The sequence below is a fragment of the Cornus florida genome, unplaced genomic scaffold, assembly GCF_030987335.1.
Source record: "Cornus florida cultivar Cherokee Brave unplaced genomic scaffold, ASM3098733v1 CherokeeBrave_3.0.0_Hap2_Chr03, whole genome shotgun sequence".
Lineage (NCBI taxonomy): Eukaryota > Viridiplantae > Streptophyta > Magnoliopsida > Cornales > Cornaceae > Cornus > Cornus florida.
The window spans coordinates 98,154,126-98,442,483 of record NW_026775573.1 but is presented as its reverse complement, the minus strand read 5'-3'; positions in this window follow the sequence as shown (position 1 = coordinate 98,442,483).

Sequence of the window (288,358 nt, the reverse complement as noted above, 5' to 3'; positions counted from 1 at the left end):
CTTTAAAAAGAAATGAGCGTTACGAGTTAAACTTATCCGAGTTCCCTATCACGTCCCGAATAGTGTTTTAACGCGTAAGGATTGAATCTTTGTTTGAAATTACCTCAATAGAGGTACTTATTATGTCACTAGACCTTTTTAGTGTATAAAGGTTTAATCTTTGAAAGAAAATGAGAGTTTTGAGTTAAAAATATTCGAGTTCCTTGCGACGTCTCGAAGAGTGTTTTAAAGAGTAAATATTGAATCTTTGAACGAAATTACCTCAATCAAGGTACCTATTAAGTCACTAGACCTTTTTAATGTATAAAGATTGAATATTTTTAAAGAACTACGAGTTTTGAGTTAAAGTTATTTGAGTTCCCTTTGACGTCACGAAGCGTGTTTTAATGAGTAAAGATTGAATCTTTGAACGAAATTATCTCAATCAATGTGCCTATTATGTCAGTCAGTAGACCTTTTTAATGTATAAAGATGGAATCTTTGAAAAAAATGAGAGTATTGAGTTTTAACTTATTCGAGTTACCTATGAAGTCGCGAAGAGTGTTTTAATGACCAAAGATTGAATCTTCAAATGAAAATTCCTCAATAAAGGAACCTATTATGTTACTAGATCTTTTTTAAGTATAAAGATTGAATCTTTGAAAGAAAATTAGAGTTTTGAGTTAAACTTATTCGAGTTCCTTTTGACATCCCGAAGAATGTTTTAATGAATAGAGATTGAATCTTTGAATGAAATTACCTCGATCAAGATACCTATCGAGTCAGTAAAAATTTTTATTGTATAAAGATTGAATCTTCGAAAAGAAATGAGATTTTTGAGTTAAAATTATTCGAGTTCCCTTTGACGTCACGAAGAGTTTTTTAATGAGTAAAGATTGAATCTTTGAATGAAATTACCTCAATCAAGGTACCTATTCTACCACAAGACCTTTGTCATGTATAAAGATTGAATCTTTGAAAGAAAATGAGTGTTCTAAGTTTAACTTATTCGAGTTACCTATGAAATCGCGAAGAGTGTTTTAATGACAGAAGATTGAATCTTTGAATGAAAAATACCACAATAAAGGTACCAATTCTGTTACTAGACCTTTTTAATGTATAAAGATTGAATCTTCGAAAGAAAATGAGATTTTTGAGTTAAACTTATTCGAGTTCCCCGTAACGTCCCGAAGAGTGTTTTAATGAGTAAAGATTGAATCATTGAATGAAATTACCTCAATCAAGGTAGCTATTACATCACTAGACCTTTTTAATTTATAAAGATTGACGTTTTGAAAAGAAATGAGTGTTTCGAGTTAAAGTTATTCAAGTTCCCTTTGACGCCACGAAGAGTGTTTTAATGAGTAAAGATTGAATCTTTGAATGAAATTACCTCAATCAAGGTACCTATTCTGTCACTAAACCTTTTTAATGTATAAAGATTGAATCTTTGAAAGAACATGAGAGTTTTGAGTTCAACTTATTCGAGTTACCTATGAAGTTGCGAAGAGTGTTTTAAGGACTAAAGATTGAATCTTTGAATGAAAATACCTCAATAAAGGTACTTATTTTGTTAGTAGACCATTTTAATGTATAAAGATTGTCTCTTTGAAAGAAAATGAGAGTTTTGAGTTAAACTTATTCATATTCCCTGTAACGTCCCAAAGAGTGTTTTAAGGAGTAAATATTGAATCTTTCAATGTAATTACCTCAATCAAGGTAGCTATTATGTCACTAGACCTTTTTAATGTACAAAGATTGAATCTTGGAAAGAAAATGAGAGTTTTGAGTTTAACTTATTCGAGTTACCTATGAAGTCGCGAAGAGTGTTTTAATGAATAAAGATAGAATCTTTGAATGAAAACACCTCAATAAAGGTACCTATTATGTTACTAGACCTTTTTAATATCTAAAGATTAAATCTTTGGAATAAAATGATAGTTCTGAGTTTAACTTATTCGATTTACCTATGAAGTCGTGAACAGTGTTTTAATGACTAAATAATGAATCTTTGAATGAAAATACCCTAGTAAAGGTACCTACTATGTTACTAGACCTTTTGAATGTATAAAGATTGAATCTGGGAAAGAATATGACTGTTTTGAGTTAAACTTATTCGAGTTCCCTATGACATCCCGAAGAGTATTTCAACGAGTAAAGATTGAATCTTTGATTGAAATTACTTGAATCAAGGGACTTATTTTGTCCTTGGACCTTTTATATATAAAGGTTGAATCTTTAAAAAGAAATGAGCGTTATGAGTTAAACCTATCCGAGTTCCCTATGACGTCCCGAATAGTGTTTTAACGCGTAAGGATTGAATCTTTGTATAAAAGTACCTCAATAGAGGTACTTATTATGTCACTAGACCTGTTTAATGTATAAAGGTTTAATCTTCGAAAGAAAATGAGAGTTTTGAGTTAAACATATTTGAGTTCCCTACGACGTCTCGAAGAGTATTTTAAAGAGTAAATATTGAATCTTTGAATGAAATTATCTCAATCAAGGTACCTATTATGTCACTAGACCTTTTTAAGGTATAAAGATTGAATATTTGTAAAGAACTACGAGTTTTGAATTAAAGTTATTTGAGTTCACTTTGACGTCATGAAGCGTGTTTTAATGAGTAAAGATTGAATCTTTGAACGAAATTATCTCAATCAATGTACCTATTATGTCAGTCAGTAGACCTTTTTAATGTATAAAGATGGAATCTTTGAAAAAAATGAGAGTATTGAGTTTTAACTTATTCGAGTTACCTAGGAAGTCGCGAAGAGTGTTTTAATGACCAAAGATTGAATCTTCAAATGAAAATTCCTCAATAAAGGAACCTATTATGTTACTAGGTCTTTTTGATGTATGAAGATTAAATCTTTGAAAGAAAATTAGAGTTTTGAGTTAAATTTAATCGAGTTCCTTTTGACATCCCGAAGAGTGTTTTAATGAATAAAGATTGAATCATTGAATGAAATTACCTCGATCAAGGTACCTATTAAGTCACTAGAAATTTTTATTGTATAAAGATTGAATCTTTGAAAAGAAATGAGAGTTTTGAGTTAAAATTATTCGAGTTCCATTTGACGTCACGAAGAGTTTTTTAATGAGTAAAGATTGAATCTTTGAATGAAATTACCTGAATCAAGGTACCTATTCTACCACTAGACCTTTGTAATGTATAAGGATTGAATCTTTGAAAGAAAATGAGTGTTCTGAGTTTAACTTATTCGAGTTACCTATGAAATCGCGAAGAGTGTTTTAATGACTGAAGATTGAAACTTTGAATGAAAAATACCACAATAAAGGTACCAATTCTGTTACTAGACCTTTTTAATGTATAATGATTGAATCTATGAAAGAAAATGAGATTTTTGAGTTAAACTTATTCGAGTTCCCTGTAACGTCCCGAATAGTGTTTTAATGAGTAAAGATTGAATCATTGAATGAAATTACCTCAATCAAGGTAGCTATTACATCACTAGACCTTTTTAATTTATAAAGATTGACGTTTTGAAAAGAAATGAGTGTTTCGAGTTAAAGTTATTCAAGTTCCCTTTGACGCCACGAAGAGTGTTTTAATAAGTAAAGATTGAATCTTTGAATGAAATTACCTCAATCAAGGTACCTATTCTGTCACTAAACCTTTTTAATGTATAAAGATTGAATCTTTGAAAGAACATGAGAGTTTTGAGTTCAACTTATTCGAGTTACCTATGAAGTTGCGAAGAGTGTTTTAATGACTAAAGATTGAATCTTTGAATGAAAATACCTCAATAAAGGTACTTATTTTGTTAGTAGACCTTTTTAATGTATAAAGATTGTATCTTTGAAAGAAAATGAGAGTTTTGAGTTAAACTTATTCATGTTCCCTATAACGTCCCAAAGAGTGTTTTAAGGAGTAAATATTGAATCTTTGAATGTAATTACCTCAATCAAGGTAGCTATTATGTCACTAGACCTTTTAATGTACAAAGATTGAATCTGGGAAAGAAAATGAGAGTTTGGAGTTTAACTTATTCGAGTTACCTATGAAGTCGCGAAGAGTGTTTTAATAAATAAAGATTGAATCTTTGAATTAAAACTCCTCAATAAAGGTACCTATTATGTTACTAGACCTTTTTAATATCTAAAGATTGAATCTTTGGAATAAAATGATAGTTCTGAGTTTAACTTATTCGATTTGAGTTAAACTTATTCATGTTCCCTGTAACGTCCCAAAGAGTGTTTTAAGGAGTAAATATTGAATCTTTGAATGTAATTACCTCAATCGAGGTAGCTATTAGGTCACTAAACCTTTTTAATGTACAAAGATTGAATCTTGGAAAGAAAATGAGAGTTTTGAGTTTAACTTATTTGAGTTACCTATGAAGTCGCGAAGAGTGTTTTAATGAATAAAGATTGAATCTTTAAATTAAAACACCTCAATAAAGGTACCTATTATGTTACTAGACCTTTTTAATGTCTAAAGATTGAATCTTTGGAATAAAATGATAGTTCTGAGTTTAACTTATTCGATTTACCTATGAAGTCGTGAACAGTTTTTTAATGACTAAATAATGAATCTTTGAATGAAAATACCTCAGTAAATGAACCTATTATGTTACTAGACCTTTTTAATGTGTAAAGATTGAATCTTGGAAAGAAAATGACTGTTTTGAGTTAAACTTATTCGAGTTACCTATGAAGTCGCGAAGAGTGTTTTAATGACCAAAGATTGAATCTTCAAATGAAAATTCCTCAATAAAGGAACCTATTATGTTACTAGATCTTTTTGATGTATAAAGATTGAATCTTTGAAAGAAAATTAGAGTTTTGAGTTAAACTTATTCAAGTTCCTTTTGACATCCCGAAGAGTGTTTTAATGAATAAAGATTGAATCTTTGAATGAAATTACCTCGATCAAGGTACCTATTAAGTCACTAGAAATTTTTATTGTATAAAGATTGAACTTTTGAAAAGAAATGAGAGTTTTGAGTTAAAGTTATTCGAGTTCCCTTTGACGTCACGAAGAGTTTTTTAATGAGTAAAGATTGAATCTTTGAATGAAATTACCTCAATCAAGGTACCTATTCTTCCACTAGACCTTTGTAATGTATAAAGATTGAATCTTTGAAAGAAAATGAGTGTTTTGAGTTTAACTTATTCGAGTTACCTATGAAATCGCGAAGAGTGTTTTAATGACTGAAGATTGAATCTTTGAATGAAAAATACAACAATAAAGGTACCAATTCTATTACTAGACCTTTTTAATGTATAAAGATTGAATCTTCGAATGAAAACACCTCAATAAAGGTACCTATTATGTTACTAGACCTTTTTAATGTCTAAAGATTGAATCTTTGGAATAAAATGATAGTTCTGAGTTTAACTTATTCGATTTACCTATGAAGTCCGGAACAGTGTTTTAATGACTAAATAATGAATCTTTGAATGAAAATACCTTACTAAGGTACCTATTATGTTACTAGACCTTTTTAACGTACAAAGATTGAATCTTGGAAAGAAAATGACTGTTTTGAGTTAAACTTATTCGAGTTCCCTATGACATCCCGAAAAGTATTTCAACGAGTAAAGATTGAATCTTTGATTGAAATTACTTGAATCAAGGGACTTATTTTGTCCCTGGACCTTTTATATATAAGGATTGAATCTTTAAAAAAAAATGAGCATTATGAGTTAAACCTGTTCGAGTTCCCTATGACATCCCGAATAGTGTTTTAACGCGTAAGGATTGAATCTTTGTATGAAATTATCTCAATAGAGGTACTTATTATGTCACTAGACCTTTTTAATGTATAAAGGTTTAATCTTTGAAAGAAAATGAGAGTTTTGAGTTAAACATATTCGAGTTCCCTGCGACGTCTCGAAGAGTGTTTTAAAGAGTAAATATTGAATCTTTGAATCAAATTACCTCAATCAAGGTCCCTATTATGTCACTAGACCTTTTTAATGTATAAAGATTGAATATTTGTAAAGAATTACGAGTTTTGAGTTAAAGTTATTTGAGTTCCCTTTGACGTCACGAAGCGTGTTTTAATGAGCAAAGATTGAATCTTTGAACGAAATTATCTCAATCAATGTACCTATTATGTCAGTAGACCTTTTTAATGTATAAAGATGGAATCTTTGAAAAAAATGAGAGTATTGAGTTTTAACTTATTCGAGTTACCTATGAAGTCGCGAAGAGTGTTTTAATGACCAAAGATTGAATCTTCAAATGAAAATTCCTCAATAAAGGAACCTATTATGTTACTAGATCTTTTTGATGTATAAAGATTGAATCTTTGAAAGAAAATTAGAGTTTCGAGTTAAACTTATTCGAGTTTCTTTTGACATCCCGAAGAGTGTTTTAATGAATAAAGATTGAATCTTTGAATAAAATTACCTCAATCAAGGTACCTATTAAGTCACTAGAAATTTTTATTGTATAAAGATTAAATCATTGAAAAGAAATAAGAGTTTTGAGTTAAAATTATTCGAGTTCCCTTTGATATCACGAAGAGTGTTTTAATGAGTAAAGATTGAATCTTTGAATAAAATTACCTCAATCAAGGTACCTATTCTACCACTAGACCTTTGTAATGTATAAAGATTGAATCTTTGAAAGAAAATGAGTGTTTTGAGTTTAACTTATTCGAGTTACCTATGAAATCGCGAAGAGTGTTTTAATGACTGAAGATTGAATCTTTGAATGAAAAATACCACAATAAAGGTACCAATTCTGTTACTAGACCTTTTTGATGTATAAAGATTGAATCTTCGAAAGAAAATGAGATTTTTGCGTTAAACTTATTCGAGTTCCCTGTAACGTCCCGAAGAGTGTTTTAATGAGTAAAGATTGAATCATTGAATGAAATTACCTCAATCAAGGTAGCTATTACATCACTAGACCTTTTTAATTTATAAAGATTGACGTTGTGAAAAAAAATGAGTGTTTCGAGTTAAAGTTATTCAAGTTCCGTTTGACGCCACGAAGAGTGTTTTAATGAGTAAAGATTGAATCTTTGAATGAAATTACCTCAATCAAGGTACCTATTCTGTCACTAAACCTTTTTAATGTATAAAGATTGAATCTTTGAAAGAACATGAGAGTTTTGAGTTCAACTTATTCGAGTTACCTATGAAGTTGCGAAGAGTATTTTAATGACTAAAGATTGAATCTTTGAATGAAAATACCTCAATCAAGGTACTTATTTTGTTAGTAGACCTTTTTAATGTATAAAGATTGTATCTTTGGAAGAAAATGAGAGTTTTGAGTTAAACTTATTCATGTTCCCTGTAACGTCCCAAAGAGTGTTTTAAGGAGTAAATATTGAATCTTTGAATGTAATTACCTCAATCAAGGTAGCTATTATGTCACTAGACCTTTTTAATGTACAGTGATTGAATCTTGGAAAGAAAATGAGAGTTTTGAGTTTAACTTATTCGAGTTACCTATAAAGTCGCGAAGAGTGTTTTAATGAATAAAGATTAAATCCTTGAATGAAAACACCTCAATAAAGGTACCTATTATGTTACTAGACCTTTCTAATGTCTAAAGATTGAATCTTTGGAATAAAATGATAGTTCTGAGTTTAACTTATTCGATTCGCCTATAAAGTCGTGAACAGTGTTTTAATGACTAAATAATGAATCTTTGAATGAAAATACCTTAGTAAAGGTACCTATTATGTTACTAGACCTTTTTAATGTATAAAGATTGAATCTTGGAAAGAAAATGACTGTTTTGAGTTAAACTTATTCGAGTTCCCTATGACATCCCGAAGAGTATTTCAACGAGTAAAGATTGAATCTTTGATTGAAATTACTTGAATCAAGGGACTTATTTTGTCCCTGGACCATTTATATATAAAGATTGAATCTTTAAAAAGAAATGAGCGTTATGACTTAAACCTATCCGAGTTCCCTATGACGTCCCGAATAGTGATTTAACGCGTAAGGATTGAATCTTTGTATGAAATTACCTCAATAGAGGTACTTATTATGTCACTAGACCTTTTTAATGTATAAAGGTTTAATCTTTGAAAGAAAATGAGAGTTTTGAGTTAAACATATTTGAGTTCCCTGCGACGTCTCGAAGAGTGTTTTAAAGAGTAAATATTGAATCTTTGAATGAAATTACCTCAATCAAGATACCTATTATGTCACTAGACCTTTTTAATGTATAAAGATTGAATATTTGTAAAGAACTACGAGTTTTGAGTTAAAGTTATTTGAGTTCCCTTAGACGTCACGAAGCGTGTTTTAATGAGTAAAGATTGAATCTTTGAACGAAATTATCTCAATCAATGTACCTATTATGTCAGTCAGTAGACCTTTTTAATGTATAAAGATGGAATCTTTGAAAAAAATCAGAGTATTGAGTTTTAACTTATTCGAGTTACCTATGAAGTCGCGAAGAGTGTTTTAATGACAAAAGATTGAATCTTGAAATGAAAATTCCTCAATAAAGGAACCTATTATGTTACTAGATCTTTTTGATGTATAAAGATTGAATCTTTGAAAGAAAATTAGAGTTTTGAGTTAAACTTATTCGAGTTCCTTTTGACATCCCGAAGAGTGTTTTAATGAATAAAGTTTGAATCTTTGAATGAAATTACCTCAATCAAGGTACCTATTAAGTCACTAGAAATTTTTATTGTATAAAGAATGAATCTTTGAAAAGAAATGAGAGTTTTGAGTTAAAGTTATTCGAGTTCCCTTTAACGTAACGAAGAGTGTTTTAATGAGTAAAGATTGAATCTTTGAATGAAATTACCTCAATCAAGGTACCTACTCTACCACTAGACCTTTGTAATGTATAAAGATGGAACCTTTGAAAGAAAATGAGTGTTTAGAGTTTAACTAATTCGAGTTACCTATGAAATTTCGAAGAGTGTTTTAATGACTGAAGATTGAATCGTTGAATGAAAAATACCACAATAAAGGTATCAATTCTGTTACTAGACCTTTTTAATGTATAAAGATTGAATCTTCGAAAGAAAATGAGATTTTTGAGTTAAACTTATTCGAGTTCCCTGTAACGTCCCGAAGAGTGTTTTAATGAGTAAAGATTGAATCATTGAATGAAATTACCTCAATCAAGGTAGCTATTACATCACTAGACCTTTTTAATTTATAAAGATTGACGTTATGAAAAGAAATGAGTGTTTTGAGTTAAAGTTATTCAAGTTCCCTTTGACGCCACGAAGAGTGTTTTAATGAGTAAAGATTGAATCTTTGAATGAAATTACCTCAATCAAGGTACCTATTCTGTCACTAAACCTTTTTAATGTATAAAGATTGAATCTTTGAAAGAACATGAGAGTTTTGAGTTCAACTTATTCGAGTTACCTATGAAGTTGCGAAGAGTGTTTTAATGACTAAAGATTGAATCTTTGAATGAAAATACCTCAATAAAGGTACTTATTTTGTTAGTAGACCTTTTTAATGTATAAAGATTGTATCTTTGAAAGAAAATGAGAGTTTTGAGTTAAACTTATTCATGTTCCCTGTAACGTCCCGAAGAGTGTCTTAAGAAGTAAATATTGAATCTTTGAATATATTACCTCAATCAAGGTAGCTATTATGTCACTAGACCTTTTTAATGTACAAAGATTGAATCTTGGAAAGAAAATGAGAGTTTTGAGTTTAACTTATTTGAGTTACCTATGAAGTCGCGAAGAGTGTTTTAATGAAAAAAGATAGAATCTTTGAATGAAAACACCTCAATAAAGGTACCTATTATGTTACAAGACCTTTTTAATGTCTAAAGATTAAATCTTTTTGGAATAAAATGATAGTTCAGGGTTTAACTTATTCGATTTACCTATGAAGTCGTGAACAGTGTTTTAATGACTAAATAATGAATCTTTGAATGAAAATACCTTAGTAAAGGTACCTATTATGTTACTAGACCTTTTTAATGTATAAAGATTGAATCTTGGAAAGAGAATGACTGTTTTGAGTTAAACTTATTCGAGTTCCCTATGACATCCCGAAGAGTATTTCAACGAGTAAAGATTGAATCTTTGATTGAAATTACTTGAATCAAGGGAATTATTTTGTCCCTGGACCTTTCATATATAAAGATTGAATCTTTAAAAAGAAATGAGCGTTATGAGTTACACCTATCCGAGTTCCCTATGACGTCCCGAATAGTGTTTTAACGCGTAAGGATTGAATCTTTGTATGAAATTACCTGAATAGAGGTACTTATTATGTCACTAGACCTTTTTAATGTAAAAAGGTTTAATCTTTGAAAGAAAATGAGAGTTTTAAGTTAAACATATTCGAGTTCCCTGCGACGTCTCGAAGAGGGATTTAAAGAGTAAATATTGAATCTTTGAAAGAAATTACCTCAATCAAGGTACCTATTATGTCACTAGACCTTTTTAATGTATAAAGATTGAATATCTGTAAAGAACTACGAGTTTTGAGTTAAAGTTATTTGACTTCCCTTTGACGTCACGAAGCGTGTTTTAATGAGTAAAGATTGAATCTTTGAACGAAATTATCTCAATCAATGTACCTATTATGTCAGTAGACCTTTTTAATGTATAAAGATGGAATCTTTGAAAAAAATGAGAGTATTGAGTTTTAACTTATTCGAGTTACCTATGAAGTCGCGAAGAGTGTTTTAATGACCAAAGATTGAATCTTCAAATGAAAATTCCTCAATAAAGGAACCTATTATGTTGCTAGATCTTTTTGATGTATAAAGATTGAATCTTTGAAAGAAAATTAGAGTTTTGAGTTAAACTTATTCGAGTTCCTTTTGACATCCCGAAGAGTATGTTAATGAATAAAGATTGAATCTTTGAATGAAATTACCTCAATCAAGGTACCTATTAAGTCACTAGAAATTTTTATTGTATAAAGATTGAATCTTTGAAAAGAAATGAGAGTTTTGAGTTAAAGTTATTCGAGTTCCCTTTGACGTCACGAAGAGTGTTTTAATGAGTAAAGATTGAATCTTTGAATGAAATTACCTCAATCAATGTACCTATTCTACCACTAGACCTTTGTAATGTATAAAGATTGAATCTTTGATAGAAAATGAGTGCTTTGAGTTTAACTTATTCGAGTTACCTATGAAATCGCGAAGAGTGTTTTAATGACTGAAGATTGAATCTTTGAATGAAAATACAACAATAAAGGTATCAATTCTGTTACTAGACCTTTTTAATGTATAAAGATTGAATCTTCGAAAGAAAATGAGATTTTTGAGTTAAACTTATTCGAGTTCCCTGTAACGTCCCGAAGAGTGTTTTAATGAGTAAAGATTGAATCATTGAATGAAATTACCTCAATCAAGGTAGCTATTACATCACTAGACCTTTTTAATTTATAAAGATTGACGTTGTGAAAAGAAATGAGTGTTTTGAGTTAAAGTTATTCAAGTTCCCTTCGACGCCACGAAGAGTGTTTTAATGAGTAAAGATTGAATCTTTGAATGAAATTACCCCAATCAAGGTACCTATTCTGTCACTAAAACTTTTTAATGTATAAAGATTGAATCTTTGATAGAACATGAGAGTTTTGAGTTCAACTTATTCGAGTTACCTATAAAGTTGCGAAGAGTGTTTTGATAACTAAAGATTGAATCTTTGAATGAAAATTCCTCAATAAAGGTACTTATTTTGTTAGTAGACCTTTTTAATGTATAAAGATTGTATCTTTGAAAGAAAATGAGAGTTTTGAGTTAAATTTATTCTTGTTCCCTGTAACGTCCCAAAGAGTGTTTTAAGGAGTAAATATTGAATCTTTGAATGTCATTACCTCAATCAAGGTAGCTATTATGTCACTAGACCTTTTTAATGTACAAAGATTGAATCTTGGAAAGAAAATGAGAGTTTTGAGTTTAACTTATTCGAGTTACCTATGAAGTCGCGAAGAGTGTTTTAATGAATAAAGATTGAATCTTTGAATGAAAACACCTCAATAAAGGTACCTATTATGTTACTAGACCTTTTTAATGTATAAAGATTGAATCTTCGAAAGAAAATGAGATTTTTGAGTTAAACTTATTCGAGTTCCCTGTAACGTCCCGAAGAGTGTTTTAATGAGTAAAGATTGAATCATTGAATGAAATTACCTCAATCAAGGTAGCTATTACATCACTAGACCTTTTTAATTTATAAAGATTGACGTTGTGAAAAGAAATGAGTGTTTCGAGTTAAAGTTATTCAAGTTCCCTTCGACGCCACGAAGAGTGTTTTAATGAGTAAAGATTGAATCTTTGAATGAAATTACCCCAATCAAGGTACCTATTCTGTCACTAAAACTTTTTAATGTATAAAGATTGAATCTTTGATAGAACATGAGAGTTTTGAGTTCAACTTATTCGAGTTACCTATAAAGTTGCGAAGAGTGTTTTGATAACTAAAGATTGAATCTTTGAATGAAAATACCTCAATAAAGGTACTTATTTTGTTAGTAGACCTTTTTAATGTATAAAGATTGTATCTTTGAAAGAAAATGAGAGTTTTGAGTTAAATTTATTCTTGTTCCCTGTAACGTCCCAAAGAGTGTTTTAAGGAGTAAATATTGAATCTTTGAATGTCATTACCTCAATCAAGGTAGCTATTATGTCACTAGACCTTTTTAATGTACAAAGATTGAATCTTGGAAAGAAAATGAGAGTTTTGAGTTTAACTTATTCGAGTTACCTATGAAGTCGCGAAGAGTGTTTTAATGAATAAAGATTGAATCTTTGAATGAAAACACCTCAATAAAGGTACCTATTATGTTACTAGACCTTTTCAATGTCTAAAGATTGAATCTTTGGAATAAAAGGATAGTTCTGGGTTCAACTTATTCGATTTACCTATGAAGTCGTGAGCAGTGTTTTAATGACTAAATAATGAATCTTTGAATGAAAATACCATAGTAAAGGTACCTATTATGTTACTAGACCTTTTTAATGTATAAAGTTTGAATCTTGGAAAGAAAATGACTGTTTCGAGTTCCCTATGACATCCCGAAGAGTATTTCAACGAGTAAAGATTGAATCTTTGATTGAAATTACTTGAATCAAGGGAATTATTTTGTCCCTGGACCTTTTATATATAAAGATTGAATCTTTAAAAAGAAATGAGCGTTATGAGTTAAACCTATCCGAGTTCCCTATAACGTCCCGAATAGTGTTTTAACGCGTAAGGATTGAATCTTTGTATGAAATTACCTCAATAGAAGTACTTATTATGTCACTAGACCTTTTTAATATATAAAGGTTTAATCTTTGAAAGAAAATGAGAGTTTTGAGTTAAACATATTCGAGTTCCCTGCGACGTCTCGAAGAGTGATTTAAAGAGTAAATATTGAATCTTTGAATTAAATTACCTCAATCAAGGTACCTATTATGTTACTAGACTTTTTTAATGTATAAAGATTGAATATTTGTAAAGAACTACGAGTTTTGAGTTAAAGTTATTTGAGTTCCCTTTGACGACACGAAGCGTGTTTTAATGAGTAAAGATTGAATCTCTGAACGAAATTATCTCAATCAATGTACCTATTATGTCAGTAGACCTTTTAAATGTATAAAGATGGAATCTTTGAAAAAAATGAGAGTATTGAGTTTTAACTTATTCGAGTTACCTATGAAGTCGCGAAGAGTGTTTTAATGACCAAAGATTGAATCTTCAAATGAAAATTCCTCAATAAAGGAACCTATTATGTTACTAGATCTTTTTGATGTATAAAGATTGAATCTTTGAAAGAAAATTAGAGTTTTGAGTTAAACTTATTCGAGTTCCTTTTGACATCCCGAAGAGTGTTTTAATGAATAAAGATTGAATCTTTGAATGAAATTACCTCATTCAAGGTACCTATTAAGTCACTAGAAATTTTTATTGTATAAAGATTGAATCTTTGAAAAGAAATGAGAGTTTTGAGTTAAAGTTATTCGAGTTCCCTTTGACGTCACGAAGAGTATTTTAATGAGTAAAGATTGAATCTTTGAATAAAATTACCTCAATCAATGTACCTATTCTACCACTAAACCTTTGTAATATATAAAGATTGAATCTTTGAAAGAAAATAAGTGTTTTGAGTTTAACTTATTCGAGTTACCTATGAAATCGCGAAGAGTGTTTTAATGACTGAAGATTGAATCTTTGAATGAAAAGTACCACAATAAAGGTACCAATTCTGTTACTCGACCTTTTTAATGTATAAAGATTGAATGTTCGAAAGAAAATGAGATTTTTGAGTTAAACTTATTCGAATTCCCTGTAACGTCCCAAAGAGTGTTTTAATGAGTAAAGATTGAATCATTGAATGAAATTACCTCAATCAAGGTAGCTATTACATCACTAGACCTTTTTAATTTATAAAGATTGACGTTTTGAAAAGAAATGAGTGTTGCGAGTTAAAGTTATTCAAGTTCCTTTTGACGCCACGAAGAGTGTTTTAATGATTAAAGATTGAATCTTTGAATGAAATTATCTCAATCAAGGTACCTATTCTGTCACTAAATCTTTTTAATGTATAAAGATTGAATATTTGAAAGAACATGAGAGTTTTGAGTTCAACTTATTCGAGTTACCTATGAAGTTGCGAAGATTGTTTTAATGACTAAACATTGAATCTTTGAATGAAAATACCTCAATAAAGATACTTATTTTGTTAGTAGACCTTTTTAATGTATAAAGATTGTATCTTTGAAAGAAAATGAGAGTTTTGAGTTAAACTTATTCATGTTCCCTATAGCGTCCCAAAGAGTGTTTTAAGAAGTAAATATTGAATCTTTGAATGTAATTACCTCAATCAAGGTAGCTATTATGTCACTAGACCTTTTTAATGTACAAAGATTGAATCTTAGAAAAAAAATGTGAGTTTTGAGTTTAACTTATTCGAGTTACCTATGAAGTCGCGAAGAGTATTTTAAAGAATAAAGATTGAATCTTTGAATGAAAACACCTCAATAAAGGTACCTATTATGTTACTAGACCTTTTTAATGTCTAAAGATTGAATCTTTGGAATAAAATGATAGTTCTGAGTTTAACTTATTCGATTTACCTATGAAGTCGTGAACTGTATTTTAATGACTAAATAATGTATCTTTGAATGAAAATACCTTAATAAAGGTACCTATTATGTTACTAGACCTTTGTAAAGTATAAAGATTGAATCTTGGAAAGAAAATGACTGTTTTGAGTTAAACTTATTCGAGTTCCCTATGACATCCCGAAGAGTATTTCAACGAGTAAAGATTGAATCTTTGTATGAAATTACCTCAATAGAGGTACTTATTATGTCACTAGACCTTTTTAATGTATAAAGGTTTAATCTTTGAAAGAAAATGAGAGTTTTGAGTTGAACATATTCGAGTTCCCTGCGATGTCTCGAAGAGTGTTTTAAAGAGTAAATATTGAATCTTTGAATGAAATTACATCAATCAAGGTACCTATTATGTCACTAAACCTTTTTAATGTATAAAGATTGAATATTTGTAAAGAATTACGAGTTTTGAGTTAAAGTTATTTGAGTTCCCTTTGACGTCACAAAGCGTGTTTTAATGAGTAAAGATTGAATCTTTGAACGAAATTATCTCAGTCAATGTACCTATTATGTCAGTAGACCTTTTTAATGTATAAAGATGGAATCTTTGAAAAAAATGAGAGTATTGAGTTTTAACTTATTCGAGTTACCTATGAAGTCGCGAAGAGTGTTTTAAAGACCAAAGATTGAATCTTCAAACGAAAATTCCTCAATAAAGGAACCTATTATGTTACTAGATCTTTTTGATGTATAAAGATTGAATCTTTGAAAGAAAATTAGAGTTTTGAGTTAAACTTATTCGAGTTTCTTTTGACATCCCGAAGAGTGTTTTAATGAATAAAGATTGAATCTTTGAATGAAATTACCTCAATCAAGGTACCTATTAAGTCAATAGAAATTTATATTGTATAAAGATTGAATCTTTGAAAAGAAATGAGAGTTTTGAGTTAAAGTTATTCGAGTTCCCTTTGACGTCACGAAGAGTGTTTTAATGAGTAAAGATTGAATCTTTGAATGAAATTACCTCAATCAAGGTACCTATTCTACCATTAGACCTTTGTAATGTATAAAGATTTAATCTTTGAAAAAAAATGAGTGTTTTGAGTTTAACTTATTCGAGTTACCTATGAAATCGCGAAGAGTGTTTTAATGACTGAAGATTGAATCTTTGAATAAAAAATACCACAATAAAGGTACCAATTCTGTTACTAGACCTTTTTAATGTATAAAGATTGAATCTTCGAAAGAAAATGAGATTTTTGAGTTAAACTTATTTGAGTTCCCTGTAACGTCCCGAAGAGTGTTTTAATGTGTAAAGATTGAATCATTGAATGAAATTACCTCAATCAAGGTAGCTATTACATCACTAGAGCTTTTTAATTTATAAAGATTGACGTTGTGAGAAGAAATGAGTGTTTTGAGTTAAAGTTATTCAAGTTCCCTTCAAGTTCCCTTCGACGCCACGAAGAGTGTTTTAATGAGTAAAGATTGAATCTTTGAATGAAATTACCTCAGTCAAGGTACCTATTCTGTCACTAAACCTTTTTAATGTATAAAGATTGAATCTTTGAAAGAACATGAGAGTTTTGAGTTCAACTTATTCAAGTTACCTATGAAGTTGCGAAGAGTGTTTTGATGACTAAAGATTGAATCTTTGAATGAAAATACCTCAATAAAGGTACTTATTTTGTTAGTAGACCTTTTTAATGTATAAAGATTGTATCTTTGAAAGAAAATGAGAGTTTTGAGTTAAACTTGTTCATGTTCCCTGTAACGTCCCAAAGAGTGTTTTAAGGAGTAAATATTGAATCTTTGAATGTAATTACCTCAGTCAAGGTAGCTATTATGTCACTAGACCTTTTTAATGTACAAAGATTGAATCTTGGAAAGAAAATGAGAGTTTTGAGTTTAACTTATTCGAGTAACCTATGAAGTCGCGAAGAGTGTTTTAATGAATAAAGATAGAATCTTTGAATGAAAACACCTCAATAAAGGTACCTATTATGTTACTAGACCTTTTTAATATCTAAAGATTAAATCTTTGGAATAAAATGATAGTTCTGAGTTTAACTTATTTGATTTACCTATGAAGTCGTGAACAGTGTTTTAATGACTAAATAATGAATCTTTGAATGAAAATACCCTAGTAAAGGTACCTATTATGTTACTAGACCTTTTGAATGTATAAAGATTGAATCTGGGAAAGAAAATGACTGTTTTGAGTTAAACTTATTCGAGTTCCCTATGACATCCCGAAAAGTATTTCAACGAGTAAAGATTGAATCTTTGATTGAAATTACTTGAATTAAGGGACTTATTTTGTCCTTGGACCTTTTATATATAAAGATTGAATCTTTAAAAAGAAATGAGCGTTATGAGTTAAACCTATCCGAGTTCCCTATGACGTCCCGAATAGTGTTTTAACGCGTAAGGATTGAATCTTTGTATAAAATTACCTCAATAGAGGTACTTATTATGTCACTAGACCTTTTTAATGTATAAAGGTTTAATCTTCGAAAGAAAATGAGAGTTTTGAGTTAAACATATTTGAGTTCCCTACGACGTCTCGAAGAGTATTTTAAAGAGTAAATATTGAATCTTTGAATGAAATTATCTCAATCAAGGTACCTATTATGTCACTAGACCTTTTTAAGGTATAAAGATTGAATATTTGTAAAGAACTACGAGTTTTAAGTTAAAGTTATTTGAGTTCCCTTTGACGTCACGAAGCGTGTTTTAATGAGTAAAGATTGAATCTTTGAACGAAATTATCTCAATCAATGTACCTATTATGTCAGTCAGTAGACCTTTTTAATGTATAAAGATGGAATCTTTGAAAAAAATGAGAGTATTGAGTTTTAACTTATTCGAGTTACCTATGAAGTCGCGAAGAGTGTTTTAATGACCAAAGATTGAATCTTCAAATGAAAATTCCTCAATAAAGGAACCTATTATGTTACTAGGTCTTTTTGATGTATGAAGATTGAATCTTTGAAAGAAAATTCGAGTTTTGAGTTAAACTTAATCGAGTTCCTTTTGACATCCCGAAGAGTGTTTTAATGAATAAAGATTGAATCATTGAATGAAATTACCTCGATCAAGGTACCTATTAAGTCACTAGAAATTTTTATTGTATAAAGATTGAATCTTTGAAAAGAAATGAGAGTTTTGAGTTAAAATTATTCGAGTTCCCTTTGACGTCACGAAGAGTTTTTTAATGAGTAAAGATTGAATCTTTGAATGAAATTACCTCAATCAAGGTACCTATTCTACCACTAGACCTTTGTAATGTATAAAGATTGAATCTTTGAAAGAAAATGAGTGTTCTGAGTTTAACTTATTCGAGTTACCTATGAAATCGCGAAGAGTGTTTTAATGACTGAAGATTGAATCTTTGAATGAAAAATACCACAATAAAGGTACAAATTCTGTTACTAGACCTTTTTAATGTATAATGATTGAATCTTCGAAAGAAAATGAGATTTTTGAGTTAAACTTATTCGAGTTCCCTGTAACGTCCCGAAGTGTGTTTTAATGAGTAAAGATTGAATCATTGAACGAAATTACCTCAATCAAGGTAGCTATTACATCACTAGACCTTTTTAATTTATAAAGATTGACGTTTTGAAAAGAAATGAGTGTTTCGAGTTAAAGTTATTCAAGTTCCCTTTGACGCCACGAAGAGTGTTTTAATAAGTAAAGATTGAATCTTTGAATGAAATTACCTCAATCAAGGTACCTATTCTGTCACTAAACCTTTTTAATGTATAAAGATTGAATCTTTGAAAGAACATGAGAGTTTTGAGTTCAACTTATTCGAGTTACCTATGAAATTGCGAAGGGTGTTTTAATGACTAAAGATTGAATCTTTGAATGAAAATACCTCAATAAAGGTACTTATTTTGTTAGTAGACCTTTTTAATGTATAAAGATTGTATCTTTGAAAGAAAATGAGAGTTTTGAGTTAAACTTCTTCATGTTCCCTGTAACGTCCCAAAGAGTGTTTTAAGGAGTAAGGATTGAATCTTTGAATGTAATTACCTCAATCAAGGTAGCTATTATGTCACTAGACCTTTTTAATGTACAAAGATTGAATCTTGGAAAGAAAATGAGAGTTTTGAGTTTAACTTGTTCGAGTTACCTATGAAATCACGAAGAATGTTTTAATAAATAAAGATTGAATCGTTGAATGTAAACACCTCAATAAAGGTACCTATTATGTTACAAGACCTTTTTAATATCGAAGGATTGAATCTTTGGAATAAAATGATAGTTTTGAGTTTAACTTATTCGATTTACCTATGAAGTCGTGAACAGTGTTTTAATGACTAAATAATGAATCTTTGAATGAAAATACCTCAGTAAAGGTACCTATTATGTTAGTAGACCTTTTTAATGTGTAAAGATTGAATCTTGGAAAGAAAATGACTGTTTTGAGTTAAACTTCTTCGAGTTACCTATGAAGTCGCGAACAGTGTTTTAATGACCAAAAATTGAATCTTCAAATGAAAATTCCTCAATAAAGGAACCTATTATGTTACTACATCTTTTTGATGTATAAAGATTGAATCTTTGAAAGAAAATTAGAGTTTTGAGTTAAACTTATTCGAGTTCCTTTTGACATCCCGAAGAGTATTTTAATGAATAAAGATTGAATCTTTGAATGAAATTACCTCGATCAAGGCACCTATTAAGTCACTAGAAATTTTTATTGTATAAAGATTGAACTTTTGAAAAGAAATGAGAGTTTTGAGTTAAAGTTATTCGAGTTCCCTTTGACGTCACGAAGAGTTTTTTAATGAGTAAAGATTGAATCTTTGAATGAAATTACCTCAATCAAGGTACATATTCTACCACTAGACCTTTGTAATGTATAAAGATTGAATCTTTGAAAGAAAATGAGTGTTTTGAGTTTAACTTATTCTAGTTACCTATGAAATCGCGAAGAGTGTTTTAATGACTGAAGATTGAATCTTTGAATGAAAAATACAACAATAAAGGTACCAATTCTATTACTAGACCTTTTTAATGTATAAAGATTGAATCTTCGAATGAAAACACCTCAATAAAGGTACCTATTATGTTACTAGACCTTTTTAATGTCTAAAGATTGAATCTTTGGAATAAAATGATAGTTCTGAGTTTAACTTATTCGATTTACCTATGAAGTCGGGAACAGTGTTTTAATGACTAAATAATGAATCTTTGAATGAAAATACCTTACTAAGGTACCTATTATGTTACTAGACCTTTTTAACGTACAAAGATTGAATCTTGGAAAGAAAATGACTGTTTTGAGTTAAACTTATTCGAGTTCCCTATGACATCCCGAAGAGTATTTCAACGAGTAAAGATTGAATCTTTGATTGAAATTACTTGAATCAAGGGACTTATTTTGTCCCTGGACCTTTTATATATAAAGATTGAATCTTTAAAAAAAAATGAGCGTTATGAGTTAAACCTGTTCGAGTTCCCTATGACGTCCCGAATAGTGTTTCAACGCGTAAGGATTGAATCTTTGTATGAAATTACCTCAATAGAGGTACTTATTATGTCACTAGACCTTTTTAATGTATAAAGGTTTAATCTTTGAAAGAAAATGAGAGTTTTGAGTTAAACATATTCGAGTTCCCTGCGACGTCTCGCAGAGTGTTTTAAAGAGTAAATATTGAATCTTTGAATGAAATTACCTCAATCAAGGTCCCTATTATGTCACTAGAACTTTTTAATGTATAAAGATTGAATATTTGTAAAGAATTACGAGTTTTGAGTTAAAGTTATTTGAGTTCCCTTTGACGTCACGAAGCGTGTTTTAATGAGCAAAGATTGAATCTTTGAACGAAATTATCTCAATCAATGTACCTATTATGTCAGTAGACCTTTTTAATGTATAAAGAGGGAATCTTTGAAAAAAATGAGAGTATTGAGTTTTAACTTATTCGAGTTACCTATGAAGTCGCGAAGAGTGTTTTAATAACCAAAGATTGAATCTTCAAACGAAAATTCCTTTTGACATCCCGAAGAGTGTTTTAATGAATAAAGATTGAATCTTTGAATGAAATTACCTCAATCAAGGTACCTATTAAGTCACTAGAAATTTTTATTGTATAAAGATTGAATCATTGAAAAGAAATGAGAGTTTTGAGTTAAAGTTATTCGAGTTCCCTTTGACGTCACGAAGAGTGTTTTAACCAAAGATTGAATCTTCAAACGAAAGTTCCTTTTGACTTCCCGAAGAGTGTTTTAATGAATAAAGATTGAATCTTTGAATGAAATTACCTCAATCAAAGTACCTATTAAGTCACTAGAAATTTTTATTGTATAAAGATTGAATCATTGAAAAGAAATGAGAGTTTTGAGTTAAAGTTATTCGAGTTCCCTTTGACGTCACGAAGAGTGTTTTAATGAGTAAAGATTGAATCTTTGAATGAAATTACCTCAATCAAGGTACCTATTCTACCACTAGACCTTTGTAATGTATAAAGACTGAATCTTTGAAAGAAAATGAGTGTTTTGAGTTTAACTTATTCGAGTTACCTACGAAATCGCGAAGAGTGTTTTAATGACTGAAGATTGAATCTTTGAATGAAAAATACCACAATAAATGTACCAATTCTGTTACTAGACCTTTTTAATGTATAAAGATTGAATCTTCGAAAGAAAATGAGATTTTTGAGTTAAACTTATTCGAGTTCCCTGTAACGTCCCGAAGAGTGTTTTAATGAGTAAAGATTGAATCATTGAATGAAATTACCTCAATCAAGGTAGCTATTACATCACTAGACCTTTTTAATTTATAAAGATTGACGTTGTGAAAAGAAATGAGTGTTTCAAGTTAAAGTTATTCAAGTTCCGTTTGACGCCACGAAGAGTGTTTTAATGAGTAAAGATTGAATCTTTGAATGAAATTACCTCAATCAAGGTACCTATTCTGTCACTAAACCTTTTTAATGTATAAAGATTCAATCTTTGAAAGAACATGAGAGTTTTGAGTTCAACTTATTCGAGTTACCTATGAAGTTGCGAAGAGTATTTTAATGACTAAAGATTGAATCTTTGAATTAAAATACCTCAATAAAGGTACTTATTTTGTTAGTAGACCTTTTTAATGTATAAAGATTGTATCTTTGGAAGAAAATGAGAGTTTTGAGTTAAACTTATTCATGTTTCCTGTAACGTCCCAAAGAGTGTTTTAAGGAGTAAATATTAAATCTTTGAATGTAATTACCTCAATCAAGGTAGCTATTATGTCACTAGACCTTTTTAATGTACAGTGATTGAATCTTGGAAAGAAAATGAGAGTTTTGAGTTTAACTTATTCGAGTTACCTATAAAGTCGCAAAGAGTGTTTTAATGAATAAAGATTAAATCCTTGAATGAAAACACCTCAATAAAGGTACCTATTATGTTATTAGACCTTTCTAATGTCTAAAGATTGAATCTTTGGAATAAAATGATAGTTCTGAGTTTAACTTATTCGATTTACCTATGAAGTCGTGAACAGTGTTTTAATGACTAAATAATGAATCTTTGAATGAAAATACCTTAGTAAAGGTACCTATTATGTTACTAGACCTTTTTAATGTATAAAGATTGAATCTTGGAAAGAAAATGACTGTTTTGAGTTAAACTTATTCGAGTTCCCTATGACATCCCGAAGAGTATTTCAACGAGTAAAGATTGAATCTTTGATTGAAATTACTTGAATCAAGGGACTTATTTTGTCCTTGGACTATTTATATATAAAGATTGAATCTTTAAAAAGAAATGAGCGTTATGACTTAAACCTATCCGAGTTCCCTATGACGTCCCGAATAGTGATTTAACGCGTAAGGATTGAATCTTTGTATGAAATTACCTCAATAGAGGTACTTATTATGTCACTAGACCTTTAATGTATAAAGGTTTAATCTTTGAAAGAAAATGAGAGTTTTGAGTTAAACATATTCGAGTTCCCTGCGACGTCTCGAAGAGTGTTTTAAAGAGTAAATATTGAATCTTTGAATGAAATTACCTCAATCAAGGTACCTATTATGTCACTAGACCTTTTTAATGTATAAAGATTGAATATTTGTAAAGAACTACGAGTTTTGAGTTAAAGTTATTTGAGTTCCCTTAGACGTCACGAAGCGTGTTTTAATGAGTAAAGATTGAATCTTTGAACGAAATTATCTCAATCAATGTACCTATTATGTCTGTCAGTAGACCTTTTTAATGTATAAAGATGGAATCTTTGAAAAAAATGAGAGTATTGAGTTTTAACTTATTCGAGTTACCTATGAAGTGGCGAAGAGTGTTTTAATGACCAAAGATTGAATCTTCAAATGAAAATTCCTCAACAAAGGAACCTATTATGTTACTAGATCTTTTTGATGTATAAAGATTGAATCTTTGAAAGAAAATTAGAGTTTTGAGTTAAACTTATTCGAGTTCCTTTTGACATTCCGAAGAGTGTTTTAATGAATAAAGTTTGAATCTTTGAATGAAATTACCTCAATCAAGGTACCTATTAGGTCACTAGAAATTTTTATTGTATAAAGATTGAATCTTTGGAAAGAAATGAGAGTTTTGAGTTAAAGTTATTCGAGTTCCCTTTAACGTCACGAAGAGTGTTTTAATAAGTAAAGATTGAATCTTTGAATGAAATTACCTCAATCAAGGTTCCTAATCTACCACTAGACCTTTGTAATGTATAAAGATTGAACCTTTGAAAGAAAATGAGTGTTTTGAGTTTAACTTATTCGAGTTACCTATGAAATCGCGAAGAGTGTTTTAATGACTGAAGATCGAATCGTTGAATGAAAAATACCACAATAAAGGTATCAATTCTGTTACTAGACCTTTTTAATGTATAAAGATTGAATCTTCGAAAGAAAATGAGATTTTTGAGTTAAACTTATTCGAGTTCCCTGTAACGTCCCGAAGAGTGTTTTCATGAGTAAAGATTGAATCATTGAATGAAATTACCTCATTCAAGGTAGCTATTACATCACTAGACCTTTTTAATTTATAAAGATTGACGTTATGAAAAGAAATGAGTGTTTTGAGTTAAAGTTATTCAAGTTCCCTTTGACGCCACGAAGAGTGTTTTAATGTATAAAGATTGAATCTTTGAATGAAATTACCTCAATCAAGGTACCTATTCTGTCACTAAACCTTTTTAATGTATAAAGATTGAATCTTTGAAAGAACATGAGAGTTTTGAGTTCAACTTATTCGAGTTACCTATGAAGTTGCGAAGAGTGTTTTAATGACCAAAGATTGAATCTTTGAATGAAAATACCTCAATAAAGGTACTTATATTGTTAGTAGACCTTTCTAATGTATAAAGATTGTATCTTTGAAAGAAAATGAGAGTTTTGAGTTAAACTTATTCATGTTCCCTGTAACGTCCCAAAGAGTGTTTTAAGAAGTAAATATTGAATCTTTGAATATATTACCTCAATCAAGGTAGCTATTATGTCACTAGACCTTTTTAATGTACAAAGATTGAATCTTGGAAAGAAAATGAGAGTTTTGAGTTTAACTTATTTGAGTTACCTATGAAGTCGCGAAGAGTGTTTTAATGAATAAAGAAAGAATCTTTGAATGAAAACACCTCAATAAAGGTACCTATTATGTTACTAGACCTTTTTAATGTCTAAAGATTAAATCTTTTTAGAATAAAATGATAGTTCTGGGTTTAACTTATTCGATTTACCTATGAAGTCGTGAACAGTGTTTTAATGACTAAATAATGAATCTTTGAATGAAAATACCTTAGTAAAGGTACCTATTATGTTACTAGACCTTTTTAATGTATAAAGATTGAATCTTGGAAAGAGAATGACTGTTTTGAGTTAAACTTATTCGAGTTCCCTATGACATACCGAAGAGTATTTCAACGAGTAAAGATTGAATCTTTGTTTGAAATTACTTGAATCAAGGGAATTATTTTGTCCCTGGACCTTTCATATATAAAGATTGAATCTTTAAAAAGAAATGAGCGTTATGAGTTAAACCTATCCGAGTTCCCTATGACGTCCCGAATAGTGTTTTAACGCGTAAGGATTGAATCTTTGTATGAAATTACCTGAATAGAGGTACTTATTATGTCACTAGACCTTTTTAAAGCATAAAGGTTTAATCTTTAAAAGAAAATGAGAGTTTTAAATGTATAAACATATTCGAGTTCCCTGCGACGTCTCGAAAAATGAGACCTTTTAAATGTATAAAGATGGAATCTTTGAAAAAAATGAGAGTATTGAGTTTTAACTTATTCGAGTTACCTATGAAGTCGCGAAGAGTGTTTTAATGACCAAAGATTGAATCTTCAAATGAAAATTCCTCAATAAAGGAACCTATTATGTTACTAGATTTTTTTGATGTATAAAGATTGAATCTTTGAAAGAAAATTAGAGTTTTGAGTTAAACTTATTCGAGTTCCTTTTGACATCCCGAAGAGTGTTTTAATGAATAAAGATTGAATCTTTGAATGAAATTACCTCAATCAAGGTACCTATTAAGTCACTAGAAATTTTTGTTGTATAAAGATTGAATCTTTGAAAAGAAATGAGAGTTTTGAGTTAAAGTTATTCGAGTTCCCTTTGACGTCACGAAGAGTGTTTTAATGAGTAAAGATTGAATCTTTGAATAAAATTACCTCAATCAAGGTACCTATTCTACCACTAAACCTTTGTAATATATAAAGATTGAATCTTTGAAAGAAAATGAGTGTTTTGAGTTTAACTTATTCGAGTTACCTATGAAATCGCGAAGAGTGTTTTAATGACAGAAGATTGAATCTTTGAATGAAAAATACCACAATAAAGGTACCAATTCTGTTACTAGACCTTTTTAATGTATAAAGATTGAATGTTCGAAAGAAAATGAGATTTTTGAGTTAAACTTATTCGAATTCCCTGTAACGTCCCGAAGAGTGTTTTAATGAGTAAAGATTGAATCATTGAATGAAATTACCTCAATCAAGGTAGCTATTACATCACTAGACCTTTTTAATTTATAAAGATTAACGTTTTGAAAAGAAATGAGTGTTTCGAGTTAAAGTTATTCAAGTTCCCTATGACGCCACGAAGAGTGTTTTAATGAGTAAAGATTGAATCTTTGAATGAAATTATCTCAATCAAGGTACTATTCTGTCACTAAACCTTTTTAATGTATAAAGATTGAATATTTGAAAGAGCATGAGAGTTTTGAGTTCAACTTATTCGAGTTACCTATGAAGTTGCGAAGATTGTTTTATTGACTAAAGATTGAATCTTTGAATGAAAATACCTCAATAAAGATACTTATTTTGTTCGTAGACCTTTTTAATGTATAAAGATTGTATCTTTGAAAGAAAATGAGAGTTTTGAGTTAAACTTATTCATGTTCCCTGTAGCGTCCCAAAGAGTGTTTTATGGTGTAAATATTGAATCTTTGAATGTAATTACCTCAATCAAGGTAGCTATTATGTCACTAGACCTTTTTAATGTACAAAGATTGAATCTTAGAAAAAAAATGTGAGTTTTGAGTTTAACTTATTCGAGTTACCTATGAAGTCGTGAAGAGTGTTTTAATGAATAAAGATTGAATCTTTGAATGAAAACACCTCAATAAAGGTACCTATTATGTTACTAGACCTTTTTAATGTCTAAAGATTGAATCTTTGGAATAAAATGATAGTTCTGAGTTTAACTTATTCGATTTACCTATGAAGTCGTGAACAGTATTTTAATGACTAAATAATGTATCTTTGAATGAAAATACCTTAATAAAGGTACCTATTATGTTACTAGACCTTTTTAAAGTATAAAGATTGAATCTTGGAAAGAAAATGACTGTTTTGAGTTAAACTTATTCGAGTTCCCTATGACATCCCGAAGAGTATTTCAACGAGTAAAGATTGAATCTTTGTATGAAATTATCTCAATAGAGGTACTTATTATGTCACTAGACCTTTTTAATGTATAAAGGTTTAATCTTTGAAAGAAAATGAGAGTTTTGAGTTAAACATATTCGAGTTCCCTGCGATGTCTCGAAGAGTGTTTTAAAGAGTAAATATTGAATCTTTGAATGAAATTACCTCAATCAAGGTACCTATTATGTCACTAGACCTTTTTAATGTATAAAGATTGAATATTTGTAAAGAATTACGATTTTTGAGTTAAAGTTATTTGAGTTCTCTTTGACGTCACGAAGCGTGTTTTAATGAGTAAAGATTGAATCTTTGAACGAAATTATCTCAATCAATGTACCTATTATGTCAATAGACCTTTTTAATGTATAAAGATGGAATCTTTGAAAAAAATGAGAGTATTGAGTTTTAACTTATTCGAGTTACCTATGAAGTCGCGAAGAGTGTTTTAAAGACCAAAGATTGAATCTTCAAACGAAAATTCCTCAATAAAGGAACCTATTATGTTACTAGATCTTTTTGATGTATAAAGATTGAATCTTTGAAAGAAAATTAGAGTTTTGAGTTAAACTTATTCGAGTTTCTTTTGACATCCCGAAGAGTGTTTTAATGAATAAAGATTGAATCTTTGAATGAAATTACCTCAATCAAGGTACCTATTAAGTCACTAGAAATTTATATTGTATAAAGATTGAATCTTTGAAAAGAAATGGGAGTTTTGAGTTAAAGTTATTCGAGTTCCCTTTGACGTCACGAAGAGTGTTTTAATGAGTAAAGATTGAATCTTTGAATGAAATTACCTCAATCAAGGTACCTATTCTACCATTAGTCCTTTGTAATGTATAAAGATTGAATCTTTGAAAGAAAATGAGTGTTTTGAGTTTAACTTATTCGAGTTATCTATGAAATCGCGAAGAGTGTTTTAATGACTTAAGATTGAATCTTTGAATGAAAAATACCACAATAAAGGTACCAATTCTGTTACTAGACCTTTTTAATGTATAAAATTGAATCTTTTAAAGAAAATGAGATTTTTGAGTTAAACTTATTCGAGTTCCCTGTAACGTCCCGAAGAGTGTTTTAATGAGTAAAGATTGAATCATTGAATGAAATTACCTCAATCAAGGTAGCTATTACATCACTAGACCTTTTTAATTTATAAAGATTGACGTTGTGAAAAGAAATGAGTGTTTCGAGTTAAAGTTATTCAAGTTCCGTTTGACGCCACGAAGAGTGTTTTCATGAGTAAAGATTGAATCTTTGAATGAAATTACCTCAATCAAGGTACCTATTCTGTCACTAAACCTTTTTAATGTATAAAGATTAAATCTTTGAAAGAACATGAGAGTTTTGAGTTCAACTTATTCGAGTTACCTATGAAGTTGCGAAGAGTATTTTAATGACTAAAGATTGAATCATTGAATTAAAATACCTCAATAAAGGTACTTATTTTGTTAGTAGACCTTTTTATTGTATAAAGATTGTATCTTTGGAAGAAAATGAGAGTTTTGAGTTAAACTTATTCATGTTCCCTGTAACGTCCCAAAGAGTGTTTTAAGGAGTAAATATTGAATCTTTGAATGTAATTACCTCAATCAAGGTAGCTATTATGTCACTAGACCTTTTTAATGTACAGTGATTGAATCTTGGAAAGAAAATTAGAGTTTTGAGTTTAACTTATTCGAGTTACCTATAAAGTTGCGAAGAGTGTTTTAATGAATAAAGATTGAATCCTTGAATGAAAATACCTCAATAAAGGTACCTATTATGTTACTAGACCTTTCTAATGTCTAAAGATTGAATCTTTGGAAAAAAATTATAGTTCTGAGTTTAACTTATTCGATTTACCTATGAAGTCGTGAACAGTGTTTTAATGACTAAATAATGAATCTTTGAATGAAAATACCTTAGTAAAGGTACCTATTATGTTACTAGACCTTTTTAATGTATAAAGATTGAATCTTGGAAAGAAAATGACTGTTTTGAGTTAAACTTATTCGAGTTCCCTATGACATCCCGAAGAGTATTTCAACGAGTAAAGATTGAATCTTTGATTGAAATTACTTGAATCAAGGGACTTATTTTGTCCCTGGACCTTTTATATATAAAGATTGAATCTTTAAAAAGAAATGAGCGTTATGACTTAAACCTATCCGAGTTCCCTATGACGTCCCGAATAGTGATTTATCGCGTAAGGATTGAATCTTTGTATGAAATTACCTCAATAGAGGTACTTATTTTGTCACTAGACCTTTTTAATGTATAAAGGTTTAATCTTTGAAAGAAAATGAGAGTTTTGAGTTAAACATATTCGAGTTCCCTGCGACGTCTCGAAGAGTGTTTTAAAGAGTAAATATTGAATCTTTGAATGAAATTACCTCAATCAAGGTACCTATTATGTCACTAGACCTTTTTAATGTATAAAGATTGAATATTTGTAAAGAACTACGAGTTTTGAGTTAAAGTTATTTGACTTCCCTTAGACGTCACGAAGCGTGTTTTAATGAGTAAAGATTGAATCTTTGAACGAGATTATCTGAATCAATGTACCTATTATGTCAGTCAGTAGAACTTTTTAATGTATAAAGATGGAATCTTTGAAAAAAATGAGAGTATTGAGTTTTAACTTATTCGAGTTACCTATGAAGTTGCGAAGAGTGTTTTAATGACCAAAGATTGAATCTTCAAATGAAAATTCCTCAATAAAGGAACCTATTATGTTACTAGATCTTTTTGATGTATAAAGATTGAATCTTTGAAAGAAAATTAGAGTTTTGAGTTAAACTTATTCGAGTTCCTTTTGACATCCCGAAGAGTGTTTTAATGAATAAAGTTTGAATCTTTGAATGAAATTACCTCGATCAGGGTACCTATTAAGTCACTAGAAAATTTTATTGTATAAAGATTGAATCTTTGAAAAGAAATGAGAATTTTGAGTTAAAGTTATTCGAGTTCCCTTTAACGTCACGAAGAGTGTTTTAATGAGTAAAGATTGAATCTTTGAATGAAATTACCTCAATCAAGGTACCTAATCGACCACTAGACCTCTGTAATGTATAAAGATTGAATCTTTGAAAGAAAATGAGTGTTTTGAGTTTAACTTATTCGAGTTACCTATGAAATCGCGAAGAGTGTTTTAATGACTGAAGATTGAATCTTTGAATGAAAAATACCACAATAAAGGTATCAATTCTGTTACTAGACCTTTTTAATGTATAAAGATTGAATCTTCGAAAGAAAATGAGATTTTTGAGTTAAACTTATTAGAGTTCTCTATAACGTCCCGAAGAGTGTTTTAATGAGAAAAGATTGAATCATTGAATGAAATTACCTCAATCAAGGTAGCTATTACATCACTAGACCTTTTTCATTTACAAAGATTGACGTTATGAAAAGAAATGAGTGTTTTGAGTTAAAGTTATTCAAGTTTCCTTTGACGCCACGAAGAGTGTTTTAATGAGTAAAGATTGAATCTTTGAATGAAATTACCTCAATCAAGGTACCTATTCTGTCACTAAACCTTTTTAAGGTATAAAGATTGAATCTTTGAAAGAACATGAGAGTTTTGAGTTCAACTTATTTGAGTTACCTATGAAGTTGCGAACAGTGTTTTAATGACTAAAGATTGAATCTTTGAATGAAAATACCTCAATAAAGGTACTTATTTTGTTAGTAGACCTTTTTAATGTATAGAGATTGTATCTTTGAAATAAAATGAGAGTTTTGAGTTAAACTTATTCATGTTTCCTGTAACGTCCCAAAGAGTGTTTTAAGGAGTAAATATTGAATCTTTGAATTTATTACCTCAATCAAGGTAGCTATTATGTTACTAGACCTTTTTAATGTACAAAGATTGAATCTTGGAAAGAAAATGAGAGTTTTGAGTTTAACTTATTCGAGTTACCTATGAAGTCGCGAAGAGTGTTTTAGTGAATAAAGATAGAATCTTTGAATGAAAACACCTCAATAAAGGTACCTATTATGTTACTAGACCTTTTTAATGTCTAAAGATTAAATCTTTGGAATAAAATGATAGTTCTAGGTTTAACTTATTCGATTTACCTATGAAGTCGTGAATAGTGTTTTAATGACTAAATAATAAATCTTTGAATGAAAATACCTTAGTAAAGGAACCAATTATGTTACTAGACCTTTTTAAAGTATAAAGATTGAATCTTGGAAAGAGAATGACTGTTTTGAGTTAAACTTATTCGAGTTCCCTATGACATCCCGAAGAATATTTCAACGAGTAAAGATTGAATCTTTGATTGAAATTACTTGAATCAAGGGAATTATTTTGTCCCTGGACCTTTCATATATAAAGATTGAATCTTTAAAAAGAAATGAGCGTTATGAGTTAAACCTATCCGAGTTCCCTATGATGTCCCGAATAGTGTTTTAACGCGTAAGGATTGAATCTTTGTAGGAAATTACCTGAATAGAGGTACTTATTATGTCACTAGACCTTTTTAATGTATAAAGGTTTAATCTTTGAAAGAAAATGAGAGTTTTAAGTTAAACATATTCGAGTTCCCTGCGACGTCTCGAAGAGGGATTTAAAGAGTAAATACTGAATCTTTGAATGAAATTACCTCAATCAAGGTACCTATTATGTCACTAGACCTTTTTAATGTATAAAATTGAATATTTGTAAAGAACTATGAGTTTCGAATTAAAGTTATTTGAGTTCCCTTTGACGTCACGAAGCGTGTTTTAATGAGTAAAGATTGAATCTTTGAACGAAATTATCTCAATCAATGTACCTATTATGTCAGTAGACCTTTTTAATGTATAAAGATGGAATCTTTGAAAAAAATTGAGAGTATTGAGTTTTAACTTATTCGAGTTACCTATGAAGTCGCGAAGAGTGTTTTAATGACCAAAGATTGAATCTTCAAATGAAAATTCCTTAATAAAGGAACCTATTATGTTACTAGATCTTTTTGATGTATAAAGATTGAATCTTTGAAAGAAAATTAGAGTTTTGAGTTAAACTTATTCGAGTTCCTTTTGACATCCCGGAGAGTGTTTTAATGAATAAAGATTGAATCTTTGAATGAAATTACCTCAATCGAGGTACCTATTAAGTCACTAGAAATTTTTATTGTATAAAGATTGAATTTTTGAAAAGAAATGAGAGTTTTGAGTTAAAGTTATTCGAGTTCTCTTTGACGTCACGAAGAGTGTTTTAATGAGTAAAGATTGAATCTTTGAATGAAATTACCTCAATCAAGGTACCTATTCTACCACTAGACCTTTGTAATGTATAAAGATTGAATCTTTGAAAGAAAATGAGTGTTTTGAGTTTAACTTATTCGAGTTACCTATGAAATCGCGAAGACTGTTTTAATGACTGAAGATTGAATCTTTGAATGAAAAATACAACAATAAAGGTACCAATTCTGTTACTAGACCTTTTTAATGTATAAAGATTGAATCTTCGAAAGAAAATGAGATTTTTGAGTTAAACTTATTCGAGTTCCCTGTAACGTCCCGAAGAGTGTTTTAATGAGTAAAGATTGAATCATTGAATGAAATTACCTCAATCAAGGTAGCTATTACATCACTAGACCTTTTTAATTTATAAAGATTGACGTTATGAAAAGAAATGAGTGTTTTGAGTTAAAGTTATTCAAGTTCCCTTCGACACCACTAAGAGTGTTTTAATGAGTAAAGATTGAATCTTTGAATGAAATTACCTCAATCAAGGTACCTATTCTGTCACTAAACCTTTTTAATGTATAAAGATTGAATCTTTGAAAGAACATGAGAGTTTTGAGTTCAACTTATTCGAGTTACCTATGAAGTTGCGAAGAGTGTTTTGATGACTAAAGATTGAATCTTTGAATGAAAATACCTCAATAAAGGTACTTATTTTGTTAGTAGACCTTTTTAATGTATAAAGATTGTATCTTTGAAAGAAAATGAGTGTTTTGAGTTAAACTTATTCATGTTCCCTGTAATGTCCCAAAGAGTGTTTTAAGGAGTAAATATTGAATCTTTGAATGTAATTACCTCAATCAAGGTTGCTATTATGTCACTAGACCTTTTTAATGTACAAAGATTGAATCTTGGAAAGAAAATTAGAGTTTTGAGTTTAACTTGTTCGAGTTACCTATGAAATCGCGAAGAATGTTTTAATAAATAAAGATTGAATTGTTGAATGTAAACACTTCAATAAAGGTACCTATTATGTTACTAGACCTTTTTAATATCGAAAGATTGAATCTTTGGAATAAAATGATAGTTCTGAGTTTAACTTATTCGATTTACCTATGAAGTCGTGAACAGTGTTTTAATGACTAAATAATGAATCTTTGAATGAAAATACCTCAGTAAAGGTACCTATTATGTTACTAGACCTTTTTAATGTGTAAAGATTGGATCTTGGAAAGAAAATGACTGTTTTGAGTTAAACTTATTCGAGTTACCTATGAAGTCGCGAAGAGTGTTTTAAGGACCAAAGATTGAATCTTCAAATGAAAATTCCTCAATAAAGGAACCTATTATGTTACTACATCTTTTTGATGTATAAAGATTGAATCTTTGAAAGAAAATTAGAGTTTTGAGTTAAACTTATTCGAGTTCCTTTTGACATCCCGAAGAGTGTTTTAATGAATAAAGATTGAATCTTTAAATGAAATTACCTCGATCAAGGTACCTATTAAGTCACTAGAAATTTTTATTGTATAAAGATTGAACTTTTGAAAAGAAATGAGAGTTTTGAGTTAAAGTTATTCGAGTTCCCTTTGACGTCACGAAGAGTTTTTTAATGAGTAAAGATTGAATCTTTGAATGAAATTACCTCAATCAAGGTACCTATTCTACCACTAGACCTTTGTAATGTATAAAGATTGAATCTTTGAAAGAAAATGAGTGTTTTGAGTTTAACTTATTCTAGTTACCTATGAAATCGCGAAGAGTGTTTTAATGACTGAAGATTGAATCTTTGAATGAAAAATACAACAATAAAGGTACCAATTCTATTACTAGACCTTTTTAATGTATAAAGATTGAATCTTCGAATGAAAACACCTCAATAAAGGTACCTATTATGTTACTAGACCTTTTTAATGTCTAAAGATTGAATCTTTGGAATAAAATGATAGTTCTGAGTTTAACTTATTCGATTTTCCTATGAAGTCGGGAACATTGTTTTAATGACTAAATAATGAATCTTTGAATGAAAATACCTTACTAAGGTACCTATTATGTTACTAGACCTTTTTAACGTACAAAGATTGAATCTTGGAAAGAAAATGACTGTTTTGAGTTAAATTTATTCGAGTTCCCTATGACATCCCGAAGAGTATTTCAACGAGTAAAGATTGAATCTTTGATTGAAATTACTTGAATCAAGGGACTTGTTTTGTCCCTGGACCTTTTATATATAAAGATTGAATCTTTAAAAAAAAATGAGCGTTATGAGTTAAACCTGTTCGAGTTCCCTATGACGTCCCGAATAGTGTTTCAACGCGTAAGGATTGAATCTTTGTATGAAATTACCTAAATAGAGGTACTTATTATGTCACTAGACCTTTTTAATGTATAAAGGTTTAATCTTTGAAAGAAAATGACAGTTTTGAGTTAAACATATTCGAGTTCCCTGCGACGTCTCGAAGAGTGTTTTAAAGAGTAAATATTGAATCTTTGAATGAAATTACCTCAATCAAGGTCCCTATTATGTCACTAGAACTTTTTAATGTATAAAGATTGAATATTTGTAAAGAATTACGAGTTTTGAGTTAAAGTTATTTGAGTTCCCTTTGACGTCACGAAGCGTGTTTTAATGAGCAAAGATTGAATCTTTGAACGAAATTATCTCAATCAATGTACCTATTATGTCAGTAGACCTTTTTAATGTATAAAGATGGAATCTTTGAAAAAAATGAGAATATTGAGTTTTAACTTATTCGAGTTACCTATGAAGTCGCGAAGAGTGTTTTAATAACCAAAGATTGAATCTTCAAATGAAAATTCCTCAATAAAGGAACCTATTATGTTACTAGATCTTTTTGATGTATAAAGATTGAATCTTTGAAAGAAAATTAGAGTTTTGAGTTAAACTTATTCGAGTTTCTTTCGACATCCCGAAGAGTGTTTTAATGAATAAAGATTGAATCTTTGAATGAAATTACCTCAATCAAGGTAGCTATTACATCACTAGACCTTTTTAATTTATAAAGATTGACGTTTTGAAAAGAAATGAGTGTTTCGAGTTAAAGTTATTCAAGTTCCCTATGACGCCACGAAGAGTGTTTTAATGAGTAAAGATTGAATCTTTGAATGAAATTATCTCAATCAAGGTACTATTCTGTCACTAAACCTTTTTAATGTATAAAGATTGAATATTTGAAAGAACATGAGAGTTTTGAGTTCAACTTATTCGAGTTACCTATGAAGTTGCGAAGATTGTTTTATTGACTAAAGATTGAATTTTTGAATGAAAATACCTCAATAAAGATACTTATTTTGTTAGTAGACCTTTTTAATGTATAAAGATTGTATGTTTGAAAGAAAATGAGAGTTTTGAGTTAAACTTATTCATGTTCCCTGTAGCGTCCCAAAGAGTGTTTTATGGAGTAAATATTGAATCTTTGAATGTAATTACCTCAATCAAGGTAGCTATTATGTCACTAGACCTTTTTAATGTACAAAGATTGAATCTTAGAAAAAAAATGTGAGTTTTGAGTTTAACTTATTCGAGTTACCTATGAAGTCGTGAAGAGTGTTTTAATGAATAAAGATTGAATCTTTGAATGAAAACACCTCAATAAAGGTACCTATTATGTTACTAAACCTTTTTAATGTCTAAAGATTGAATCTTTGGAATAAAATGATAGTTCTGAGTTTAACTTATTCGATTTACCTATGAAGTCGTGAACAGTATTTTAATGACTAACTAATGTATCTTTGAATGAAAATACCTTAATAAAGGTACCTATTATGTTACTAGACCTTTTTAAAGTATAAAGATTGAATCTTGGAAAGAAAATGACTGTTTTTAGTTAGACTTATTCGAGTTCCCTATGACATCCCGAAGAGTATTTCAACGAGTAAAGATTGAATCTTTGTATGAAATTACCTCAATAGAGGTACTTATTATGTCACTAGACCTTTTTAATGTATAAAGGTTTAATCTTTGAAAGAAAATGAGAGTTTTGAGTTAAACATATTCGAGTTCCCTGCGATGTCTCGAAGAGTGTTTTAAAGAGTAAATATTGAATCTTTGAATGAAATTACCTCAATCAAGGTACCTATTATGTCACTAGACCTTTTTAATGTATAAAGATTGAATATTTGTAAAGAATTACGATTTTTGAGTTAAAGTTATTTGAGTTCCCTTTGACGTCACGAAGCGTGTTTTAATGAGTAAAGATTGAATCTTTGAACGAAATTATCTCAATCAATGTACCTATTATGTCAGTAGACCATTTTAATGTATAAAGATGGAATCTTTGAAAAAAATGAGAGTATTGAGTTTTAACTTATTCGAGTTACCTATGAAGTCGCGAAGAGTGTTTTAATAACCAAAGATTGAATCTTCAAATGAAAATTCCTCAATAAAGGAACCTATTATGTTACTAGATCTTTTTGATGTATAAAGATTGAATCTTTGAAAGAAAATTAGAGTTTGGAGTTAAACTTATTCGAGTTTCTTTCGACATCCCGAAGAGTGTTTTAATGAATAAAGATTGAATCTTTGAATGAAATTACCTCAATCAAGGTACCTATTAAGTCACTAGAAATTTTTATTGTATAAAGATTGAATCATTGAAAAGAAATGAGAGTTTTGAGGTAAAGTTATTCGAGTTCCCTTTGACGTCACGAAGAGTGTTTTAATGAGTAAAGATTGAATCTTTGAATGAAATTACCTCAATCAAGGTACCTATTCTACCACTAGACCTTTGTAATGTATAAAGATTGAATCTTTGAAAGAAAATGAGTGTTTTGAGTTTAACTTATTCGAGTTACCTATGAAATCGCGAAGAGTGTTTTAATGACTGAAGATTGAATCTTTGAATGAAAAATACCACAATAAAGGTACCAATTCTGTTACTAGACCTTTTTAATGTATAAAGATTGAATCTTCGAAAGAAAATGAGATTTTTGAGTTAAACTTATTCGAGTTCCCTGTAACGTCCCGAAGAGTGTTTTAATGAGTAAAGATTGAATCATTGAATGAAATTACCTCAATCAAGGTAGCTATTACATCACTAGACCTTTTTAATTTATAAAGATTGACGTTGTGAAAAGAAATGAGTGTTTCAAGTTAAAGTTATTCAAGTTCCGTTTGACGCCACGAAGAGTGTTTTAATGAGTAAAGATTGAATCTTTGAATGAAATTACCTCAATCAATGTACCTATTCTGTCACTAAACCTTTTTAATGTATAAAGATTGAATCTTTGAAAGAACATGAGAGTTTTGAGTTCAACTTATTCGAGTTACCTATGAAGTTGCGAAGAGTATTTTAATGACTAAAGATTGAATCTTTGAATTAAAATACCTCAATAAAGGTACTTATTTTGTTAGTAGACCTTTTTAATGTATAAAGATTGTATCTTTGGAAGAAAATGAGAGTTTTGAGTTAAACTTATTCCTGTTCCCTGTAACGTCCCAAAGAGTGTTTTAAGGAGTAAATATTGAATCTTTGAATGTAATTACCTCAATCAAGGTAGCTATTATGTCACTAGACCTTTTTAATGTACAAAGATTGAATCTTGGAAAGAAAATGAGAGTTTTGAGTTTAACTTATTCGAGTTACCTATGAAGTCGCGAAGAGTGTTTTAATGACTAAAGATTGAATCTTTGAATGAAAACACCTCAATAAAGGTACCTATTATGTTACTAGACCTATTTAATGTCTAAAGATTGAATCTTTGGAATAAAATGATAGTTCTGGGTTCAACTTATTCGATTTACCTATGAAGTCGTGAACAGTGTTTTAATGACTAAATAATGAATCTTTGAATGAAAATACCTTAGTAAAGGTACCTATTATGTTACTAGACCTTTTTAATGTATAAAGATTGAATCTTGGAAAGAAAATGACTGTTTTGAGTTAAACTTATTCGAGTTCCCTATGACATCCCGAAGAGTATTTCAACGAGTAAAGATTGAATCTTTGATTGAAATTACTTTAATCAAGGGAATTATTTTGTCCCTGGACCTTTTATATATAAAGATTGAATCTTTAAAAAGAAATGAGCGTTATGAGTTAAACCTATCCGAGTTCCCTATGACGTCCCGAATAGTGTTTTAACGCGTAAGGATTGAATCTTTGTATGAAATTACCTCAATAGAGGTACTTATTATGTCACTAGACCTTTTTAATATATAAAGGTTTAATCTTTGAAAGAAAATAAGAGTTTTGAGTTAAACATATTCGAGTTCCCTGCGACGTCTCGATGAGTGATTTGAAGAGTAAATATTGAATCTTTGAATGAAATTACCTCAATCAAGGTACCTATTATGTCACTAGACTTTTTTAATGTATAAAGATTGAATATTTGTAAAGAACTACGAGTTTTGAGTTAAAGTTATTTGAGTTCCCTTTGACGACACGAAGCGTGTTTTAGTGAGTAAAGATTGAATCTCTGAACGAAATTATCTCAATCAATGTACCTATTATGTGAGTAGACCTTTTAAATGTATAAAGATGGAATCTTTGAAAAAAATGAGAGTATTGAGTTTTAACTTATTCGAGTTACCTATGAAGTCGCGAAGAGTGTTTTAATGACCAAAGATTGAATCTTCAAATGAAAATTCCTCAATAAAGGAACCTATTATGTTACTAGATCTTTTTGATGTATAAAGATTGAATCTTTGAAAGAAAATTAGAGTTTTGAGTTAAACTTATTCGAGTTCCTTTTGACATCCCGAAGAGTGTTTTAATGAATAAAGATTGAATCTTTGAATGAAATTACCTCAACCAAGGTACCTATTAAGTCACTAGAAATTTTTATTGTATAAAGATTGAATCTTCGAAAAGAAATAAGAGTTTTGAGTTAAAGTTATTCGAGTTCTCTTTGACGTCACGAAGAGTGTTTTAATGAGTAAAGATTGAATCTTTGAATAAAATTACCTCAATCAAGGAACCTATTCTACCACTAAACCTTTGTAATATATAAAGATTGAATCTTTGAAAGAAAATGAGTGTTTTGAGTTTAACTTATTCGAGTTACCTATGAAATCGCGAAGAGTGTTTTAATGACAGAAGATTGAATCTTTGAATGAAAAATACCACAATAAAGGTACCAATTCTGTTACTAGACCTTTTTAATGTATAAAGATTGAATCTTCGAAAGAAAATGAGATTTTTGAGTTAAACTTATTCGAATTCCCTGTAACGTCCCGAAGAGTGTTTTAATGAGTAAAGATTGAATCATTGAATGAAATTACCTCAATCAAGGTAGCTATTACATCACTAGACCTTTTTAATTTATAAAGATTGACGTTTTGAATAGAAATGAGTGTTTCGAGTTAAAGTTATTCAAGTTCCCTATGACGCCACGAAGAGTGTTTTAATGAGTAAAGATTGAATCTTTGAATGAAATTATCTCAATCAAGGTACCTATTCTGTCACTAAACCTTTTTAATGTATAGAGATTGAATATTTGAAAGAACATGAGAGTTTTGAGTTCAACTTATTCGAGTTACCTATGAAGTTGTGAAGATTGTTTTATTGACTAAAGATTGAATCTTTGAATGAAAATACCTCAATAAAGATACTTATTTTGTTAGTAGACCTTTTTAATGTATAAAGATTGTATCTTCGAAAGAAAATGAGATTTTTGAGTTAAACTTATTCATGTTCCCTGTAGCGTCCCAAAGAGTGTTTTATGGAGTAAATATTGAATCTTTGAATGTAATTACCTCAATCAAGGTAGCTATTATGTCACCAGACCTTTTTAATGTACAAAGATTGAATCTTAGAAAAAAAATGTGAGTTTTGAGTTTAACTTATTCGAGTTACCTATGAAGTCGTGAAGAGTGTTTTAATGAATAAAGATTGAATCTTTGAATGAAAACACCTCAATAAAGGTACCTATTATGTTACTAGACCTTTTTAATGTCTAAAGATTGAATCTTTGGAATAAAATGATAGTTCTGAGTTTAACTTATTCGATTTACCTATGAAGTCGTGAACAGTATTTTAATGACTAAATAATGTATCTTTGAATGAAAATACCTTAATAAAGGTACCTATTATGTTACTAGACCTTTTTAAAGTATAAAGATTGAATCTTGGAAAGAAAATGACTGTTTTGAGTTAAACTTATTCGAGTTCCCTATGACATCCCGAAGAGTATTTCAACGAGTAAAGATTGAATCTTTGTATGAAATTACCTCAATAGAGGTACTTATTATGTCACTAGACCTTTTTAATGTATAAAGGTTTAATCTTTGAAAGAAAATGAGAGTTTTGAGTTAAACATATTCGAGTTCCCTGCGATGTCTCGAAGAGTGTTTTAAAGAGTAAATATTGAATCTTTGAATGAAATTACCTCAATCAAGGTACCTATTATGTCACTAGACCTTTTTAATGTATAAAGATTGAATATTTGTAAAGAATTACGATTTTTGAGTTAAAGTTATTTGAGTTCCCTTTGACGTCACGAAGCGTGTTTTAATGAGTAAAGATTGAATCTTTGAACGAAATTATCTCAATCAATGTACCTATTATGTCAGTAGACCTTTTTAATGTATAAAGATGGAATCTTTGAAAAAAATGAGAGTATTGAGTTTTAACTTATTCGAGTTACCTATGAAGTCGCGAAGAGTGTTTTAAAGACCAAAGATTGAATCTTCAAACGAAAATTCCTCAATAAAGGAACCTATTATGTTACTAGATCTTTTTGATGTATAAAGATTGAATCTTTGAAAGAAAATTAGAGTTTTGAGTTAAACTTATTCGAGTTTCTTTTGACATCCCGAAGAGTGTTTTAATGAATAAAGATTGAATCTTTGAATGAAATTACCTCAATCAAGGTACCTATTAAGTCACTAGAAATTTATATTGTATAAAGATTGAATCTTTGAAAAGAAATGGGAGTTTTGAGTTAAAGTTATTCGAGTTCCCTTTGACGTCACGAAGAGTGTTTTAATGAGTAAAGATTGAATCTTTGAATGAAATTACCTCAATCAAGGTACCTATTCTACCATTAGTCCTTTGTAATGTATAAAGATTGAATCTTTGAAAGAAAATGAGTGTTTTGAGTTTAACTTATTCGAGTTACCTATGAAATCGCGAAGAGTGTTTTAATTACTGAAGATTGAATCTTTGAATGAAAAATACCACAATAAAGGTACCAATTCTGTTACTAGACCTTTTTAATGTATAAAGATTGAATCTTTTAAAGAAAATGAGATTTTTGAGTTAAACTTATTCGAGTTCCCTGTAACGTCCCGAAGAGTGTTTTAATGAATAAAGATTGAATCATTGAATGAAATTACCTCAATCAAGGTAGCTATTACATCACTAGACCTTTTTAATTTATAAAGATTGACGTTGTGAAAAGAAATGAGTGTTTCGAGTTAAAGTTATTCAAGTTCCGTTTGACGCCACGAAGAGTGTTTTCATGAGTAAAGATTGAATCTTTGAATGAAATTACCTCAATCAAGGTACCTATTCTGTCACTAAACCTTTTTAATGTATAAAGATTAAATCTTTGAAAGAACATGAGAGTTTTGAGTTCAACTTATTCGAGTTACCTATGAAGTTGCGAAGAGTATTTTAATGACTAAAGATTGAATCTTTGAATTAAAATACCTCAATAAAGGTACTTATTTTGTTAGTAGACCTTTTTAATGTATAAAGATTGTATCTTTGGAAGAAAATGAGAGTTTTGAGTTAAACTTATTCATGTTCCCAGTAACGTCCCAAAGAGTGTTTTAAGGAGTAAATATTGAATCTTTGAATGTAATTACCTCAATCAAGGTAGCTATTATGTCACTAGACCTTTTTAATGTACAGTGATTGAATCTTGGAAAGAAAATTAGAGTTTTGAGTTTAACTTATTCGAGTTACCGATAAAGTTGCGAAGAGTGTTTTAATGAATAAAGATTGAATCCTTGAATGAAAATACCTCAATAAAGGTACCTATTATGTTACTAGACCTTTCTAATGTCTAAAGATTGAATCTTTGGAAAAAAAATGATAGTTCTGAGTTTAACTTATTCGATTTACCTATGAAGTCGTCAACAGTGTTTTAATGACTAAATAATGAATCTTTGAATGAAAATACCTTAGTAAAGGTACCTATTATGTTACTAGACCTTTTTAATGTATAAAGATTGAATCATGGAAAGAAAATGACTGTTTTGAGTTAAACTTATTCGAGTTCCCTATGACATCCCGAAGAGTATTTCAACGAGTAAAGATTGAATCTTTGATTGAAATTACTTGAATCAAGGGACTTATTTTGTCCCTGGTCCTTTTATATATAAAGATTGAATCTTTAAAAAGAAATGAGCGTTATGACTTAAACCTATCCGAGTTCCCTATGACGTCCCGAATAGTGATTTAACGCGTAAGGATTGAATCTTTGTATGAAATTACCTCAAGAGAGGTACTTATTATGTCACTAGACCTTTTTAATGTATAAAGGTTTAATCTTTGAAAGAAAATGAGAGTTTTGAGTTAAACATATTCGAGTTCCCTGCGACGTCTCGAAGAGTGTTTTAAAGAGTAAATATTGAATCTTTGAATGAAATTACCTCAATCAAGGTACCTATTATGTCACTAGACCTTTTTAATGTATAAAGATTGAATATTTGTAAAGAACTACGAGTTTTGAGTTAAAGTTATTTGAGTTCCCTTAGACGTCACGAAGCGTGTTTTAATGAGTAAAGATTGAATCTTTGTACGAAATTATCTAAATCAATGTACCTATTATGTCAGTCAGTAGACCTTTTTAATGTATAAAGATGGAATCTTTGAAAAAAATGAGAGTATTGAGTTTTAACTTATTCGAGTTACCTATGAAGTCGCGAAGAGTGTTTTAATGACCAAAGATTGAATCTTCAAATGAAAATTCCTCAATAAAGGAACCTATTACGTTACTAGATCTTTTTGATGTGTAAAGATTGAATCTTTGAAAGAAAATTAGAGTTTTGAGTTAAACTTATTCGAGTTCCTTTTGACATCCCGAAAAGTGTTTTAATGAATAAAGTTTGAATCTTTGAATGAAATTACCTCAATCAAGGTACCTATTAAGTCACTAGAAATTTTTATTGTATAAAGATTGAATCTTTGAAAAGAAATGAGAATTTTGAGTTAAAGTTATTCGAGTTCCCTTTAACGTCACGAAGAGTGTTTTAATGAGTAAAGATTGAATCTTTGAATGAAATTACCTCAATCAAGGTACCTAATCTACCACTAGACCTCTGTAATGTATAAAGATTGAATCTTTGAAAGAAAATGAGTGTTTTGAGTTTAACTTATTCGAGTTACCTATGAAATCGCGAAGAGTGTTTTAATGACTGAAGATTGAATCTTTGAATGAAAAATACCACAATAAAGGTATCAATTCTGTTACTAGTCCTTTTTAATGTATAAAGATTGAATCTTCGAAAGAAAATGAGATTTTTGAGTTAAACTTATTAGAGTTCTCTGTAACGTCCCGAAGAGTGTTTTAATGAGAAAAGATTGAATCATTGAATGAAATTACCTCAATCAAGGTAGCTATTACATCACTAGACCTTTTTCATTTATAAAGATTGACGTTATGAAAAGAAATGAGTGTTTTGAGTTAAAGTTATTCAAGTTCCCTTTGACGCCACGAAGAGTGTTTTAATGAGTAAAGATTGAATCTTTGAATGAAATTACCTCAATCAAGGTACCTATTCTGTCACTAAACCTTTTTAATGTATAAAGATTGAATCTTTGAAAGAACATGAGAGTTTTGAGTTCAACTTATTTGAGTTACCTATGAAGTTGCGAACAGTGTTTTATTGACTAAAGATTGAATCTTTGAATGAAAATACCTCAATAAAGGTACTTATTTTGTTAGTAGACCTTTTTAATGTATAAAGATTGTATCTTTGAAAGAAAATGAGAGTTTTGAGTTAAACTTATTCATGTTCCCTGTAACGTCCCAAAGAGTGTTTTAAGGAGTAAATATTGAATCTTTGAATTTATTACCTCAATCAAGGTAGCTATTATGTCACTAGACCTTTTTAATGTACAAAGATTGAATCTTGGAAAGAAAATGAGAGTTTTGAGTTTAACTTATTCGAGTTACCTATGAAGTCGCGAAGAGTGTTTTAATGAATAAAGATAGAATCTTTGAATGAAAACACCTCAATAAAGGTACCTACTATGTTACTAGACCTTTTTAATGTCTAAAGATTAAATCTTTGGAATAAAATGATAGTTCTGGGTTTAACTTATTCGATTTACCTATGAAGTCGTGAACAGTGTTTTAATGACTAAATAATAAATCTTTGAATGAAAATACCTTAGTAAAGGAACCAATTATGTTACTAGACCTTTTTAATGTATAAAGATTGAATCTTGGAAAGAGAATGACTGTTTTGAGTTAAACTTATTCGAGTTCCCTATGACATCCTGAAGAATATTTCAACGAGTAAAGATTGAATCTTTGATTGAAATTACTTGAATCAAGGGAATTATTTTGTCCCTGGACCTTTCATATATAAAGATTGAATCTTTAAAAAGAAATGAGCGTTATGAGTTAAACCTATCCGAGTTCCCTATGATGTCCCGAATAGTGTTTTAACGTGTAAGGATTGAATCTTTGTAGGAAATTACCTGAATAGAGGTACTTATTATGTCACTAGACCTTTTTAATGTATAAAGGTTTAATCTTTGAAAGAAAATGAGAGTTTTAAGTTAAACATATTCGAGTTCCCTGCGACGTCTCGAAGAGGGATTTAAAGAGTAAATACTGAATCTTTGAATGAAATTACCTCAATCAAGGTACCTATTATGTCACTAGACCTTTTTAATGTATAAAATTGAATATTTGTAAAGAACTATGAGTTTTGAATTAAAGTTATTTGAGTTCCCTTTGACGTCACGAAGCGTGTTTTAATGAGTAAAGATTGAATCTTTGAACGAAATTATCTCAATCAATGTACCTATTATGTCAGTAGACCTTTTTAATGTATAAAGATGGAATCTTTGAAAAAAATTGAGAGTATTGAGTTTTAACTTATTCGAGTTACCAATGAAGTCGCGAAGAGTGTTTTAATGACCAAAGAATGAATCTTCAAATGAAAATTCCTCAATAAAGGAACCTATTATGTTACTAGATCTTTTTGATGTATAAAGATTGAATCTTTGAAAGAAAATTAGAGTTTTGATTTAAACTTATTCGAGTTCCTTTTGACATCCCGGAGAGTGTTTTAATGAATAAAAATTGAATTTTTGAATGAAATTACCTCAATCGAGGTACCTATTAAGTCACTAGAAATTTTTATTGTATAAAGATTGAATTTTTGAAAAGAAATGAGAGTTTTGAGTTAAAGTTATTCGAGTTCTCTTTGACGTCACGAAGAGTGTTTTAATGAGTAAAGATTGAATCTTTGAATGAAATTACCTCAATCAAGGTACCTATTCTACCACTAGACCTTTGTAATGTATAAAGATTGAATCTTTGAAAGAAAATGAGTGTTTTGAGTTTAACTTATTCGAGTTACCTGTAACGTCCCGAAGAGTGTTTTAATGAGTAAAGATTGAATCATTGAATGAAATTACCTCAATCAAGGTAGCTATTACATCACTAGACCTTTTTAATTTATAAAGATTGACGTTATGAAAAGAAATGAGTGTTTTGAGTTAAAGTTATTCAAGTTCCCTTCGACGCCACGAAGAGTGTTTTAATGACTGAAGATTGAATCTTTGAATGAAAAATACAACAATAAAGGTACCAATTCTGTTACTAGACCTTTTTAATGTATAAAGATTGAATCTTCGAAAGAAAATGAGATTTTTGAGTTAAACTTATTCGAGTTCCCTGTAACGTCCCGAAGAGTGTTTTAATGAGTAAAGATTGAATCATTGAATGAAATTACCTCAATCAAGGTAGCTATTACATCACTAGACCTTTTTAATTTATAAAGATTGACGTTATGAAAAGAAATGAGTGTTTTGAGTTAAAGTTATTCAAGTTCCCTTTGACGCCACTAAGAGTGTTTTAATGAGTAAAGATTGAATCTTTGAATGAAATTACCTCAATCAAGGTACCTATTCTGTCACTAAACCTTTTTAATGTATAAAGATTGAATCTTTGAAAGAACATGAGAGTTTTGAGTTCAACTTATTCGAGTTACCTATGAAGTTGCGAAGAGTGTTTTGATGACTAAAGATTGAATCTTTGAATGAAAATACCTCAATAAAGGTACTTATTTTGTTAGTAGACCTTTTTAATGTATAAAGATTGTATCTTTGAAAGAAAATGAGTGTTTTGAGTTAAACTTATTCATGTTCCCTGTAACATCCCAAAGAGTGTTTTAAGGAGTAAATATTGAATCTTTGAATGTAATTACCTCAATCAAGGTTGCTATTATGTCACTAGACCTTTTTAATGTACAAAGATTGAATCTTGGAAAGAAAATGAGAGTTTTGAGTTTAACTTGTTCGAGTTACCTATGAAATCGCGAAGAATGTTTTAATAAATAAAGATTGAATCGTTGAATGTAAACACCTCAATAAAGGTACCTATTATGTTACGAGACCTTTTTAATATCGAAAGATTGAATCTTTGGAATAAAATGATAGTTCTGAGTTTAACTTATTCGATTTACCTATGAAGTCGTGAACAGTGTTTTAATGACTAAATAATGAATCTTTGAATGAAAATACCTCAGTAAAGGTACCTATTATGTTACTAGACCTTTTTAATATGTAAAGATTGAATCTTGGAAAGAAAATGACTGTTTTGAGTTAAACTTATTCGAGTTACCTATGAAGTCGCGAAGAGTGTTTTAATGACCAAAGATTGAATCTTCAAATGAAAATTCCTCAATAAAGGAACCTATTATTGAAATTACTTGAATCAAGGGACTTGTTTTGTCCCTGGACCTTTTATATATAAATATTGAATCTTTAAAAAAAAATGAGCGTTATGAGTTAAACCTGTTCGAGTTCCCTATGACGTCCCGAATAGTGTTTCAACGCGTAAGGATTGAATCTTTGTATGAAATTACCTCAATAGAGGTACTTATTATGTCACTAGACCTTTTTAGTGTATAAAGGTTTAATCTTTGAAAGAAAATGACAGTTTTGAGTTAAACATATTCGAGTTCCCTGCGACGTCTCGAAGAGTGTTTTAAAGAGTAAATATTGAATCTTTGAATGAAATTACCTCAATCAAGGTCCCTATTATGTCACTAGAACTTTTTAATGTATAAAGATTGAATATTTGTGAAGAATTACGAGTTTTGAGTTAAAGTTATTTGAGTTCCCTTTGACGTCACGAAGCGTGTTTTAATGAGCAAAGATTGAATCTTTGAACGAAATTATCTCAATCAATGTACCTATTATGTCAGTAGACCTTTTTAATGTATAAAGATGGAATCTTTGAAAAAAATGAGAGTATTGAGTTTTAACTTATTCGAGTTACCTATGAAGTCGCGAAGAGTGTTTTAATAACCAAAGATTGAATCTTCAAATGAAAATTCCTCAATAAAGGAACCTATTATGTTACTAGATCTTTTTGATGTATAAAGATTGAATCTTTGAAAGAAAATTAGAGTTTTGAGTTAAACTTATTCGAGTTTCTTTTGACATCCCGAAGAGTGTTTTAATGAATAAAGATTGAATCTTTGAATGAAATTACCTCAATCAAGGTACCTATTAAGTCACTAGAAATTTTTATTGTATAAAGATTGAATCATTGAAAAGAAATGAGAGTTTTGAGTTAAAGTTATTCGAGTTCCCTTTGACGTCACGAAGAGTGTTTTAATGAGTAAAGATTGAATCTTTGAATGAAATTACCTCAATCAAGGTATCTATTCTACCACTAGACCTTTGTAATGTATAAAGATTGAATCTTTGAAAGAAAATGAGTGTTTTGAGTTTAACTTATTCGAGTTACCTATGAAATCGCGAAGAGTGTTTTAATGACTGAAGATTGAATCTTTCAATGAAAAATACCACAATAAAGGTACCAATTCTGTTACTAGACCTTTTTAATGTATAAAGATTGAATCTTCGAAAGAAAATGAGATTTTTGTGTTAAACTTACTCGAGTTCCCTGTAACGTCCCGAAGAGTGTTTTAATGAGTAAAAATTGAATCATTGAATGAAATTACCTCAATCAAGGTAGCTATTACATCACTAGACCTTTTTAATTTATAAAGATTGACGTTGTGAAAAGAAATGAGTGTTTCAAGTTAAAGTTCTTCAAGTTCCGTTTGACGCCACGAAGAGTGTTTTAATGAGTAAAGATTGAATCTTTGAATGAAATTACCTCAATCAAGGTACCTATTCTGTCACTAAACCTTTTTAATGTATAAAGATTGAATCTTTGAAAGAACATGAGAGTTTTGAGTTTAACTTATTCGAGTTACCTATGAAGTTGCGAAGAGTATTTTAATGACTAAAGATTGAATCTTTGAATTAAAATACCTCAATAAAGGTACTTATTTTGTTAGTAGACCTTTTTAATGTATAAAGATTGTATCTTTGGAAGAAAATGAGAGTTTTGAGTTAAACTTATTCATGTTCCCTATAACGTCCCAAAGAGTGTTTTAAGGAGTAAATATTGAATCTTTGAATGTAATTACCTCAATCAAGGTAGCTATTATGTTACTAGACCTTTTTAATGTACAGTGATTGAATCTTGGAAAGAAAATGAGAGTTTTGAGTTTAACTTATTCGAGTTACCTATAAAGTCGCAAAGAGTGTTTTAATGAATAAAGATTAAATCCTTGAATGAAAACACCTCAATAAAGGTACCTATTATGTTACTAGACCTTTCTAATGTCTAAAGATTGAATCTTTGGAATAAAATGATAGTTCTGAGTTTAACTTATTCGATTTACCTATGAAGTCGTGAACAGTGTTTTAATGACTAAATAATGAATCTTTGAATGAAAATACCTTAGTAAAGGTACCTATTATGTTACTAGACCTTTTTAATGTATAAAGATTGAATCTTGGAAAGAAAATGACTGTTTTGAGTTAAACTTATTCGAGTTCCCTATGACATCCCGAAGAGTATTTCAACGAGTAAAGATTGAATCTTTGATTGAAGTTACTTGAATCAAGGGACTTATTTTGTCCCTGGACCATTTATATATAAAGATTGAATCTTTAAAAAGAAATGAGCGTTATGACTTAAACCTATCCGAGTTCCCTATGACGTCCCGAATAGTGATTTAACGCGTAAGGATTGAATCTTTGTATGAAATTACCTCAATAGAGGTACTTATTATGTCACTAGACCTTTTTAATGTATAAAGGTTTAATCTTTGAAAGAAAATGAGAGTTTTGAGTTAAACATATTCGAGTTCCCTGCGACGTCTCGAAGTGTGTTTTAAAGAGTAAATATTGAATCTTTGAAAGAAATTACCTCAATCAAGGTACCTATTATGTCACTAGACCTTTTTAATGTATAAAGATTGAATATTTGTAAAGAACTACGAGTTTTGAGTTAAAGTTATTTGAGTTCCCTTAGACGTCACGAAGCGTGTTTTAATGACTAAAGATTGAATCTTTGAACGAAATTATCTCAATCAATGTACCTATTATGTCTGTCAGTAGACCTTTTTAATGTATAAAGATGGAATCTTTGAAAAAAATGAGAGTATTGAGTTTTAACTTATTCGAGTTACCTATGAAGTCGCGAAGAGTGTTTTAATGACCAAAGATTGAATCTTCAAATGAAAATTCCTCAATAAAGGAACCTATTATGTTACTAGATCTTTTTGATGTATAAAGATTGAATCTTTGAAAGAAAATTAGAGTTTTGAGTTAAACTTATTCGAGTTCCTTTTGACATCCCGAAGAGTGTTTTAATGAATAAAGTTTGAATCTTTGAATGAAATTACCTAAATCAAGGTACCTATTAAGTCACTAGAAATTTTTATTGTATAAAGATTGAATCTTTGAAAAGAAATGAGAGTTTTGAGTTAAAGTTATTCGAGTTCCCTTTAACGTCACGAAGAGTGTTTTAATGAGTAAAGATTGAATCTTTGAATGAAATTACCTCAATCAAGGTACCTAATCTACCACTAGACCTTTGTAATGTATAACGATTGAACCTTTGAAAGAAAATGAGTGTTTTGAGTTTAACTTATTCGAGTTACCTATGAAATCGTGAAGAGTGTTTTAATGACTGAAGATTGAATCGTTGAATGAAAAATACCACAATAAAGGTATCAATTCTGTTACTAGACCTTTTTAATGTATAAAGATTGAATCTTCGAAAGAAAATGAGATTTTTGAGTTAAACTTATTCGAGTTCCCTGTAACGTCCCGAAGATTGTTTTCATGAGTAAAGATTGAATCATTGAATGAAATTACCTCAATCAAGGTAGCTATTACATCACTAGACCTTCTTAATTTATAAAGATTGACGTTATAAAAAGAAATGAGTGTTTTGAGTTAAAGTTATTCAAGTTCCCTTTGACGCCACGAAGAGTGTTTTAATGTGTAAAGATTGAATCTTTGAATGAAATTACCTCAATCAAGGTACCTATTCTGTCACTAAACCTTTTTAATGTATAAAGATTGAATCTTTGAAAGAACTTGAGAGTTTTGAGTTCAACTTATTCGAGTTACCTATAAAGTTGCGAAGAGTGTTTTAATGACTAAAGATTTAATCTTTGAATGAAAATACCTCAATAAAGGTACTTATTTTGTTAGTAGACCTTTTTAATGTATAAAGATTGTATCTTTGAAAGAAAATGAGAGTTTTGAGTTAAACTTATTCATGTTCCCTGTAACGTCCCAAAGAGTGTTTTAAGAAGTAAATATTGAATCTTTGAATATATTACCTCAATCAAGGTAGCTATTATGTCACTAGACCTTTTTAATGCACAAAGATTGAATCTTGGAAAGAAAATGAGAGTTTTGAGTTTAACTTATTTGAGTTACCTATGAAGTCGCGAAGAATGTTTTAATGAATAAAGAAAGAATCTTTGAATGAAAACACCTCAATAAAGGTACCTATTATGTTACTAGACCTTTTTAATGTCTAAAGATTTAATCTTTTTGGAATAAAATGATAGTTCTGGGTTTAACTTATTCGATTTACCTATGAAGTCGTGAACAGTGTTTTAATGACTAAATAATGAATCTTTGAATGAAAATACCTTAGTAAAGGTATCTATTATGTTACTAGACCTTTTTAATGTATAAAGATTGAATCTTGGAAAGAGAATGACTGTTTTAAGTTAAACTTAATTGAGTTCCCTATGACATACCGAAGAGTATTTCAACGAGTAAAGATTGAATCTTTGTTTGAAATTACTTGAATCAAGGGAATTATTTTGTCCCTGGACCTTTCATATATAAAGATTGAATCTTTAAAAAGAAATGAGCGTTATGAGTTAAACCTATCCGAGTTCCCTATGACGTCCCGAATAGTGTTTTACCGCGTAAGGATTGAATCTTTGTATGAAATTACCTGAATAGAGGTACTTATTATGTCACTAGACCTTTTTAAAGCATAAAGGTTTAATCTTTGAAAGAAAATGAGAGTTTTAAGTTAAACATATTCGAGTTCCCTGCGACGTCTCGAAGAGGGATTTAAAGAGTAAATATTGAATCTTTGAATGAAATTACCTCAATCAAGGTACCTATTATGTCACTAGACCTTTTTAATGTATAAAGATTGAATATTTGTAAAGAACTACGAGTTTTGAGTTAAAGTTATTTGAGTTCCCTTTGACGTCACGAAGCGTGTTTTAATGAGTAAAGATTGAATCTTTGAACGAAATTATCTCAATCAATGTACCTATTATGTCAGTAGACTTTTTTAATGTATAAAGATGGAATCTTTGAAAAAAATGAGAGTATTGAGTTTTAACTTATTCGAGTTACCTATGAAGTCGCGAAGAGTGTTTTAATGACCAAAGATTGAAACTTCAAATGAAAATTCCTCAATAAAGGTATCAATTCCGTTACTAGACCTTTTTAATGTATAAAGATTGAATCTTCGAAAGAAAATGAGATTTTTGAGTTAAACTTATTCGAGTTCCCTGTAACGTCCCGAAGAGTGTTTTAATGAGTAAAGATTGAATCTTTGAATGAAATTACCTCAATCAAGGTAGCTATTACATCACTAGACCTTTTTAATTTACAAAGATTGACGTTGTGAAAAGAAATGAGTGTTTCAAGTTAAAGTTCTTCAAGTTCCCTTCGACGCCACGAAGAGTGTTTTAGTGAGTAAATATTGAATCTTTGAATGAAATTACCTCAATCAAGGTACCTATTCTGTCACTAAACCTTTTTAATGTATAAAGATTGAATCTTTGAAAGAACATGAGAGTTTTGAGTTCAACTTATTCGAGTTACCTATGAAGTTGCGAAGAGTGTTTTGATGACTAAAGATTGAATCTTTGAATGAAAATACCTCAATAAAGGTACTGATTTTGTTAGTAGACCTTTTTAATGTATAAAGATTGTATCTTTGAAAGAAAATGAGAGTTTTGAGTTAAACTTATTCATGTTCCCTGTAACGTCCCAAAGAGTGTTTTAAGGAGTAAATATTGAATCTTTGAATGTAATTACCTCAATCAAGGTAGCTATTATCTCACTAGACCTTTTTAATGTACAAAGATTGAATCTTGGAAAGAAAATGAGAGTTTTGAGTTTAACTTATTCGAGTTACCTATGAAGTCGCGAAGAGTGTTTTAATGACTAAAGATTGAATCTTTGAATGAAAACACCTCAATAAAGGTACGTATTATGTTACTAGACCTTTTTAACGTCTAAAGATTGAATCTTTGGAATAAAATGATAGTTCTGGGTTCAACTTATTCGATTTACCTATGAAGTCGTGAACAGTGTTTTAATGACTAAATAATGAATCTTTGAATGAAAATACCTTAGTAAAGGTACCTTTTATGTTGCTAGACCTTTTTAATGTATAAAGATTGAATCTTGGAAAGAAAATGACTGTTTTGAGTTAAACTTATTCGAGTTCCCTATGACATCCCGAAGAGTATTTCAACGAGTAAAGATTGAATCTTTGATTGAAATTACTTGAATCAAGGGAATTATTTTGTCCCTGGACCTTTTATATATAAAGATTGAATCTTTAAAAAGAAATGAGCGTTATGAGTTAAACCTATCCGAGTTCCCTATGACGTCCCGAATAGTGTTTTAATGCGTAAGGATTGAATCTTTGTATGAAATTACCTCAATAGAGGTACTTATTGTGTCACTAGACCTTTTTAATATATAAAGGTTTAATCTTTGAAAGAAAATGAGAGTTTTGAGTTAAACATATTCGAGTTCCCTGCGACGTCTCGAAGAGTGATTAAAAGAGTAAATATTGAATCTTTGAATAAAATTACCTCAATCAAGGTACCTATTATGTCACTAGACTTTTTTAATGTATAAAGATTGAATATTTGTAAAGAACTACGAGTTTTGAGTTAAAGTTATTTGAGTTCCCTTTGACGACACGAAGCGTGTTTTAATGAGTAAAGATTGAATCTCTGAACGAAATTATCTCAATCAATGTACCTATTATGTCAGTAGACCTTTTAAATGTATAAAGATGGAATCTTTGAAAAAAATGAGAGTATTGAGTTTTAACTTATTCGAGTTACCTATGAAGTCGCGAAGAGTGTTTTAATGACCAAAGATTGAATCTTCAAATGAAAATTCCTCAATAAAGGAACCTATTATGTTACTAGATCTTTTTGATGTATAAAGATTGAATCTTTGAAAGAAAATTAGAGTTTTGAGTTAAACTTATTCGAGTTCCTTTTGACATCCCGAAGAGTGTTTTAATGAATAAAGATTGAATCTTTGAATGAAATTACCTCAATCAAGGTACCTATTAAGTCACTAGAAATTTTTATTGTATAAAGATTGAATCTTTGAAAAGAAATGAGAGTTTTGAGTTAAAGTTATTCGAGTTCCCTTTGACGTCACGAAGAGTGTTTTAATGAGTAAAGATTGAATCTTTGAATAAAATTAACTCAATCAAGGTACCTATTCTACCACTAAACGTTTGTAATATATAAAGATTGAATATTTGAAAGAAAATGAGTGTTTTGAGTTTAACTTATTCGAGTTACCTATGAAATCGCGAAGAGTGTTTTAATGACTGAAGATTGAATCTTTGAATGAAAAATACCACAATAAAGGTACCAATTCTGTTACTAGACCTTTTTAATGTATAAAGATTGAATGTTCGAAAGAAAATGAGATTTTTTAGTTAAACTTATTCGAATTCCCTGTAACGTCCCGAAGAGTGTTTTAATGAGTAAAGATTGAATCATTGAATGAAATTACCTCAATCAAGGTAGCTATTACATCACTAGACCTTTTTAATTTATAAAGATTGACGTTTTGAAAAGAAATGAGTGTTTCGAGTTAAAGTTATTCAAGTTCCCTATGACGCCACGAAGAGTGTTTTAATGAGTAAAGATTGAATCTTTGAATGAAATTATCTCAATCAAGGTACCTATTCTGTCACTAAACCTTTTTAATGTATAAAGATTGAATATTTGAAAGAACATGAGAGTTTTGAGTTCAACTTATTCGAGTTACCTATGAAGTTGCGAAGATTGTTTTAATGACTAAAGATTGAATTTTTGAATGAAAATACCTCAATAAAGATACTTATTTTGTTAGTAGACCTTTTTAATGTATAAAGATTGTATCTTTGAAAGAAAATGAGAGTTTTGAGTTAAACTTATTCATGTTCCCTGTAGCGTCCCAAAGAGTGTTTTAAGGAGTAAATATTGAATCTTTGAATGTAATTACCTCAATCAAGGTAGCTATTATGTCACTAGACCTTTTTAATGTACAAAGATTGAATCTTAGAGAAAAGATGAGAGTTTTGAGTTTAACTTATTCGTGTTACCGATGAAGTCGCGAAGAGTGTTTTAATGAATAAAGATTGAATCTTTGAATGAAAACACCTCAATAAAGGTACATATTATGTTACTAGACCTTTTTAATGTCTAAAGATTGAATCTTTGGAATAAAATGATAGTTCTGAGTTTAACTTATTCGATTTACCTATGAAGTCGTGAATAGTATTTTAATGACTAAATAATGAATCTTTGAATGAAAATACCTTAATAAAGGTACCTATTATGTTACTAGACCTTTTTAATGTATAAAGATTGAATCTTGGAAAGAAAATGACTGTTTTGAGTTTAACTTATCCGAGTTCCCTATGACATCCCGAAGAGTATTTCAACGAGTAAAGATTGAATCTTTATATGAAATTAGCTCAATAGAGGTACTTATTATGTCACTAGACCTTTTTAATGTATAAAGGTTTAATCTTTGAAAGAAAATGAGAGTTTTGAGTTAAACATATTCGAGTTCCCTGCGATGTCTCGAAGAGTGTTTTAAAGATTAAATATTGAATCTTTGAATGAAATTACCTCAATCAAGGTACCTATTATGTCACTAGACCTTTTTAATGTATAAAGATTAAATATTTGTAAAGAATTACGAGTTTTGAGTTAAAGTTATTTGAGTTCCCTTTGACGTCATGAAGCGTGTTTTAATGAGTAAAGATTGAATCTTTGAACGAAATTATCTCAATCAATGTACCTATTATGTCAGTAGACCTTTTTAATGTATAAAGATGGAATCTTTGAAAAAAATGAGAGTATTGAGTTTTAACTTATTCGAGTTAGCTATGAAGTCGCGAAGAGTATTTTAATGACCAAAGATTGAATCTTCAAATGAAAATTCCTCAATAAAGGAACCTATTATGTTACTAGATCTTTTTGATGTATAAAGATTGAATCTTTGAAAGAAAATTAGAGTTTTGAGTTAAACTTATTCGAGTTTCTTTTGACATCCCGAAGAGTGTTTTAATGAAAAAAGATTGAATCTTTGAATGAAATTACCTCAATCAAGGTACCTATTAAGTCACTAGAAATTTATATTGTATAAAGATTGAATCTTTGAAAAGAAATGAGAGTTTTGAGTTAAAGTTATTCGAGTTCCCTTTGACGTCACGAAGAGTATTTTAATGAGTAAAGATTAAATCTTTTAATGAAATTACCTCAATCAAGGTACCTATTCTACCATTAGACCTTTGTAAGGTATAAAGATTGAATATTTGAAAGAAAATGAGTGTTTTGAGTTTAACTTATTCGAGTTACCTATGAAATCGCGAAGAGTGTTTTAATGACTGAAGATTGAATCTTTGAATGAAAAATACCACAATAAAGGTACCAATTCTGTTACTAGACCTTTTTAATGTATAAAGATTGAATCTTCGAAAGAAAATGAGATTTTTGAGTTAAACTTATTCGAGTTCCCTGTAACGTCCCGAAGAGTGTTTTAATGAGTAAAGATTGAATCATTGAATGAAATTACCTCAATCAAGGTAGCTATTACATCACTAGACCTTTTTAATTTATAAAGATTGACGTTGTGAAAAGAAATGAGTGTTTCGAGTTAAAGTTATTCAAGTTCCGTTTGACGCCACGAAGAGTGTTTTCATGAGTAAAGATTGAATCTTTGAATGAAATTACCTCAATCAAGGTACCTATTCTGTCACTAAACCTTTTTAATGTATAAAGATTGAATCTTTGAAAGAACATGAGAGTTTTAAGTTCAACTTATTCGAGTTACCTATGAAGTTGCGAAGAGTATTTTAATGACTAAAGATTGAATCTTTGAATTAAAATACCTCAATAAAGGTACTTATTTTGTTAGTAGACCTTTTTAATGTATAAAGATTGTATCTTTGGAAGAAAATGAGAGTTTTGAGTTAAACTTATTCATGTTCCCTGTAACGTCCCAAAGAGTGTTTTAAGGAGTAAATATTGAATCTTTGAATGTAATTACGTCAATCAAGGTAGCTATTAAGTCACTAGACCTTTTAATGTACAGTGATTGAATCTTGGAAAGAAAATTAGAGTTTTGAGTTTAACTTATTCGAGTTACCTATAAAGTCGCGAAGAGTGTTTTAATGAATAAAGATTGAATCCTTGAATGAAAATACCTCAATAAAGGTACCTATTATGTTACTAGACCTTTCTAATGTCTAAAGATTGAATCTTTGGAAAAAAATGATAGTTCTGAGTTTAACTTATTCGATTTACCTATGAAGTCGTGAACAGTGTTTTAATGACTAAATAATGAATCTTTGAATGAAAATACCTTAGTAAAGGTACCTATTATGTTACTAGACCTTTTTAATGTATAAAGATTGAATCTTGGAAAGAAAATTACTGTTTTGAGTTAAACTTATTCGAGTTCCCTATGACATCCCGAAGAGTATTTCAACGAGTAAAGATTGAATCTTTGATTGAAATTACTTGAATCAAGGGACTTATTTTGTCCCTGGACCTTTTATATATAAAGATTGAATCTTTAAAAAGAAATGAGCGTTATGACTTAAACCTATCTGAGTTCCCTATGACGTCCCGAATTGTGATTTAACGCGTAAGGATTGAATCTTTGTATGAAATTTTCTCAATAGAGGTACTTATTATGTCACTAGACCTTTTTAATGTATAAAGGTTTAATCTTTGAAAGAAAATGAGAGTTTTGAGTTAAACATATTCGAGTTCCCTGCGACGTCTCGAAGAGTGTTTTAAAGAGTAAGTATTGAATCTTTGAATGAAATTACCTCAATCAAGTTACCTATTATGTCACTAGACCTTTTTAATGTATAAAGATTGAATATTTGTAAAGAACTACGAGTTTTGAGTTAAAGTTATTTGACTTCCCTTAGACGTCCCGAAGCGTGTTTTAAAGAGTAAAGATTGAATCTTTGAACGAAATTATCTGAATCAATGTACCTATTATGTCAGTCAGTAGACCTTTTTAATGTATAAAGATGGAATCTTTGAAAAAAATGAGAGTATTGAGTTTTAACTTATTCGAGTTACCTATGAAGTCGCGAAGAGTGTTTTAATGACCAAAGATTGAATCTTCAAATGAAAATTCCTCAATAAAGGAACCTATTATGTTATTAGATCTTTTTGATGTATAAAGATTGAATCTTTGAAAGAAAATTATAGTTTTGAGTTAAACTTATTCGAGTTCCTTTTGACATCCCGAAGAGTGTTTTAATGAATAAAGTTTGAATCTTTGAATGAAATTACCTCAATCAAGGTACCTATTAAGTCACAAGAAATTTTTATTGTATAAAGATTGAATCTTTGAAAAGAAATGAGAATTTTGAGTTAAAGTTATTCGAGTTCCCTTTAACGTCACGAAGAGTGTTTTAATGAGTAAAGATTGAAGCTTTGAATGAAATTACCTCAATCAAGGTACCTAATCTACCACTAGACCTCTGTAATGTATAAAGATTGAATCTTTGAAAGAAAATGAGTGTTTTGAGTTTAACTTATTCGAGTTACCTATGAAATCGCGAAGAGTGTTTTAATGACTGAAGATTGAATCTTTGAATGAAAAATACCACAATAAAGGTATCAATTCTGTTACTAGACCGTTTTAATGTATAAAGATTGAATCTTCGAAAGAAAATGAGATTTTTGAGTTAAACTTATTAGAGTTCCCTGTAACGTCCCGAAGAGTGTTTTAATGAGAAAAGATTGAATCATTGAATGAAATTACCTCAATCAAGGTAGCTATTACATCACTAGACCTTTTCATTTATAAAGAAATGAGTGTTTTGAGTTAAAGTTATTCAAGTTCCCTTTGACGCCACGAAGAGTGTTTTAATGAGTAAAGATTGAATCTTTGAATGAAATTACCTCAATCAAGGTACCTATTCTGTCACTAAACCTTTTTAATGTATAAAGATTGAATCTTTGAAAGAACATGAGAGTTTTGAGTTCAACTTATTTGAGTTACCTACGAAGTTGCGAACAGTGTTTTAATGACTAAAGATTGAATCTTTGAATGAAAATACCTCAATAAAGGTACTTATTTTGTTAGTAGACCTTTTTAATGTATAAAGATTGTATTTTTGAAAGAAAATGAGAGTTTTGAGTTAAACTTATTCATGTTCCCTGTAACGTCCCAAAGAGTGTTTTAAGGAGTAAATATTGAATCTTTGAATTTATTACCTCAATCAAGGTAGCTATTATGTCACTAGACCTTTTTAATGTACAAAGATTGAATCTTGGAAAGAAAATGAGAGTTTTGAGTTTAACTTATTCGAGTTACCTATGAAGTCGCGAAGAGTGTTTTAATGAATAAAGATAGAATCTTTGAATGAAAACACCTCAATAAAGGTACCTATTATGTTACTAGACCTTTTTAATTTCTAAAGATTAAATCTTTGGAATAAAATGATAGTTCTGGGTTTAACTTATTCGATTTACCTATGAAGTCGTGAACAGCGTTTTAATGACTAAATAATAAATCTTTGAATGAAAATACCTTAGTAAAGGAACCAATTATGTTACTAGACCTTTTTAATGTATAAAGATTAAATCTTGGAAAGAGAATGACTGTTTTGAGTTAAACTTATTCGAGTTCCCTATGACATCCCGAAGAATATTTCAACGAGTAAAGATTGAATCTTTGATTGAAATTACTTGAATCAAGGGAATTATTTTGTCCCTGGACCTTTCATATATAAAGATTGAATCTTTAAAAAGAAATGAGCGTTATGAGTTAAACCTATCCGAGTTCCCTATGATGTCCCGAATAGTGTTTTAACGCGTAAGGATTGAATCTTTGTATGAAATTACCTGAATAGAGGTACTTATTATGTCACTAGACCTTTTTAATGTATAAAGGTTTAATCTTTGAAAGAAAATGAGAGTTTTAAGTTAAACATATTCGAGTTCCCTGCGACGTCTCGAAGAGGGATTTAAAGAGTAAATATTGAATCTTTGAATGAAATTACCTCAATCAAGGTACCTATTACGTCACTAGACCTTTTTAATGTATAAAATTGAATATTTGTAAAGAACTATGAGTTTTGAATTAAAGTTATTTGAGTTCCCTTTGACGTCACGAAGCGTGTTTTAATGAGTAAAGATTGAATCTTTGAACGAAATTATCTCAATCAATGTACCTATTATGTCAGTAGACCTTTTTAATGTATAAAGATGGAATCTTTGAAAAAAAATGAGAGTATTGAGTTTTAACTTATTCGAGTTACCTATGAAGTCGCGAAGAGTGTTTTAATGACCAAAGATTGAATCTTCAAATGAAAATTCCTCAATAAAGGAACCTATTATGTTACTAGATCTTTTTGATGTATAAAGATTGAATCTTTAAAAGAAAATTAGTGTTTTGAGTTAAACTTATTCGAGTTCCTTTTGACATCCCGGAGAGTCTTTTAATGAATAAAGATTGAATCTTTGAATGAAATTACCTCAATCGAGGTACCTATTAAGTCACTAGAAATTTTTATTGTATAAAGATTGAATTTTTGAAAAGAAATGAGAGTTTTGAGTTAAAGTTATTCGAGTTCTCTTTGACGTCACGATGAGTGTTTTAATGAGTAAAGATTGAATCTTTGAATGAAATTACCTCAATCAAGGTACCTATTCTACCACTAGACCTTTGTAATGTATAAAGATTGAATCTTTGAAAGAAAATGAGTGTTTTGAGTTTAACTTATTCGAGTTACCTATGAAATCGCGAAGAGTGTTTTAATGACTGAAGATTGAATCTTTGAATGAAAAATACAACAATAAAGGTACCAATTCTGTTACTAGACCTTTTTAATGTATAAAGATTGAATCTTCGAAAGAAAATGAGATTTTTGAGTTAAACTTATTCGAGTTCCCTGTAACATCCCGAAGAGTGTTTTAATGAGTAAGATTGAATCATTGAATGAAATTACCTCAATCAAGGTAGCTATTACATCACTAGACCTTTTTAATTTATAAAGATTGACGTTATGAAAAGAAATGAGTGTTTTGAGTTAAAGTTATTCAAGTTCCCTTCGACGCCACTAAGAGTGTTTTAATGAGTAAAGATTGAATCTTTGAATGAAATTACCTCAATCAAGGTACCTATTCTGTCACTAAACCTTTTTAATGTATAAAGATTGAATCTTTGAAAGAACATGAGAGTTTTGAGTTCAACTTATTCGAGTTACCTATGAAGTTGCGAAGAGTGTTTTGATGACTAAAGATTGAATCTTTGAATGAAAATACCTCAATAAAGGTACTTATTTTGTTAGTAGACCTTTTTAATGTATAAAGATTGTATCTTTGAAAGAAAATGAGTGTTTTGAGTTAAACTTATTCATGTTCCCTGTAACGTCCCAAAGAGTGTTTTAAGGAGTAAATATTGAATCTTTGAATGTAATTACCTCAATCAAGGTTGCTATAATGTCACTAGACCTTTTTAATGTACAAAGATTGAATCTTGGAAAGAAAATGAGAGTTTTGAGTTTAACTTATTCGAGTTACCTATGAAGTCGCGAAGAGTGTTTTAATGAATAAAGATTGAATCTTTGAATGAAAACACCTCAATAAAGGTACCTATTATGTTACTAGACCTTTTTAATGTCTAAAGATTGAATCTTTGGAATAAAATGATAGTTCTGGGTTTAACTTATTCGATTTACCTATATTGTCGTGAACAGTATTTTAGTGACTAAATAATGAATCTTTGAATGAAAATACCTTAGTAAAGGTACCTATTTTGTTACTAGACCTTTTTAATGTATAAAGATTGAATCTTGGAAAGAAAATGACTGTTTTGAGTTAAACTTATACGAGTTCCCTATGACATCCCGAAGAATATTTGAACGAGTAAAGATTGAATCTTTAATTGAAATTACTTAAATCAAGGGAATTATTTTGTCCCTGGGCCTTTTATATATAAAGATTGAATCTTTAAAAAGAAATGAGCTTTATGAGTTAAACCTATCCGAGTTCCCTATGACGTCCCGAATAGTGTTTTAACGCGTAAAGATTGAATCTTTGTATGAAATTACCTGAATAGAGGTACTTATTATGTCACTAGACCTTTTTAATGTATAAAGGTTTAATCTTTGAAAGAAAATGAGAGTTTTAAGTTAAACATATTCGAGTTCCCTGCGACGTCTCGAAGAGGGATTTAAAGAGTAAATATTGAATCTTTGAATGAAATTACCTCAATCAAGGTACCTATTATGTCACTAGACCTTTTTAATGTATAAAATTGAATATTTGTAAAGAACTATGAGTTTTGAATTAAAGTTATTTGAGTTCCCTTTGACGTCACGAAGCGTGTTTTAATGAGTAAAGATTGAATCTTTGAACGAAATTATCTCAATCAATGTACCTATTATGTAAGTAGACCTTTTTAATGTATAAAGATGGAATGTTTGAAAAAAAATGAGAGTATTGAGTTTTAACTTATTCGAGTTACCTATGAAGTCGCGAAGAGTGTTTTAATGACCAAAGATTGAATCTTCAAATGAAAATTCCTCAATAAAGGAACCTATTATGTTACTAGATCTTTTTGATGTATAAAGATTGAATCTTTGAAAGAAAATTAGTGTTTTGAGTTAAACTTATTCGAGTTCCTTTTGACATCCCGGAGAGTCTTTTAATGAATAAAGATTGAATCTTTGAATGAAATTACCTCAATCGAGGTACCTATTAAGTCACTAGAAATTTTTATTGTATAAAGATTGAATTTTTGAAAAGAAATGAGAGTTTTGAGTTGAAGTTATTCGAGTTCTCTTTGACGTCACGATGAGTGTTTTAATGAGTAAAGATTGAATCTTTGAATGAAATTACCTCAATCAAGGTACCTATTCTACCACTAGACCTTTGTAATGTATAAAGATTGAATCTTTGAAAGAAAATGAGTGTTTTGAGTTTAACTTATTCGAGTTACCTATGAAATCGCGAAGAGTGTTTTAATGACTGAAGATTGAATCTTTGAATGAAAAATACAACAATAAAGGTACCAATTCTGTTACTAGACCTTTTTAATGTATAAAGATTGAATCTTCGAAAGAAAATGAGATTTTTGAGTTAAACTTATTCGAGTTCCCTGTAACATCCCGAAGAGTGTTTTAATGAGTAAGATTGAATCATTGAATGAAATTACCTCAATCAAGGTAGCTATTACATCACTAGACCTTTTTAATTTATAAAGATTGACGTTATGAAAAGAAATGAGTGTTTTGAGTTAAAGTTATTCAAGTTCCCTTCGACGCCACTAAGAGTGTTTTAATGAGTAAAGATTGAATCTTTGAATGAAATTACCTCAATCAAGGTACCTATTCTGTCACTAAACCTTTTTAATGTATAAAGATTGAATCTTTGAAAGAACATGAGAGTTTTGAGTTCAACTTATTCGAGTTACCTATGAAGTTGCGAAGAGTGTTTTGATGACTAAAGATTGAATCTTTGAATGAAAATACCTCAATAAAGGTACTTATTTTGTTAGTAGACCTTTTTAATGTATAAAGATTGTATCTTTGAAAGAAAATGAGTGTTTTGAGTTAAACTTATTCATGTTCCCTGTAACGTCCCAAAGAGTGTTTTAAGGAGTAAATATTGAATCTTTGAATGTAATTACCTCAATCAAGGTTGCTATAATGTCACTAGACCTTTTTAATGTACAAAGATTGAATCTTGGAAAGAAAATGAGAGTTTTGAGTTTAACTTATTCGAGTTACCTATGAAGTCGCGAAGAGTGTTTTAATGAATAAAGATTGAATCTTTGAATGAAAACACCTCAATAAAGGTACCTATTATGTTACTAGACCTTTTTAATGTCTAAAGATTGAATCTTTGGAATAAAATGATAGTTCTGGGTTTAACTTATTCGATTTACCTATATTGTCGTGAACAGTATTTTAATGACTAAATAATGAATCTTTGAATGAAAATACCTTAGTAAAGGTACCTATTTTGTTACTAGACCTTTTTAATGTATAAAGATTGAATCTTGGAAAGAAAATGACTGTTTTGAGTTAAACTTATACGAGTTCCCTATGACATCCCGAAGAATATTTGAACGAGTAAAGATTGAATCTTTAATTGAAATTACTTGAATCAAGGGAATTATTTTGTCCCTGGGCCTTTTATATATAAAGATTGAATCTTTAAAAAGAAATGAGCGTTATGAGTTAAACCTATCCGAGTTCCCTATGACGTCCCGAATAGTGTTTTAACGCGTAAAGATTGAATCTTTGTATGAAATTACCTCAATAGAGGTACTTATTATGTCACTAGACCTTTTTAATGTATAAAGGTTTAATCTTTGAAAGAAAATGAGAGTTTTGAGTTAAACATATTCGAGTTCCCTGCGACGTCTCGAAGAGTGATTTAAAGAGTAAATATTGAATCTTTGAATGAAATTACCTCAATCAAGGTACCTATTATGTCACTAGACTTTTTTAATGTATAAAGATTGAATATTTGTAAAGAACTACGAGTTTTGAGTTAAAGTTATTTGAGTTCCCTTTGACGACACGAAGCGTGTTTTAATGAGTAAAGATTGAATCTCTGAACGAAATTATCTCAATCAATGTACCTATTATGTCAGTAGACCTTTTTAATGTATATAAATGGAATCTTTGAAAAAAATGAGAGTATTGAGTTTTAACTTATTCGAGTTACCTATGAAGTCGCGAAGAGTGTTTTAATGACCAAAGATTGAATCTTCAAATGAAAATTCCTCAATAAAGGAACCTATTATGTTACTAAATCTTTTTGATGTATAAAGATTGAATCTTTGAAAGAAAATTAGAGTTTTGAGTTTAACTTATTCGAGTTCCTTTTGACATCCCGAAGAGTGTTTTAATGAATATAGATTGAATCTTTGAATGAAATTACCTCAATCAAGGTACCTAATAAGTCACTAGAAATTTTTATTGTATAAAGATTGAATCTTTGAAAAGAAATGAGAGTTTTGAGTTAAAGTTATTCGAGTTCCCTTTGACGTCACGAAGAGTGTTTTAATGAGTAAAGATTGAATCTTTGAATGAAATTACCTCAATCAAGGTACCTATTCTACCACTAAACCTTTGTAATGTATAAAGATTGAATATTTGAAAGAAAATGAGTGTCTTGAGTTTAACTTATTCGAGTTACCTATGAAATCGCGAAGAGTGTTTTAATGACTTAAGATTGAATCTTTGAATGAAAAATACCACAATAAAGGTACCAATTCTGTTACTAGACCTTTTTAATGTATAAAGATTGAATGTTCGAAAGAAAATGAGATTTTTGAGTTAAACTTATTCGAATTCCCCGTAACGTCCCGAAGAGTGTTTTAATGAGTAAAGATTGAATCATTGAATGAAATTACCTCAATTAAGGTAGCTATTACATCACTAGACCTTTTTAATTTATAAAGATTGACGTTTTGAAAAGAAATGAGTGTTTCAAGTTTAAGTTATTCAAGTTCCCTTTGACGCCACGAAGAGTGTTTTAGTGAGTAAAGATTGAATCTTTGAATGAAATTATCTCAATCAAGGTACCTATTCTGTCACTAAACCTTTTTAATGTACAAAGATTGAATATTTGAAAGAACATGAGAGTTTTGAGTTCAACTTATTCGAGTTACCTATGAAGTTGCGAAGATTGTTTTAATGACTAAAGATTGAATCTTTGAATGAAAATACCTCAATAAAGATACTTATTTTGTTAGTAGACCTTTTTAATGTATAAAGATTGTATCTTTGAAAGAAAATGAGAGTTTTGAGTTAAACTTATTCATGTTCCCTGTAGCGTCCCAAAGAGTGTTTTAAGGAGTAAATATTGAATCTTTGATTGTAATTACCTCAATCAAGGTAGCTATTATGTCACTAGACCTTTTTAATGTACAAAGATTGAATCTTAGAGAAAAAATGAGAGTTTTGAGTTTAACTTATTCGAGTTACCGATGAAGTCGCGAAGAGTGTTTTAATGAATAAAGATTGAATCTTTGAATGAAAACACCTCAATAAAGGTACATATTATGTTACTAGACCTTTTTAATGTCTAAAGATTGAATCTTTGGAATAAAATGATAGTTCTGAGTTTAACTTATTCGATTTACCTATGAAGTCGTGAATAGTATTTTAATAACTAAATAATGAATCTTTGAATGAAAATACGTTAATAAAGGTACCTATTATGTTACTAGACCTTTTTAATGTATAAAGATTGAATCTTGGAAAGAAAATGACTGTTTTGAGTTTAACTTATCCGAGTTCCCTATGACATCCCGAAGAGTATTTCAACGAGTAAAGATTGAATCTTTGTATGAAATTAGCTCAATAGAGGTACTTATTATGTCACTAGACCTTTTTAATGTATAAAGGTTTAATCTTTGAAAGAAAATGAGAGTTTTGAGTTAAACATATTCGAGTTCCCTGCGATGTCTCGAAGAGTGTTTTAAAGAGTAAATATTGAATCTTTGAATGAAATTACCTCAATCAAGGTACCTATTATGTCACTAGACCTTTTTAATGTATAAAGATTAAATATTTGTAAAGAATTACAAGTTTTGAGTTAAAGTTATTTGAGTTCCCTTTAACGTCATGAAGCGTGTTTTAATGAGTAAAGATTGAATCTTTGAAGGAAATTATCTCAATCAATGTACCTATTATGTCAGTAGACCTTTTTAATATATAAAGATGGAATCTTTGAAAAAAATGAGAGTATTGAGTTTTAACTTATTCGAGTTAGCTATGAAGTCGCGAAGAGTGTTTTAAAGACCAAAGATTGAATCTTCAAATGAAATTCCTCAATAAAGGAACCTATTATGTTACTAGATCTTTTTGATGTAATAAGATTGAATCTTTGAAAGAAAATTAGAGTTTTGAGTTAAACTTATTCGAGTTTCTTTTGACATCCCGAAGAGTGTTTTAATGAAAAAAGATTGAATCTTTGAATGAAATTACCTCAATCAAGGTACCTATTAAGTCACTAGAAATTTATATTGTATAAAGATTGAATCTTTGAAAAGAAATGAGAGTTTTGAGTTAAAGTTATTCGAGTTCCCTTTGACGTCACGAAGAGTATTTTAATGAGTGAAGATTAAATCTTTGAATGAAATTACCTCAATCAAGGTACCTATTCTACCATTAGACCTTTGTAAGGTATAAAGATTGAATATTTGAAAGAAAATGAGTGTTTTGAGTTTAACTTATTCGAGTTACCTATGAAATCGCGAAGAGTGTTTTAATGACTGAAGATTGAATCTTTGAATGAAAAATACCACAATAAAGGTACCAATTCTGTTACTAGACCTTTTTAATGTATAAAGATTGAATCTTCGAAAGAAAATGAGATTTTTGAGTTAAACTTATTCGAGTTCCCTGTAACGTCCCGAAGAGTGTTTTAATGAGTAAAGATTGAATCATTGAATGAAATTACCTCAATCAAGGTAGCTATTACATCACTAGACCTTTTTAATTTATAAAGATTGCTGTTGTGAAAAGAAATGAGTGTTTCGAGTTAAAGTTATTCAAGTTCCCTTTGACGCCAGGAATTGTGTTTTAATGAGTAAAGATTGAATCTTTGAATGAAATTACCTCAATCAAGGTACCTATTCTGTCACTAAACCTTTTTAATGTATAAAGATTGAATCTTTGAAAGAACATGAGAGTTTTGAGTTCAACTTATTCGAGTTACCTATGAAGTTGCGAAGAGTATTTTAATGACTAAAGATTGAATCTTTGAATTAAAATACCTCAATAAAGGTACTTATTTTGTTAGTAGACCTTTTTAATGTATAAAGATTGTATCTTTTGAAGAAAATGAGAGTTTTGAGTTAAACTTATTCATGTTCCCTGTAACGTCCCAAAGAGTGTTTTAAGGAGTAAATATTGAATCTTTGAATGTAATTACCTCAATCAAGGTAGCTATTATGTCACTAGACCTTTTTAATGTACAGTGATTGAATCTTGGAAAGAAAATGTGAGTTTTGAGTTTAAATTATTCGAGTTACCTATAAAGTCGCGAAGAGTGTTTTAATGAATAAAGATTGAATCGTTGAATGAAAACACCTCAATAAAGGTACCTATTATGTTACTAGACCTTTCTAATGTCTAAAGATTGATTCTTTGGAATAAAATGATAATTCTGAGTTTAACTTATTCGATTTACCTATGAAGTCGTGAACAGTGTTTTAATGACTAAATAATGAATCTTTGAATGAAAATACCATAGTAAAGGTACCTATTACGTTACTAGACCTTTTTAATGTATAAAGATTGAATCTTGGAAAGAAAATGACTGTTTTGAGTTAAACTTATTCGAGTTCCCTATGACATCCCGAAGAGTATTTCAACGCGTAAAGATTGAATCTTTGATTGAAATTACTTGAATCAAGGGACTTATTTTGTCCCTGGACCTTTTATATATAAAGATTGAATCTTTAAAAAGAAATGAGCGTTATGACTTAAACCTATCCGAGTTCCCTATGACGTCCCGAATAGTGATTTAATGCGTAAGGATTGAATCTTTGTATGAAATTACCTCAATAGAGGTACTTATTATGTCACTAGACCTTTTTAATATATAAAGGTTTAATCTTTGAAAGAAAATGAGAGTTTTGAGTTAAACATATTCGAGTTCCCTGCGACGTCTCGAAGAGTGTTTTAAAGAGTAAATATTGAATCTTTGAATGAAATTACCTCAATCAAGGTACCTATTATGTCACTAGACCTTTTTAATGTATAAAGATTGAATATTTGTAAAGAACTACGAGTTTTGAGTTAAAGTTATTTGAGTTCCCTTAGACGTCACGGAGCGTGTTTTAATGAGTAAAGATTGAATCTTTGAACGAAATTATCTCAATCAATGTACCTATTATGTCAGTCAGTAGACCTTTTTAATGTATAAAGATGGAATCTTTGAAAAAAATGAGAGTATTGAGTTTTAACTTATTCGAGTTACCTATGAAGTCGGGAAGAGTGTTTTAATGACCAAAGATTGAATCTTCAAATGAAAATTCCTCAATAAAGGAACCTATTATGTTACTAGATCTTTTTGATGTATAAAGATTGAATATTTGAAATAAAATTAGAGTTTTGAGTTAAACTTATTCGAGTTCCTTTTGACATCCCGAAGAGTGTTTTAAAGAATAAAGATTGAATCTTTGAATGAAATTACCTCAATCAAGGTACCTATTAAGTCACTAGAAATTTTTATTGTATAAAGATTGAATCTTTGAAAAGAAATGAGAGTTTTGAGTTAAATTTATTCGAGTTCCCTTTGACGTCACGAAGAGTATTTTAATGAGTAAAGATTGAATCTTTGAATAAAATTATCTCAATCAAGGTACCTATTCTACCACTAAACCTTTGTAATGTATAAAGATTGAATCTTTGAAAGAAAATGAGTGTTTTGAGTTTAACTTATTCGAGTTACCTATGAAATCGCGAAGAGTGTTTTAATGACTGAAGATTGAATCTTTGAATGAAAAATACCACAATAAAGGTACCAATTCTGTTACTAGACCTTTTTAATGTATAAAGATTGAATGTTCGAAAGAAAATGAGATTTTTGAGTTAAACTTATTCGAATTCCCTGTAACGTCCCGAAGAGTGTTTTAATGAGTAAAGATTGAATCATTGAATGAAATTACCTCAATCAAGGTAGCTATTACATCACTAGACCTTTTTAATTTATAAAGATTGACGTTTTGCAAAGAAATGAGTGTTCCGAGTTAAAGTTATTCAAGTTCCCTTTGACGCCACGAAGAGTGTTTTAATGAGTAAAGATTGAATCTTTGAATGAAATTATCTCAATCCAGGTCCCTATTCTGTCACTAAACCTTTTTAATGTATAAAGATTGAATATTTGAAAGAACATGAGAGTTTTGAGTTCAACTTATTCGAGTTACCTATGAAGTTGCGAAGATTGTTTTAATGACTAAAGATTGAATTTTGAATAAAAATACCTCAATAAAGATACTTATTTTGTTAGTAGACCTTTTTAATGTATAAAGATTGTATCTTTGAAAGAAAATGAGAGTTTTGAGTTAAACTTATTCATGTTCCCTGTAGCGTCCCAAAGAGTGTTTTAAGGAGTAAATATTGAATCTTTGAATGTAATTACCTCAATCAAGGTAGCTATTATGTCACTAGACCTTTTTAATGTACAAAGATTGAATCTTAGAAAAAAAATGAGAGTTTTGAGTTTAACTTATTCGAGTTACCTATGAAGTCGCGAAGAGTGTTTTAAGGAATAAAGATTGAATCTTTGAATGAAAACACCTCAATAAAGGTACCTATTATGTTACTAGACCTTTTTAATGTCTAAAGATTGAATCTTTGGAATAAAATGATAGTTCTGAGTTTAACTTATTCGATTTACCTATGAAGTCGTGAACAGTATTTTAATGACTAAATAATTAATCTTTGAATGAAAATACCTTAATAAAGGTACCTATTATGTTACTAGACCTTTTTAATGTATAAAGATTGAATCTTGGAAAGAAAATGACTGTTTTGAGTTAAACTTATTCGAGTTCCCTATGACATCCCGAAGAGTATTTCAACGAGTAAAAATTGAATCTTTGTATGAAATTACCTAATATAGAGGTACTTATTATGTCACTAGACCTTTTTAATGTATAAAGGTTTAATCTTTGAAAGAAAATGAGAGTTTTGAGTTAAACATATTCGAGTTCCCTGCGATGTCTCGAAGAGTGTTTTAAAGAGTAAATATTGAATCTTTGAATGAAATTACCTCAATCAAGGTACCTATTGTGTCACTAGACCTTTTTAATGTATAAAGATTGAATATTTGTAAAGAATTACGAGTTTTGAGTTAAAGTTATTTGAGTTCCCTTTGACGTCACGAAGCGTGTTTTAATGAGTAAAGATTGAATCTTTGAACGAAATTATCTCAATCAATGTACCTATTATGTCAGTAGACCTTTTTAATGTATGAAGATGGAATCTTTGAAAAAAATGAGAGTATTGAGTTTTAACTTATTCGAGTTACCTATGAAGTCGCGAAGAGTGTTTTAAAGACCAATGATTGAATCATCAAATGAAAATTCCTCAATAAAGGAACCTATTATGTTACTAGATCTTTTTGATGTATAAAGATTGAATCTTTAAAAGAAAATTAGAGTTTTGAGTTAAACTCATTCGAGTTCCTTTTGACATCCCGAAGAGTGTTTTAATGAATAAAGATTGAATCTTTGAATGAAATTACCTCGATCAAGGTACCTATTAAGTAACTAGAAATTTTTATTGTATAAAGATTGAATCTTTGAAAAGAAATGAGAGTTTTGAGTTAAAGTTATTCGAGTTCCCTTTGACGTCACAAAAAGTGTTTTAATGAGTAAAGATTGAATCTTTGAATGAAATTACCTCAATCAAGGTACCTATTCTACCACTAGACGTTTGTAATGTATAAAGATTGAACCTTTGAAAGAAAATGAGTGTTTTGAGTTTAACTTATTCGAGTTACCTATGAAATCGCGAAGAGTGTTTTTATGACTGAAGATTGAATCTTTGTATGAAAAATACCACAATAAAGGTACCAATTCTATTACTAGACCTTTTAATGTATAAAGATTGAATCTTCGAAAGAAAATGAGATTTTTGAGTTAAACTTATTGGGGTTCCCTGTAACGTCCCGAATAGTGTTTTAATGAGTAAAGATTGAATCATTGAATGAAATTACCTCAATCAAGGTAGCTATTACATCACTAGACCTTTTTAATTTATAAAGATTGACGTTGTGAAGGGAAATGAGTGTTTCGAGTTAAAGTTATTTAAGTTCCCTTTGACCCCAGGAAGAGTGTTTTAATGATGTAAAGATTGAATCTTTGAATGAAATTACCTCAATCAAGGTACCTATTCTGTCACTAAACCTTTTTAACGTATAAAGATTGAATCTTTGAAAGAACATTAGAGTTTTGAGTTCAACCTATTCGAGTTACCTATGAAGTTGCGAAGAGTGTTTTAATGACTAAAGATTGAATCTTTGAATGAAAATACCTCAATAAAGGTACTTATTTTGTTAGTAGACCTTTTTAATGTATAAAGATTGTATCTTTGAAAGAAAATGAGAGTTTTGAGTTAAACTTATTCATGTTCCCTGTAACGTCCCAAAGAGTGTTTTATGGAGTAAATATTGAATCTTTGAATGTAATTACCTCAATCAAGGTAGCTATTATGTCACTAGACCTTTTTAATGTACAAAGATTGAATCTTGGAAAGAAAATGAGAGTTTTGAGTTTAACTTATTCGAGTTACCTATGAAGTCGCGAAGAGTGTTTTAATGAATAAAGATTGAATCTTTGAAAGAAAACACCTCAATAAAGGTACCTATTATGTTACTAGACCTTTTTAATGTCTAAAGATTGAATCTTTGGAATAAAATGGTAGTTCTGAGTTTAACTTATTCGATTTACCTATGAAGTCGTGAACTGTGTTTTAATGACTAAATAATGAATCTTTGAATGAAAATACCTTAGTAAAGGTACCTATTATGTTACTAGACATTTTTAATGTATAAAGATTGAATCTTGGAAAAAAAATGACTATTTTGAGTTAAACTTATTCGAGTTCCCTATGACATCCCGAAGAGTATTTCAACGAGTAAAGATTGAATCTTTGATTGAAATTACTTGAATCAAGGGACTTATTCTGTCCCTGGACCTTTTATATATAAAGATTGAATCTTTAAAAAGAAATGAGCGTTATGAGTTAAACCTATCCGAGTTCCCTATGACGTCTCGAATAGTGTTTTAATGTGTAAGGATTGAATCTTTGTGTGAAATTACCTCAATAGAGGTACTTATTATGTCACTAGACCTTTTTAATGTATAAAGGTTTAATCTTTGAAAGAAAATGAGAGTTTTGAGTTAAACATATTCGAGTTCCCTGCGACGTCTCGAAGAGTGTTTTACAGAGTAAATATTGAATCTTTGAATGGAATTACCTCAATCAAGGTACCTATTATGTCACTAGACCTTTTTAATGTATAAAGATTGAATATTTGTAAAGAACTACGAGTTTTGAGTTAAAGTTATTTGAGTTCCCTTTGACGTCACGAAGCGTGTTTTAACGAGTAAAGATTGAATCTCTGAACAAATTTATCTCAATCAATGTACCTATTATGTCTGTAGACCTTTTTAATGTATAAAGATGGAATCTTTGGAAAAAATGAGAGTATTGAGTTTTAACTTATTCGAGTTGCCTATGAAGTCGCGAAGAGTGTTTTAAAGACCAAAAATTGAATCTTCAAATGAAAATTCCTCAATAAAGGAACCTATTATGTTACTAGATCTTTTTGATGTATAAAGATTGAATCTTTTAAAGAAAATTAGAGTTTTGAGTTAAACTCATTCGAGTTCCTTTTGACATCCCGGAGAGTGTTTTAATGAATAAAGACTGAATGTTTGAATGAAATTACCTCGATCAAGGTACCTATTAAGTCACTAGAAATCTTTATTGTATAAAGATTGAATCTTTGAAAAGAAATGAGAGTTTTGATTTAAAGTTATTCGAGTTCCCTTTGACGTCACGAAGAGTGTTTTAATGAGTAAAGATTGAATCTTTGAATGAAATTACCTCAATCAAGGTACCTATTCTACCGCTAGACCTTTGTAATGTATAAAGATTGAATCTTTGAAAGAAAATGAGTGTTTTGAGTTTAACTTATTCGAGTTACCTATGAAATCGCGAAGAGTGTTTTAATGACTGAAGATTGAATCTTTGAATGAAAAATACCACAATAAAGTTACCAATTCTAATACTAGACCTTTTTAATGTATAAAGATTAAATCTTCGAAAGAAAATGAGATTTTTGAGTTAAACCTATTCGAGTTCGCCGTAACGTCCCGAAGAGTGTTTTAATGAGTAAAGATTGAATCATTGAATGAAATTACCTCAATCAAGGTAGCTATTACATCACTAGACCTTTTTCATTTATAAAGATTGACGTTGTGAAAAGAAATGAGTGTTTCGAGTTAAAGTTATTCAAGTTCCCTTTGACGTCACGAAGAGTGTTTTAATGAGTAAATATTGAATCTTTGAATGAAATTACCTCAATCAAGATACCTATTCTGTCACTAAACCTTTTTAATGTATAAAGATTGAATCTTTAAAAGAATATGAGAGTTTTGAGTTCAACCTATTCGAGTTACCTATGAACTTGTGAAGAGTGTTTTAATGACTAAAGATTGAATCTTTGAATGAAAATATCTCAATAAAGGTACTTATTTTGTTAGTAGACCTTTTTTATGTATAAAGATTGTATCTTTGAAAGAAAATAAGAGTTTTGAGTTAAACTTATTCATGTTCCCTGTAACGTCCCAAAGAGTGTTTTAAGGAGTAAATATTGAATCTTTGAATGTAATTACCTCAAGCAAGTTAGCTATTATGTCAGTAGACTTTTTTAATGTACAAAGATTGAATCTTGGAAAGAAAATGAGAGTTTTGAGTTTAACTTATTCGAGTTACCTATGAAGTCGCGAAGAGTGTTTTAATGAATAAAGATTGAATCTTTGAATGAAAACACCTCAATAAAGGTACCTATTATGTTACTAGACCTTTTTAATGTCTAAAGATTGAATCTTTGGAATAAAATGATAGTTCTGAGTTTAACTTATTCGATTTACCTATGAAGTCGTGAACAGTGTTTTAATGACTAAATAATGAATATTTGAATGAAAATACCTTAGTAAAGGTACCTATTATGTTGCTAGACATTTTTAATGTATAAAGATTGAATCTTGGAAAGAAAATGACTATTTTGAGTTAAACTTATTCGAGTTCCCTATGACATCCCAAAGAGTATTTCAACGAGTAAAGATTGAATCTTTGATTGAAATTACTTGAATCAAGGGTCTTATTTTGTCCCTGGACCTTTTATATATAAAGATTGAATCTTTAAAAAAGAAATGAGCGTTATGAGTTAAACCTATCCGAGTTCCCTATGACGTCCCGAATAGTGTTTTAACGCGTAAGGATTGAATCTTTGTATGAAATTACCTCAATAGAGGTACTTATTATGTCACTAGACCTTTTTAATATATAAAGGTTTAATTTTTGAAAGAAAATGAGAGTTTTGAGTTAAACATATTCGAGTTCCCTGCGACGTCTCGAAGAGTGTTTTAAAGAGTAAATATTGAATCTTTGAATGAAATTACCTCAATCAAGGTACCTATTATGTCACTAGACCTTTTTAATGTATAAAGATTGAATATTTGTAAAGAACTACGAGTTTTGAGTTAAAGTTATTTGAGTTCCCTTTGACGTCACGAAGCGTGTTTTAATGAGTAAAGATTGAATCTCTGAACGAAATTATCTCAATCAATGTACCTATTATGTCAGTAGACCTTTTTAATGTATAAAGATGGAATCTTTGAAAAAAATGAGAGTATTGAGTTTTAACTTATTCGAGTTACCTATGAAGTCGCGAAGAGTGTTTTAAAGACCAAAGATTGAATCTTCAAATGAAAATTCCTCATTAAAGGAACCTATTACGTTACTAGATCTTTTTGATGTATAAAGATTGAATCTTTGAAAGAAAATTAGAGTTTTAAGTTAAACTCATTCGAGTTCCTTTTGACATCCCGAAGAGTGTTTTAATGAATAAAGATTGAATCTTTGAATGAAATTACCTCGATCAAGGTACCTATTAAGTCAATAGAAATTTTTATTGTATAAAGATTGAATCTTTGAAAAGAAATGAGAGTTTTGAGTTAAAGTTATTCGAGTTCCCTTTGACGTCACGAAGAGTGTTTTAATGAGTAAAGATTGAATCTTTGAATGAAATTAACTATGAAGATTGAATCTTTGAATGAAATTACCTCGATCAAGGTACCTATTCTTCCACTAGACCTTTGTAATGTATAAAGATTGAATCTTTGAAAGAAAATGAGTGTTTTGAGTTTAACTTATTCGAGTTTCGTATGAAATCGCGAAGAGTGTTTTAATGACTGAAGATTGAATCTTTGAATGAAAAATACCACAATAAAGGTACCAATTCTATTACTAGACCTTTTTAATGTATAAAGATTGAATCTTCGAAAGAAAATGATATTTTTGAGTTAAACTTACTCGAGTTCCCCGTGACGTCACGAAGAGTGTTTTAATGAGTAAAGATTGAATCATTGAATGAAATTACCTCAATCAAGGTAGCTATTACATCATTAGACCTTTTTAATTTATAAAGATTGACGTTGTGAAAAGAAATGAGTGTTTCGAGTTAAAGTTATTCAAGTTCCCTTTGACGTCACGAAGAGTGTTTTAATGAGTAAAGATTGAATCTTTGAATGAAATTACCTCAATCAAGGTACCTATTTTGTCACTAAACCTTTTTAATGTATAAAGATTGAATCTTTGAAAGAACATGAGAGTTTTGAGTTCAACCTATTCGAGTTACCTATGAAGTTGCGAAGAGTGTTTTAATGACTAAAGATTGAATCTTTGATTGAAAATACCTCAATAAAGGTACTTATTTTGTTAGTAGACCTTTTTTATGTATAAAGATTGTATCTTTGAAAGAAAATGAGAGTTTTGAGTTAAACTTATTCATGTTCCCTGTAACGTCCCAAAGAGTGTTTTATGGAGTAAATATTGAATCTTTGAATGTAATTACCTCAATCAAGGTAGCTATTATGTCACTAAGACCTTTTTAATGTACAAAGATTGAATCTTGGAAAGAAAATGAGAGTTTTGAGTTTAACTTATTCGAGTTACCTATGAAGTCGCGAAGAGTGTTTTAAGGAATAAAGATTGAATCTTTGAATGAAAACACCTCAATAAAGGTACCTATTATGTTACTAGACCTTTTTAATGTCTAAAGATTGAATCTTTGGAATAAAATGATAGTTCTGAGTTTAACTTATTCGATTTACCTATGAAGTCGTGAACAATGTTTTAATGAGTAAATAATGAATCTTTGAATGAAAATACCTTAGTGAAGGTACCTATTATGTTACTAGACCTTTTTAATGTATAAAGATTGAATTTTGGAAAGAAAATGAGTGTTTTGAGTTAAACTTATTCGAGTTCCCTATGACATCCCGAAGAGTATTTCAACGGGTAAAGATTGAATCTTTGATTGAAATTACTTGAATCAAGGGACTTATTTTGTCCCTGGACATTTTATATATAAAGATTGAATCTTTAAAAAGAAATGAGCGATGTGAGTTAAACCTATCCGAGTTCCCTATGACGTCCCGAATAGTGTTTTAACGCGTAAGGATTGAACCTTTGTATGAAATTACCTCAATAGAGGTACTTATTATGTCACTAGACCTTTTTAATGTATAAAGGTTTAATCTTTGAAAGAAAATGAGAGTTTTGAGTTAAACATATTCGAGTTCCCTGCGACGTCTCGAAAAGTGTTTTAAAGAGTAAATATTGAATCTTTGAATGAAATTACCTCAGTCAAGTTACCTATTATGTCACTAGACCTTTTTAATGTATAAAGATTGAATATTTGTAAAGAACTACGAGTTTTGAGTTAAAGTTATTTGAGTTCCCTTTGACGTCACGAAGCGTGTTTTAATGAGTAAAGATTGAATCTCTGAACGAAATTATCTCAATCAATGTACCTATTATGTCAGTAGACTTTTTTAATGTATAAAGATGGAATCTTTGAAAAAAATGAGAGTATTGAGTTTTAACTTATTCGAGTTACCTATGAAGTCGCGAAGAGTGTTTTAACGACCAAAGATTGAAACTTCAAATGAAAATTCCTCAATAAAGGAACCTATTATGTTACTAGGTCTTTTTGATGTATAAAGATTGAATCTTTGAAAGAAAATTAGAGTTTTGAGTTAAACTCATTCGAGTTCCTTTTGACATCCCGAAAAGTGTTTTAATGAATAAAGATTGAATCTTTGAATGAAATTACCTCGATCAAGGTACCTATTAAGTCACTAGAGATTTTTATTGTACAAAGATTGAATCTTTGAAAAGAAATGAGAGTTTTGAGTTAGAGTTATTCGAGTTCCCTTTGACGTCACGAAGAGTGTTTTAATGAGTAAAGATTGAATCTTTGAATGAAATTACCTCAATCAAGGAACCTATTCTACCACTAGACGTTTGTAATGTATAAAGATTGAATCTTTGAAAGAAAATGAGTGTTTTGAGTTTAACTTATTCGAGTTAGCTATGAAATCGAGAAGAGTGTTTTACTGACTAAAGATTGAATCTTTGTATGAAAAATACCACAATAAAGGTACCAATTCTATTACTAGACCTTTTTAATGTATAAAGATTGAATTTTCGAAAGAAAATGAGATTTTTGAGTTAAACTTATTTGAGTTCCCTGTAACGTCCCGAAGAGTGTTTTAATGAGTAAAGATTGAATCATTGAATGAAATTACCTTAATCAAGGTAGCTATTACATTAGTAGACCTTTTTAATTTATAAAGATTGACGTAGTGAAATGAAATGAGTGTTTCGTGTTAAAGTTATTCAAGTTCCCTTTCACGCCACAAAGAGTGTTTTAATAAGTAAAGATTGAATCTTTGAATGAAATTACCTCAATCAAGGTACCTATTCTGTCACTAAACCTTTTTAATGTATAAAGATTGAATCTTTGAAAGAACATGAGAGTTTTGAGTTCAACCTATTCGAGTTACCTATGAAGTTTCGAAGAGTGTTTTAATGACTAAAGATTGAATCTTTGAATGAAAATACCTCAATAAAGGTACTTATTTTGTTAGTAGACCTTTTTAATGTATAAAGATTGTATCTTTGAAAGAAAATGAGAGTTTTGTGTTAAACTTATTTATGTTCCTTGTAACGTCCCAAAGAGTGTTTTAAGGAGTAAATATTGAATCTTTGAATGTAATTACCTCAATCAAGATAGCTATTATGTCACTAGACCTTTTTAATGTATAAAGATTGAATCTTGGAAAGAAAATGAGAGTTTTGAGTTTAACTTATTCGAGTTACCTATGAAGTCGCGAAGAGTGTTTTAATGAATAAAGATTGAGTCTTTGAATGAAAACACCTCAATAAAGGTACCTATTATGTTACTAGACCTTTTTAATATCTAAAGATTGAATCTTTGGAATAAAAAGATAGTTCTGAGTTTAACTTATTCGATTTACCTATGAAGTCGTGAACAGTGTTTTAATGACTAAATAATGAATCTTTGAATGAAAATACCTTAGTAAAGGTTCCTATAATGTTACTAGACCTTTTTAATGTATAAAGATTGAATCTTGGAAAGAAAATGAGTGTTTTGAGTTAAACTTATTCGAGTTCCCTATGACATCCCGAAGAGTATTTCAACGAGTAAAGATTGAATCTTTGATTGAAATTACTTGAATCAAGGGACTTATTTTGTCCCTGGACCTTTTATATATAAAGATTGAATCTTTAAAAAGAAATGAGCGTTATGAGTTAAACGTATCCGAGTTCCCTATGACGTCCCGAATAGTGTTTTAACGCGTAAGGATTGAATCTTTGTATGAAATTACCTCAATAGAGGTACTTATCATGTCACTAGACCTTTTTAATGTATAAAGGTTTAATCTTTGAAAGAAAATGAGAGTTTTGAGTTAAACATATTCGAGTTCCCTGCGACGTCTCGAAGAGTGTTTTAAAGAGTAAATATTGAATCTTTGAATGAAATTACCTCAATCAAGGTACCTATTATGTCACTAGACCTTTTTAATGTATAAAGATTGAATATTTGTAAATAACTACGAGTTTTGAGTTCAACCTATTCGAGTTACCTATGAAGTTGCGAAGAGTGTTTTAATGACTAAAAATTGAATCTTTAAATGAAAATACCTCAATAAAGATACTTATTTTGTTAGTAGACCTTTTTAATGTATAAAGATTGTATCTTTGAAAGAAAATGAGAGTTTTGAGTTAAACTTATTCATGTTCCCTGTAACGTCCCAAAGAGTGTTTTAAGGAGTAAATATTGAATCTTTGAATGTAATTACCTCAATCAAGGTAGCTATTATGTCACTAGACCTTTTTAATGTACAAAGATTGAATCTTGGAAAGAAAATTAGAGTTTTGAGTTTAACTTATTCGAGTTACCTATGAAGTCACGAAGAGTGTTTTAATGAATAAAGATTGAATCTTTGAATGAAAACACCTCAATAAAGGTACCTATTATGTTACTAGACCTTTTTAATGTCTAAAGATTGAATCTTTGGAATAAAATGAGAGTTCTGAGTTTAACTTATTCAATTTACCTATGAAGTCGTGAACTGTGTTTTAATGACTAAATAATGAATCTTTGAATGAAAATACCTTAGTAAAGGTACCTATTATGTTACTAGTCATTTTTAATGTATAAAGATTGAATCTTGGAAAGAAAATGACTGTTTTGAGTTAAACTTATTCGAGTTCCCTATGACATCCCGAAGAGTATTTCAACGAGTAAAGATTGAATCTTTGATTGAAATTACTTGAATCAAGGGACTTATTCTGTCCCTGGACCTTTTATATATAAAGATTGAATGTTTAAAAAGAAATGAGCGTTATGAGTTAAACCTATCCGAGTTCCCTATGACGTCCCGAATAGTGTTTTAACGCGTAAGGATTGAATCTTTGTGTGAAATTACCTCAATAGAGGTACTTATTATGTCACTAGACCTTTTTAATGTATAAAGGTTTAATCTTTGAAAGAAAATGAGAGTTTTGAGTTAAACATATCCGAGTTCCCTGCGACGTCTCGAAGAGTGTTTTAAAGAGTAAATATTGAATCTTTGAATGGAATTATCTCAATCAAGGTACCTATTATGTAACTAGACCTTTTTAATGTATAAAGATTGAATATTTGTAAAGAACTACGAGTTTTGAGTTAAAGTTATTTGAGTTTCCTTTGACGTCACGAAGCGTGTTTTAATGAGTAAAGATTGAATCTCTGAACGAAATTATCTCAATCAATGTACCTATTATGTCAGTAGACCCTTTTAATGTATAAAGATGGAATCTTTGGAAAAAATGAGAGTATTGAGTTTTAACTTATTCGAGTTACCTATGAAGTCGCGAAGAGTGTTTTAAAGACCAAAGATTGAATCTTCAAATGAAACTTCCTCAATAAAGGAACCTATTATGTTACTAGATCTTTTTGATGTATAAAAATTGAATCTTTGAAAGAAAATTAGAGTTTTGAGTTAAACTCATTCGAGTTCCTTTTGACATCCCGAAGAGTGTTTTAAAGAATAAAGACTGAATCTTTGAATGAAATTACCTCGATCAAGGTACCTATTAAGTCACTAGAAATTTTTATTGTATAAAGATTGAATCTTTGAAAAGAAATGAGAGTTTTGAGTTAAAGTTATTCGAGTTCCCTTTGACGTCACGAAGAGTGTTTTAATGAGTAAAGATTGAATCTATGAATGAAATTACCTCAATCAAGGTACCTATTCTACTGCTAGACCTTTGTAATGTATAAAGATTGAATCTTTGAAAGAAAATGAGTGTTTTGAGTTTAACTTATTCGAGTTACCTATGAAATCGCGAAGAGTGCTTTAATGACTGAAGATTGAATCTTTGAATGAAAAATACCACAATAAAGGTACCAATTCTAATACTAGACCTTTTTAATCTATAAAGATTGAATCTTCGAAAGAAAATGAGATTTTTGAGTTAAACTTATTCGAGTTCGCCGTAACGTCCCGAAGAGTGTTTTAATGAGTAAAGATTGAATCATTGAATGAAATTACCTCAATCAAGGTAGCTATTACATCACTAGACCTTTTTCATTTATAAAGATTGACGTTGTGAAAAGAAATGAGTGTTTCGAGTTAAAGTTATTCAAGTTCCCTTTGACGTCACGAAGAGTGTTTTAATGAGTAAAGATTGAATCTTTGAATGAAATTACCTCAATCAAGATACCTATTCTGTCACTAAACCTTTTTAATGTTTAAAGATTGAATTTTTGAAAGAACATGAGAGTTTTGAGTTCAACCTATTCGAGTTACCTATGAAGTTGCGAAGAGTGTTTTAATGACTAAAGATTGAATCTTTGAATGAAAATACCTCAATAAAGGTACTTATTTTGTTAGTAGAACTTTTTTATGTATAAAGATTGTATCTTTGAAAGAAAATAAGAGTTTTGAGTTAAACTTATTCATGTTCCCTGTAACGTCCCAAAGAGTGTTTTAAGGAGTAAATATTGAATCTTTGAATGTAATTACCTCAATCAAGGTAGCTATTATGTCAGTAGACCTTTTTAATGTACAAAGATTGAATCTTGGAAAGAAAATGAGAGTTTTGAGTTTAACTTATTCGAGTTACCTATGAAGTCGCGAAGAGTGTTTTAATGAATAAAGATTGAATCTTTGAATGAAAACACCTCAATAAAGGTACCTATTATGTTACTAGACCTTTTTAATGTCTAAAGATTGAATCTTTGGAATAAAAGGATAGTTCTGAGTTTAACTTATTCGATTTACCTATGAAGTCGTGAACAGTGTTTTAATGACTAAATAATGAATCTTTGAATGAAAATACCTTAGTAAAGGTACCTATTATGTTGCTAGACATTTTTAATGTATAAAGATTGAATCTTGGAAAGAAAATGACTATTTTGAGTTAAACTTATTCGAGTTCCCTATGACATCCCAAAGAGTATTTCAACGAGTAAAGATTGAATCTTTGATTGAAATTACTTGAATCAAGGGTCTTATTTTGTCCCTGGACCTTATATATATAAAGATTGAATCTTTAAAAAGAAATGAGCGTTATGAGTTAAACCTATCCGAGTTCCCTATGACGTCCCCGAATAGTGTTTTAACGCGTAAGAATTGAATCTTTGTATGATATTACCTCAATAGAGGTACTTATTATGTCACTAGACCTTTTTAATGTATAAAGGTTTAATCATTGAAAGAAAATGAGAGTTTTGAGTTAAACATATTCGAGTTCCCTGCGACGTCTCGAATAGTGTTTTAAAGAGTAAATATTGAATCTTTGAATGAAATTACCTCAATCAAGGTACCTATTATGTCACTAGACCTTTTTCATGTATAAAGATTGAATATTTGTAAAGAACTACGAGTTTTGAGTTAAAGTTATTTGAGTTCCCTTTGACGTCACGAAGCGTGTTTTAATGAGTAAAGATTGAATCTTTGAACGAAATTATCTCAATCAATGTACCTATTATGTCATTCAGTAGACCTTTTTAATGTATAAAGATGGAATCTTTGAAAAAAATGAGAGTATTGAGTTTTAACTTATTCGAGTTACCTATGAAGTCGCGAAGAGTGTTTTAATGACCAAAGATTGAATCTCCAAATGAAAATTCCTCAATAAAGGAACCTATTATGTTACTAGATCTTTTTGATGTATAAAGATTGAATCTTTGAAAGAAAATTAGAGTTTTGAGTTAAACTCATTCGACTTCCTTTTGACATCCCGAAGAGCATTTTAATGAATAAAAACTGAATCTTTGAATGAAATTACCTCGATCAAGGTACCTATTAAGTCACTAGAAATTTTTATTTTATAAAGATTGAATCTGTGAAAAGAAATGAGAGTTTTGAGTTAAAGTTATTCGAGCTCCCTTTGACGTCACGAAGAGTGTTTTAATGAGTAAAGATTGAATCTTTGAATGAAATTACCTCAATCAAGGTACCTATTCTACCACAAGACCTTTGTAATGTATAAAGATTGAATCTTTGAAAGAAAATGAGTGTTTTGAGTTTAACTTATTCGAGTTACCTATGAAATCGCGAAGAGTGTTTTAATGACTGAAGATTGAATCTTTGAAAGAAAAATACCACAATAAAGGTACCAATTCTATTACTAGACCTTTTTAATGTATAAAGGTTGAATGTTCGAAAGAAAATGAGATTTTTGAGTTAAACTTATTCGAGTTCCCCGTAACGTACCAAAGAGTGTTTTAATGAGTAAAGATTGAATCATTGAATGAAATTACCTCAATCAAGGTAGCTATTACATCACTAGACCTTTTTAATTTATAAAGATTGACGTTGTGAAAAGAAATGAGTGTTTCGTGTTAAAGTTATTCAAGTTCCCTTTGACGTCACGAAGAGTGTTTTAATGAGTAAAGATTGAATCTTTGAATGAAATTACCTCAATCAAGGTACCTATTCTACCACAAGACCTTTGTAATGTATAAAGATTGAATCTTTGAAAGAAAATGAGTGTTTTGAGTTTAACTTATTCGAGTTACCTATGAAATCGCGAAGAGTGTTTTAATGACTGAAGATTGAATCTTTGAAAGAAAAATACCACAATAAAGGTACCAATTCTATTACTAGACCTTTTTAATGTATAAAGATTGAATGTTCGAAAGAAAATGAGATTTTTGAGTTAAACTTATTCGAGTTCCGCGTAACGTCCCAAAGAGTGTTTTAATGAGTAAAGATTGAATCATTGAATGAAATTACCTCAATCAAGGTAGCTATTACATCACTAGACCTTTTTAATTTATAAAGATTGACGTTGTGAAAAGAAATAAGTGTTTCGTGTTAAAGTTATTCAAGTTCCCTTTGACGTCACGAAGAGTGTTTTAATGAGTAAAGATTGAATCTTTGAATGAAATTACCTCAATCAAGGTACCTATTCTGTCACTAAACCTTTTTAATGTATAAAGATTGAATCTTCGAAAGAAAATGAGAGTTTTGAGTTTAACTTATTCGAGTTACTTATGAAGTCGCGAAGAGTGTTTTAATGAATAAAGATTGAATCTTTGAATGAAAACACCTCAATAAAGGTACCTATTATGTTACTAGACCTTTTTAATGTCTAAAGATTGAATCTTTGGAATAAAATGATAGTTCTGAGTTTAACTTATTCGATTTACCTATGAAGTCGTGAACAGTGTTTTAAAGACTAAATAAAGAATCATTGAATGAAAATACCTTAGTAAAGGTACCTATTATGTTACTAGACATTTTTAATTTATAAAGATTGAATCTTGGAAAGAAAATGACTGTTTTGAGTTAAACTTATTCGAGTTCCCTATGACATCCCGAAGAGTATTTCAACGAGTAAAGATTGAATCTTTAATTGAAATTACTTGAATCAAGGGACTTATTTTGTCCCTGGACCTTTTATATATAAAGATTGAATCTTTAAAAAGAAATGAGCATTATGTGTTAAACCTTCCCGAGTTCCCAATGACGTCCCGAATAGAGTTTTAACGCGTAAGGATTGAATCTTTGTATGAAATTACCTTAATAGAGGTACTTATTATGTCACTAGACCTTTTTAATGTATAAAGGTTTAATCTTTGAAAGAAAATGATAGTTTTGAGTTAAACATATTCGGGTTCCCTGTGACGTCTCGAAGAGTATTTTAAAGAGTAAATATTGAATCTTTGAATGAAATTACCTCAATCAAGGTACCTATTATGTCACTAGACCTTTTCAATGTATAAAGATTGAATATTTGTAAAGAACTACGAGTTCTGAGTTAAAGTTATTTGAGTTCCCTTTGACGTCACGAATCGTGTTTTAATGAGTAAAGATTGAATCTTTGAACGAAATTATCTCAATCAATGTACCTATTATGTTGTCAGTAGACCTTTTTAATGTATAAAGATGGAATCTTTGAAAAAAATGAGAGTATTGAGTTTTAACTTATTCGAGTTACCTATGAAGTCGCGAAGAGTGTTTTAATGACCAAAGATTGAATCTTCAAATGAAAATTCCTCAATAAAGGAACCTATTATGTTACTAGATCTTTTTGATATATAAAGACTGAATCTTTGAAAGAAAATTTGAGTTTTGAGTTAAATTCATTCGAGTTCCTTTTGACATCCGGAAGAGTGTTTTAATGAATAAAGATTGAATCTTGGAATGAAATTAACTCAATCTAGGTACCTATTCTGTCACTAAACCTTTTTAATGTATAAAGATTGAATCTTTGAAAGAGCATGAGAGTTTTGTGTTCAACTTATTCGAGTTACGTATGAAGTTGCGAAGAGTGTTTTAATAACTAAGGATTGAATCTTTGAATGAAAATACCTCAATAAAGGTACTTATTTTGTTAGTAGACCTTTTTAATGTATAAAGATTGTATCTTTGAAAGAAAATGAGAGTTTTGAGTTAAACTTATTCATGTTCCCTGTAACGTCCCAAAGAGTGTTTTAAGGAGTAAATATTAAATCTTTGAATGTAATTACCTCAATCAAGGTAACTATTATGTCACTTGACCTTTTTAATGTATAAAGATTGAATATTTGTAAAGAACTACGAGTTTTGAGTTAAAGTTATTTGAAATCCCTTTGACGTCACGAAGCGTGTTTTAATGAGTAAAGATTGAATCGTTGAACGAAATAATCTCAATTAATGTACCAATTATGTCAGTCAGTAGACCTTTTTAATGTATAAAGAAAGAATCTTTAAAAAAAATGAGAGTATTGAGTTTTAACTTTTTCGAGTTACCTATGAAGTCGCGAAGAGTGTTTTAATGACCAAAGATTGAATCTTCAAATGAAAATTCCTCAATAAAGGAACCTATTATGTTACTAGATCTTTTTGATGTATAAAGATTGAATCTTTGAAAGAAAATTAGAGTTTTGAGTTAAACTTATTCGAGTTCCTTTTGACATCCCGAAGAGTGTTTTAATGAATAAAGATTGAATCTTTGAATGAAATTACCTCGATCAAGGTACCTATTAAGTCACTAGAAATTTTTATTGTATAAAGATTGAATCTTTGAAACGAAATGAGAGTTTTGAGTTAAAGTTATTCGAGTTCCCTTTGACGTGACGAAGAGTGTTTTAAAGAGTAAAGATTGAATCTTTGAATGAAATTACCTCAATCAAGGTACCTATTCTACCACTAGACCTTTGTAATGTATAAAGATTGAATCTTTGAAAGAAAATGAGTGTTTTGAGTTTAACTTATTCGAGTTACCTATGAAATCGCGAAGAGTGTTTTAATGACTGAAGATTGAATATTTGAATGAAAAATACCACAATAAAGGTACCAATTCTATTACTAGACCTTTTTAATGTATAAAGATTGTATATTCGAAAGAAAATGAGATTTTTGAGTTAAACTTATTCGAGTTCCCTATAACGTCCCGAAGAGTGTTTCAATGAGTAAAGATTGAATCATTGAATGAAATTACCTCAATCAATGTAGCAGTTACATCACTAGACCTTTTTAATTTATAAAGATTGACGTTTTGAAAAGAAATGAGTGTTTCGAGTTAAAGTTACTCAAGTTCCCTTTGACACCCCGAAGAGTGTTTCAATGAGTAAATATTGAATCTTTGAATGAAATTACCTCAATCAAGGTACCTATTCTGTCACTAAACCTTTTTAATGTATAAAGATTGAATCTTTGAAAGAACATCAGAGTTTTGAGTTTAACTTATTCGAGTTACCTATGAAGTTTCGAAGAGTGTTTTAATGAATAAAGATTGAATCTTTGAATGAAAACACCTCAATAAAGGTACCAATTATTTTACTAGACCTATTTAATATCTAAAGATTGAATCTTGGGAATAAAATGATAGTTCTGAGTTTAACTTATTCGATTTACCTATAAAGTCGTGAACTGTGTTTTAATGACTAAATAATGAATCTTTGAATGAAAATACCTTAGTAAAGATACCTATTATGTTACTAGACCTTATTAATGTATAAAGATTGAATCTTCGAAAGAAAATGACTATTTTGAGTTAAACTTATTCGAGTTCCCTATGACATCCCGAAGAGTATTTCAACGAGTAAAGATTGAATCTTTGATTGAAATTACTTGAATCAAGGGACTTATTTTGTCCCTGGACCTTTTATGAGCGTTATGTGTTAAACCTTTCCGAGCTCCCAATGACGTCCTGAATAGTGTTTTAACGCGTAAGGATTGAATCTTTATATGAAATTACCTTAATAGAGGTACTTATTATGGCACTAGACCTTTTTAATGTATAAAGGTTTAATCTTTGAAAGAAAATGATAGTTTTGAGTGAAGCATATTCGGGTTCCCTGCAACGTCTCGAAGAGTGTTTTAAAGAGTAAATATTGAATCTTTGAATGGAATTACCTCAATCCAGGTACCTATTATGTCACTAGACCTTTTTAATGTATAAAGATTGAATATTTGTAAAGAACTACGAGTTCTGAGTTAAAGTTATTTGAGTTCCCTTTGACGTCACGAATCGTGTTTTAATGAGTAAAGATTGAATCTTTGAACGAAATTATCTCAATCAATGTACCTATTATGTCAGTCAGTAGACATTTTTAATGTATAAAGATGGAATCTTTGAAAAAAATGAGAGTATTGAGTTTTAACTTATTCGAGTTAACTATGAAGTCGCGAAGAGTGTTTTAATGACCAAAGATTGAATCTTCAAATGAAAATTCCTCAATAAAGGAACCTATTATGTTACTAGATCTTTTTGATATATAAAGACTGAATCTTTGAATGAAAATTAGAGTTTTGTGTTAAACTCATTCGAGTTCCTTTTGACATCTCGAAGAGTGTTTTAATGAATAAAGATTGAATCTTTGAATGAAATTACCTCAATCTAGGTACCTATTCTGTCACTAAACCTTTTTAATGTATAAAGATTGAATCTTTGAAAGAACATGAGAGTTTTGTGTTCAACTTATTCGAGTTACCTATGAAGTTGCGAAGAGTGTTTTAATGACCAGAGATTGAATCTTCAAATGAAAATTCCTCAATAAAGGAACCTATTATGTTACTAGATCTTTTTGATATATAAAGACTGAATCTTTGAAAGAAAATTAGAGTTTTGAGTTAAACTCATTCGAGTTCCTTTCGACATCCCGAAGAGTGTTTTAATGAATAAAGATTGAATCTTTGAATGAAAATACCTCAATAAAGGTACTTATTTTGTTAGTAGACCTTTTTAATGTATAAAGATTGTATCTTTGAAAGAAAATGAGAGTTTTGAGTTAAACTTATTCATGTTCCCTGTAACGTCCCAAAGAGTGTTTTAAGGAGTAAATATTGAATCTTTGAATGTAATTACCTCAATCAAGGTAGCTATTATGTCACTTGACCTTTTTAATGTATAAAGATTGAATATTTGTAAACAACTACGAGTTTTGAGTTAAAGTTATTTGAGTTCCCTTTGACGTCACGAAGCGTGTTTTAATGAGTAAAGATTGAATCTTTGAATGAAATTACCTCAATCAAGGTACCTATTCTACCACTAGACGTTTGTAATGTATAAAGATTGAATCTTTGAAAGAAAATGAGTGTTTTGAGTTTAACTTATTCGAGTTAGCTATGAAATCGCGAAGAGTGTTTTAATGACTGAAGATTGAATCTTTGTATGAAAAATACCACAATAAAGGTACCAATTCTATTACTAGACCTTTTTAATGTATAAAGATTGAATCTTCGAAAGAAAATGAGATTTTTGAGTTAAACTTATTCGAGTTCCCTGTAACGTCCCGAAGAGTGTTTTAATGAGTAAAGATTGAATCATTGAATGAAATTACCTCAATCAAGGTAGCTATTACATCACTAGACCTTTTTAATTTATAAAGATTGACGTAGTGAAATGAAATGAGTGTTTCGAGTTAAAGTTATTCAAGTTCCCTTTGACGCCACGAAGAGTGTTTTAATAAGTAAAGATTGAATCTTTCAATGAAATTACCTCAATCAAGGTACCTATTCTGTCACTAAACCTTTTTAATGTATAAAGATTGAATCTTTGAAAGAACATGAGAGTTTTGAGTTCAACCTATTCGAGTTACCTATGAAGTTTCGAAGAGTGTTTTAACGACTAAAGATTGAATCTTTGAATGAAAATACCTCAATAAAGGTACTTATTTTGTTAGTAGACCTTTTTAATGTATAAAGATTGTATCTTTGAAATAAAATAAGAGTTTTGAGTTAAACTTATAAAGATTGTATCTTTGGAATAAAATGATATTTCTGAGTTTAACTTATTCGATTTACCTATGAAGTCGTGAACAGTGTTTTAATGACTCAATAATGAATCTTTGAATGAAAATACCTTAGTAAAGGTACCTATTATGTTGCTAGACATTTTTAATGTATAAAGATTGAATCTTGGAAAGAAAATGACTATTTTGAGTTAAACTTATTCGAGTTCCCTATGACATCCCAAAGAGTATTTCAACGAGTAAAGATTGAATCTTTGATTGAAATTACTTGAATCAAGGGTCTTATTTTGTCCCTGGACCTTTTATATATAAAGATTGAATCTTTAAAAAGAAATGAGCGTTATGAGTTAAACCTATCCGAGTTCCCTATGACATCCCGAATAGTGTTTTAACGCGTAAGGATTGAATCTTTGCGTGAAATTACCTCAATAGAGGTACTTATTATGTCACTAGACCTTTTTAATGTATAAAGGTTTAATCTTTGAAAGAAAATGAGAGTTTTGAGTTAAACATATTCGAGTTCCCTGCGACGTCTCGAAGAGTGTTTTAAAGAGTAAATATTGAATCTTTGAATGAAATTACCTCAATCAAGGTACCTATTATGTCACTAGACCTTTTTAATGTATAAAGATTGAATATTTGTAAAGAACTACGAGTTTTGAGTTAAAGTTATTTGAGTTCCCTTTGACGTCACGAAGCGTGTTTTAATGAGTAAAGATTGAATCTCTGAACGAAATTATCTCAATCAATGTACCTATTATGTCAGTAGACCTTTTTAATGTATAAAGATGGAATCTTTGGAAAAAATGAGAGTATTGAGTTTTAATTTATTCGAGTTACCTATGAAGTCGCGAAGAGTGTTTTAATGAATCTTTGAATGAAAATACCTTAGTAAAGGTACCTATTATGTTGCTAGACATTTTTAATGTATAAAGACTGAATCTTGGAAAGAAAATGACTGTTTTGAGTTAAACTTATTCGAGTTCCCTATGACATCCCGAAGAGTATTTCAACAAGTAAAGATTGAATCTTTGATTGAAATTACTTGAATCAAGGGACTTATTTTATCCCTGGACCTTTTATATATAAAGATTGAATCTTTAAAAAGAAATGAGCGTTATGAGTTAAACCTATCCGAGTTCCCTATGACGTCCCGGATAGTGTTTTAAAGCGTAAAGATTGAATCTTTGTATGAAATTACCTCAATAGAGGTACTTATTATGTCTCTAGACCTTTTTAATGTATAAAGGTTTAATCTTTGAAAGAAAATGAGAGTTTTGAGTTAAACATATTCGAGTTCCCTGCGACGTCTCGAAGAGTGTTTTAACGAGTAAATATTGAATCTTTGAATAAAATTACCACAATCAAGGTTCCTATTATGTCACTAGACCTTTTTAATGTTTAAATATTGAATATTTGTAAAGAACTATGAGTTTTGAGTTAAAGTTACTTGAGTTCCCTTTGACGTCACGAAGCGTGTTTTAATGAGTAAAGATAGAATCTTTGAACGAAATTAGCTCAATCAATGTACCTATTATGTCAGTCAGTAGACCTTTTTAATGTATAAAGATGGAATCTTTGAAAAAAAATGAGAGTATTGAGTTTTAACTTATTCGAGTTACCTATGAAGTCGCGAAGAGTGTTTTAATGACCAAAGATTGAATCTTCAAATGAAAATTCCTCAATAAAGGAACCTATTATGTTACTAGATCTTTTTGATGTATAAAGATTGAATCTTTGAAAGAAAATTTGAGTTTTGAGTTAAACTTATTCGAGTTCCATTTGACATCCCGAAGAGTGTTTTAATGAATAAAGATTGAATCTTTGAATGAAATTACCTCGATCAAGGTACCTATTAAGTCGCTAGAAATTTTTATTGTATAAAGATTGAATCTTTGAAAAGAAATGAGAGTTTTGAGTTAAAGTTATTCGAGTTCCCTTTGACGTCACAAAGAGTGTTTTAATGAGTAAAGATTGAATCTTTGAATGAAATTACCACAATCAAGGTACCTATTCTACCACTAGACCTTTGTAATGTACAAAGATTGAATCTTTGAAAGAAAATGAGTGTTTTGAGTTTAACTTATTCGAGTTACCTATGAAATCGCGAAGAGTGTTTTAATGACTGAAGATTGAATCTTTGAATGAAAAATTCCACAATAAAGGTACCAATTCTGTTACTAGACCTTTTTAATGTATAAAGATTGAATTTTCGAAAGAAAATGAGATTTTTGAGTTAAACTTATTCGAGTTCCCTGTAACGTCCCGAAGAGTGTTTTAATGAGTAAAGATTGAATCATTGAATGAAATTACCTCAATCAAGGTAGCTATTACATCACTAGACCTTTTTAATTTATAAAGATTGACGTTTTGAAAAGAAATGAGTGTTTCGAGTTAAAGTTATTCAAGTTCCCTTTGACGCCACGAAGAGTGTTTTAATGAGTAAAGATTGAATCTTGAATGAAATTACCTCAATCAAGGTACCTATTCAGTCACTAAACCTTTTTAATGTATAAAGATTGAATCTTTGAAAGAACATGAGAGTTTTGAGTTCAACTTATTCGAGTTACCTATGAAGTTGCGAAAAGTGTTTTAATGACTAAAGATTGAATCTTTGATTGAAAATACCTTAATAAATGTACTTATTTTGTTAGTAGACCTTTTTAATGTATAAAGATTGTATCTTTGAAAGAAAATGAGAGTTTTGAGTTAAACTTATTCATGTTCCCTGTAACGTCCCAAAGAGTGTTTTAAGGAGTAAATATTGAATCTTTGAATGTAATTACCTCAATCAAGGTAGCTATTATGTCACTATTCCTTTTTAATGTACAAAGATTGAATCTTGGAAAGAAAATGAGAGTTTTGAGTTTAACTTATTCGAGTTACCTATGAAGTCACGAAGAGTGTTTTAATGAATAAAGATTGAATCTTTGAATGAAAACACCTCAATAAAGGTACCTATTATGTTACTAGACCTTTTTAATGTCTAAAGATTGAATCTTTGGAATAAAATGATATTTCTGAGTTTAACTTATTCGATTTACCTATGAAGTCGTGAACAGTGTTTTAATGACTCAATAATGAATCTTTGAATGAAAATACCTTAGTAAAGGTACCTATTATGTTGCTAGACATTTTTAATGTATAAAGATTGAATCTTGGAAAGAAAATGACTATTTTGAGTTAAACTTATTCGAGTTCCCTATGACATCCCAAAGAGTATTTCAACGAGTAAAGATTGAATCTTTGATTGAAATTACTTGAATCAAGGGTCTTATTTTGTCCCTGGACCTTTTATATATAAAGATTGAATCTTTAAAAAGAAATGAGCGTTATGAGTTAAACCTATCCGAGTTCCCTATGACATCCTGAATAGTGTTTTAACGCGTAAGGATTGAATCTTTGCGTGAAATTACCTCAATAGAGGTACTTATTATGTCACTAGACCTTTTTAATGTATAAAGGTTTAATCTTTGAAAGAAAATGAGAGTTTTGAGTTAAACATATTCGAGTTCCCTGCGACGTCTCGAAGAGTGTTTTAAAGAGTAAATATTGAATCTTTGAATGAAATTACCTCAATCAAGGTACCTATTATGTCACTAGACCTTTTTAATGTATAAAGATTGAATATTTGTAAAGAACTACGAGTTTTGAGTTAAAGTTATTTGAGTTCCCTTTGACGTCACGAAGCGTGTTTTAATGAGTAAAGATTGAATCTCTGAACGAAATTATCTCAATCAATGTACCTATTATGTCAGTAGACCTTTTTAATGTATAAAGATGGAATCTTTGGAAAAAATGAGAGTATTGAGTTTTAATTTATTCGAGTTACCTATGAAGTCGCGAAGAGTGTTTTAATGAATCTTTGAATGAAAATACCTTAGTAAAGGTACCTATTATGTTGCTAGACATTTTTAATGTATAAAGACTGAATCTTGGAAAGAAAATGACTGTTTTGAGTTAAACTTATTCGAGTTCCCTATGACATCCCGAAGAGTATTTCAACAAGTAAAGATTGAATCTTTGATTGAAATTACTTGAATCAAGGGACTTATTTTATCCCTGGACCTTTTATATATAAAGATTGAATCTTTAAAAAGAAATGAGCGTTATGAGTTAAACCTATCCGAGTTCCCTATGACGTCCCGGATAGTGTTTTAAAGCGTAAAGATTGAATCTTTGTATGAAATTACCTCAATAGAGGTACTTATTATGTCTCTAGACCTTTTTAATGTATAAAGGTTTAATCTTTGAAAGAAAATGAGAGTTTTGAGTTAAACATATTCGAGTTCCCTGCGACGTCTCGAAGAGTGTTTTAACGAGTAAATATTGAATCTTTGAATAAAATTACCACAATCAAGGTTCCTATTATGTCACTAGACCTTTTTAATGTTTAAATATTGAATATTTGTAAAGAACTATGAGTTTTGAGTTAAAGTTACTTGAGTTCCCTTTGACGTCACGAAGCGTGTTTTAATGAGTAAAGATAGAATCTTTGAACGAAATTAGCTCAATCAATGTACCTATTATGTCAGTCAGTAGACCTTTTTAATGTATAAAGATGGAATCTTTGAAAAAAAATGAGAGTATTGAGTTTTAACTTATTCGAGTTACCTATGAAGTCGCGAAGAGTGTTTTAATGACCAAAGATTGAATCTTCAAATGAAAATTCCTCAATAAAGGAACCTATTATGTTACTAGATCTTTTTGATGTATAAAGATTGAATCTTTGAAAGAAAATTTGAGTTTTGAGTTAAACTTATTCGAGTTCCATTTGACATCCCGAAGAGTGTTTTAATGAATAAAGATTGAATCTTTGAATGAAATTACCTCGATCAAGGTACCTATTAAGTCGCTAGAAATTTTTATTGTATAAAGATTGAATCTTTGAAAAGAAATGAGAGTTTTGAGTTAAAGTTATTCGAGTTCCCTTTGACGTCACAAAGAGTGTTTTAATGAGTAAAGATTGAATCTTTGAATGAAATTACCACAATCAAGGTACCTATTCTACCACTAGACCTTTGTAATGTACAAAGATTGAATCTTTGAAAGAAAATGAGTGTTTTGAGTTTAACTTATTCGAGTTACCTATGAAATCGCGAAGAGTGTTTTAATGACTGAAGATTGAATCTTTGAATGAAAAATTCCACAATAAAGGTACCAATTCTGTTACTAGACCTTTTTAATGTATAAAGATTGAATTTTCGAAAGAAAATGAGATTTTTGAGTTAAACTTATTCGAGTTCCCTGTAACGTCCCGAAGAGTGTTTTAATGAGTAAAGATTGAATCATTGAATGAAATTACCTCAATCAAGGTAGCTATTACATCACTAGACCTTTTTAATTTATAAAGATTGACGTTTTGAAAAGAAATGAGTGTTTCGAGTTAAAGTTATTCAAGTTCCCTTTGACGCCACGAAGAGTGTTTTAATGAGTAAAGATTGAATCTTGAATGAAATTACCTCAATCAAGGTACCTATTCAGTCACTAAACCTTTTTAATGTATAAAGATTGAATCTTTGAAAGAACATGAGAGTTTTGAGTTCAACTTATTCGAGTTACCTATGAAGTTGCGAAAAGTGTTTTAATGACTAAAGATTGAATCTTTGATTGAAAATACCTTAATAAATGTACTTATTTTGTTAGTAGACCTTTTTAATGTATAAAGATTGTATCTTTGAAAGAAAATGAGAGTTTTGAGTTAAACTTATTCATGTTCCCTGTAACGTCCCAAAGAGTGTTTTAAGGAGTAAATATTGAATCTTTGAATGTAATTACCTCAATCAAGGTAGCTATTATGTCACTATTCCTTTTTAATGTACAAAGATTGAATCTTGGAAAGAAAATGAGAGTTTTGAGTTTAACTTATTCGAGTTACCTATGAAGTCACGAAGAGTGTTTTAATGAATAAAGATTGAATCTTTGAATGAAAACACCTCAATAAAGGTACCTATTATGTTACTAGACCTTTTTAATGTCTAAAGATTGAATCTTTGGAATAAAATGATATTTCTGAGTTTAACTTATTCGATTTACCTATGAAGTCGTGAACAGTGTTTTAATGACTCAATAATGAATCTTTGAATGAAAATACCTTAGTAAAGGTACCTATTATGTTGCTAGACATTTTTAATGTATAAAGATTGAATCTTGGAAAGAAAATGACTATTTTGAGTTAAACTTATTCGAGTTCCCTATGACATCCCAAAGAGTATTTCAACGAGTAAAGATTGAATCTTTGATTGAAATTACTTGAATCAAGGGTCTTATTTTGTCCCTGGACCTTTTATATATAAAGATTGAATCTTTAAAAAGAAATGAGCGTTATGAGTTAAACCTATCCGAGTTCCCTATGACATCCTGAATAGTGTTTTAACGCGTAAGGATTGAATCTTTGCGTGAAATTACCTCAATAGAGGTACTTATTATGTCACTAGACCTTTTTAATGTATAAAGGTTTAATCTTTGAAAGAAAATGAGAGTTTTGAGTTAAACATATTCGAGTTCCCTGCGACGTCTCGAAGAGTGTTTTAAAGAGTAAATATTGAATCTTTGAATGAAATTACCTCAATCAAGGTACCTATTATGTCACTAGACCTTTTTAATGTATAAAGATTGAATATTTGTAAAGAACTACGAGTTTTGAGTTAAAGTTATTTGAGTTCCCTTTGACGTCACGAAGCGTGTTTTAATGAGTAAAGATTGAATCTCTGAACGAAATTATCTCAATCAATGTACCTATTATGTCAGTAGACCTTTTTAATGTATAAAGATGGAATCTTTGGAAAAAATGAGAGTATTGAGTTTTAATTTATTCGAGTTACCTATGAAGTCGCGAAGAGTGTTTTAATGAATCTTTGAATGAAAATACCTTAGTAAAGGTACCTATTATGTTGCTAGACATTTTTAATGTATAAAGACTGAATCTTGGAAAGAAAATGACTGTTTTGAGTTAAACTTATTCGAGTTCCCTATGACATCCCGAAGAGTATTTCAACAAGTAAAGATTGAATCTTTGATTGAAATTACTTGAATCAAGGGACTTATTTTATCCCTGGACCTTTTATATATAAAGATTGAATCTTTAAAAAGAAATGAGCGTTATGAGTTAAACCTATCCGAGTTCCCTATGACGTCCCGGATAGTGTTTTAAAGCGTAAAGATTGAATCTTTGTATGAAATTACCTCAATAGAGGTACTTATTATGTCTCTAGACCTTTTTAATGTATAAAGGTTTAATCTTTGAAAGAAAATGAGAGTTTTGAGTTAAACATATTCGAGTTCCCTGCGACGTCTCGAAGAGTGTTTTAACGAGTAAATATTGAATCTTTGAATAAAATTACCACAATCAAGGTTCCTATTATGTCACTAGACCTTTTTAATGTTTAAATATTGAATATTTGTAAAGAACTATGAGTTTTGAGTTAAAGTTACTTGAGTTCCCTTTGACGTCACGAAGCGTGTTTTAATGAGTAAAGATAGAATCTTTGAACGAAATTAGCTCAATCAATGTACCTATTATGTCAGTCAGTAGACCTTTTTAATGTATAAAGATGGAATCTTTGAAAAAAAATGAGAGTATTGAGTTTTAACTTATTCGAGTTACCTATGAAGTCGCGAAGAGTGTTTTAATGACCAAAGATTGAATCTTCAAATGAAAATTCCTCAATAAAGGAACCTATTATGTTACTAGATCTTTTTGATGTATAAAGATTGAATCTTTGAAAGAAAATTTGAGTTTTGAGTTAAACTTATTCGAGTTCCATTTGACATCCCGAAGAGTGTTTTAATGAATAAAGATTGAATCTTTGAATGAAATTACCTCGATCAAGGTACCTATTAAGTCGCTAGAAATTTTTATTGTATAAAGATTGAATCTTTGAAAAGAAATGAGAGTTTTGAGTTAAAGTTATTCGAGTTCCCTTTGACGTCACAAAGAGTGTTTTAATGAGTAAAGATTGAATCTTTGAATGAAATTACCACAATCAAGGTACCTATTCTACCACTAGACCTTTGTAATGTACAAAGATTGAATCTTTGAAAGAAAATGAGTGTTTTGAGTTTAACTTATTCGAGTTACCTATGAAATCGCGAAGAGTGTTTTAATGACTGAAGATTGAATCTTTGAATGAAAAATTCCACAATAAAGGTACCAATTCTGTTACTAGACCTTTTTAATGTATAAAGATTGAATTTTCGAAAGAAAATGAGATTTTTGAGTTAAACTTATTCGAGTTCCCTGTAACGTCCCGAAGAGTGTTTTAATGAGTAAAGATTGAATCATTGAATGAAATTACCTCAATCAAGGTAGCTATTACATCACTAGACCTTTTTAATTTATAAAGATTGACGTTTTGAAAAGAAATGAGTGTTTCGAGTTAAAGTTATTCAAGTTCCCTTTGACGCCACGAAGAGTGTTTTAATGAGTAAAGATTGAATCTTGAATGAAATTACCTCAATCAAGGTACCTATTCAGTCACTAAACCTTTTTAATGTATAAAGATTGAATCTTTGAAAGAACATGAGAGTTTTGAGTTCAACTTATTCGAGTTACCTATGAAGTTGCGAAAAGTGTTTTAATGACTAAAGATTGAATCTTTGATTGAAAATACCTTAATAAATGTACTTATTTTGTTAGTAGACCTTTTTAATGTATAAAGATTGTATCTTTGAAAGAAAATGAGAGTTTTGAGTTAAACTTATTCATGTTCCCTGTAACGTCCCAAAGAGTGTTTTAAGGAGTAAATATTGAATCTTTGAATGTAATTACCTCAATCAAGGTAGCTATTATGTCACTATTCCTTTTTAATGTACAAAGATTGAATCTTGGAAAGAAAATGAGAGTTTTGAGTTTAACTTATTCGAGTTACCTATGAAGTCACGAAGAGTGTTTTAATGAATAAAGATTGAATCTTTGAATGAAAACACCTCAATAAAGGTACCTATTATGTTACTAGACCTTTTTAATGTCTAAAGATTGAATCTTTGGAATAAAATGATATTTCTGAGTTTAACTTATTCGATTTACCTATGAAGTCGTGAACAGTGTTTTAATGACTCAATAATGAATCTTTGAATGAAAATACCTTAGTAAAGGTACCTATTATGTTGCTAGACATTTTTAATGTATAAAGATTGAATCTTGGAAAGAAAATGACTATTTTGAGTTAAACTTATTCGAGTTCCCTATGACATCCCAAAGAGTATTTCAACGAGTAAAGATTGAATCTTTGATTGAAATTACTTGAATCAAGGGTCTTATTTTGTCCCTGGACCTTTTATATATAAAGATTGAATCTTTAAAAAGAAATGAGCGTTATGAGTTAAACCTATCCGAGTTCCCTATGACATCCTGAATAGTGTTTTAACGCGTAAGGATTGAATCTTTGCGTGAAATTACCTCAATAGAGGTACTTATTATGTCACTAGACCTTTTTAATGTATAAAGGTTTAATCTTTGAAAGAAAATGAGAGTTTTGAGTTAAACATATTCGAGTTCCCTGCGACGTCTCGAAGAGTGTTTTAAAGAGTAAATATTGAATCTTTGAATGAAATTACCTCAATCAAGGTACCTATTATGTCACTAGACCTTTTTAATGTATAAAGATTGAATATTTGTAAAGAACTACGAGTTTTGAGTTAAAGTTATTTGAGTTCCCTTTGACGTCACGAAGCGTGTTTTAATGAGTAAAGATTGAATCTCTGAACGAAATTATCTCAATCAATGTACCTATTATGTCAGTAGACCTTTTTAATGTATAAAGATGGAATCTTTGGAAAAAATGAGAGTATTGAGTTTTAATTTATTCGAGTTACCTATGAAGTCGCGAAGAGTGTTTTAATGAATCTTTGAATGAAAATACCTTAGTAAAGGTACCTATTATGTTGCTAGACATTTTTAATGTATAAAGACTGAATCTTGGAAAGAAAATGACTGTTTTGAGTTAAACTTATTCGAGTTCCCTATGACATCCCGAAGAGTATTTCAACAAGTAAAGATTGAATCTTTGATTGAAATTACTTGAATCAAGGGACTTATTTTATCCCTGGACCTTTTATATATAAAGATTGAATCTTTAAAAAGAAATGAGCGTTATGAGTTAAACCTATCCGAGTTCCCTATGACGTCCCGGATAGTGTTTTAAAGCGTAAAGATTGAATCTTTGTATGAAATTACCTCAATAGAGGTACTTATTATGTCTCTAGACCTTTTTAATGTATAAAGGTTTAATCTTTGAAAGAAAATGAGAGTTTTGAGTTAAACATATTCGAGTTCCCTGCGACGTCTCGAAGAGTGTTTTAACGAGTAAATATTGAATCTTTGAATAAAATTACCACAATCAAGGTTCCTATTATGTCACTAGACCTTTTTAATGTTTAAATATTGAATATTTGTAAAGAACTATGAGTTTTGAGTTAAAGTTACTTGAGTTCCCTTTGACGTCACGAAGCGTGTTTTAATGAGTAAAGATAGAATCTTTGAACGAAATTAGCTCAATCAATGTACCTATTATGTCAGTCAGTAGACCTTTTTAATGTATAAAGATGGAATCTTTGAAAAAAAATGAGAGTATTGAGTTTTAACTTATTCGAGTTACCTATGAAGTCGCGAAGAGTGTTTTAATGACCAAAGATTGAATCTTCAAATGAAAATTCCTCAATAAAGGAACCTATTATGTTACTAGATCTTTTTGATGTATAAAGATTGAATCTTTGAAAGAAAATTTGAGTTTTGAGTTAAACTTATTCGAGTTCCATTTGACATCCCGAAGAGTGTTTTAATGAATAAAGATTGAATCTTTGAATGAAATTACCTCGATCAAGGTACCTATTAAGTCGCTAGAAATTTTTATTGTATAAAGATTGAATCTTTGAAAAGAAATGAGAGTTTTGAGTTAAAGTTATTCGAGTTCCCTTTGACGTCACAAAGAGTGTTTTAATGAGTAAAGATTGAATCTTTGAATGAAATTACCACAATCAAGGTACCTATTCTACCACTAGACCTTTGTAATGTACAAAGATTGAATCTTTGAAAGAAAATGAGTGTTTTGAGTTTAACTTATTCGAGTTACCTATGAAATCGCGAAGAGTGTTTTAATGACTGAAGATTGAATCTTTGAATGAAAAATTCCACAATAAAGGTACCAATTCTGTTACTAGACCTTTTTAATGTATAAAGATTGAATTTTCGAAAGAAAATGAGATTTTTGAGTTAAACTTATTCGAGTTCCCTGTAACGTCCCGAAGAGTGTTTTAATGAGTAAAGATTGAATCATTGAATGAAATTACCTCAATCAAGGTAGCTATTACATCACTAGACCTTTTTAATTTATAAAGATTGACGTTTTGAAAAGAAATGAGTGTTTCGAGTTAAAGTTATTCAAGTTCCCTTTGACGCCACGAAGAGTGTTTTAATGAGTAAAGATTGAATCTTGAATGAAATTACCTCAATCAAGGTACCTATTCAGTCACTAAACCTTTTTAATGTATAAAGATTGAATCTTTGAAAGAACATGAGAGTTTTGAGTTCAACTTATTCGAGTTACCTATGAAGTTGCGAAAAGTGTTTTAATGACTAAAGATTGAATCTTTGATTGAAAATACCTTAATAAATGTACTTATTTTGTTAGTAGACCTTTTTAATGTATAAAGATTGTATCTTTGAAAGAAAATGAGAGTTTTGAGTTAAACTTATTCATGTTCCCTGTAACGTCCCAAAGAGTGTTTTAAGGAGTAAATATTGAATCTTTGAATGTAATTACCTCAATCAAGGTAGCTATTATATCACTAGACCTTTTTAATGTACAAAGATTGAATCTTGGAAAGAAAATGAGAGTTTTGAGTTTAACTTATTCGAGTTACCTATGAAGTCGCGAAGAGTGTTTTAATGAATAAAGATTGAATCTTTGAATGAAAACACCTCACTAAAGGTACCTTTTATGTTACTAGACCTTTTTAATATCTAAAGATTGGATCTTTGGAATAAAATGATAGTTCTGAGTTTAACTTATTCGATTTACCTATGAAGTCGTGAACAGTGTTTTAATGACTAAATAATGAATCTTTGAATGAAAATACCTTAGTAAAGGTACCGATTATGTTACTAGACCTTATTAATGTATAAAGATTGAATCTTGGAAAGAAAATGACTGTTTTGAGTTAAACTTATTCGAGTTCCCTATGACATCCCGAAGAGTATTTCAACGAGTAAAGATTGAATCTTTGATTGAAATTACTTGAATCAAGGGACTTATTTTGTCCCAGGACCTTTTATATATAAAGATTGAATCTTTAAAAAGAAATTAGCGTTACGAGTTAAACTTATCCGAGTTCCCTATCACGTCCGGAATAGTGTTTTAACGCGTAAGGATTGAATCTTTGTACGAAATTACCTCAATAGAGGTACTTATTATGTCACTAGACCTTTTTAGTGTATAAAGGTTTAATCTTTGAAAGAAAATGAGAGTTTTGAGTTAAACATATTCGAGTTCCCTGTAACGTCTCGAAGAGTGTTTTGAAGAGTAAATATTGAATCTTTAAATGAAATTACCTCAATCAAGGCACCTATTATGTCACTAGACCTTTTGAATGTATAAAGATTGAATACTTGTAAAGAACTACAAGTTTTGAGTTAAAGTTATTTGAGTTCCCTTTGACGTCACGAAGCGTGTTTTAATGAGTGAAGATTGAATCTTTGAACGAAATTATCTCAATCAATGTACCTATTATGTCAGTAGACCTTTTTAATGTATAAAGATTGAATCTTTGAAAAAAATGAAAGTATTGAGTTTAACTTATTCGAGTTACCTATGAAGTCGCGAAGAGTGTTTTAATGACTAAAGATTGAATCTTCAAATGAACATTCCTTAATAAAGGAACCTATTATGTTACTAGATCTTTTTGATGTATAAAGATTGAATCTCTTAAAGAAAATTAGAGTTTTGAGTTAAACTTATTCGAGTTCCTTTTGACATCCCGAAGAGTGTTTTAATGAATAAAGATTGAATCTTTGAATGAAATTACCTCGATCAAGGTACCTATTAAGTCACTAGAAATTTTTATTGTATAAAGATTGAATCTTTGAAAAGAAATGAGAGTTTTGAGTTCAAGTTATTCGAGTTTCCTTTGACGTCCCGAAGAGTGTTTTAATGAGTAAAGATTGAATCTTTGAATGAAATTACCTCAATCAAGGTACCTATTCTACCACTAGGCCTTTGTAATGTACAAAGATTGAATCTTTGAAAGAAAATGAGTGTTTTGAGTTTAACTTATTCGAGTTACCTATGAAATCGTGAAGAGTGTTTTAATGACTGAAGATTGAATCTTTGAATGAAAAATTCCACAATAAAGGTACCAATTCTGTTACTAGACCTTTTTAATGTATAATGATTGAGTCTTCGAAAGAAAATGAGATTTTTGTGTTAAACTTATTCGAGTTCCCTGTAACGTCCCGAAGAGTGTTTTAGTGAGTAAATATTGAATCATTGAATGAAATTACCTCAATAAAGGTAGCTATTACATCACTAGACCTTTTTAACTTATAAAGATTGACGTTTTGAAAGGAAATGAGTGTTTCGAGTTAAAGTTATTCAAGTTCCCTTTGACGCCACGAAGAGTGTTTTAATGAGTAAAGATTGAATCTTTGAATGAAATTACATCAATCAAGGTACCTATTCTGTCACTCAACCTTTTTAATGTATAAAGATTGAATCTTTGAAAGAACATGAGAGTTTTGAGTTCAGCTTATTCGAGTTACCTATGAAGTTGCGAAGAGTGTTTCAATGACTAAAGATTGAATCTTTGAATGAAAATACCTCAATAAAGGTACTTATTTTGTTAGTAGACCTTTTTAATGTATAAAGATTGTATCTTTGAAAGAAAATGAGAGTTTTGAGTTAAACTTATTCATGTTCCCTGTAACGTCCCAAAGAGTGTTTTACGGAGTAAATATTGAATCTTTGAATGTAATTTCCTCAATCAAGGTAGCTATTATATCACTAGACCTTTTTAATGTACAAAGACTGAATCTTGGAAAGAAAATGAGAGTTTTGAGTTTAACTTATTCCAGTTACCTATGAAGTCGCGAAGAGTGTTTTAATGAATAAAGATTGAATCTTTGAATGAAAACACCTCAATAAAGGTACCTATTATGTTACTAGACCTTTTTAATGTCTAAAGATTGAATCTTTGGAATAAAATGAGAGTTCTGAGTTTAACTTATTTGATTTTCCTATGAAGTCGTGAACAGTGTTTTAATGACTAAATAATGAATCTTTGAATGAAAATACCTTAGTAAAGGTACCTATTATGTTACTAGACCTTATTAATGTATAAAGATTGAATCTTGGAAAGAAAATGACTGTTTTGAGTTAAACTTATTCGAATTCCCTATGACATCCCGAAGAGTATTTCAACGAGTAAAGATTGAATCTTTGATTGAAATTACTTGAATCAAGGGACTTATTTTGTCCCAGGACCTTTTATATATAAAGATTGAATCTTTAAAAAGAAATGAGCGTTATGAGTTAAACCTATCCGAGTTCCCTATGACGTCTCGATTAGTGTTTTAACGCGTAAGGATTGAATCTTTGTATGAAATTACCTCAATAGAGGTACTTATTATGACACTAGACCTTTTTAATGTATAAAGGTTTAATCTTTGAAAGAAAAGGAGAGTTTTGAGTTAAACATATTCGAGTTCCCTGTGACGTCTCGGAGAGTGTTTTGAAGAGTAAATATTGAATCTTTGAATGAAATTACTTCAATCAAGGTACCTATTATGTCACTAGACCTTTTTAATGTATAAAGATTGAATATTTGTAAAGAACTACGAGTTTTGAGTTAAAGTTATTTGAGTTCCCTTTGACGTCACGAAGCGTGTTTTAATGAGTAAAGATTGAATCTTTGAACGAAATTATCTAAATCAATGTACCTATTATGTCAGTCAGTAGACCTTTTTAATGTATAAAGATGGAATCTTTGAAAAAAATGAGAGTATTGAGTTTTAACTTATTCGAGTTACCTATGAAGTCGCGAAGTGTGTTTTAATGACCAAAGATTGAATCTTCAAATGAAAATTCCTCAATAAAGGAACCTATTATGTTACTAGATCTTTTTGATATATAAAGACTGAATCTTTGAAAGAAAATTAGAGTTTTGAGTTAAACTCATTCGAATTCCTTTTGACATCCCGAAGAGTGTTTTAATGAATAAAGATTGAATCTTTGAATGAAATTACCTCAATCTAGGTACCTATTCTGTCACTAATCCTTTTTAATGTATAAAGATTGAATCTTTGAAAGAACATGAGAGTTTTGTGTTCAACTTATTCGAGTTACCTATGAAGTTGCGAAGAGTGTTTTAATGACTAAAGTTTGAATCTTTGAATGAAAATACCTCAACAAAGGTACTTATTTTGTTAGTAGACCTTTTTAATATACAAAGATTGTATCTTTGAAAGAAAATGAGAGTTTTGAGTTAAACTTATTTATGTTCCCTGTAACGTCCCAAAGAGTGTTTTAAGGAGTAAATATTGAATCTTTGAATGTAATTACCTCAATCAAGGTAGCTATTATGTCACTTGACCTTTTTAATGTATAAAGATTGAATATTTGCAAAGAACTACGAGTTTTGAGTTAAAGTTATATGAGTTCCCTTTGACGTCACGAAACGTGTTTTAATGAGTAAAGATTGAATCGTTGAACGAAATTATCTCAATCAATGTACCTATTATGTCAGTCAGTAGACCTTTCTAATGTATAAAGAAAGAATCTTTGAAAAAAATGAGAGTATTGAGTTTTAACTTATTTGAGTTGCCTATGAAGTCGCGAAGAGTGTTTTAATGACCAAAGATTGAATCTTTAAAAGAAAATTTCTCAATAAAGGAAGCTTTTATGTTACTAGATCTTTTTGATGTATAAAGATTGAATCTTTGAAAGAAGATTAGAGTTTTGAGTTAAACTTATTCGAGTTCCTTTTGACATCCCGAAGAGTGTTTTAATGAATAAAGATTGAATCTTTGAATGAAATTACCTCGATCAAGGTACCTATTAAGTCACTAGAAATTTTTATTGTATAAAGACTGAATCTTTGAAAAGAAATGAGAGTTTTGAGTTAAAGTTATTCGAGTTCCCTTTGACGTCACGAAGAGTGTTTTAATGAGTAAAGATTGAATCTTTGAATGAAATTACCTCAATCAAGGTACCTATTCTACCACTAGACCTTTGTAATGTATAAAGGTTGAATCTTTGGAAGAAAATGAGTGTTTTGAGTTTAACTTATTCGAGTTACCTATGAAATCGCGAAGAGTGTTTTAATGACTGAAGATTGAATCTTCGAATGAAAAATACCACAATAAAGGTACCAATTCTGTTACTAGACCTTTTTAATGTATAAAGATTGAATATTCGAAAGAAAGTGAGATTTTTGAGTTAAACTTATTCGAGTTCCCTGTAACGTCCCGAAGAGTGTTTTAATGAGTAAAGATTGAATCATTGAATGAAATTATTCAATCAAGGTAGCAATTACATCACTAGACCTTTTTAATTTATAAAGATTGACGTTTTGAAAAGAAATGAGTGTTTCGAGTTAAAGTTATTCAAGTTCCCTTTGACCCCACGAAGAGTGTTTTAATGAGTAAATATTGATTCTTTGAATGAAATTACCTCTATCAAGGTACCTATTCTGTCACTAAACCTTTTTATTTTGTTAGTAGAACTTTTTAATGTATAAAGATTGTATATTTGAAAGAAAATGAGAGTTTTGAGTTAAAATTATTCATGTTCCCTGTAACGTCCCAAAGAGTGTTTTAATGAATAAAGATTGACTCTTTGAATGAAAACACCGCAATAAAGGTACCTATTATGTTACTAGACCTTTTTAATATCTAAAGATTGAATCTTTGGAATAAAATGATAGTTCCGAGTTTAACGTATTCGATTTACCTATGAAGTCGTGAACAGTGTTTTAATGACTAAATAATGAATCTTTGAATGAAAATACCTTAGTAAAGGTACCTATTATGTTACTAGACCTTATTAATGTATAAAGATTGAATCTTGGAAAGAAAATGACTGTTTTGAGTTAAACTTATTCGAGTTCCCTATGACATCCCGAAGAGTATTTCAACGAGTAAAGATTGAATCTTTGATTGAAATTACTTGAATCAAGGGACTTATTTTATCCCTGGACCTTTTATATATAAAGATTGAATCTTTAAAAAGAAATGAGCGTTATGAGTTAAACCTATCCGAGTTCCCTATGACGTCCCGGATAGTGTTTTAAAGCGTAAAGATTGAATCTTTGTATGAAATTACACCAATAGAGGTACTTATTATGTCACTAGACCTTTTTAATGTATAAAGGTTTAATCTTTGAAAGAAAATGAGAGTTTTGAGTTAAACATATTCGAGTTCCCTGTGACGTCTCGAAGAGTGTTTTAACGAGTAAATATTGAATCTTTGAATAAAATTACCACAATCAAGGTTCCTATTATGTCACTAGACCTTTTTAATGTTTAAATATTGAATATTTGTAAAGAACTATGAGTTTTGAGTTAAAGTTACTTGAGTTCCCTTTGACGTCACGAAGCGTGTTTTAATGAGTAAAGATAGAATCTTTGAACGAAATTAGCTCAATCAATGTACCTATTATGTCAGTCAGTAGACCTTTTTAATGTATAAAGATGGAATCTTTGAAAAAAATGAGAGTATTGAGTTTTAACTTATTCGAGTTACCTATGAAGTCGCGAAGAGTGTTTTAATGACCAAAGATTGAATCTTCAAATTAAAATTCCTCAATAAAGGAACCTATTATGTTACTAGATCTTTTTGATGTATAAAGATTGAATCTTTGAAAGAAAATTTGAGTTTTGAGTTAAACTTATTCGAGTTCCATTTGACATCCCGAAGAGTGTTTTAATGAATAAAGATTGAATCTTTGAATGAAATTACCTCGATCAAGGTACCTATTAAGTCGCTAGAAATTTTTATTGTATAAAGATTGAATCTTTGAAAAGAAATGAGAGTTTTGAGTTAAAGTTATTCGAGTTCCCTTTGACGTCACAAAGAGTGTTTTAATGAGTAAAGATTGAATCTTTGAATGAAATTACCACAATCAAGGTACCTATTCTACCACTAGACCTTTGTAATGTACAAAGATTGAATCTTTGAAAGAAAATGAGTGTTTTGAGTTTAACTTATTCGAGTTACCTATGAAATCGCGAAGAGTGTTTTAATGACTGAAGATTGAATCTTTGAATGAAAAATTCCACAATAAAGGTACCAATTCTGTTACTAGACCTTTTTAATGTATAAAGATTGAATTTTCGAAAGAAAATGAGATTTTTGAGTTAAACTTATTCGAGTTCCCTGTAACGTCCCGAAGAGTGTTTTAATGAGTAAAGATTGAATCATTGAATGAAATTACCTCAATCAAGGTAGCTATTACATCACTAGACCTTTTTAATTTATAAAGATTGACGTTTTGAAAAGAAATGAGTGTTTCGAGTTAAAGTTATTCAAGTTCCCTTTGACGCCACGAAGAGTGTTTTAATGAGTAAAGATTGAATCTTGAATGAAATTACCTCAATCAAGGTACCTATTCAGTCACTAAACCTTTTTAATGTATAAAGATTGAATCTTTGAAAGAACATGAGAGTTTTGAGTTCAACTTATTCGAGTTACCTATGAAGTTGCGAAAAGTGTTTTAATGACTAAAGATTGAATCTTTGATTGAAAATACCTTAATAAATGTACCTATTTTGTTAGTAGACCTTTTTAATGTATAAAGATTGTATCTTTGAAAGAAAATGAGGGTTTTGAGTTAAACTTATTCATGTTCCCTGTAACGTCCCAAAGAGTGTTTTAAGGAGTAAATATTGAATCTTTGAATGTAATTACCTCAATCAAGGTAGCTATTATATCACTAGACCTTTTTAATGTACAAAGATTGAATCTTGGAAAGAAAATGAGAGTTTTGAGTTTAACTTATTCGAGTTACCTATGAAGTCGCGAAGAGTGTTTTAATGAATAAAGATTGAATCTTTGAATGAAAACACCTCACTAAAGGTACCTTTTATGTTACTAGACCTTTTTAATATCTAAAGATTGGATCTTTGGAATAAAATGATAGTTCTGAGTTTAACTTATTCGATTTACCTATGAAGTCGTGAACAGTGTTTTAATGACTAAATAATGAATCTTTGAATGAAAATACCTTAGTAAAGGTACCTATTATGTTACTAGACCTTATTAATGTATAAAGATTGAATCTTGGAAAGAAAATGACTGTTTTGAGTTAAACTTTTCGAGTTCCCTATGACATCCCGAAGAGTATTTCAACGAGTAAAGATTGAATCTTTGATTGAAATTACTTGAATCAAGGGACTTATTTTGTCCCAGGACCTTTTATATATAAAGATTGAATCTTTAAAAAGAAATTAGCGTTACGAGTTAAACTTATCCGAGTTCCCTATCACGTCCGGAATAGTGTTTTAACGTGTAAGGATTGAATCTTTGTACGAAATTACCTCAATAGAGGTACTTATTATGTCACTAGACCTTTTTAGTGTATAAAGGTTTAATCTTTGAAAGAAAATGAGAGTTTTGAGTTAAACATATTCGAGTTCCCTGTAACGTCTCGAAGAGTGTTTTGAAGAGTAAATATTGAATCTTTAAATGAAATTACCTCAATCAAGGCACCTATTATGTCACTAGACCTTTTGAATGTATAAAGATTGAATACTTGTAAAGAACTACAAGTTTTGAGTTAAAGTTATTTGAGTTCCCTTTGACGTCACGAAGCGTGTTTTAATGAGTGAAGATTGAATCTTTGAACGAAATTATCTCAATCAATGTACCTATTATGTCAGTAGACCTTTTTAATGTATAAAGATTGAATCTTTGAAAAAAATGAAAGTATTGAGTTTAACTTATTCGAGTTACCTATGAAGTCGCGAAGAGTGTTTTAATGACTAAAGATTGAATCTTCAAATGAACATTCCTCAATAAAGGAACCTATTATGTTACTAGATCTTTTTGATGTATAAAGATTGAATCTCTGAAAGAAAATTAGAGTTTTGAGTTAAACTTATTCGAGTTCCTTTTGACATCCCGAAGAGTGTTTTAATGAATAAAGATTGAATCTTTGAATGAAATTACCTCGATCAAGGTACCTATTAAGTCACTAGAAATTTTTATTGTATAAAGATTGAATCTTTGAAAAGAAATGAGAGTTTTGAGTTCAAGTTATTCGAGTTTCCTTTGACGTCCCGAAGAGTGTTTTAATGAGTAAAGATTGAATCTTTGAATGAAATTACCTCAATCAAGGTACCTATTCTACCACTAGGCCTTTGTAATGTACAAAGATTGAATCTTTGAAAGAAAATGAGTGTTTTGAGTTTAACTTATTCGAGTTACCTATGAAATCGTGAAGAGTGTTTTAATGACTGAAGATTGAATCTTTGAATGAAAAATTCCACAATAAAGGTACCAATTCTGTTACTAGACCTTTTTAATGTATAATGATTGAGTCTTCGAAAGAAAATGAGATTTTTGTGTTAAACTTATTCGAGTTCCCTGTAACGTCCCGAAGAGTGTTTTAGTGAGTAAATATTGAATCATTGAATGAAATTACCTCAATAAAGGTAGCTATTACATCACTAGACCTTTTTAACTTATAAAGATTGACGTTTTGAAAGGAAATGAGTGTTTCGAGTTAAAGTTATTCAAGTTCCCTTTGACGCCACGAAGAGTGTTTTAATGAGTAAAGATTGAATCTTTGAATGAAATTACATCAATCAAGGTACCTATTCTGTCACTCAACCTTTTTAATGTATAAAGATTGAATCTTTGAAAGAACATGAGAGTTTTGAGTTCAGCTTATTCGAGTTACCTATGAAGTTGCGAAGAGTGTTTCAATGACTAAAGATTGAATCTTTGAATGAAAATACCTCAATAAAGGTACTTATTTTGTTAGTAGACCTTTTTAATGTATAAAGATTGTATCTTTGAAAGAAAATGAGAGTTTTGAGTTAAACTTATTCATGTACCCTGTAACGTCCCAAAGAGTGTTTTACGGAGTAAATATTGAATCTTTGAATGTAATTTCCTCAATCAATGTAGCTATTATATCACTAGACCTTTTTAATGTACAAAGACTGAATCTTGGAAAGAAAATGAGAGTTTCGAGTTTAACTTATTCCAGTTACCTATGAAGTCGCGAAGAGTGTTTTAATGAATAAAGATTGAATCTTTGAATGAAAACACCTCAATAAAGGTACCTATTATGTTACTAGACCTTTTTAATGTCTAAAGATTGAATCTTTGGAATAAAATGAGAGTTCTGAGTTTAACTTATTTGATTTTCCTATGAAGTCGTGAACAGTGTTTTAATGACTAAATAATGAATCTTTGAATGAAAATACCTTAGTAAAGGTACCTATTATGTTACTAGACCTTATTAATGTATAAAGATTGAATCTTGGAAAGAAAATGACTGTTTTGAGTTAAACTTATTCGAATTCCCTATGACATCCCGAAGAGTATTTCAACGAGTAAAGATTGAATCTTTGATTGAAATTACTTGAATCAAGGGACTTATTTTGTCCCAAGACCTTTTATATATAAAGATTGAATCTTTAAAAAGAAATGAGCGTTATGAGTTAAACCTATCCGAGTTCCCTATGACGTCCCGATTAGTGTTTTAACGCGTAAGGATTGAATCTTTGTATGAAATTACCTCAATAGAGGTACTTATTATGACACTAGACCTTTTTAATGTATAAAGGTTTAATCTTTGAAAGAAAAGGAGAGTTTTGAGTTAAACATATTCGAGTTCCCTGTGACGTCTCGGAGAGTGTTTTGAAGAGTAAATATTGAATCTTTGAATGAAATTACTTCAATCAAGGTACCTATTATGTCACTAGACCTTTTTAATGTATAAAGATTGAATATTTGTAAAGAACTACGAGTTTTGAGTTAAAGTTATTTGAGTTCCCTTTGACATCACGAAGCGTGTTTTAATGAGTAAAGATTGAATCTTTGAACGAAATTATCTAAATCAATGTACCTATTATGTCAGTCAGTAGACCTTTTTAATGTATAAAGATGGAATCTTTGAAAAAAATGAGAGTATTGAGTTTTAACTTATTCGAGTTACCTATGAAGTCGCGAAGTGTGTTTTAATGACCAAAGATTGAATCTTCAAATGAAAATTCCTCAATAAAGGAACCTATTATGTTACTAGATCTTTTTGATATATAAATACTGAATCTTTGAAAGTTAAACTCATTCGAATTCCTTTTGACATCCCGAAGAGTGTTTTAATGAATAAAGATTGAATCTTTGAATGAAATTACCTCAATCTAGGTACCTATTCTGTCACTAATCCTTTTTAATGTATAAAGATTGAATCTTTGAAAGAACATGAGAGTTTTGTGTTCAACTTATTCGAGTTACCTATGAAGTTGCGAAGAGTGTTTTAATGACTAAAGTTTGAATCTTTGAATGAAAATACCTCAACAAAGGTACTTATTTTGTTAGTAGACCTTTTTAATATATAAAGATTGTATCTTTGAAAGAAAATGAGAGTTTTGAGTTAAACTTATTTATGTTCCCTGTAACGTCCCAAAGAGTGTTTTAAGGAGTAAATATTGAATCTTTGAATGTAATTACCTCAATCAAGGTAGCTATTATGTCACTTGACCTTTTTAATGTATAAAGATTGAATATTTGCAAAGAACTACAAGTTTTGAGTTAAAGTTATATGAGTTCCCTTTGACGTCACGAAACGTGTTTTAATGAGTAAAGATTGAAACGTTGAACGAAATTATCTCAATCAATGTACCTATTATGTCAGTCAGTAGACCTTTCTAATGTATAAAGAAAGAATCTTTGAAAAAAATGAGAGTATTGAGTTTTAACTTATTTGAGTTGCCTATGAAGTCGCGAAGAGTGTTTTAATGACCAAAGATTGAATCTTTAAAAGAAAATTTCTCAATAAAGGAAGCTTTTATGTTACTAGATCTTTTTGATGTATAAAGATTGAATCTTTGAAAGAAGATTAGAGTTTTGAGTTAAACTTATTCGAGTTCCTTTTGACATCCCGAAGAGTGTTTTAATGAATAAAGATTGAATCTTTGAATGAAATTACCTCGATCAAGGTACCTATTAAGTCACTAGAAATTTTTATTGTATAAAGACTGAATCTTTGAAAAGAAATGAGAGTTTTAAGTTAAAGTTATTCGAGTTCCCTTTGACGTCACGAAGAGTGTTTTAATGAGTAAAGATTGAATCTTTGAATGAAATTACCTCAATCAAGGTACCTATTCTACCACTAGACCTTTGTAATGTATAAAGGTTGAATCTTTGGAAGAAAATGAGTGTTTTGAGTTTAACTTATTCGAGTTACCTATGAAATCGCGAAGAGTGTTTTAATGACTGAAGATTGAATCTTCGAATGAAAAATACCACAATAAAGGTACCAATTCTGTTACTAGACCTTTTTAATGTATAAAGATTGAATATTCGAAAGAAAGTGAGATTTTTGAGTTAAACTTATTCGAGTTCCCTGTAACGTCCCGAAGAGTGTTTTAATGAGTAAAGATTGAATCATTGAATGAAATTATTCAATCAAGGTAGCAATTACATCACTAGACCTTTTTAATTTATAAAGATTGACGTTTTGAAAAGAAATGAGTGTTTCGAGTTAAAGTTATTCAAGTTCCCTTTGACCCCACGAAGAGTGTTTTAATGAGTAAATATTGATTCTTTGAATGAAATTACCTCTATCAAGGTACCTATTCTGTCACTAAACCTTTTTATTTTGTTAGTAGAACTTTTTAATGTATAAAGATTGTATCTTTGAAAGAAAATGAGAGTTTTGAGTTAAAATTATTCATGTTCCCTGTAACGTCCCAAAGAGTGTTTTAATGAATAAAGATTGACTCTTTGAATGAAAACACCGCAATAAAGTTACCTATTATGTTACTAGACCTTTTTAATATCTAAAGATTGAATCTTTGGAATAAAATGATAGTTCCGAGTTTAACGTATTCGATTTACCTATGAAGTCGTGAACAGTGTTTTAATTACTAAATAATGAATCTTTGAATGAAAATACCTTAGTAAAGGTACCTATTATGTTACTAGACCTTATTAATGTATAAAGATTGAATCTTGGAAAGAAAATGACTGTTTTGAGTTAAACTTATTCGAGTTCCCTATGACATCCCGAAGAGTATTTCAACGAGTAAAGATTGAATCTTTGATTGAAATTACTTGAATCAAGGGACTTATTTTGTCCCTGGACCTTTTATATATAAAGATTGAATCTTTAAAAAAAAATGAGCGTTATGAGTTAAACCTATCCGAGTTCCCTATGACGTCCCGAATAGTGTTTTAATGATTAAGGATTGAATCTTTGTATGAAATTACCTCAATAGAGGTACTTATAATGTCACTAGACCTTTTTAATGTATGAAGGTTCAATCTTTGAAAGAAAATGAGAGTTTTGAGTTAAACATATTCGAGTTCCCTGCGACGTCTCGAAGAGTGTTTTAAAGAGTAAATATTGATTCTTTGAATGAAATTACCTCAATCAAGGTACCTATTATGTCACTAGACCTTTTTAATGTATAAAGATTGAATACTTGTAAAGAACTACGAGTTTTGAATTAAAGTTATTTGAGTTCCCTTTGACGTCATGGAACGTGTTTTAATGAGTAAAGATTGAATCTTCGAACGAAATTATCTCAATCAATGTACCTATTATGTCAGTCAGTAAACCTTTTCAATGTATAAAGATGGAATCTTTGAAAAAAATGAGAGTATTGAGTTTTAACATATTCGAGTTACCTTTGAAGTCGCGAAGAGTGTTTTAATGTCCAAAGATTGAATCTTCAAATGAAAATTCCTCAATAAAGGAACCTATTATGTTACTAGATCTTTTTGATGTATAAAGATTGAATCATTGAAAGAAAATTAGAGTTTTGAGTTAAACTTATTCGAGTTCCTTTTGACATCCCGAAGAGTGTTTTAATGAATAAAGATTGAATCTTTGAATGAAATTACCTCGATCAAGGTACCTATTAAGTCACTAGAAATTTTTATTGTATAAAGATTGAATCTTTGAAAAGAAATGAGAGTTTTGAGTTAAAGTTATTCGAGTTCCCTTTGACGTCACGAAGAGTGTTTTAATGAGTAAAGATTGAATCTTTGAATGAAATTACCTCAATCAAGGTTCCTATTCTACCACTAGACCTTTGTAATGTATAAATATTGAATCTTTGAGAGAAAATGAGTGTTTTGAGTTTAACTTATTCGAGTTACCGATGAAATCGCGAAGAGTGTTTTAATGACTGAAGATTGAATCTTTGAATGAAAAATACCACAATAAAGGTACCAATTCTGTTACTAGACCTTTTTAATGTATAAAGACTGAATCTTCGAAAGAAAATGAGATTTTTGAGTTAAACTTATTCGAGTTTCCTGGAACGTCCCAAAGAGTGTTTTAATGAGTAAAGATTGAATCATTGAATGAAATTACCTCAATCAAGGTAGCTATTACATCACTAGACCTTTTTAATTTAAAAAGATTGACGTTTTGAAAAGAAATGAGTGTTTCGAGTTTAAGTTATTCTAGTTCCCTTTGACGCCACGAAGAGTGTTTTAATGAGTAAAGATTGAATCTTTGAATGAAATTACCTCAATCAAGGTACCTATTCTGTCACTAAACCTTTTTAATGTATAAAGATTGAATCTTTGAAAGAACATGAGAGTTTTGAGTTCAACTTATTCGAGTTACCTATGAAGTTGTGAAGAGTGTTTTAATGACAAAAGATTGAATCTTTGAATGAAAATACCTCAATAAAGGTACTTATTTTGTTAGTAGACCTTTTTAATGTATAAAGATTTCATTTTTGAAAGAAAATGAGAGTTTTCAGTTAAACTTATTCATGTTCCCTGTAACGTTCAAAAGAGTGTTTTAAGGAGTAAATATTGAATCTTTGAATGTCATTACCTCAATCAAGGTAGCTATTATGTCACTAGACCTTTTTAATGTACAAAGATTGAATCTTGGAAAGAAAATGAGAGTTTTGAGTTTAACTTATTCGAGTTACCTATGAAGTCGCGAAGAGTGTTTTAATGAATACAGATTGAATCTTTGAATGAAAACACCTCAATAAAGGTACCTATTATGTTACTAGACCTTTTTAATATCTGAAGATGGAATCTTTGGAATAAAATGATAGTTCTGAGTTTAACTTGTTCGATTTACCTATGTAGTCGTGAACTGTGTTTTAATGACTAAATAATGAATCTTTGAATGAAAATACCTTAGTAAGGGTACCTATTTTGTTACTAGACCTTTTTAATGTATAGAGATTGAATCTGGGAAAGAAAATGACTATTTTGAGTTAAACTTATTCGAGTTCCCTATGACATCCCGAAGAGTATTTCAACGAGTAAAGATTGAATCTTTGATTGAAATTACTTGAATCAAGGGACTTATTTTGTCCCTGGACCTTTTATATATAAAGATTGAATCTTTAAAAAGAAATGAGCGTTATGAGTTAAACCTATCCGAGTTCCCTATGACGTCCCGAATAGTGTTCTAACGCGTAAGGATTGAATATTTGTATGAAATTACCTCAATAGAGGTACTTATTATGTCACTAAACCTTTTTAATGTATAAAGGTTTAATCTTTGAAAGGAAATGAGAGTTTTGAGTTAAACATATTCGGGTTCCCTGCGACGTCTCGAAGAGTGTTTTAAAGAGTAAATATTGAATCTTCGAATAAAATTACCTCAATCAAGGTACCTATTATGTCACTAGACCTTTTTAATGTATAATGATTGAATATTTGTAAAGAACTACGAGTTTTGAGTTAAAGTTATTTGAGTTCCCTTTGACGTCACGAAGCGTGTTTTAATGATTAAAGATTGAATCTTTGAACGAAATTATCTCAATCAATGTACCTATTATGTTAGTCAGTAGACCTTTTTAATGTATAAAGAATGAATCTTTGAAAAAAATAAGAGTATTGAGTTTTAACTTATTCGAGTTACCTATGAAGTCGCGAAGAGTGTTTTAATGACAAAAGATTGAATCGTCAATTGAAAATTCCTCAATAATGGAACCTATTATGTTACTAGATCTTTTTGATGTATAAAGATTGAATCTTTGAAAGAAAATTAGAGTTTTGAGTTAAACTTATTCGAGTTCCTTTTGACATCCCGAAGAGTGTTTTAATGAATAAAGATTGAATCTTTGAATGAAATTACCCCGATCAAGGTACCTATGAAGTCACTAGAAATTTTTATTGTATAAAGATTGAATCTTTGAAAAGAAATGAGAGTTTTGAGTTAAAGTTATTCGAGTTCCCTTTGACGTCACGAAGAGTGTTTTAATGAGTAAAGATTGAATCTTTGAATGAAATTACCGCAATCAAGGTACCTATTCTACCACTAAACCTTTGTAATGTATAAAGTTTGAATCTTTGAAAGAAAATGAGTGTTTTGAGTTTAACTTATTCGAGTTACCTATGAAATCGCGAAGAGTGTTTTAATGACTGTAGATTGAATCTTTGAATGAAAAATACCACAATAAAGGTACCAATTCTGTTACTAGACCTTTTTAATGTATAAAGATTGAATCTTCGAAAGAAAATGAGATTTTTGAGTTAAAGTTATTCGAGTTCCCTGTAACGTACCGAAGAGTGTTTTAATGAGTAAAGATTGAACCATTGAATGAAATTACCTCAATCAAGGTAGCTATTACATCACTAGACCTTTTTAATTTATAAAGATTGACGTAGTGAAATGAAATGAGTGTTTCGAGTTAAAGTTATTCAAGTTCCCTTTGACGCCACGAAGAGAGTTTTAATAAGTAAAGATTGAATCTTTAAATGAAATTACCTCAATCAAGGTACCTATTCTGTCACTAAACCTTTTTAATGTATAAAGATTGAATCTTTGAAAGAACATGAGAGTTTTGAGTTCAACTTATTCGAGTTACCTATAAAGTTGCGAAGAGTGTTTTAATGACTAAAGATTGAATCTTTGAATGAAAATACCTCAATAAAGGTACTTATTTTGTTATTAGACCTTTTTAATATATAAAGATTGTATCTTTGAAAGAAAATAAGAGTTTTGAGTTAAAGTTATTCATGTTCCCTGTAACGTCCCAAAGAGTGTTTTAAGGAGTAAATATTGAATCTTTGAATGTAATTAGCTCAATCAAGGTAGGATTATGTCGCTAGACCTTTTTAATGTACAAAGATTGAATCTTGGAAAGAAAATGAGAGTTTTGAGGTTAACTTATTCGAGTTACCTATGAAGTCAGGAAGAGTGTTTTAATGAATAAAGATTGAATCTTTGAATGAAAACACCTCAATAAAGGTACCTATTATGTTACTAGACCTTTTTAATATCTAAAGATTGAATCTTTGGAATAAACTGATAGTTCTGAGTTTAACTTATTCGATTTACCTATGAAGTCGTGAACAGTGTTTTAATGACTAAATAATGAATCTTTGAATGAAAATACCTTAGTAAAGGTACCTATTATGTTACTAGACATTATTAATGTATAAAGATTTAATCTTGGAAAGAAAATGACTATTTTGAGTTAAACTTATTCGAGTTCCCTCTGACATCCCGAAGAGTATTTCAACGAGTAAAGATTGAATCTTTGATTGAAATTACTTGAATCAAGGGACTTATTTTGTCCCAGGACCTTTTATATATAAAGATTAAATCTTTAAAAAGAAATGAGCGTTATGAGTTAAACCTATCCGAGTTCCCTATGACGTCCCGAATAGTGTTTTAACGCGTAAGGATTGAATCTTTGTACGAAATTACCTCAATAGAGGTACTTATTATGTCACTAGACCTTTTTAATGTATAAAGGTTTAATCTTTGAAAGAAAATGAGAGTTTTGTGTTAAACATATTCGAGTTCCCTGCGACGTCTCGAAGAGTGTTTTAAAGAGTAAATATTGAATCTTTGAATGAAATTACCTCAATCAAGGTACCTATTCTGTCACTAGTCCTTTTTATTGTATAAAGATTGAATATTTGTAAAAACTACGAGTTTTGAGTTAAAGTTATTTGAGTTCCCTTTGACGTCACGAATCGTGTTTTAATGATTAAAGATTGAATCTTTGAACGAAATTATCTCAATCAATGTACCTATTATGTTAGTCAGTAGACCTTTTTAATGTATAAAGAAGGAATCTTTGAACAAAATGAGAGTATTGAGTTTTAACTTATTCGAGTTACCTATGAAGTCGCGAAGAGTGTTTTAATGACCAAAGATTGAATCTTCAATTGATTATTCCTCAATAAAGGAACCTATTATGTTACTAGATCTTTTTGATGTATAAAGATTGAATCTTTGAAAGAAAATTAGAGTTTTGAGTTAAACTTATTCGAGTTCCTTTTGACATCCCGAAGAGTGTTTTAATGAATAAAGATCGAATCTTTGAATGAAATTACCTCGATCAAGGTACCTATTAAGTCACTAGAAATTTTTATTGTATAAAGATTGAATCTTTGAAAAGAAATGAGAGTTTTGAGTTAAAGTTATTCAAGTTCCCTTTGACGTCACGAAGAGTGTTTTAATGAGTAAAGATTGAATCTTTGAATGAAATTACCTCAATCAAGGTACCTATTCTACCACTAGACCTTTGTAATGTATAAAGATTGAATCTTTGAAAGAAAATGAGTGTTTTGAGTTTAACTTATTCGAGTTACCTATGAAATCGCGAAGAGTGTTTTAATGACTGAAGATTGAATCTTTGAATGAAAAATATCACAATAAAGGTACTAATTCTGTTACTAGACCTTTTTAATGTATAAAGATTGAATCTTCAAAAGAAAATGAGATTTTTGAGTTAAACTTATTCGAGTTCCCTGTAACGTCCCGAAGAGTGTTTTAATGAGTAAAGATTGAATCATTGAATGAAATTACCTCAATCAAGGTAGCTATTACATCACTAGACCTTTTTAATGTATAAAGATTGAATCTTTGAAAGAACAAGAGAGTTTTGAGTTCAACTTATTCGAGTTACCTATGAAGTTGCGAATAGTGTTTTAATGACTAAAGATTGAATCTTTGAATGAAAATACCTCAATAAAGGTACTTATTTTGTTAGTAGACCTTTTTAATGTATAAAGATTGTATCTTTGAAAGAAAATGAGAGTTTTGAGTTAAACTTATTCATATTCCCTGTAACGTCCCAAAGAGTGTTTTAAGGAGTAAATATTGAATCTTTGAATGTAATTACCTCAATCAAGGTAGCTATTATATCACTAGACCTTTTTAATGTACAAAGATTGAATCTTGGAAAAAAAATGAGAGTTTTGAGTTTAACTTATTCGAGTTACCTATGAGGTCGCGAAGAGTTTTTAATGAATAAAGATTGAATCTTTGAATGAAAACACCTCAATAAAGGTACCTATTATGTTACTAGACCTTTTTAATGTCTAAAGATTGAATCTTTGGAATAAAATGATAGTGCTGAGTTTAACTTATTCGATTTACCTATGAAGTCGTGAACAGTGTTTTAATGACTAAATAATGAATCTTTGAATGAAAATACCTTAGTAAAGGTTCCTATTATGTTATTAGACCTTTTTAATGTATAAAGATTGAAGCTTTGAAAGAAAATGACTATTTTGAGTTAAACTTATTCGAGTTCCCTATGACATCCCGAAGAGTATTTCAACGAGTAAAGATTGAATCTTTGATTGAAATTACTTGAATCAAGGGACTTATTTTGTCCCTGGACCTTTTATATATAAAGATTGAATCTTTAAAAAGAAATGAGCGTAATGAGTTAAACCTATCCGAGTTCCCTATGACGTCCCGAATAGTGTTTTAACGCGTAAGGATTCAATCTTTGTATGAAATTACCTCAATAGAGGTACTTATTATGTCACTAGACCTTTTTAATGTATAAAGGTTTAATCTTTGAAAGAAAATGAGAGTTTTGAGTTAAACATATTCGAGTTCCCTGCGACGTCTCGAAGAGTGTTTTAACGAGTAAATATTGAATCTTTGAATAAAATTACCTCAATCAAGGTACCTATTATGTCACTAGACCTTTTTAATGTTTAAAGATTGAATATTTGTAAAGAACTACGAGTTTTGAGTTAAAGTTACTTGAGTTCCCTTTGACGTCACGAAGCGTGTTTTAATGAGTAAAGATTGAATCTTTGAACGAAATTAGCTCAATCAATGTACCTATTATGTCAGTCAGTAGACCTTTTTAATGTATAAAGATGGAATCTTTGAAAAAAATGAGAGCATTGAGTTTTAACTTATTCGAGTTACCTATGAAGTCGCGAAGAGTGTTTTAATGACCAAAGATTGAATCCTCAAATGAAAATTCCTCAATAAAGGAACCTATTATGTTACTAGATCTTTTTGATGTATAAAGATTGAATCTTTGAAAGAAAATTTGAGTTTTGAGTTAAACTTATTCGAGTTCCATTTGACATCCCGAAGAGTGTTTTAATGAATAAAGATTGAATCTTTGAATGAAATTACCTCGATAAAGGTATCTATTAAGTCGCTAGAAATTTTTATTGCATAAAGATTGAATCTTTGAAAAGAAATGAGAGTTTTGAGTTAAAGTTATTCGAGTTCCCTTTGACGTCACGAAGAGTGTTTTAATAAGTAAAGATTGAATCTTTGAATGAAATTTCCTCAATCAATGTACCTATTCTACCACTAGACCTTTGTAATGTACAAAGATTGAATCTTTGAAAGAAAATGAGTGTTTTGAGTTTAACTTATTCGAGTTACCGATGAAATCGCGAAGAGTGTTTTAATGACTGAAGATTGAATCTTTGAATGAAATTACCTCAATCAAGGTACCTATTCTACCACTAGGCCTTTGTAATGTACAAAGATTGAATCTTTGAAAGAAAATGAGTGTTTTGAGTTTAACCTATTCGAGTTACCTATGAAATCGCGAAGAGTGTTTTAATGACTGAAGATTGAATCTTTGAATGAAAAATTCCATAATAAAGGTACCAATTCTGTTACTAGACCTTTTTAATGTATAAAGATTGAATCTTCGAAAGAAGATGAGATTTTTGAGTTTAACTTATTCGAGTTCCCTGTAACGTCCCGAAGAGTGTTTTAATGAATAAAGATTGAATCTTTGAATGAAAACACCTCAATAAAGGTACCTCATATGTTACTAGACCTTTTTAATATCTAAAGATTGGATCTTTGGAATAAAATGATAGTTCTGAGTTTAACTTATTCGATTTACCTATGAAGTCGTGAATAGTGTTTTAATGACTAAAAAATGAATCTTTGAATGAAAATACCTTAGTAAAGGTACCTATTATGTTACTAGACCTTATTAATGTATAAAGATTGAATCTTGGAAAGAAAATGACTGGTTTGAGTTAAACTTATTCAAGTTCCCTATGACATCCCGAAGAGTATTTCAACGAGTAAAGATTGAATCTTTGATTGAAATTACTTGAATCAAGGGACTTATTTTGTCCCAGGACCTTTTATATATAAAGATTGAATCTTTAAAAAGAAATGAGCGTTACGAGTTAAACTTATCCGAGTTCCATATCACGTTTCGAATAGTGTTTTAACGCGTAAGGATTGAATCTTTGTTTGAAATTACCTCAATAGAGGTACTTATTATGTCACTAGACCTTTTTAGTGTATAAAGGTTTAATCTTTGAAAGAAAATGAGAGTTTTGAGTTAAACATATTCGAGTTCCCTGCGACGTCTCGAAGAGTGTTTTAAAGAGTAAATATTGAATCTTTGAATGAAATTACCTCAATCAAGGTACCTATTAAGTCACTAGACCTTTTTAATGTATAAAGATTGAATATTTGTAAAGAACTACGAGTTTTGAGTTAAAGTTATTTGAGTTCCCTTTGACGTCACGAAGCGTGTTTTAATGAGTAAAGATTGAATCTTTGAACGAAATTATCTCAATCAATGTACCTATTATGTCAGTCAGTAGACCTTTTTAATGTATAAAGATTGAATCTTTGAAAAAAATGAGAGTATTGAGTTTTAACTTATTCGAGTTACCTATGAAGTCGCGAAGAGTGTTTTAAAGACCAAAGATTGAATCTTCAAATGAAAATTCCTCAATAAAGGAACCTATTATGTTACTAGATCTTTTTGATGTATAAAGATTGAATCTTTGAAAGAAAATTAGAGTTTTGAGTTAAACTTATTCGAGTTCCTTTTGACATCCCGAAGAGTGTTTTAATGAATAAAGATTGAATCTTTGAATGAAATTACCTCGATCAAGGTACCTATTAAGTCACTAGAAATTTTTATTGTATAAAGATTGAATCCTTGAAAAGAAATGAGAGTTTTGACTTAAAGTTATTCGAGTTCCCTTTGACGTCACGAAGAGTGTTTTAATGAGTAAAGATTGAATCTTTGAATGAAATTACCTCAATCAAGGTACCTATTCTACCACTAGGCCTTTGTAATGTACAAAGATTGAATCTTTGAAAGAAAATGAGTGTTTTGAGTTTAACTTATTCGAGTTACCTATGAAATCGTGAAGAGTGTTTTAATGACTGAAGATTGAATCTTTGAATGAAAAATTCCACAATAAAGGTACCAATTCTGTTACAAGACCTTTTTAATGTATAAAGATTGAATCTTCGAAAGAAAATGAGATTTTTGTGTTAAACTTATTCGAGTTCCCTGTAACGTCCCGAAGAGTGTTTTAATGAGTAAAGATTGAATCATTGAATGAAATTACCTCAATCAAGGTAGCTATTACATCACTAGACCTTTTTAATTTATAAAGATTGACGTTTTGAAAAGAAATGAGTGTTTTGAGTTAAAGTTATTCAAGTTCCCTTTGACGCCACGAAGAGTGTTTTAATGAGAAAAGATTGAATCTTTGAATGAAATTACCTCAATCAAGGTACCTATTCTGTCACTAAACCTTTTTAATGTATAAAGATTGAATCTTTGAAAGAACATGAGAGTTTTGAGTTCGACTTATTCGAGTTACCTATGAAGTTGCGAAGAGTGTTTTAATGACTAAAGATTGAATCTTTGAATGAAAATACCTCAATAATGGTACAAATTTTGTTAGTAGACCTTTTTAATGTATAAAGATTGTATCTTTGAAAGAAAATGAGAGTTTTGAGTTAAACATATTCATGTTCCCTGTAACCTCCCAAAGAGTGTTTTAAGGAGTAAATATTGAATCTTTGAATGTAATTACCTCAGTCAAGGTAGCTATTATGTCACTAGACCTTTTTAATGTACAAAGATTGAATCTTGGAAAGAAAATGAGAGTTTTGAGTTTAACTTATTCGAGTTACCTATGAAGTCGCGAAGAGTGTTTTAATGAATAAAGATTGAATCTTTGAATCAAAACACCTCAATAAAGGTACCTATTATGTTATTAGACCTTTTTGATATCTAAAGAGTGAATCTTTGGAATAAAATGACAGTTCTGAGTTTAACTTATTCGATTCACCTATGAAGTCGTGAACAGTGTTTTAATGACTAAATAATGAATCTTTGAATGAAAATACCTTAGTAAAGGTACCTATTATGTTACTAGACCTTATTAATGTATAAAGATTGAATTTTGAAAAGAAAATGACTGTTTTGAGTTAAACTTATTCGAGTTCCCTATGACATCCCGAAGAGTATTTCAATGAGTAAAGATTGAATCTTTGATTGAAATTACTTGAATCAAGGGACTTATTTTGTCCCTGGACCTTTTATATAAAAAGATTGAATCTTTAAAAAGAAATGAGTGTTATGAGTTAAACCTATCCAGGTTCCCTATGTCGTCCCGAATAGTGTTTTAACGCGTAAGGATTGAATCTTTGTATGAAATTACCTCAATAGAGGTACGTAAAATGACACTAGACCTTTTTAATGTATAAAGGTTTAATATTTGAAAGAAAATGAGAGTTTTGAGTTAAACATATTCGAGTTCCCTGTGACGTCTCGAAGAGTGTTTTGAAGAGTAAATATTGAATCTTTAAATGAAATTACCTCAATCAAGGTACCTATTATGTCACTAGACCTTTTTAGTGTATAAAGATTGAATATTTGTAAAGAACTACAAGTTTTGAGTTAAAGTTATTTGAGTTCCCTTTGACGTCACGAAGCGTGTTTTAATGAGTGAAGATTGAATCTTTGAACGAAATTATCTCAATCAATGTACCTATTATGTCAGTCAGTAGACCTTTTTAATGTATAAAGATGGAAACTTTGAAAAAAAATGAGAGTATTGAGTTTTAACTTATTCGAGTTACCTATGAAGTCGCGAAGAGTGTTTTAATGACCAAAGATTGAATCTTCAAATGAACATTCCTCAATAAAGGAACCTATTATGTTACTAGATCTTTTTGATGTATAAAGATTGAATCTTTGAAAGAAAATTAGAGTTTTGAGTTAAACTTATTCGAGTTCCTTTTGACATCCCGAAGAGTGTTTTAATGAATAAAGATTGAATCTTTGAATGAAATTACCTCGATCAAGGTACCTATTAAGTCACTAGAAATTTTTATTGTATAAAGATTGAATCTTTGAAAAGAAATGAGAGTTTTGAGTTAAAGTTATTCGAGTTCCCTTTGACGTCACGAAGAGTGTTTTAATGAGTAAAGATTGAATCTTTGAATGAAATTACCTCAATCAAGGTACCTATTCTACCACTAGGCCTTTGTAATGTACAAAGATTGAATCTTTGAAAGAAAATGAGTGTTTTGAGTTTAACCTATTCGAGTTACCTATGAAATCGCGAAGAGTGTTTTAATGACTGAAGATTGAATCTTTGAATGAAAAATTCCATAATAAAGGTACCAATTCTGTTACTAGACCTTTTTAATGTATAAAGATTGAATCTTCGAAAGAAAATGAGATTTTTGAGTTTAACTTATTCGAGTTCCCTGTAACGTCCCGAAGAGTGTTTTAGTGAGTAAATATTGAATCATTGAATGAAATTACCTCAATCAAGGTAGCTATTACATCACTAGACCTTTTTAATTTATAAAGATTGACGTTTTGATAGAAAATGAGTGTTTCGAGTTAAAGTTATTCAAGTTCCCTTTGAAGCCACGAAGAGTGTTTTAATGAGTAAAGATTGAATCTTTGAATGAAATTACATCAATCAAGGTACCTATTCTGTCACTAAACCTTTTGAATGTATAAAGATTGAATCTTTGAAAGAACATGAGAGTTTTGAGTTCAGCTTATTCGAGTTACCTATGAAGTTGCGAAGAGTGTTTCAATGACTAAAGATTGAATCTTTAAATGAAAATACCTTAATAAATGTACTTATTTTGTTAGTAGACCTTTTTAATGTATAAAGATTGTATCTTTGAAAGAAAATGAGAGTTTTGAGTTAAACTTATTCATGTTCCATGTAACGTCCCAAAGAGTGTTTTAAAGAGTAAATATTGAATCTTTGAATGTAATTTCCTCAATCAAGGTAGCTATTATATCACTAGACCTTTTTAATGTACAAAGACTGAATCTTGGAAAGAAAATGAAAGTTTTGAGTTTAACTTATTCGAGTTACCTATGAAGTCGCGAAGAGTGTTTTAATGAATAAAGATTGAATCTTTGAATGAAAACACCTCAATAAAGTTACCTATCATGTTACTAGACCTTTTTAATGTCTAAAGATTGAATCTTTGGAATAAAATGAGAGTTCTGAGTTTAACTTATTCGATTTACCTATGAAGTCGTGAACAGTGTTTTAATGACTAAATAATGAATCTTTGAATGAAAATACCTTAGTAAAGGTACCTATTATGTTACTAGACCTTATTAATGTATAAAGATTGAATCTTGGAAAGAAAATGACTGTTTTGAGTTAAACTTATTCGAGTTCCCTATGACATCCCGAAGAGTATTTCAACGAGTAAAGATTGAATCTTTGATTGAAATTACTTGAATCAAGGGACTTATTTTGTCCCTGGATCTTTTATATATAAAGATTGAATCTTTAAAAAGAAATGAGCATTATGTGTTAAACCTATCCGAGTTCCCTGTGACGTCCCGAATAGTGTTTTAACGCGTAAGGATTGAATCTTTGTATGAAATTATCTCAATAGAGGTACTTATTATGACACTAGACCTTTTTAATGTATAAAGGTTTAATCTTTGAAAGAAAATGAGAGTTTTGAGTTAAACATATTCGAGTTCCCTGTGACGTCTCGAAGAGTGTTTTGAAGAGTAAATATTGAATCTTTGAATGAAATTACCTCAATCAAGGTACCTATTATGTCACTAGACCTTTTTAATGTATAAAGATTGAATATTTGTAAAGAACTACGAGTTTTGAGTTAAAGTTATTTGAGTTCCCTTTGACGTCACGAAGCGTATTTTAATGAGTAAAGATTGAATCTTTGAACGAAATTATCTTAATCAATGTACCTATTATGTTACCTATGAAATTAGTGTTTTGAGTTTAACCTATTCGAGTTACCTATGAAATCGCGAAGAGTGTTTTAATGACTGAAGATTGAATCTTTGAATGAAAAATTGCACAATAAAGGTACCAATTCTGTTACTAAACCTTTTTAATGTATAAAGATTGAATGTTCGAAAGAAAATGAGATTTTTGAGTTAAACTTATTCGAGTTCCATGTAACGTCCCGAAGAGTGTTTTAATGAGTAAAGATTGAATCATTGAATGAAATTACCTCAATCAAGGTAGCTATTACATCACTAGACCTTTTTAATTTATAAAGATTGACGTTTTGAAAAGAAATGAGTGTTTCGAGTTAAAGTTATTCAAGTTCCCTTTGACGCCACGAAGAGTGTTTTAATGAGTAAAGATTGAATCTTTGAATGAAATTACCTCAATCAAGGTACCTATTCTGTCACTAAACCTTTTTAATGTATAAAGAATGAATCTTTGAAAGAACATGAGAGTTTTGAGCTCAACTTATTCGAGTTACCTATGAAGTTGCGAAGAGTATTTTAATGACTAAAGATTGAATCTTTGAATGAAAATACCTCAATAAAGGTACTTATTTTGTTAGTAGACCTTTTTAATGTATAAAGATTGTATCTTTGAAAGAAAATGGGAGTTTTGAGTTAAACTTTTTCATGTTCCCTGTAACGTCCCAAAGAGTGTTTTAAGGAGTAAATATTGAATCTTTGAATGTAATTACCTCAATCAAGGTAGCTATTATGTCACTAGACCTTTTTAATGTGCAAAGATTGAATCTTGGAAAGAAAATGAGAGTTTTGAGTTTAACTTATTCAAATTACCTATGAAGTCGCGAAGAGTGTTTTAATGAATAAAGATTGAATCTTTGAATGAAAACACCTCAATAAAGTTACCTATTATGTTACTAGACCTTTTTAATGTCTAAAGATTGAATCTTTGGAACAAAATGAGAGTTCTGAGTTTAACTTATTCGATTTACCTATGAAGTCGTGAACAGTGTTTTAATGACTAAATAATGAATCTTTGAATGAAAATACCTTAGTAAAGGTACCTATTATGTTACTAGACCTTATTAATGTATAAAGATTGAATCTTGGAAAGAAAATGACTGTTTTGAGTTAAACTTATTCGAGTTCCCTATGACATCCCGAAGAGTATTTCAACGAGTAAAGATTGAATCTTTGATTGAAATTACTTGAATCAAGGGACTTATTTTGTCCCTGGACCTTTTATATATAAAGATTGAATCTTTTAAAAGAAATGAGCGTTATTAGTTAAACCAATCCGAGTTCCCTATGACGTGCCGAATAGTGTTTTAACGCGTAAGGATTGAATCTTTGTATGAAATTACCTCAATAGAGGTACTTATTATGACACTAGACCTTTCTAATGTATAAAGGTTTAATCTTTGAAAGAAAATGAGAGTTTTGAGTTAAACATATTCGAGTTCCCTGTGACGTCTCGAAGAGTGTTTTGAAGAGTAAATATTGAATATTTGAATGAAATTACCTCAATCAAGGTACCTATTATGTCACTAGACCTTTTTAATTTATAAAGATTGAATATTTGTAAAGAACTACGAGTTTTGAGTTAAAGTTATTTGAGTTCCCTTTGACGTCACGAAGCGTGTTTTAATTAGTAAAGATTGAATCTTTGAACGAAATTATCTCAATCAATGTACCTATTATGTCAGTCAGCAGACCTTTTTAATGTATAAAGATGGAATCTTTGAAAAAAATGAGAGTATTGAGTTTTAACTTATTCGAGTTACCTATGAAGTCGCGAAGAGTGTTTTAATGACCAAAGATTGAATCTTCAAATGAAAATTCCTCAATAAAGGAACCTATTATGTTACTAGATCTTTTTGATGTATAAAGATTGAATCTTTGAAAGAAAATTAGAGTTTTGAGTTAAACTTATTCGAGTTCCTTTTAACATCCCGAAGAGTGTTTTAATGAATAAAGATTGAATCTTTGAATGAAATTACCTCGATCAAGGTACCTATTAAGTCACTAGAAATTTTTATTGTATAAAGATTGAATCTTTGAAAAGAAATGAGAGTTTTGAGTTAAAGTTATTCGAGTTCCCTTTGACGTCACGAAGAGTGTTTTAATGAGTAAAGATTGAATCTTTGAATGAAATTACCTCAATCAAGGTACCTATTCTACCACTAGACCTTTGTAATGTACAAAGATTGAATCTTTGAAAGAAAATGAGTGTTTTGAGTTTAACTTATTCGAGTTACCTATTAAATCGCGAAAAGTGTTTTAATGACTGAAGATTGAATCTTTGAATGAAAAATTCCACAATAAAGGTACCAATTCTGTTACTAGACCTTTTTAATGTATAAAGATTGAATCTTCGAAAGAAAATGAGATTTTTGAGTTAAACTTATTCGAGTTCCCCGTAACGTCCCGAAGAGTGTTTTAATGAGTAAAGATTGAATCATTGAATGAAATTACCTCAATCAAGGTAGCTATTACATCACTAGACCTTTTTAATTTATAAAGATTGACGTTTTGAAAAGAAATGAGTGTTTCGAGTTAAAGTTATTCAAGTTCCCTTTGACGCCACGAAGAGTGTTTTAATGAGTAAAGATTGAATCTTTGAATGAAATTACCTCAATCAAGGTACCTATTCTGTCACTAAACCTTTTTAATGTATAAATACTGAATCTTTGAACGAACATGAGAGTTTTGAGTTCAACCTATTCGAGTTACCTATGAAGTTGCGAAGAGTGTTTTAATGACTAAAGATTGAATCTTTGAATGAAAATACCTCAATAAAGGTACTTATTTTGTTAGTAGACCTTTTTAATGTATAAAGATTGTATCTTTGAAAGAAAATGAGAGTTTTGAGTTAAACTTATTCATGTTCCCTGTAACGTCCCAAAGAGTGTTTTAAGGAGTAAATATTGAATCTTTGAATGTAATTATCTCAATCAAGGTAGCTATTATGTCACTAGACCTTTTTAATGTACCAAGATTGAATCTTGGGAAAAAAAATGAAAGTTTTGTGTTTAACTTATTCGAGTTACCTATGAAGTCGCGAAGAGTGTTTTAATGAATAAAGATTGAATCTTTGAATGAAAACACCTCAATAAAGTTACCTATTATGTTACTAGACCTTTTTAATGTTTAAAGATTGAATCTTTGGAATAAAACGATAGTTTTGAGTTTAACTTATTCGATTTACCTATGAAGTCGTGAACAGTGTTTTAATGACTAAATAATGAATCTTTGAATGAAAATACCTTAGTAAAGGTACCTATTATGTTACTAGACCTTATTAATGTATAAAGATTGAATCTTGGAAAGAAAATGACTGTTTTGAGTTAAACTTATTCGAGTTCCTTATGACATCCCGAAGAGTATTTCAACGAGTAAAGATTGAATCTTTGATTGAAATTACTTGAATCAAGGGACTTATTTTGTCCCTGGACCTTTTATATCTAAAGATTGAATCTTTAAAAAGAAATGAGCGTTATGAGTTAAACCAATCCGAGTTCCCTATGACGTGCCGAATAGTGTTTTAACGCGTAAGGATTGAATCTTTGTATGAAATTACCTCAATAGAGGTACTTATTATGACACTAGACCTTTCTAATGTATAAAGGTTTAATCTTTGAAAGAAAATGAGAGTTTTGAGTTAAACATATTCGAGTTCCCTGTAACGTCTCGAAGAGTGTTTTGAAGAGTAAATATTGAATATTTGAATGAAATTACCTCAATCAAGGTACCTATTATGTCACTAGACCTTTTTAATTTATAAAGATTGAATATTTGTAAAGAACTACGAGTTTTGAGTTAAAGTTATTTGAGTTCCCTTTGACGTCACGAAGCGTGTTTTAATAAGTAAGGATTGAATCTTTGAACGAAATTATCTCAATCAATGTACCTATTATGTCATTCAGCAGACCTTTTTAATGTATAAAGATGGAATCTTTGAAAAAAATGAGAGTATTGAGTTTTAACTTATTCGAGTTACCTATGAAGTCGCGAAGAGTGTTTTAATGACCAAAGATTGAATCTTCAAATGAAAATTCCTCAATAAAGGAACCTATTATGTTACTAGATCTTTTTGATGTATAAAGATTGAATCTTTGAAAGAAAATTAGAGTTTTGAGTTAAACTTATTCGAGTTCCTTTTGACATCCCGAAGAGTGTTTTAATGAATAAAGATTGAATCTTTGAATGAAATTACCTCGATCAAGGTACCTATTAAGTCACTAGAAATTTTTATTGTATAAAGATTGAATCTTTGAAAAGAAATGAGAGTTTTGAGTTAAAGTTATTCGAGTTCCCTTTGACGTCACGAAGAGTGTTTTAATGAGTAAAGATTGAATCTTTGAATGAAATTACCTCAATCAAGGTACCTATTCTACCACTGGACCTTTGTAATGTACAAAGATTGAATCTTTGAAAGAAAATGAGTGTTTTGAGTTTAACTTATTCGAGTTACCTATGAAATCGCGAAGAGTGTTTTAATGACTGAAGATTGAATCTTTGAATGAAAAATTCCACAATAAAGGTACCAATTCTGTTACTAGACCTTTTTAATGTATAAAGATTGAACCTTCGAAAGAAAATGAGATTTTTGAGTTAAACTTATTCGAGTTCCCCGTAACGTCCCGAAGAGTGTTTTAATGAGTAAAGATTGAATCATTGAATGAAATTACCTCAATCAAGGTAGCTATTACATCACTAGACCTTTTTAATTTATAAAGATTGACGTTTTGAAAAGAAATGAGTGTTTCGAGTTAAAGTTATTCAAGTTCCTTTGACGCCACGAAGAGTGTTTTAATGAGTAAAGATTGAATCTTTGAATGAAATTACCTCAATCAAGGTACCTATTCTGTAACTAAACCTTTTTAATGAATAAATATTGAATCTTTGAACGAACATGAGAGTTTTGAGTTCAACCTATTCGAGTTACCTACGAAGTTGCGAAGAGTGTTTTAATGACTAAAGATTGAATCTTTGAATGAAAATACCTCAATAATGGTACTTATTTTGTTAGTAGACCTTTTTAATGTATAAAGATTGTATCTTTGAAAGAAAATGAGAGTTTTGAGTTAAACTTATTCATGTTCCCTGTAACGTCCCAAAGAGTGTTTTAAGGAGTAAATATTGAATCTTTGAATGTAATTATCTCAATCAAGGTAGCTATTATGTCACTAGACCTTTTTAATGTACAAAGATTGAATCTTGGGAAAAAAAATGAGAGTTTTGTGTTTAACTTATTCGAGTTACCTATGAAGTCGCGAAGAGTGTTTTAATGAATAAAGATTGAATCTTTGAATGAAAACACCTCAATAAAGTTACCTATTATGTTACTAGACCTTTTTAATGTCTAAAGATTGAATCTTTGGAATAAAATGATAGTTCTGAGTTTAACTTATTCGATTTACCTATAAAATCGTGAACAGTGTTTTAATGACTAAATAATGAATCTTTGAATGAAAATACCTTAGTAAAGGTACCTATTATGTTACTAGACCTTATTAATGTATAAAGATTGAATCTTGGAAAGAAAATAACTGTTTTGAGTTAAACTTATTCGAGTTCCCTATGACATCCCGAAGAGTATTTCAACGAGTAAAGATTGAATCTTTGATTGAAATTACTTGAATCAAGGGACTTATTTTGTCCCTGGACCTTTTATATATAAAGATTGAATCTTTTAAAAGAAATGAGCGTTATTAGTTAAACCAATCCGAGTTCCCTATGACGTGCCGAATAGTGTTTTAACGCGTAAGGATTGAATCTTTGTATGAAATTACCTCAATAGAGGTACTTATTATGACACTAGACCTTTCTAATGCATAAAGGTTTAATCTTTGAAAGAAAATGAGAGTTTTGAGTTAAACATATTCGAGTTCCCTGTGACGTCTCGAAGAGTATTTTGAAGAGTAAATATTGAATATTTGAATGAAATTACCTCAATCAAGGTACCTATTATGTCACTAGACCTTTTTAATTTATAAAGATTGAATATTTGTAAAGAACTACGAGTTTTGAGTTAAAGTTATTTGAGTTCCCTTTGACGTCACGAAGCGTGTTTTAATAAGTAAAGATTGAATCTTTGAACGAAATTATCTCAATCAATGTACCTATTATGTCAGTCAGCAGACCTTTTTAATGTATAAAGATGGAATCTTTGAAAAAAATGAGAGTATTGAGTTTTAACTTATTCGAGTTACCTATGAAGTCGCGAAGAGTGTTTTAATGACCAAAGATTGAATCTTCAAATGAAAATTCCTCAATAAAGGAACCTATTATGTTTCTAGATCTTTTTGATGTATAAAGATTGAATCTTTGAAAGAAAATTAGAGTTTTGAGTTAAACTTATTCGAGTTCCTTTTGACATCCGGAAGAGTGTTTTAATGAATAAAGATTGAATCTTTGAATGAAATTACCTCGATCAAGGTACCTATTAAGTCACTAGAAATTTTTATTGTATAAAGATTGAATCTTTGAAAAGAAATGAGAGTTTTGAGTTAAAGTTATTCGAGTTCCCTTTGACGTCACGAAGAGTGTTTTAATGAGTAAAGATTGAATCTTTGAATGAAATTACCTCAATCAAGGTACCTATTCTACCACTAGACCTTTGTAATGTACAAAGATTGAATCTTTGAAAGAAAATGAGTGTTTTGAGTTTAACTTATTCGAGTTACCTATGAAATCGCGAAAAGTGTTTTAATGACTGAAGATTGAATCTTTGAATCAAAAATTCCACAATAAAGGTACCAATTCTGTTACTAGACCTTTTTAATGTATAAAGATTGAATCTTCGAAAGAAAATGAGATTTTTGAGTTAAACTTATTCGAGTTCCCCGTAACGTCCCGAAGAGTGTTTTAATGAGTAAAGATTGAATCATTGAATGAAATTACCTCAATCAAGGTAGCTATTACATCACTAGACCTTTTTAATTTATAAAGATTGACGTTTTGAAAAGAAATGAGTGTTTCGAGTTAAAGTTATTCAAGTTCCCTTTGACGCCACCAAGAGTGTTTTAATGAGTAAAGATTGAATCTTTGAATGAAATTACCTCAATCAAGGTACCTATTCTGTCACTAAACCTTTTTAATGTATAAATACTGAATCTTTGAACGAACATGAGAGTTTTGAGTTCAACCTATTCGAGTTACCTATGAAGTTGCGAAGAGTGTTTTAATGACTAAAGATTGAATCTTTGAATGAAAATACCTCAATAAAGGTACTTATTTTGTTAGTAGACCTTTTAATGTATAAAGATTGTATCTTTGAAAGAAAATGAGAGTTTTGAGTTAAACTTATTCATGTTCCCTGTAACGTCCCAAAGAGTGTTTTAAGGAGTAAATATTGAATCTTTGAATGTAATTATCTCAATCAAGGTAGCTATTATGTCACTAAACCTTTTTAATGTACAAAGATTGAATCTTGGGAAAAAAAATGAGAGTTTTGTGTTTAACTTATTCGAGTTACCTATGAAGTCGCGAAGAGTCTTTTAATGAATAAAGATTGAATCTTTGAATGAAAACACCTCAATAAAGTTACCTATTATGTTACTAGACCTTTTTAATGTCTAAAGATTGAATCTTCGGAATAAAATGATAGTTCTGAGTTTAACTTATTCGATTTACCTATGAAGTCGTGAACAGTGTTTTAATGACTAAATAATGAATCTTTGAATGAAAATACCTTAGTAAAGGTACCTATTATGTTACTAGACCTTATTAATGTATAAAGATTGAATCTTGGAAAGAAAACGACTGTTTTGAGTTAAACTTATTCGAGTTCCCTATGACATCCCGAAGAGTATTTCAACGAGTAAAGATTGAATCTTTGATTGAAATTACTTGAATCAAGGGACTTATTTTGTCCCCGGACCTTTTATATCTAAAGATTGAATCTTTAAAAAGAAATGAGCGTTATGAGTTAAACCAATCCGAGTTCCCTATGACGTGCCGAATAGTGTTTTAACGCGTAAGGATTGAATCTTTGTATGAAATTACCTCAATAGAGGTACTTATTATGACACTAGACCTTTCTAATGTATAAAGGTTTAATCTTTGAAAGAAAATGAGAGTTTTGAGTTAAACATATTCGAGTTCCCTGTAACGTCTCGAAGAGTGTTTTGAAGAGTAAATATTGAATATTTGAATGAAATTACCTCAATCAAGGTACCTATTATGTCACTAGACCTTTTTAATTTATAAAGATTGAATATTTGTAAAGAACTACGAGTTTTGAGTTAAAGTTATTTGAGTTCCCTTTGACGTCACGAAGCGTGTTTTAATAAGTAAGGATTGAATCTTTGAACGAAATTATCTCAATCAATGTACCTATTATGTCATTCAGCAGACCTTTTTAATGTATAAAGATGGAATCTTTGAAAAAAATGAGAGTATTGAGTTTTAACTTATTCGAGTTACCTATGAAGTCGCGAAGAGTGTTTTAATGACCAAAGATTGAATCTTCAAATGAAAATTCCTCAATAAAGGAACCTATTATGTTACTAGATCTTTTTGATGTATAAAGATTGAATCTTTGAAAGAAAATTAGAGTTTTGAGTTAAACTTATTCGAGTTCCTTTTGACATCCCGAAGAGTGTTTTAATGAATAAAGATTGAATCTTTGAATGAAATTACCTCGATCAAGGTACCTATTAAGTCACTAGAAATTTTTATTGTATAAAGATTGAATCTTTGAAAAGAAATGAGAGTTTTGAGTTAAAGTTATTCGAGTTCCCTTTGACGTCACGAAGAGTGTTTTAATGAGTAAAGATTGAATCTTTGAATGAAATTACCTCAATCAAGGTACCTATTCTACCACTGGACCTTTGTAATGTACAAAGATTGAATCTTTGAAAGAAAATGAGTGTTTTGAGTTTAACTTATTCGAGTTACCTATGAAATCGCGAAGAGTGTTTTAATGACTGAAGATTGAATCTTTGAATGAAAAATTCCACAATAAAGGTACCAATTCTGTTACTAGACCTTTTTAATGTATAAAGATTGAACCTTCGAAAGAAAATGAGATTTTTGAGTTAAACTTATTCGAGTTCCCCGTAACGTCCCGAAGAGTGTTTTAATGAGTAAAGATTGAATCATTGAATGAAATTACCTCAATCAAGGTAGCTATTACATCACTAGACCTTTTTAATTTATAAAGATTGACGTTTTGAAAAGAAATGAGTGTTTCGAGTTAAAGTTATTCAAGTTCCTTTGACGCCACGAAGAGTGTTTTAATGAGTAAAGATTGAATCTTTGAATGAAATTACCTCAATCAAGGTACCTATTCTGTAACTAAACCTTTTTAATGAATAAATATTGAATCTTTGAACGAACATGAGAGTTTTGAGTTCAACCTATTCGAGTTACCTACGAAGTTGCGAAGAGTGTTTTAATGACTAAAGATTGAATCTTTGAATGAAAATACCTCAATAATGGTACTTATTTTGTTAGTAGACCTTTTTAATGTATAAAGATTGTATCTTTGAAAGAAAATGAGAGTTTTGAGTTAAACTTATTCATGTTCCCTGTAACGTCCCAAAGAGTGTTTTAAGGAGTAAATATTGAATCTTTGAATGTAATTATCTCAATCAAGGTAGCTATTATGTCACTAGACCTTTTTAATGTACAAAGATTGAATCTTGGGAAAAAAAATGAGAGTTTTGTGTTTAACTTATTCGAGTTACCTATGAAGTCGCGAAGAGTGTTTTAATGAATAAAGATTGAATCTTTGAATGAAAACACCTCAATAAAGTTACCTATTATGTTACTAGACCTTTTTAATGTCTAAAGATTGAATCTTTGGAATAAAATGATAGTTCTGAGTTTAACTTATTCGATTTACCTATAAAATCGTGAACAGTGTTTTAATGACTAAATAATGAATCTTTGAATGAAAATACCTTAGTAAAGGTACCTATTATGTTACTAGACCTTATTAATGTATAAAGATTGAATCTTGGAAAGAAAATAACTGTTTTGAGTTAAACTTATTCGAGTTCCCTATGACATCCCGAAGAGTATTTCAACGAGTAAAGATTGAATCTTTGATTGAAATTACTTGAATCAAGGGACTTATTTTGTCCCTGGACCTTTTATATATAAAGATTGAATCTTTTAAAAGAAATGAGCGTTATTAGTTAAACCAATCCGAGTTCCCTATGACGTGCCGAATAGTGTTTTAACGCGTAAGGATTGAATCTTTGTATGAAATTACCTCAATAGAGGTACTTATTATGACACTAGACCTTTCTAATGCATAAAGGTTTAATCTTTGAAAGAAAATGAGAGTTTTGAGTTAAACATATTCGAGTTCCCTGTGACGTCTCGAAGAGTATTTTGAAGAGTAAATATTGAATATTTGAATGAAATTACCTCAATCAAGGTACCTATTATGTCACTAGACCTTTTTAATTTATAAAGATTGAATATTTGTAAAGAACTACGAGTTTTGAGTTAAAGTTATTTGAGTTCCCTTTGACGTCACGAAGCGTGTTTTAATAAGTAAAGATTGAATCTTTGAACGAAATTATCTCAATCAATGTACCTATTATGTCAGTCAGCAGACCTTTTTAATGTATAAAGATGGAATCTTTGAAAAAAATGAGAGTATTGAGTTTTAACTTATTCGAGTTACCTATGAAGTCGCGAAGAGTGTTTTAATGACCAAAGATTGAATCTTCAAATGAAAATTCCTCAATAAAGGAACCTATTATGTTTCTAGATCTTTTTGATGTATAAAGATTGAATCTTTGAAAGAAAATTAGAGTTTTGAGTTAAACTTATTCGAGTTCCTTTTGACATCCGGAAGAGTGTTTTAATGAATAAAGATTGAATCTTTGAATGAAATTACCTCGATCAAGGTACCTATTAAGTCACTAGAAATTTTTATTGTATAAAGATTGAATCTTTGAAAAGAAATGAGAGTTTTGAGTTAAAGTTATTCGAGTTCCCTTTGACGTCACGAAGAGTGTTTTAATGAGTAAAGATTGAATCTTTGAATGAAATTACCTCAATCAAGGTACCTATTCTACCACTAGACCTTTGTAATGTACAAAGATTGAATCTTTGAAAGAAAATGAGTGTTTTGAGTTTAACTTATTCGAGTTACCTATGAAATCGCGAAAAGTGTTTTAATGACTGAAGATTGAATCTTTGAATCAAAAATTCCACAATAAAGGTACCAATTCTGTTACTAGACCTTTTTAATGTATAAAGATTGAATCTTCGAAAGAAAATGAGATTTTTGAGTTAAACTTATTCGAGTTCCCCGTAACGTCCCGAAGAGTGTTTTAATGAGTAAAGATTGAATCATTGAATGAAATTACCTCAATCAAGGTAGCTATTACATCACTAGACCTTTTTAATTTATAAAGATTGACGTTTTGAAAAGAAATGAGTGTTTCGAGTTAAAGTTATTCAAGTTCCCTTTGACGCCACCAAGAGTGTTTTAATGAGTAAAGATTGAATCTTTGAATGAAATTACCTCAATCAAGGTACCTATTCTGTCACTAAACCTTTTTAATGTATAAATACTGAATCTTTGAACGAACATGAGAGTTTTGAGTTCAACCTATTCGAGTTACCTATGAAGTTGCGAAGAGTGTTTTAATGACTAAAGATTGAATCTTTGAATGAAAATACCTCAATAAAGGTACTTATTTTGTTAGTAGACCTTTTAATGTATAAAGATTGTATCTTTGAAAGAAAATGAGAGTTTTGAGTTAAACTTATTCATGTTCCCTGTAACGTCCCAAAGAGTGTTTTAAGGAGTAAATATTGAATCTTTGAATGTAATTATCTCAATCAAGGTAGCTATTATGTCACTAAACCTTTTTAATGTACAAAGATTGAATCTTGGGAAAAAAAATGAGAGTTTTGTGTTTAACTTATTCGAGTTACCTATGAAGTCGCGAAGAGTCTTTTAATGAATAAAGATTGAATCTTTGAATGAAAACACCTCAATAAAGTTACCTATTATGTTACTAGACCTTTTTAATGTCTAAAGATTGAATCTTCGGAATAAAATGATAGTTCTGAGTTTAACTTATTCGATTTACCTATGAAGTCGTGAACAGTGTTTTAATGACTAAATAATGAATCTTTGAATGAAAATACCTTAGTAAAGGTACCTATTATGTTACTAGACCTTATTAATGTATAAAGATTGAATCTTGGAAAGAAAACGACTGTTTTGAGTTAAACTTATTCGAGTTCCCTATGACATCCCGAAGAGTATTTCAACGAGTAAAGATTGAATCTTTGATTGAAATTACTTGAATCAAGGGACTTATTTTGTCCCCGGACCTTTTATATCTAAAGATTGAATCTTTAAAAAGAAATGAGCGTTATGAGTTAAACCAATCCGAGTTCCCTATGACGTGCCGAATAGTGTTTTAACGCGTAAGGATTGAATCTTTGTATGAAATTACCTCAATAGAGGTACTTATTATGACACTAGACCTTTCTAATGTATAAAGGTTTAATCTTTGAAAGAAAATGAGAGTTTTGAGTTAAACATATTCGAGTTCCCTGTAACGTCTCGAAGAGTGTTTTGAAGAGTAAATATTGAATATTTGAATGAAATTACCTCAATCAAGGTACCTATTATGTCACTAGACCTTTTTAATTTATAAAGATTGAATATTTGTAAAGAACTACGAGTTTTGAGTTAAAGTTATTTGAGTTCCCTTTGACGTCACGAAGCGTGTTTTAATAAGTAAGGATTGAATCTTTGAACGAAATTATCTCAATCAATGTACCTATTATGTCATTCAGCAGACCTTTTTAATGTATAAAGATGGAATCTTTGAAAAAAATGAGAGTATTGAGTTTTAACTTATTCGAGTTACCTATGAAGTCGCGAAGAGTGTTTTAATGACCAAAGATTGAATCTTCAAATGAAAATTCCCCAATAAAGGAACCTATTATGTTACTAGATCTTTTTGATGTATAAAGATTGAATCTTTGAAAGAAAATTAGAGTTTTGAGTTAAACTTATTCGAGTTCCTTTTGACATCCCGAAGAGTGTTTTAATGAATAAAGATTGAATCTTTGAATGAAATTACCTCAATCAAGGTACCTATTAAGTCACTAGAAATTTTTATTGTATAAAGATTGAATCTTTGAAAAGAAATGAGAGTTTTGAGTTAAAGTTATTCGAGTTCCCTTTGACGTCACGAAGAGTGTTTTAATGAGTAAAGATTGAATCTTTGAATGAAATTACCTCAATCAAGGTACCTATTCTACCACTAGACCTTTGTAATGTATAAAGATTGAATCTTTGAAAGAAAATGAGTGTTTTGAGTTTAACTTATTCGAGTTACCTATGAAATCGCGAAGAGTGTTTTAATGACTGAAGATTGAATCTTTGAATGAAAAATTCCACAATAAAGGTACCAATTCTGTTACTAGACCTTTTTAATGTATAAAGATTGAACCTTCGAAAGAAAATGAGATTTTTGAGTTAAACTTATTCGAGTTCCCCGTAACGTCCCGAAGAGTGTTTTAATGAGTAAAGATTGAATCATTGAATGAAATTACCTCAATCAAGGTAGCTATTACATCACTAGACCTTTTTAATTTATAAAGATTGACGTTTTGAAAAGAAATGGGTGTTTCGAGTTAAAGTTATTCAAGTTCCCTTTGACGCCACGAAGAGTGTTTTAATGAGAAAAGATTGAATCTTTGAATGAAATTACCTCAATCAAGGTACCTATTCTGTCACTAAACCTTTTTAATGTATAAAGATTGAATCTTTAAAAGAACATGAGAGTTTTGAGTTCAACCTATTCGAGCTACCTATGAAGTTGCGAAGAGTGTTTTAATGACTAAAGATTGAATCTTTGAATGAAAATACCTCAATAAAGGTACTTATTTTGTTAGTAGACCTTTTTAATGTATAAAGATTGTATCTTTGAAAGAAAATGAGAGTTTTGAGTTAAACTTATTCATGTTCCCTGTAACATCCCAAAGAGTGTTTTAAGGAGTAAATATTGAATCTTTGAATGTAATTACCTCAATCAAGGTAGCTATTATGTCACTAGACCCTTTTAATGTACAAAGATTGAATCTTGGGAAGAAAATGAGAGTTTTGAGTTTAACTTATTCGAGTTACCTATGAAGTCGCGAAGAGTGTTTTAATGAATAAAGATTGAATCTTTGAATGAAAACACCTCAATAAAGGTACCTATTATGTTACTAGACCTTTTTAATGTCTAAAGATTGAATCTTTGGAATAAAATGATAGTTCTGAGTTTAACTTATTCGATTTACCTATGAAGTCGTGAACAGTGTTTTAATGACTAAATAATGAATCTTTGAATGAAAATACCTTAGTAAAGGTACCTATTATGTTACTAGACCTTATTAATGTATAAAGATTGAATCTTGGAAAGAAAATGACTGTTTTGAGTTAAACTTATTCGAGTTCCCTATGACATCCCGAAGAGTATTTCAACGAGTAAAGATTTAATCTTTGATTGAAATTACTTGAATCAAGGGACTTATTTTGTCCCTGGACCTTTTATATATAAAGATTGAATGTTTAAAAAGAAATGAGCGTTATGAGTTAAACCTATCCGAGTTCCCTGTGACGTCCCGAATAGTGTTTTAACGCGTAAGGATTGAATCTTTGTATGAAATTACCTTAATAGAGGTACTTATTATGTCACTAGACCTTTTTAATGTATAAAGGTTTAATCTTTGAAAGAAAATTAGAGTTTTCAGCTAAACATATAAGAGTACCCTGTGACGTCTCGAAGAGTGTTTTGAAGAGTAAATATTGAATCTTTGAATGAAATTACCTCAATCAAGGTACCTATTATGTCACTAGACCTTTTTAATGTGTAAAGATTGAATCTTCGAAAGAAATTGAGATTTTTGAGTTAAACTTATTCGAGTTCCCTGTAACGTCCCGAAGAGTGTTTTAATAAGTAAAGATTGAATCATTGAATGAAATTACCTCAATCAAGGTAGCTATTACATCACTAGACCTTTTTAATTTATAAAGATTGACGTTTTGAAAATAAATGAGTGTTTCGAGTTAAAGTTATTCAAGTTCCCTTTGACGCCATGAAGAGTGTTTTAATGAGTAAAGATTGAATCTTTGAATGAAATTACCTCAATCAAGGTACCTATTCTGTCACTAAACCTTTTTAATGTATAAAGATTGAATCTTTGAAAGAACATGAGAGTTTTGAGTTCAACCTATTCGAGTTACCTATGAAGTTGCGAAGAGTGTTTTAATGACTAAAGATTGAATCTTTGAATGAAAATACCTCAATAAAGGTACTTATTTTGTTAGTAGACCTTTTTAATGTATAAAGATTGTATTCTTTGAAAGAAAATGAGAGTTTTGAGTTAAACTTATTCATGTTTCCTGTAACGTCCCAAAGAGTGTTTTAAGGAGTAAATATTGAATCTTTGAATGTAATTACCGCAATCAAGGTAGCTATTATGTCACTAGACCTTTTTAATGTACAACGATTGAATCTTGGGAAAAAAATGAGAGTTTTGTGTTTAACTTATTCGAGTTACCTATGAAGTCGCGAAGAGTGTTTTAATGAATAAAGATTGAATCTTTGAATGAAAACACCTCAATAAAGGTACCTATTATGTTACTAGACCTTTTTAATGTCTAAAGATTGAATCTTTGGAATAAAATGATAGTTTTGAGTTTAACTTATTCGATTTACCTATGAAGTCGTGAACAGTGTTTTAATGACTAAATAATGAATCTTTGAATGAAAATACCTTAGTAAAGGTACCTATTATGTTACTAGACCTTATTAATGTATAAAGATTGAATCTTGGAAAGAAAATGACTTTTTTGAGTTAAACTTATTCGAGTTCCCTATGACATCCCGAAGAGTATTTCAACGAGTAAAGATTGAATCTTTGAATGAAATTACTTGAATCAAGGGACTTATTTTGTCCCTGGACCTTTTATATATAAAGATTGAATCTTTAAAAAGAAATGAGCGTTATGAGTTAAACCAATCCGAGTTCCCTATGACGTCCCGAATAGTGCTTTAACGCGTAAGGATTGAATTTTTGTATGAAATTACCTCAATAGAGGTACTTATTATGACACTAGACCTTTTTAATGTATAAAGGTTTAATCTTTGAAAGAAAATGAGAGTTTTGAGTTAAACATATTCGAGTTCCCTGTGACGTCTCGAAGAGTGTTTTGAAGAGTAAATATTGAATATTTGAATGAAATTACCTCAATCAAGGTACCTATTATGTCACTAGACCTTTTTAATTTATAAAGATTGAATATTTGTAAAGAACTACGAGTTTTGAGTTAAAGTTATTTGAGTTCCCTTTGACGTCACGAAGCGTATTTGAATGAGTAAGGATTGAATCTTTGAACGAAATTATCTCAATCAATGTACCTATTATGTCAGTCAGCAGACCTTTTTAATGTATAAAGATGGAATCTTTGAAAAAAATGAGAGTATTGAGTTTTAACTTATTCGAGTTACCTATGAAGTCGCGAAGAGTGTTTTAATAACCAAAGATTGAATCTTCAAATGAAAATTCCTCAATAAAAGAACCTATTATGTTACTAGATCTTTTTGATGCATAAAGATTGAATCTTTGAAAGAAAATTAGAGTTTTGAGTTAAACTTATTCGAGTTCCTTTTGACATCCCGAAGAGTGTTTTAATGAATAAAGATTGAATCTTTGAATGAAATTACCTCGATCAAGGTACCTATTAAGTCACTAGAAATTTTTATTGTATAAAGATTGAATCTTTGAAAAGAAATGAGAGTTTTGAGTTAAAGTTATTCGAGTTCCCTTTGACGTCACGAAGAGTGTTTTAATGAGTAAAGATTGAATCTTTGAATGAAATTACCTCAATCAAGGTACCTATTCTACCACTAGACCTTTGTAATGTACAAAGATTGAATCTTTGAAAGAAAATGAGTGTTTTGAGTTTAACTTATTTGAGTTACCTATGAAATCGCGAAGAGTGTTTTAATGACTGAAGATTGAATCATTGAATGAAAAATTCCACAATAAAGGTACCAATTCTGTTACTAGACCTTTTTAATGTATAAAGATTGAATCTTCGAAAGAAAATGAGATTTTTCAGTTAAACTTATTCGAGTTCCCCGTAACGTCCCGAAGAGTGTTTTAATGGGTAAAGATTGAATCATTGAATGAAATTACCTCAATCAAGGTAGCTATTACATCACTAAACCTTTTTAATTTATAAAGATTGACGTTTTGAAAAGAAATGAGTGTTTCGAGTTAAAGTTATTCAAGTTCCCTTTGACGCCACGAAGAGTGTATTAATGAGTAAAGATTGAATCTTTGAATGAAATTACCTCAATCAAGGTACCTATTCTGTCACTAAACCTTTTTAATGTATAAAGATTGAATCTTTGAAAGAACATGAGAGTTTTGAGTTCAACATATTCGAGTTACCTATGAAGTTGCGAAGAGTGTTTTAATGACTAAAGATTGAATCTTTGAATGAAAATACCTCAATAAAGGTACTTATTTTGTTAGTAGACCTTTTTAATGTATAAAGATTGTATCTTTGAAAGAAAATGAGAGTTTTGAGTTAAACTTATTCATGTTCCCTGTAACGTCCCAAAGAGTGTTTTAAGGAGTAAATATTGAATCTTTGAATGTAATTACCTCAATCAAGGTAGCTATTATGTCACTAGACCCTTTTAATGTACAAAGATTGAATCTTGGGAAGAAAATGAGAGTTTTGAGTTTAACTTATTCGAGTTACCTATGAAGTCGCGAAGAGTGTTTTAATGAATAAAGATTGAATCTTTGAATGAAAACACCTCAATAAAGGTACCTATTATGTTACTAGACCTTTTTAATGTCTAAAGATTGAATCTTTGGAATAAAATGATAGTTCTGAGTTTAACTTATTCGATCTACCTATGAAGTCGTGAACAGTGTTTTAATGACTAAATAATGAATCTTTGAATGAAAATACCTTAGTAAAGGTACCTATTATGTTACTAGACCTTATTAATGTATAAAGATTGAATCTTGGAAAGAAAATGACTGTTTTGAGTTAAACTTATTCGAGTTCCCTATGACATCCCGAAGAGTATTTCAACGAGTAAAGATTGAATCTTTGATTGAAATTACTTGAATCAAGGGACTTATTTTGTCCCTGGACCTTTTATATATAAAGATTGAATCTTTAAAAAGAAATGAGCGGTATGAGTTAAACCTATCCGAGTTCCCTATGACGTCCCAAATAGTGTTTTAACGCGTAAGGATTGAATCTTTGTATGAAATTACCTCAATAGAGGTACATATTATGACACTAGACCTTTTTAATGCATAAAGGTTTAATCTTTGAAAGAAAAAGAGAGTTTTCAGCTAAACATATACGAGTTCCCTGTGACGTCTCGAAGAGTGTTTTGAAGAGTAAATATTGAATCTTTGAATGAAATTACCTCAATCAAGGTACTTATTATGTCACTAGACCTTTTTAATGTATAAAGATTGAATCTTCGAAAGAAAATGAGATTTTCGAGTTAAACTTATTCGAGTTCCCTGTAACGTCCCATAGAGTGTTTTAATGAGTAAAGATTGAATCATTGAATGAAATTACCTCAATCAAGGTAGCTATTACATCACTAGACCTTTTTAATTTATAAAGATTGACGTTTTGAAAAGAAATGAGTGTTTCGAGTTAAAGTTATTCAAGTTCCCTTTGACACCACGAAGTGTGTTTTATTGAGTAAAGATTGAATCTTTGAATGAAATTACCTCAGTCAAGGTACCTATTCTGTCACTAAACCTTTTTAATGTATAAAGATTGAATCTTTGAAAGAACATGAGAGTTTTGAGTTCAACTTATTCGAGTTCCCTATGACATCCCGAAGAGTATTTCAACGAGTAAAGATTGAATCTTTGATTGAAATTACTTGAATCAAGGGACTTATTTTGTCCCCGGACCTTTTATATCTAAAGATTGAATCTTTAAAAAGAAATGAGCGTTATGAGTTAAACCAATCCGAGTTCCCTATGACGTGCCGAATAGTGTTTTAACGCGTAAGGATTGAATCTTTGTATGAAATTACCTCAATAGAGGTACTTATTATGACACTAGACCTTTCTAATGTATAAAGGTTTAATCTTTGAAAGAAAATGAGAGTTTTGAGTTAAACATATTCGAGTTCCCTGTAACGTCTCGAAGAGTGTTTTGAAGAGTAAATATTGAATATTTGAATGAAATTACCTCAATCAAGGTACCTATTATGTCACTAGACCTTTTTAATTTATAAAGATTGAATATTTGTAAAGAACTACGAGTTTTGAGTTAAAGTTATTTGAGTTCCCTTTGACGTCACGAAGCGTGTTTTAATAAGTAAGGATTGAATGTTTGAACGAAATTATCTCAATCAATGTACCTATTATGTCATTCAGCAGACCTTTTTAATGTATAAAGATGGAATCTTTGAAAAAAATGAGAGTATTGAGTTTTAACTTATTCGAGTTACCTATGAAGTCGCGAAGAGTGTTTTAATGACCAAAGATTGAATCTTCAAATGAAAATTCCTCAATAAAGGAACCTATTATGTTACTAGATCTTTTTGATGTATAAAGATTGAATCTTTGAAAGAAAATTAGAGTTTTGAGTTAAACTTATTCGAGTTCCTTTTGACATCCCGAGGAGTGTTTTAATGAATAAAGATTGAATCTTTGAATGAAATTACCTCGATCAAGGTACCTATTAAGTCACTAGAAATTTTTATTGTATAAAGATTGAATCTTTGAAAAGAAATGAGAGTTTTGAGTTAAAGTTATTCGAGTTCCCTTTGACGTCACGAAGAGTGTTTTAATGAGTAAAGATTGAATCTTTGAATGAAATTACCTCAATCAAGGTACCTATTCTACCACTAGACCTTTGTAATGTATAAAGATTGAATCTTTGAAAGAAAATGAGTGTTTTGAGTTTAACTTATTCGAGTTACCTATGAAATCGCGAAGAGTGTTTTAATGACTGAAGATTGAATCTTTGAATGAAAAATTCCACAATAAAGGTACCAATTCTGTTACTAGACCTTTTTAATGTATAAAGATTGAACCTTCGAAAGAAAATGAGATTTTTGAGTTAAACTTATTCGAGTTCCCCGTAACGTCCCGAAGAGTGTTTTAATGAGTAAAGATTGAATCATTGAATGAAATTACCTCAATCAAGGTAGCTATTACATCACTAGACCTTTTTAATTTATAAAGATTGACGTTTTGAAAAGAAATGGGTGTTTCGAGTTAAAGTTATTCAAGTTCCCTTTGACGCCACGAAGAGTGTTTTAATGAGAAAAGATTGAATCTTTGAATGAAATTACCTCAATCAAGGTACCTATTCTGTCACTAAACCTTTTTAATGTATAAAGATTGAATCTTTAAAAGAACATGAGAGTTTTGAGTTCAACCTATTCGAGCTACCTATGAAGTTGCGAAGAGTGTTTTAATGACTAAAGATTGAATCTTTGAATGAAAATACCTCAATAAAGGTACTTATTTTGTTAGTAGACCTTTTTAATGTATAAAGATTGTATCTTTGAAAGAAAATGAGAGTTTTGAGTTAAACTTATTCATGTTCCCTGTAACATCCCAAAGAGTGTTTTAAGGAGTAAATATTGAATCTTTGAATGTAATTACCTCAATCAAGGTAGCTATTATGTCACTAGACCCTTTTAATGTACAAAGATTGAATCTTGGGAAGAAAATGAGAGTTTTGAGTTTAACTTATTCGAGTTACCTATGAAGTCGCGAAGAGTGTTTTAATGAATAAAGATTGAATCTTTGAATGAAAACACCTCAATAAAGGTACCTATTATGTTACTAGACCTTTTTAATGTCTAAAGATTGAATCTTTGGAATAAAATGATAGTTCTGAGTTTAACTTATTCGATTTACCTATGAAGTCGTGAACAGTGTTTTAATGACTAAATAATGAATCTTTGAATGAAAATACCTTAGTAAAGGTACCTATTATGTTACTAGACCTTATTAATGTATAAAGATTGAATCTTGGAAAGAAAATGACTGTTTTGAGTTAAACTTATTCGAGTTCCCTATGACATCCCGAAGAGTATTTCAACGAGTAAAGATTTAATCTTTGATTGAAATTACTTGAATCAAGGGACTTATTTTGTCCCTGGACCTTTTATATATAAAGATTGAATGTTTAAAAAGAAATGAGCGTTATGAGTTAAACCTATCCGAGTTCCCTGTGACGTCCCGAATAGTGTTTTAACGCGTAAGGATTGAATCTTTGTATGAAATTACCTTAATAGAGGTACTTATTATGTCACTAGACCTTTTTAATGTATAAAGGTTTAATCTTTGAAAGAAAATTAGAGTTTTCAGCTAAACATATAAGAGTACCCTGTGACGTCTCGAAGAGTGTTTTGAAGAGTAAATATTGAATCTTTGAATGAAATTACCTCAATCAAGGTACCTATTATGTCACTAGACCTTTTTAATGTGTAAAGATTGAATCTTCGAAAGAAATTGAGATTTTTGAGTTAAACTTATTCGAGTTCCCTGTAACGTCCCGAAGAGTGTTTTAATAAGTAAAGATTGAATCATTGAATGAAATTACCTCAATCAAGGTAGCTATTACATCACTAGACCTTTTTAATTTATAAAGATTGACGTTTTGAAAATAAATGAGTGTTTCGACTTAAAGTTATTCAAGTTCCCTTTGACGCCATGAAGAGTGTTTTAATGAGTAAAGATTGAATCTTTGAATGAAATTACCTCAATCAAGGTACCTATTCTGTCACTAAACCTTTTTAATGTATAAAGATTGAATCTTTGAAAGAACATGAGAGTTTTGAGTTCAACCTATTCGAGTTACCTATGAAGTTGCGAAGAGTGTTTTAATGACTAAAGATTGAATCTTTGAATGAAAATACCTCAATAAAGGTACTTATTTTGTTAGTAGACCTTTTTAATGTATAAAGATTGTATTCTTTGAAAGAAAATGAGAGTTTTGAGTTAAACTTATTCATGTTTCCTGTAACGTCCCAAAGAGTGTTTTAAGGAGTAAATATTGAATCTTTGAATGTAATTACCGCAATCAAGGTAGCTATTATGTCACTAGACCTTTTTAATGTACAACGATTGAATCTTGGGAAAAAAATGAGAGTTTTGTGTTTAACTTATTCGAGTTACCTATGAAGTCGCGAAGAGTGTTTTAATGAATAAAGATTGAATCTTTGAATGAAAACACCTCAATAAAGGTACCTATTATGTTACTAGACCTTTTTAATGTCTAAAGATTGAATCTTTGGAATAAAATGATAGTTCTGAGTTTAACTTATTCGATTTACCTATGAAGTCGTGAACAGTGTTTTAATGACTAAATAATGAATCTTTGAATGAAAATACCTTAGTAAAGGTACCTATTATGTTACTAGACCTTATTAATGTATAAAGATTGAATCTTGGAAAGAAAATGACTTTTTTGAGTTAAACTTATTCGAGTTCCCTATGACATCCCGAAGAGTATTTCAACGAGTAAAGATTGAATCTTTGATTGAAATTACTTGAATCAAGGGACTTATTTTGTCCCTGGACCTTTTATATATAAAGATTGAATCTTTAAAAAGAAATGAGCGTTATGAGTTAAACCAATCCGAGTTCCCTATGACGTCCCGAATAGTGCTTTAACGCGTAAGGATTGAATTTTTGTATGAAATTACCTCAATAGAGGTACTTATTATGACACTAGACCTTTTTAATGTATAAAGGTTTAATCTTTGAAAGAAAATGAGAGTTTTGAGTTAAACATATTCGAGTTCCCTGTGACGTCTCGAAGAGTGTTTTGAAGAGTAAATATTGAATATTTGAATGAAATTACCTCAATCAAGGTACCTATTATGTCACTAGACCTTTTTAATTTATAAAGATTGAATATTTGTAAAGAACTACGAGTTTTGAGTTAAAGTTATTTGAGTTCCCTTTGACGTCACGAAGCGTATTTGAATGAGTAAGGATTGAATCTTTGAACGAAATTATCTCAACAATGTACCTATTATGTCAGTCAGCAGACCTTTTTAATGTATAAAGATGGAATCTTTGAAAAAAATGAGAGTATTGAGTTTTAACTTATTCGAGTTACCTATGAAGTCGCGAAGAGTGTTTTAATAACCAAAGATTGAATCTTCAAATGAAAATTCCTCAATAAAAGAACCTATTATGTTACTAGATCTTTTTGATGCATAAAGATTGAATCTTTGAAAGAAAATTAGAGTTTTGAGTTAAACTTATTCGAGTTCCTTTTGACATCCCGAAGAGTGTTTTAATGAATAAAGATTGAATCTTTGAATGAAATTACCTCGATCAAGGTACCTATTAAGTCACTAGAAATTTTTATTGTATAAAGATTGAATCTTTGAAAAGAAATGAGAGTTTTGAGTTAAAGTTATTCGAGTTCCCTTTGACGTCACGAAGAGTGTTTTAATGAGTAAAGATTGAATCTTTGAATGAAATTACCTCAATCAAGGTACCTATTCTACCACTAGACCTTTGTAATGTACAAAGATTGAATCTTTGAAAGAAAATGAGTGTTTTGAGTTTAACTTATTTGAGTTACCTATGAAATCGCGAAGAGTGTTTTAATGACTGAAGATTGAATCATTGAATGAAAAATTCCACAATAAAGGTACCAATTCTGTTACTAGACCTTTTTAATGTATAAAGATTGAATCTTCGAAAGAAAATGAGATTTTTCAGTTAAACTTATTCGAGTTCCCCGTAACGTCCCGAAGAGTGTTTTAATGGGTAAAGATTGAATCATTGAATGAAATTACCTCAATCAAGGTAGCTATTATATCACTAAACCTTTTTAATTTATAAAGATTGACGTTTTGAAAAGAAATGAGTGTTTCGAGTTAAAGTTATTCAAGTTCCCTTTGACGCCACGAAGAGTGTATTAATGAGTAAAGATTGAATCTTTGAATGAAATTACCTCAATCAAGGTACCTATTCTGTCACTAAACCTTTTTAATGTATAAAGATTGAATCTTTGAAAGAACATGAGAGTTTTGAGTTCAACCTATTCGAGTTACCTATGAAGTTGCGAAGAGTGTTTTAATGACTAAAGATTGAATCTTTGAATGAAAATACCTCAATAAAGGTACTTATTTTGTTAGTAGACCTTTTTAATGTATAAAGATTGTATCTTTGAAAGAAAATGAGAGTTTTGAGTTAAACTTATTCATGTTCCCTGTAACGTCCCAAAGAGTGTTTTAAGGAGTAAATATTGAATCTTTGAATGTAATTACCTCAATCAAGGTAGCTATTATGTCACTAGACCCTTTTAATGTACAAAGATTGAATCTTGGGAAGAAAATGAGAGTTTTGAGTTTAACTTATTCGAGTTACCTATGAAGTCGCGAAGAGTGTTTTAATGAATAAAGATTGAATCTTTGAATGAAAACACCTCAATAAAGGTACCTATTATGTTACTAGACCTTTTTAATGTCTAAAGATTGAATCTTTGGAATAAAATGATAGTTCTGAGTTTAACTTATTCGATCTACCTATGAAGTCGTGAACAGTGTTTTAATGACTAAATAATGAATCTTTGAATGAAAATACCTTAGTAAAGGTACCTATTATGTTACTAGACCTTATTAATGTATAAAGATTGAATCTTGGAAAGAAAATGACTGTTTTGAGTTAAACTTATTCGAGTTCCCTATGACATCCCGAAGAGTATTTCAACGAGTAAAGATTGAATCTTTGATTGAAATTACTTGAATCAAGGGACTTATTTTGTCCCAGGACCTTTTATATATAAAGATTGAATCTTTAAAAAGAAATGAGCGGTATGAGTTAAACCTATCCGAGTTCCCTATGACGTCCCAAATAGTGTTTTAACGCGTAAGGATTGAATCTTTGTATGAAATTACCTCAATAGAGGTACATATTATGACACTAGACCTTTTTAATGCATAAAGGTTTAATCTTTGAAAGAAAAAGAGAGTTTTCAGCTAAACATATACGAGTTCCCTGTGACGTCTCGAAGAGTGTTTTGAAGAGTAAATATTGAATCTTTGAATGAAATTACCTCAATCAAGGTACTTATTATGTCACTAGACCTTTTTAATGTATAAAGATTGAATCTTCGAAAGAAAATGAGATTTTCGAGTTAAACTTATTCGAGTTCCCTGTAACGTCCCATAGAGTGTTTTAATGAGTAAAGATTGAATCATTGAATGAAATTACCTCAATCAAGGTAGCTATTACATCACTAGACCTTTTTAATTTATAAAGATTGACGTTTTGAAAAGAAATGAGTGTTTCGAGTTAAAGTTATTCAAGTTCCCTTTGACACCACGAAGTGTGTTTTATTGAGTAAAGATTGAATCTTTGAATGAAATTACCTCAGTCAAGGTACCTATTCTGTCACTAAACCTTTTTAATGTATAAAGATTGAATCTTTGAAAGAACATGAGAGTTTTGAGTTCAACTTATTCGAGTTACCTATGAAGTTGCGAAGAGTGTTTTAATGACTAAAGATTGAATCTTTGAAAGAAAATACCTCAATAAAGGTACTTATTTTGTTAGTAGACCTTTTTAATGTATAAAGATTGAATCTTGGAAAGAAAATGAGAGTTTTGAGTTTAACTTATTCGAGTTACCTATGAAGTCGCGAAGAGTGTTTTAATAAATAAAGATTGAATCTTTGAATGAAAACACCTCAATAATGGTACCTATTATGTTACTAGACCTTTTTAATGTCTAAAGATTGAATCTTTGGAATAAAATGATAGTTCTGCGTTTAACTTATTCTATTTACCTATGAAGTCGTGAACAGTGTTTTAATGACTAAATAATGAATCTTTGAATGAAAATACCTTAGTAAAGGTACCTATTATGTTACTAGACCTTATTAATGTATAAAGATTGAATCTTGGAAAGAAAATGACTTTTTTGAGTTAAACTTATTCGAGTTCCCTATGACATCCCGAAGAGTATTTCAACGAGTAAAGATTGAATCTTTGATTGAAATTACTTGAATCAAGGGACTTATTTTGTCCCTGGACCTTTTATATATAAAGATTGAATCTTTAAAAAGAAATGAGCGTTATGAGTTAAACCAATCCGAGTTCCCTATGACATCCCGAATAGTGCTTTAACGCATAAGGATTGAATTTTTGTATGAAATTACCTCAATAGAGGTACTTATTATGACACTAGACCTTTTTAATGTATAAAGGTTTAATCTTTGAAAGAAAATGAGAGTTTTGAGTTAAACATATTCGAGTTCCCTGTGACATCTCGAAGAGTGTTTTGAAGAGTAAATATTGAATATTTGAATGAAATTACCTCAATCAAGGTACCTATTATGTCACTAGACCTTTTTAATTTATAAAGATTGAATATTTGTAAAGAACTACGAGTTTTGAGTTAAAGTTATTTGAGTTCCCTTTGACGTCACGAAGCGTATTTGAATGAGTAAGGATTGAATCTTTGAACGAAATTATCTCAATCAATGTACCTATTATGTCAGTCAGCAGACCTTTTTAATGTATAAAGATGGAATCTTTGAAAAAAATGAGAGTATTGAGTTTTAACATATTCGAGTTACCTATGAAGTCGCGAAGAGTGTTTTAATGACCAAAGATTGAATCTTCAAATGAAAATTCCTCAATAAAAGAACCTATTATGTTACTAGATCTTTTTGATGTATAAAGATTGAATCTTTGAAAGAAAATTAGAGTTTTGAGTTAAACTTATTCGAGTTCCTTTTGACATCCCGAAGAGTGTTTTAATGAATAAAGATTGAATCTTTGAATGAAATTACCTCGATCAAGGTACCTATTAATTCACTAGAAATTTTTATTGTATAAAGATTGAATCTTTGAAAAGAAATGAGAGTTTTGAGTTAAAGTTATTCGAGTTCCCTTTGACGTCACGAAGAGTGTTTTAATGAGTAAAGATTGAATCTTTGAATGAAATTACCTCAATCAAGGTACCTATTCTACCACTAGACCTTTGTAATGTACAAAGATTGAATCTTTGAAAGAGAATGAGTGTTTTGAGTTTAACTTATTTGAGTTACCTATGAAATCGCGAAGAGTGTTTTAATGACTGAAGATTGAATCATTAAATGAAAAATTCCACAATAAAGGTACCAATTCTGTTACTAGACCTTTTTAATGTATAAAGATTGAATCTTCGAAAGAAAATGAGATTTTTCAGTTAAACTTATTCGAGTTCCCCGTAACGTCCCGAAGAGTGTTTTAATGAGTAAAGATTGAATCATTGAATGAAATTACCTCAATCAAGGTAGCTATTACATCACTAAACCTTTTTAATTTATAAAGATTGACGTTTTGAAAAGAAATGAGTGTTTCGAGTTAAAGTTATTCAAGTTCCCTTTGACGCCACGAAGAGTGTATTAATGAGTAAAGATTGAATCTTTGAATGAAATTACCTCAATCAAGGTACCTATTCTGTCACTAAACCTTTTTAATGTATAAAGATTGAATCTTTGAAAGAACATGAGAGTTTTGAGTTCAACCTATTCGAGTTACCTATGAAGTTGCGAAGAGTGTTTTAATGACTAAAGATTGAATCTTTGAATGAAAATACCTCAATAAAGGTACTTATTTTGTTAGTAGACCTTTTTAATGTATAAAGATTGTATCTTTGAAAGAAAATGAGAGTTTTGAGTTAAACTTATTCATATTCCCTGTAACGTCCCAAAGAGTGTTTTAAGGAGTAAATATTGAATCTTTGAATGTAATTACCTCAATCAAGGTAGCTATTATGTCACTAGACCCTTTTAATGTACAAAGATTGAATCTTGGGAAGAAAATGAGAGTTTTGAGTTTAACTTATTCGAGTTACCTATGAAGTCGCGAAGAGTGTTTTAATGAATAAAGATTGAATCTTTGAATGAAAACACCTCAATAAAGGTACCTATTATGTTACTAGACCTTTTTAATGTCTAAAGATTGAATCTTTGGAATAAAATGATAGTTCTGAGTTTAACTTATTCGATCTACCTATGAAGTCGTGAACAGTGTTTTAATGACTAAATAATGAATCTTTGAATGAAAATACCTTAGTAAAGGTACCTATTATGTTACTAGACCTTATTAATGTATAAAGATTGAATCTTGGAAAGAAAATGACTGTTTTGAGTTAAACTTATTCGAGTTCCCTATGACATCCCGAAGAGTATTTCAACGAGTAAAGATTGAATCTTTGATTGAAATTACTTGAATCAAGGGACTTATTTTGTCCCTGGACCTTTTATATATAAAGATTGAATCTTTAAAAAGAAATGAGCGGTATGAGTTAAACCTATCCGAGTTCCCTATGACGTCCCAAATAGTGTTTTAACGCGTAAGGATTGAATCTTTGTATGAAATTACCTCAATAGAGGTACATATTATGACACTAGACCTTTTTAATGCATAAAGGTTTAATCTTTGAAAGAAAAAGAGAGTTTTCAGCTAAACATATACGAGTTCCCTGTGACGTCTCGAAGAGTGTTTTGAAGAGTAAATATTGAATCTTTGAATGAAATTACCTCAATCAAGGTACCTATTATGTCACTAGACCTTTTTAATGTATAAAGATTGAATCTTCGAAAGAAAATGAGATTTTTGAGTTAAACTTATTCGAGTTCCCTGTAACGTCCCATAGAGTGTTTTAATGAGTAAAGATTGAATCATTGAATGAAATTACCTCAATCAAGGTAGCTATTACATCACTAGACCTTTTTAACTTATAAAGATTGACGTTTTGAAAAGAAATGAGTGTTTCGAGTTAAAGTTATTCAAGTTCCCTTTGACACCACGAAGTGTGTTTTATTGAGTAAAGATTGAATCTTTGAATGAAATTACCTCAGTCAAGGTACCTATTCTGTCACTAAACCTTTTTAATGTATAAAGATTGAATCTTTGAAAGAACATGAGAGTTTTGAGTTCAACTTATTCGAGTTACCTATGAAGTTGCGAAGAGTGTTTTAATGACTAAAGATGGAATCTTTGAAAGAAAATACCTCAATAAAGGTACTTATTTTGTTAGTAGACCTTTTTAATGTATAAAGATTGAATCTTGGAAAGAAAATGAGAGTTTTGAGTTTAACTTATTCGAGTTACCTATGAAGTCGCGAAGAGTGTTTTAATAAATAAAGATTGAATCTTTGAATGAAAACACCTCAATAATGGTACCTATTATGTTACTAGACCTTTTTAATGTCTAAAGATTGAATCTTTGGAATAAAATGATAGTTCTGAGTTTAACTTATTCTATTTACCTATGAAGTCGTGAACAGTGTTTTAATGACTAAATAATGAATCTTTGAATGAAAATACCTTAGTAAAGGTACCTATTATGTTACTAGACCTTATTAATGTATAAAGATTGAATCTTGGAAAGAAAATGACTTTTTTGAGTTAAACTTATTCGAGTTCCCTATGACATCCCGAAGAGTATTTCAACGAGTAAAGATTGAATCTTTGATTGAAATTACTTGAATCAAGGGACTTATTTTGTCCCTGGACCTTTTATATATAAAGATTGAATCTTTAAAAAGAAATGAGCGTTATGAGTTAAACCAATCCGAGTTCCCTATGACGTCCCGAATAGTGCTTTAACGCATAAGGATTGAATTTTTGTATGAAATTACCTCAATAGAGGTACTTATTATGACACTAGACCTTTTTAATGTATAAAGGTTTAATCTTTGAAAGAAAATGAGAGTTTTGAGTTAAACATATTCGAGTTCCCTGTGACGTCTCGAAGAGTGTTTTGAAGAGTAAATATTGAATATTTGAATGAAATTACCTCAATCAAGGTACCTATTATGTCACTAGACCTTTTTAATTTATAAAGATTGAATATTTGTAAAGAACTACGAGTTTTGAGTTAAAGTTATTTGAGTTCCCTTTGACGTCACGAAGCGTATTTGAATGAGTAAGGATTGAATCTTTGAACGAAATTATCTCAATCAATGTACCTATTATGTCAGTCAGCAGACCTTTTTAATGTATAAAGATGGAATCTTTGAAAAAAATGAGAGTATTGAGTTTTAACATATTCGAGTTACCTATGAAGTCGCGAAGAGTGTTTTAATGACCAAAGATTGAATCTTCAAATGAAAATTCCTCAATAAAAGAACCTATTATGTTACTAGATCTTTTTGATGTATAAAGATTGAATCTTTGAAAGAAAATTAGAGTTTTGAGTTAAACTTATTCGAGTTCCTTTTGATATCCCGAAGAGTGTTTTAATGAATAAAGATTGAATCTTTGAATGAAATTACCTCGATCAAGGTACCTATTAAGTCACTAGAAATTTTTATTGTATAAAGATTGAATCTTTGAAAAGAAATGAGAGTTTTGAGTTAAAGTTATTCGAGTTCCCTTTGACGTCACGAAGAGTGTTTTAATGAGTAAAGATTGAATCTTTGAATGAAATTACCTCAATCAAGGTACCTATTCTACCACTAGACCTTTGTAATGTACAAAGATTGAATCTTCGAAAGAAAATGAGTGTTTTGAGTTTAACTTATTTGAGTTACCTATGAAATCGCGAAGAGTGTTTTAATGACTGAAGATTGAATCATTGAATGAAAAACTCTACAATAAAGGTACCAATTCTGTTACTAGACCTTTTTAATGTATAAAGATTGAATCTTCGAAAGAAAATGAGATTTTTCAGTTAAACTTATTCGAGTTCCCCGTAACGTCCCGAAGAGTGTTTTAATGAGTAAAGATTGAATCATTGAATGAAATTACCTCAATCAAGGTAGCTATTACATCACTAAACCTTTTTAATTTATAAAGATTGACGTTTTGAATAGAAATGAGTGTTTCGAGTTAAAGTTATTCAAGTTCCCTTTGACGCCACGAAGAGTGTATTAATGAGTAAAGATTGAATCTTTGAATGAAATTACCTCAATCAAGGTACCTATTCTGTCACTAAACCTTTTTAATGTATAAAGATTGAATCTTTGAAAGAACATGAGAGTTTTGAGTTCAACCTATTCGAGTTACCTATGAAGTTGCGAAGAGTGTTTTAATGACTAAAGATTGAATCTTTGAATGAAAATACCTCAATAAAGGTACTTATTTTGTTAGTAGACCTTTTTAATGTATAAAGATTGTATCTTTGAAAGAAAATGAGAGTTTTGAGTTAAACTTATTCATGTTCCCTGTAACGTCCCAAAGAGTGTTTTAAGGAGTAAATATTGAATCTTTGAATGTAATTACCTCAATCAAGGTAGCTATTATGTCACTAGACTCTTTTAATGTACAAAAATTGAATCTTGGGAAGAAAATTAGAGTTTTGAGTTTAACTTATTCGAGTTACCTATGAAGTCGCGAAGAGTGTTTTAATGAATAAAGATTGAATCTTTGAATGAAAACACCTCAATAAAGGTACCTATTATGTTACTAGACCTTTTTAATGTCTAAAGATTGAATCTTTGGAATAAAATGATAGTTCTGAGTTTAACTTATTCGATTTACCTATGAAGTCGTGAACAGTGTTTTAATGACTAAATAATGAATCTTTGAATGAAAATACCTTAGTAAAGGTACCAATTATGTTACTAGACCTTATTAATGTATAAAGATTGAATCTTGGAAAGAAAATGACTTTTTTGAGTTAAACTTATTCGAGTTCCCTATGACATCCCGAAGAGTATTTCAACGAGTAAAGATTGAATCTTTGATTGAAATTACTTGAATCAAGGGACTTATTTTGTCCCTGGACCTTTTATATATAAAGATTGAATCTTTAAAAAGAAATGAGCATTATGAGTTAAACCTATCCGAGTTCCCTATGACGTCCCGAATAGTGTTTTCACGCGTAAGGATTGAATCTTTGTATGAAATTACCTCAATAGAGGTACTTATTATGTCACTAGACCTTTTTAATGTATAAAGGTTTAATCTTTGAAAGAAAATGAGAGTTTTGAGTTAAACATATTCGAGTTCCCTGCGATGTCTCGATGTGTGTTTTAAAGAGTAAATATTGAATCTTTGAATGAAATTACCTCAATCAAGGTACCAATTATGTCACTTGACCTTTTTAATGTATAAAGATTGAATATTTGTAAAGAACTACGAGTTTTGAGTTAAAGTTATTTGAGTTCCCTTTGACGTCACGAAGCGTGTTTTAATGAGTAAAGAATGAATCTTTGAACGAAATTATCTCAATCAACGTACCTATTATGTCAGTCAGTAGACCTTTTTAATGTATAAAGATGGAATCTTTGAAAAAAATGAGAGTATTGAGTTTTAACTTATTCGAGTTACCTATGAAGTCGAGAAGAGTGTTTTAATGATCAAAGATTGAATCTTCAAATTAAAATTCCTCAATAAAGGAACCTATTATGTTACTAGATCATTTTGATGTATAAAGATTGAATCTTTGAAAGAAAATTAGAGTTTTGAGTTAAACTTATTCGAGTTCCTTTTGACATCCCGAAGAGTGTTTTAATGAATAAATATTGAATCTTTGAATGAAATTACCTCGGTCAAGGTACCTTTTAAGTCACTAGAAAATTTTATTGTATAAAGATTGAATCTTTGAAAAGAAATGAGAGTTTTGAGTTAAAGTTATTCCAGTTCCCTTTGACGTCACGAAGAGTGTTTTAATGAGTAAAGAATGAATCTTTGAATAAAATTACCTCAATCAAGGTACCTATTCTACCACTAGACCTTTGTAATGTATAAAGATTGAATCTTTGAAAGAAAATGAGTGTTTTGAGTTTAACTTATTCGAGTTACCTATGAAATCGCGAAGAGTGTTTTAATGACTGAAGATTGAATCTTTGAATGAAAAATTCCACAATAAAGTTACCAATTCTGTTACTAGACCTTTTCAATGTATAAAGATTGAATCTTCGAAAGAAATTGAGATTTTTGAGTTAAACTTATTCGAGTTCCCTGTAACGTCCCGAATAGTGTTTTAATGAGTAAAGATTGAATTATTGAATGAAATTACCTCAATCAAGGTAGCTATTACATCACTAGACCTTTTTAATTTATAAAGATTGACGTTTTGAAAAGAAATGAGTGTTTTGAGTTAAACCTATCCGAGTTTCCTATGACGTCACGAAGAGTGTTTTAACGCGTAAGGATTGAATTTTTGTATGAAATTACCTCAATAGAGGTACTTATTATGACACTAGACCTTTTTAATGCATAAAGGTTTAATCTTTGAAAGAAAAAGAGAGTTTTCAGCTAAACATATACGAGTTCCCTGTGACGTCTCGAAGAGTGTTTTGAAGAGTAAATATTGAATCTTTGAATGAAATAACCTCAATCGAGGTACCTATTATGTCACTAGACCTTTTTAATGTATAAAGATTGAATCTTCAAAAGAAAATGAGATTTTTGAGTTAAACTTATTCGAGTTCCCCGTAACGTCCCGAAGAGTGTTTTAATGAGTAAAGATTGAATCATTGAATGAAATTACCTCAATCAAGGTAGCTATTACATCACTAGACCTTTTTAATTTATAAAGATTGACGTTTTGAAAAGAAATGAGTGTTTTGAGTTAAAGTTATTCAAGTTCCCTTTGACGCCACGAAGAGTGTTTTAATGAGTAAAGATTGAATCTTTGAATGAAATAACCTCAATCAAGGTACCTATTCTGTCACTAAACCTTTTTAATGTATAAAGATTGAATCTTTGAAAGAACATGAGAGTTTTGAGTTCAACTTATTCGAGTTACCTATGAAGTTGCGAAGAGTGTTTTAATGACTAAAGATTGAATCTTTGAAAGAAAATACCTCAATAAAGGTACTTATTTTGTTAGTAGACCTTTTTAATGTATAAAGATTGAATCTTCGAAAGAAAATTAGATTTTTAAGTTAAACTTATTCGAGTTCCCTGTAACGTCCCGAAGAGTGTTTTAATGAGTAAAGATTGAATCATTGAATGAAATTACCTCAATCAAGGTAGCTATTACATCACTAGACCTTTTTAATTTATAAAGATTGACGTTTTGAAAAGAAATGAGTGTTTCGAGTTAAAGTTATTCAAGTTCCCTTTGACGCCACGAATAGTGTTTTAATGAGTAAAGATTGAATCTTTAAATGAAATTACCTTAATTAATGTACCTATTCTGTCACTAGACATTTTTAATGTATAAAGATTGAATCTTTGAAAGAACATGAGAGTTTTGAGTTCAACCTATTCGAGTTACCTATGAAATTGCGAAGAGTGTTTTAATGACTAAAGATTGAATCTTTGAATGAAAATACCTCAATAAAGGTACTTATTTTGTTGGTAGACCTTTTTAATGTATAAAGATTGTATCTTTGAAAGAAAATGAGAGTTTTGAGTTAAACTTATTCATGTTCCCTGGAACGTCCCAAAGAGTGTTTTAAGAAGTAAATATTGAATATTTGAATGTAATTACCTCAATCAAGGTAGCTATTATTTCACTAGACCTTTTTAATGTACAAAGATTGAATCTTGGAAAGAAAATGAGAGTTTTGAGTTTAACTTATTCGAGTTACCTATGAAGTCGCGAAAAGTGTTTTAATAAATTAAGATTGAATCTTTGAATGAAAACACCTCAATAAAGGTACCTATTATGTTACTAGACCTTTTTAATGTCTAAAGATTGAATCTTTGGAATAAAATGATAGTTCTGAGTTTAACTTATTCGATTTACCTATGAAGTCGTGAACAGTGTTTTAATGACTAAATAATGAATCTTTGAATGAAAATACCTTAGTAAAGGTACCTATTATGTTACTAGACCTTATTAATGTATAAAGATTGAATCTTGGAAAGAAAATTACTGTTTTGAGTTAAACTTATTCGTGTTCCCTATGACATCCCGAAGAGTATTTCAACGAGGAAAGATTGAATATTTGATTGAAATTACTTGAATCAAGGGACTTATTTTGTCCCTGGACCTTTGATATATAAAGATTGAATCTTTAAAAAGAAATGAGCGTTATGAGTTAAACCTATCCGAGTTTCCTATGACGTCCCGAATAGTGTTTTAACGCGTAAGGATTGAATTTTTGTATGAAATTACCTCAATAGAGGTACTTATTATGACACTAGACCTTTTTAATGCATAAAGGTTTAATCTTTGAAAGAAAAAGAGAGTTTTCAGCTAAACATATACGAGTTCCCTGTGACGTCTCGAAGAGTGTTTTGAAGAGTAAATATTGAATCTTTGAATGAAATAACCTCAATCGAGGTACCTATTATGTCACTAGACCTTTTTAATGTATAAAGATTGAATCTTCAAAAGAAAATGAGATTTTTGAGTTAAACTTATTCGAGTTCCCCGTAACGTCCCGAAGAGTGTTTTAATGAGTAAAGATTGAATCATTGAATGAAATTACCTCAATCAAGGTAGCTATTACATCACTAGACCTTTTTAATTTATAAAGATTGACGTTTTGAAAAGAAATGAGTGTTTTGAGTTAAAGTTATTCAAGTTCCCTTTGTCGCCACGAAGAGTGTTTTAATGAGTAAAGATTGAATCTTTGAATGAAATAACCTCAATCAAGGTACCTATTCTGTCACTAAACCTTTTTAATGTATAAAGATTGAATCTTTGAAAGAACATGAGAGTTTTGAGTTCAACTTATTCGAGTTACCTATGAAGTTGCGAAGAGTGTTTTAATGACTAAAGATTGAATCTTTGAAAGAAAATACCTCAATAAAGGTACTTATTTTGTTAGTAGACCTTTTTAATGTATAAAGATTGAATCTTCGAAAGAAAATTAGATTTTTAAGTTAAACTTATTCGAGTTCCCTGTAACGTCCCGAAGAGTGTTTTAATGAGTAAAGATTGAATCATTGAATGAAATTACCTCAATCAAGGTAGCTATTACATCACTAGACCTTTTTAATTTATAAAGATTGACGTTTTGAAAAGAAATGAGTGTTTCGAGTTAAAGTTATTCAAGTTCCCTTTGACGCCACGAATAGTGTTTTAATGAGTAAAGATTGAATCTTTAAATGAAATTACCTTAATTAATGTACCTATTCTGTCACTAGACATTTTTAATGTATAAAGATTGAATCTTTGAAAGAACATGAGAGTTTTGAGTTCAACCTATTCGAGTTACCTATGAAATTGCAAAGAGTGTTTTAATGACTAAAGATTGAATCTTTGAATGAAAATACCTCAATAAAGGTACTTATTTTGTTGGTAGACCTTTTTAATGTATAAAGATTGTATCTTTGAAAGAAAATGAGAGTTTTGAGTTAAACTTATTCATGTTCCCTAGAACGTCCCAAAGAGTGTTTTAAGAAGTAAATATTGAATATTTGAATGTAATTACCTCAATCAAGGTAGCTATTATTTCACTAGACCTTTTTAATGTACAAAGATTGAATCTTGGAAAGAAAATGAGAGTTTTGAGTTTAACTTATTCGAGTTACCTATGAAGTCGCGAAAAGTGTTTTAATAAATTAAGATTGAATCTTTGAATGAAAACACCTCAATAAAGGTACCTATTATGTTACTAGACATTTTTAATGTCTTAAGATTGAATCTTTGGAATAAAATGATAGTTCTGAGTTTAACTTATTCGATTTACCTATGAAGTCGTGAACAGTGTTTTAATGACTAAATAATGAATCTTTGAATGAAAATACCTTAGTAAAGGTACCTATTATGTTACTAGACCTTATTAATGTATAAAGATTGAATCTTGGAAAGAAAATTACTGTTTTTAGTTAAACTTATTCGTGTTCCCTATGACATCCCGAAGAGTATTTCAATGAGGAAAGATTGAATCTTTGATTGAAATTACTTGAATCAAGGGACTTATTTTGTCCCTGGACCTTTGATATATAAAGATTGAATCTTTAAAAAGAAATGAGCCTTATGAGTTAAACCTATCCGAGTTTCCTATGACGTCCCGAATAGTGTTTTAACGCGTAAGGATTGAATTTTTGTATGAAATTACCTCAATAGAGGTACTTATTATGACACTAGACCTTTTTAATGCATAAAGGTTTAATCTTTGAAAGAAAAAGAGAGTTTTCAGCTAAACATATACGAGTTCCCTGTGACGTCTCGAAGAGTGTTTTGAAGAGTAAATATTGAATCTTTGAATGAAATAACCTCAATCGAGGTACCTATTATGTCACTAGACCTTTTTAATGTATAAAGATTGAATCTTCAAAAGAAAATGAGATTTTTGAGTTAAACTTATTCGAGTTCCCTGTAACGTCCCGAAGAGTGTTTTAATGAGTAAAGATTGAATCATTGAATGAAATTACCTCAATCAAGGTAGCTATTACATCACTAGACCTTTTTAATTTATAAAGATTGACGTTTTGAAAAGAAATGAGTGTTTTGAGTTAAAGTTATTCAAGTTCCCTTTGACGCCACGAAGAGTGTTTTAATGAGTAAAGATTGAATCTTTGAATGAAATTACCTCAATCAAGGTACCTATTCTGTCACTAAACCTTTTTAATGTATAAAGATTGAATCTTTGAAAGAATATGAGAGTTTTGAGTTCAACTTATTCGAGTTACCTATGAAGTTGCGAAGAGTGTTTTAATGACTAAAGATTGAATCTTTGAAAGAAAATACCTCAATAAAGGTACTTATTTTGTTAGTAGACCTTTTTAATGTATAAAGATTGAATCTTGGAAAGAAAATGAGAGTTTTGAGTTTAACTTATTCGAGTTACCTATGAAGTCGCGAAGAGTGTTTTAATAAATAAAGATTGAATCTTTGAATGAAAACACCTCAATAATGGTACCTATTATGTTACTAGACCTTTTTAATGCCTAAAGATTGAATCTTTGGAATTAAATGATAGTGCTGAGTTTAACTTATTCGATTTACCTATGAAGTCGTGAACAGTATTTTAATGACTAAATAATGAATCTTTGAATGAAAATACCTTCGTAAAGGTACCTATTATGTTACTAGACCTTATTAATGTATAAAGATTGAATCTTGGAAAGAAAATGACTGTTTTGAGTTAAACTTGTTCGAGTTCCCTATGACATCCCGAACAGTATTTCAACGGGTAAAGATTGAATCTTTGATTGAAATTACTTGAATCAAGGGACTTATTTTGTCCCTGGGCCTTTTATATATAAAGATTGAATCTTTAAAAAGAAATGAGCGTTATGAGTTAAACCTATCCGAGTTCCCTATGACGTCCCGAATAGTGTTTTAACGCGTAAGGATTGAATCTTTATATGAAATTACCTCAATAGAGGTACATATTATGACACTAGACCTTTTTAATGCACAAAGGTTTAATCTTTAAAAGAAAAAGAGAGTTTTCAGCTAAACATATACGAGTTCACTGTGACGTCTCGAAGAGTGTTTTGAAGAGTAAATATTGAATCTTTGAATGAAATTACCTCAATCAAGGTACCTATTATGTCACTAGACCTTTTTAATGTATAAAGATTGAATCTTCGAAAGAAAATGAGATTTTTGAGTTAAACTTATTCGAGTTCCCTGTAACGTCCCGAAGAGTGTTTTAATGAGTAAAGATTGAATCATTGAATGAAATTACCTCAATCAAGGTAGCTATTACATCACTAGACCTTTTTAATTTATAAAGATTGACGTTTTGAAAAGAAATGAGTGTTTCGAGTTAAAGTTATTCAAGTTCCCTTTGAAGCCACGAAGAGTGTTTTAATGAGTAAAGATTGAATCTTTGAATTAAATTACCTCAATCAAGGTACCTATTCTGTCACTAAACGTTTTTAATGTATAAAGATTGAATCTTTTAAAGAACATGAGAGTTTTGAGTTCAACTTATTCGAGTTACCTATGAAGTTGCGAAGAGTGTTTTAATGACTAAAGATTGAATCTTTGAAAGAAAATACCTCAACAAAGGTACTTATTTTGTTAGTTGACCTTTTTAATGTATAAAGATTGAATCTTGGAAAGAAAATGAGAGTTTTGAGTTTAACTTATTCGAGTTACCTATGAAGTCGCGAAGAGTGTTTTAATAAATAAAGATTGAATCTTTGAATGAAAACACCTCAATAATGGTACCTATTATGTTACTAGACCTTTTTAATGTCTAAAGATTGAATCTTTGGAATAAAATGATAGTTCTGAGTTTAACTTATTCGATTTACCTATGAAGTCGTGAACAGTGTTTTAATGACTAAGTAATGAATCTTTGAATGAAAATACCTTCGTAAAGGTACCTATTATGTTACTAGACCTTATTAATGTATAAAGATTGAATCTTGGAAAGAAAATGACTGTTTTGAGTTAAACTTGTTCGAGTTCCCTATGACATCCCGAAGAGTATTTCAACGAGTAAAGATTGAATCTTTGATTAAAATTACTTGAATCAAGGGACTTATTTTGTCCCTGGACCTTTTATATATAAAGATTGAATCTTTAAAAAGAAATGAGCGTTATGAGTTAAACCTATCCGAGTTCCCTATGACGTCCCGAATAGTATTTTAACGCGTAAGGATTGAATCTTTGTATGAAATTACCTCAATAGAGGTACTTATTATGTCACTAGACCTTTTTAATGTATAAAGATTGAATCTTTGAACGAAATTATCTCAATCAATGTACCTATTATGTCAGTCACTAGACCTTTTTAATGTATAAAGATGGAATCTTTGAAAAAAATGAGAGTATTGAGTTTTAACTTATTCGAGTTACCTATGAAGTCGCAAAGAGTGTTTTAATGATCAAAGATTGAATCTTCAAATGAAAATTCCTCAATAAAGGAACCTATTATGTTACTAGATCATTTTTATGTATAAAGATTGAATCTTTGAAAGAAAATTAGAGTTTTGAGTTAAACTTATTCGAGTTCCTTTTGACATCCCGAAGAGTGTTTTAATGAATAAATATTGATTCTTTGAATGAAATTACCTCGGTCAAGGTACGTATTAAGTCACTAGAAAATTTTATTGTATAAAGATTGAATCTTTGAAAAGAAATGAGAGTTTTGAGTTAAAGTTATTCGAGTTTCCTTTGACGTCACGAAGAGTGTTTTAATAAGTAGAGAATGAATCTTTGAATGAAATTACCTCAATCAAGGTACCTATTCTACCACTAGACCTTTGTAATGTATAAAGATTGAATCTTTGAAAGAAAATGAGTGTTTTGAGTTTAACTTATTCGAGTTACCTATGAAATCGCGAAGAGTGTTTTAATGACTAAAGATTGAATCTTTGAATGAAAAATTCAACAATAAAGGTACCAATTCTGTTACTAGACCTTTTTAATGTATAAAGATTGAATCTTCGAAAGAAATTGAGATTTTTGAGTTAAACTTATTCGAGTTCCCTGTAACGTCCCGAATAGTGTTTTAATGAGTAAAGATTGAATCATTGAATGAAATTACCTCAATCAAGGTAGCTATTACATCACTAGACCTTTTTAATTTATAAAGATTGACGTTTTGAAAAGAAATGAGTGTTTCGAGTTAAAGTTATTCAAGTTCCCTTTGACGCCACGAAGAGTGTTTTAATGAGTAAAGATTGAATCTTTGAATGAAATTACCTCAATCAAGGTACCTATTCTGTCACTAAACCTTTTTAATGTATAAAAATTGAATCTTTGAAAGAACATGAGAGTTTTGAGTTCAACTTATTCGAGTTACCTATGAAGTTGCGAAGAGTATTTTAATGACTAAAGATTGAATCTTTGGAAGAAAATACCTGAATAAAGGTACTTATTTTGTTAGTAGACCTTTTTAATGTATAAAGATTGAATCTTCGAAAGAAAATGAGATTTTTGAGTTAAACTTATTCGAGTTCCCTGTAACGTCCCGAAGAGTGTTTTAATGAGTAAAGAGTGAATCATTGAATGAAATTACCTCAATCATGGTAGCTATTACATCACTAGACCTTTTTAATTTATAAAGATTGACGTTTTGAAAAGAAATGAGTGTTTCGAGTTAAAGTTATTCAAGTTCCCTTTGACGCCACGAATAGTGTTTTAATGAGTAAAGATTGAATCTTTAAATGAAATTACCTCAATCAATGTACCTATTCTGTCACTAGACATTTTTAATGTATAAAGATTGAATCTTTGAAAGAACATGAGAGTTTTGAGTTCAACCTATTCGAGTTACCTATGAAATTGGGAAGAGTGTTTTAATGACTAAAGATTGAATCTTTGAATTAAAATACCTCAATAAAGGTACTTATTTTGTTGGTAGACCTTTTTAATGTATAAAGATTGTATCTTTGAAAGAAAATGAGAGTTTTGAGTTAAACTTATTCATGTTCCCTGGAACGTCCCAAAGATTGTTTTAAGGAGTAAATATTGAATATTTGAATGTAATTACCTCAATCAAGGTAGCTATTATTTCACTAGACCTTTTTAATGTACAAAGATTGAATCTTGGAAAGAAAATGAGAGGTTTGAGTTTAACTTATTCGAGGTACCTATGAAGTCACGAAAAGTGTTTTAATAAATTAAGATTGAATCTTTGAATGAAAACACCTCAATAAAGGTACCTATTATGTTACTAGACCTTTTTAATGTCTAAAGATTGAATCTTTGGAATAAAATGATAGTTCTGAGTTTAACTTATTCGATTTACCTATGAAGTCGTGAACAGTGTTTTAATGACTAAATATTGAATCTTTGAATGAAAATACCTTAGTAAAGGTACCTATTATGTTACTAGACCTTATTAATGTATAAAGATTGAATCTTGGAAAGAAAATGACTGTTTTGAGTTAAACTTATTCGTGTTCCCTATGACATCCCGAAGAATATTTCAACGAGTAAAGATTGAATCTTTGATTGAAATTACTTGAATCAAGGGACTTATTTTGTCCCTGCACCTTTTATATATAAAGATTGAATCTTTAAAAAGAAATGAGCGTTATGAGTTAAACCTATCCGAGTTCCCTATGACGTCCCGAATAGTGTTTTAACGCGTAAGGATTGAATCTTTGTAAGAAATTAACTCTATAGAGGTACTTATTATGTCACTAGACCTTTTTAATGTATAAAGGTTTAATCTTTGAAAGAAAATTAGAGTTTTGAGTTAAACATATTCGAGTTTCCTACGACGTCTCGAAGAGTGTTTTAAAGAGTAAATATTGAATCTTTGAATGAAATTACCTCAATCAAGGTACCTATTATGTCACTAGACCTTTTTAATGTATAAAGATTGAATATTTGTAAAGAACTACGAGTTTTGAGTTAAAGTTATTTGAGTTCCCTTTGACGTCACGTAACGTGTTTTAATGAGTAAAGATTGAATCTTTGAACGAAATTATCTCAATCAATGTACCTATTATGTCAGTCAGTAGACCTTTTTAATATATAAAGATGGAATCTTTGAAAAAAATGAGAGTATTGAGTTTTAACTTATTCGAGTTACCTATGAAGTCGCGAAGAGTGTTTTAATGACCGAAGATTGAATCTTCAAATGAAAATTCCTCTATAAAGGAACCTATTATGACTAGATCTTTTTTATGTATAAAGATTGAATATTTGAAAGAAAATTAGAGTTTTGAGTTAAACTTATTCGAGTTCCTTTTGACATCCCGAAGAGTGTTTTAATGAATAAAGATTGAATCTTTGAATGAAATTACCTCGATCAATGTACCTATTAAGTCACTAGAAATTTTTATTGTATAAAGATTGAATCTTTGAAAAGAAATGAGAGTTTTGAGTTAAAGTTATTCGAGTTCTCTTTGACGTCACGAAGAGTGTTTTAATGAGTAAAGATTGAATCTTTGAATGAAATTACCTCAATCAAGGTACCTATTCTACCACTAGACCTTTGTAATGTACAAAGATTTAATCTTTGAAAGAAAATGAGTGTTTTGAGTTTAACTTATTCGAGTTACCTATGAAATCGCGAAGAGTGTTTTAATGACTGAAGATTGAATCTTTGAATGAAAAGTACCACAATAATGGTACCAATTCTATTATTAGACCTTTTTAATGTATAAAGATTGAATCTTCGAAAGAAAATGACATTTTTGAGTTAAACTTATTCGAGTTCCCCGTAACGTCCCCAAGAGTGTTTTAATGAGTAAAGATTGAATCATTGAATGAAATTACCTCAATCAAGGTAGCTATTACATCACTAGACCTTTTTAATTTATAAAGATTGACGTTTTGAAAAGAAATGAGTGTTTCGAGTTAAAGTTATTCAAGTTCCCTTTGACGCCACGAAGAGTGTTTTAATGAGTAAAGATTGAATCTTTGAATGAAATTACCTCAATCAAGGTACCTATTCTGTCAGTAAACCTTTTTAATGTATAAAGATTGAATCTTTGAAAGAACATGAGAGTTTTGAGTTCAACTTATTCGAGTTACCTGTGAAGTTGCGAAGAGTGTTTTAATGACTAAAGATTGAATCTTTGAATGAAAATACCTCAATAAAGGTACTTATTTTGCTAGTAGACCTTTTTAATGTATAAAGATTGTATCTTTGAAAGAAAATGAGAGTTTTCAGTTAAACTTATTCATGTTCCCTGTAACATCCCAAAGAGTGTTTTAAGGAGTAAATATTGAATCTTTGAATGTAATTACCTCAATCACTAAACCTTGATGAATAAAGATTGAATCTTTGAATGAAAACACCTCAATAAAGGTACCTATTGTGCTACTAGACCTTTTTAATATCTAAAGATTGAATCTTTGGAATAAAATGATAGTTATGAGTTTAACTTATTCGATTTACCTATGAAGTCGTGAACAGTGTTTTAATGACTAAATAATGAATCTTTGAATGAAAATACCTTAGTAAAGGTACCTATTATGTTATTAGACCTTTTTAATGTATAAAGATTCAATCTTGGAAAGAAAATGACTGTTTTGAGTTAAACTTATTCGAGTTCCCTATGACAACCCGAAGAGTATTTCAACGAGTAAAGATTGAATCTTTGATTGAAATTACTTGAATCAGGGGACTTATTTTGTTCCTGGACCTTTTATATATAAAGATTGAATCTTTAAAAAGAAATGAGCGTTATGAGTTAAACCTATCCGAGTTTCCTAAGACGTCCCGAATAGTGTTTTAACGCGTAAGGATTGAATCTTTGTATGAAATTACCTCAATAGAGGTACTTATTATGTCACTAGACCTTTTTAATGTATAAAGGTTTAATCTTTGAAAGAAAATGAGAGTTTTGAGTTAAACATATTCGAGTTCCCTGCGACGTCTCGAAGAGTGTTTTAAAGAGTAAATATTGAATTTTTGAATGAAATTACCTCAATCAAAGTACCTATTATGTCACTAGACCTTTTTAATGTATAAAGATTGAATATTTGTAAAGAACTACGAGTTTTGGGTTAAAGTTATTTGAGTTCCCTTTGACGTCACGAAGCGTGTTTTAATGAGTAAAGATTGAATCTTTGAAAGAAATTATCTCAATCAATGTACCTATTATGTCAGTCAGGAGACCTTTTTAATGTATAAAGATGGAATCTTTGAAAAAAATGAGAGTATTGAGTTTTAACTTATTCGAGTTACCTATGAAGTCGCGAAGAGTGTTTTAATGACCAAAGATTGAATCTTCAAATGAAAATTCCTCAATAAAGGAACCTATTAAGTTACTAGATCTTTTTGATGTATAAAGATTGAATCTTTGAAAGAAAATTAGAGTTTTGAGTTAAACTTATTCGAGTTCCTTTTGACATCCCGAAGAGTGTTTTAATGAATAAAGATTGAATCTTTGAATGAAATTACCTCGATCAAGGTACATATTAAGTCACTAGAAATTTTTATTGTATAAAGATTGAATCTTTGAAAAGAAATGAGAGTTTTGAGTTAAAGTTATTCGAGTTCCCTTTGACGTCACGAAGAGTGTTTTAATGAGTAAAGATTGAATCTTTGAATGAAATTACCTCAATCAAGGTACCTATTCTACCACTAGACCTTTGTAATGTATAAAGGTTGAATATTTGAAAGAAAATGAGTGTTTTGAGTTTAACTTATTCGAGTTACCTATGAAATCGCGAAGAGTGTTTTAATGACTGAAGATTGAATCTTTGAATGAAAAGTACCACAATAAAGGTACCAATTCTGTTACTAGACCTTTTTAATGTATAAAGATTGAATCTTCGAAAGAAAATGAGATTTTTGAGTTAAACTTATTCGAGTTCCCGGTAACGTCCCGAAGAGTGTTTTAATGAGTAAAGATTGAATCATTGAATGAAATTACCTCAATCAAGGTAGCTATTACATCACTAGACCTTTTTAATTTATAAAGATTGACGTTTTGAAAAGAAATGAGTGTTTCGAGTTAAAGTTATTCAAGTTCCCTTTGACGCCACGAAGAGTGTTTTAATGAGTAAAGATTGAATCTTTGAATGAAATTACCTCAATCAAGGTACCTATTCTGTCACTAAACCTTTTTAATGTATAAAGATTGAATCTTTGAAAGAACATGAGAGTTTTGAGTTCAACTTATTCGAGTTACCTATGAAGTTGCGAAGAGTGTTTTAATGTCTAAAGATTGAATCTTTGAATGAAAATACCTCAATAAAGGTACTTATTTTGTTAATAGACCTTTTTAATGTATAAAGATTGTATCTTTGAAAGAAAATGAAAGTTCTCAGTTAAACTTATTCATGTTCCCTGTAACATCCCAAAGAGTGTTTTAAGGAGTAAATATTGAATCTTTGAATGTAATTACCTCAATGAAGGTAGCTATTATGTCACTAGACCTTTTTAATGTACAAAGATTGAATCTTGGAAAGAAAATGAGAGTTTTGAGTTTAACTTATTCGAGTTACCTACGAAGTCGCGAAGAGTGTTTTAATGAATAAAGATTGAATCCTTGAATGAAAACACCTCAATAAAGGTACCTATTATGTTACTAGACCTTTTTAATGTCTAAAGATTGAATCTTTGGAATAAAATGAGAGTTCTGAGTTTAACTTATTCGATTTACCTATGAAGTCGTGAACAGTGTTTTAATGACTAAATAATGAATCTTCGAATGGAAATACCTTAGTAAAGGTACCTATTATGTTACTAGACCTTTTTAATGTATAAAGATTGAATCTTGGAAAGAAAATGACTGTTTTGAGTTAAACTTATTCGAGTTCCCTATGACATCCCGAAGAGTATTTCAACGAGTAAAGATTGAATCTTTGATTGAAATTACTTGAATCAAGGGACTTATTTTGTCCCTGGACCTTTTATATATAAAGATTGAATCTTTAAAAAGAAATGAGCGTTATGAGTTAAACCTATCCGAGTTCCCTATGACGTCCCGAATAGTGTTTTAACGCGTAAGGATTGAATCTTTGTATGAAATTACCTCAATAGAGGTACTTATTATGTCACTAGACCTTTTTAATGTATAAAGGTTTAATCATTGAAAGAAAATGAGAGTTTTGAGTTAAACACATTCGAGTTCCCTGCGACGTCTCGAAGAGTGTTTTAAAGAGTTAATATTGAATCTTTGAATGAAATTACCTCAATCAAGGTACCTATTATGTCACTAGACCTTTTTAATGTACAAAGATTGAATATTTGTAAAGAACTACAAGTTTTGAGTTAAAGTTATTTGAGTTCCCTTTGACGTCACGAAGCGTGTTTTAATGAGTAAAGATTGAATCTTTGAACGAAATTATTTCAATCAATGTACCTATTATGTCAGTCTGTGGACCTTTTTAATGTATAAAGATGGAATCTTTGAAAAAAATGAGAGTATTAAATTTTAACTTATTCGAGTTACGTATGAAGTCGGGAAGAGTGTTTTAATGACCAAAGATTGAATCTTCAAATGAAAATTCCTCAATAAAGGAACCTATTATGTTACTAGATCTTTTTGATGTATAAAGATTGAATCTTTGAAAGAAAATTAGAGTTTTGAGTTAAACTTATTCGGGTTCCTTTTAACATCCCGAAGAGTGTTTTAATGAATAAAGATTGAATCTTTGAATGATTTACCTCGATCAAGGTACCTATTAAGTCACTAGAAATTTTTATTGTATAAAGATTGAATCTTTGAAAAGAAATGAGAGTTTTGAGTTAAAGTTATTCGAGTTCCCTTTGACGTCACGAAGAGTGTTTTAATGAGTTAAAGATTGAATCTTTGAATGAAATTACCTCAATCAAGGTAACTATTATGTCACTAGACCTTTTTAATGTACACAGATTGAATCATGGAAAGAAAATGAGAGTTTTGAGTTTAACTTATTCGAGTTACCTATGAAGTCGCGAAGAGTGTTTTAATGACTAAAGATTGAATCTTTGAAAGAAAATACCTCAATCAAGGTAGCTATTACATCACTAGACCTTTTTAATTTATAAAGATTGACGTTTTGAAAAGAAATGAGTGTTTCGAGTTAAAGTTATTCAAGTTCCCTTTGACGCCACGAAGAGTGTTTTAAAGAGTAAAGATTGAATCTTTGAATGAAATTACCTCAATCAAGGTACCTATTCTGTCACTAAACCTTTTTAATGTATAAAGATTGAATCTTTGAAAGAACATGAGAGTTTTGAGTTCAACTTATTCGAGTTACCTATGAAGTTGCGAAGAGTGTTTTAATGACTAAAGATTGAATCTTTGAATGAAAATACCTCAATAAAGGTACTTATTTTGCTAGTAGACCTTTTTAATGTATAAAGATTGTATCTTTGAAAGAAAATGAGAGTTTTCAGTTAAACTTATTCATGTTCCCTGTAACGTCCCAGAGAGTGTTTTAAGGAGTAAATATTGAATCTTTAAATGTAATTACCTCAATCAAGGTTGCTATTATGTCACTAAACCTTTTTAATGTACAAAGATTGAATCTTGGAAAGAAAATGAGAGTTTTGAGTTTAACTTATTCGAGTTACCTATGAAGTCGCGAAGAGTGTTTTAATGAATAAAGATTGAATCTTTGAATGAAAATACCTCAATAAAGGTACCTATTATGTTACTAGACCTTTTTAATGTCTAGAGATTGAATCTTTGGAATAAAATGATAATTCTGAGTTTAACTTTTTCGATTTACCAATGAAGTCGTGAACAGTGTTTTAATGACTAAATAATGAATCTTTGAATGAAAATACCTTAGTAAAGGTACCTATTATGTTATTAGACCTTTTTAATGTATAAAGATTGAATCTTGGAAAGAAAATGACTGTTTTGAGCTAAACTTATTCGAGTTACCTATTACAACCCGAAGAGTATTTCAACGAGTAAAGATTGAATCTTTGATTGAAATTACTTGAATCAGGGGACTTATTTTGTTCCTGGACCTTTTATATATAAAGATTGAATCTTTAAAAAGAAATGAGCGTTATGAGTTAAACCTATCCGAGTTTCCTATGACGTCCCGAATAGTGTTTTAACGCGTAAGGATTGAATCTTTGTATGAAATTACCTCAATAGAGGTACTTATTATGTCACTAGACATTTTTAATGTATAAAGGTTTAATCTTTGAAAGAAAATGAGAGTTTTGAGTTAAACACATTCGAGTTCCCTGCGACGTCTCGAAGAGTGTTTTAAAGAGTTAATATTGAATCTTTGAATGAAATTACCTCAATCAAGGTACCTATTATGTCACTAAACCTTTTTAATGTACAAAGATTGAATATTTGTAAAGAACTACAAGTTTTGAGTTAAAGTTATTTGAGTTCCCTTTGACGTCACGAAGCGTGTTTTAATGAGTAAAGATTGAATCTTTGAACGAAATTATTTCAATCAATGTACCTATTATGTCAGTTAGTGGACCTTTTTAATGTATAAAGATGGAATCTTTGAAAAAAATGAGAGTATTGAGTTTTAATTTATTCGAGTAACCTATGAAGTCGCGAAGAGTGTTTTAATGACCAAAGATTGAATCTTCAAATGAAAATTCCTCAATAAAGGAACCAATTATGTTACTTGATCTTTTTGATGTATAAAGATTGAATCTTTGAAAGAAAATTAGAGTGTTGAGTTAAACTTATTCGAGTTCCTTTTGACATCCCGAAGAGTGTTTTAATGAATAAAGATTGAATCTTTGAATGAAATTACCTCGATCAAGGTACCTATTAAGTCACTAGAAATTTTTATTGTATAACGATTGAATCTTTGAAAAGAAATGAGAGTTTTGAGTTAAAGTTATTCGAGTTCCCTTCGACGTCACGAAGAGTGTTTTAATGAGTAAAGATCGAATCTTTGAATGAAATTTCCTCAATCAAGGTACCTATTCTAGCACTAGACCTTTATAATGTATAAAGATTGAATCTTTGAAAGACAATTAGTGTTTTGAGTTTAACTTATTTGAGTTACCTATGAAATCGCGAAGAGTGTTTTAATGACTAAAGATTGTATCTTTGAATGAAAAACACCACAATAAAGGTACCAATTCTGTTACTAGACCTTTTTAATGTATAAAGATAGAATCTTCGAAAGAAAATGAGATTTTTGAGTTAAACTTATTCGAGTTCCCTGTAACGTCCCGAAGAGTGTTCTAATGAGTAAAGATTTAATCATTGAATGAAATTACCTGAATCAAGGTAGCTATTACATCACTAGACCTTTTTAATTTATAAAGATTGACGTTTTGAAAAGAAATGAGTGTTTCGAGTTAAAGTTATTCAAGTTCCCTTTAACGCCACCAAGAGTGTTTTAATGAGTAAAGATTGAATCTTTGAATGAAATTACCTCAATCAAGGTACCTATTTTGTCACTAAACCTTTTTAATGTATAAAGATTGAATCTTTGAAAGAACATGAGAGTTTTGAGTTCAAATTATTCGAGCTACCTATGAAGTTGCAAAGAGTGTGTTAATGACTAAAGATTGAATCTTTGAATGAAAATACCTCAATAAAGGTACTTATTTTGTTAGTAGACCTTTTTGATGTATAAAGATTGTATCTTTGAAAGAAAATGAGAGTTTTGAGTTAAACTTATTCATGTTCCCTGTAACGTCCCAAAGAGTGTTTTAAGGAGTAAATATTGAATCTTTGAATGTAATTACCTCAATCAAGGTAGCAATTATGTCACTAGACCTTTTTAATGTACAAAGATTGAATCTTGGAAAGAAAATGAGAGTTTTGAGTTTTACTTATTCGAGTTACCTATGAAGTCGCGAAGAGTGTTTTAATGAATAGAGATTGAATCTTTGAATGAAAACACTACAATATAGGTACCTATTATGTTACTAGACCTTTTTAATAACTAAAGATTGAATCTTTGGAATAAAATGATAGTTCTGAGTTTAACTTATTCGATTTACCTATGAAGTCGTGAACAGTGTTTTAATGACTAAATAATGAATCTTCGAATGGAAATACCTTAGTAAAGGTACCTATTATGTTACTAGACCTTTTTAATGTATAAAGATTGAATCTTGGAAAGAAAATGACTGTTTTGAGTTAAACTTATTCGAGTTCCCTATGACATCCCGAAGAGTATTTCAACGAGTAAAGATTGAATCTTTGATTGAAATTACTTGAATCAAGGGACTTATTTTGTCCCTGGACCTTTTATATATAAAGATTGAATCTTTAAAAAGAAATGAGCGTTATGAGTTAAACCTATCCGAGTTCCCTATGACGTCCCGAATAGTGTTTTAATGCGTAAGGATTGAATCTTTGTATGAAATTACCTCAATAGAGGTACTTATTATGTCACTAGACCTTTTTAATGTATAAAGGTTTAATCATTGAAAGAAAATGAGAGTTTTGAGTTAAACATATTCGAGTGCCGTGCGACGCCTCGAAGAGTGTTTTAAAGAGTAAATATTGAATCTTTGAATGAAATTACCTCAATCAAGGTACCTATTATGTCACTAGACATTTTTAATGTATAAAGATTGAATATTTGTAAAGAACTACGAGTTTTGAGTTAAAGTTATTTGAGTTCCCTTCGACGTCACGAAGCGTGTTTTAACGAGTAAAGATTGAATCTTTGAACAAAATTATCTCAATTAATGTACCTATTATGTCAGTCAGTAGACCTTTTTAATGTATAAAGATGGAATCTTTGAAAAAAATGGGAGTATTGAGTTTTAACTTATTCGAGTTACCTATGAAGTCGCGAAGAGTGTTTTAATGACCAAAGATTGAATCTTCAAATGAAAATTCCTCAATAAAGGAACCTATTATGTTACTAGATCTTTTTAATGCATAATGATTGAATCTTTGAAAGAAAATTAGTGTTTTGAGTTAAACTTATTTGAGTTCCTTTTGACATCCCGAAGAGTGTTTTAATGAATAAAGATTGAATCTTTGAATGAAATTACCTCGATCAAGGTACCTATTAAGTCACTAGAAATTTTCATTGTATAAAGATTTAATCTTTGAAAAGAAATGAGAGTTTTGAGTTAAAGTTATTCGAGTTCCCTTTGACGTCACGAAGAGTGTTTTAATGAGTAAAGATTGAATCTTTGAATGAAATTACCTCAATCAAGGTACCTATTCTACCAGTAGACCATTGTAATGTATAAAGATTGAATCTTTGAAAGAAAATGAGTGTTTTGAGTTTAACTTAATCGAGTTACCTATGAAATCGCGTAAAGTGTTTTAATGACTGAAGATTGAATCTTTGAATGAAAAATTCCACAATAAAGGTACCAATTCTGTTACTAGACCTTTTTAATGTATAAAGATTGAATCTTCGAAAGAAAATGAGATTTTTGAGTTAAACTTATTCGAGTTCCCTTTAACATCCCGAAGAGTGTTTTAGTGAGTAAAGATTGAATCATTGAATGAAATTACCTCAATCAAGGTAGCTATTACATCAATAGACCTTTTTAATTTATAAAGATTGACGTTTTGAAAAGAAATGAGTGTTTCGAGTTAAAGTTATTCAAGTTCCCTTTGACGCCACGAAGAGTGTTTTAATGAGTAAAGATTGAATTTTTGAATGAAATTACCTCAATCAAGGTTCCTATTCTGTCACTAAACCTTTTTAATGTATAAAGATTGAATCTGTGAAAGAACATGAGAGTTTTGAGTTCAACTTATTCGAGTTACCTATGAAGTTGCGAAGAGTGTTTTAATGACTAAAGATTGAATCTTTGAATGAAAATACCTCAATAAAGGTACTTATTTTGTTAGTAGACCTTTTTAATGTATAAAGATTGTATCTTTCAAAGAAAATGAGAGTTTTGAGTTAAACTTATTCATGTTCCCTGTAACGTCAAAAAGAGTGTTTTAAGAAGTAAATATTGAATCTTTGAATGTAATTACCTCAATCAAGGTAGCTATTATGTCACTAGACCTTTTTAATGTACAAAGATTGAATCTTGGAAAGAAAATGAGAGTTTTGAGTTTAACTTATTCTAGTTACCTATGAAGTCGCGAAGAGTGTTTTAATGAATAAAGATTGAATCTTTGACTGAAAACACCTCAATAAAGGTACCTATTATGTTACAAGACCTTTTTAATGTCTAAAGATTGAATCTTTGGAATAAAATGATAGTTCTGAGTTTAACTTATTCGATTTACCTATGAAGTCGTGAACAGTGTTTTAATGACTAAATAATGTATCTTTGAATGAAAATACCTTAGTAAAGGTACCGATTATGTTACTAGACGTTATTGATGTATAAAGATTGAATCTTGGAAAAAAATGACTGTTTTGAGTTAAACTTATTCGAGTTCCCTATGACATCCCGAAGAGTATTTCAACGAGTAAAGATTGAATCTTTGATTGAAATTACTTGAATCAAGGGACTTATTTTGTCCCTGGACCTTTTATATATAAAGATTGAATCTTTAAAAAGAAATGAGCGTTATGAGTCAAACCTATACGAGTTCCCTATGACGTCCCGAATAGTGTTTTGACGCGTAAGGATTGAATCTTTGTATGAAATTACCTCAATAGAGGTACTTATTATGTCACTAGACCTTTTTAATGTATAAAGGTTTAATCTTTGAAAGAAAATAAGAGTTTTGAGTTAAACATATTCGAGTTCCCTGCGACGTCTCGAGAGTGTTATAAAGAGTAAATATTGAATCTTTGAATGAAATTACCTCAATCAAGGTACCTACTATGTCACTAGACCTTTTTAATGTATAAAGATTGAATATTTGTAAAGAACTACGAGTTTTGAGTTAAAGTTATTTGAGTTCCCTTTGACGTCACAAAGCGTGTTTTAATGAGTAAAATTGAATCTTTGAACGAAATTATCTTAATCAATGTACCTATTATGTCAGTCAGTAGACCTTTTTAATGTATAAAGATGGAATCTTTGAAAAAAATGAGAGTATTGAGTTTTAACTTATTCGAGTTACCTATGAAGTCGCGAAGAGTGTTTTAATGACCAAAGATTGAATCTTCAAATGAAAATTCCTCAATATAGGAACCTATTATGTTACTAGATCTTTTTGATGTATAAAGATTGAATCTTAGAAAGAAAATTAGAGTTTTGAGTTAAACTTATTCGAGTTCCTTTTGACATCCCGAAGAGTGTTTTAATGAACAAAGATTGAATCTTTGAATGAAATTACCTCGATCAAGGTACCTATTAAGTCACTAGAAATTTTTATTGTATAAAGACTGAATCTTTGAAAAGAAATGAGAGTTTTGAGTTAAAGTTATTCGAGTTCCCTTTGACATCACGAAGAGTGTTTTAATGAGTAAAGATTGAATCTTTGAATGAAATTACCTCAATCAAGGTACCTATTCTACCACTAGACCTTTGTAATGTATAAAGATTGAATCTTTGAAAGAAAATGAGTGTTTTGAGTTTAACTTATTCGAGTTACCTATGAAATCGCGAAGAGTGTTTTAATGACTGAAGATTGAATCTTTGAATGAAAAATACCACAATAAAGGTACCAATTCTGTTACTAGACCTTTTTAATGTATAAAGATTGAATCTTCGAAAGAATATGAGATTTTTGAGTTAAACTTATTCGAGTTCCCTGTAACGTCGCGAAGAGTGTTTTAATGAGTAAAGATTGAATCATTGAATGAAATTACCTCAATCAAGGTAGCTATTACATCACTAGACCTTTTTAATTTGTAAAGATTAACGTTTTGAAAAGAAATGAGTGTTTCGAGTTAAAGTTATTCAAGTTCCCTTTGACGCCACGAAGAGTGTTTTAATGAGTGAAGATTGAATCTTTGAATGAAATTACCTCAATCAAGTACCTATTCTGTCAATAAACCTTTTTAATATATAAAGATTGAATCTTTGAAAGAACATGAGAAGTTTGAGTTCAACTTATTCGAGCTACCTATGAAGTTGCGAAGAGTGTTCTAATGAATAAAGATTGAATCTTTGAATGAAAATACCTCAATAAAGGTACTTATTTTGTTACTAGACCTTTTTAATGTATAAAGATTGTATCTTTGAAAGAAAATGAGGGTTTTGAGTTAAACTTATTCATGTTCCCTGTAACGTCCCAAAGAGTGTTTTAAGGTGTAAATATTGAATCTTTGAATGTAATTACCTCAATCAAGGTAGCTATTATGTCACTAGACCTTTTTAATGTACAAAGATTGAATCTTGGAAAGAAAATGAGAGTTTTGAGTTTAACTTATTCGAGTTACCTATAAAGTCGCGAAGAGTGTTTTAATGAATAAAGATTGAATCTTTGAATGAAAACACCTCAATAAAGGTACCTATTATGTTACTAGACCTTTTTAATATCTAAAGATTGAATCTTTGGAATAAAATGATAGTTCTGAGTTTAACTTATTCGATTTACCTATGAAGTCGTGAACATTGTTTTAATAACTAAATAATGAATCTTTGAATGAAAATACCTTAGTAAAGGTACCTATTATGTTACTAGACCTTTTTAATGTATAAAGATTGAATCTTGGAAAGAAAATGACTGTTTTGAGTTAAACTTATTCGAGTTCCCTATCACATCCCGAAGAGTATTTCAACGAGTAAAGATTGAATCTTTGATTGAAATTACTTGAATCAAGGGACTTATTTTGTCCCTGGACCTTTTATATATAAAGATTGAATCTTTAAAAAGAAATGAGCGTTATGAGTTAAACCTATCCGAGTTCCCTATGATGTCCCGAATAGTGTTTTAACGCGTAAGGATTGAATCTTTGTATGAAATTACCTCAATAGAGGTACTTATTATGTCACTAGACCTTTTTAATGTATAAAGGTCTAATCTTTGAAAGAAAATGAGAGTTTTGAGTTAAACATATTCGAGTTCCCTGCGACGTCTCGAAGAGTGTTTTAAAGAGTAAATACTGAATCTTTGAATGAAATTACCTCAATCAAGGTACCTATTATATCACTAGACCTTTTTAATGTATAAAGATTGAATATTTGTAAAGAACTACGAGTTTTGAGTTAAATTTATTTGAGTTCCCTTTGACGTCACGAAGCGTGTTTTAATGAGTAAAGATTGAATATTTGAACGAAATTATCTCTATCAATGTACCTATTATGTCAGTCAGTAGACCTTTTTAATGTGTAAAGATGGAATTTTTGAAAAAAATGAGAGTATTGAGTTTTAACTTATTCGAGTTACCTATGAAGTCGGGAAGAGTGTTTTAATGACCAAAGATTGAATCTTCAAATGAAAATTCCTCAATAAAGGAACCTATTATGTTACTAGATCTTTTTGATGTATAAAGATTGAATCTTTAAAAGAAAATTAGAGTTTTGAGTTAAACTTATTTGAGTTCCTTTTGACATCCCGAAGAGTGTTTTAATGAAAAAAGATTGAATCTTTGAATGAAATTACCTCGATCAAGGTACCTATTAAGTCACTAGAAATTTTTATTGTATAAAGATTGAATCTTTGAATAGAAATGAGAGTTTTGAGTTAAAGTTATTCGAGTTCCCTTTGACGTCACGAAGAGTGTTTTAATGAGTAAAGATCGAATCTTTGAATGAAATTACCTCAATCAAGGTACATATTCTACCAGTAGACCTTTGTAATGTATAAAGATTGAATCTTTGAAAGAAAATGAGTGTTTTGAGTTTAACTTATTCGACTTACCTAAGAAATCGCGAAGAGTGTTTTAATGACTGAAGATTGAATCTCTGAATGAAAAATACCACAATAAAGGTACCAATTCTGTTACTAGACCTTTTGAATGTATAAAGATTGAATCTTCGAAAGAAAATGAGATTCTTGAGTTAAACTTATTCGAGTTCCCTGTAACGTCCCGAAGAGTGTTTTAATGAGTAAAGTTTGAATCATTGAATGAAATTACCTCAATCAAGGTAGCTATTACATCACTAGACCTTTTTAATTTATAAAGATTGACGTTTTGAAAAGAAATGAGTGTTTCGAGTTAAAGTTATTCAAGTTCCCTTTGACGCCACGAAGAGTGTTTTAATGAGTAAAGATTGAATCTTTGAATGAAATTACCTCAATCAAGGTACCTATTCTGTCACTAAACCTTTTTAATGTATAAAGATTGAATCTTTGAAAGAACATGAGAGTTTTGAGTTCAACTTATTCGAGTTACCTATAAAGTTACGAAGAGTGTTTCAATGACTAAAGATTGAATCTTTAAATTAAAATACCTCAATAAAGGTACTTATTTTGATTGTAGACCTTTTTAATGTATACAGATTGTATCTTTGAAAGAAAATGAGAGTTTTGAGTTAAACTTATTCATGTTCCCCATAACGTCCCAAAGAGTGTTTTAAGGAGTATATATTGAATCTTTGAATATAATTACCTAAATCAAGGCATCTATTATGTCACTAGACTTTTTTAATGTACAAAGATTGAATCTTGGAAAGAAAATGAGAGTTTTGAGTTTAACTTATTCCAGTTACCTATGAAGTCGCGAAGAGTGTTTTAGTGAATAAAGATTGAATCTTTGAATGAAAACACCTCAATAAAGGTACCTATTATGTTACTAGACCTTTTTAATATCTAAAGATTGAATCTTTGGAATAAAATGATAGTTCTGAGTTTAACTTATTCGATTTACCAATGAAGTCGTGAACAGTGTTTTAAAAATTAAATAATGAATCTTTGAATGAAAATGCCTTAGTAGAGGTACCTATTATGTTACTAGACCTTTTTAATCTATAAAGATTGAATCTTGGAAAGAAAATGACTGTTTTGAGTTAAACTTATTCGAGTTCCCTACGACATCCCGAAAAGTATTTCAACGAGTAAAGATTGAATCTTTGATTGAAATTACATCAACCAAAGGACATATTTTGTCCCTGGACCTTTTATAAATAAAGATTGAATCTTTAAAGAGAAATGAGTGTTATGAGTTAAACCTATCCGAGTTCCCTATGACGTCCCGAATAGTGTTTTAACGTGTAAGGATTGAATCTTTGTATAAAATTACCTCAATAAAGGTACTTATTATGTCACTAGACCTTTTTAATGTATAAAGGTTCAATCTTTGAAAGAAAATGAGAGTTTTGAGTTAAACATATTCGAGTTCCCTACGACGACTCGAAGAGTGTTTTAAAGAGTAAATATTGAATCTTTGAATGAAATTACCTCAATCAAGGTACCTATTATGTCACTAGACCTTTTTAATGTATAAAGATTGAATATTTGTAAAGAACTACGAGTTTTGAGTTAAAGTTATTTGAGTTCCCTTTGACGTCACGAAGCGTGTTTTAATGAGTAAAGATTGAATATTTGAGCGAAATTATCTCAATCAATGTACCAATTATGTCAGTCAGTAGACCTTTTTAATGTATAAAGATGGAATCTTTGAAAAAAATTAGAGTATTGAGTTTTAACTTATTCGAGTTACCTATGAAGTCGCGAAGAGTGTTTTAATGACCAAAGATTGAATCTTCAAATGAAAATTCCTCAATAAAGGAACCTATTATGTTACTAGATCTTTTTGATGTATAAAGATTGAATCTTTGAAAGAAAATTAGAGTTTTGAGTTAAACTTATTCGAGTTCCTTTTGACATCCCGAAGAGTGTTTTAATGAATAAAGATTGAATCTCTGAATGAAATTACCTCGATCAAGGTACCTATTAAGTCACTAGAAATTTTTATTGTATAAAGATTGAATCTTTGAAAAGAAATGAGAGTTCTGAGTTAAAGTTATTCGAGTTCCCTTTGACGTCACGAAGAGTGTTTTAATGAGTAAAGATTGAATCTTTGAATGAAATTACCTCAATCAAGGTACCTATTCTACCACTAGACCTTTGTAATGTATAAAGATTGGATCTTTGAAAGAAAATGAGTGTTTTGAGTTTAACTTATTCGAGTTACCTATGAAATCGCGAAGAGTGTTTTAATGACTGAAGATTGAATCTTTGAATGAAAAATTCCACAATAAAGGTACCAATTCTGTTACTAGACCTTTTTAATGTATAAAGATCGAATCTTCGAAAGAAAATGAGATTTTTGAGAGTTCCCTGTAACGTCCCGAAGAGTGTTTTAATGAGTAAAGATTGAATCATTGAATGAAATTACCTCAATCAAGGTAGCTATTACATCACTAGACCTTTTTAATTTATAAAGATTGACGTTTTGAAAAGAAATGAGTGTTTCGAGTTAGAGTTATTCAAGTTCCCTTTGACGCCACGAAGAGTGTTTTAATGAATACAGATTGAATCTTTGAATGAAATTACCTCAATCAAGGTACCTATTATGTCACTAAACCTTTTTAACGTATAAAGATTGAATCTTTGAAAGAACATGAGAGTTTTGAGTTCAACTTATTCGAGCTACTTATGAAATCGCGAAGAGTGTTTTAATGACTGAAGATTGAATCTTTGAATGAAAAATTCCACAATAAGGGTACCAATTCTGTTACTAGACCTTTTTAATGTATAAAGATTGAATCTTCGAAAGAAAATGAGATTTTTGAGTTAAACATATTCGAGTTCCCTGTAATGTCCCGAAGAGTGTTTTAATGAGTAAAGATTGAATCATTGAATGAAATTACCTCAATCAAGGTAGCTATTAAATCACTAGACCTTTTTAATTTAGAAAGATTGATCTTTTGAAAAGAAATGAGTGTTTCGAGTTAAAGTTATTCAAGTTCCCTTTGACGCCACGAAGAGTGTTTTAATGAGTAAAGATTGAATCTTTGAATGAAATTACCTCAATCAAGGTACCTATTCTGTCACTAAACCTTTTTAATGTATAAAGATTGAATCTTTGAAAGAACATGAGAGTTTTGAGTTCAACTTGTTCGAGTAACCTATGAAGTTGCGAAGAGTGTTCTAATGACTAAAGATTGAATCTTTGAATGAAAATACCTCAATAAAGTTACTTATTTTGTTAGTAAACCTTTTTAATGTATAAAGTTTGTATCTTTGAAAGAAAATGAGGGTTTTGAGTTAAACTTATTCATGTTCCCTGTAACGTCCCAAAGAGTGTTTTAAGAAGTAAATATTGAATCTTTGAATGTAATTACCTCAATCAAGGTAGCTATTATGTCACCAGACCTTTTTAATGTACAAAGATTGAATCTTGGAAAGAAAATGAGAGTTTTGAGTTTAACTTATTCGAGTTACCTATGAAGTCGCGAATAGTGTTTTAATGAATAAAGATTGAATCTTTGAATGAAAACACCTCAATAAAGGTACCTATTATGTTAGTAGGCCTTTTTAATATCTAAAGATTGAATCTTTGGAATAAAATGATAGTTCTGAGTTTAACTTATTCGATTTACCTATGAAGTCGTGAACAGTGTTTTAATGACTAAATAATGAATCTTTGAATGAAAATACCTTAGTAAAGGTACCTATTATGTTACTAGAACTTTTTAATGTATAAAGATTGAATCTTGGAAAGAAAATGACTGTTTTGAGTTAAATTTATTCGAGTTCCCTATCACATCCCCAAGAGTATTTCTGCGAGTAAAGATTGAATCTTTGATTGAAATTACTTGAATCAAAGGACTTATTTTATCCCTGGACCTTTTATATATAAAGATTGAATCTTTAAAAAGAAATGAGCGTTATGAGTTAAACCTATCCGAGTTCCCTATGACGTCCCGAATAGTGTTTTAACGCGTAAGGATTGAATCTTAGTATGAAATTACCTCAATAGAGGTACTTATTATGTCACTAGACCTTTTTATTGTATAAAGGTTTAATCTTTGAAAGAAAATGAGAGTTTTGAGTTAAGCATATTCGAGTTCCCTGCGACGTCTCGAAGAATGTTTTAAAGAGTAAATATTGAATCTTTGAATGAAATTACCTCAATCAAGGTACCTATTATGTCACTAGACCTTTTTAATGTATAAAGATTGAATATTTGTAAAGAACTACGAGTTTTGAGTTAATGTTATTTGAGTTCCCTTTGACGTCACGAAGCGTGTTTGAATGAGTAAAGATTGAATCTTTGAACGAAATTATCTCAATCAATGTACCTATTATGTCAGTCAGTAGACCTTTTTAATGTATAAAGATGGAATCTTTGAAAAAAGTGTGAGTATTGAGTTTTAACTTATTCGAGTTACCTATGAAGTCGCGAAGAGTGTTTTAATAACCAAAGATTGAATCTTCAAATGAAAATTCCTCAATAAAGGAACCTATTATGTTACTAGATCTTTTTGACGTATAAAGATTGAATCTTTGAAAGAAAATTAGAGTTTTGAGTTAAACTTATTCGAGTTCCATTTGACATCCCGAAAAGTGTTTTAATGAATAAAGATTGAATCTTTGAATGAAATTACCTCGATCAAGGTACCGATTAAGTCACTAGAAATTTTTATTGTATAAAGATTGAATCTTTGAAAAGAAATGAGAGTTTTGAGTTAAAGTTATTCGAGTTCCCTTTGACGTCATGAAGAGTGTTTTAATGAGTAAAGATTGAATCTTTGAATGAAATTATCTCAATCAAGGTACCTATTCTACCACAAGACCTTTGTAATGTATAAAGATTGAATTTTTGAAAGAAAATGTGTGTTTTGAGTTTAACTTATTCGAGTTACCTATGAAATCGCGAAGAGTGTTTTAATAACTAAAGACTGAATCTTTAAATGAAAAATTCCACAATAAAGGTACCAATTCTGTTACTAGACCTTTTTAATGTATAAAGATTGAATCTTCGAAAGAAAATGAGATTTTTGAGTTAAACTTATTCGAGTTCCCAGTAATGTCCCGAAGAGTGTTTTAATGAGTAAAGATTGAATCATTGAATGAAATTATCTCAATCAAGGTAGCTATTACATCACTAGACCTTTTTAATTTATAAAGATTGACGTTTTGAAAAGAAATGAGTGTTTCGAGTTAAAGTTATTCAAGTTCCCTTTAACGCCACGAAGAGTGTTTTAATGAGTAAAGATTGAATCTTTGAATGAAATTACCTCAATCAAGGTACCTATTCTGTCACTAAACCTTTTTAATGTATAAAGATTGAATCTGTGAAAGAACATGAGAGTTTTGAGTTCAACTTATTCAAGTTACCTATGAAGTTGCGAAGAGTGTTTTAATGACTAAAGATTGAATCTTTGAATGAAAATACCTCAATAAAGTTACTTATTTTGTTAGTAGACCTTTTTAATGAATAAAGATTGTATCTTTGAAAGAAAATGAGAGTTTTGAGTTAAACTTATTCATGTTCCCTGTAATGTCCCAAAGAGTGTTTTAAGGAGTAAATATTGAATCTTTGATTGTAGTTACCTCAATCAAGGTAGCTATTATGTCACTAGACCTTTTTAATGTACAAAGATTGAATCTTGAAAAGAAAATGAGAGTTTTGAGTTTAATTTATTCGAGTTACCTATGAAGTCGCGAAGAGTGTTACAATGAATAAAGATTGAATCTTTGAATGAAAACACCTCAATAAAGGTACCTATTATGTTACTAGACCTTTTTAATATCTAAAGATTGAATCTTTGGAATAAAATGATAGTTCTGAGTTTAACTTATTCGATTTACCTATGAAGTCGTGAACAGTGTTTTAATGACTAAATAATGAATCTTTGAATGAAAATACCTTAGTAAAGGTACCTATTATGTTACTAGACCTTATTAATGTACAAAGATTGAATCTTGGAAAGAAAACGAGAGTTTTGAGTTTAACTTATTCGAGTTACCTATGAAGTCGCGAAGAGTGTTTTAATGAATAAAGATTGAATCTTTGAATGAAAACACCTCAATAAAGGTACTTATTACGTTACTAGACCTTTTTAATATCTAAAGATTGAATCTTGGGAATAAAATGATAGTTCTGAGTTTAACTTATTCGATTTACCTATGAAGTCGTGAACAGTGTTTTAATAACCAAATAATGAATCTTTGATTGAAAATACCTTAGTAAAGGTACATATTATGTTACTAGACCTTTTTAATGTATAAAGATTGAATCTTGGAAAGAAAATGACTGTTTTGAGTTAAACTTATTCGAGTTCCCTATGACATCCCGAAGAGTATTTCAACGAGTAAAGATTGAATCTTTGATTGAAATTACTTGAATAAAGGGACTTATTTTGTCCCTGGACCTTTTATATATAAAGATTGAATCTTTAAAAAGAAATGAGGGTTATGAGTTAAACCTATCCGAGTTCCCTATGACGTCCCGAATAGTGTTTTAACGCGTAAGGATTGAATCTTTGTATGAAATTACCTCAATAGAGGTACTTATTATGTCACTAGACCTTTTTAATGTATAAAGGTTTAAACTTTGAAAGAAAATGAGAGTTTTGAGTTAAACATATTCGAGTTCCCTACGACGTCTCGAAGAGTGTTTTGAAGAGTAAATATTGAATCTTTGAATGAAATTACCTCAATCAAGGTACCTATTATGTCACTAGACCTTTTTAATATATAAAGATTGAATATTTGTAAAGAACTACGAGATTTGAGTTAAAGTTATTTGAGTTCCCTTTGACGTCACGAAGCGTGTTTTAATGAGTAAAGATTGAATCTTTGAACGAAATTATCTCAATCAATGTACCTATTATGTCAGTCAGTAGACCTTTTTAATGTATAAAGATGGAATCTTTGAAAAAAATGAGAGTATTGACTTTTAACTTATTCGAGTTACCTATGAAGTCGCGAAGAGTGTTTTAATAACCAAAGATTGAATCTTCAAATGAAAATTCCTCAATAAAGGAACCTATTATGTTACTAGATCTTTTTGATGTATAAAGATTGAATCTTTGAAAGAAAATTAGAGTTTTGAGTTAAACTTATTCGAGTTCCTTTTGACATCCCGAAGAGTGTTTTAATGAATAAAGATTGAATCTTTGAATGAAATTACCTCGATCAAGGTACCTATTAAGTCACTAGAAATTTTTATTGTATAAAGATTGAATCTTTGAAAAGAAATGAGAGTTTTGAGTTAAATTTATTCGAGTTCCCTTTGACGTCACGAAGAGTGTTTTAATGAGTAAAGATTGAATCTTTGAATGAAATTACCTCAATCAAGGTACCTATTCTACCACTAGACCTCTGTAATGTATAAAGATTGAGTCTTTGAAAGAAAATGAGTGTTTTGAATTTAACTTATTCGAGTTACCTATGAAATCGCGAAGAGTGTTTTAACGACTGAAGATTGAATCTTTGAATGAAAAATACCACAATAAAGGTACCAATTCTGTTAGTAGACCTTTTTAATGTATAAAGATTGAATCTTCGAAAGAAAATGAGATTTTTGAGTTAAGCTTATTCGAGTTCCCTGTAACGTCCCGAAGAGTGTTTTAATGAGTAAAGATTGAATCATTGAATGAAATTACCTCAATCAAGGTAGCTATTACATCACTAGACCTTTTTAATTTATAAAGATTGACGTTTTGAAAAGAAATGAGTGTTTCGAGTTAAAGTTATTCAAGTTCCCTTTGACGCCACGAAGAGTTTTTTAATGAGTAAAGATTGAATCTTTGAATGAAATTACCTCAATCAAGGTACCTATTCTGTCACTAAACCTTTTTAATGTATAAAGATTGAATCTTTGAAAGAACATGAGAGTTTTGAGTTCAACTTATTCGAGTTACCTATGAAGTTGCGAAGAGTGTTTTAATGACTAAAGATTGAATCTTTGAATGAAAATACATCAATAAAGTTACTTATTTTGTTAGTAGACCTTTTTAATGTATAAAGATGGTATCTTTGAAAGAAAATGAGAGTTTTGAGTTAAACTTATTCATGTTCCCTGTAACGTCCCAAAGAGTGTTTTAAGGAGTAAATATTGAATTTTGAATGTAATTACCTCAATCAAGGTAGCTATTATGTCAGTAGACCTTTTTAATGTACAAAGATTGAATCTTGGAAAGAAAATGAGAGTTTTGTGTTTAACTTATTCGAGTTACCTATGAAGTCGCGAAGAGTGTTTTAATGAATAAAGATTGAATCTTTGAATGAAAACACCTCTATAAAGGTACCTATTATGTTACTAGACCTTTTTAATATCTAAAGATTGAATCTTTGGAATAAAGTGATAGTTCTGAGTTTAACTTATTCGATTTACCTATGAAGTCGTGAACAGTGTTTTAATGACTAAATAATGCATCTTTGAATGAAAATACCTTAGTAAAGGTACCTATCATGTTACTAGACCTTATTAGTGTACAAAGATGGAATCTTGGAAAGAAAATGAGAGTTTTGAGTTTAACTTATTCGAGTTACCTATGAAGTCGCGAAGAGTGTTTTAATGAATAAAGATTGAATCTTTGAATGAAAACACCTCAATAAAGGTACCTATTATGTTACTAGACCTTTTTAATATCTAAAGATTGAATCTTTGGAATAAAATGATAGTTCTGAGTTTAACTTATTCGATTTACCTATGAAGTCGTGAACAGTGTTTTAATTACTAAATAATGAATCTTTGATTGAAAATACCTTAGTAAAGGTACCTATTATGTTACTAGACCTTTTTAATGTATAAAGATTGAATCTTGGAAAGAAAATGACTGTTTTGAGTCAAATTTATTCAAGTTCCCTATGACATCCCGAAGAGTATTTCAACGAGTAAAGATTGAATCTTTGATTGAAATTACTTGAATAAAGGGACTTATTTTGTCCCTGGACCTTTTATATATAAAGATTGAATCTTGAAAAAGAAATGAGCGTTATGAGTTAAACCTATCCGAGTTCCCTATGACGTCCCGAATAGTGTTTTAACGCGTAAGGCTTGAATCTTTATATGAAATTACCTCAATAGAGGTACTTATTATGTCACTAGACCTTTTTAATGTATAAAGGTTTAATCTTTGAAAGAAAATGAGAGTTTTGAGTTAAACATATTCGAGTTCTCTCCGACGTCTCGAAGAGTGTTTTAAAGAGTAAATATTGAATCTTTGAATGAAATTACCTCAATCAAGGTACCTATTATGTCACTAGACCTTGTTAATGTATAAAGATTGAATATTTGTAAAGAACTACGAGTTTTGAGTTAAAGTTATTTAAGTTCCCTTTGACGTCACGAAGCGTGTTTTAATGAGTAAAGATTGAATCTTTGAACGAAATTATCTCAATCAATGTACCTATTATGTCAGTCAGTAGACCTTTTTAATGTATAAAGATGGAATCTTTGAAAAAAATGAGAGTATTGAGTTTTAACTTATTCGAGTTACCAATGAAGTCGCGAAGAGTGTTTTAATGATCAAAGATTGAATCTTCAAATGAAAATTCCTCAATAAAGGAACCTATTATGTTACTAGATCTTTTTGATGTATAAAGATTGAATCTTTGAAAGAAAATTAGAGTTTTGAGTTAAACTTATTCGAGTTCCTTTTGACATCCCGAAGAGTGTTTTAATGAATAAAGATTGAATCTTTGAATGAAATTACCTCGATCAAGGTACCTATTATGTCACAAGAAATTTTTATTGTATAAAGATTGAATCTTTGAAAAGAAATGAGAGTTTTGAGTTAAAGTTATTCGAGTTCCCTTTGACGTCACGAAGAGTGTTTTAAAGAGTAAAGATTGAATCTTTGAATGAAATTACCTCAATCAAGGTACCTATTCTACCACTAGACCTTTGTAATGTATAAAGATTGAATCTTTGAAAGAAAAGGAGTGTTTTGAGTTTAACTTATTCGAGTTACATATGAAATCGCGAAGAGTGTTTTAATGACTGAAGATTGAATCTTTGAATGAAAAATTCCACAATAAAGGTACACATTCTGTTACTAGACCTTTTAAATGTATAAAGATCGAATCTTCGAAAGAAAATGAGATTTTTGAGTTAAACTTATTCGAGTTCCCTGTAACGTCCCGAAGAGTGTTTTAATGAGTAAAGATTGAATCATTGAATGAAATTACCTCAATCAAGGTAGCTATTACATCACTAGACCTTTTTAATTTATAAAGATTGACGTTTTGAAAAGAAATGAGTGTTTCGAGTTAAAGTTATTCAAGTTCCCTTTGACGCCACGAAGAGTGTTTTAATGAGTAAAGATTGAATCTTTGAATGAAATTACCTCAATCAAGGTACCTATTCTGTCACTAAACCTTTTTAATGTATAAAGATTGAATCTTTGAAAGAACATGAGAGTTTTGAGTTCAACTTATTCGAGTTACCTATGAAGTTGCGAAGAGTGTTTTAATGACTAAAGATTGAATCTTTGAATAAAAATACCTCAATAAAGTTACTTATTTTGTTAGTAGACCTTTTTAATGTATAAAGATTGTATCTTTGAAAGAAAATGAGAGTTTTGAGTTAAACTTATTCATGTTCCCTGTAATGTCCCAAAGAGTGTTTTAAGGAGTAAATATTGAATCTTTGAATGTAATTACCTCAATGAAGGTAGCTATTATGTCACTAGACCTTTTTAATATACAAAGATTGAATCTTGGAAAGAAAATGAGAGTTTTGAGTTTAACTTATTCGAGTTACCTATGAAGTCGCGAAGAGTGTTTTAAAGAATAAAGATTGAATCTTTGTATGGAAATACCTCAATAAAGGTACCTATTATGTTACTAGACCTTTTTAATATCTAAAGATTGAATCTTTGGAATAAAATGATAGTTCTGAGTTTAACTTATTCGATTTACCTATGAAGTCGTGAACAGTGTTTTAATGACTAAATAATGAATCTTTGAATGAAAATACCTTAGTAAAGGTACCTATTATGTTACTAGACCTTATTATTGTATAAAGATTGAATCTTGGAAAGAAAATGAGAGTTTTGAGTTTAACTTATTCGAGTTACCTTGGAAGTCGCGAAGAGTGTTTTAATGAATAAAGATTGAATCTTTGAATGAAAACACCTCAATAAAGGTACCTATTATGTTACTAGACCTTTTTAATATCTAAAGATTGAATCTTTGGAATAAAATGATAGTTCTGAGTTTAACTTATTCGATTTACCTATGAAGTCGTGAACAGTGTTTTAATGACTAAATAATGAATCTTTGAATGAAAATACCTTAGTAAAGGTACCTATTATGTTACTAGACCTTTTTAATGTATAAAGATTGAATCTTGGAAAGAAAATGAGTATTTTGAGTTTAACTTATTCGAGTTCCCTATGACATCCCGAAGAGTATTTCAACGAGTAAAGATTGAATCTTTGATTGAAATAACTTGAATAAAGGGACTTATTTTGTCCCTGGACCTTTTATATATAAAGATTGAATCTTTAAAAAGAAATGAGCGTTATGAGTTAAACCTATCCGAGTTCCCTATGACGTCCCGAATAGTGTTTTAACGCGTAAGGATTGAATCTTTATATGAAATTACCTCAATAGAGGTACTTATTATGTCACTAGACCTTTTTAATGCATAAAGGTTTAATCTTTGAAAGAAAATGAGAGTTTTGAGTTAAACATATTCGAGTTCCCTCCGACGTCTCGAAGAGTGTTTTAAAGAGTAAATATTGAATCTTTGAATGAAATTACCTCAATCAAGGTACCTATTATGTCACTAGACCTTTTTAATGTATAAAGATTGAATATTTGTAAAGAATTACGAGTTTTGAGTTAAAGTTATTTGAGTTCCCTTTGACGTCACGAAGCGTGTTTTAATGAGTAAAGATTGAATCTTTGAACGAAATTATCTCAATCAATGTACCTATTATGTCACTCAGTAGACCTTTTTAATGTATAAAGATGGAATCTTTGAAAAAAATGAGAGTATTGACTTTTAACTTATTCGAGTTACCTATGAAGTCGCGAAGAGTGTATTAATAACCAAAGATTGAATCATCAAATTAAAATTCCTCAATAAAGGAACCTGTTATGTTACTAGATCTTTTTGATGTATAAAGATTGAATCTTTGAAAGAAAATTAGAGTTTTGAGTTAAACTTATTCAAGTTCCTTTTGACATCCCGAAGGGTGTTTTAATGAATAAAGATTGAATCTTTGAATGAAATTATCTCGATCAAGGTACCTACTAAGTCACTAGAAATTTTTATTGTATAAAGATTGAATCTTTGAAAAGAAATGAGAGTTTTGAGTTAAAGTTATTCGAGTTCCCTTTGACGTCACGAAGAGTGTTTTAATGAGCAAAGATTGAATCTTTGAATGAAATTACCTCAATCAAGGTACCTATTCTACCACTAGACCTTTGTAATGTATAAAGATTGAATCTTTGAAAGAAAAATAGTGTTTCGAGTTTAACTTATTCGAGTTACCTATGAAATCGCGAAGAGTGTTTTAATGACTGAAGATTGAATCTTTGAATGAAAAATTCCACAATAAAGGTACCAATTCTGTTAGTAGACCTTTTTAATGTATAAAGATTGAATTTTCTAAAGAAAATGAGATTTTTGAGTTAAACTTATTCGAGTTCCCTGTAATGTCCCGAAGAGTGTTTAATGAGTAAAGATTGAATCATTGAATGAAATTATCTCAATCAAGGTAGTTATTACATCACTAGACCTTTTTAATTTATAAAGATTGACGTTTTGAAAAGAAATGAGTGTTTCGAGTTAAAGTTATTCAAGTTCCCTTTGACGCCACGAAGAGTGTTTTAATGAGTAAAGATTGAATCTTTGAATGAAATTACCTCAATCAAGGTACCTATTCTGTCACTAAACCTTTTTAATATATAAAGATTGAATCCTTGAAAGAACATGAGAGTTTTGTGTTCAACTTATTCGAGTTACCTACGAAGTTGCGAAGAGTGTTCTAATGACTAAAGATTGAATCTTTGAATGAAAATACCTTAATAAAGTTACTTATTTTGTTAGTAGACCTTTTTAATGTATAAAGATTGTATCTTTGAAAGAAAATGAGGGTTTTGAGTTAAACTTATTCATGTTCCCTGTAACGTCCCAAAGAGTGTTTTAAGGAGTAAATATTGAATCTTTGAATGTAATTACCTCAATCAAGGTAGCTATGATGTCACCAGACCTTTTTAATGTACAAAGATTGAATCTTGGAAAGAAAATGAGAGTTTTGAGATTAACTTATTCGAGTTACCTATGAAGTCGCGAAGAGTGTTTAAATGAATAAAGATTGAATCTTCGGAATAAAATGATAGTTCTAAGTTTAACTTATTCGATTTACCTATGAAGTCGTGAAAAGTGTTTTAATGACTAAGTAATGAATCTCTGAATGAAAATACTTTAGTAAAGGTACCTATTATGTTACTAGACCTTTTTAATGTATAAAGATTGAATCTTGGAAAGAAAATGACTGTTTTGAGTTAAACTTATTCTAGTTCCCTATGACTTCCCGAAGAGTATTTCAACGAGTAAAGATTGAATCTTTGATTGAAATTACTTGAATCAAGGGACTTAATTTGTCCCTGGACCTTTTACATATAAAGATTGAATCTTTAAAAAGAAATGAGCGTTATGAGTTAAACCTATACGAGTTCCCTATGACGTCCCGAATAGTGTTTTAACGCGTAAGGATTGAATCTTTGTATGAAATTACCTCAATAGAGGTACTTATTATGTCAGTAGACCTTTTTAAGGTATAAAGGTTTAAACTTTGAAAGAAAATGAGAGTTTTGAGTTAAACATATTCGAGTTCCCTGCGACGTCTCGAAGAGTGTTTTAAAGAGTAAATATTGAATCTTTGAATGAAAACACCTCAATAAAGGTACCTATTATGTTACTAGACCTTTTTAATATCTAAAGATTGAATCTTTGGAATAAAATGATAGTTCTGAGTTTAACTTATTCGATTTACCTATGAAGTCGTGAACAGTGTTTTAATGACTAAATAATGAATCTTTGAATGAAAATACCTTAGTAAAGGTACCTATTATGTTACTAGACCTTATTATTGTATAAAGATTGAATCTTGGAAAGAAAATGAGAGTTTTGAGTTTAACTTATTCGAGTTACCTTGGAAGTCGCGAAGAGTGTTTTAATGAATAAAGATTGAATCTTTGAATGAAAACACCTCAATAAAGGTACCTATTATGTTACTAGACCTTTTTAATATCTAAAGATTGAATCTTTGGAATAAAATGATAGTTCTGAGTTTAACTTATTCGATTTACCTATGAAGTCGTGAACAGTGTTTTAATGACTAAATAATGAATCTTTGAATGAAAATACCTTAGTAAAGGTACCTATTATGTTACTAGACCTTTTTAATGTATAAAGATTGAATCTTGGAAAGAAAATGAGTATTTTGAGTTTAACTTATTCGAGTTCCCTATGACATCCCGAAGAGTATTTCAACGAGTAAAGATTGAATCTTTGATTGAAATAACTTGAATAAAGGGACTTATTTTGTCCCTGGACCTTTTATATATAAAGATTGAATCTTTAAAACGAAATGAGCGTTATGAGTTAAACCTATCCGAGTTCCCTATGACGTCCCGAATAGTGTTTTAACGCGTAAGGATTGAATCTTTATATGAAATTACCTCAATAGAGGTACTTATTATGTCACTAGACCTTTTTAATGCATAAAGGTTTAATCTTTGAAAGAAAATGAGAGTTTTGAGTTAAACATATTCGAGTTCCCTCCGACGTCTCGAAGAGTGTTTTAAAGAGTAAATATTGAATCTTTGAATGAAATTACCTCAATCAAGGTACCTATTATGTCACTAGACCTTTTTAATGTATAAAGATTGAATATTTGTAAAGAATTACGAGTTTTGAGTTAAAGTTATTTGAGTTCCCTTTGACGTCACGAAGCGTGTTTTAATGAGTAAAGATTGAATCTTTGAACGAAATTATCTCAATCAATGTACCTATTATGTCACTCAGTAGACCTTTTTAATGTATAAAGATGGAATCTTTGAAAAAAATGAGAGTATTGACTTTTAACTTATTCGAGTTACCTATGAAGTCGCGAAGAGTGTATTAATAACCAAAGATTGAATCATCAAATTAAAATTCCTCAATAAAGGAACCTGTTATGTTACTAGATCTTTTTGATGTATAAAGATTGAATCTTTGAAAGAAAATTAGAGTTTTGAGTTAAACTTATTCAAGTTCCTTTTGACATCCCGAAGGGTGTTTTAATGAATAAAGATTGAATCTTTGAATGAAATTATCTCGATCAAGGTACCTACTAAGTCACTAGAAATTTTTATTGTATAAAGATTGAATCTTTGAAAAGAAATGAGAGTTTTGAGTTAAAGTTATTCGAGTTCCCTTTGACGTCACGAAGAGTGTTTTAATGAGCAAAGATTGAATCTTTGAATGAAATTACCTCAATCAAGGTACCTATTCTACCACTAGACCTTTGTAATGTATAAAGATTGAATCTTTGAAAGAAAAATAGTGTTTCGAGTTTAACTTATTCGAGTTACCTATGAAATCGCGAAGAGTGTTTTAATGACTGAAGATTGAATCTTTGAATGAAAAATTCCACAATAAAGGTACCAATTCTGTTAGTAGACCTTTTTAATGTATAAAGATTGAATTTTCTAAAGAAAATGTGATTTTTGAGTTAAACTTATTCGAGTTCCCTGTAATGTCCCGAAGAGTGTTTAATGAGTAAAGATTGAATCATTGAATGAAATTATCTCAATCAAGGTAGTTATTACATCACTAGACCTTTTTAATTTATAAAGATTGACGTTTTGAAAAGAAATGAGTGTTTCGAGTTAAAGTTATTCAAGTTCCCTTTGACGCCACGAAGAGTGTTTTAATGAGTAAAGATTGAATCTTTGAATGAAATTACCTCAATCAAGGTACCTATTCTGTCACTAAACCTTTTTAATGTATAAAGATTGAATCCTTGAAAGAACATGAGAGTTTTGTGTTCAACTTATTCGAGTTACCTACGAAGTTGCGAAGAGTGTTCTAATGACTAAAGATTGAATCTTTGAATGAAAATACCTTAATAAAGTTACTTATTTTGTTAGTAGACCTTTTTAATGTATAAAGATTGTATCTTTGAAAGAAAATGAGGGTTTTGAGTTAAACTTATTCATGTTCCCTGTAACGTCCCAAAGAGTGTTTTAAGGAGTAAATATTGAATCTTTGAATGTAATTACCTCAATCAAGGTAGCTATGATGTCACCAGACCTTTTTAATGTACAAAGATTGAATCTTGGAAAGAAAATGAGAGTTTTGAGATTAACTTATTCGAGTTACCTATGAAGTCGCGAAGAGTGTTTAAATGAATAAAGATTGAATCTTCGGAATAAAATGATAGTTCTAAGTTTAACTTATTCGATTTACCTATGAAGTCGTGAAAAGTGTTTTAATGACTAAGTAATGAATCTCTGAATGAAAATACTTTAGTAAAGGTACCTATTATGTTACTAGACCTTTTTAATGTATAAAGATTGAATCTTGGAAAGAAAATGACTGTTTTGAGTTAAACTTATTCTAGTTCCCTATGACTTCCCGAAGAGTATTTCAACGAGTAAAGATTGAATCTTTGATTGAAATTACTTGAATCAAGGGACTTAATTTGTCCCTGGACCTTTTACATATAAAGATTGAATCTTTAAAAAGAAATGAGCGTTATGAGTTAAACCTATACGAGTTCCCTATGACGTCCCGAATAGTGTTTTAACGCGTAAGGATTGAATCTTTGTATGAAATTACCTCAATAGAGGTACTTATTATGTCAGTAGACCTTTTTAAGGTATAAAGGTTTAAACTTTGAAAGAAAATGAGAGTTTTGAGTTAAACATATTCGAGTTCCCTGCGACGTCTCGAAGAGTGTTTTAAAGAGTAAATATTGAATCTTTGAATGAAAACACCTCAATAAAGGTACCTATTATGTTACTAGACCTTTTTAATATCTAAAGATTGAATCTTTGGAATAAAATGATAGTTCTGAGTTTAACTTATTCGATTTACCTATGAAGTCGTGAACAGTGTTTTAATGACTAAATAATGAATCTTTGAATGAAAATACCTTAGTAAAGGTACCTATTATGTTACTAGACCTTTTTAATGTATAAAGATTGAATCTTAGAAAGAAAATGACTGTTTTGAGTTAAACTTATTCGAGTTCCCTATGACATCCCGAAGAGTATTTCAACGAGTAAAGATTGAATCTTTGATTGAAATTACTTGAATCAAGGGACTTATTTTGTCCCTGGTCCTTTTATATATAAAGATTGAATGTTTAAAAAGAAATGAGCGTTATGAGTTAAACCTATCCGAGTTCCCTATGACGTCCCGAATAGTGTTTTAATGCGTAAGGATTGAATCTTTGCATGAAATTACCTCAATAGAGGTACTTATTATGTCACTAGACCTTTTTAATTTATAAAGGTTTAATCTTTGAAAGAAAATGAGAGTTTGAGTTAAACATATTCGAGTTCCCTGCGACGTCTCGAAGAGTGTTTTAAAGAGTAAATATTGAATCTTTGAATGAAATTACCTTAATCAAGGTACCTATTATGTCACTAGACCTTTTTAATATATAAAGATTGAATATTTGTAAAGAACTACGAGTTTTGAGTTAAAGTTATTTGAGTTCCGTTTGACGTCACGAAGCGTGTTTTAATGAGTAAAGATTGAATCTTTAAACGAAATTATCTCAATCAATGTACCTATTATGTCAGTCAGTAGACCTTTTTAATGTATAAAGATGGAATCTTTGAAAAAAATGAGAGTATTGAGTTTTAACTTATTCGAGTTACCTATGAAGTCGCGAAGAGTGTTTTAATGACCAAAGATTGAATCTTCAAATGAAAATTCCTGAATAAAGGAACCTATTATGTTACTAGATCTTTTTGCTGTATAAAGATTTAATCTTTGAAAGAAAATTAGAGTTTTGAGTTAAACTTATTCGAGTTCCTTTTGACATCCTGAAGAGTGTTTTAATGAATAAAGATTGAATCTTTGAATGAAATTACCTCGATCAAGGTACCTATTAAGTCACTAGAAATTTTTATTGTATAAAGATTGAATCTTTGAAAAGAAATAAGAGTTTTGAGTTAAAGTTATTCGAGTTCCCTTTGACGTCACGAAGAGTGTTTTAATGAGTAAAGATTGAATCTTTGAATGAAATTACCTCAATCAAGGTACCTATTCTACCACTAGACCTTTGTAATGTATAAAGATTGAATCTTTGAAAGAAAATGAGTGTTTTGAGTTTAACTTATTCGAGTTGCCTATGAAATCACGAAGAGTGTTTTAATGACTGAAGATTGAATCTTTGAATGAAAAATACCACAATAAAGGTACCAATTCTGTTACTAGACCTTTTTAATGTATAAAGATTGAATCTTCGAAAGAAAATGAGATTTTTGAGTTAAACTTATTCGAGTTCCCTGTAACGTCTCGAAGAGTATTTTAAAGAGTGAAGATTGAATCATTGAATGAAATTACCTCAATCAAGGTAGCTATTACGTCACTAGACCTTTTTAATTTATAAAGATTGACGTTTTGAAAAGAAATGAGTGTTTCAAGTTAAAGTTGTTCAAGTTCCCTTTGACGCCACGAAGGGTGTTTTAATGAGTAAAGATTGAATCTTTGAATGAAATTACCTCAATCAAGGTACCTATTCTGTCACTAAACCTTTTTAATGTATAAAGATTGAATCTTTGAAAGAACATGAGAGTTTTGAGTTCAACTTATTCGAGTTACCTATGAAGTTGCGAAGAGTGTTTTAATGACTAAAGATTGAATCTTTGAATAAAAATACATCAATAAAGGTACTTATTTTGTTAGTAGACCTTTTTAATGTATAAAGATTGTATCTTTGAAAGAAAATGAGAGTTTTGAGTTAAACTTATTCATGTTCCCTGTAACGTCCCAAAGAGTGTTTTAAGGAGTAAATATTGAATCTTTGAATGTAATTACCTCCATCAAGGTAGCTATTATGTCACTAGACCTTTTTAATGTACAAAGATTGAATCTTGGAAAGGAAATGAGTGTTTTGAGTTTAACATATTCGAGTTACCTTTGAAGTCGCAAAGAGTGTTTTAATGAATAAAGATTGAATCTTTGAATGAAAACACCTCAATAAAGGTACCTATTATGTTACTAGACCTTTTTAATATCTAAAGATTGAATCTTTGGAATAAAATGATAGTTCTGAATTTAACTTATTCGATTTACCTATGAAGTCGTGAACAGTGTTTTAATGACTAAATAATGAATCTTTGAATGAAAATACCTTAGTAAAGGTACCTATTATGTTACTAGACCTTTTTAATGTATAAAGATAGAATCTTGGAAAGAAAAAGGCTGTTTTGAGTTACACTTATTCGAGTTCCCTACGACATCCCGAAGAGTATTTCAACGAGTAAAGATTGAATCTTTGATTGAAATTACTTGAATCAAGGGACTTATTTTGTCCCTGGACCTTTTATATATAAAGATTGAATGTTTAAAAAGAAATGAGCGTTATGAGTTAAACCTATCCGAGTTCCCTATGACGTCCCGAATAGTGTTTTAACGCGTAAGGATTGAATCTTTGTATGAAATTACCTCAATAGAGGTACTTATTATGTCACTAGACCTTTTTAATGTATAAAGGTTTAATCTTTGAAAGAAAATGAGAGTTTTGAGTTAAATATATTCGAGTTCCCTTCGACGTCTCGAAGAGTGTTTTAAAGAGTAAATATTGAATCTTTGAATGAAATTACCTCAATCAAGGTACCTATTATGTCACTAGACCTTTTTAATGTATAAAGATTGAATATTTGTAAAGAATTACGAGTTTTAAGCTAAAGTTATTTGAGTTCCGTTAGACGTCACGAAGCGTGTTTTAATGAGTAAAGATTGAATCTTTGAACGTAAAGATTTAATGAGTAGACCTTTTTAATGTATAAAGATGGAATCTTTGAAAAAAATGAGAGTATTGAGTTTTAACGTATTCGAGTTACCTATGAAGTCGCGTAGAGTGTTTTAATGACCAAAGATTGAATCTTCAAATGAAAATTCCTCAATAAAGGAACCTATTATGTTACTAGATCTTTTTGATGTATAAAGATTGAATCTTTGAAAGAAAATTAGAGTTTTGAGTTAAACTTATTCGAGTTCCTTTTGACATCCAGAAGAGTGTTTTAATAAATAAAGATTGAATCTTTGAATGAAATTACCTCGATCAAGGTACCTATTAAGTCACTAGAAATTTTTATTGTATAAAGATTGAATCTTTGAAAAGAAATGAGAGTTTTGAGTTAAAGTTATTCGAGTTCCCTTTGACGTCACTAAGAGTGTTTTAATGAGTAAAGATTGAATCTTTGAATGAAATTACCTCAATCAAGGAACCTATTCTACCACTAGACCTTTGTAATGTATAAAGATTGAATCTTTGAAAGAAAATGAGTGTTTTGAGGTTAACTTATTCGAGTTACCTATGAAATCGCGAAGAGTGTTTTAATGACTAAATATTGAATCTTTGAATGAAAAATACCACAATAAAGGTACCAATTCTATTACTAGACCTTTTTAATGTATAAAGATTGAATCTTTGAAAGAAAATGAGATTTTTGAGTTAAACTTATTCGAGTTCCCTGTAACATCCCGAAGAGTGTTTTAATGAGTAAAGATTGAATCATTGAATGAAATTACCTCAATCAAGGTCGCTATTACATCACTAGACCTTTTTAATTTATAAAGATTGACGTTTTGAAAAGAAATGAGTTTTTCGAGTTAAAGTTATTCAAGTTCCCTTTGACGCCACGAAGAGTGTTTTAATGAGTAAAGATTGAATCTTTGAATGAAATTACCTCAATCAAGGTACCGATTCTGTCACTAAACCTTTTTAATGTATAAAGATTGAATCTTTGAAAGAACATGAGAGTTTTGAGTTCAACTTATTCGAGTTACCTATGAAGTTGCGAAGAGTGTTTTAATGACTAAAGATTGAATCTTTGAATGAAAATATCTCAATAAAGGTACTTATTTTGTTAGTAGACCTTTTTAATGTATAAAGATTATATCTTTGAAAGAAAATGAGAGTTTTGAGTTAAACTTATTCATGTTCCCTGTAACGTCCCAAATAGTGTTTTAAGGAGTAAATATTGAATCTTTGAATGTAATTACCTCTATCAAGGTAGCTATTATGTCACTAGACCTTTTTAATGTACAAAGATTGAATCTTGGAAAGAAAATGACTGTTTTGAGTTTAACATATTCGAGTTACCTTTGAAGTCGCGAAGAGTGTTTTAATGAATAATGATTGAATCTTTGAATTAAAAAACCTCAATAAAGGTACCTATTATGTTACTAGACCTTTTTAATATCTAAAGATTGAATCTTTGGAATAAAATGATAGTTCTGAGTTTAACTTATTCGATTTACCTATGAAGTCGTGAACAGTGTTTTAATGACTAAATAATGAATCTTTGAATGAAAATACCTTAGTAAAGGTACCTATTATGTTACTAGACCTTTTTAATGTATAAAGATAGAATCTTGGAAAGAAAAAGGCTGTTTTGAGTTAAACTTAATCGAGTTCCCTATGACATCCCGAAGAGTATTTCAACGAGTAAAGATTGAATCTTTGATTGAAATTACTTGAATCAAGGGACTTATTTTGTCCCTGGACCTTTTATATATAAAGATTGAATGTTTAAAAAGAAATGAGCGTTATGAGTTAAACCTATCCGAGTTCCCTATGACGTCCCGAATAGTGTTTTAACGCGTAAGGATTGAATCTTTGTGTGAAATTACCTCAATAGAGGTACTTATTATGTCACTAGACCTTTTTAATGTATAAAGGTTTAATCTTTGAAAGAAAATGAGAGTTTTGAGTTAAATATATTCGAGTTCCCTTCGACGTCTCGAAGAGTGTTTTAAAGAGTAAATATTGAATCTTTGAATGAAATTACCTCAATCAAGGTACCTATTATGTCACTGGACCTTTTTAATGTATAAAGATTGAATATTTGTAAAGAATTACGAGTTTTAAGCTAAAGTTATTTGAGTTCCGTTAGACGTCACGAAGCGTGTTTTAATGAGTAAAGATTGAATCTTTGAACGAAATTAGCTCAATCAATGTACCTATTATGTCAGTCAGTAGACCTTTTTAATGTATAAAGATGGAATCTTTGAAAAAAATGAGAGTATTGAGTTTTAACGTATTCGAGTTACCTATGAAGTCGCGTAGAGTGTTTTAATGACCAAAGATTGAATCTTCAAATGAAAATTCCTCAATAAAGGAACCTATTATGTTACTAGATCTTTTTGATATATAAAGATTGAATCTTTGAAAGAAAATTAGAGTTTTGAGTTAAACTTATTCGAGTTCCTTTTGACATCCAGAAGAGTGTTTTAATAAATAAAGATTGAATCTTTGAATGAAATTACCTCGATCAAGGTACCTATTAAGTCACTAGAAATTTTTATTGTATAAAGATTGAATCTTTGAAAAGAAATGAGAGTTTTGAGTTAAAGTTATTCGAGTTCCCTTTGACGTCACTAAGAGTGTTTTAATGAGTAAAGATTGAATCTTTGAATGAAATTACCTCAATCAAGGAACCTATTCTACCACTAGACCTTTGTAATGTATAAAGATTGAATCTTTGAAAGAAAATGAGTGTTTTGAGGTTAACTTATTCGAGTTAACTATGAAATCGCGAAGAGTGTTTTAATGACTGAATATTGAATCTTTGAATGAAAAATACCACAATAAAGGTACCAATTCTGTTACTAGACCTTTTTAATGTATAAAGATTGAATCTTTGAAAGAAAATGAGATTTTTGAGTTAAACTTATTCGAGTTCCCTGTAACATCCCGAAGAGTGTTTTAAAGAGTAAAGATTGAATCATTGAATGAAATAACCTCAATCAAGGTAGCTATTACATCACTAGACCTTTTTAATTTATAAAGATTGACGTTTTGAAAAGAAATGAGTTTTTCGAGTTAAAGTTATTCAAGTTCCCTTTGACGCCACGAAGAGTGTTTTAATGAGTAAAGATTGAATCTTTGAATGAAATTACCTCAATCAAGGTACCGATTCTGTCACTAAACCTTTTTAATGTATAAAGATTGAATCTTTGAAAGAACATGAGAGTTTTGAGTTCAACTTATTTGAGTAACCTATGAAGTAGCGAAGAGTGTTTTAATGACTAAAGATTGAATCTTTGAATGAAAATACCTCAATAAAGGTACTTATTTTGTTAGTAGACCTTTTTAATGTATAAAGATTGTATCTTTGAAAGAAAATGAGAGTTTTGAGTTAAACTTATTCATGTTCCCTGTAACGTCCCAAATAGTGTTTTAAGGAGTAAATATTGAATCTTTGAATGTAATTACCTCCATCAAGGTAGCTATTATGTCACTAGACCTTTTTAATGTACAAAGATTGAATCTTGGAAAGAAAATGACTGTTTTGAGTTTAACATATTCGAGTTACCTTTGAAGTCGCGAAGAGTGTTTTAATGAATAATGATTGAATCTTTGAATTAAAAAACCTCAATAAAGGTACCTATTATGTTACTAGACCTTTTTAATATCTAAAGATTGAATCTTTGGAATAAAATGATAGTTCTGAGTTTAACTTATTCGATTTACCTATGAAGTCGTGAACAGTGTTTTAATGACTAAATAATGAATCTTTGAATGAAAATACCTTAGTAAAGGTACCTATTATGTTACTAGACCTTTTTAATGTATAAAGATTGAATCTTGGAAAGAAAAAGACTGTTTTGAGTTAAACTTATTCGAGTTCCCTATGACATCCCGAAGAGTATTTCAACGAGTAAAGATTGAATCTTTGATTGAAATTACTTGAATCAAGGGACTTATTTTGTCCCTGGACCTTTTATATATAAAGATTGAATGTTTAAAAAGAAATGAGCGTTATAAGTTAAACCTATCTGAGTTCCCTATGACGTCCCGAATAGTGTTTTAACGCGTAAGGATTGAATCTTTGTATGAAATTACCTCAATAGAGGTACTTATTATGTCACTGGACCTTTTTAATGTATAAAGGTTTAATCTTTGAAAGAAAATGAGAGTTTTGAGTTAAACATATTCGAGTTCCCGGCGACGTCTCGAAGAGTGTTTTAAAGAGTAAATATTGAATCTTTGAATGAAATTACCTCAATCAAGGTTCCTATTATGTCACTAGACCTTTTTAATGTATAAAGATTGAATATTTGTAAAGAATTACGAGTTTTAAGTTAAAGTTATTTGAGTTCCCTTTGACGTCACGAAGCGTGTTTTAATGAGTAAAGATTGAATCTTTGAACGAAATTATCTCAATCAATGTACCTATTATGTCAGTCAGTAGACCTTTTTAATGTATAAAGATGGAATCTTTGAAAAAAATGAGAGTATTGAGTTTTAACTTATTCGAGTTACCTATGAAGTCGCGAAGAGTGTTTTAATGACCAAAGATTGAATCTTCAAATGAAAATTCCTCAATAAAGGAACCTATTATGTTACTAGATCTTTTTGATGTATAAAGATTGAATCTTTGAAAGAAAATTAGGGTTTTGAGTTAAACTTATTCGAGTTCCTTTTGACATCCCGAAGAGTGTTTTAATGAATAAAGATTGAATCTTTGAATGAAATTACCTCGATCAAGGTACCTATTCAGTCACTAGAACTTTTTATTGTATAAAGATTGAATCTTTGAAAAGAAATGAGAGTTTTGAGTTAAAGTTATTCGAGTTCCCTTTGACATCACGAAGAGTGTTTTAATGAGTAAAGATTGAATCTTTGAATGAAATTACCTCAATCAAGGTACCTATTCTACCACTAGACCTTTGTAATGTATAAAGATTGAATCTTTGAAAGAAAATTAGTGTTTTGAGTTTAACTTATTCGAGTTACCTATGAAATCGCGAAGAGTGTTTTAATGACTGAAGATTGAATCTTTGAATGAAAAATACCACAATAAAGGTACCAATTCTGTTACTAGACCTTTTTAATGTATAAAGATTGAATCTTCGAAAGAAAATGAGATTTTTGAGTTAAACTTATTCGAGTTCCCTGTAACGTCCCGAAGAGTGTTTTAATGAGTAAAGATTGAATCATTGAATGAAATTACCTCAATCAAGGTAGTTATTACATCGCTAGACCTTTTTTTATTTATAAAGATTGACGTTTTGAAAAGAAATGAGTGTTTCAAGTTAAAGTTATTCAAGTTCTCTTTGACGCCATGAAGAGTGTTTTAATGAGTAAAGATTGAATCTTTGAATGAAATTACCTCAATCAAGGTACCTATTCTGTCACTAAACCTTTTTAATGTATAAAGATTGAATCTTTGAAAGAACATGAGAGTTTTGAGTTCAACTTATTCGAGTTACCTATGAATTTGCGAAGAGTGTTTTAATGACTAAAGATGGAATCTTTGAATGAAAATACCTCAATAAAGGTACTTATTTTGTTAGTAGACCTTTTTAATGTATAAAGATTGTATCTTTGAAAGAAAATGAGAGTTTTGAGTTAAACTTATTCATGTTCCCTGTAACGTCCCAAAGAGTGTTTTAAGGAGTAAATATTGAATCTTTGAATGTAATTACCTCCATTAAGGTTGCTATTATGTCACTAGACCTTTTTAATGTACAAAGATTAAATCTTGGAAAGAAAATGAGAGTTTTGAGTTTAACATATTCGAGTTACCTTTGAAGTCGCGAAGAGTGTTTTAATGAATAAAGATTGAATCTTTGAATTAAAACACCTCAATAAAGGTACCTATTATGTTACTAGACCTTTTTAATATCTAAAGATTGAATCTTTGGAATAAAATGATAGTTCTGAGTTTAACTTATTCGATTTACCTATGAAGTCGTGAACAGTGTTTTAATGACTAAATAATGAATCTTTGAATGAAAATACCTTAGTAAAGGTACCTATTATGTTACTAGACCTTTTTAATGTATAAAGATTGAATCTTGGAAAGAAAAAGACTGTTTTGAGTTAAACTTATTCGAGTTCCCTATGACATCCCGAAGAGTATTTCAACGAGTAAAGATTGAATCTTTGATTGAAATTACTTGAATCAAGGAACTTATTTTGTCCCTGGACCTTTTATATATAAAGATTGAATGTTTAAAAAGAAATGAACGTTATGAGTTAAACCTAATCGAGTTCCCTATGACGTCCCGAATAGTGTTTTAACGCGTAAGGATTGAATCTTTGTATGAAATTACCTCAATAGAGGTACTTATTATGTCACTAGACCTTTTTAATATATAAAGGTCAAATCTTTGAAAGAAAATGAGAGTTTTGAGTTAAACATATTCGAGTTCCCTGCGACGTCTCGAAGAGTGTTTTAATGACTGAAGATTGAATCTTTGAATGAAAAATACAACAATAAAGGTACCAATTCTGTTACTAGACCTTTTTAATGTATAAAGATTGAATCTTTGAAAGAAAATGAGATTTTTGAGTTAAACTTATTCGAGTTCCCTGTAACGTCCCGAAGAGTGTTTTAATGAGTAAAGATTGAATCATTGAATGAAATTACCTCAATCAAGGTAGCTATTACATCACTAGACCTTTTTAATTTATAAAGATTGACGTTTCGAAAAGAAATGAGTGTTTCGAGTTAAAGTTATTCAAGTTCCCTTTGACGCCACGAAGAGTGTTTTAACGAGTAAAGACTGAATCTTTGAATGAAATTTCCTCAATCAAGGTACCTATTCTGTCACTAAACCTTTTTAATGTATAAAGATTGAATCTTTGAAAGAACATGAGAGTTTTGAGTTCAACTTATTCGAGTTACCAATTAAGTTGCGAAGAGTGTTTTAATGACTAAAGATTGAATCTTTGAATGAAAATACCTCAATAAAGGTACTTATTTTGTTAGTTGACCTTTTTAATGTATAAAGATTGTATCTTTGAAAGAAATTGAGAGTTTGGAGTTAAACTTATTCATATTCCCTGTAACGTCCCAAAGAGTGTTTTAAGGAGTAAATCTTGAATCTTTGAATGTAATTACCCCAATCAAGGTAGCTATTATGTCACTAGACCTTTTTAATGTACAAAGATTGAATCTTGGAAAGAAAATGAGAGTTTTGAGTTTAACTTATTCGAGTTACCTATGAAGTCGTGAAGAGTGTTTTAATGAATAAAGATTGAATCTTTGGAATAAAATGATAGTTCTGAGTTTAACTTATTCGATTTACCTATGAAGTCGTGAACAGTATTTGAATGACTAAATAATGAATCTTTGAATGAAAATACCTTAGTAAAGGTACCTATTATGTTACTAGACCTTTTTAATGTATAAAGATTGAATCTTGGGAAGAAAATGACTGTTTTGAGTTAAACTTATTCGAGTTCCCTATGACATCCCGAAGAGTATTTCAACGAGTAAAGATTGAATCTTTGATTGAAATTACTTCAATCAAGGGACTTATTTTGTTCCTGAATCTTTAAAAAGAAATGAGCGTTATGAGTTAAACCTATCCGAGTTCCCTATGACGTCCCGAATAGTGTTTTATCGCGTAAGGATTGAATCTTTGTATGAAATTACCTCAATAGAGGTACTTATTATGTCACTAGACCTTTTTAATGTATAAAGGTCTAATCTTTGAAAGAAAATGAGAGTTTTGAGTGAAACATATTCGAGTTCCCTGCGACGTCTCGAAGAGTGTTTTAAAGAGTAAATATTGAATCTTTGAATGAAATTACCTCAATCAAGGTACCTATTATGTCACTAGACCTTTTTAATGTATAAAGATTGAATATTTGTAAAGAATTACGAGTTTTGAGTTAAAGTTATGTGAGTTCCCTTTGACGTCACGAAGCGTGTTTTAATGAGTAAAGATTGAATCTTTGAACGAAATTATCTCAATCAATGTACCTATTATGTCAGTCAGTAGACCTTTTTAATGTATAAAGATGGAATCTTTGAAAAAAATGAGAGTATTGAGTTTTAACTTATTCGAGTTACCTATGAAGTCGCGAAGAGTGTTTTAACGACCAAAGATTGAATCTTCAAATGAAAATTCCTCAATAAAGAAACGTATTATGTTACTAGATCTTTTTGATGTATGAGGATTGAATCTTTGAAAGAAAATTAGAGTTTTGAGTTAAACTTATTCGAGTTCCTTTTGACATCCCGAAGAGTGTTTTAATGAATAAAGATTGAATCTTTGAATGAAATTACCTCGATCAAGGTACCTATTAAGTCACTAGAAATTTTTATTGTATAAAGATTGAATCTTTGAAAAGAAATGAGAGTTTTGAGTTAAAGTTATTCGAGTTCCCTTTGACGCCACGAAGAGGGTTTTAATGAGTAAAGATTGAATCTTTGAATGAAATGACCTCAATCAAGGTACCTATTCTACCACTAGACCTTTGTAATGTATAAAGATTGAATCTTTGGAAAAAAATGAGTGTTTTGAGTTTAACTTATTCGAGTTACCTATGAAATCGCGAAGAGTATTTTAATGACTGAAGATTGAATCTTTGAATGAAAAATACCACAATAAAGGTACCAATTCTGTTACTAGACCTTTTTAATGTATAAAGATTGAATTTTCGAAAGAAAATGAGATTTTTGAGTTAAACTTATTCGAGTTCCCTGTAACGTCCCGAAGAGTGTTTTAATGAGTAAAGGTTGAATCATTGAATGAAATTACCTCAATCAAGGTAGCTATTACATCACTAGACCTTTTTAATTTATAAAGATTGACGTTTTGAAAAGAAATGAGTGTTTCGAGTTAAAGTTATTCAAGTTCCCTATGACGCCACGAAGAGTATTTTAATGAGTAAAGATTGAATCTTTGAATGAAATTACCTCAATCAAGGTACCTATTCTGTCACTAAACATTTTTAATGTATAAAGATTGAATCTTTGAAAGAACATGAGAGTTTTGAGTTCAACTTATTCGAGTTACCTATGAAGTTGCGAAGAGTGTTTTAATGACTAAAGATTGAATCTTTGAGTGAAAATACCTCAATAAAGGCACTTATTTTGTTTGTAGACCTTTTTATTGTATAAAGATTGTATCTTTGAAAGAAAATGAGAGTTTTGAGTTAAACTTATTCATGTTCCCTGTAACGTCCCAAAGAGTGTTTTAAGGAGTAAATATTGAATCTTTGACTGTAATTACCTCAATCAAGGTAGCTATTATGTCACTAGACCTTTTTAATGTACAAAGATTGAATCTTGGAAAGAAAATGAGAGTTTTGAGTTTAACTTATTCGAGTTACCTATGAAGTCGCGAAGAGTGTTTAAATGAATAAAGATTAAATCTTTGGAACAAAATGGTAGTTCTGAGTTTAACTTATTCGATTTACTTATGAAGTCGTAAACAGTGTTTTAATGACGAAATAATGAATCTTTGAATGAAAATACCATAGTAAAGGTACCTATTATGTTTAAAGATTGAATCTTGGAAAGAAAATGACTGTTTTGAGTTAAAATTATTCGAGTTCCCTATGACATCCCGAAGAGTATTTCAACGAGTAAAGACTGAATCTTTGATTGAAATTACTTGAATCAAGGGACTTATTTTGTCCCTGGACCTTTTATATATAAAGATTAAATGTTTAAAAAGAAATGAGCGTTATGAGTTAAACCTATCCGAGTTCCCTATGACGTCCCGAATAGTGTTTTAACACGTGAGGATTGAATCTTTGTATGAAATTACCTCAATAGAGGTACTTATTATGTCACTAGACCTTTTTAATGTATAAAGGTTTAATCTTTGAAAGAAAATGAGAGTTTTGAGCTAAACATATTCGAGTTCCCTGCGACGTCTCGAAAAGTGTTTTACAGTGTAAATATTGAATCTTTGAATGAAATTACCTCAATCAAGGTACATATTATGTCACAAGACCTTTTTAATGTATAAAGATTGAATATTTGTAAAGAACTATAAGTTTTGAGTTAAAGTTATTTGAGTTCCCGTTGACGTCACGAAGCGTGTTTTAATGAGTAAAGATTGAATCTTTGAACGAAATTATCTCAATCAATGTACCTATTATGTCAGTCAGTAGACCTTTTTAATGTATAAAGATGGAATCTTTTGAAAAAATGAGAGTATTGAGTTTTAACTTATTCGAGTTACCTATGAAGTTGCGAAGAGTGTTTTAATGACCAAAGATTGAATCTTCAAATGAAAATTCCTCAATAAAGGAACCTATTATGTTACTAGATCTTTTTGATGTATAAAGATTGAATCTTTGAAAGAAAATTAGAGTTTTGAGTTAAACTTATTCGAGTTCCTTTTGACATCCCGAAGAGTGTTTTAATGAATAAAGATTGAATCTTGAATGAAATTACGTCAATCATGGTACCTATTAAGTCCCTAGATATTTCTATTGTATAAAGATTAAATCTTTGAAAAGAAAGGAGAGTTTTGAGTTAAAGTTATTCGAGTTCCCTTTGACGTCACGAAGAGTGTTTTAATGAGTAAAGATTGAATCTTTGAATGAAATTACCTCAATCAAGGTACCTATTCTACCACTAGACCTTTGTAATGTATAAAGATTGAATTTTTGAAAGAAAATGAGTGTTTTGAGTTTAACTTATTCGAGTTACCTATGAAATCGTGAAGAGTGTTTTAATGACTGAAGATTGAATCTTTGAATGAAAAATACCACAATAAAGGTACCAATTCTGTTACTAGACTTTTTTAATGTATAAAGATTGAATCTTCGAAAGAAAATGAGATTTTTGAGTTAAACTTATTCGAGTTCCCTGTAACGTCCCGAAGAGTTTTTTAATGAGTAAAGATTGAATCATTGAATGAAATTACCTCAATCAAGGTAGCTATTACATCACTAGACCTTTTTAATTTATAAAGATTGACGTTTCGAAAAGAAATGAGTGTTTCGAGTTAAAGTTATTCAAGTTCCCATTGACGCCACGAAGAGTGTTTTAATGAGTAAAGATTGAATCTTCGAATGAAATTACTCAATCAAGGTACCTATTCTGTCACTAACCCTTTTTAATGTATAAAGATTGAATCTTTGAAAGAACATGAGAGTTTTGAGTTCAACTTATTCGAGTTACCTATGAAGTTGCGAAGGGTGTTTTAAGGACTAAAGATTGAATCTTTGAATGAAAATACCTCAATAAAGGTACTTATTTTGTTAGTAGACCTTTTTAATGTATAAAGATTGTATCTTTGAAAGAAAATGAGAGTTTTGAGTTAAACTTATTCATGTTCCCTATAACATACCAAAGAGTGTTTTAAGGAGTAAATATTGAATCTTTGAATGTAATTACCTCAATCAAGGTAGCTATTATGTCACTAGACCTTTTTAATGTACAAAGATTGAATCTTGGAAAGAAAATGAGAGTTTTGAGTTTAACTTATTTGAGTTACCTATAAAGTCGCGAAGAGTGTTTTAATGAATAAAGATTGAATCTTTGAATGAAAACACCTCAATAAAGGTCCTTATTATGTTACTAGACCTTTTTAATATCTAAAGATTGAATCTTTGGAGTAAAATGATAGTTCTGAGTTTAACTTATTCGATTTACCTATGAAGCCGTGAACAGTGTTTTAATGACTAAATAATGAATCTTTGAATGAAAATACCTCAGTAAAGGTACCTATTATGTTACTACACCTTTTTAATGTATAAAGATTGAATCTTGGAAAGAAAATGACTGTTTTGAGTTAAACTTATTCGAGTTCCCTATGACATCCCGAAGAGTATTTCAACGAGTAAAGATTGAATCTTTGATTGAAATTACTTGAATCAAGGGACTTATTTTGTTCCTGGACCTTCTATATATAAAGATTGAATATTTATAAAGAACTGAGCGTTATGAGTTAAACCTATCCGAGTTCCCTATGACGTCCCGAATAGTGTTTTAACGTCTAAGGATTGAATCTTTGTATGAAATTACCTCAATAGAGGTACTTATTGAAAGAAAATGAGAGTTTTGAGTTAAAAATATTCGAGTTCCCTGCGACGTCTCGAAGAGTCTTTTAAAGAGTAAATATTGAATCTTTGAATGAAATTACCTCAATCAAGGTACCTGTTATGTCACTAGACCTTTTTAATGTATAAAGATTGAATATTTGTAAAGAACTACGAGTTTTGAGTTAAAGTTATTTGAGTTTCCTTTGACGGCACGAAGCGTGTTTTAATGAGTAAAGATTGAATCTTTGAACGAAATTATCTTAATCAATGTACCTATTATGTCAGTAGACCTTTTTAATGTATAAAGATGGAATCTTTGAAAAAAATGAGCGTATTGAGTTTTAACTTATTCGAGTTACCTATGAAGTCGCGAAGAGTGTTTTAATGACCAAAGATTGAATCTTCAAATGGAAATTCCTCAATAAAGGAACCTATTATGTTACTAGATCTTCTTGATGTATAAAGATTGAATCTTTGAAAGAAAATTAGAGTTTTGAGTTAAACTTATTTGAGTTCCTTTTGACATCCCGAAGAGTGTTTTAATGATTAAAGGTTGAATCTTTGAATGAAATTACCTTAATCACGGTACCTATTAAGTCACTAGAAATTTTTATTGTATAAAGATTGAATCTTTGAAAAGAAATGAGAGTTTTGAGTTAAAGTTATTCGAGTTCCCTTTGACGTCACAAAGAGTGTTTTAATGAGTAAAGATTGAATCTTTGAATGAAATTACCACAATCAAGGTAAATATTCTCCCACTAGACCGTTGTAATGTATAAAGACTGAATCTTTGAAAGAAAATGAGTGTTTTGAGTTTAACTTATTCGAGTTACCTATGAAATCGCGAAGAGTGTTTTAATGACTGAAGATTGAATCTTTAAATGAAAAATACCACAATAAAGGTACCAATTCTGTTACTAGACCTTTTTAATGTATGAAGATTGAATCTTCGAAAGAAAATGAGATTTTTGAGTCAAACTTATTCGAGTTCCCTGTAACGTCCCGAAGAGTGTTTTAATGAGTAAAGATTGAATCATTGAATGAAATTACCTCAATCAAGGTAGCTATTACATCACTAGACCTTTTTAATTTATAAAGATTGACGTTTTGAAAAGAAATGAGTGTTTCGAGTTAAAGTTATTCAAGTTCCCTTTGACGCCACGAAGAGTGTTTTAATGAGTAAAGATTGAATCTTTGAATGAAATTACCTCAATCAAGGTACCTATTCTGTCACTAAACCTTTTTAATGTATAAAGATTGAATCTTTGAAAGAACATGAGAGTTTTGAGTTCAACATATTCGAGTCACCTATGAAGTTGCGAAGGGTGTCTTAATGACTAAAGATTGAATCTTTGAATGAAAATACCTCAATAAAGGTACTTATTTTGTTAGTAGACCTTTTTAATGTATAAAGATTGTATCTTTGAAAGAAAATGAGAGTTTTGAGTTAAACTTATTCATGTTCCCTGTAACGTCCCAAAGAGTGTTTTAAGGAGTAAATATTGAATCTTTGAATGTAATTACATCAATCAAGGTAGCTATTATGTCACTAGACCTTTTTAATGTATAAAGATTGAATCTTGGAAAGAAAATGAGAGTTTTGAGTTTAACTTATTCCAGTTACCTATGAAGTCGCGAAGAGTGTTTTAATGAATAAAGATTGAATCTTTGAATGAAAACACCTCAATAAAGGTACCTATTTTGTTACTAGACCTTTTTAATGTCTAAAGAATGAATCTTTGGAATAATATGATAGTTGTGAGTTTAACTTATTCGATTTGCCTATGAAGTCGTGAACAGTGTTTGAATGACTAAATAATGAATCTTTGAATGAAAATACCTTAGTAAAGGTACATATTATGTTACTACACTTTTTAATGTATAAAGATTGAATCTTGGAAAGAAAATGACTGTTTTGAGTTAAACTTATTCGAGTTCCCTATGACATACCGAAGAGTATTTCAACGAGTAAAGATTGAATCTTTGATTGAAATTACTTGAAACAATGAACTGATTTTGTCCCTGTACCTTTTATATATAAAGATTGAATCTTTAAAAAGAAATGAGCGTTATGAGTTAAACCTATCTGAGTTCTCTATGACGTCCCGAATAGTGTTTTAACGCGTAAGGATTGAATCTTTGTATGAAATTACCTCAATAGAGGTGCTTATAATGTCACTAGACCTTTTTAATGTATAAAGGTTTAATCTTTGAAAGAAAATGAGAGTTTTGAGTTAAACATATTCGAGTTCCCTGCGACGTCTCGAAGAGTATTTTAAAGAGTAAATATTGAATCTTTGGATGAAATTACCTCAATCAAGGTACATGTTATATCACTAGACCTTTTTAATGTATAAAGATCGAATATTTGTAAAGAACTACGAGTTTTGAGTTAAAGTTATTTGAGTTCCCATTGACGTCACGAAGCGTGTTTTAATGAGTAAAGATTGAATCTTTGAACGAAATTATCTCTATCAATGTACCTATTATGTCAGTAGACCTTTTTAATGTATAAAGATGGAATCTTTGAAAAAAATGAGAGTATTGTGTTTAAGTTATTCGAGTTACCTATAAAGTCGCGAAGAGTGTTTTAATGACTAAAGATTGAATCTTCAAATGAAAATTCCTCAAGAAATGAACCTATTATGTTACTAGATCTTTTTGATGTATAAAGATTGAATCTTTGAAAGAAAATTAGAGTTTTGAGTTAAACTTATTCGAGTTCCTTTTGACATCCCGAAGAGTGTTTTAATGAATAAAGATTGAATCTTTGAATGAAATTACCTCAATCAAGGTACCTGTTAAGTAGCTAGAAATTTTTATTGTATAAAGATTGAATCTTTGAAAAGAAATGAGAGTTTTGAGTTAAAGTTATTCGAGATCCCTTTGACGTCACGAAGAGTGTTTTAATGAGTAAAGATTGAATCTTTGAATGAAATTACCTCAATCGAGGTACCTATTCTACCACTAGACCTTTGTAATGTATAAAGATTGAATCTTTGAAAGAAAATGAGTGTTTTGAGTTTAACATATTCGAGTTACCTAGGAAATCACGAAGAGTGTTTTAATGACTGAAGATTGAATCTTTGAATGAAAAATACCATAATAAAGGTACCAATTCTGTTACTAGACCTTTTTAATGTATAAAGATTGAATCTTTGAAAGAAAAAGAGATTTTTGAGTTAAACTTATTCGAGTTCCCTGTAACGTCCCGAATAGTGTTCTAATGAGTAAAGATTGAATCATTGAATGAAATTACCTCAATCAAGGTAGCTATTACATCACTAGACCTTTTTAATTTAAAAAGATTGACGTTTTGAAAAGAAATGAGTGTTTCGAGTTAAAGTTATTCAAGTTCCCTTTGACGTCACGAAGAGTGTTTTAATGAGTAAATATTGAATCTTTGAATGAAATTACCTCAATCAAGGTACCTATTCTGTCACTAAACCTTTTTAATGTATAAAGATTGAATCTTTGAAAGAACATGAGAGTTTTGAGTTTAACCTATTCGAGTTACCTATGAAGTTGCGAAGAGTGTTTTAATGACTAAAAATTAAATCTTTGAATGAAAATACCTCAATAAAGGTACTTATTTTGTTAGTAGACCTTTTTAATGTATAAAGATTATATCTTTGAAAGAAAATGATAGTTTTGAGTTAAACTTATTCATGTTCCCTGTAACGTCCCAAAGAGTGTTTTAAGGAGTAAATATTGAATCTTTGAATGTAATTACCTCAATCAAGGTAGCTATTATGTCACTAGTCCTTTTTAATGTACAAATATTGAATGTTGGAAAGAAAATGAGAGTTTTGAGTTTAACTTATTCGAGTTACCTACGAAGTCGCGAAGGGTGTTTTAATGAACAAAGATTGAATCTTTGAATGAAAACACCTCAATGAAGGTACCTATTATGTTACTAGACCTTTTTAATGTCTAAAGATTGAATCTTGGAAAGAAAATGACTGTTTTGAGTTAAACTTATTCGAGTTCCCTATGACATCCCGAAGAGTATTTCATCGAGTAAAGATTGAATCTTTGATTGAAATTACTTGAAACAATGAACTGATTTTGTCCCTGGACCGTTTATATATAAAGATTGAATCTTTAAAAAGAAATGAGCGTTATGAGTTAAACTTATCCGAGTTCCCTATGACGTCCCAAATAGTGTTTAACGCGTAAGGATTGAATCTTTGCATGAAATTACCTCAATAGAGGTACTTATTATGTCACTAGACCTTTTTAATGTATAAAGGTTTAAACTTCGAAAAAAAAATGAGAGTTTTGAGTTAAACATATTCGAGGTACCTGCGACGTTTCGAAGAGTGTTTTAAAGAGTAAATATTGAATCTTTGAATGAAATTACCTCAATCAAGGTACCTGTTATGTCACTAGACCTTTTTAATGTAAAAAGATCGAATATTTGTAAAGAAATACGAGTTTTGAGTTCAAGTTATTTGAGTTCCCTTTGACGTCACGAAGCAAAGAGTGTTTAACTTATTCGAGTTACCTATGAAATCGCGAAGAGTGTTTTAATAAATAAAGATTGAATCTTTGAATGAAATTACATCAATCAAGGTACCTATTAAGTCACTAGAAATTTTTATTGTATAAAGATTGAATCTTTGAAAAGAAATGAGAGTTTTGAGTTAAAGTTATTCGAGTTCCCTTTGACGTCACGAAGAGTGTTTTAATGAGTAAAGATTGAATCTTTGAATGAAATTACCTCAATCAAGGTACCTATTCTACCACTAGACCTTTGTAATGTATAAAGATTGAATCTTTGAAAGAAAATGAGTGTTTTGAGTTTAACTTATTCGAGTTACCTATGAAATCGCGAAGAGCGTTTTAATGACTGAAGATTGAATCTTTGAATGAAAAATACCATAATAAAGGTACCAATTCTGTTACTAGACCTTTTCAATGTATAAAGATTGAATCTTTGAAAGAAAATGAGATTTTTGAATTAAACTTATTCGAGTTCCCTGTAACGTCCCGAAGAGTGTTTTAATGAGTAAAGATTGAATCATTGAATGAAATTATCTCAATCAAGGTAGCTATTACATCACTAGACCTTTTTAATTTAAAAAGATTGACGTTTTGAAAAGAAATGAGTGTTTCGAGTTAAAGTTATTCAAGTTCCCTTTGACGTCACGAAGAGTGTTTTAATGAGTAAAGATTGACTCTTTGAATGAAATTACCTCAATCAAGGTACCAATTCTGTCACTAAACCTTTTTAATGAATAAAGATTGAATCTTTGAAAGAACATGAGAGTTTTGATTTCAACCTATTCGAGTTACCTATGAAGTTGCGAAGAGTCTTTTAATGACTAAAGATTGAATCTTTGAATGAAAATACCTCAATAAAGGTACTTATTTTGTTAGTAGACCTTTTTAATGTATAAAGATTGTATCTTTGAAAGAAAATGAGAGTTTTGAGGTAAACTTATTCATGTTCCCCGTAACGACCCAAAGAGTGTTTTAAGGAGTAAATACTGAATCTTTGAATGTAATTACCTCAATCAAGGTAGTTATTATGTCACTAGACCTTTTTCATGTACAAAGATTGAATCTTGGAAAGAAAATGGGAGTTTGGAGTTTAACTTATTCGAGTTACCTATGAAGTCGCGAAGAGTGTTTTAATGAATAAAGATTGAATCTTTGAATGAAAACACCTCAATAAAGGTACCTATTTTGTTACTAGACCTTTTTAGTGTCTAAAGATTGAATCTTTGGAATAAAATGATAGTTCTGAGTTTAACTTATTCGATTTACCTATGAAGTCGTGAACAGTGTTTGAATGACTAAATAATGAATCTTTGAATGAAAATACCTTAGTAAAGGTACCTATTATGTTACTAGACCTTTTTAATGTATAAAGATTGAATCTTGGAAAGAAAATGACTGTTTTGAGTTAAACTTATTCGAGTTCCCTATGACATCCCGAAGAGTATTTCAACGAGTAAAGATTGAATCTTTGATTGAAATTACTTGAAACAATGAACTGATTTTGCCCTGGACCTTTTATATATAAAGATTGAATCTTTAAAAAGAAATGAGCGTTATGAGGTAAACCTATCCGAATTCCCTATGACGTCCCGAATAGTGTTTTAATGTGTAAGGATTGAATCTTTGTATGAAATTACCTCAATAGAGGTACTTATTATGTCACTAGACCTTTTTAATGTACAAAGGTTTAATCTTTGAAAGAAAATGAGAGTTTTGAGTTAAACATATTCGAGTTCCCTGCGACGTCTCGAAGAGTGTTTTAAAGAGTAAATATTGAATCTTTGAATGAAATTATCTCAATCAAGGTACCTGTTATGTCACTAGACCTTTTTAATGTATAAAGATTGAATATTTGTAAAGAACTACGAGTTTTGAGTTCAAGTTATTTGAGTTCCCTTTGACGTCACGAAGCGTGTTTTAATAAGTAAAGATTGAATCTTTGAAAAAAATGAGAGTATTGAGTTTTAACTTATTTGAGTTACCTATGAAGTCGCGAAGAGTGTTTTAATGACCAAAGATTGAATCTTCAAATAAAAATTCTTCAATAAAGGAACCTATTATGTTACTAAATCTTTTTGATGTATAAAGATTGAATCTTTGAAAGAAAATTAGAGTTTTGAGTTAAACTTATTCGAGTTCCTTTTGACATCCCGAAGAGTGTTTTAATGAATAAAGATTGAATCTTTGAATGAAATTACCTCGATCAAGGCACCTATGAAGTCACTACAAATCTTTATTGTATAAAGATTGAATCTTTGAAAAGAAATGAGAGTTTTGAGTTAAAGTTATTCGAGTTCCCTTTGACGTCACGAAGAGTGTTTTAATGAGTAAAGATTGAATCTTTGAATGAAATTACCTCAATCAAGGTAGCTATTATGTCACTACACCTTTTTAATGTACAAAGATTGAATCTTGGAAAGAAAATGAGAGTTTTGAGTTTAACTTATTCGAGTTACCTACGAAGTCGCGAAGAGTGTTTTAATGACTAAAGATTGAATCTTTGAAAGAAAATACCTCAATAAAGGTACTTATTTTGTTAGTAGACCTTTTTAATGTATAAAGATTGAATCTTCGAAAGAAAATGAGATTTTTGAGTTAAACTTATTCGAGTTCCCTGTAATGTCCCGAAGAGTGTTTTAATGAGTAAAGATTGAATCATTGAATGAAATTACCTCATTCAAGGTAGCTATTACATCACTAGACCTTTTTAATTTATAAAGATTGACGTTTTGAAAAGAAATGAGTGTTTCGAGTTAAAGTTTTTCAAGTTCCCTTTGACGCCACGAATAGTGTTTTAATGAGTAAAGATTGAATGTTTAAATGAAATTACCTCAATCAAGGTACCTATTCTGTCACTAAACCTTTTTAATGTATAAAGATTGAATCTTTGAAAGAACATTAGAGTTTTGAGTTCAACCTATTCGAGTTACCTATGAAATTGCGAAGAGTGTTTTAATGACTAAAGATTGAATCTTTGAATGAAAATACCTCAATAAAGGTACTTATTTTGTTAGTAGTCCTTTTTAATGTATAAAGATTGTATCTTTGAAAGAAAATGAGAGTTTTGAGTTAAACTTATTCATGTTCCCTGTAACGTCCCAAAGAGTGTTTTAAGGAGTAAATATTGCATATTTGAATGTAATTACCTCAATCAAGGTAGCTATTATGTCACTAGACCTTTTTAATGTACAAAGATTGAATCTTGGAAAGAAAAAGAGAGTTTTGTGTTTAACTTATTCGAGTTACCTATGAAGTCGCGAAGAGTGCTTTAATAAATAAAGATTGAATCTTTGAATGAAAACACCTCAATAAAGGTACCTATTATGTTACTAGACCTTTTTAATGTCTAAAGATTGAATCTTTGGAATAAAATAATAGTTCTGAGTTTAACTTATTCGATTTACCTATGAAGTCGTGAACAGTGTTTTAATGACTAAATAATGAATCTTTGAATGAAAATACCTTAGTAAAGGTACCTATTATGTTACTAGACCTTATTAATGTATAAAGATTGAATCTTGGAAAGAAAATGACTGTTTTGAGTTAAACTTATTCGAGTTCCCTATGACATCCCGAAGAGTATTTCAACGAGTAAAGATTGAATCTTTGATTGAAATTACTTGAAACAATGAACTGATTTTGCCCTGGACCTTTTATATATAAAGATTGAATCTTTAAAAAGAAATGAGCGTTATGAGTTAAACCTATCCGAATTCCCTATGACGTCCCGAATAGTGTTTTAACGTGTAAGGATTGAATCTTTGTATGAAATTACCTCAATAGAGGTACTTATTATGTCACTAGACCTTTTTAATGTATAAAGGTTTAATCTTTGAAAGAAAATGAGAGTTTTGAGTTAAACATATTCGAGTTCCCTGCGACGTCTCGAAGAGTGTTTTAAAGAGTAAATATTGAATCTTTGAATGAAATTACCTCAATCAAGGTACCTGTTATGTCACTAGACCTTTTTAATGTATAAAGATCAAAAATTTGTAAAGAACTACGAGTTTTGAGTTCAAGTTATTTGAGTTTTCTTTGACGTCACGAAGCGTGTTTTAATAAGTAAAGATTGAATCTTTGAAAAAAATGAGAGTATTGAGTTTTAACTTATTCGAGTTACCTATGAAGTCGCGAAGAGTGTTTTAATGACCAAAGATTGAATCTTCAAATGAAAATTCTTCAATAAAGGAACCTATTATGTTACTAGATCTTTTTGATGTATAAAGATTGAATTTTTGAAAGAAAATTAGAGTTTTGACTTAAACTTATTCGAGTTCCTTTTGACATCCCGAAGAGTGTTTTAATGAATAAAGATTGAATCTTTGAATGAAATTACCTCGATCAAGGTACCTATGAAGTCACTAGAAATCTTTATTGTATAAAGATTGAATCTTTGAAAAGAAATGAGAGTTTTGAGTTAAAGTTATTCGAGTTCCCTTTGACGTCACGAAGAGTGTTTTAATGAGTAAAGATTGAATCTTTGAATGAAATTACCTCAATCAAGGTAGCTATTATGTCACTAGACCTTTTTAATGTACAAAGATTGAATCTTTGAAAGAAAATGAGAGTTTTGAGTTTAACTTATTCGAGTTACCTATGAAGTCGCGAAGAGTGTTTTAATGACTAAAGATTGAATCTTTGAAAGAAAATACCTCAATAAAGGTACTTATTTTGTTAGTAGACCTTTTTAATGTATAAAGATTGAATCTTCGAAAGAAAATGAGATTTTTGAGTTAAACTTATTCGAGTTCCCTGTAATGTCCCGAAGAGTGTTTTAATGAGTAAAGATTGAATCATTGAATGAAATTACCTTATTCAAGTTAGCTATTACATCGCTGGACCTTTTTAATTTATAAAGATTGACGTTTTGAAAAGAAATGAGTGTTTCGAGTTAAAGTTTTTAAAGTTCCCATTGACGCCACGAATAGTGTTTTAATGAGTAAAGATTGAATGTTTAAATGAAATTACCTCAATCAAGGTACCTATTCTGTCACTAAACCTTTTTAATGTATACAGATTGAATCTTTGAAAGAACATGAGAGTTTTGAGTTCAACCTATTCGAGTTACCTATGAAATTGCGAAGAGTGTTTTAATGACTAAAGAGTGAATCTTTGAATGAAAATACCTCAATAAAGGTACTTATTTTGTTAGTAGACCTTTTTAATGTATAAAGATTGTATCTTTGAAAGAAAATGAGAGTTTTGACTTAAACTTATTCATGTTCCCTGTAACGTCCCAAAGAGTGTTTTAAGGAGTAAATATTGAATATTTGAATGTAATTACCTCAATCAAGGTAGCTATTATGTCACTAGACCTTTTTAATGTACAAAGATTGAATCTTGGAAAGAAAAAGAGAGTTTTGAGTTTAACTTATTCGAGTTACCTATGAAGTCGCGAAGAGTGCTTTAATAAATAAAGATTGAATCTTTGAATGAAAACACCTCAATAAAGGTACCTATTATGTTACTAGACCTTTTTAATGTCTAAAGATTGAATCTTTGGAATAAAATAATAGTTCTGAGTTTAACTTATTCGATTTACCTATGAAGTCGTGAACAGTGTTTTAATGACTAAATAATGAATCTTTGAATGAAAATACCTTAGTAAAGGTACCTATTATGTTACTAGACCTTATTAATGTATAAAGATTGAATCTTGGAAAGAAATTGACTGTTTTGAGTTAAACTTATTCGAGTTCCCTATGACATCCCGAAGAGTATTTCAACGAGTAAAGATTGAATCTTTGATTGAAATTACTTGAATCAAGGGACTTATTTTGTCCCTGGACCTTTTATATATAAAGATTGAATCTTTAAAAAGAAATGAGCGTTATGAGTTAAACCTATCCGAGTTCCCAATGACGTCCCGAATAGTGTTTTAACGCGTAAGGATTGAATCTTTGTATGAAATTACCTCAGTAGAAGTACTTATTATGTCACTAGACCTTTTTAATGTATAAAGGTTTAATCTTTGAAAGAAAATGAGAGTTTTGAGTTAAACATATTCGAGTTCCCTGCGACGTCTCGAAGAGTGTTTTAAAGAGTAAATATTGAATCTTTGAATGAAATTACCTCAATCAAGGTACCTATTATGTCACTAGACCTTTTTAATGTATAAAGATTGAATATTTGAAAAGAACTACGAGTTTTGAGTTAAAGTTATTTGAGTTCCCTTTGACATCACGAAGCGTGTTTTGATGAGTAAAGATTGAATCTTTGAACGAAATTATCTCAATCAATGTACCTATTATGTCAGTCAGTAGACCTTTTTAATGTATAAAGATGGAATCTTTGAAAAAAATGAGAGTATTGAGTTTTAACTTATTCGAGTTACCTATGAAGTTGCGAAGAGTGTTTTAATGACCAAAGATTGAATCTTCAAATGAAAATTCCTCAATAAAGGAACCTATTATGTTACTAGATCTTTTTGATGTATAAAGATTGAATCTTTGAAAGAAAATTAGAGTTTTGAGTTAAACTTATTCGAGTTCCTTTTGACATCCCGAAGAGTGTTTTAATGAATAAAGATTGAATCTTTGAATGAAATTACCTCGATCAAGGTACCTATTAAGTCACTAGAAATTTTTATTGTATAAAGATTGAATCTTTGAAAAGAAATGAGAGTTTTGAGTTAAAGTTATTCGAGTTCCCTTTGACGTCACGAAGAGTGTTTTAATGAGTAAAGATTGAATCTTTGAATGAAATTATCTCAATCAAGGTACCTATTCTACCACTAGACCTTTGTAATATATAAAGATTGAATCTTTGAAAGAAAATGAGTGTTTTGAGTTTAACTTATTCGAGTTACCTATGAAATCACGAAGAGTGTTTTAATGACTGAAGATTGAATCTTTGAATGAAAAATTACACAATAAAGGTACCAATTCTGTTACTAGACCTTTTTAATGTATAAAGATTGAATCTTCTAAAAAAAATGACATTTTTGTGTTATACTTGTTCGAGTTCCCTGTAACGTCCCGAAGAGTGCTTTAATGAGTAAAGATTGAATCATTGAATGAAATTACCTCAATCAAGGTATCTATTACATCACTAGGCCTTTTTAATTTATAAAGATTGACGTTTTGAAAAGAAATGAGTGTTTCGAGTTAAAGTTATTCAAGTTCCCTTTGACGCCACGAAAAGTGTTTTAATGAGTAAAGATTGAATCTTTGAATGAAATTACCTCAATCAAGGAACCTATTCTACCACTAAACCTTTTTAATGTATAAAGATTGAATCTTTGAAAGAAAATGAGAGTTTTGAGTTCAACTTATTCGAGTTACCTATGAAGTTGCGAAAGGTGTTTTAATGGCTAATGATTGAATCTTTGAATGAAAATACCTCAATAAAGGTACTTATTTTGTTAGTAGACGTTTTTAATGTATAAAGATTGTATCTTTGAAAGAAAATGAGAGTTTTCAGTTAAACATATTCATATTCCCTGTAACATCCCAAAGAGTGTTTAAGGAGTAAATATTGAATCTTTGAATGTAATTACCTCAATCAAGGTAGTTATTATGTCACTAGACCATTTTAATGTACAAAGATTGAATCTTCGAAAGACAATGAGAGTTTTGAGTTTAACTTATTCGAGCTATCTATGAAGTCGCGAAGAGTGTTTTAATGAATAAAGATTGAATCTTTGAATGAAAACACCTCAATAAAGGTACCTATTATGTTAATAGACCCTTTTAATGTCTAAAGATTGAATCTTTGGAATGAAATGATAGTTCTGAGTTTAACTTATTCGATTTACCTATGAAGTCGTGAACAGTGTTTTAATGACTAAATAATGAATCTTTGAATGAAAATACCTTAGTAAAGGTACCTATTAGGTTACTAGACCTTATTAATGTATAAAGATTGAATCTTGGAAAGAAAATGACTATTTTGAGTTAAACTTATTCGAGTTCCCTATGGCATCCCGAAGAGTATTTCAACGAGTAAAAATTGAATGTTTGATTGAAATTACTTGAATCAAGGGACTTATTTTGTCCCTGGACCTTTTATATATAAAGATTGAATCTTTAAAAAGAAATGAGCATTATGAGTTAAACCTATCCGAGTTCCCAATGACATCCCGAATACTGTCTTAACGCGTAAGGATTGAATCTTTGTATGAAATTACCTCAATAGAGGTACTTATTATGTCACTAGACCTTTTTAATGTATAAAGGTTTAATCTTTGAAAGAAAATGAGAGTTTTGAGTCAAACATATTCGAGTTCCCTGCGACGTCTCGAAGAGTGTTTTAAAGAGTAAATATTGAATCTTTGAATGAAATTACCTCAATCAAGGTACCTATTATGTCACTAGACCTTTTTAATGTATAAAGATTGAATATTTATAAAGAACTACGAGTTTTGAGTTAAAGTTATTTGAGTTCCCTTGGACGTCACGAAGCGTGTTTTAATGAGTAAAGATTAAATCTTTGAACGAAATTATCTCAATCAATGTACCTATTATGTCAGTCAGTAGACCTTTTTAATGTATAAAGATGGAATCTTTGAAAAAAATTAGAGTATTGAGTTTTAACTTATTCGAGTTACCTATGAAGTCACGAAGAGTGTTTTAATGACCAAAGATTGAATCTTCAAATGAAAATTCCTCAACAAAGGAACCTATTATGTTACTAGATCTTTTTGATGTATAAAGATTGAATCTTTGAAAGAAAATTAGAGTTTTGAGTTAAACTTATTAGAGTTCCTTTTGACATCCCGAAGAGTGTTTTAATGAATAAAGATTGAATCTTTGAATGAAATTACCTCAATCAAGGTACCTATTAAGTCACTAGAAATTTTTATTGTATAAAGATTGAATCTTTCAAAAAAAATGAGAGTTTTGAGATAAAGTTATTCGAGTACCCTTTGACGTCACGAAGAGTGTTTTAATGAGTAAAGATTGAATCTTTGAATGAAATTACCTCAATCAAGGTACCTATTCTACCACTAGACCTTTGTAATGTATAAAGATTGAATCTTTGAAAGAAAATGAGTGTTTTGAGTTTAACTTATTCGAGTTACCTATGAAATCGGGAAGAGTGTTTTAATGACTGAAGATTGAATCTTTGAATAAAAAGTACCACAATAAAGGTACCAATTCTGTTACTAGACCTTTTTAATGTATAAAGATTGAATCTTCGAAAGAAAATGAGATTTTTGAGTTAAACTTATTCGAGTTCCCTGTAACGTCCCGAAGAGTGTTTTAATGAGTAAAGATTGAATCATTGAATGAAATTACCTGAATCAAGGTAGCTATTACATCCCTAGACCTTTTAATTTATAAAGATTGACGTTTTGAAAAGAAATGAGTGTTTCGAGTTAAAGTTATTCAAGTTCCCTTTGACACCACGAAGAGTGTTTTAATGAGTAAAGATTGAATCTTTGAATGAAATTACCTCAATCAAGGAACCTATTCTATCACTAAACCTTTTTAATGTATAAATGAGTCAATTATACATGAAATTACCTCAATCAAGGTACCTATTCTGTCACTAAACCTTTGTAATGTATAAAGATTGAATCTTTGAAAGAAAATGAGTGTTTTGAGTTTAACTTATTCGAGTTACCTATGAAATCACGAAGAGTGTTTTAATGACTGAAGATTGAATCTTTGAATGAAAAATACCACAATAAAGGTACCAATTCTGTTACTAGACCTTTTTAATGTATAAAGATTGAATCTTCGAAAGAAAATGAGATTTTTGAGTTAAACTTATTCGAGTTCCCTGTAACGTCCCGAAGAGTGTTCTAATGAGTAAAGATTAAATCATTGAATGAAATTACCTCAATTAAGGTAGCTATTACATCACTAGACCTTTTTAATTTATAAAGATTGACGTTTTGAAAAGAAATCAGCGTTTCGTGTTAAAGTTTTTCAAGTTCCCTTTGACGCCACGAAGAGTGTTTTAATGAGTAAAGATTGAATCTTTGAATGAAATTACCTCAATCAAGGTACCTATTCTGTCACTAAACCTTTTTAATGTATAAAGATTGAATCTTTGAAAGAACATGAGAGTTTTGAGTTCAACTTATTCGAGTTGCCTATGAAGTTGCGAAGAGTGTTCTAATGACTAAAGATTGAATCTTTGAATGAAAATACCTCAATAAAGGTACTTATTTTGTTAGTAGACCTTTTTAATGTATAAAGATTGTATCTTTGAAAGAAAATGAGAGTTTTGAGTTAAACTATTCATGTTCCCTGTAACGTCCCAAAGAGTGTTTTAAGGTGTAAATATTGAATCTTTGAATGTAATTACCTCAATCAAGGTATCTATTATGTCACTAGACCTTTGTAATGTATAAAGATTGAATTTTTGAAAGAAAATGAGTGTTTTGAGTTTAACTTATTCGAGTTACCTATGAAATCGCGAAGAGTGTTTTAATGACTGAAGATTGAATCTTTGAATAAAATATTCCACAATAAAGGTACCAATTCTGTTACTAGATCTTTTTAATGTATAAAGATTGAATCTTCGAAAGAAATTGAGATTTTTTAGTTAAACTTATTCGAGTTCTCTGTAACGTCCCGAAGAGTGTTTTAAATCGTAAAGATTGAATCATTGAATGAAATTACCTCAATCAAGGTAGCTATTACATCACTAGACCTTTTTAATTTATAAAGATTGACGTTTTGAAAAGAAATGAGTGTTTCGAGTTAATGTTATTCAAGTTCCCTTTGACGCCACGAAGAGTGTTTTAATGAGTAAAGATTGAATCTTTGAATGAAATTACCCCAATCAAGGTACCTATTCTGTTACTAAACCTTTTTAATGTATAAACATTGAATCTTTGAAAGAACATGAGAGTTTTGAGTTTAACTTATTCGAGTTACCTATGAAGTTGCGAAGAGTGTTTTAATGGCTAAAGATTGAATCTTTGAATGAAAATACCTCAATAAAGTTACTTATTTTGTTAGTAGACCTTTTTAATGTATAAAGATTGTATCTTTGAAAGAAAATGAGAGTTTTGAGTTAAACTTATTCATGTTCCCTGTAACGTCCCAAAGAGTGTTTTAAGGAGTAAATATTGAATCTTTGAATGTAATTACCTCAATCAAGGTAGCTATTATGTCACTAGAACTTTTTAATGTACAAAGATTGAATCTTGGAAAGAAAATGAGAGTTTTGAGTTTAACTTATTCGAGTTACCTATGAAGTCGCGAAGAGTGTTTTAATGAATAAAGATTAAATCTTTGAATGAAAATACCTCAATAAAGGTACCTATTATGTTACTAGACCTTTTTAATATCTAAAGATTGAATCTTTGGAATAAAATGATAGTTCTGAGTTTAACTTATTCGATTTACCTATGAAGTCGTGAACAGTGTTTTAATGACTAAATAATGAATCTTTGAACGAAAATACCTTAGTAAAGGTACCTATTATGTTACTAGACCTTATTAATGTATAAAGATTGAATCTTGGAAAGAAAATGAGAGTTTTGAGTTTAACTTATTCGAGTTACCTATGAAGTCGCGAAGAGTGTTTTAATGAATAAAGATTGAATCTTTGAATGAAAACACCTCAATAAAGGTACCTATTATGTTACTAGACCTTTTTAATATCTAAAGATTGAATCTTTGTAATAAAATGATAGTTCTGAGTTTAACTTATTCGATTTACCTATGAAGTTGTGAACAGTGTTTTAATAACTAAATAATAATCTTTGATTGAAAATACCTTAGTAAAAGTACCTATTCTGTTACTAGACCTTTTTAATGTATAAAGATTGAATCTTGGAAAGAAAATGACTGTTTTGAGTTAAACTTATTCGAGTTCCCTATGACATCCCGAAGAGTATTTCAACGAGTAAAGATTGAATCTTTGATTGAAATAACTTGAATAAAGGGACTTATTTTGTCCCTGGACCTTTTATATATAAAGATTGAATCTTTAAAAAGAACTGAGCGTTATGAGTTAAACCTATCCGAGTTCCCTATGACGTCCCGAATAGTGTTTTAACGCGTAAGGCTTGAATCTTTGTATGAAATTACCTCAATAGAGGTACTTATTATGTCACTAGACCTTTTTAATGTATAAAGGTTTAATATTTGAAAGAAAATGAGAGTTTTGAGTTAAACATATTCGAGTTCCCTCCGACGTCTCGAAGAGTGTTTTAAAGAGTAAATATTGAATCTTTGAAAGAAATTACCTCAATCAAGGTACCTATTATGTCACTAGACCTTTTTAATGTATAAAGATTGAATATTTGTAAAGAACTTCGAGTTTTGAGTTAAAGTTATTTGAGTTCACTTTGACGTCACGAAGTGTGTTTTAATGAGTAAAGATTGAATCTTTGAACGAAATTATCTCAATCAATGTACCTATTATGTCAGTCAGTAGACCTTTTTAATGTATAAAGATGGAATCTTTGAAAAAAATGAGAGTATTGAGTTTTAACTTATTCGAGTTACCTATGAAGTCGCGAAGAGTGTTTTAATGACCAAAGATTGAATCTTCAAATGAAAATTCCTCAATAAAGGAACCTATTATGTTACTAGATCTTTTTAATGTATAAAGATTGAATCTTTGAAAGAAAATTAGAGTTTCGAGTTAAACTTATTCGAGTTCCTTTTGACATCCCGAAGAGTGTTTTAATGAATAAAGATTGAATCTTTGAATGAAATTACCTCGATCAAGGTACCTATTAAGTCACTAGAAATTTTTATTGTATAAAGATTGAATCTTTGAAAAGAAATGAGAGTTTTGAGTTAAAGTTATTCGAGTTCCCTTTGAAGTCACGAAGAGTGTTTTAATGAGTAAAGATTGAATCTTTCAATGAAATTACCTCAATCAAGGTAGCTATTCTACCACTAGACCTTTGTAATGTATAAAGATTGAATCTTTGAAAGAAAATGAGTGTTTTGAGTTTAACTTATTCGAGTTACAAATGAAATCGCGAAGAGTGTTTTAATGACTGAAGATTGAATCTTTGAATAAAAAATTCCACAATAAAGGTACCAATTCTGTTACTAGACCTTTTTAATGTATAAAGATTGAATCTTCGAAAGAAAATGAGATTTTTGAGTTAAACTTATTCATGTTCCCTGTAACGTCCCGAAGAGTGTTTTAATGAGTAAAGATTGAATCATCGAATGAAATTACCTCAATCAAGGTAGCTCTTACATCACTAGACCCTTTTAATTTATAAAGATTGACGTTTTGAAAAGAAATCAGTGTTTCGAGTTAATGTTATTCAAGTTCCTTTTAACGCCACGAAGAGTGTTTTAATGAGTAAAGATTGAATCTTTGAATGAAATTACCCCAATCAAGGTACCTATTCTGTCACTAAACCTTTTTAATGTATAAAGATTGAATCTTTGAAAGAACATGAGAGTTTTGAGTTCAACTTATTCGAGTTACCTATGAAGTTGCGAAGAGTGTTTTAATGACTAAAGATTGAATCTTTGAATGAAGATACCTCAATAAAGTTACTTATTTTGTTAGTAGACCTTTTTAATGTATAAAGATTGTATCTTTGAAAGAAAATGAGAGTTTTGAGTTAAACTTATTCATGTTCCCTGTAACGTCCCAAAGAGTGTTTTAAGGAGTAAATATTGAATCTTTGATTGTAATTACCTCAATCAAGGTAGCTATTATGTCACTAGACCTTTTTAATGTACAAAGATTGAATCTTGGAAAGAAAATGAGAGTTTTGAGTTTAACTTATTCGAGTTACCTATGAAGTCGCGAAGAGTGTTTTAATGAATAAAGATTGAATCTTTGAATGAAAATACCTCAATAAAGGTACCTATTATGTTACTAGACCTTTTTAATATCTAAAGATTGAATCTTTGGAATAAAATGATAGTTCTGAGTTTAACTTATTCGATTTACCGATGAAGTCTTGAACAGTGTTTTAATGACTAAATAATGAATCTTTGAATGAAAATACCTTAGTAAAGGTACCTATTATGTTACTAGACCTTATTAATGTATAAAGATTGAATCTTGGAAAGAAAATGAGAGTTTTGAGTTTAACTTATTCGAGTTACCTATGAAGTCGCGAAGAGTGTTTTAATGAATAAAGATTGAATCTTTGAATGAAAACACCTCAATAAAGGTACCTATTATGTTACAAGACCTTTTTAATATCTAAAGATTGAATCTTTGGAATAAAATGATAGTTCTGAGTTTAACTTATTTGATTTACCAATGAAGTCGTAAACAGTGTTTTAATGACTAAATAATGAATCTTTGAATGAAAATACCTTAGTAAAGGTATCTATTATGTTACTAGACCTTATTAATGTATAAAGATTGAATCTTGGAAAGAAAATGAGAGTTTTGAGTTTAACTTATTCGAGTTACCGATGAAGTCGTGAAGAGTGTTTTAATGAATAATGATTGAATCTTTGAATGAAATCACCTCAATAAAGGTACCTATTATGTTACTAGACCTTTTTAATATCTAAAGATTGAATCTTTGGAATAAAATAATAGTTCTGAGTTTAACTTATTCGATTTACCTGTGAAGTCGTGAACAGTGTTTTAATAACTAAATAACGAATCTTTGATTCAAAATACCTTAGTAAAGGTACCTATTCTGTTACTAGACCTTTTTAATGTATAAAGATTGAATCTTGGAAAGAAAATGACTGTTTTGAGTTAAACTTATTCGAGTTCCCTATGACATCCCGAAGAGTATTTCAACGAGTAAAGATTGAATCTTTGATTGAAATAACTTGAATAAAGGGACTTATTTTGTCCCTGGACCTTTTATATATAAAGATTGAATCTTTAAAAAGAACTGAGCGTTATGAGTTAAACCTATCCGAGTTCCCTATGACGTCCCGAATAGTGTTTTAACGCGTAAGGCTTGAATCTTTGTATGAAATTACCTCAATAGAGGTACTTATTATGTCACTAGACCTTTTTAATGTATAAAGGTTTAATATTTGAAAGAAAATGAGAGTTTTGAGTTAAACATATTCGAGTTCCCTCCGACGTCTCGAAGAGTGTTTTAAAGAGTAAATATTGAATCTTTGAAAGAAATTACCTCAATCAAGGTACCTATTATGTCACTAGACCTTTTTAATGTATAAAGATTGAATATTTGTAAAGAACTTCGAGTTTTGAGTTAAAGTTATTTGAGTTCACTTTGACGTCACGAAGTGTGTTTTAATGAGTAAAGATTGAATCTTTGAACGAAATTATCTCAATCAATGTACCTATTATGTCAGTCAGTAGACCTTTTTAATGTATAAAGATGGAATCTTTGAAAAAAATGAGAGTATTGAGTTTTAACTTATTCGAGTTACCTATGAAGTCGCGAAGAGTGTTTTAATGACCAAAGATTGAATCTTCAAATGAAAATTCCTCAATAAAGGAACCTATTATGTTACTAGATCTTTTTAATGTATAAAGATTGAATCTTTGAAAGAAAATTAGAGTTTCGAGTTAAACTTATTCGAGTTCCTTTTGACATCCCGAAGAGTGTTTTAATGAATAAAGATTGAATCTTTGAATGAAATTACCTCGATCAAGGTACCTATTAAGTCACTAGAAATTTTTATTGTATAAAGATTGAATCTTTGAAAAGAAATGAGAGTTTTGAGTTAAAGTTATTCGAGTTCCCTTTGAAGTCACGAAGAGTGTTTTAATGAGTAAAGATTGAATCTTTCAATGAAATTACCTCAATCAAGGTAGCTATTCTACCACTAGACCTTTGTAATGTATAAAGATTGAATCTTTGAAAGAAAATGAGTGTTTTGAGTTTAACTTATTCGAGTTACAAATGAAATCGCGAAGAGTGTTTTAATGACTGAAGATTGAATCTTTGAATAAAAAATTCCACAATAAAGGTACCAATTCTGTTACTAGACCTTTTTAATGTATAAAGATTGAATCTTCGAAAAAAAATGAGATTTTTGAGTTAAACTTATTCGTGTTCCCTGTAACGTCCCGAAGAGTGTTTTAATGAGTAAAGATTGAATCATCGAATGAAATTACCTCAATCAAGGTAGCTCTTACATCACTAGACCTTTTTAATTTATAAAGATTGACGTTTTGAAAAGAAATCAGTGTTTCGAGTTAATGTTATTCAAGTTCCTTTTAACGCCACGAAGAGTGTTTTAATGAGTAAAGATTGAATCTTTGAATGAAATTACCCCAATCAAGGTACCTATTCTGTCACTAAACCTTTTTAATGTATAAAGATTGAATCTTTGAAAGAACATGAGAGTTTTGAGTTCAACTTATTCGAGTTACCTATGAAGTTGCGAAGAGTGTTTTAATGACTAAAGATTGAATCTTTCAATGAAGATACCTCAATAAAGTTACTTATTTTGTTAGTAGACCTTTTTAATGTATAAAGATTGTATCTTTGAAAGAAAATGAGAGTTTTGAGTTAAACTTATTCATGTTCCCTGTAACGTCCCAAAGAGTGTTTTAAGGAGTAAATATTGAATCTTTGATTGTAATTACCTCAATCACGGTAGCTATTATGTCACTAGACCTTTTTAATGTACAAAGATTGAATCTTGGAAAGAAAATGAGAGTTTTGAGTTTAACTTATTCGAGTTACCTATGAAGTCGCGAAGAGTGTTTTAATGAATAAAGATTGAATCTTTGAATGAAAATACCTCAATAAAGGTACCTATTATGTTACTAGACCTTTTTAATATCTAAAGATTGAATCTTTGGAATAAAATGATAGTTCTGAGTTTAACTTATTCGATTTACCGATGAAGTCTTGAACAGTGTTTTAATGACTAAATAATGAATCTTTGAATGAAAATACCTTAGTAAAGGTACCTATTATGTTACTAGACCTTATTAATGTATAAAGATTGAATCTTGGAAAGAAAATGAGAGTTTTGAGTTTAACTTATTCGAGTTACCTATGAAGTCGCGAAGAGTGTTTTAATGAATAAAGATTGAATCTTTGAATGAAAACACCTCAATAAAGGTACCTATTATGTTACAAGACCTTTTTAATATCTAAAGATTGAATCTTTGGAATAAAATGATAGTTCTGAGTTTAACTTATTTGATTTACCAATGAAGTCGTAAACAGTGTTTTAATGACTAAATAATGAATCTTTGAATGAAAATACCTTAGTAAAGGTACCTATTATGTTACTAGACCTTATTAATGTATAAAGATTGAATCTTGGAAAGAAAATGAGAGTTTTGAGTTTAACTTATTCGAGTTACCGATGAAGTCGTGAAGAGTGTTTTAATGAATAATGATTGAATCTTTGAATGAAATCACCTCAATAAAGGTACCTATTATGTTACTAGACCTTTTTAATATCTAAAGATTGAATCTTTGGAATAAAATAATAGTTCTGAGTTTAACTTATTCGATTTACCTGTGAAGTCGTGAACAGTGTTTTAATAACTAAATAACGAATCTTTGATTCAAAATACCTTAGTAAAGGTACCTATTATGTTACTAGACCTTTTTAACGTATAAAGATTGAATCTTGGAAAGAAAATGACTGTTTTGAGTTAAACTTATTCGAGTTCCCTATGACATCCCGAAGAGTATTTCAACGAGTAAAGATTGAATCTTTGATTGAAATTACTTGAATAAAGGGACTTATTTTGTCCCTGGACCTTTTATATATAAAGATTAAATCTTTAAAAAGAACTGAGCGTTATGAGTTAAACCTATCCGAGTTCCCTATGACGTCCCGAATAGTGTTTTAACGCGTAAGGCTTGAATCTTTGTATGAAATTACCTCAATAGAGGTACTTATTATGTCACTAGACCTTTTTAATGTATAAAGGTTCAATCTTTGAAAGAAAATGAGAGTTTTGAGTTAAACATATTCGAGTTCCCTGCGACGTCTCGAAGAGTGTTTTAAAGAGTAAATATTGAATCTTTGAATGAAATTACCTCAATCAAGGTACCTATTATGTCACTAGACCTTTTTAATGTATAAAGATTGAATATTTGTAAAGAACTACGAGTTTTGAGTTAAAGTTATTTGAGTTCCCTTTGACGTCACGAAGTGTGTTTTAATGAGTAAAGATTGAATCTTTGAACGAAATTATCTCAATCAATGTACCTATTATGTCAGTCAGTAGACCTTTTTAATGTATAAAGATGGAATCTTTGAAAAAAATGAGAGTATTGAGTTTTAACTTATTCGAGTTACCTATGAAGTCGCGAAGAGTGTTTTAATGACCAAAGATTGAATCTTCAAATGAAAATTCCTCAATAAAGGAACCTATTATGTTACTAGATCTTTTTGATGTATAAAGATTGAATCTTTGAAAGAAAATTAGAGTTTTGAGTTAAACTTATTCGAGTTCCTTTTGACATCCCGAAGAGTGTTTTAATGAATAAAGATTGAATCTTTGAATGAAATTACCTCGATCAAGGTACCTATTAAGTCACTAGAAATTTTTATTGTATAAAGATTGAATCTTTGAAAAGAAATGAGAGTTTTGAGTTAAAGTTATTCGAGTTCCCTTTGAAGTCACGAAGAGTGTTTTAACGAGTAAAGATTGAATCTTTCAATGAAATTACCTCAATCAAGGTACCTATTCTACCACTAGACCTTTGTAATGTATAAAGATTGAATCTTTGAAAGAAAATGAGTGTTTTGAGTTTAACTTATTCGAGTTACATATGAAATCGCGAATAGTGTTTTAATGACTGAAGATTGAATCTTTGAATGAAAAATTCCACAATAAAGGTACCAATTCTGTTACTAGACCTTTTTAATGTATAAAGATTGAATCTTCGAAAGAAAATGAGATTTTTGAGTTAAACTTATTCGAGTTCCCTGTAACGTCCCGAAGAGTGTTTTAATGAGTAAAGATTGAATCATTGAATGAAATTACCTCAATCAAGGTAGCTCTTACATCACTAGACCTTTTTAATTTATAAAGATTGACGTTTTGAAAAGAAATCAGTGTTTCGAGTTAATGTTATTCAAGTTCCTTTTAATGCCACGAAGAGTGTTTTAATGAGTAAAGATTGAATCTTTGAATGAAATTACCCCAATCAAGGTACCTATTCTGTCACTAAACCTTTTTAATGTATAAAGATTGAATCTTTGAAAGAACATGAGAGTTTTGAGTTCAACTTATTCGAGTTACCTATGAAGTTGCGAAGAGTGTTTTAGTGACTAAAGATTGAATCTTTGAATGAAAATACCTCAATAAAGTTACTTATTTTGTTAGTAGACCTTTTTAATGTATAAAGATTGTATCTTTGAAAGAAAATGAGAGTTTTGAGTTAAACTTATTCATGTTCCCTGTAACGTCCCAAAGAGTGTTTTAAGGAGTAAATATTGAATCTTTGAATGTAATTACCTCAATCAAGGTAGCTATTATGTCACTAGACCTTTTTAATGTACAAAGATTGAATCTTGGAAAGAAAATGAGAGTTTTGAGTTTAACTTATTCGAGTTACCTATGAAGTCGCGAAGAGTGTTTTAATGAATAAAGATTGAATCTTTGAATGAAAATACCTCAATAAAGGTACCTATTATGTTACTAGACCTTTTTAATATCTAAAGATTGAATCTTTGGAATAAAATGATAGTTCTGAGTTTAACTCATTCGATTTACCGATGAAGTCTTGAACAGAGTTTTAATGACTAAATAAAGAATCTTTGAATGAAAATACCTTAGTAAAGGTACCTATTATGTTACTAGACCTTATTAATGTATAAAGATTGAATCTTGTAAAGAAAATGAGAGTTTTGAGTTTAACTTATTCGAGTTACCTATGAAGTCGCGAAGAGTGTTTTAATGAATAAAGATTGAATCTTTGAATGAAAACACCTCAATAAAGGTACCTATTATGTTACTAGACCTTTTTAATATCTAAAGATTGAATCTTTGGAATAAAATGATAGTTCTGAGTTTAATTTATTCGATTTACGTATGAAGTCGTGAACAGTGTTTTAATGACTAAATAATGAATCTTTGAATGAAAAAACCTTAGTAAAGGTACCTATTATGTTACTAGACCTTATTAATGTATAAAGATTGAATCTTGGAAAGAAAATGAGAGTTTTGAGTTTAACTTATTCGAGTTACCGACGAAGTCGTGAAGAGTGTTTTAATGAATAATGATTGAATCTTTGAATGAAAACACCTCAATAAAGGTACCTATTATGTTACTAGACCTTTTTAATATCTAAAGATTGAATCTTTGGAATAAAATAATAGTTCTGAGTTTAACTTATTCGATTTACCTATGAAGTCAAGAACAGTGTTTTAATAACTAAATAACGAATCTTTGATTGAAAATACCTTAGTAAAGGTACCTATTATGTTACTAGACCTTTTTAATGTATAAAGATTGAATCTTGGAAAGAAAATGACTGTTTTGAGTTAAACTTATTCGAGTTCCCTATGACATCCCGAAGAGAATTTCAACGAGTAAAGATTGAATCTTTGATTGAAATTACTTGAATAAAGGGACTTATTTTGACCCTGGACCTTTTATATATAAAGATTGAATCTTTAAAAAGAACTGAGCGTCATGAGTTAAACCTATCCGAGTTCCCTATGACGTCCCGAATAGTGTTTTAACGCGTAAGGCTTGAATCTTTGTATGAAATTACCTCAATAGAGGTACTTATTATGTCACTAGACCTTTTTAATGTATAAAGGTTTAATCTTTGAAAGAAAATGACAGTTTTGAGTTAAACATATTCGAGTTCCCTCCGACGTCTCGAAGAGTGTTTTAAAGAGTAAATATTGAATCTTTGAATGAAATTACCTCAATCAAGATACCTATTATGTCACTAGACCTTTTTAATGTATAAAGATTGAATATTTGAAAAGAACTACGAGTTTTGAGTTAAAGTTATTTGAGTTCCCTTTGACGTCACGAAGTGTGTTTTAATGAGTAAAGATTGAATCTTTGAACGAAATTATCTCAATCAATGTACCTATTATGTCAGTCAGTAGACCTTTTTAATGTATAAAGATGGAATCTTTGAAAAAAATTAGAGTATTGAGTTTTAACTTATTCGAGTTACCTATGAAGTCGCGAAGAGTGTTTTAATGACCAAAGATTGAATCTTCAAATGAAAATTCCTAAATAAAGGAACCTATTATGTTACTAGATCTTTTTGATGTATAAAGATTGAATCTTTGAAAGAAAATTAGAGTTTTGAGTTAAACTCATTCGAGTTCCTTTTGACATCCCGAAGAGTGTTTTAATGAATAAAGATTGAATCTTTGAATGGAATTACCTTGATCAAGGTACCTATTAAGTCACTTGAAATTTTTATTGTATAAAGATTGAATCTTTGAAAAGAAATGAGAGTTTTGAGTTAAAGTTATTCGAGTTCCCTTTGAAGTCACGAAGAGTGTTTTAATGAGTAAAGATTGAATCTTTCAATGAAATTACCTCAATCAAGGTACCTATTCTACCACTAGACCTTTGTAATGTATAAAGATTGAATCTTTGAAAGAAAATGAGTGTTTTGAGTTTAACTTATTCGAGTTACATATGAAATCGCGAAGAGTGTTTTAATGACTGAAGATTGAATCTTTGAATGAAAAATTCCACAATAAAGGTACCAATTCTGTTACTAGACCTTTTTAATGTATAAAGATTGAATCTTCGAAAGAAAATGAGATTTTTGAGTTAAACTTATTCGAGTTCCCTATGACATCCCGAAGAGTATTTCAACGAGTAAAGATTGAATCTTTGATTGAAATTACTTGAATAAAGGGACTTATTTTGTCCCTGGACCTTTTATATATAAAGATTGAATCTTTAAAAAGAACTGAGCGTGATGAGTTAAACCTATCCGAGTTCCCTATGACGTCCCGAATAGTGTTTTAACGCGTAAGGCTTGAATCTTTGTATGAAATTACCTCAATAGAGGTACTTATTATGTCACTAGACCTTTTAAGGTATAAAGGTTTAAACTTTGAAAGAAAATGAGAGTTTTGAGTTAAACATATTCGAGTTCCCTGCGACGTCTCGAAGAGTGTTTTAAAGAGTAAATATTGAATCTTTGAATGAAATTACCTCAATCAAGGTACCTATTATGTCACTAGACCTTTTTAATGTATAAAGATTGAATATTTGTAAAGAACTACGAGTTTTGAGTTAAAGTTATTTGAGTTCCCTTTGACGTCATGAAGTGTGTTTTAATGAGTAAAGATTGAATCTTTGAACGAAATTATCTCAATCAATGTACCTATTATGTCAGTCAGTAGACCTTTTTAATGCATAAAGATGGAATCTTTGAAAAAAATGAGAGTATTGAGTTTTAACTTATTCGAGTTACCTATGAAGTCGCGAAGAGTGTTTTAATGACCAAAGATTGAATCATCAAATGAAAATTCCTTAATAAAGGAACCTATTATGTTACTAGATCTTTTTGATGTATAAAGATTGAATCTTTAAAAGAAAATTAGAGTTTTGAGTTAAACTTATTCGAGTTCCTTTTGACATCCCGAAGAGTGTTTTAATGAATAAAGATTGAATCTTTGAATGAAATTACCTCGATCAAGGTACCTATTAAGTCACTAGAAATTTTTATTGTATAAAGATTGAATCTTTGAAAAGAAATGAGAGTTTTGAGTTAAAGTTATTCGAAATCCCTTTGAAGTCACGAAGAGTGTTTTAATGAGTAAAGATTGAATCTTTCAATGAAATTACCTCAATCAAGGTACCTATTCTACCACTAGACCTTTGTAATGTATAAAGATTGAATCTTTGAAAGAAAATGAGTGTTTTGAGTTTAACTTATTCGAGTTACATATGAAATCGCGAAGATTGTTTTAATGACTGAAGATTGAATCTTTGAATGAAAAATTCCACAATAAAGGTACCAATTCTGTTACTAGACCTTTTTAATGTATAAAGATTGAATTTTAGAAAGAAAATGAGATTTTTGAGTTAAACTTATTCGAGTTCCCTGTAACGTCCCGAAGAGTGTTTTAATAAGTAAAGATTGAATCATTGAATGAAATTACCTCAATCAAGGTAGCTCTTACATCACTAGACCTTTTTAATTTATAAAGATTGACGTTTTGAAAAGAAATGAGTGTTTCGAGTTAATGTTATTCAAGTTCCTTTTGACGCCACGAAGAGAGTTTTAATGAGTAAAGATTGAATCTTTGAATGAAATTACCCCAATCAAGGTACCTATTCTGTCACTAAACCTTTTTAATGTATAAAGATTGAATCTTTGAAAGAACATGAGAGTTTTGAGTTCAACTTATTCGAGTTACCTATGAAGTTGCGAAGAGTGTTTTAATGACTAAAGATTGAATCTTTGAATGAAAATACCTCAATAAAGTTACTTATTTTGTTAGTAGACCTTTTTAATGTATAAAGATTGTATCTTTGAAAGAAAATGAGAGTTTTGAGTTAAACTTATTCATGTTCCCTGTAACGTCCCAAAGAGTGTTTTAAGGAGTAAATATTGAATTTTTGATTGTAATTACCTCAATCAAGGTAGCTATTATGTCACTAGACCTTTTTAATGTACAAAGATTGAATCTTGGAAAGAAAATGAGAGTTTTGAGTTTAACTTATTCGAGTTACCTATGAAGTCACGAAGAGTGTTTTAATGAATAAAGATTGAATCTTTGAATGAAAATACCTCAATAAAGGTACCTATTATGTTACTAGACCTTTTTAATATCTAAAGATAGAATCTTTGGAATAAAATGATAGTTCTGAGTTTAACTTATTCGATTTACCGATGAAGTCTTGAACAGTGTTTTAATGACTAAATAATGAATCTTTGAATGAAAATACCTTAGTAAAGGTACCTATTATGTTACTAGACCTTATTAATGTATAAAGATTGAATCTTGGACAGAAAATGAGAGTTTTGAGTTTAACTTATTCGAGTTACCTATGAAGTCGCGAAGAGTGTTTTAACGAATAAAGATTGAATCTTTGAATGAAAACACCTCAATAAAGGTACCTATTATGTTACTAGACCTTTTTAATATCTAAAGATTGAATCTTTGGAATAAAATGATAGTTCTGAGTTTAACTTATTCGACTTACCTATGAAGTCGTGAACAGTGTTTTAATGACTAAATAATGAATCTTTGAATGAAAATACCTTAGTAAAGGTACCTATTATGTTACTAGACCTTATTAATGTATAAAGATTGAATCTTGGAAAGAAAATGAGAGTTTTGAGTTTAACTTATTCGAGTTACCGACGAAGTCGTGAAGAGTGTTTTAATGAATAATGATTGAATCTTTGAATGAAAACACCTCAATAAAGGTACCTATTATGTTACTAGACCTTTTTAATATCTAAAGATTGAATCTTTGGAATAAAATGATAGTTCTGAGTTTAACTTATTCGACTTACCTATGAAGTCGTGAACAGTGTTTTAATGACTAAATAATGAATCTTTGAATGAAAATACCTTAGTAAAGGTACCTATTATGTTACTAGACCTTTTTAATATCTAAAGATTGAATCTTTGGAATAAAATGATAGTTCTGAGTTTAACTTATTCGACTTACCTATGAAGTCGTGAACAGTGTTTTAATGACTAAATAATGAATCTTTGAATGAAAATACCTTAGTAAAGGTACCTATTATGTTACTAGACCTTATTAATGTATAAAGATTGAATCTTGGAAAGAAAATGAGAGTTTTGAGTTTAACTTATTCGAGTTACCGACGAAGTCGTGAAGAGTGTTTTAATGAATAATGATTGAATCTTTGAATGAAAACACCTCAATAAAGGTACCTATTATGTTACTAGACCTTTTTAATATCTAAAGATTGAATCTTTGGAATAAAATAATAGTTCTGAGTTTAACTTATTCGATTTACCTATGAAGTCGTGAACAGTGTTTTAATAACTAAATAACGAATCTTTGGTTCAAAATACCTTAGTAAAGGTACCTATTATGTTACTAGACCATTTTAATGTATAAAGATTGAATCTTGGAAAGAAAATGACTGTTTTGAGTTAAACTTATTCGAGTTCCCTATGACATCCCGAAGTGTATTTCAACGAGTAAAGATTGAATCTTTGATTGAAATTACTTGAATAAAGGGACTTATTTTGTCCCGGGACCTTTTATATATAAAGATTGAATCTTTAAAAAGAAATGAGCGTTATGAGTTAAACCCATCCGAGTTCCCTATGACGTCCCGAATAGTATTTTAACGCGTAAGGATTGAATCTTTGTATGAAATTACCTCAATAGAGGTACTTATTATGTCACTAGACCTTTTTAATGTATAAAGGTTTAATCTTTGAAAGAAAATGAGAGTTTTGAGTTAAACATATTCGAGTTCCCTACGACGTCTCGAAGAGTGTTTTAAAGAGTAAATATTGAATCTTTGAATGAAATTACCTTAATCAAGGTACCTATTATGTCACTAGACCTTTTTAATGTATAAAGATTGAATATTTGTAAAGAACTACGAGTTTTGAGTTAAAGTTATTTGAGTTCCCTTTGACGTCACGAAGCGTGTTTTAATCAAGGTAGCTCTTACATCACTAGACCTTTTTAATTTATAAAGATTGACGTTTGGAAAAGAAATGAGTGTTTCGAGTTAATGTTATTCAAGTTCCTTTTGACGCCACGAAGAGTGTTTTAACGAGTAAAGATTGAATCTTTGAATGAAATTACCCCAATCAAGGTACCTATTCTGTCACTAAACCTTTTTAATGTATAAAGATTGAATCTTTGAAAGAACATGAGAGTTTTGAGTTCAACTTATTCGAGTTACCTATGAAGTTGCGAAGAGTGTTTTAATGACTAAAGATTGAATCTTTAAATGAAAATACCTCAATAAAGTTACTTATTTTGTTAGTAGACCTTTTTAATGTATAAAGATTGTATCTTTGAAAGAAAATGAGAGTTTTGAGTTAAACTTATTCATGTTCCCTGTAACGTCCCAAAGAGTGTTTTAAGGAGTAAATATTGAATCTTTGATTGTAATTACCTCAATCAAGGTAGCTATTATGTCACTAGACCTTTTTAATGTACAAAGATTGAATCTTGGAAAGAAAATGAGAGTTTTGAGTTTAACTTATTCGAGTTACCTATGTAGTCGCGAAGAGTGTTTTAACGAATAAAGATTGAATCTTTGAATGAAAACACCTCAATAAAGGTACCTATTATGTTACTAGACCTTTTTAATATCTAAAGATTGAATCTTTTGAATAAAATGATAGTTCTGAGTTTAACTTATTCGATTTACCGATGAAGTCTTGAACAGTGTTTTAATGACTAAATAATGAATCTTTGAATGAAAATACCTTAGTAAAGGTACCTATTATGTTACTAGACCTTATTAATGTATAAAGATTGAATCTTGGAAAGAAAATGAGAGTTTTGAGTTTAACTTATTCGAGTTACCTATGAAGTCGCGAAGAGTGTTTTAATGAATAAAGATTGAATCTTTGAATGAAAACACCTCAATAAAGGTACCTATTATGTTACTAGACCTTTTTAATATCTAAAGATTGAATCTTTGGAATAAAATGATAGTTCTGAGTTTAACTTATTCGATTTACCTATGAAGTCGTGAACGGTGTATAAAGATTGAATCTTGGAAAGAAAATGACTGTTTTGAGTTAAACTTATTCGAGTTCCCTATGACATCCCGAAGAGTATTTCAACGAGTAAAGATTGAATCTTTGATTGAAATTACTTGAATAAAGGGACTTATTTTGTCCCTGGACCTTTTATATATAAAGATTGAATCTTTAAAAAGAAATGAGCGTTATGAGTTAAACCTATCCGAGTTCCCTATGACGTCCCGAATAGTATTTTAACGCGTAAGGATTGAATCTTTGTATGAAATTACCTCAATAGAGGTACTTATTATGTCACTAGACCTTTTTAATGTATAAAGGTTTAATCTTTGAAAGAAAATGAGAGTTTTGAGTTAAACATATTCGAGTTCCCTACGACGTCTCGAATAGTGTTTTAAAGAGTAAATATTGAATCTTTGAATGAAATTACCTTAATCAAGGTACCTATTATGTCACTAGACCTTTTTAATGTATAAAGATTGAATATTTGTAAAGAACTACGAGTTTTGAGTTAAAGTTATTTGAGTTCCCTTTGACGTCACGAAGCGTGTTTTAATGAGTAAAGATTGAATCTTTGAACGAAATTATCTCAATCAATGTACCTATTATGTCAGTCAGTAGACCTTTTTAATGTATAAAGATGGAATCTTTGAAAAAAATGAGAGTATTGAGTTTTAACTTATTCGAGTTACCTATGAAGTCGCGAAGAGTGTTTTAATGACCAAAGATTGAATCTTCAAATGAAAATTCCTCAATAAAGGAACCTATTATGTTACTAGATCTTTTTGATGTATAACAATTGAATCTTTGTAAGAAAATTAGAGTTTAGAATTAAACTTATTCGAGTTCCTTTTGACATCCCGAAGAGTGTTTTAATGAATAAAGATTGAATCTTTGAATGAAATTACCTCGATCAAGGTACCTATTAAGTCACTAGAAATTTTTATTGTATAAAGATTGAATCTTTGAAAAGAAATGAGAGTTTCGAGTTAAAGTTATTCGAGTTCCCTTTGACGTCACGAAGAGTGTGTTAATGAGTAAAGATTGAATCTTTGAATGAAATTACCTCAATCAAGGTACCTATTCTACCACTAGACCTTTGTAATGTATAAAGATTGAATCTTTGAAAGAAAATGAGTGTTTTGAGTTTAACTTATTCGAGTTACGTATGAAATCGCGAAGAGTGTTTTAATGACTGAAGATTGAATCTTTGAATGAAAAATTCCACAATAAAGGTACCAATTCTGTTACTAGACCTTTTTAATGTATAAAGATTGAATCTTCGAAAGAAAATGAGATTTTTGAGTTAAACTTATTCGAGTTCCCTGTAACGTCCCGAAGAGTGTTTTAATGAGTAAAGATATTACCTCAATCAAGGTAGCTATTACATCACTAGACCTTTTTAATTAATAAAGATTGACGTTTTGAAAAGAAATGAGTGTTTCGAGTTAAAGTTATTCAAGTTCCCTTTGACGCCACGAAGAGTGTTTTAATGAGTAAAGATTGAATCTTTGAATGAAATTACCCCAATCAAGGTACCTATTCTGTCACTAAACCATTTTAATGTATAAAGATTGAATCTTTGAAAGAACATGAGAGTTTTGAGTTCAACTTATTCGAGTTACCTATGAAGTTGCGAAGAGTGTTTTAATGACTAAAGATTGAATCTTTGAATGAAAATACCTCAATAAAGTTACTTATTTTGTTAGTAGACCTTTTTAATGTATAAAGATTGCATCTTTGAAAGAAAATGAGAGTTTTGAGTTAAACTTATTCATGTTCCCTGTAACGTCCCAAAAAGTGTTTTAAGGAGTAAATATTGAATCTTTGAATGTAATTACCTCAATCAAGGTAGCTATTATGTCACTAGACCTTTTTAATGTACAAAGATTAAATCTTGGAAAGAAAATGAGAGTTTTGAGTTTAACTTATTCGAGTTACCTATGAAGTCGCGAAGAATGTTTTAATGAATAAAGATTGAATCTTTGAATGAAAATACCTCAATAAAGGTACCTATTATGTTACTAGACCTTTTTAATATCTAAAGATTGAATCTTTGGAATAAAATGATAGTTCTGAGTTTAACTTAGTCGATTTATCTATGAAGTTGTGAACAGTTTTTTAATGACTAAATAATGAATCTTTGAATGAAAATACCTTAGTAAAGGTACCTATTATGTTACTAGACCTTATAAATGTATAAAGATTGAATCTTGGAAAGAAAATGAGAGTTTTGAGTTTAACTTATTCGAGTTACCTATGAAGTCGCGAAGAGTGTTTTAATGAATAAAGATTGAATCTTTGAATGAAAACACCTCAATAAAGGTACCTATTATGTTACTAGACCTTTTTAATATCTAAAGATTGAATCTTTGGAATAAAATGATAGTTCTGAGTTTAACTTATTCGATTTACCTATAAAGTCGTGAACAGTGTTTTAATAACTAAATAATGAATCTTTGATTGAAAATACCGTAGTAAAGGTACCTATTATGTTACTAAACCTTTTTAATATATAAAGATTGAATCTTGGAAAGAAAATGACTGTTTTGAGTTAAACTTATTCGAGTTCCCTATGACATCCCGAAGAGTATTTCAACGAGTAAAGATTGAATCTTTGATTGAAATTACTTGAATAAAGGGACCTATTTTGTCCCTGGACCTTTTATATATAAAGATTGAATCTTTAAAAAGAAATGAGCGTTATGAGTTAAACCTATCCGAGTTCCCTATGACGTCCCGAATAGTGTTTTAACGCGTAAGGATTGAATCTTTGTATGAAATAACCTCAATAGAGGTACTTATTATGTCACTAGACCTTTTTAATATATAAAGGTTTAATCTTTGAAAGAAAATGAGAGTTTTGAGTTAGACATATTCGAGTTCCCTGCGACGTCTCGAAGAGTGTTTTAAAGAGTAAATATTGAATCTTTGAATGAAATTACCTCAATCAAGGTACCCATTATGTCACTAGACCTTTTTAATGTATAAAGATTGAATATTTGTAAAGAACAACGAGTTTTGAGTTAAAGTTATTTGAGTTCCCTTTGACGTCACGAAGCGTGTTTTCATGAGTAAAGATTGAATCTTTGAACGAAATTATCTCAATTAATGTACCTATTATGTCAGTCAGTAGACCTTTTTAATGTATAAAGATGGAATCTTTGAAAAAAATGAGAGTATTGACTTTTAACTTACTCGAGTTACCTATGAAGTCGCGAAGAGTGTTTTAATGACCAAAGATTGAATCTTCAAATGAAAATTCCTCAATAAAGGAACCTATTATGTTACTAGATCTTTTTGATGTAAAAAGATTGAATCTTTGAAAGAAAATTAGAGTTTTGAGTTGAACTTATTCGAGTTCCCTGTAACATCCCGAAGAGTGTTTTAATGAGTAAAGATTGAATCATTGAATGAAATTACCTCAATTAAGGTAGCTATTACATCACTAGACCTTTTTAATTTATAAACATTGACGTTTTGAAAAGAAATGAGTGTTTCGAGTTAAAGTTATTCAAGTTCCCTTTGACGCCACGAAGAGTGTTTTAATGAGTATAGATTGAATCTTTGAATGAAATTACCTCAATCAAGGTACCTATTCTGTTACTAAACCTTTTTAATGTATAAAGATTGAATCTTTGAAAGAACATGAGAGTTTTGAGTTCAACTTATTCGAGTTACCTATGAAGTTGCGAAGAGTGATTTAATGACTAAAGATTGAATCTTTGAATGAAAATACCTCAATAAAGTTACTTATTTTGTTAGTAGACCTTTTTAATGTATAAAGATTGTATCTTTGAAAGAAAATGAGAGTTTTGAGTTAAACTTATTCATGTTCCCTGTAACGTCCCAAAGAGTGTTTTAAGGAGTAAATATTGAATCTTTGAATGTAATTACCTCAATCAAGGTAGCTATTATGTCACTAGACCTTTTTAATGTACAAAGATTGAATCTTGGAAAGAAAATGAGAGTTTTGAGTTTAACTTATTCGAGTTACCTATGAAGTCGCGAAGAGTGTTTTAATGAATAAAGATTGAATCTTTGAATGAAAACACCTCAATAAAGGTACCTATTATGTTACTAGACCTTTTTAATATCTAAAGATTGAATCTTTGGAATAAAATGATAGTTCTGAGTTTAACTTATTCGATTTACCTATAAAGTCGTGAACAGTGTTTTAATGACTAAATAACGAATCTTTGAATGAAAATACCTTAGTAAAGGTACCTATTATGTTACTAGACCTTATTAATGTATAAAGATTTAATCTTGGAAAGAAAATGAGAGTTTTGAGTTTAACATATTCGAGTTGCCTATGAAGTCGCGAAGAGTGTTTTATTGAATAAAGATTGAATCTTTGAATGAAAACACCTCAATAAAGGTACCTATTATGTTACTAGACCTTTTTAATATCTAAAGATTGAATCTTTGGAATAAAATGATAGTTCTGAGTTTAACTTATTCGATTTACCTATGAAGTCGTGAACAGTGTTTTAATAACTAAATAATGAATCTTTGATTGAAAATACCTTAGTAAAGGTACCTATTATGTTACTAGACCTTTTTAATGTATAAAGATTGAATCTTGGAAAGAAAATGACTGTTTTGAGTTAAGACGTCACGAAGAGTGTTTTAATGACGTCACGAAGAGTGTTTTAATGAGTAAAGATTGAATCTTTGAATGAAATTACCTCAATCAAGGTACATATTCTACCACTAGACCTTTGTAATGTATAAAGATTGAATCATTGAAAGAAAATGAGTGTTTTGAGTTTAACTTATTCGAGTTACCTATGAAATCGCGAAGAGCATTTTAATGACTGAAGATTGAATCTTTGAATGAAAAATACCACAATAAAGGTACCAATTCTGTTACTAGACCTTTTTAATGTATAAAGATTGAATCTTCGAAAGAAAATGAGATTTTTGAGTTAAACTTATTCGAGTTCCCTGTAACGTCCCGAAGAGTGCTTTAATGAGTAAAGATTGAATCATTGAATGAAATTACCTCAATCAAGGTAGCTATTACATCACTAGACCTTTTTAATTTATAAAGATTGACGTTTTGAAAAGAAATGAGTGTTTCGAGTTAAAGTTATTCAAGTTCCCTTTGACGCCACGAAGAGTGTTTTAATGAGTAATGATTGAATATTTGAATGAAATTAACTCAATCAAGGTACCTATTCTGTCACTAAACCTTTTTAATGTATAAAGATTGAATCTTTGAAAGAACATGAGAGTTTTGAGTACAACTTATTCGAGTTACCTATGAAGTTGCGAAGAGTGTTTTAATGACTAAAGATTGAATCTTTGAATGAAAATACCTCAATAAAGGTACTTATTTTGTTAGTAGACCATTTTAATGTATAAAGATTGTGTCTTTGAAAGAAAATGAGAGTTTTGAGTTAAACTTATTCATGTTCCCTGTAACGTCCCAAATAGTGTTTTAAGGAGTAAATATTGAATCTTTGAATGTAATTACCTCCATCAAGGTAGCTATTATGACACTAGACCTTTTTAATGTACAAAGATTGAATCTTGGAATGAAAATGAGAGTTTTGAGTTTAACATATTCGAGTCGTGAAGAGTGTTTTAATGAATAAAGATTGAATCTTTGAATGAAAACACCTCAATAAAGGTACCTATTATGTTACTTGACCTTTTTAATATCTAAAGATTGAATCTTCGGAATAAAATGATAGTTCTGATTTAACTTATTCGATTTACCTATGAAGTCGTGAACAGTGTTTTAATGACTAAATAATGAATCTTTGAATGAAAATACCTTAGTAAAGGTACCTATTATGTTACTAGACCTTTTTAATGTATAAAGATTGAATCTTGGAAAGAAAATGACTGTTTTGAGTTAAACTTATTCGAGTTCCCTATGACATCCCGAAGATTATTTCAACGAGTAAAGATTGAATCTTTGATTGAAATTACTTGAATCAAGTGACTTATTTTGTCCCTGGACTTTTTATATATAAAGATTGAATGTTTAAAAAGAAATGAGCGTTATGAGTTAAACCTATCCGATTTCCCTATGACATCCCGAATAGTGTTTTAACGCGTAAGGATTGAATCTTTGTATGTAATTACCTCAATAGAGGTACTTATTATGTCACTAGACCTTTTTAATGTATAAAGGTTTAATCATTGAAAGAAAATGAGAGTTTTGAGTTAAACATATTCGAGTTCCCTGCGACGTCTCGAAGAGTGTTTTAAAGAGTAAATATTGAATCTTTGAATGAAATTACCTCAACGAAGATACCTATTATGTCACTAGACCTTTTTAATGTATAAAGATTGAATATTTTTAAAGAATTACGAGTTTTAAGTTAAAGTTATTTGAGTTCCCTTTGACGTCAGGAAGCGTGTTTTAATGAGCAAAGATGGAATCTTTGAACGAAATTATCTCAATCAATGTACCTATTATGTCAGTCAGTAGACCTTTTTAATGTATAAAGATGGAATCTTTGAAAAAAATGAGAGTATTGAGTTTTAACTTATTCGAGTTACCTATGAAGTCGCGAAGAGTATTTTAATGACCAAAGATAGAATCTTCAAATGAAAATTCCTAAATAAAGGAACCTATTATGTTACTAGATCTTTTTGATGTATAAAGATTTAATCTTTGAAAGAAAATTAGAGTTTTGAGTTAAACTTATTCGAGTTCCTTTTGACATCCCGAAGATTGTTTTAATGAATAAAGATTGACTCTTTGAATGAAATTACCTCGATCAAGGTACCTATTAAGTCACTAGAAATTTTTATTGTATAAAGATTGAATCTTTGAAAAGAAATGAGAGTTTTGAGTTAAAGTTATTCGAGTTCCCTTTGACGTCACGAAGAGTGTTTTAATGAGTAAAGATTAAATCTTTGAATGAAATTACCTCAATCAAGGTACCTATTCTACCACTAGACCTTTGTAATGTATAAAGATTGAATCTTTGAAAGAAAATGAGTGTTTTGAGTTTAACTTATTCGAGTTACCTATGAAATCGCGAAGAGTGTTTTAATGACTGAAGATTGAATCTTTGAATGAAAAATACCACAATAAAGGTACCAATTCTGTTACTAGACCTTTTTAATGTATAAAGATTGAATCTTCGAAAGAAAATGAGATTTTTGAGTTAAACTTATTCGAGTTCCCTGTAACGTCCCGAAGAGTGTTTTAATGAGTAAAGATTGAATCATTGAATGAAATTACCTCAAACAAGGTAGTAATTACATCACTAGACCTTTTTAATTTATAAAGGTTGACGTTTTCAGAGGAAATGAGTGTTTCGAGTTAAAGTTATTCAAGTTCTATTTGACGCCATGAAGAGTGTTTTAATGAGTAAAGATTGAATCTTTGAATGAAATTACCTCAATCAAGGTACCTATTCTGTCACTAAACCTTTTTAATGTATAAAGATTGAATCTTTGAAAGAACATGAGAGTTTTGAGTTCAACTTATTCGAGTTACCTATGAAGTTGCGAAGAGTGTTTTAATGACTAAAGATTGAATCTTTGAATGAAAATACCTCAATAAAGGTACTTATTTTGTTAGTAGACCTTTTTAATGCATAAAGATTGTATCTTTGAAAGAAAATGAGAGTTTTGAGTTAAACTTAATCATGTTCTCTGTAACGTCCCAAAGAGTGTTTTAAGGAGTAAATATTGAATCTTTGAATGTAATTACCTCCATCAAGGTAGCTATTATGTCACTAGACCTTTTTAATGCAAAAAGATTGAATATTGGAAAGAAAATGAGAGTTTTGAGTTTAACATATTCGAGTTACCTATGAAGTCGCGAAGAGTGTTTTAATGAATAAAGATTGAATCTTTGAATGAAAACACCTCAATAAAGGTACCTATTATGTTACTAGACCTTTTTAATATCTAAAGATTGAATCTTTGGAATAAAATGATAGTTCTAAGTTTAACTTATTCGATTTACCTATGAAGTCGTGAACAGTGTTTTAATGACTAAATAATGAATCTTTGAATGAAAATACCTTAGTAAAGGTACCTATTATGTTACTAGACCTTTTTAATGTATAAAGATTGAATCTTGAAAAGAAAATGACTGTTTTGAGTTAAACTTATTCGAGTTCCCTATGACATCCCGAAGAGTATTTCAACGAGTAAAGATTGAATCTTTGATTGAAATTACTTGAATCAAGCGACTTATTTTGTCCCTGGACCTTTTATATATAAAGATTGAATCTTTAAAAAGAAATGAGCGTTATGAGTTATCCGAGTTCCCTACGACGTCCCGAATAGTGTTTTAACGCGTAAGGATTGAATCTTTCTATGAAATTACCTCAATAGAGTTACTTATTATGTCACTAGACCTTTTTAATGTATAAAGGTCTAATCTTTGAAAGAAAATGAGAGTTTTGAGTTAAACATATTCGAGTTCCCTTCGACGTCTCGAAGAGTGTTTTAAAGAGTAAATATTGAATCTTTGAATGAAATTACCTCAATCTAGGTACCTATTATGTCACTAGACCTTTTTAATGTATAAAGATTGAATATTTGTAAAGAACTACGAGTTTTGAGTTAAAGTTATTTGAGTTCCCTTCGACGTCACGAAGCGTGTTTTAATGAGTAAAGATTGAATCTTTGAACGAAATTAACTCAATCAATGTACCTATTATGTCAGTCAGTAGACCTTTTTAATGTATAAAGATGGAATCTTTGAAAAAAATGAGAGTATTGAGTTTTAACTTATTCGAGTTACATATGAAGTCGCGAAGAGTGTTTTAATGACCAAAGATTGAATTTTCAAATGAAAATTCCTCAATAAAGGAACCTATTATGTTACTAGATCTTTTTGATGTATAAAGATTGAATCTTTGAAAGAAAATTAGAATTTTGAGTTAAACTTATTCGAGTTCCTTTCGACATCCCGAAGAGTGTTTTAATGAATAAAGATTGAATCTTTGAATGAAATTACCTCGATCAAGGTACCTATTAAGTCACTTGAAATTTTTATTGTATAAAGATTGAATCTTTGAAAAGAAAGTAGAGTTTTTAGTTAAAGTTATTTGAGTTCCCTTTGACGTCACGAAGCGTGTTTTAATGAGTAAAGATTGAATTTTTGAATGAAATTACCTCAATCAAGGTACCTATTCTACCACTAGACCTTTGTAATGTATAAAGATTGAATCTTTGAAAGAAAATGAGTGTTTTGAGTTTAACTTATTCGAGTTACCTATGAAATCGCGAAGAGCGTTTTAATGACTGAAGATTGAATCTTTGAATGAAAAATACCACAATAAAGGTACCAATTCTGTTACAAGACCTTTTTAATGTATAAAGATTGAATCTTCGAAAGAAAATGAGATTTTTGAGTTAAACTAATTCGAGTTCCCTGTAACGTCCCGAAGAGTGTTTTAATGAGTAAAGATTGAATCTTTGAATGAAATTAACTCAATCAAGGTACCTATTCTGTCACTAAACCTTTTTAATGTATAAAGATTGAATCTTTGAAAGAACATGAGAGTTTTGAGTACAACTTATTCGAGTTACCTATGAAGTTGCGAAGAGTGTTTTAATGACTAAAGATTGAATCTTTGAATAAAAATACCTCAATAAAGGTACTAATGTTGTTAGTAGACCTTTTTAATGTACAAAGATTGTATCTTTGAAAGAAAATAAGAGTTTTGAGTTAAACTTATTCATGTTCCCTGTAACGTCCCAAAGAGTGTTTTAAGGGGTAAATATTGAATCTTTGAAAGTAATTACCTCCATCAAGGTAGCTATTACGTCACTAGACCTTTTTAATGTACAAAGATTGAATCTTGGAAAGAAAATGAGAGTTTTGAGTTTAATATATTCGAGTTACCTATGAAGTCGCGAATAGTGTTTTAATGAATAAAGATTGAATCTTTGAATGAAAACACCTCAATAAAGGTACCTATTATGTTACTAGATCTTTTTAATATCTAAAGATTGAATCTTTGGAATAAAATGATAGTTCTGAGTTTAACTTATTCGATTTACCTATGAAGTCGTGAACCGTGTTTTATTGACTAAATAATGAATCTTTGAATGAAAATACCTTAGTAAAGGTACCTATTATGTTACTAGACCTTTTTAATGTATAAAGATTGAATCTTGGAAAGAAAATGACTGTTTTGAGTTAAACTTGTTCGAGTTCCCTATGACATCCCGAAGAGTATTTCAACGAGTAAAGATTGAATCTTTGATTGAAATTACTTGAATCAAGTTACTTATTTTGTCCCTGGACCTTTTATATATAAAGATTGAATCTTTAAAAAGAAATGAGCGTTATGAGTTAAACCTATCCGAGTTCCCTATGACGTCCCGAATAGTGTTTTAACGCGTAAGGATTGAATCTTTGTATGAAATTACCTCAATAGAGGTACTTATTATGTCACTAGACCTTTTTAATGTATAAAGGTTTAATCTTTGAAAGAAAATGAGAGTTTTGAGTTAAACATATTCGAGTTCCCTACGACGTCTCGAAGAGTGTTTTAAAGAGTAAATATTGAATCCTTGAATGAAATTACCTCAATCAAGGTACCTATTATGTCAGTAGACCTTTTTAATGTATAAAGATGGAATCTTTGAAAAAAATGAGAGTATTGAGTTTTAACTTATTCGAGTTACCTATGAAGTTGCGAAGAGTGTTTTAATGACCAAAGATGGAATCTTCAAATGAAAATTCCTCAATAAAGGAACCTATTATGTTACTAGATCTTTTTGATGAATAAAAATTGAATCTTTGAAAGAAAATTAGAGTTTTGAGTTAAACTTATTCGAGTTCCTTTTGACATCCCGAAGAGTGTTTTAATGAATAAAGATTGAATCTTTGAATGAAATTACCTCGATCAAGGTACCTATTAAGTCACTAGAAATTTTTTTTGTATAAAGATTGAATCTTTGAAAAGAAATGAGAGTTTTGAGTTAAAGGTACTCGAGTTCCCTTTGACGTCACGAAGAGTGTTTTAATGAGTAAAGATTGAATCTTTGAATAAAATTACCTCAATCAAGGTACCTATTCTACCACTTGACCTTTGTAATGTATAAAGATTGAATCTTTGAAAGAAAATGAGTGTTTTGAGTTTAACTTATTCGAGTCACCTATGAAATCGCGAAGAGTGTTTTAATGACTGAAGATTGAATCATTGAATGAAAAAAACCACAATAAAGGTACCAATTCTGTTACTAGACCTTTTTAATGTATAAAGATTGAATCTTCGAAAGAAAATGAGATTTTTGAGTTAAACTTATTCGAGTTAACTGTAACATACCGAAGAGTGTTTTAATGAGTAAAGATTGAATCATTGAATGAAATTACCTCAATCAAGGTAGCTATTACATCACTAGACCTTTTTAATATATAAAGATTGACGTTTTGAAAAGAAATGAGTGTTTCAAGTTAAAGTTATTCAAGTTCCCTTTGACGCCACGAAGAGTGTTTTAATAAGTAAAGATTGAATCTTTGAATGAAATTACCTCAATCAAGGTACCTATTCTGTCACTAAACCTTTTTAATGTATAAAGATTGAATCTTTGAAAGAACATGAAAGTTTTGAGTTCAACTTATTCGAGTTACCAATGAAGTTACGAAGAGTGTTTTAATGACTAAAGATTGAATCTTTGAATGAAAATACCTCAATAAAGTACTTATTTTGTTAGTAGACCTTTTTAATATATAAAGATTGTATCTTTGAAAGAAAATGAGAGTTTTGAGTTAAACTTATTCATGTTCCCTGTAACGTCCCAAATAGTGTTTTAAGGAGTAAATATTGAATCTTTAAATGTAATTACCTCCATCAAGGTAGCTATTATGTCACTAGACCTTTTTAATGTACAAAGATTGAATCTTGGAAAGAAAATGAGAGTTTTGAGTTTAACATATTCGAGTTCCTTTTGACATCCTGAAGAGTGTTTTAATGAATAAAGATTAAATCTTTGAAAGAAATTACCTCGATCAAGGTACCTATTAAGTCACTAGAAATTTTTATTGTATAAAGATTGAATCTTTGAAAAGAAATTAGAGTTTTGAGTTAAAGTTATTCGAGTTCCCTTTGACGTCATGAAGAGTGTTTTAATGAGTAATGATTGAATCTTTGAATGAAATTACCTCAAGCAATGTACCTATTCTACCACTAGACCTTTGTAATGTATAAAGATTGAATCTTTAAAAGAAAATGAGTATTTTGAGTTTATCTTATTCGAGTTACCAATGAAATCGCGAAGAGTGTTTTAATGACTGAAGATTGAATCTTTGAATGAAAAATACCACAATAAAGGTACCAATTCTGTTACTAGACCTTTTTAATGTATAAAGATTGAATCTTCGAAAGAAAATGAGATTTTTGAGTTAAACTTATTCGAGTTCCCTGTAACGTCCCGAAGAGTGTTTTAATGAGTAAAGATTGAATTATTGAATGAAATTACCTCAATCAAGGTAGCTATTACATCACTAGACCTTTTTAATTTATAAAGATTGACGTTTTGAAAAGAAATGAGTGTTTCGAGTTAAAGTTATTCAAGTTCCCTTCGACGCCACGAAGAGTGTTTTAATGAGTAAAGATTGAATCTTTGAATGAAATTACCTCAATCAAGGTACCTATTCGAGTTACCTATGAAGTTGCGAAGAGTGTTTTAATGACTAAAGATTGAATCTTTGAATGAAAATTCCTCAATAAAGGTACTTATTTTGTTAGTAGACCTTTTTATTGTATAGAGATTGTATCTTTGAAAGAAAACGAGAGTTTTGAGTTAAACTTATTCATATTCCCTGTAACGTCCTACAGAGTGTTTTAAGGAGTAAATATTGAATCTTTGAATGTAATTACCTCCATCGAGGTAGCTATTATGTCACAAGACCTTTTTAATGTACAAAGATTGAATATTGGAAAGAAAATGAGAGTTTTGAGTTTAACATATTCGAGTTACCTTTGAAATCGCGAAGAGTGTTTTAATGAATAAAGATTGAATCTTTGAATGAAAACACCTCAATAAAGGTACCTATTATGTTACTAGAACTTTTTAATATCTAAAGATTGAATCTTTGGAATAAAATGATAGTTCTGAGTTTAACTTATTCGATTTACCTATGAAGTCGTGAACAGTGTTTTAATGACTAAATAATGAATCTTTGAATGAAAATACCTTAGTAAAGGTACCTATTATGTTACTAGACCTTTTTAACGTATAAAGATTGAATCTTGGAAAGAAAATGATTGTTTTGAGTTAAACTTATTCGAGTTCCCTATGACATCCCGAAGAGTATTTCAACGAGTAAAGATTGAATCTTTGATTGAAATTACTTGAATCAAGGGACTTATTTTGTCCCTGGACCTTTTATATATAAAGGTTAAATGTTTAAAAAGAAATAAGCATTATGAGTTAAACCTATCCAAGTTCCCTATGACGTCCCGAATAGTGTTTTAACGCGTAAGGATTGAATCTTTGAATGAAATTACCTCAATAGAGGTACTTATTATGTCGCTAGACCTTTTTAATGTTTAAAGGTTTAATCTTTGAAAGAAAATGAGAGTTTTGAGTTAAACATATTCGAGTTCCCTGCGACGTCTCGAAGAGTGTTTTAAAGAGTAAATATTGAATCTTTGAATGAAATTACCTAAATCAAGGTAGCTATTATGTCACTAGACCTTTTTAATGTACGAAGATTGAATCTTGGAAAGAGAATGAGAGTTTTGAGTTTAACATATTCGAGTTACCTATGAAGTCGCGAAGAGTGTTTTAATGAATAAAGATTGAATCTTTGAATGAAAACACCTCAATAAAGGTACCTATTATGTTACTAGACCTTTTTAATATCTAAAGATTGAATCTTTGGAATAAAATGATAGTTCTAAGTTTAACTTATTCGATTTACCTATGTAGTCGTGAACAGTGTTTTAATGACTAAATAATGAATCTTTGAATGAAAATACCTTAGTAAAGGTACCTATTATGTTACTAGACCTTTTTAATGTATAAAGATTGAATCTTGGAAAGAAAATGACTATTTTGAGTTAAACTTATTCGAGTTCCCTATGACATCCCGAAGAGTATTTCAACGAGTAAAGACTGAATCTTTGATTGAAATTACTTGAATCAAGGGACTTATTTTGTCCCTGGACCTTTTATATATAAAGATTGATTCTTTAAAAAAAAATGAGCGTTATGAGTTAAACCTATCCGAGTTCCCTATGACGTCTCGAATAGTGTTTTAACGCGTAAGGATTGAATCTTTGTATGAAATTACCTCAATAGAGGTACTTATTATGTCACTAGACCTTTTTAATGTATAAAGGTCTAATCTTTGAAAGAAAATGATAGTTTTTAGTTAAACATATTCGAGTTTCCTGCGACGTCTCGAAGAGTGTTTTAAAGAGTAAATATTGAATCTTTGAATGAAATTACCTCAATCAAGGTACCTATTATGTCACTAGACCTTTTTAATGTATAAAGATTGAATATTTGTAAAGAATTACGAGTTTTGAGTTAAAGTTATTTGAGTTCCCTTTGACGTCACGAAGCGTGTTTTAATGAGTAAAGATTGAATCTTTGAACGAAATTATCTCAATCAATGTACCTATTATGTCAGTCAGTAGACCTTTTTAATGTATAAAGATGGAATCTTTGAAAAAAATGAGAGTATTGAGTTTTAACTTATTCGAGTTACCTATGAAGTCGCGAAGAGTGTTTTAATGACCAAAGATTGAATCTTCAAATGAAAATTCCTGTATAAAGAAACCTATTATGTTACTAGATCTTTTTGATGTATAAAGATTGAATCTTTGAAAGAAAATTAGAGTTTTGAGTTAAACTTATTCGAGTTCCTTTTGACATCCCGAAGAGTGTTTTAATGAATAAAGATTGAATCTTTGAATGAAATTACCTCAATCATGGTACCTATTAAGTCACTAGAAATTTTTATTGTATAAAGATTGAATCTTTGAAAAGAAATGAGAGTTTTGAGTTAAAGTTATTCGAGTTCCCTTTGACGTCACGAAGAGTGTTTTGATGAGTAAAGATTGAATCTTTGAATGAAATTACCTCAATCAAGTACCTATTCTACCACTAGACCTTTATAATGTATAAAGATTGAATTTTTGGAAGAAAATAAGTGTTTTGAGTTTAACTTATTCGAGTTACCTATGAAATCGCGAAGAGTGTTTTAATGACTGAAGATTGAATCTTTGAATGAAAAATATAACAATAAAGGTACCAATTCTGTTACTAAACTTTTTTAATGTATAAAGATTGAATCTTCGAAATAAAATGAGATTTTTGAGTTAAACTTATTCGAGTTCCCTGTAACGTCCCGAAGAGTTTTTTAATGAGTAAAGATTGAATCATTGAATGAAATTATCTCAATCAAGGTAGCTATTACATCACTAGACCTTTTTAATTTATAAAGATTGACATTTCGAAAAGAAATGAGTGTTTCGAGTTAAAGTTATTCAAGTTCCCTTTGACGCCACGAAGAGTGTTCTAATGAGTAAAGATTGAATCTTCGAATGAAATTACCTCAATCAAGGTACCTATTCTGTCACTAATCCTTTTTAATGTATAAAGATTGAATCTTTGAAAGAACATGAGAGTTTTGAGTTCAACTTATTCGAGTTACCTATGAAGTTGCGAAGGGTTTTTTAATGACTAAAGATTGAATCTTTGAATGAAAATACCTCAATAAAGGTCCTTATTTTGTTAGTAGACCTTTTTAATGTATAAAGATTGTATCTTTGAAAGAAAATGAGAGTTTTGAGTTAAACTTATTCATGTTCCCTGTAACGTCCCAAAGAGTGTTTTAAGGAGTAAATATTGAATCTTTGAATGTAATTACCTCAATCAAGGTAGCTATTATGTCACTAGACCTTTTTAACGTACAAAGATTGAATCTTGGAAAGAAAATGAGAGTTTTGAGTTTAACTTATTCGAGTTACCTATGAAGTCGCGAAGAGTGTTTTAGTGAATAAAGATTGAATCTTTGAATGAAAAAACCTCAATAAAGGTCCCTATTATGTTACTAGACCTTTTTAATATCTAAAGATTGAATCTTTGGAATAAAATGATAGTTCTGAGTTTAACTTATTCGATTTACCTATGAAGTCGTGAACAGTGTTTTAATGACTAAATAATGAATCTTTGAATGAAAATACTTCAGTAAAGGTACCTATTATGTTACTAGACCTTTTTAATGTATAAAGATTGAATCTTGGAAAGAAAATGACTGTTTTGAGTTAAACTTATTCGAGTTCCCTATGACATCCCGAAGAGTATTTCAACGAGTAAAGATTGAATCTTTGATTGAAATTACTTGAATCAAGGGACTTATTATGTTCCTGGACCTTTTATATATAAAGGTTGACTATTTATAAAGAAATGAGCGTTATGAGTTAAACCTATCCGAGTTCCCTATGACGTCCCGAATAGTGTTTTAACGGGTAAGGATTGAATCTTTGTTTGAAATTACCTCAATAGAGGTACTTATTATATCACTAGACCTTTTTAATGTATAAAGGTCTAATCTTTGAGAGAAAATGATAGTTTTTAGTTAAACATATTCGAGTTTCCTGCGACGTCTCGAAGAGTGTTTTAAAGAGTAAATATTGAATCTTTGGATGAAATTACCTCAATAAAGGTACCTATTATGTCACTAGACCTTTTTAATGTATAAAGATTGAATATTTGTAAAGAATTACGAGTTTTGAGTTAAAGTTATTTGAGTTCCCTTTGACGTCACGAAGCGTGTTTTAATGAGTAAAGATTGAATCTTTGAACGAAATTATCTCAATCAATGTACCTATTATGTCAGTCAGTAGACCTTTTTAATGTATAAAGATGGAATCTTTGAAAAAAATGAGAGTATTGAGTTTTAACTTATTCGAGTTACCTATGAAGTCGCGAAGAGTGTTTTAATGACCAAAGATTGAATCTTCAAATGAAAATTCCTCAATAAAGGAACCTATTATGTTACTAGATCTTTTTGATGTATAAACATTGAATCTTTGAAAGAAAATTAGAGTTTTGAGTTAAAATTATTCGAGTTCCTTTTGACATCCCGAAGAGTGTTTTAATGAATAAAGATTGAATCTTTGAATGAAATTACCTCGATCAGGGTACCTATTAAGTCACTAGAAATTTTTCTTGTATAAAGATTGAATCTTTGAAAAGAAATGAGAGTTTTGAGTTAAAGTTATTCGAGTTCCCTTTGACGCCACGAAGAGTGTTTTAATGAGTAAAGATTGAATCTTTGAATGAAATTACCTTAATCAAGGTACCTATTCTACCACTAGACCATTGTAATGTATAAAGATTGAATCTTTAAAAGAAAATGAGTGTTTTGAGTTTAACTTATTCGAGTTACCTATGAAATCGGGAAGAGTGTTTTAATGACTAAAGATTGAATCTTTGAATGAAAAATACCACAATAAAGGTACCAATTCTGTTACTAGACCTTTTTAATGTATAAAGATTGAATCTTCGAAAGAAAATGAGATTTTTGAGTTAAACTTATTCGAGTTCCCTGTACCGTCCCGAAGAGTGTTTTAATGAGTAAAGATTGAATCATTGAATGAAATTACCTCAATCAAGGTAGCTATTACATCGCTAGACCTTTTTAATTTATAAAGATTGACGTTTTGAAAAGAAATGAGTGTTTCGAGTTAAAGTTATTCAAGTTCCCTTTGATGCCACGAAGAGTGTTTTAATGAGTAAAGATTGAATCTTTGAATGAAATTACCTCAATCAAGGTACCTATTCTGTCACTAAACCTTTTTAATGTATAAAGATTGAATGTTTGAAAGAACATAAGAGTTTTGAGTTCAACTTATTCGAGTTACCTATGAAGTTGCGAAGTGTGTTTTAATGACTAAAGATTGAATCTTTGAATGAAAATACCTCAATAAAGGTACTTATTTTGTTAGTAGACCTTTTTAATGTATAAAGATTGTATCTTTGAAAGAAAATGAGAGTTTTGAGTTAAACTTATTCATTTTCCCTGTAAAGTCCCAAAGAGTGTTTTAAGGAGTAAATATTGAATCTTTGAATGTAATTACCTCAATCAAGGTAGCTATTATGTCACTAGACCTTTTTAATGTACAAAGATTGAATCTTCGAAAGAAAATGAGAGTTTTGAGTTTAACTTATTCGAGTTACCTATGAAGTCGCGAAGAGTGTTTTAATGAATAAACATTGAATCTTTGAATGAAAACACCTCAGTAAAGGTACTTATTATGTTACTAGACCTTTTTAATGTCTAAAGAATGAATCTTTGGAATAAAATGATAGTTGTGAGTCTAACTTATTTGATTTACCTATGAAGTCGTGAACAGTGTTTGAATGACTAAATAATGAATCTTTGAATGAAAATACCTTAGTAAAGGTACATATTATGTTACTGGACCTTTTTAATGTATAAAGATTGAATCTAGGAAAGAAAATGACTGTTTTGAGTTAAACTAATTCGAGTTCCCTATGACATCCCGAAGTGTATTTCAACGAGTAAAGATTGAATCTTTGATTGAAATTACTTGAAACAATGAACTGATTTTGTCCCTAGACCTTTTATATATAAAGATTGAATCTTTAAAAAGAAATGAGCGTTATGAGTTAAACCTATCTGATGTTCTCTATGACGTCCCGAATAGTGTTTTAACGCGTAAGGATTGAATCTTTGTATGAAATTACCTCAGTAGAGGTACTTATTATGTCACTAGACCTTTTTAATGTATAAAGGTTTAATCTTTGAAAGAAAATGAGAGTTTTGAGTTAAACATATTCGAGTTCCCTGCGACGTCTCGAAGAGTGTTTTAAAGAGTAAACATTGAATCTTTGAATGAAATTACCTCAATCAAGGTACATATTATGTCACTAGATCTTTTTAATGTATAAAGATCGAATATTTATAAAGAACTACGAGTTTTGAGTTAAAGTTATTTGAGTTCCCTTTGACGTCACGAAGCGTGTTTTAATGAGTAAAGATTGAATCTTTGAACGAAATTATCTCAATCAATGTACCTATTATGTCAGTCAGTAGACCTTTTTAATGTATAAAGATAGAATCTTTGAAAAAAATGAGAGTATTGAGTTTTAACTTATTCGAATAAAATGATAGTTCTGAGTTTAACTTATTCGATTTACTTATGAAGTCGTGAACAGTGTTTTAATGACTAAATAATGAATCTTTGAAAGAAAATACCTTAGTAAAGGTACCTATTATGTTACTAGACCTTTTTAATGTATAAAGATTGAATCTTGGAAAGAAAATGACTGTTTTAAGTTAGACTTATTCGAGTTCCCTATGACATCCCGAAGAGTATTTAAACGAGTAAAGATTGAATCTTTGATTGAAATTACTTGAATCAAGGGACTTATTTTGTCCCTGGACCTTTTATATATAAAGATTGAATCTTTAAAAAGAAATTAGCGTTATGAGTTAAACCTATCCGAGTTCCCTATGACGTCCCGAATAGTGTTTTAAAGCGTGAGGATTGAATCTTTGTATGAAATTACCTCAATAGAGGTACTTATTATGTCACTAGACCTTTTTAATGTATAAAGGTTTAATCTTTGAAAGAAAATGAGAGTTTTGAGTTAAACATATTCGAGTTCCCTGCGACGTCTCGAAAAGTGTTTTAAAGAGTAAATATTAAATCTTTGAATGAAATTACCTCAATCAAGGTACATATTATGTCACTAGACCTTTTTAATGTATAAAGATTGAATATTTGTAAAGAACTACGTGTTTTGAGTTAAAGTTATTTGAGTTCCCTTTGACGTCACGAAGCGTGTTTTAATGAGTAAAGATTGAATCTTTGAACGAAATTATCTCAATCAATGTACCTATTATGTCAGTCAGTAGACCTTTTTAATGTATAAAGATAGAATCTTTGAAAAAAATGAGAGTATTGAGTTTTAACTTATTCGAGTTACCTATGAAGTCGCGAAGAGTGTTTTAATGACCAAAGATTGAATGTTCAAATGAAAATTCCTCAATAAAGGAACCTATTATGTTACTAGATCTTTTTGATGTATAAAGATTGAATCTTGGAAAGAAAATTAGAGTTTTGAGTTAAACTTATTCGGGTTCCTTTTGACTTCCCGAAGAGTGTTTTAATGAATAAAGATTGAATCTTTGAATGAAATTACGTCAATCAAGGTACCTATTAAGTCCCTAGAATTTTCTATTGTATAAAGATTGAATCTTTGAAAAGAAATGAGAGTTTTGAGTTAAAGTTATTCGAGTTCCCTTTGACGTCACGAAGAGTGTTTTAATGAGTAAAGATTGAATCTTTGAATGAAATTACCTCAATCAAGGTACCTATTCAACCACTAGACCTTTGTAATGTATAAAGATTGAATTTTTGAAAGAAAATGAGTGTTTTGAGTTTAACTTATTCGAGTTACCTATGAAATCGCGAAGAGTGTTTTAATGACTGAAGATTGAATCTTTGAATGAAAAATACCACAATAAAGGTACCAATTCTGTTACTAGACTTTTTTAATGTATAAAGATTGAATCTTCGAAATAAAATGAGATTTTTGAGTTAAACTTATTCGAGTTCCCTGTAACGTCCCGAAGAGTTTTTTAATGAGTAAAGATTGAATCATTGAATGAAATTACCTCAATCAAGGTAGCAATTACATCACTAGACCTTTTTAATTTATAAAGATTGACGTTTCGAAAAGAAATGAGTGTTTCGAGTTAAAGTTATTCAAGTTCCCTTTGACGCCACGAAGAGTGTTTTAATGAGTAAAGATTGAATCTTCGAATGAAATTACCTCAATCAAGGTACCTATTCTGTCACTAAACCTTTTTAATGTATAAAGATTGAATCTTTGAAAGAACATGAGAGTTTTGAGTTCAACTTATTCGAGTTACCTATGAAGTTGCGAAGGGTGTTTTAATGACTAAAGATTGAATCTTTGAATGAAAATACCTCAATAAAGGTACTTATTTTGTTAGTAGACCTTTTTAATGTATAAAGATTGTATCTTTGAAAGAAAATGAGAGTTTTGAGTTAAACTTATTCATGTTCCCTGTAACGTCCCAAAGAGTGTTTTAAGGAGTAAATATTGAATCTTTGAATATAATTACCTCAATCAAGGTAGCTATTATGTCACTAGAACTTTTTAATGTACAAAGATTGAATCTTGGAAAGAAAATGAGAGTTTTGAGTTTAACTTATTCGAGTTACCTACGAAGTCGCAAAGAGTGTTTTAATGAATAAAGATTGAATCTTTGAATGAAAGCACCTCAATAAAGGTCCCTATTATGTTACTAGACCTTTTTAATATCTAAAGATTGAATCTTTGGAATAAAATGATAGTTCTGAGTTTAACTTATTCGATTTACCTATGAAGTCGTGAACAGTGTTTTAATGACTAAATAATGAATCTTTGAATGAAAATACCTTAGTAAAGGTACCTATTATGTTACTACACCTTTTTAATGTATAAAGATTGAATCTTGGAAAGAAAATGACTGTTTTGAGTTAAACTTATTCGAGTTCCCTATGACATCCCGAAGAGTATTTCAACGAGTAAAGATTGAATCTTTGATTGAAATTACTTGAATCAAGGGACTTATTTTCTTCCTGGACCTTTTATATATAAAGATTGAATATTTATAAAGAAATGAGCGTTATGAGTTAAACCTATCCGAGTTCACTATGACGTCCCGAATAGTGTTTTAACGCGTAAGGATTGAATCTTTGAATGAAATTACCTCAATAAAGGTACTTATTATATCACTAGACCTTTTTAATATATAAAGGTTTAATCTTTGAAAGAAAATGAGAGTTTTGAGTTAAAAATATTTGAGTTCCCTGCGACGTCTCGAAGAGTGTTTTAAAGAGTAAATATTAAATCTTTGAATGAAATTACCTCAATCAAGGTACCTGTTATGTCACTAGACCTTTTTAATGTAAAAAGATTGAATATTTGTAAAGAACTACGAGTTTTGAGTTAAAGTTATTTGAGTTCCCATTGACGTCACGAAGCGTGTTTTAATGAGTAAAGATTGAATGTTTGAACGAAATTATCTTAATCAATGTACCTATTATGTCAGTAGACCTTTTTAATGTATAAAGATGGAATCTTTGAAAAAAATGAGAGTATTAAGTTTTAACTTATTCGAGTTACCTATGAAATCGCGAAGAGTGTTTTAATGACCAAAGATTGAATCTTCAAATGAAAATTCCTGAATAAAGGAACCTATTATGTTACTAGATCTTTTTGGTGTATAAATATTGAATCTTTGAAAGAAAATTAGAGTTTTGAGTCAAACTTATTCGAGTTCCTTTTGACATCCCGAAGAGTGTTTTAATGAATAAAGATTGAATCTTTGAATGAAATTACCTCAATCACGGTACCTATTAAGTCACTAGAAATTTTTATTGTATAAAGATTGAATCTTTGAAAAGAAATGAGAGTTTTGAGTTAAAGTTATTCGAGTTCCCTTTGACGTCACGAAGAGTGTTTTAATGAGTAAAGATTGAATCTTTGAATGAAATTACCACAATCAAGGTACCTATTCTACCACTAGACCGTTGTAATGTATAAAGATTGAATCTTTGAAAGAAAATGAGTGTTTTGAGTTTAACTTATTCGAGTTACCTATGAAATCGCGAAGAGTGTTTTAATGACTGAAGATTGAATCTTTAAATGAAAGATACCACAATAAAGGTACCAATTCTGTTACTAGACCTTTTTAATGTATAAAGATTGAATCTTCGAAAGAAAATGAGATTTTTGAGTTAAACTTATTCGAGTTCCCTGTAACGTCCCGAAGAGTGTTTTAATGAGTAAAGATTTAATCATTGAATGAAATTACCTCAATCAAGGTAGCTATTACATCACTAGACCTTTTTAATTTATAAAGATTGACGTTTTGAAAAGAAATGAGTGTTTCGAGTTAAAGTTATTCAAGTTCCCTTTGACGCCACGAAGAGTGTTTTAATGAGTAAAGATTGAATCTTTGAATGAAATTACCTCAATCAAGGTACCTATTCTGTCACTAAACCTTTTTAATGTATAAAGATTGAATCTTTGAAAGAACATGAGAGTTTTGAGTTCAACATATTCGAGTTACCTATGAAGTTGCGAAGGGTGTCTTAATGACTAAAGATTGAATCTTTGAATGAAAATACCTCAATAAAGGTACTTATTTTGTTAGTAGACCTTTTTAATGTATAAAGATTGTATCTTTTAAAGAAAATGAGAGTTTTGAGTTAAACTTATTCATGTTCCCTGTAACGTCCCAAAGAGTGTTTTAAGGAGTAAATATTGAATCTTTGAATGTAATTACCTCAATCAAGGTAGCTATTATGTCACTAGACCTTTTTAATGTACAAAGATTGAATCTTGGAGAGAAAATGAGAGTTTTGAGTTTAACTTATTCGAGTTACCAATGAAGTCGCGAAGGGTGTTTTAATGAATAAAGATTGAATCTTTGAATGAAAACACCTCAATAAAGGTACCTATTACGTTAGTAGACCTTTTTAACGTCTAAGGATGGAATCTTTGGAATAAAATGATAGTTCTGAGTTTAACTTATTCGATTTACCTATAAAGTCATGAACAGTGTTTGAACGACTAAATAATGAATCTTTGAATGAAAATACCTTAGTAAAGGTACCTATTATGTTACTAGACCTTTTTAACGTATAAAGATTGAATCTTGGAAATAAAATGACTGTTTTGAGTTAAACTTATTCGAGTTCCCTATGACATCCCGAAAAGTATTTCAACGAGTAAAGATTGAATCATTGATTGAAATTACTTGAAACAATGAACTGATTTTGTCCCTGGACCTTTTATATATAAAGATTGAATCTTTAAAAAGAAATGAGCGTTCTGAGTTAAACCTATCCGAGTTCCCTATGACGTCCCGAATAGTGTTTTAACGTGTAAGGATTGAATCTTTGTATGAAATTACCTCAATAGAGGTACTTATTATGTCACTAGACCTTTTTAATGTATAAAGGTTTAAACTTTGAAAGAAAATGAGAGTTTTGAGTTAAACATATTCGAGTTCCCTGCGACGTCTAGAAGATTGTTTTAAAGAGTAAATATTGAATCTTTGAATCAAATTACCTCAATCGAGGTACCTGTTATGTCACTAGACCTTTTTAATGTATAAAGATCGAATATTTGTAAAGAACTACGAGTTTTGAGTTAAAGTTATTTGAGTTCCCTTTGACGTCACGAAGTGTGTTTTAATGAGTAAAGATTGAATCTTTGAACAAAATTATCTCAATCAATGTACCTATTATGTCAGTAGACCTTTTTAATGTATAAAGATGGAATCTTTGATAAAAATGAGAGTATTGAGTTTAACTTATTCGAGTTACCTATGAAGTCGCGAAGAGTGTTTTATTGACCAAAGATTGAATCTTCAAATGAAAATTCCTCAATAAAGGAACCTATTATGTTACTAGATCTTTTTGATGTATAAAGATTGAATCTTTGAAAGAAAATTAGGGTTTTGAGTTAAACTTATTCGAGTTCCTTTTGACATCCCGAAGAGTGTTTTAATGAATAAAGATTGAATCTTTGATTGAAATTACCTCAATCATGGTACCTATTAAGTCACTAGAAATTTTTATTGTATAAAAATTGAATCTTTGAAAAGAAATGAGAGTTTTGAGTTAAAGTTATTCGAGATCCCTTTGACGTCACGAAGAGTGTTTTGATGAGTAAAGATTGAATCTTTGAATGAAATTACCTCAATCAAGTACCTATTCTACCACTAGACCTTTGTAATGTATAAAGATTGAATCTTTGAAAGAAAATGAGTGTTTTAAGTTTAATTTATTCGAGTTACCTATGAAATCGCGAAGAGTGTTTTAATGACTGAAGATTGAATCTTTGAATGAAAAATACCACAAGAAAGGTACCAATTCTGTTACTAGACCTTTTTAATGTATAAAGATTGAATCTTTGAAAGAAAATGAGATTTTTGAGTTAAACTTATTCGAGTTCCCTATAACTTCCCGAAAAGTGTTTTAATGAGTCAAGATTGAATCATTGAATGAAATTACCTCAATCAAGGTAGCTATTACATCACTAGACCTTTTTAATTTAAAAAGATTGACGTTTTGTAAAGAAATGAGTGTTTCGAGTTAAAGTTATTCAAGTTCCCTTTGACGTCACGAAGAGTGTTTTAATGAGTAAATATTGAATTTTTGAATGAAATTACCTCAATCAAGGTACCTATTCTGTCACTAAACCTTTTTAATGTATAAAGATTGAATCTTTGAAAGAACATGAGAGTTTTGAGTTCAACCTATTCGAGTTACCTATGAAGTTGCGAAGAGTGTTTTAATGACTAAAGATTGAATCTTTAAATGAAAATACATCAATAAAGGTACTTATTTTGTTAGTAGACCTTTTTAATGTATAAAGAATATATCTTCGAAAGAAAATGAGAGTTTTGAGTTAAACTTATTCATGTTCCCTGTAACATCCCAAAGAGTGTTTTAAGGAGTAAATATTGAATCTTTGAATATAATTACCTCAATCAAGGTAGCTATTATGTCACTAGACCTTTTTATTGTACAAAGATTAAATCTTGGAAAGAAAATGAGAGTTTTGAGTCTAACTTATTCGAGTTACCTATGAAGTCGCGAAGGGTGTTTTAATGAATAAAGATTGAATCTTTGAATGAAAACACCTCAATAAAGGTACCTATTATGTTACTAGACCTTTTTAATGTCTAAAGATTGAATCTTTGGAATAAAATGATAGTTCTGAGTTTAACTTATTCGATTTACCTATGAAGTCGTGAACAGTGCTTGAATGACTAAATAATGAATCTTTGAATGAAAATACCTTAGTAAAGGTACCTATTATGTCACCAGACCTTTTTAATGTATAAAGATTGAATCTTGGAAAGAAAATGACTGTTTTGAGTTAAACTTATTCGAGTTCCCTATGACATCCCGAAGAGTATTTCAACGAGTAAAGATTGAATCATTGATTGAAATTACTTGAAACAATGAACTGATTTTGTCCCTGGACCTTTTATATATAAAGATTGAATCTTTAAAAAGAAATGAGCGTTCTGAGTTAAACCTATCCGAGTTCCCTATGACGTCCCGAATAGTGTTTTAACGTGTAAGGATTGAATCTTTGTATGAAATTACCTCAATAGAGGTACTTATTATGTCACTAGACCTTTTTAATGTATAAAGGTTTAAACTTTGAAAGAAAATGAGAGTTTTGAGTTAAACATATTCGAGTTCCCTACGATGTCTAGAAGACTGTTTTAAAGAGTAAATATTGAATCTTTGAATCAAATTACCTCAATCAAGGTACCTATTATGTCACTAGACCTTTTTAATCTATAAAGATCGAATATTTGTAAAGAACTTCGAGTTTTGAGTTAAAGTTATTCGAGTTCCCTTTGACGTCACGAAGCGTGTTTTAATGAGTAAAGATTGAATCTTTGAACGAAATTATCTCAATCAATGTACCTATTATATCAGTAGACCTTTTTAATGTATAAAGATGGAATCTTTTAAAAAAATGAGAGTATTGAGTTTAACTTATTCGAGTTACCTATGAAGTCGCGAAGAGTGTTTTAATGACCAGAGATTGAATCTTCGAATGAAAATTCCTCAATAAAGGAACCTATTATGTTACTAGACCTTTTTGATGTATAAAGATTGAATCTTTGAAAGAAAATTAGAGTTTTGAGTTAAACTTATTCGAGTTCCTTTTGACATCCCAAAGAGTGTTTTAATGAATAAAGATTGAATCTTTGAATGAAATTACCCCAATCATGGTACCTATTAAGTCACTAGAAATTTTTATTGTATAAAGATTGAATCTTTGAAAAGAAATGAGAGTTTTAAGTTAAAGTTATTCGAGTTCCCTTTGACGTCACGAAGAGTGTTTTGATGAGTAAAGATTGAATCTTTGAATGAAATTACCTCAATCAAGTACCTATTCTACCACTAGACCTTTGTAATGTATAAAGATTGAATCTTTGAAAGAAAATGAGTGTTTTGAGTTTAACTTATTCGAGTTACCTATGAAATCGCGAAGAGTGTTTTAATGACTGAAGATTGAATCTTTGAATGAAAAATACCACAATAAAGGTACCAATTCTGTTACTAGACCTTTTTAATGTATAAAGATTGAATCTTTGAAAGAAAATGAGATTTTTGAGTTAAACTTATTCGAGTTCCCTGTAATGTCCCGAAGAGTGATTTAATGAGTCAAGATTGAATCATTGAATGAAATTAACTCAATCAAGGTAGCTATTATATCACTAGACCTTTTTAATTTAAAAAGATTGACGTTTTGAAAAGAAATGAGTGTTTCGAGTTAAAGTTATTCAAGTTCCCTTTGACGTCACGAAGATTGTTTTAATGAGTAAATATTGAATCTTTGAATGAAATTACCTCAATCAAGGTACCTATTCTATCACTAAACCTTTTTAATGTATAAAGATTGAATCTTTGAAAGAACATGAGAGTTTTGAGTTCAACCTATTCGAGTTACCTATGAAGTTGCGAAGAGTGTTTTAATGACTAAAGATTGAATCTTTGAATGAAAATACCTCAATAAAGGAACTTATTTTGTTAGTAGACCTTTTTAATGTATAAAGATTGTATCTTTGAAAGAAAATGAGAGTTTTGAGTTAAACTTATTCATGTTCTCTGTAACGTCCCAAAGAGTGTTTTAAGGAGTAAATATTGAATCTTTGAATGTAATTACCTCAATCAAGGTAACTATTATGTCACTAGACCTTTTTAATGTACAAAGATTGAATCTTGGAAAGAAAATGAGAGTTTTGAGTTTAACTTATTTGAGTTACCTATGAAGTCGCGAATGGTGTTTTAATGAATAAAGATTGAATCTTTGAATGAAAACACCTCTATAAAGGTACCTATTATGTTAGTAGACCTTTTTAATGTATAAAAATTGAATCTTGGAAAGAAAATGACTGTTTTGAGTGAAACTTATTCGAGTTCCCTATGACATCCCGAAGAGTATTTCAACCAGTAAAGATTGAATCTTTGATTGAAATTACTTAAAAAAATGAATTGATTTTGTCCCTGTACCTTTTATATATAAAGATTGAATCTTTAAAAAGAAATGAGATTTATGAGTTAAACCTTTCCGAGTTCCCTATGACGTCCCGAATAGTGTTTTAACGCGTAAGGATTGAATCTTTGTATGAAATTACCTCAATAGAGGTACTTATTATGTCACTAGACCTTTTTAATATATAAAGGTTTAAACTTTGAAAGAAAATGAGAGTTTTGAGTTAAACATATTCGAGTTCCCTGCGACGTCTCGAAGACTGTTTTAAAGAGTAAATATTGAATCTTTGAATCAAATTACCTCAATCAAGGTACCTGTTATGTCACTAGACCTTTTTAATGTATAAAGATTGAATATTTGTAAAGAACTACGAGTTTTGAGTTAAAGTTATTTGAGTTCCCTTTGACGTCTCGAAGCGTGTTTTAATGAGTAAAGATTGAATCTTTGAACGAAATTAACTCAATCAATGTACCTATTATGTCAGTAGACCTTTTTAATGTATAAAGATGGAATATTTGAAAAAAATGAGAGTATTGAGTTTAACTTATTTGAGTTACCTATGATGTCGCGAAGAGTGTTTTAATGACCAAAGATTGAATCTTCAAATGAAAATTCCTCAATAAAGGAACCTATTATGTTACTAGATCTTTTTGATGTATAAAGATTGAATCTTTGAAAGAAAATTAGAGTTTTGAGTTAAACTTATTCGAGTTTCTGTTGACATCCCGAAGAGTGTTTTAATGAATAAAGATGAATCTTTGAATGAAATTACCTCAATCAAGGTACCTATTAAGTCACTAGAAATTTTTATTGTATAAAGATTGAATCTTTGAAAAGAAATGAGAGTTTTGAGTTAAAGTTATTCGACTACCCTTTGACGTCACGAAGAGTGTTTTGATGAGTAAAGATTGAATCTTTGAATGAAATTACCTCAATCAAGTACCTATTCTACCACTAGACCTTTGTAATGTATAAAGACTGAATCTTTGAGAGAAAATAAGTGTTTTGAGTTTAACTTATTCGAGTTACCTATGAAATCGCGAAGAGTGTTTTAATGACTGAAGATTGAATCTTTGAATGAAAAATACCACAACCAAGGTACCAATTCTGTTACTAGACCTTTTTAATGTATAAAGATTGAATCTTTGAAAGAAAATGAGATTTTTGAGTTAAACTTATTCGAGTTCCCTGTAACGTCCCGAAGAGTGTTTTAATGAGTAAAGATTGAATCATCGAATGAAATTACCTCAATCAAGGTAGCTATTACATCACTAGACCTTTTTAAATTTAAAAAGATTGACGTTTTGAAAAGAAATGAGTGTTTCGAGTTAAAGTTATTCAAGTTTCCTTTGACGTCCCGAAGAGTGTTTTAATGAGTAAAGACTGACTATTTGAATGAAATTACCTCAATCAAGGTACCTATTCTGTCACTAAACCTTTTTAATGTATAAAGATTGTATCTTTGAAAGAAAATGAGAGTTTTGAGTTAAACTTATTCATGTTCCTTGTAACGTCCCGAAGTGTGTTTTAAATATTGAATCTTTGAATGTAATTACCTCAATCAAGGTAGCTATTATGTCACAAGACCTTTTTAATGTACAAAGATTGAATCTTGGAAAGAAAATGAGAGTTTTGAGTTTAACTTATTCGAGTTACCTATGAAGTCGCGAATGGTGTTTTAATGAATAAAGATTGAATCTTTGAATGAAAACACCTCAATAAAGGTACCTATTATGTTACTAGACCTTTTTAATATCTAAAGATTGAATCTTTGGAATAAAATGATAGTTTTGAGTTTAACTTATTCAATTTACCTATGAAGTCGTGAACAGTGTTTGAACGACTAAATAATGAATCTTTGAATGAAAATACCTTAGTAAAGGTACCTATTATGTTACTAGGCCTTTTTAATGTATAAAGATTGAATCTTGGAAAGAAAATGACTGTTTTGAGTTAAACTTATTCGAGTTCCCTATGACATCCCGAAGAGTATTTCAACGAGTAAAGATTGAATCTTTGATTGAAATTACTTGAAACAATGAACTGATTTTGTCCCTGGTCCTTTTATATATAAAGATTGAATCTTTAAAAAGAAGTGAGCGTTATGAGTTAAACCTATCCGAGTTCCCTATGACGTCCCGAATAGTGTTTTAACGCGTAAGGATTGAATCTTCGTATGAAATTACTTCAATAGAGGTGTTTATTATGTCACTAGACCTTTTTAATGTATAAAGGTTTCAACTTTGAAAGAAAATGAGAGTTTTGAGTTAAACATATTCGAGTTCCCTGCGACGTCTCGAAGAGTGTTTTAAAGAGTAAATATTGAATCTTTGAATGAAATTACCTCAATCAAGGTACCTGTTATGCCACTTAACCTTTTTAATGTATAAAGATCGAATATTTGTAAAGAACTACGAGTTTTGAGTTCAAGTTATTTGAGTTCCCTTTGACGTCACGAAGCGTGTTTTAATGAGTAAAGATTGAATCTTTGAACGAAATTATCTCAATCAATGTACCTATTATGTCAGTAGACCTTTTTAATGTATAAAGATGGAATCTTTGAAAAAAGTGAGAGTATTGAGTTTAACTTATTCGAGTTACCTATGAAGTCGCGAAGAGTGTTTTAATGACCAAAGATAGAATCTTCAAATGAAAATTCCTCAATAAAGGAACCTATTATGTTACTAGATCTTTTTGATGTATAAAGATTGAATCTTTGAAAGAAAATTAGAGTTTTGAGTTTAGCTTATTCGAGTTCCTTTTGACATCCCGAAGAGTGTTTTAACGAATAAAGATTGAATCTTTTATTGAAATTACCTCAATCAAGGTACCTATTAAGTCACTAGAAATTTTTATTGTATAAAGATTGAATCTTTGAAAAGAAATGAGAGTTTTGAGTTAAAGTCATTCGAGTTCCCTTTCACGTCACGAAGAGTATTTTAATGAGTAAAGATTGAATCTTTGAATGAAATTACCTCAATCAAGGTACCTATTCTACCACTAGACCTTTGTAATGTATAAAGATTGAATCTTTGAAAGAAAATGAGTGTTTTGAGTTTAACTTATTCGAGTTACCTATGAAATCGCGAATAGTGTTTTAATGACTGAAGATTGAATCTTTGAATGAAAAATACCACAATAAAGGTACCAATTCTGTTACTAGACCTTTTTAATGTATAAAGATGGAATCTTTGAAAGAAAATGAGATTTTTGAGTTAAACTTATTCGAGTTCCCTGTAACGTCCCGAAGAGTGTTTTAATGAGTAAAGATTGAATCATTGGATGAAATTACCTCAACCAAGGTATCTATTACATCACTAGACCTTTTTAATTTAAAAAGATTGACGTTTTGAAAAGAAATGAGTGTTTCGAGTTAAAGTTATTCATGTTCCCTTTGACGTCACGAAGAGTGTTTTAATGAATAAAGATTGACTCTTTGAATGAAATTACCTCAATCAAGGTACCTATTCTGTCACTAAACCTTTTTAATGTATAAAGATTGAATCTTTGAAAGAACATGAGAGTTTTGATTTCAACCTATTCGAGTTACCTATGAAGTTGCGAAGAGTCTTTTAATGACTAAAGATTGAATCTTTGAATGAAAGTACCTCAATAAAGGTACTTATTTTGTTAGTAGACCTTCTTAATGTAAAAAGATTGTATCTTTGAAAGAAAATGAGAGTTTTGAGTTAAACTTATTCATGTTCCCTGTAACGTCCCAAAGAGTGTTTTAAGGAGTAAATATTGAATCTTTGAATGTAATTACCTCAATCAAGGTAGCTATAATGTCACTAGACCTTTTTAATGTACAAAGATTGAATCTTGGTAAGAAAATGAGAGTTTTGAGTTTAACTTATTCGAGTTACCTATGAAGTCGCGAAGGGTGTTTTAATGAATAAAGATTGAATCTTTGAATGAAAACACCTCAATAAAGGTACGTATTATGTTACTAGACCTTTTTAATGTCTAAAGATTGAATCTTTGGAATAAAATGATAGTTCTGAGTTTAACTTATTCGATTTACCTATGAAGTCGTGAACAGTGCTTGAATGACTAAATAATGAGCGTTATGAGTTAAACCTATCCGAGTGCCCTATGACGTCCCGAATAGTGTTTTAACGCGTAAGGATTGAATCTTTGTATGAAATTACCTCAATAGAGGTACTTATTATGTCACTAGACCATTTTAATGTATAAAGGTTTAAACTTTGAAAGAAAAAGAGATTTTTGAGTTAAACATATTCGAGTTCCCTGCGACGTCTCGAAGAGTGTTTTAAAGAGTAAATATTGAATCTTTGTATCAAATTACCTCAATCAAGGTACCTGTTATGTCACTTGACCTTTTTAATGTATAAAGATCGAATATTTGTAAAGAACTACGAGTTTTGAGTTCAAGTTATTTAAGTTCCCTTTGACGTCACGAAGCGTGTTTTAATGAGTAAAGATTGAATCTTTGAACGAAATTATCTCAATCAATGTACCTATTATGTCAGTAGACCTTTTTAATGTATAAAGATGGAATCTTTGAAAAAAGTGAGAGTATTGAGTTTAACTTATTCGAGTTACCTATGAAGTCGCGAAGAGTGTTTTAATGACCAAAGATTGAATCTTCAAATGAAAATTCCTCTATAAAGGAACCTATTATGTTATTAGATCTTTTTGATGTATAAAGATTGAATCTTTGAAAGAAAATTAGAGTTTTGAGTTAAACTTATTCGAGTTCCTTTTGACATCCCGAAGAGTGTTTTAATGAATAAAGATTGAATCTTTGAATGAAATTACCTCAATCAAGGTACCTATTAAGTCACTAGAAATTTTTATTGTATAAAGATTGAATCTTTGAGAAGAAATGAGAGTTTTGAGTTAAAGTTATTTGAGTTCCCTTTGACGTCACGAAGAGTGTTTTAATGAGTAAAGATTGAATCTTTGAATGAAATTACCTCAATCAAGGTACCTATTATACCACTAGACCTTTGTAATGTATAAAGATTAAATCTTTGAAAGAAAATGAGTGTTTTGAGTTTAACTTATTCGAGTTACCTATGAAATCGCGAAGAGTGTTTTAATGACTGAAGATTGAATCTTTGAATGAAAAATACCACAATAAAGGTATCAATTCTGTTACTAGACCTTTTTAATGTATAAAGATTGAATCTTTGAAAGAAAATGAGATTTTTGAGTTAAACTTATTCGAGTTCCCTGTAACTTCCCGAAGAGGTTTTTAATGAGTCAAGATTGAATCATTGAATGAAATTACCTCAATCAAGGTAGCTATTACATCACTAGACCTTTTTAATTTAAAAAGATTGACGTTTTGAAAAGAAATGAGTGTTTCGAGTTAAAGTTATTCAAGTTCCCTTTGACGTCATGAAGAGTGTTTTAATGAGTAAATATTGAATCTTTGAATGAAATTACCTCAATCAAGGTACCTATTCTGTCACTAAACCTTTTTAATGTATAAAGATTGAATCTTGGAAAGAACATGAGAGTTTTGAGTTCAACCTATTCGAGTTACCTATGAAGTTGCGAAGAGTGTTTTAATGACTAAAGATTGAATCTTTGAATGAAAATACCTCAATAAAGGTACTTATTTTGTTAGTAGACCTTTTTAATGTATAAAGATTGTATCTTTGAAAGAAAATGAGAGTTTTGAGTTAAACTTATTCATGTTCCCTGTAACGTCCCAAAGAGTGTTTTAAGGAGTAAATATTGAATCTTTGAATGTAATTACCTCAATCAAGGTAGCTATTATGTCACTAGACCTTTTTAATGTACAAAGATTGAATCTTGGAAAGAAAATGAGAGTTTTGAGTTTAACTTATTCGAGTTACCTATGAAGTCGCGAAGGGTGTTTTAATGAATAAAGATTGAATCTTTGAATGAAAACACCTCAATAAAGGTACCTATTATGTTACTAGACCTTTTTAATGTCTAAAGATTGAATCTTTGGAATAAAATGATAGTTCTGAGTTTAACTTATTCGATTTACCTATGAAGTCGTGAACAGTGCTTGAATGACTAAATAATGAATCTTTGAATGAAAATACCTTAGTAAAGGTACCTATTATGTTACTAGACCTTTTTAATGTATAAAGATTGAATCTTGGAAAGAAAATGACTGTTTTGAGTTAAACTTATTCGAGTTCCCTATGACATCCCGAAGAGTATTTCAACGAGTAAAGATTGAATCATTGATTGAAATTACTTGAAACAATGAACTGATTTTGTCCCTGGACCTTTTATATATAAAGATTGAATCTTTAAAAAGAAATGAGCGTTCTGAGTTAAACCTATCCGAGTTCCCTATGACGTCCCGAATAGTGTTTTAACGTGTAAGGATTGAATCTTTGTATGAAATTACCTCAATAGAGGTACTTATTATGTCACTAGACCTTTTTAATGTATAAAGGTTTAAACTTTGAAAGAAAATGAGAGTTTTGAGTTAAACATATTCGAGTTCCCTGCGACGTCTAGAAGACTGTTTTAAAGAGTAAATATTGAATCTTTGAATCAAATTACCTCAATCGAGGTACCTGTTATGTCACTAGACCTTTTTAATGTATAAAGATCGAATATTTGTAAAGAACTACGAGTTTTGAGTTCAAGTTATTTGAGTTCCCTTTGACGTCACGAAGTGTGTTTTAATGAGTAAAGATTGATTCTTTGAACGAAATTATCTCAATCAATGTACCTATTATGTCAGTAGACCTTTTTAATGTATAAAGATGGAATCTTTGAAAAAAATGAGAGTATTGAGTTTAACTTATTCGAGTTACCTATGAAGTCGCGAAAAGTGTTTTAATGACCAAAGATTGAATCTTCAAATGAAAATTCCTCAATAAAGGAACCTATTATGTTACTAGATCTTTTTGATGTATAAAGATTGAATCTTTGAAAGAAAATTAGAGTTTTGAGTTAAACTTATTCGAGTTCCTTTTGACATCCCAAAGAGTGTTTTAATGAATAAAGATTGAATCTTTGATTGAAATTACCTCAATCATGGTACCTATTAAGTCACTAGAAATTTTAATTGTATAAAGATTGAATCTTTGAAAAGAAATGAGAGTTTTGAGTTAAAGTTATTCGAGTTCCCTTTGACGTCACGAATAGTGTTTTGATGAGTAAAGATTGAATATTTGAATGAAATTACCTCCATCAAGTACCTATTCTACCACTAGACCTTTGTAATGTATAAAGATTGAATCTTTGAAAGAAAATGAGTGTTTTGAGTTTAACTTATTCGAGTTACCTATGAAATCGCGAAGAGTGTTTTAATGGCTGAAGATTGAATCTTTGAATGAAAAATACAACAATAAAGGTACCAATTCTGTTACTAGACCTTTTTAATGTATAAAGATTGAATCTTTGAAAGAAAATGAGATTTTTCAGTTAAACTTATTCGAGTTCCCTGTAACTTCCCGAAGAGTGTTTTAATGAGTCAAGATTGAATCATTGAATGAAATTACCTCAATCAAGGTAGCTGTTACATCACTTGACCTTTTTAATTTAAAAAGATTGACGTTTTGAAAAGAAATGAGTGTTTCGAGTTAAAGTTATTCAAGTTTCCTTTGACGTCACGAAGAGTGTTTTAATGAGTAAATATTGAATCTTTGAATGAAATTACCTCAATCAAGGTACCTATTCTGTCACTAAACCTTTTTAATGTATAAAGATTGAATCTTTGAAAGAATATGAGAGTTTTGAGTTCAACCTATTCGAGTTACCTATGAAGTTGCGAAGAGTGTTTTAATGACTAAAGATTGAATCTTTGAGTGAAAATACTTCAATAAAGGTACTTATTTTGTTGTAGACCTTTTTAATGTATAAAGATTGTATCTTTGAAAGAAAATGAGAGTTTTGAGTTAAACTTATTCATGTTCCCTGTAACGTCCCAAAGAGTGTTTTAAGGAGTAAATATTGAATCTTTGAATGTAATTACCTCAATCGAGGTAGCTATTATGTCACTAGACCTTTTTAATGTACAAAGATTGAATCTTGGAAAGAAAATGAGAGTTTTGAGTTTAACTTATTCGAGTTACCTATGAAGTCGCGAAGGGTGTTTTAATGAATAAAGATTGAATCTTTGAATGACAACACCTCAATAAAGGTACCTATTATGTTACTAGACCTTTTTAATGTCTAAAGATTGAATCTTTGGAATAAAATGATAGTTCTGAGTTTAACTTATTTGATTTACCTATGAAGTCGTGAACAGTGTTTGAATGACTAAATAATGAATCTTTGAATGAAAATACCTTAGTAAAGGTACATATTATGTTACTAGACCTTTTTAATGTATAAAGATTGAATCTTGGAAAGAAAATGACTGTTTTGAGTTAAACTTATTCGAGTTCCCTATGACATCCCGAAGAGTATTTCAACGAGTAAAGATTGAATCATTGATTGAAATTACTTGAAACAATGAGCTAATTTTGTGCCTGGACCTTTTATATATAAAGATTGAATCTTTAAAAAGAAATGACCGTTCTGAGTTAAACCTATCCGAGTTCCCTATGACGTCCCGAATAGTGTTTTAACGTGTAAGGATTGAATCTTTGTATGAAATTACCTCAATAGAGGTACTTATTATGTCACTAGACCTTTTTAATGTATAAAGGTTTAAACTTTGAAAGAAAATGAGAGTTTTGAGTTAAACATATTCGAGTTCCCTGCGACGTCTAGAAGACTGTTTTAAAGAGTAAATATTGAATCTTTGAATCAAATTACCTCAATCAAGGTACCTGTTATGTCACTAGACCTTTTTAATCTATAAAGATCGAATATTTGTAAAGAACTACGAGTTTTGAGTTAAAGTTATTCGAGTTCCCTTTGACGTCACGAAGCGTGTTTTAATGAGTAAAGATTGAATCTTTGAACGAAATTATCTCAATCAATGTACCTATTATGTCAGTAGACCTTTTTAATGTATAAAGATGGAATCTTTGAAAAAAATGAGAGTATTGAGTTTAACTTATTCGAGTTACCTATGAAGTCGCGAAGAGTGTTTTAATGACCAGAGATTGAATCTTCAAATGAAAATTCCTCAATAAAGGAACCTATTATGTTACTAGACCTTTTTGATGTATAAAGATTGAATCTTTGAAAGAAAATTAGAGTTTTGAGTTAAACTTATTCGAGTTCCTTTTGACATCCCAAAGAGTGTTTTAATGAATAAAGATTGAATCTTTGAATGAAATTACCCCAATCATGGTACCTATTAAGTCACTAGAAATTTTTATTGTATAAAGATTGAATCTTTGAAAAGAAATGAGAGTATTGAGTTAAAGTTATTCGAGTTCCCTTTGACGTCACGAAGAATGTTTTGATGAGTAAAGATTGAATCTTTGAATGAAATTACCTCAATCAAGTACCTATTCTACCACTAGACCTTTGTAATGTATAAAGATTGAATCTTTAAAAGAAAATGAGTGTTTTGAGTTTAACTTATTCGAGTTACCTATGGAATCGCGAAGAGTGTTTTAATGACTGAAGATTGAATCTTTGAATGAAAAATACCACAATAAAGGTACCAATTCTGTTACTAGACCTTTTTAATGTATAAAGATTGAATCTTTGAAAGAAAATGAGATTTTTGAGTTAAACTTATTCGAGTTCCCTGTAACGTCCCGAAGAGTGATTTAATGAGTCAAGATTGAATCATTGAATGAAATTACCTCAATCAAGGTAGCTATTACATCACTAGACCTTTTTAACTTAAAAAGATTGACGTTTTGAAAAGAAATGAGTGTTTCGAGTTAAAGTTATTCAAGTTCCCTTTGACGTCACGAAGAGTGTTTTAATGAGTAAATATTGAATCTTTGAATGAAATTACCTCAGTCAAGGTACCTATTCTGTCACTAAACCTTTTTAATGTATAAAGATTGAATCTTTGAAAGGACATGAGAGTTTTGAGTTCAACCTATTCGAGTAACCTATGAAGTTGCGAAGAGTGTTTTAATGACTAAAGATTGAATCTTTGAATGAAAATACCTCAATAAAGGTACTTATTTTGTTAGTAGACCTTTTTAATGTATAAAGATTGTATCTTTGAAAGAAAATGAGAGTTTTGAGTTAAACTTATTCATGTTCCCTGTAACGTCCCAAAGAGTGTTTTAAGGAGTAAATATTGAATCTTTGAATGTAATTACCTCAATCAAGGTAACTATTATGTCACTAGACCTTTTTAATACACAAAGATTGAATCTTGAAAAGAAAATGAGAGTTTTGAGTTTAACTTATTTGAGTTACCTATGAAGTCGCGAATGGTGTTTTAATGAATAAAGATTGAATCTTTGAAAGAAAACACCTCAATAAAGGTACCTATTATGTTAGTAGACCTTTTTAATGTATAAAGATTGAATCTTGGAAAGAAAATGACTGTTTTGAGTTAAACTTATTCGAGTTCCCTATGACATCCCGAAGAGTATTTCAACCAGTAAAGATTGAATCTTTGATTGAAATTACTTAAAAAAATGAATTGATTTTGTCCCTGTACCTTTTATATATAAAGATTGAATCTTTAAAAAGAAATGAGCGTTATGAGTTAAACCTTTCCGAGTTCCCTATGACGTCCCGAATAGTGTTTTAACGCGTAAGGATTGAATCTTTGTATGAAATTACCTCAATAGAGGTACTTATTATGTCACTAAACCTTTTTAATGTATAAAGGTTTAAACTTTGAAAGAAAATGAGAGTTTTGAGTTAAACATATTCGAGTTCCCTGTGACGTCTCGAAGACTGTTTTAAAGAGTAAATATTGAATCTTTGAATCAAATTACCTTAATCAAGGTACCTGTTATGTCACTAGACCTTTTTAATGGATAAAGATTGAATATTTGTAAAGAACTACGAGTTTTGAGTTCAAGTTATTTGAGTTCACTTTGACGTCACGAAGCGTGTTTTAATGAGTAAAGATTGAATCTTTGAACGAAATTATCTCAATCAATGTACCTATTATGTCAGTAGACCTTTTTAATGTATAAAGATGGAATCTTTGAAAAAAATGAGAGTATTGAGTTTAACTTATTCGAGTTACCTATGATGTCGCGAAGAGTGTTTTAATGACCAAAGATTGAATCTTCAAATGAAAATTCCTCAATAAAGGAACCTATTATGTTACTAGATCTTTTTGATGTATATAGATTGAATCTTTGAAAGAAAATTAGAGTTTTGAGTTAAACTTATTCGAGTTTATTTTGACATCCCGAAGAGTGTTTTAATGAATAAAGATGAATCTTTGAATGAAATTACCTCAATCAAGGTACCTATTAAGTCACTAGAAATTTTTATTGTATAAAGATTGAATCTTTGAAAAGAAATGAGAGTTTTGAGTTAAAGTTATTCGAGTACCCTTTGACGTCACGAAGAGTGTTTTGATGAGTAAAGATTGAATCTTTGAATGAAATTACCTCAATCAAGTACCTATTCTACCACTAGACCTTTGTAATGTATAAAGACTGAATCTTTGAAAGAAAATAAGTGTTTTGAATTTAACTTATTCGAGTTATCTATGAAATCGCGAAGAGTGTTTTAATGACTGAAGATTGAATCTTTGAATGAAAAATACCACAATAAAGGTACCAATTCTGTTACTAGACCTTTTTAATGTATAAAGATTGAATCTTTGAAAGAAAATGAGATTTTTGAGTTAAACTTATTCGAGTTCCCTGTAACGTCCCGAAGAGTGTTTTAATGAGTAAAGATTGAATTATCGAATGAAATTACCTCAATCAAGGTAGCTATTACATCACTAGACCTTTTTAATTTAAAAAGATTGACGTTTTGAAAAGAAATGTGTGTTTCGAGTTAAAGTTATTCAAGTTCCCTTTGACGTCCCGAAGAGTTTTTTAATGAGTAAAGATTGACTATTTGAATGAAATTACCTCAATCAAGGTACCTATTCTGTCACTAAACCTTTTTAATGTATAAAGATTTTATCTTAGAAAGAAAATGAGAGTTTTGAGTTAAACTTATTCATGTTCCCTGTAACGTCCCAAAGAGTGTTTTAAGGAGTAAATATTGAATCTTTGAATGTAATTACCTCAATCAAGGTAGCTATTATGTCACTAGACCTTTTTAATGTACAAAGATTGAATCTTGGAAAGAAAATGAGAGTTTTGAGTTTAACTTATTCGAGTTACCTATGAAGTCGCGAATGGTGTTTAAATGAATAAAGATTGAATCTTTGAACGAAAACACCTCAATAAAGGTACATATTATGTTACTAGACTTTTTTAATATCTAAAGATTGAATCTTTGGAATAAAATGATAGTTCTGAGTTTAACGTATTCAATTTACCTATGAAGTCGTGAACAGTGTTTGAACGACTAAATAATGAATCTTTGAATGAAAATACCTTAGTAAAGGTACCTATTATATTACTGGGCCTTTTTAATGTATAAAGATTGAATCTTGGAAAGAAAATGACTGTTTTGAGTTAAACTTATTCGAGTTCCGTATGACATCCCGAAGAGTATTTCAACGAGTAAAGATTGAATCTTTGATCAAAATTACTTGAAACAATGAACTGATTTTATCCCTGGACCTTTTATATATAAAGATTGAATCTTTAAAAAGAAGTGAGTGTTATGAGTTAAACCTATCCGAGTTCCCTATGACGTCCCGAATAGTGTTTTAATGCGTAAGGATTGAATCTTCGTATGAAATTACCTCAATAGAGGTACTTATTATGTCACTAGACCTTTTTAATGTATAAAGGTTTCAACTCTGAAAGAAAATGAGAGTTTTGAGTTAAACATATTCGAGTTCCCTGCAACGTCCCGAAGAGTGTTTTAAAGAGTAAATATTGAATCTTTGAATCAAATTACCTCAATCAAGGTACCTGTTATGTCACTAGACCTTTTTAATGTATAAAGATCGAATATTTGTAAAGAACTACGAGTTTTGAGTTCAAGTTATTCGAGTTCCCTTTGACGTCACGAAGCGTGTTTTAATGAGTAACGATTGAATCTTTGAACGAAATTATCTCAATCAATGTTCCTATTATGTTAGTAGACCTTTTTAATGTATAAAGATGGAATCTTTGAAAAAAGTGAGAGTATTGAGTTTAACTTATTCGAGTTACCTATGAAGTCGCGAAGAGTGTTTTAATAACCAAAGATTGAATCTTCAAATGAAAATTCCTCAATAAAGGAACTTATTATGTTATTAGATCTTTTTGATGTATAAAGATTGAATCCTTGAAAGAAAATTAGAATTTTGAGTTAAACTTATTCGAGTTCCTTTTGACATCCCGAAGAGTGTTTTAATGAATAAAGATTGAATCTTTGAATGAAATTACCTCAATCAAGGTACCTATTAAGTCACTAGAAATTTTTATTGTATAAAGATTGAATCTTTGAAAAGAAATGAGAGTATTGAGTTAAAGTTATTCGAGTTCCCTTTGACGTCACGAAGAGTGTTTTAATGAGTAAAGATTGAATCTTTGAATGAAATTACCTCAATCAAGGTACCTATTGTACCACTAGACCTTTGTAATGTATAAAGATTAAATCTTTGAAAGAAAATGAGTGTTTTGAGTTTAACTTATTCGAGTTACCTATGAAATCGCGAAGAGTGTTTTAATGACTGAAGATTGAATCTTTGAATGAAAAATACCACAATAAAGGTACCAATTCTATTACTAGACCTTTTTAATGTATAAAGATTGAATCTTTGAAAGAAAATGAGATTTTTGAGTTAAACTTATTCGAGTTCCCTGTAACGTCCCGAAGAGTGTTTTAATGAGTAAAGATTGAATCATTGAATGAAATTACCTCAATCAAGGTAGCTATTACATCACTAGACCTTTTTAATTTAAAAAGATTGACGTTTTGAAAAGAAATGAGTGTTTCGAGTTAAAGTTATTCAAGTTCCCTTTGACGTCACGAAGAGTGTTTTAATGAGTAAATATTGAATCTTTGAATGAAATTATCTCAATCAAGGTACCTATTCTGTCAATAAACCTTTTTAATGTATAAAGATTGAATCTTTGAAAGAACAAGAGAGTTTTGAGTTCAACCTATTCGAGTTACCTATGAAGTTGCGAAGAGTGTTTTAATGACTAAAGATTGAATCTTTGAATGAAAATACCTCAATAAAGGTACTTATTTTGTTAGTAGACCTTTTTAATGTTTAAAGATTGTATCTTTGAAAGAAAATGAGAGTTTTGAGTTAAACTTATTCATGTTCCCTGTAACGTCCCAAAGAGTGTTTTAAGGAGTAAATATTGAATCTTTGAATGTAATTACGTCAATCAAGGTAGCTATTATGTCACTAAACCTTTTTAATGTACAAAGATTGAATCTTGGAAAGAAAATGAGAGTTTTGAGTTTAACTTATTCGAGTTACCTATGAAGTCGCGAAGGGTGTTTTAATGAATAAAGATTGAATCTTTGAATGAAAACACCTCAATAAAGGTACCTATTATGTTACTAGACCTTTTTAATGTCTAAAGATTGAATCTTTGGAATAAAATGATAGTTCTGAGTTTAAC